At 41.6% G+C, this 288,358-nt stretch overlaps 8 protein-coding genes across 9 annotated transcripts; 4 read left to right on the top strand and 4 right to left on the bottom strand.

Annotated features, from left to right (window-relative positions):
* The first annotated feature begins 102,446 nt into the window (after positions 1 to 102,446).
* On the top strand, positions 102,447 to 163,576 carry ptprdb (protein tyrosine phosphatase receptor type Db). Its single transcript, XM_070914776.1, has 36 exons — positions 102,447 to 102,531; positions 113,337 to 113,482; positions 115,451 to 115,592; positions 122,054 to 122,242; positions 127,362 to 127,472; positions 129,141 to 129,410; positions 129,699 to 129,808; positions 130,267 to 130,464; positions 130,812 to 130,937; positions 131,093 to 131,240; positions 131,414 to 131,559; positions 131,828 to 131,972; positions 132,825 to 133,127; positions 134,586 to 134,779; positions 135,805 to 135,831; positions 136,543 to 136,660; positions 136,944 to 137,531; positions 137,938 to 138,032; positions 138,534 to 138,790; positions 140,258 to 140,351; positions 141,527 to 141,751; positions 141,844 to 142,004; positions 143,587 to 143,598; positions 144,466 to 144,578; positions 145,223 to 145,320; positions 147,496 to 147,619; positions 149,813 to 149,988; positions 153,326 to 153,445; positions 155,883 to 156,037; positions 157,705 to 157,990; positions 161,248 to 161,426; positions 161,569 to 161,695; positions 162,604 to 162,729; positions 162,868 to 163,022; positions 163,261 to 163,396; positions 163,508 to 163,576. The coding sequence occupies exons 1-36, from the start codon at positions 102,447 to 102,449 to the stop codon at positions 163,574 to 163,576; spliced, it is 5,754 nt and encodes a 1,917-aa protein (XP_070770877.1).
* Positions 163,577 to 170,628: 7,052 nt separating this feature from the next.
* kdm4c (lysine (K)-specific demethylase 4C) lies at positions 170,629 to 198,258 on the bottom strand. The gene is made up of 22 exons (XM_070912596.1): positions 198,209 to 198,258; positions 196,064 to 196,230; positions 195,505 to 195,680; positions 195,048 to 195,162; positions 193,850 to 194,043; positions 191,018 to 191,067; positions 189,932 to 190,035; positions 189,549 to 189,686; positions 189,123 to 189,316; positions 188,443 to 188,672; positions 186,120 to 188,221; positions 185,908 to 186,019; positions 184,530 to 184,711; positions 183,329 to 183,572; positions 181,582 to 181,658; positions 180,730 to 180,785; positions 180,495 to 180,603; positions 175,384 to 175,578; positions 174,575 to 174,745; positions 173,490 to 173,609; positions 171,835 to 171,927; positions 170,629 to 171,692 (listed from the first exon to the last, which is right to left on the bottom strand). Exons 2-22 carry the CDS (start codon positions 196,205 to 196,207, stop codon positions 171,525 to 171,527), a joined length of 4,974 nt encoding a protein of 1,657 aa, XP_070768697.1. The 5' UTR covers positions 196,208 to 196,230; positions 198,209 to 198,258; the 3' UTR covers positions 170,629 to 171,524.
* A 1,771-nt stretch (positions 198,259 to 200,029) lies between these two features.
* On the top strand, positions 200,030 to 216,695 carry ecpas (Ecm29 proteasome adaptor and scaffold). Its single transcript, XM_070913830.1, has 49 exons — positions 200,030 to 200,066; positions 200,864 to 200,994; positions 201,298 to 201,414; positions 201,816 to 201,934; positions 202,094 to 202,243; positions 202,367 to 202,544; positions 202,878 to 203,017; positions 203,291 to 203,369; positions 203,461 to 203,580; positions 203,731 to 203,816; positions 203,925 to 204,000; positions 204,090 to 204,139; positions 204,239 to 204,305; positions 204,474 to 204,596; positions 204,692 to 204,795; positions 204,876 to 204,999; positions 205,120 to 205,200; positions 205,309 to 205,519; positions 205,812 to 205,903; positions 206,124 to 206,258; positions 206,357 to 206,528; positions 206,701 to 206,873; positions 207,023 to 207,124; positions 207,539 to 207,662; positions 208,004 to 208,149; positions 208,543 to 208,597; positions 208,769 to 208,883; positions 209,025 to 209,093; positions 209,232 to 209,349; positions 209,478 to 209,645; positions 209,769 to 209,848; positions 210,440 to 210,545; positions 210,777 to 210,824; positions 210,925 to 211,043; positions 211,482 to 211,632; positions 211,745 to 211,810; positions 211,967 to 212,056; positions 212,174 to 212,240; positions 212,331 to 212,422; positions 212,518 to 212,584; positions 212,704 to 212,901; positions 213,209 to 213,420; positions 213,515 to 213,558; positions 213,651 to 213,843; positions 213,961 to 214,108; positions 214,602 to 214,707; positions 214,839 to 214,927; positions 215,018 to 215,089; positions 215,759 to 216,695. The coding sequence occupies exons 1-49, from the start codon at positions 200,045 to 200,047 to the stop codon at positions 215,896 to 215,898; spliced, it is 5,535 nt and encodes a 1,844-aa protein (XP_070769931.1). The 5' UTR covers positions 200,030 to 200,044; the 3' UTR covers positions 215,899 to 216,695.
* A 1,063-nt stretch (positions 216,696 to 217,758) lies between these two features.
* Positions 217,759 to 226,342, bottom strand: smc2 (structural maintenance of chromosomes 2). The gene is made up of 25 exons (XM_070921368.1): positions 226,175 to 226,342; positions 225,773 to 225,922; positions 225,560 to 225,682; positions 225,435 to 225,473; positions 225,240 to 225,350; positions 225,067 to 225,111; positions 224,706 to 224,939; positions 224,453 to 224,602; positions 224,077 to 224,310; positions 223,773 to 223,932; positions 223,546 to 223,663; positions 222,946 to 223,084; positions 222,697 to 222,816; positions 222,391 to 222,595; positions 221,967 to 222,102; positions 221,510 to 221,634; positions 221,117 to 221,310; positions 220,822 to 220,965; positions 220,467 to 220,541; positions 220,042 to 220,161; positions 219,658 to 219,858; positions 219,448 to 219,564; positions 218,482 to 218,642; positions 218,181 to 218,328; positions 217,759 to 218,021 (listed from the first exon to the last, which is right to left on the bottom strand). Exons 1-25 carry the CDS (start codon positions 226,340 to 226,342, stop codon positions 217,836 to 217,838), a joined length of 3,603 nt encoding a protein of 1,200 aa, XP_070777469.1. The 3' UTR covers positions 217,759 to 217,835.
* A 1,620-nt stretch (positions 226,343 to 227,962) lies between these two features.
* On the bottom strand, positions 227,963 to 229,659 carry exoc1l (exocyst complex component 1 like). Its single transcript, XM_070926711.1, has 3 exons — positions 229,539 to 229,659; positions 229,025 to 229,203; positions 227,963 to 228,232 (listed from the first exon to the last, which is right to left on the bottom strand). Exons 1-3 carry the CDS (start codon positions 229,657 to 229,659, stop codon positions 227,963 to 227,965), a joined length of 570 nt encoding a protein of 189 aa, XP_070782812.1.
* Positions 229,660 to 237,090: 7,431 nt separating this feature from the next.
* On the top strand, positions 237,091 to 249,192 carry LOC139303533 (circadian locomoter output cycles protein kaput-like). Its single transcript, XM_070927382.1, has 22 exons — positions 237,091 to 237,127; positions 237,880 to 237,968; positions 238,673 to 238,732; positions 238,978 to 239,126; positions 239,839 to 239,930; positions 240,147 to 240,236; positions 240,438 to 240,558; positions 241,403 to 241,516; positions 241,746 to 241,864; positions 241,955 to 242,037; positions 242,480 to 242,586; positions 242,684 to 242,831; positions 243,054 to 243,129; positions 243,936 to 244,080; positions 244,262 to 244,365; positions 244,517 to 244,759; positions 245,210 to 245,368; positions 246,214 to 246,474; positions 247,224 to 247,417; positions 247,599 to 247,728; positions 248,425 to 248,556; positions 248,873 to 249,192. Exons 2-22 carry the CDS (start codon positions 237,952 to 237,954, stop codon positions 249,161 to 249,163), a joined length of 2,835 nt encoding a protein of 944 aa, XP_070783483.1. The 5' UTR covers positions 237,091 to 237,127; positions 237,880 to 237,951; the 3' UTR covers positions 249,164 to 249,192.
* Positions 249,193 to 256,202: 7,010 nt separating this feature from the next.
* On the bottom strand, positions 256,203 to 272,117 carry kitb (KIT proto-oncogene, receptor tyrosine kinase b). The gene is made up of 21 exons (XM_070913819.1): positions 272,063 to 272,117; positions 270,099 to 270,377; positions 269,688 to 269,972; positions 268,081 to 268,220; positions 267,055 to 267,223; positions 265,569 to 265,758; positions 264,975 to 265,090; positions 264,720 to 264,834; positions 263,123 to 263,310; positions 262,439 to 262,545; positions 261,546 to 261,672; positions 261,293 to 261,397; positions 260,640 to 260,750; positions 259,755 to 259,893; positions 259,565 to 259,632; positions 259,382 to 259,473; positions 258,699 to 258,821; positions 257,995 to 258,106; positions 257,617 to 257,716; positions 257,144 to 257,249; positions 256,203 to 256,346 (listed from the first exon to the last, which is right to left on the bottom strand). The coding sequence occupies exons 1-21, from the start codon at positions 272,115 to 272,117 to the stop codon at positions 256,203 to 256,205; spliced, it is 2,871 nt and encodes a 956-aa protein (XP_070769920.1).
* An 8,004-nt stretch (positions 272,118 to 280,121) lies between these two features.
* On the top strand, positions 280,122 to 288,128 carry fip1l1b (FIP1 like 1b (S. cerevisiae)). Of its 2 annotated transcripts, none has more exons than XM_070915967.1 (16): positions 280,122 to 280,385; positions 280,773 to 280,827; positions 281,195 to 281,261; positions 281,404 to 281,516; positions 281,875 to 281,939; positions 282,061 to 282,165; positions 282,359 to 282,489; positions 282,808 to 282,932; positions 283,508 to 283,561; positions 284,291 to 284,390; positions 284,559 to 284,706; positions 284,843 to 284,924; positions 285,410 to 285,465; positions 285,620 to 285,809; positions 286,505 to 286,651; positions 287,477 to 288,128. In XM_070915967.1, exons 1-16 carry the CDS (start codon positions 280,307 to 280,309, stop codon positions 287,616 to 287,618), a joined length of 1,659 nt encoding a protein of 552 aa, XP_070772068.1. In that variant the 5' UTR covers positions 280,122 to 280,306; the 3' UTR covers positions 287,619 to 288,128. The 2 variants fall into 2 exon arrangements, with proteins under 2 accessions (XP_070772068.1, XP_070772058.1); XM_070915957.1 differs by having other exon boundaries at positions 287,474 to 288,128.
* Positions 288,129 to 288,358: the final 230 nt, after the last annotated feature.

The raw sequence follows: 288,358 nt of genomic DNA, 5'->3' as shown, positions 1-288,358 counted from the left end.
GATGGCATGTCCATAATCTTCAATAAGATTTCACCACTCACTGTCACTCGGCGGTGGTTGTGTCAGAGTCAGAGGGCATCAACGCTAGTAATTATGTAACAGAATGTACTAAACATATTGAGTGCTTTTTGTAGTCAAAAGAGAACTGGTTTTGATTGATACAGCAGAGATATGTTTGAAATTATAAGTCATTCACAATACAGGAAGAAGCTCCATTTCGTCTCATCTCTCCCTTTACTCTCTCTCTCTTCCCCTCTATGCTCTCTGTCTCTCTGTCTGTAGTTTCAGGAATTTTTCAAAAGGATGTTCCCCAAATATCTAGGACATCTTTTTGGGTCACCATTAAAATGATCCACCAAACTTATAAAACATGCAGAGAAGTTACCTTTTTTTGCATATATGGAGATCTGAGCCTTCCTGCCGAGACAAACAACAACAACATCAACCAGTACCAACAACAGGAATAATGTATGCTCTCATTATTATTCCTATTTAGAGTTCTAATTTATTCGGCCTTAGTGGGGAACAGCAGTTTCAAAGGAAAAACCACGAAGAGTGGCTTGTTGATAAGGCTCGGAAGTTAAGTCAAATTATTCAGTCTTCCCCTCTGTTTTTCCCTCTCATTTTCTCTCACACATGAAAACACAAACACATACTCTACATGCACACATCACTCAGCATCCCCACTTCAAGAAGTGACAATTTACAATTAATTAGAGAGAATCCATATTTCCTTGCTTGTTTATGACTTTTGCAAAGGCTCTATGATCTGCAGCTCCAAGCAGAGCAGTGAAGACAGAAGCCCAAAAACCTCCTCCGTCAGGTCCATATGCTTGGAACAGCCTTTATCACAAAACAATCGACAGCCGCATATGAACTGCCAAATAAAACATACCAGTCACTCCCACTCATAAATATACATCCAACACCAGAATAGAGCTCCTCGGGTGGTTAAGTCATCACTCAATTTGCTTTCATTTCCATTTGTTGTTGTTTAGATAGAATGATAATATGTTGAGTCTTTCAGGGAAGGATCTCTAGCCGTGCGTCACTGTTACAGTGAGTTATAGGTGTGTTTGTACACATGCATTATTCCATGTGAGTACTTACTGTAATGTGAGCTAGAGAGGGAGCTAGAGAGGGAGCACATTTGGCCAACTGCTTTCAACCACTGCTCTCATATGTTCACATTATTGTCTGCCAACATACAACAGTTTCTTTTTCTGTGATGTTAAAAAAAAAAGAAAAGAAAACAATACCTCCCTGCACATTTCTGCTTCTCCTTGTAAAATGGAACACTTATATAAGGCACCATTGTGGATTACATAAATGTCTCAAAGTTATCAATATTTCATCCTCTGTGCGTTTGATGTGTTTGGTAATTGGATATTTATGTTGTGGGCTTCCTCTCTCAAAACCCCCGTTGCACTTTGGTATTTGTGTACGTGTGTATGTGTGTGTATGTATAGTATATATATATAGCTGCAATGTGTATGTGTGTGTATATTCATGCTTACAGTATGTGTGTCTGATTTGTGTATGTATTTGCTTGTATGTTTGTGTGTGTTTCTTCTCTTGCCTTTGCAGTTTTCTTGGAAAGAAGATAACAGTCTTGTCTTGAATTGATTGAGTGAAATACAAAGTCTGTGTGTGTGTGTGTGTGTGTGTGTGTGTGTGTGTGTGTGTGTGGTAGTTGGAGCCCCTTGTAATGTTGGACATGGAAAGTCAAGGAGGGCCCCCCACAGTAGAAAGTCAAGACACAAGTGTGTGTGTGTGTGTGTGTGTGTGTGTGTGTGTGTGTGTGTGTGTGTGTGTGTGTGTGTGTGTGTGAGTGTGTGTGTGTGTCTTGGTTTGTGCAGATGGAACAGGGCTGCTATTATTGCGTTTATGTGTGCATATGTTTTTAATTTTTTCTTCTCCTCACACTGGGTTGGTCAAGTGGAGAAGAGAGCTGGGAGGTTTTGTCTGCCTCGTTGTGGTGTCTCCCTCGGGCAGACAGAGCTGGTGGTTCTTCTTTGATGAAGACTGTGAACAAGGACAGAAGAGAAGAAGAGGAGGAGAAAGAGGAGGAGGAGCACTAGTATGGGACTCCTTAGTGGGAACTTGAGTCTCATGAATGTTTCACGTTTCTGACAGTTAATGTGACAAAAGGACTGTCTGTGTCTAGAAAGTATCTGACAAACCATTCAAGGACCGACCGGGGTATCGTAGCATGGCGACTGAACATCATCGAAGCAAATGGAGGAGAGAGGGACGGGGAGTGTGCACCATTCTTGTGCATGGAGATGGAGAGATGATGGAGATTCGGAAGGAAGTGTGCTGTATGATGTAGTTCCCTTTTGTGACCGAGCGAGGGAGCTGTTGGGTTTTAATTCAGTGATCCCAGAGGAGTAGAAGGAATAGCCTGCCAAGACAAAAAAGAAAGAGAGAGAGAAAAAGAACATAGAGATGGGAACAGAGGGAGGGAGGGAGGGTGAAACAGTGAGACAGCGAGGAGGAGGGAGCGAAAAGAAGGAGCCTGACTAGTACCTTCACGGTCCATTACATCACTGTTCTCTATGAGAATACTCCTTTCTAGCTTACGTCAGTGGGAAAGACTCCAATCACGCTTTTCGTACAGGAGCAACACCTTCATCATGCTATAACACAACAACAAACACGGTCCTTCAACTCCTAACAGCTCCTAACGCAGCAGACGATGTATGACATTTAGTTTGGCACATGAGGTTTGGACATTGCTTGCTGCGCATTGCATGCTTTAACTACATGTACTTGAGATGTTACAAATAATGCAGCGTAAAGGAGGACGTTGTGAGGCGGAATGGATTTCAGGTTGAACATGAGAGCAAATGCAGCTCCTCATAGCTATTCTGGGGTTGTAGACAGCTTTACTGCTCATCAGACTAACAGCACCTCTGCCCCGCTGCTGATGTGCCTGCTTACCTGCCTGCTTCCTCAGCAGTTCAGCAGAAAACTTGTCTCAAAGTACACAAGAGAAAGGGAGAGAAAACGAGGCGGCAGCACAGGCACGGCGCACAAGAGTGCGAGTTGGTATGTGCACATGAGAGTCCGCTGGCATGTGCAGGCCTTTGTGCTTATTCTGTGCCCAGGTCTGACGGTACAGGCATGTGAATGTGGGTTGGGGGGTGTTACAGCCCTGTGTGTGTGTGTGTGTGTGTGGGCTAATGATCCCAAGCCCTCTTCCTCTGCCATGTGAAAGCAGCTCAGTGCCTGGAGGTCCCAGATAACCTGTTTGTGTGATTTTGCTGTGGCTGCGGATATTCCGGTCTTATCATCAATCATTAGGCTTTCTCGCTAGCTGTTTGAATCAGGTTTACCCTGCTGTGAACACATTTAGTGTAACAGGATCTGTGTGGGTGTGTGTGGGTGTGTTTGTCTGTGTGTGTGTGTGTGTGTGTGTGTGCGCGTGTGTGTGTGTGCATGTCCTGCTGTGAACGCAGATACAGCAATACTCAGCACTGGACATCGCAGCAGGCAGCACCTGAGAGAGGTTGAGAAAGGAAGGTGTGTGTGTGTGTGTGGTGGGAAAATGCTGCTCTATGAAAAGGTGGAGAGTGGAAGACAGGAGGAAGGAGTGAGTGTGCATTCAAATCAGGGAGCACCAAACAGAGCTGTACAGTAATACCTGAGAGACAGGGTGCATCGTCTCACAGGCACACACACATGCACAACACAGTTGCAGACACACACTTACACATACATACACACACACACACACACACACACACACATGCACCATCCAGGTGCAGTGGCTGGTGTCTGCTTGTGATGAAGCAGCTACTCCCAGGCAGAAATAGGTCAGAGACTTCAGGGCCTCTAGAGTCAGGGAGGCTGGACTCTCTGTATCTCTGTCTATGTCACACACACACACAAACACAACCTTCTATACTTGTGAGGGCCCTCATTCACATAATGCATTCCCTAGCCCCTTACCCTAACCTTAACCATCACAACTAAATGCCTAAACCTAATCTAATTATAACCTGAACCTTGTTTGAGCCCTCATCTCCATTTCCAAAGATGTCCTCACTCCCAAGGTATAAAACTCAAATTGGTTCTCAAAGATACACACACACTCATATTACAAACCATTCAATCCCAAGGCTATACTGTCACGTATAGGCCCAGCCATTGTCCTTTATCAACTTGAGCATATTATTGTTTTGCTTTAGTATTGCCATGTCATGAACACACAAAAAGAAAGAATGTTGTGTTTTACTGGAATATGAGAATCAGAATCTTTATTGTGTACATACAAGTAGGTGAAACATACAATGTCTACAAGTCATGCTGTTTATATAAATTGTAAACAAAGATAATTGTAAAAAAGAATACAATATTATTGTACCAAGAGATCAGCTTAACTTGGACTTAACTGGGGCTCCTGTCCACATGTCAAAATGTCCTTGGGCAAAACACTGAATCCCAAGTTGCTTGTGACGGTCAGGCCAGCACCTTACATGGTAACAGTGTGTGTGTGTGTGTGTGTGTGTGTGTGTGTGTATATGTGTGTGTGTGTGTGTGAATGGGTGAATGAGATGCAAACTGAAAATTCAATTTTCTTCATTTGAATTAGTTTGCATTGAAGCACGTGATTAGACAAGGCACTGCCACCATTTGGTAAACTATGATTTGCATCAAAGTGTGTGATTGGACAACAAAGTAAACTAGTGCAAACTTGCAGTTGGACAAGCACAGACTATACATAGTGTCCACGACTGAGGGACCACAATTGACGGTTGACAGCCGACAGCAGGGCTGCGTCACCATGGAAATGAAAGACCAAACAAACAATAAAAAAAAACAATACAGGCAAAAGTCTGGAACAAAACAAAAATAAATCTCTGCACAATTCAAGTAAGTACAATCATTCAGTTTCAGAAATAAGACTAAGATTTACTGAAGAGAACAACCCATTGTGACTATAAACCTGTGAACTTTAAACCATCTTAAAACCATAAGTTTATGAAATATAAACCATAATTTATTAAATTTGCATTAAGAGTGATGACATTTGTAGAACACTGAGCACTGTAGTACTGATATAATTAGAATTATCTGGGATGTTTCTATAATATTTGTTTTTTCATACAGTAGTTTCATTTTAATTCATTTATTTAACTTTTAATAAGTTCGCTGTTTGGTTTTGTTTTTGTATTTATTTTCCCCTAAATTCAATGTTTTCATGTTTATGTCATTTCAGATCTAGTTTTTTGGGGGGGGGGGTGTTTAGGTATGATTAAAACTGAAAATGGTGCTATAATATTATAGAAATTATATATTTTTACTCAATTTGAATACCTCCTCTACTAACTTTTACAAAGACTGCTTAAATTCCTGCTAACAATTAAATCCACAAGCAGAACATCAATTTGAATGCAGAAAATTTGTTTTAGAATAATCCCCATAAATAGTCTCTAGCGTCCAGTTTTTGTGATGGGCTAAGCAAAACTGGCTTTCTTTGACAGTAAGATCCTCATGCTGGCTGAACTGCAATTTGTTTTTCTCATCACACAAACAAAAACATGCAAACCAATAACTTATACAGTATGTTTTATATTAATTTGATTTCTAGCGTGCTCACTCAGTATAGTTTTATTTTAATTTCAGTTTCTAGTTTTGCTTTAGTTGCGTTTTAGTCTCACAATCCACAGTGCATATATTTAGAGCAACACCCAGGTCCTGACCTGCCGACAGAAGTCACTGAACTTACTCAGCAACCATTAGATCACTGGTTTAATGTGGTGCCAGACACACAAACAAACTGACACAAACACACATAAACTGCCTCTCTCTCTCTTCAGCTCTTCTCCTCTGTATCTGGAAGTGGGATTAGCAGTTATGGCCGCGGTATGGGAATGAGGCTTACCTGCGAGTGCAAGCCTAGTCCTCACTCCCTTAGCAGAAGAGCAGGAGATTAGCCCAGTACATAAACACACTGGGATTACTCACTACCAAGGATTAATGGATGCATGGATACAGTGTTTGGTTATGTTACTACAGCATGTATATTTATGCACTTATATGCGCTTTGAAACCGGGGCTTTCTCCCTCCATGTTTATGCATCTTAAAGATTACTTGCAGTAAGATTACCTCGACAGAGAGTTGGGGCACGTCAAGCTTTTCCTTTAGAAACCAATGGGGGGGGGGGGGGGGGGGGGCGGATTAGTCAGCAAATCTAAATCGACACATGACAAACTGTTGAGATACGCCTCCTCCATTTCAAATTTGAATCGTGCTATGTTGTTTACTTACAAGTTGTGCCCGTGTCAGTCAGTTGGTGGCTATTTATTTGTTAGAATCAATATTGGTATTTTTTATTCTGTTTGCTTGCAAGTTCTGCCCAGTCAGTGAGTCGGTAGCTATTTGTTTGTCCAGAATCAATATTTTTGTTACATCCTCACCTGCTAAGCAAAGCAGCTGCCATTGCAGGGAACATACCTTATGTAACTCAGCATGGAGCCCACCAAAATGAACAGATGAGTTACTATAGACAAAGGACATGTTCGTGTGTGTGTGTGTGTGTGTGTGTGTGGTTGCATGCATACATATGGCCAAGGTTTGCTCTCATTTTTGCAGGAGCCAAATCAGGGAAGGGCAGTGATTTGTTTTGCCTCATTTGAAGTACAACTTGGAAATGTAATTGGTCTCCTGACACATGCAATTGCACACACACACAAACACACTCACTCACTCACTCACTCACTCACTCACTCACTCATATGCTTGCTCTCTTCCCTGCTCATTCTCTGTTTTCCATGCCTTTGAACCTATCAGAATGCATTAGGCAGAGAACAAAGACTGTGTACTTTGGATGATGTTGATTAGTCAATTACACAACAGGGAGTGTGATAAGAAAACTCCGGTGGATCTCATGAATATAATGCATTATTATGTCCTCCACCAACTCTTTCTTTTGAGAGGGTTCCCCCTACCTTTGACAGATCAATATGCACTGCACAATCTGTTTTGGGATAGGGAGTGCCATAGGTTGTCAATCAGCCTTTGGGTACCTCTGAGCAAATCTTATTTTGTAGCTATACATACTTATCACTTGTGAAGTATTTACGTCCCCCATATTGAAATGTCGTGGGCACTGATGGGTGTCATCACTGTGGAGTATACATGACATTTCTCACTACGTAAAAACTCAACAAGGTTTCACACAACTACAGAGCAGTATAAGTGATATGTACTGGAGTTCCCTCTGATAATACAAGAAGAAAGGAAATAGTTTCCCTTTTGGACTGGTGGTTCAGACACAGCAACCTAATAATAAAGTTGTACAATAAAATACAATATGAGCTCATCTTTCCCTTAAATCTGCTTTCGGTCCCTGGATACATATGTCTTGACTATCTGTCAAATATTAGGTCAGGCATTTCAGAGGAGCCTTCTCGTTGTTCGCTATTCTCTGGCTTACTGAGGGAGACATGAAGGAGCGTCTTCTCCCTGCTTCAGGTTTCAAAGCCGCGTTACAGCTACGCACTGGAAACAAAGCATATATGTTTTCATCTCGACTTTTAAGAGAACCTACTTGCTATTTATATCCCGTCACCAGCAGAAGAAAGATGACAGCTCTCTCTTCTTCTGCTTTCTCTCTCTCTAAACTTCCTCTGATAAAAAGAATTAAGCAATCAGTCATTTCCTCTCCTCCCTACAGCATTCACTGTTGTGCAGCATTGGCACCAGTGTGTGTGTCTGTGTGCTGTATCTGTGCATGTAAATATGTGTGTGTGTGTGTGACTAGTGTCCCCGATGCCTCACCTACATATGAAAAGTACGGAGCTGGTTAGCTGTCATCCTTGGATGACAACTTCAGCAAATCAAAGGCATATCACGCTTGTAACTTTTTGAAATACACAAATACTTATTTGACATTACATTTTAAATAAAACAACATTTAAATAATGTCTTTTTAACAAACTGAGTGCTTTCTGAGATGCTAGTTGTGAAGATGAAAGTGGTAATGCTGGGAAAACACAGAGGCACAAAGGAACAAACAGGGAAGTGAGCAAAAAGGAGAGCAATATATTGTCTGACAGGTGGCACACTTTCCCTGCACTGTTCCTCCCTGAAACTGATAATAAGACACCTCGCAAATGATGTAAGATAGTAGAAAACAATTTAACGTGGTTCATACCAGTTGTTTGTTCCCAATTGATGAATGTGCTGCACTGCAATGTTAATTTAGAAGTGACTTCATCTGAATAAATTCTGTTAATCAAAAATTTCAACACAGTAACAATACTTCCTTTTAAATATACTTTCTATACGCTGAGAAAACATTAAAGGTTAACCATACATTCCATACATTACCTTCAGTTTCATAAAATCATGTACATGTCAATACATGTTTATGCATCTCTGACCTTCTCTGTAATAAGGGTCAAAAGCATAAACATGTATGTATACGCGCGCCCCAAAAATAAAATGCACAGAAAGCCACCTTTACGTAGTGGTTCTCAAACTGTGGTGCAGGCACCTCCTGGGGGTGTTGAGACATTGGAGGTTCTAAAGTTAAATTAACGTGATTCATGTGGAACAATAAACAAGAGTGCTTTTACAATAGAAAGGCTATTAAGGTTAGCCAGATTTATTAAGACAACAAAACAACATGGGAAGTACATGGACAGATCTTTCACAGGGACAAAAAGAAAATAGGTGATTCTCTCTAAGCAAACACATAAGTCAAAACTGAAGTTCATTAAATATGATGATTAAATATGTCTTTTGTGTCTAAAACTGTGGCAGTTTGGTTAAAAGTTGAACCTGCATTTTTCATTTAGACATCAGCAACAATCAACCTGCTTTGTCACTAATTTGCCCAATGTTATCAATAGTTGAATTGGACACTGGTGGACAAGACAAAAGCACAAATCCAAGGAAGAGAAAGATAACCGCTCTGAGAAATCTCTGTAATATGCTAACAGTTACAACGATTAATAATGATTTTCCGGCCATTGAGTGTTACACATCCTCATCTAATGGGATTCATCTAATTACACTGTTTTCTGGTTGTTGTCTTGCCTCTGGGATCCCTGACTGTTGAGCTCTCTCGCTCTATCTCGCCTCCAGGAACCCTGTAAATCTAAAGATCACAGAACCTGAGGAACATTTTAATGGCTGCTGAATTGAGCATCTCTTCAGGCAACAACTCAACTTTCTCCCACTCAGAAACTTTCCTGGAGCATTACATGCCCACCAAGTACTACTTCACTGTTGCCTACTCTCTTTTGCTTCATGCGGGGTCCTCCCACCAGTGCCTACATCCTGTGGCAGATAGTAAGTGGAGCAGAGAGGGGAGTTCTTCCCATTCAAACTGCTTCGGAGACAATCTAACTTAATTGCCTTCAGGGTTTTTGTGGTGTTTTATAATGTGCATGAAGCCTTCAACATGTAGCTGCTCCCCACAATATTCATAAGCACCAGACATACAGGAGCTTCCAGAGCTTCATCTGTCTCGAGTGATACCTGCTGCACCCGTGTACCTTCTGGTGTTCGGGTTAATGTTTCATGAGCTTGTCAGGTTAACTGCTTGTAAATGAAATGGTTGCTGGTGCCATGCTGACATGTCATCTCATGCCTATTTTTACAAGGGACTGTCCACATTCTCTATGTCGGCATGTTGTTGCTTTGTAGTACTCAGACAGAAATAGTACACAAGCCTCAAGAAAGTTGCAGTATTTTTGTGATGATTATATCCTGAATCCCAAATGTTCTTACAATAATTTTATCAAGCCCCATATGCACCAGACCGTTACACTACTTCAAAGATAACTGCATGTTGTTAAAGTCCAAAATGCATTTTTTTTTTGCAGTAAAAAGCATATAAAAAGTGATTGCCAATTGATTGCATTTCATCATTAAAATGCCGAAAAAATAAATCTAAAAAAAAGTATATCCAAAAATGCCTGTTTAGCCTCAAGCCTTGAAGGGGGTGGGCCATTGTGTGTGACTGAGCACAGAAGCACAATTTCCTCTGGTGACTTTGGCTAGCGTGCCAAGACCGACAACATACAGCTGTTTTCACTTATTTTGCCTGATCAGATCGCCTCACAGGACTGTGAGATCATGATTTGGTTGACATCTCTCCCGCAGCTCTAGAAGAAACCTCATTTGCAAAAAAAACAGATAAAAGCCATTCTTCAAATTAATAAACCAACACCAGTTTGACTGATATTCCCTTGAGTGCACAATAAAGAACACGATTTATGAAAATTAAAAACATTTCAGATATCTTATCAAAACAGCCCAACACCAGTTTGATTGATATTCCCTGCACACACAAAAACATTTAGATTTAGATTAGGTAAATAAATGAAAACAGAGATATCTTTTTTTTGAAAATGAACTCTTCATTAGCTTGCACCTCTTAGGGAGGAACCACTTGCACTTATCAAATATTCTTAATAGTGAATTGACCTGTGTCCTGTAATATGTCCCACCCCATCCAGGCTGTGATTGGTTGGTTCACAAAAAGCAACATTGACGAGTGCATCAACTTGAAAATTGAGCATGTTTTAACAAAAGCCACCCGATATAGCTAAATTAGCCAGCTTGCTGTAGTCAACTCATTATCATTCTGGGGGAAAAAAACGCTCTGGCTTGTTTGTTTTTCTTTAAACCAATCCCATTCGTCTTTGGAGGTACTAAGCCCAGGATGCAGCAATGGCAGACTTATCCCAACAGCCTACATCCAGTGAGTCAGACAAGCCAAACCTTGCTTATCTTATCCCTATTATCTTCTGTCTTACTGCTTCAGCTGCAGAACCTTGACTAACAGTTGAACTGGTATCGCTGGGCTCACTGGGCTGCTCTCTCTCCTCTCTCTGCCAGTGCCTTCAGGCTCACTAGGCTGAGATGATTGACTGGCAACGCCGCCAAATGAATAATTTGTTATTTTAAAACATTTGGCTGCATCAGCCTCAAGGGACTTCAACCTCTTCTCTTCAGCTTTTCAGCACCACCTTTATGTTTCTTCTGTTTTTGTTTGTCCATCTTGCTTCACTCCACTATCTATCTATATGTCACCACTTGGCATGGTCCAGGTAAAGTTAGAATGGACTGGACCAGTAAGCCATGCTGGTGGACTTGCATGGCTTACTGGGAGAGAGAGACTGACAGATGTAGAACCCAACCGCTGTAGGCCGGTAGCCAACTCTCCTAGCCAGTCAGCCACGCAGCACTTGGTTATTTTTATTTAAGCGGGGGCTGGCGTTATTTATAGTAAAAATAATAAAAAGTATATTTTGCATTGCATCGGCCCCACTTGTCAAGCGGCCCACCTGGAAAACTCCCGGTGCTCCCAATGGCCAGTCCGACTGCGTGCAGGTTTCAGGGCCCTGGTATTATGCAAGCTGGCTCACTGGCTTTGCTTACCGGGGTACTTAAATGGAACAGGACCATCACTGAAGTTGTCACTAACACCTGTGCTTTCCCTGCTATGACAAGTCACAATGTCTACTGTGAAAAAGGTCTATTTGGTGTTTCCACTACACACTGTAACAGTTTCTGTAATAATGGATGGTTGTCTGGCTGAAACTAGTAACTGTAAGTCATTACAAACAATTCAGAACAAACAGCAGTTTACAACAGCAGTTTTTTGCTTTTATTATAAGTAACCAAAGAGCGTTTACTAATGAGTACATTTTGTTTTAAAGAACCTAAGTTTCTAGCATCCCCCTTGCAATGTCATCACAAAATAGGTCTGGTGGTGATTTAAAAAAAATGACACTAAAGAAAATGTGACAGCACATCAAGTTGAGCAGAGTTCTGAGGAGTTGTCTTTAACTGATATGCAACTCATCATAGCCACACACTACAAGTGGCATCTGAAGAAAAGAATAACGTAGGTGTAAAAAATCCTGACATGATAATAATAATAATGACAATAGTGAGACTTGCTGCCCACAGGAGAAAGGCTTTCTCAGTCAACCCACTCAGCATGTGTGTGTTAACTTGTGTCCCCATCTTGGCAATTACACAAAACATTCTCCTTCACAAAACGTTTTCCTTATTATTAAATGTATTTTCTCATTATTATTTCATTAAATGGTGATTGATGTTTGGAACAACTGCGTATGTTTAAAGTATGTTGTTTTTTCATACATACATCATGCATTGATGTATGTTGATCGATTGGTGTTTTTAATTTGTAGAATACTTTAAGTTTTGTGACACATGAATCTTAAATATAATGTTAAAAACTTCATATGTTTCTCCAACATTTCATTCATCGCAAGTGATTAAATATCTTAATCACTGTAGAAAAAGAAGATTTTACCCTCTTTTTGTTAGCATACTTCACACTACACACTATCAAATATTGTTACTGTTTGTGAAGTTCTAACATTAATTTAGAAAATCCTGCCGATTATCTGGAGAGGCCAATGTTAGAGATAAAAGTATTAATTCAATTTGCAAGTGGTATTGTTGATAATAGCAAATTTCTCAAAAGCATATTACTTTTCACACTGTCTTTCATCCACTGAAGTGCAATGAAATTACATTTCAGTTTAGTGCTACTTTGCTGTTGGCAATCTGAGACCATTTAACTAGTCAAGGATTTAATGGCAGCTGTACAGTACCACTATTCAAAAGAGCCCATCTGTGTCAGGCATATTCATAGTATAAAAGGTACACAGCACAGATTGAACATTTCAATCTGTCATTTCCAGTGTATATGTTAGGGCTATATTGCCCTTGCAGGAATGACAGTACCCATGATGCGTCTTTGCAAACTGGAGTAAACTAAGAGCACTATTGTAATGGAAAGCTCCTGAGGTTGTAAACATTAAGACAAAATGCTTAACTGTCAAAATGTTATGAACAGCTTAAGGTTGTACATCTGTTTGACATGATAGATTAGTCTTGGTTCCCAGCTTTTAAAAGATGTTTCTATGCACAGATAATGATTGGACAGTTCTGGGTCACTGGAATAGCATATAGTGTGAATTGATAAATGAGTGTGAATTGTACAACTTAATATAGATGTGATGTTCCCACTTAAATCTTGTCATGCTCCATTGTTTCGGTTTCGGTATTTTTCCCTTTTGTTCAACAGTTTCACATAATAAGCCCTTCCTACTTGTGTCAGGATGATAATTGTCACTCTGGTTTCCTGACAGTCCTCTGGGTTTGCTTTTGGAACTCTTGGTTTGGAAACCTTTGTAGACTTCCATTTATTCATCTTAATAGTAATCAATAACATGCTAAAAAACGTATAACTTATTATTACTTATTACAAGCATTTTGTGATTATTGACATACTTCATAAGTATTCTATGATCTTACAATCTAAGACTGTAGGTAACGTTTCTTATATAGTGCATTTTGAGACTGTCCTCACCAGAAAACTTTAATTTGAAACAGTTTCAGAGGGCACTGACAAACCATCGTTGTCCTGTCTTTAGTGGAATCAGATCAGAAAACGCCTCTATGTGTCATTGTGGAGGGCATGGACAAGGACAAGCAGCGTATTTGGCATTTTATTTGGAGGACTTGTTATGTTGTAATAATGCAAAACCTCTTAGGGAGGAGGTTGGGGTGGATGTCTGGCCGGGGACTGCAGTTTGCATGTTTCCTTCCAATAGTCAGCATTGGTTTCTTTTAGCCGTGACCATAATCTTTTCCCAACCATAACCCTGTAGGTCTTTTAACCATGATCGAGGTTTTCCAAAACCTTAACCAAGTAGTTTTAAACTTCACAAATCTTCACCTTCACCTGTTCATTGTTTGAGGTATGAGGACTTGTACATTTTTTGCTATCTATGATTAGTCAAATGACGAAAAGCCTTAGTTATTGCTTGATGAAATTTTGCTTATCACCTATGGATTCCAAAGTGCTTCATAAACCCATCATGGCCAACAATTTTCTTTTCCCTTAGAGAAGCATGTAATCCTTCACTTGAAGTACTAGCGGTTTCAGATATTGGCTTTTCATCCATCAACAGGGATATGTTCATTCATCATTTGACAGTAAATAATACGATAGAATAGCAACGTTATTACCATAGGCATAGTAATGGACAGAGATGAGTTATGTGCAACTGATTACTAGTTTCAGTAACATAGTCATAGCTTATTGTTGTTTTTCAAAGCGCCTTTCTTGCCTAATCTGAAAGAAACAACTGGGCAAACCAAAAATGTTCTTTCAGTAGGATGTAATTTTTTAATAACATAGATCATTAATCTAGATCATTCATTTTGTTTTTGCATGGCAGGCAACCAAGGCAGATCAGCTTTTCTCCTTTCTCCTACCATTCGCTGACTGTTATACCAATCATAAACTTCTGTTTGTAGCATTTAATCAAGCTTATTTCCCTGATAATAAATGGAGTATTTGTGCATATCTAAGATCATTTTGCATGCAGTTTATATTCCATACAAAACAAAACTATGCGGAAAATACTTGTAAGTAATGAGTGTCATCTGTTGTTTAGTTCTGGGGTTTTTATGATGTGTTGGTTTTCAACAATGCCCTTTTTGTTGTATTCATTTTTTTTGTCCTTAGAAACTGTTCTGTAAGTTTACTATTGGCCTGCTATTCCAAGAGCTTTCAAACATTTCTGCTCTGGCATTGAGGACAGAGGAACGATTAACAATAGTTTCATCAATTTCATTATTTCAATAACCCTTGTTGCACTGATTAATTGCATTCCTTAAATTGTGATCACTCATTCTCCTGCTCATGGGGGGCATTAATCTCAAGAGACTTAGCCCCTGCATTTGTTATTACCGTGTGCTTTTCCACTTTCTCCTCAACCTCAAAAAGGCTGGCAAAGGATCCTCTATCACTGCAATCAGTGAGGCCTAAAAAGAGAAAGTTATCATGTTCAAAGTCTCAAAGGTTTTGTTCATCCATTAAGCCAAACAAGTGGCTGCTCAGTAAATGTTAGTCAATGCTGTGCTGCTCATCTAAAGTTTTGTTCCCCAAGTCTATCCACCTGTTCTTGCAGGAGCATTTTTTTTCAATAATGTCAAGTATGCAAATATGAAACGATATGCAATGAAAGTTGTGTTCTCGGAAGAGAAACTGTATTTGTTTAGTTCTCCCTTTGTACGCCATAGACACTAAAGCAAAGAGTCACGGGTCATTGTTTTTGCAAATCATTTTTGGATTTACACCTTTGAAAGAGATGTGATGTGTTTATGTTTACCAGATTTTTTTTCAGCCTTCACACGTGTTCAAATTCAAATCCACCCTGTATTAAGATTGCCTAAAATAATACTTAATCAACAACTTTCATTTTAATTTTAAGGTAATACCATACTTTTGTACGTTTTAAAATAACAGCCATCCTAGCCAGGATCACTTTCAGTGACATGTGAATGACATTATTAGTAAGACTCAGACATTAATCTAACCCGTCACAGAATCTGCTTGTTACAGATTCTGCCTTAATCACATTAATAGCTGTATTTAGACGGACATTTAAATAAGCAATGTAATGTAATAGATGCAAAATGTATTCACAGAACTGTGATACTGTGATAGTTCTTCAGGATTTAACAGTGTGTTTAAAATGTTTTCCGATCATCCTAAATGTAAATTCAACATTCACATGTGTTTTAGAGGTACTTTGGACCATTGACTCTCAAAGTTCCTTCCTAAAAGTTTAACTTTCTTCACCAGTCACCTGTTTTCTTACTACTCCTGGGATGACTGCCCACCGTTGTACTGTGTATTACTGTAAGTGACATTGTCTTGTTTTTATTGGCATATGCCCAAACCAATAGCAACAAAGGTAAACAAGGGTATTGGCAGTTTTTGTAACCCTTTCACATAATAAGGCTTAATCCATCTTTGATAGCTTATTATTTATATTATTAAGGATACATCCTTATCACAGCTGAGGGGCTTTTGTGCCTCAGTAATGCTGGGACAAATGACTCCTTGATCAAAGTGAGACATGAACCTGAGTGGGGAGTTCTTGTTGGTCGTCCAAGGTAGCCATAGACTGATCGCACAAAACACCCTGTTTGAACACAAGGACACTTGGGATACAAGGTTCCAGATAACTGTTTGGTTGAGAATGATTTATAATACTGTTGAGAGTTGGAGAAAAGAGAGAAAGGTGGGAAGAAATGTACATGTAGTGAGTTTCCTAACCCTAACCCTTCTTTTTGACTTTAGTGAAGTTGTAAGAACCCGTGTACTTCTGACATCGGTCAGCTTTTGGCTGATAGACACTTGTGTGGCCTGTTGTGCTTAATCTGTTTGGAGAGCTTCCCCAGCATGCAGGCTTGCTGCTTAATATTGGTTAGTCTGGTAAGTGGTTCAGAGATTTAGAACATTACTTTATTATGCTAACATTTAGTGACACCTTTAGTGAAGTTTTTCTCTTCAAATTACCAAGATTGAGCTATGGTTTAATGGTCACCAGACACACCAACTGGCCTCACAGTGCAACCTCAAACATGCGTGGAACTCTCTTAGCACACATCTGTGCTTTTTGTTCATTTGATTTAAAGTCTGAACTTTGTTATCAATAACAATATACATGTACACCATATATAGGCTGCTGTATAACAATTTAAATGATTACCTCTATCAAATTTAGCAACTAGTTTATACTTCTGTGTCCTTTAAATATGATGTTTTATTTCTTTTTCAAAGACAACAAATTCCGTATTACAAAAACAACTCGCCTCTCTACAATGTTCTGGTACACTCAGACCATAATCACTGCTGCCACCTCAGCTGTCAACCCGAGCGCGCGTAAGGCCAAAGAGTGATCAGTCATATCATGGGTGATGGCCCATGCACTTAAGTATTTGCATACTATTAGCTTCGTGTACCACGGGTTTCAGAACTTATAGAGATGCAAATAGTACCAGTGTGTAGGGGAACATTTGAGACAACAGAAGCACGTTTAATCGAGGAGTGAGACAACACCAGCAAATAACAGGTTTGGCAATGGAATTTTCTTAATACAACAGTGGAGATTAATTTGCTCACAAAACCTATAGGGCTTTGTTTCATATTCTATTCTCACTTCAGTATTTAGTATTTTGTTCTGATTTTCAAAATGAAAATGCTACATATTACCAAAAAAAAAAACATTATTTAAAGAGGGACTGCTTTGGAAATAATTTCTTTGTATTTTTGAAATTACAGATCAGATTATACACGTAATGAATTAAAAAGTCTTCAAGGGCATCTTCATTTATCTGAATTTAGATTTGCATCTGTCTATAAACCTACTGCTACATGTCATATCATGTACTGCACCAGTGCATCGCTAGTTAGAAAACAAACTAAAACTAACACTCACTAAAATGTGAAACATTAAATTAAAGGTAGAAGTAGACAAATTAGAATTTGTTAAAAGATATTTTTCACAATCTCTGCATCTTTTTATTTACTTTACCTTTTGATACCCAACCAGTGGCTATCAACTAGGCAACACAAAACAAATCTGCATTTGCATCATTGGTATCACTGTTTTTCATTTGGGTGTTATGTTACCACACATTCTAATTCAATGATTATGTATTGGGAAAAGATTAACGAGCTAGCCAGCACATCCTGTGTGGACAGCTTACGGGCAACTACTAATCAGAGCTTCTCTGATGCTACGCTGGAGGCAAGGCTGATCATGACTGTAAATGTGCACAGCTTGTTTTTAAATATAAAGCTTATTTAAAGGCATAGTTGACTAAACAGCTAATCACGTCAATACTGAAAACATGGTGTAATAACAATCATGCTCTGAAAGTTGTGCTATACCCTGCTATACTTGCACTGGTTCACTGCAATTCAATGGCCATGTATTATTGCTTAAATGTAATATGCTTGCTTACCAAAGATTTAAGATATCTGACTATCTTTGTTTTGTTAGTCACTGAAGCAATTGATTTTTCAGTTCAGTCCTATTCCTCCCTGAAGGTAGAAGATATTTTGAAAGTATGCTTAATCTTTTTATAGGGCATCTAGATGGCAAGATGGATGGAAATCACAGTCAACTGGCTCTTGTATGTCATCTGACCCACTGTGCAGATGACCAGGCTCCACTCATAATCAATATCATTCTTGGTCTCCCAGCCAACATGTTTGTCACGTGGTTAATATTGGCAGGACCTGGAGATAAAGCTGCAGAAATCTTTTCTCTTAACCTGGCCGTTTGTGAGATTGCCATCTGTATGGCAAACATCATATTGTTAATTGCAATAAATACTACAATGTTCAATGCTGCGAGTTTTACCCACTTCAGGTATACTCTCAGATTTTCCATGGGATTCCTGTTTTCAGGGCGTCCACTGTTCATGAGTTGTGTCTGTTTTGAGCGCTACTTGGCAGTCATGCATCCTGTGACATTCCTGAAGTACAAGCTCCTGAGATACAGACTAGCTGGAACTATCATTTCTTGGCTGACAGTGCTGGTGTGTTGTATAATCCTTACATGGGTACCATATCCAGCCTGTTACTATGTGCATTTTGGCATGGCTATCACCTGGTTTCTGGTGCAGCTCTTTTGTTGTGTTGAGACACTTCGCGCTCTTGTGAGACCTGGACCAGGAGATGGGAACCAGGAGAGCAATGGGATGAAAAGTGCAAAACTGAAGGCTTTCAGAATCATTATAATCATCATTGTATCTACAGCTCTCTCCTATGTACCATATGTCATTTCAATCATTTTGTTTCGTCATTCATCAAAAGAGGACAGCTCTAAACTGTTCTGCATCGCCACCTACTTAGCTTTAGTTACAGGATTTATCCCACCCCTCCTCTACATTCTTCGATCTGGAAAACTGCAACATTGTACAAAATGACGGTGAATACTTAATCACAATAGTTACTTCTTAATTTGAAGTATAATCACATGAAGTATAATGATCAAAGGAATAGCTCAACAGTTTGGGAAACATGCTTATTCCCTTATTCCCTTTCTTTCCAAGAGAGAGATGAGAAAATCAATGACAGTGACACGCGATCAGCCTCATCTTAGCATAACGGATTCAAGCAAGGGGAAATAGCTAGCCTGTCTCAAAGGTTCAAACCTGCACCTACCAGCACATCTAAAGCTCACAAATTAACACACTGCCTCTTGTTTGTTAGTCCATACACAAACAGACAAAACAGGCCATTTTTAGGGGGAGTTACAATCTTCACGACTCACTCTTGGAAAGAAAGTAGTTAAATAAGTTTATATCCCATTATGTTGACTTCAGCCAAATAGACATTTCTAAATGCTGTCTTCAGGTTTGTTTAGCTAGTCTGACATATCCGAACTCAAGAGCGTGGTCAGGACAGTGTGACATCACTGTTGGGTGTGGTTACAGTTGCTGTTATTACGTGAATTATTGATTCGTCTTGTACATGTACTATATACTTTAGTCTAAACAACACTGTTAGAAGGGACCTATTATGCTCATTTCCAGCTCTATATTTGTATTTTGGGACACCATGATTCACAGTTCAAATCCTTTTTCATCTCATACTGGCCCTTTATGCAGCCCCTCAGTTCGCCCTCTGTCTGAAACAAGCCATTTGAGCAGAGTGTTTCTGGGGACTGAACCTCACTGATTACTGTACAAACACACAACTGTACACACAACTTTATTCACAACTTTATTCACTGATCTGATTTTGGTGAAACTCCATCGTGTTTTATGGAGAAAATGTTTTCTGGTTTTCCCCTCTGATGTCTCAGCTCTCTGTGCTTTACGAAGTTTCCTGATGGACAGATAGCTTTAAAGTAACCGCTAACTGCTGCCAACTGTAGCTGCCGTTAGCTCAGTTAGTACTGAGCACCAGGGAGTGTTACAGATATATATAGATATATATCTATGCCTGAGAAAGCCACTACCTGCACAGCTAACTAGCTAACGGCAGCTACAGTTAGCAGTAGTTAGCGATTACTTTAGCAACAAGTAAAGCCAACTTTCCTTCACAACTGAAAATGCACTTTCTGCGAGACATACTGAACAACCTCCAAAAACGTGAAAAGTAATCCTGAGCAGAGCGGCGGAATAACTCAGACAGACTGAAAGGGTGGATGAGCGTGTCCCTCAACTACATGGCCGTACTGTCACCGCTGGGCCTGGAGCAGATGACCATGTAAGGAAATCCGTGCCTATCTGACGTCAGGTAGACACGAAGGTAGAAAAACCTGTTGGAAACGGAGCGTTCAGAGCAGTCTGAAGCCTGAGGGATTACTTTTTCATACATGTACCTCATTATTTGAAACTTTGGCAACTTTCAATATGAATATTCAACATTGTAACATTATATATATGACAGAAAATAACAAAAAGCATAATAGGTTCCCTTTAAAAAGTTTTTTGAGTTTCTTACCCTTCCCTTCTTCAAACTCAAATATGTGCATTAGTTTATTTGGACTATGGCCTGATCTGTTGTATGGAAAGGTGAGTGTGGGAGATGGTTACTTGTTGGTTTAGTTGATTGTAATATAAATGTAGAGCAAGACTGTGTTGATGTCGTTGTGACGTGATGATTTCACATGTTAAGAAATATTTACTCATGACTGTGTATTTCTAAATCCTGCTGTACAGTTTCTTTTTTTATTCTTTATCTTATTTCAATATCTGTTAATTTTACATTTTATATGGTATTGTGGTTCCATAGTTTTCAGAGTTGTTCGGCTTCTTTCTCACTGAAGGGCAGTGTGGCAGCATCTGTGAGTTTTAGGACTTAGTGACTCATGTTTCTGTTTTGTTAACAGTTTGAGCAATGACTTCACAACTGATCATTTGAATATGCAAATACCAGACCCCACATTCAAACTCTGTCAAAAACCAATATCCCTTTGTATCTAAAGAGAGGTGACGAAGAAAAAAACATGTAGCCACACGACTAGATGTACTTTGTTACATGAGTTACAATGCTTCCATTGATGTGTTTTCCTGGCTATAAAAGTGTGTGATTGTTATGTTTGTCATTTATCTTGTTGCATTTGAAATATATCAATTAGGCTTTAAAGCCGCATGTCTGTTCTCATTGAGTCCTGCCCTTTTCTTCCTCTCTAAGTCAGCTGAGTGCAGTTTCTGTGATGACTAAGACTGAGAGAGACTGTTCATTAGAGACCCTACACACACCCCATCACCACCACCACCACCACCATCACCGCCACAGCCACCTGCTTGTCATGAACGAAGTCTTTGTGATTGACACAACTATCTCATCTGCCTTCCCCTCACGCCCAGTACACACCACGGCCAAAGAGCAGTGACCTAGTCTGTTTGATGAGAGCAGATCATAAACTTGATTTTAAAGTGTTCCCAGAGACGGCATTTTAAATTTGAGTTGGAGTTGCAAGTCACCTCAATTAAATTTGTTCCCAGCGGCAAATTACAACCGCCGTCACTGACTCACAGCTCTCCTTCTAAACATGTGAAATACTAGGATGTGATTTACTCATCCTTCGCCTATCATCCTTTTTCTATTTTCAACTTTTCTCTCATCCCTCCTCGAAAGCTCTGCAGCTCTGTGCTCGGTAAGAAAGTGTGTTTTACATTTACAAATGACAACGTAATTTCAAGGATAAGGAATAACAATCATACCAATGAGCTTAATGTCACATCATGCATCAGTGGCACATTCTTTTCAGAAAATGTCCTGTTTCAAAAAGTATCACCAACCCACAGTAAAAAGGTCAGTAAAGGTTGAAGTAGGATTTTTATATTGTTTCAGTTCATTCCCAGATTGATTCAAGTAATAATTTCTGTTTCTGCACTCTTAACACCATAAAATGTGTGTAAGCAACACAACAGGGAAAACATTTAACATTTATTAAAGAAAAGAAAGATGTTAGCACATTTTATTGGAATCATGTTTTTGAAGCTAATGGTAGTAATTCAAATCACATTGTTCCAGTACTTGATGTAGGTATACTGACTGACTTGTTGTCATGTAGGCTGTGTTTCATGTGTTTGATATTCAAATGCTAAGCCAATGCAAAACAGCCACTTGGTTTGGTGTTGCGCTTCTTGCGTTGTTTTGTTGCTTTATTTTTGGAAGGAAAGTAAAGGCTTTAAGTGCAGCTGCAGGCTAGCCTGTTGGCAGCTGTATGCTAATGGCTTGCCTTGTTTGTGACTTTGAAATCAAAGCAAGTCTTATTCTGGTCAGTGCTGGCCTTACGGCTGTCAGTTTTAGGAGTGCAGTGGGAAAATAAATAAAATAAAATAAAATCAATTTAGTTATTGGCATTGACATGTTCTCAATTAAGACTCAGGAAATGATGTGTCAGCAAATCATCTAGAAGCTACATGCAGGTCTGGTCAGAAAAAATGTTTGGGGTCTTGAAAAGTGCAAAAACTGAATCTGTGACTTTATCATGCAGAAGCAAGAGATTTGGGGAGAGAATCAAGCACAAAAATAAAGGCAGAACCCCACGACTGAGACGGCAGATGAAGTCGCAGCATTTGTCTCTAATCACTTCAGCTCTGTCACATTCCCTTCAACCACTTCTCCCCCTGCCCTGATTCTTTACCTTGCATTTTCTGATCAAGTTACTCTTTGAATCCTTTCTTGTCTCTCTTCAGTTTCCTCTTCTTTATATCAATTCCCCCTTCCCTCTCTCTACCTTTCACCTCTCTCTATCTTTCATGCCTCCCTCCCTTCGTCTCCATGTAGGCTGTGTGATATGTAAATGCGCAGACAGCTGCTCTCGTTCTCAGAGTTTTGATTCAGCAGTCGGCGTAATTAACGGCTCTGCGAACTGTGACTCATCCCAAACTAGGTGAGAGCAGCTCTGTCAGCCAATAAGCACACTCTTTCTCTCTTTTCTCTCACTCCGGTCTCCTCTCTCTGTCTCTCTCAAACACACAGACACATACGCACACTGCTATTTACCGAGACATTTACGGAGACCCTTGCACACTGATCCACAAAAACTAACCCTAAAACATTTGGGGTCATCTCCCAGCGGCTGACTGGTGCACTGTTTCCCCTGCCCTCTCTTGTCTTGGGTCTTCCTTCCTCATTCCATCCTGTCATCTTCCTCCTCTCCTTTCTCTTTTCGACTACATCCTGCAGTAACTTCTCTGCTCTCTGGCCCTCTCTTCCTCCTCGAGCCTACTTATCTCTTTAATGGGGATATCAATTAACATGGGAAACGGGGACCCCAGGGCCCTTAGAGAATTAATGCATAACATCTTAAGCCACAGGGACAGGCTCCAGTGTGCTCATCTGCTCCCTCTCCTGTACTTTCTTCTTTCCCCTTCCTATTTTTTTCTTCTGTGGTAGTTTGCTTCTGCAGAGAGGGAATGATTCATTTTCTCTGAAACCTCTTCCTGGGTTTGAGCCACTTGCTGTTTATACAGTAGCAGAAGGTTTTATGTTACGTTTTTAGAATTTGGCAGGAGTTGGCAAGTCGCAACTGCACACCTTTCTCAGTATGTTGCAAACATACACTCTGTTTTGACAACGTGGCAGGTGTGGAGATTTGACTATGGTCATGGCCCAGGGGTCTGTGGTGGCTATAAAAAAACATAAGGCTTGCAAAATTGCTTCTGGACATCAAATCTAAAATGACCCAAAGGGCAATTTAAATAAAACTAATAAAGGTATATGTGAAGACATTATAAATGAGTAATCAGCAGCATTACTGTCACCACATTACTCTTCCTAGTTGTGTTTATAAACATGCAGCGTGGCAAGTGACAAGTGGGGATATTGTGGTTATTTTTGATTTTATGACAGAGATGAGAATATCCCCGTAAAAAATGGAAGTTGAATCCAGGTCAGAATCTCAACAAATATGCAACCTGTTAAAGCACTTGATTAGAAAACATGGTGGGCATCAAATTATTAATAATAGTGAGATTGCCTCAACCACTGCTGAGCAGGTTTTAACCATGTGCACAGGAAGTAACACAGGGAGAGACAGAGAGAGGCTTGTAGCATGCTCAGCCCTTTCACCAAACAGATATTGGATGATTTCGTGAAACCTGTTCAGTGTTCAGTTTTTGAATAATTATTGCCCTCATATTTTAATTAATCATTCCTACAAAGGCATGGCAGCCAAACTAGGGTTACATTATGATCAATGTTCAGCATCTAAACTGCTGTCGGTCTGAGACTGGACACGGACCCTGGCCAACAAAGCTGAACACACAACAACAACCATCCACTAGCACGAGTCTGACCTTCACACCGTTACCTCTCGCCACACTACATAAGCGCACTACACTACCGATTGCATTGGTAGGAAATGCACTGCATGTCTACAGTAGAATTAGTGACAAATTCAGAAGAAGGTCCCAATGACAGGTAAGCATTACTATGATTTTTAGACTGTAATGAGCAATGTGATTACCTTCTTGAGGAGTGGTAGTCTCTTGGTAGAGAGAGAAGTCAGCAGTTAGTAATGGATAATTTCTTTTCCCCTTGTAACTTTCCCCAACTGTGGCAATCAGTAATGTCTCACTGCATAAAGTAATTAATATCAGCAGGGGTTTGCAAGTACAGCTGCTCAAAGTCATTCACTCCTCCGTTAAATCAATGGCTGCTTTACTTAAATTTCAAGCGTTCTGAACAGGCAGGCCTGGCTTTATTGTGTGTGCTGTATTTGCTGGGCAAGCCACAGCAAAGCACCAGGCACTCACAATCCACAAACAAACTTTACCTTCACAGTGACCCCACACGTGCTTTGTGATTTTTTCCACATCAGACAATATAACTTATCATAGAGAAGCCCAGGTGGAACCAATAACATTAACAATGGCTTTGTTCTATTCATGTAAGCCATGACAGTGTGACAGTGGGCAAGCACACACAATAACAGCTGAATGGAATTCAACCATCATTCATTTTAAAATGTATTATTTTTGTGACTAAAACATGTATTGATGAAACTTTGAGCGCATGTCAAGCTAATTTTAGCTTTTCCTCCTAGCTGGAGCAGTGTGGTACCATGTCACCTCAATCTCTTTGCGGAAATGTGTTTGCCGGTTTAAATGTTTGTAACATTTATCTTTACCTCAAATTACTTGAGGTGAGCAGATGGAAAGTGAGAAAAATCAGGTCAGTCAGGAGGTACTGCTTTCAGTGATGCGCCGTAACATTAATTTAAATGAATGCTTCTTTGATACGTATTGTTGTCAACAGCCTGCCCTGAGCGTTTGAAAAATGTGTTCAGTAAACATAATAAACCAACAGTAAATGCATTCAATTTATTTACACAGTGTCGTCAGAAACATTGCGCTGTACTGCGTCTGTGCAACAATACCAACTCTGCCACTCTGTCCGTGGATACATGAACATTTATAATGTTTGAGAGTTGCCCTGTTGTTGTCCTCCACATTTCACCAGTTGCACCTTTAACAACAGTGAATCAGTAGCAGTAGAAGCATTGGTTGTAGACACAGGGGTGAACAAAAGTGTTATATAACTAACAGTGTTTTTCACATGAAAAGCTTAGAGGCCACAATCCTCAAGATGACTCAGAGTGTTTAGTTGCTGACTCCCCTTCCTCAATTGAAAGCAGGTATCATAAATGTTGTCTTAAACCTATCCAACAGGGTGACTTGACCTTATGGTGTGAGGTTACATTAGGGTTCTATTTTCTGCTGTGTCAGAGCCTAAGGTCAACAGTGAAATGACTTAATCAATGTCTAAATGGATACACAGTTGGGAGGTGATGACCTGTAGTGGCGGAAGAGGATATGGGCTGATATTAATGGGATTATTGATATTCCCAGTCATCTTGAAAGAGAAACACTTCAATCCCACTTCACCTCCTTGCACACAGACAAACACACAACATTTAAGGTTTAAAAAAGCTTGAAAAATAAATGTTCTCTTGTTCCTCATAGTAGTGTAACCATGTCCTATCAATATAAGCAATTTCAAACGCAGCACACACCTAAAATTTGTCCATTTTAAAAAGGGTGAGTTAAACCGCCACCTCTGAGATAAAATTCAAAACTAATCAGAGCTGATCCCATTCATATCCATTATACTCTGAACTGGATCGATAGTGACAAGGTCTGCAGCTCATCGCTCTGGGGCTGTCAGCAGGGGAAGCCCTAATCTATAGGAAAATGGCTGGCCACCAGCGCAAGCTGGAGGAGGACCGTATAAATGAAACATGGATGTTTATCAAGCTGGATAAGATTTATTTAGATATGTGTGTGATTAAGTGTTTGATGCTACTCTTCGAACACAATGTGAGCCAGGGGTTTATCAGATGGGAGGGGTGCCTGTCTGTGTGTGTGTGTGTGTGTGTGTGTGTGTGTGTGCGTGTGTGTGTGTATGCATGTCTGCTTATGTGCGTGAGAATGTGCATATGTGTTGTCTTTTTTTCCCCTTTATGGCGTTTGAAACGCTTTTTTTCCTCTTATTTAAACCATGTTGCTTTGGTACCCCCTGAGCTTTCAAACCCCTGGGTGGTCGATATGGCCTAGTTTTTGAATTTCCTGCTGCACACAGAGAGGCACACAAACAACTGGCACACATACAATGCACCGTCAGCCCCACTCGCATGGCGCACACACTATACAGAACTTGCAAGCGAATCAACAGAACATGTATGAAGGTGCTTTGTTTTTTCCTTTTTCATTCCAGGGAGGGCAAGAAAGGCATCTCAAGAGGGGAAAGGGAGGATGAAGGAATGGAGGAGGTGAGAGAAGAGGAAGGGGAGGAGATGAGGAGAGGGAAAACGAAGGAGGAAGAAGAGGGGAAGAAGGGGGGGGGGGGCTGAGATATAATAATGTGTCACAGTATATGGAGCCGAGCCAAGACACACGCTGTGAATAATCTGTGGTGGTTTTTTGCTGAACCGGTTGTTGTAGCATTAAAAATATAATGCCAAATATGTCCCAGTGTCTGGCTTGCCTTAATGATGACAGCCCAGGGGATGGATAATTAAGACAAAGGGATGAGCAGTTTACCTCTATATAGCTTTAATAGTTTTCCAATGGGTCTTATTCAAAGTTATTGTAAAGGACATTGATGCTTTGACCGACTCAGTGACCCTATCAGTGCTAGTTCATAGTAGACCCCGCAGAAAGAAATGATGTTACAAGGTGTTCTGCATGTACTAAATATGTGTCATTCAACATGCTAGTTCATGTAACCCCAAAAGAGAAAACTCTGCTTAATTACTCCATTTATAAAAAAAAATAAAAATAAAAATGTTCCACCAATCTCCAAGGTCTGCAGATGCTTTATACAAACAGTAAAGCACAGGCAAACTGCTGGGCCTGGTTGAGCCTGCATGAGAAACATGGACAAAGAATTTCTCCTTATTATTTGGATGAATCATGAAAGCGAATACAGATGGACAGATGGATACAGATACAACAGCAGGTGCATAGCAATAAGATTCATCACCTTGAAATCCAGGTTTAGACCTAAATCTACTGAAGTGTTGAATCCCAGAGTGTCTTAAATAAACCGCTCTGAAGCCAACGCGGCTTTCACAACGAAAGTCTGAAACTTTAAATCCAGAAAGTAGCGGCTTTATAATATGCACTTCTGCCCTTCCGTATGACTTGACCCTTTGCAAGGAGACATGATCCAATTGATTAATCAATGATCTAACTGACCAATTGACTCATTGATTCACATATAGGGAAGTATATTTTAACACTGCAAGTAAACAGTTAACATTTAATTACACAAAAATCAAAGAGTTGTATACCCTACAGGGCAAGCATGGATCAATATTCCAACATTTATTCAATGTCAGACATATCACGAAAACCACTCCAATGAACCCACATACATGTACATACGGATACACGTTACACAAGTACAAAGCTGACGCACACACACACACACACAAACACGCACACATTTCATCCCACATGCTCTGTAAATAGAGAGCAGGATGTTGCAGACATTTGGGTGCATGAACAAACAAGAGATGCTCCTAGAAAGAGAGAGAGAGACAGATAGAGAGCAGGGGACGGAGGGACGGATGAGACAGAGGGGTAGAGAGACAGAGAGGATGGAGAGAGAGAGAGAGAGAGAGAGAGAGAGAGAGCGAGCGGGAGAGAAAGACAGGAAAGGAGAGCTAGGGGTAGGTGGACAGATGAAGTGGTGACTCAGGAATGAGATATGAAAAGAAAAGATTCAGCACTTAGAATTATTCTCCTCCTCCTCCTCCTTTCTCCCCTCTCATTCTCTCTGTGGACACGAACGGTAGCATGAAACTGACATGGATCTCACCATGAACTTTGCCCTTTTTCTACTCACTCCATCCATCTTCTCTCCTCTCTCTCTCTCTCTCTCTCTCTCTCTCTCTCTGCTGTCCTACCTCCTTTTCTCTGTCCTCACATTCCTTCTCTTTGTGTCCTCATGCGGGAGAGTGTGCAGAAGTCTGCTACTCTTACCTTGAGCGTAGCAGCCGTAACCAAGCAGTCAAGATTGTGGTTAATAAAGGGAGGATATTCAGGAAATTGGACACAAACCTTCTGTCTGCAGAATATTTGATATTAAAGTGAAATACAAAATAATAATAGTAAAATGAAATACTACAGTGGTTGGCACTGTTGCCGCACACCAAAAAAAGAAGAAGAAATATTACACCTACACTATTTCTTTTGTAGCTTTTAGCTCCTGCTATCGTTGTTATATTCCTGTAATGATGCGGCAGTATTTGACCAGGTCTATTTGTGCTCAGTTAAGATCTTCATCCTGCCTTTCGCTGTGTGAACTGGACGCTTACACTCAGTCCCAGAGGAGGACAGAAAGTGTCCCCTGTGTGATTTGGATGAGGGTGACTGAATGAAATGCATCTTTTATTCTACTGTCCACGTTGAGTTTAACTTTTTACGACAACCCCCGACATCCTAGTATATTTAACATGACATATAATATGTAGACTGCAGTACAAGTTCTCATATGAGGCGTTTTCTGAAGTTCAGTTGTTGAAGGTCATCACCGTGTGAAAGCTTTGTATGTGTAATTTGTTAAATTTATATACTGAGATACTGTGTTTGACATATGGATATAGTGTTGTATGTTTTTTTGCCTGCTTTCCTTTTTGTTGTCTCGTGTCTCTATAATGAACACGCAGGGTTTCCCCAACAGAAATTGTGTAGCTGAGGTGGTAAGCCACCCAGATGTTGTCTCATAATCAATTCAGTGAATATGTGGCATTTGTTGTGCACAAAAGTTAACTGACTTTTTAAGATGTTTGTAAAAGGTGGTCTTTGTTTCAGACAAGGTGGCCCAGCACTGCTGCCATTAGTGTATGAAAGTATTCATTCATTCATTTTACGGCATGTCTTTAAAAGGGAACATTGCATTACTGTATTCTTCTCTGTAAAAGGAGAAAAAAAATCTGCCGCAGTACATTCATCAAAATATGAAAGGAATCTTGAGCAATCTTAGATTTGTGGTTTTCACCAAATGAATGTGTGGATGATTAACGCTGCGAGTGCTGCAACTCTCTAGAGATGCCTCCACCACCTGAGGTAAGTCTGGCTGTGCGCCAAAAAGTCCCAGGTCATCTCTTTGAGGACGCTACTGTACCTTGAAGACCACGAAGGAAGGAAGATGCAGTTTGAAGTTATCACTCTCTCTCGTTCTCCCATTTTTTTTTTCATATTCAAATGACCTTTATTGATGATGTAAATAAGCAGCCTACAATATTTACAAGACAAGAGTGTACAATAATTGTATAATCTTTCTGTGTGTGTGTGTGTGTGTGTGTGTGTGTGTGGCAGTGCATGCTGACAGCACCAGTATCGTAGTATTGTAACCTTAAACACGCACCTCAGATGCCTTCGAGTGCCTCTGTAAAATTGGGAATTATTTATCAAGACTTTTGATGAGTTCACGTGGCACGTTTTCAATAATGCATAGGTGGTTTTTGTTTCATATCTTGACCTACTTGAATAACTTTTAAGTGGTGGTTTGTTTTACTCAATTCTCTGAATCTGTCTCTCACTACTGCACCTCTGATCTCTCTCTCTCTCTCCCTCTCTCCCTCTCTCTCTCTCTCTCCCCTCCGGAGCTTATCTCGGTGCGCATCGTCAGCATCAGTTTGAAGTCAAATCTGACAGCCGCTGCCTTGCCTGGTCCTCTTTTCCGTCTCTTTCACTCTCTGGTGGTCATCCCGACTCGTTTAAGAGGTACAGACCCGGATTAGTGAGCTAAACGTGTGTAATTATTGATGTACTTTTTGGGTGGGTGGGTGTCTGGGTGGGTGGGGAGGGAGGGAGGGGAGGGTTGACCTCGATTGCCGCCCGGGATGAGAGAGTCTATAGGCTGGCGTGCTTTCTCTCTTCTCAATGTGCTCTTACCTTCCTTTGCAGTTCAGTCGGGACTGTGGGAGCGCGTCTGCTCGCTGTCTTCAACTTGGGGCGAAGAAAGACAGGGGAAACTCCTCGGGATTCTCCGTACACCGAGCTCTCATCCGGATATTCTGGTGAGCACACTTTCGCCGCATTTGTTGCTTGATTTTAAGCCTTTGCGTTCTCGGGGAAAACATTTGAAAGTGCTGCTTCTGGTTTGTTGTGCTGATTTTTTTTTTTTTTTTTTTTTTTTTTTTTTAAATATCAAAAAGCAGGCGTGTCTAAATTGACCCGGGCACTTTGGTCCTATTTGAAATGATGATCACCACTGAACACTTAGAGAAGCATTTCATGGATTGTTTGTTGTTTTTTTTCTCTCTCTCACGCCAGAAGCAGGAAAAAGACAGCGTGGTTTAGCGCAGCTCGCTCGCTCCTCTCTGTCAGTTGTTGTGTGTGTGTACCCCACGGCGGCGAAGTTGTCGCTTATTATGCATGGAGATTAAACGTGGCCATTTGTGACAATTATCAGTCAGTATTCCTATCACGGTGGGCGAGGAGAGTAAAATACGGGGGGGGGGGGGGGGAGTGAGAGGAGTGAGGAGTGTGAGAAGAAAGAAACATTTGAGGGATCCCTCAGGGAAGTGCTGCTTCCCTCCTTTTTTTATGAGAGGGATTTTATTAGTCTTTTATTTCTCTACAATAATGACATTGTCTGATATTGTTCTAAAGCCTCTACTTAATATGCTATTATTGTCAGTGCCACTGCTCCCCATTATATGTGTAGAGACATCCTCCAGTACTGCTGGCTGTGCTGTAGGCAGAAATCTATGGGGCCATTTGCTGCTTTTATTGTCCTGTTTATCAATTAAGCCTGTCTATAATGGAGAAATCACACTTCCTCCAACATAAAACATTACTCTCCCACACACCATCCGTTAGCATCTCACCTCCCACATAGCCACACTTGCTGTCCACTGCCGATTATCTGGTTATGTGCCACCATTTGCACTAATAGAGAGTCCCTACTTAATGTAATGACAGCTCGATCTGTCAGCCCATGCACAACAGAGGGCCGCTTAAAGGCTCATAAGCGGTGTCATCAAGGGCAGATTGAGAAGCCGTAAAGACACAGAGGACGTGACAAAGTGCCCGTGGAGGTTGTTTGAGTAGTTTGGTGATGTGTTTTATTGTCCATGTACAGTATGGGGCCGTCATCGTGAAGCATGTACCCAGGAATGTGTGTGTCTTGATATGTGTGTGTGTGTGTGTGTGTGTGTGTGTGTGTGTGTGCCAGCTCTGCTCAGTCATGTGTATGCAAGGGAAAGAATAAGTGAGCAAAAAGAAAAGAGGGACAGAGAGAGAGAGGGAGAGAGAGAGAGATTATGCTAACTCAAAGTATTGGAGGAAGAGGAAAACCCATGTAAGCAGTTTTTCTTTTAGCTTATATTTAGCTGTCAGGGCCCTCACTGATACACAGTCAGTTCTTGTGGCTTTGACATGCTTGTCACCAGCATGAGGTTTATATGAAAGAAGGCCACTGCTTATTTTAGCTTAGCTACACGGCTGCAAGACAAACAAGGGGAGGCTAAGAGGATTGACCAAACACCGACTTAAATGCATATGAAGGCGGCTTATAACTCAGGTAACATGAGAGGAAATCGCTGGACAGCAGTTGAGGGTCCACTGTAGTATATCTCCGCTGAGTTTTTGCAGCGGCCCAACAGCTGCGGCGAGAGCACAGGAAGAAGTGATGCGCTACCAGTGGGTGGTATTTAATAATCAGAATTTATTTCATGTTTCTAGCTACATTTAAGGCAAATGCAATAACCTATCAAAGGAAAAGTTATTTCAGTGGGAGAGTGTCCCATGTCATCCCTCCTCAATATACCTCCTGTGCTCTCTTCAGATGACTTTCGGTCGGGGATTCACACAGATGTTTCAGTAGACATTCTGAACCTCATTGTAGACACGGCCAGGCAATCATGCAACCCCCATCAGTTTTTGGTCAGGTGAAAATGATGTATTCTCAGATGATATGCCGTCACGGTGTCGCTGATGGCGGTCAAGATGATGACGGTGACGGTGGCTCTTCTTAATGAGAGCTAGCTGCATTACATCATGGTGATAACACAGAGCTGCAGTCAGGAGTAGGGCGCTACATCTTACACCAGAATAAGATCAAAAGGACTTGATTTCCCAGAATGCTCTTCACTCACTAAGAGCTGTGACTTACAGTTTATTGGAGCAGAGGCAAACACCGGGTTAGAGGGCTCTTACAAGAAGCAGACAACTTGAGTGTCTTTTGACAGCATGAAAGAATGGATCCACTTGTATTCGGAGTTGTTGTTAAGATGGTGGGCTGGCAGCATCATCGCAGTCTTAAGAACATGACAGTCCGTGCAAAATGGTAGCGGCATACAAAGCCAATCCTGATATTTCGATGTGACAGATTGTGTGTGTGTGTGTGTGTTTTTTTCTTGCCTTTCCTCTGGTTGTTGTTTGTTCTCTCAGACGCACACTTACTAAATCACACATAACAGGCACATACGCACACTTGAATGTACTTACGCATGTTATCTCATTTTTAACATGGACAAACATGACAAACAAAGCGTTCGACACATTCTCATAAAAATACCACAAACACGTTAATGCAGTCACACTTGCCTACACACTTAGGTAAAACCTTATTGTGTTTTGGACATATCCACCCATTCCGTCATACAGTACATGGCCTTGGGCTTATAAATATCTGAGCAGAAACACACAGACACACAGACACGCACAGTTATAGCAGGGACAGCCCTGGTGTGCTGGCACCAAACCAAAGAGCTGGTGATAACGAGGTTGAAGTTAGTTAGGATTTTAGCTGCGCCTCAACCTCCTAACACCCTTTCTAAATCTGATTCATCCCAAAATGAGATGTTTTTCCAAGAGAGGGAGATGAAAACACTCTCTCTTTCTCTCTCCCTCCCTTCTTCCCTTGCCAAATACAGTTGAGCTCACCCCCCCCCCCCCCCCCCCTTTCTATTACTCTCATACTCTCACACACTATCTGTTTCACACCCCGTTCCTCCCTCCCGTTCTCTCACATCTCTCTCTTCTCTCCTCCCCTGGCACCTCAATGTGTTTCTCTTTAATTGAGATGCATTTCAATGTGGTGCAAATTAGCTTTCTACAGCTCCAGTCTAAACTTGCAACCTGTGCCTGCGTGTGTGTGTGTGCCCATGCATGTATGTGTGCTCGTGTAATCTATATGCGCACATGTGTGTGTGTGTGTGTGTACATATATGTGTGTGTGTGTGTGTGTGTTAAAAGAATTCCCACCATTGAAAGCGCTACCTTCCTCTTCGTTCCTCCAACACGTCTTCCTCCTCTGATGCCTCCTCTCTCCCACAAACTTACATTTTTAGTACAGCCCCCCCCCCCCCTTCAGATTTGAATTCTGATCTGAGCCTCTGAGAGATGACATTGCATGGCAGCTCATTAGGGAGAGGGCCGGAAATCAGGAGGGTCAGGGGGTTGTAAAGACATGTTGCAGTTATGCAATGCGTCTTCCTCAGCTGATCTGGTCTGGTGCTGTTTTGCTGTAGGGAAAGGCAGGCTGGTGATGTTCTGTACACTGTGCAGGGGCGCTACCAGAGGACGGGAAAGTGCAATTTGCCTCTCCTAACATGTTCTTTAGTTTACAAGCAAATTATTGCCAATTAATGGAGAGTTTTGTCCTCTTCTGAGAAACTTGAAAACTGTCTAAAAATGGGACTAGTGGGTTGGAGACAACCCAAGGGCTCAGGAGATAAGTCTGAGGGGTTAGCAAGATAGGAAAAAAACAAAACAAACAACATTTCTGCTATACATCTTCAGTTTACTCTGTATGAACTTTCTCTAATCTTTGCTTTTGAAAATACTTCAAAGGAAACAGTCTGAGATGATTATTCTGTGTTTGAATTGCCTGCATATGTAACCTGTGATATGGGGTTGCAAGTAGACATAGCTTATCTTTAACGGGGTCTCATGCCAAATAGTTTGGCAACCACTTAATTATAGGGATCGCTTTCCAGGCTCGATATAACCTCTTGGTGAAAAAAAGAGAAACAAAGATAAGACGTATCTAGAAGATAAATACAGTGGAGTATCTTGAAGCACGTTTTTCCAGGTGGTCTCTGGTGTGTGTGTGTGTGTGTGTGTGTGTCTCTGTGTCTGTGTGTGCGTGTGCAGTGTATGAATGTGAACATGCCACGGTGCACTTTGTGCCACTTTGCCTGTGTGTGTGTATGCACACGTGTGCATGTGAGAGAGCGAGAAGACTCGTTAGGGAGAGTGATGCTGACAGTGGGGTGACCTTGGGGCTCCCAGTCTTCCTCCTGTCGATGAAGGGGATGACTTAGTGCCTCCCTCCCCACCCATGATGGCTCATTTATTATCATTAGGCACACAGTCAAAAAGATGCTGCTCAGACCCTCAAAACAGAGTGGTACGTCTGTGGGTATGTTTCTCTTTCTCTTTCTCTCTCTGTGTGTGAGAGTGAGAGACAACAGGACAGAGACAGAAAAGGAAGTCTTATCTCTTGCGATAAGTGCTGCGCGTCTGAGCATATGTGTCTGTCAGCCTGCGTTTGTCACAGGTGCGCCTGCCTTTGTGTTAGCTTCTGAACGTGTGTGTTTATCCATATCTTGACGGAAGACTCGCTGCCTGTCAGTCCACATCTGCCTCTGACGCAGCGCTCTGCCTGCTTACCATGCAGTATAAATAACGGTTCATGCCATAACCCTAACCTTACGTCACCTCAGCCAGCCAGTGAGCAACATCAGTGGTATATGGGTACGTCAGTGTGGCCTCTGTGCTATCGTTTCTCAGCGTGATGGATGGAGACTTCTGCGGACCAGTCAATACCCAATCTGAGCCCCACTGTCCTGATTTAAGATACAGCAGCACCCAGGTGACACACTCAGAAGCACGCCACTTTAATCACTCTGAGCATCAACTCTACACTGCCAAGATTGGTGTGTGGGTGGGTTTGCGTGTGTGTGTGTGTGCGCGCGCGCATGTGTGTTTATGTGTGTGCTTGTATTAGTATCTCACTCAGTCAAGCACTGCTGTAATCACACAGCGATCGGCAAGTGCCTGCACTTCTGACAGAGTTAACATTTCTTTAGAATGTGAAGGGAGTCACATAAATAACGTTTACAAGGGAGGTTTTCTGATACGTGTAGCTTGAGCGGTAACAGAAAACATACATGAAGAGAGAAGAGGGAGGTACTGAGCTACCTTATTTCAGCGTTATATGAAAGGGAGCCTTGTGTAAACTGAAAAAAAAGTGTAATCCATGCAGCATTACCTTTCCAACAAATCATATTCGCTAATGTAAATGAGTTGCATTTGAATGTTATTTTTATCAGTTGCATTCAGATGTGTCCAAATCTATTGGTCAGACTCACAATTCACACAATTCACAGTTATTCACAATAACTGTGCTTTATGCAAGGATGGAAAAGTGAGAACATTTCATGAGTGAAAAGGTGGGCAACTTCTATTCAGTATCCTCTATGTGTACAATCTCCCCGCTGTTTCAGTTTATGAGCGCATCATGCTGGAGAAAACGCTTCAGTACGTGTGGTAATCAAGGGAAGATTGTGTTTGTATGAGTGAGCGGTTGGATATCGCTACTTTATCAGAGAGTAATCTGTTTGCATTGGTTCAAATTGTTCCCTCTTGACATGTCATCATTCACACACATGCACAACACATACTTAGTTGTGTACACAGAAACACAGAAACACACACATACACACACACACTTCCACAGCCCCTCCCCTCCAGCCTCTCCGCTTTGGCTGTTAGTCTAATTTATGAGGTGCCGTTAATTTGGCCTAAACGCTCGTTGCGAGACCTCCCTCCTCTCTCATCCCTTCATCTCTGCATCCCCCCTTCTCGTCCTCCCTCTCATCAGTCACTCGGCAGAGTAAATCAGAGGGGTGGTATTGCACAGCAGGCAATACATAGACTGGACACCTTGACTAATATACCGCTGTCCCTCTCCCTCCCTCCCTCCCTGTCTATCCAACTCTCTCCGTCCCTCCCTCTCTCCATCTCTCTTGCCCGCTGTCTAAATCAAATTTGGCTCCCCTTCTCTTCTCTCGTCTCCTCTCCTCTGTTCTTCTTTTAGTTTAGCTTCTTTGTCATTTCTGTCTACGCTTCTTTTACCTCCCTTGTGCTTGTTTCCTGTGTACTTTGCCTCCACTCTTCTCCTCTTCTCCCCACCCACTGTCTCCATACTTCTGTCCTGTACCTCTCTTCCTTCTTCACTCCCGTACCTCGCCTCGCTCCTCCCCCACTCTCCTGCTCTCATGTTAGGTGTAAATTTAGAACAGAAGGCATGAGGGGATGCTTTGTATATATGTGTGAGTGTGTGTGTGTGTGAGAAAGAGAAACTCTACATGAAAGCTTCTCAGAGTCCCCATACAGCGCTCAGATGGGGCTGATTAAAAACCTAAAGCCTTGGTTTTCAACCACATTTAAGATGCACATAAAATCAGATACACACACACACACTCACGTGCACTCAGTTATACACACACTCACGTGCACGCCCCCCCCTCATTATCGTTCTCTTATTTCTCTCTTTTGCTTTGTCCTTAACCCTTTTTTTCTCTCACTCTCTGAAACATAAACACACACACTATAGTGTCTGGCTGAAGGTGATTCTTCCCGATACAGTGGAAGTGAACAGAAACAACATCAGGCACTTGAGACTCCCTCATCACTTTACGCCACATTGTTCTCTCTAATTCCATACATGGCACACACCTGGGAGTAACCCTGCACTGCACTCCCTGCACTGGACTGCCCAGCACACCAATACATCACTGTCCATCTCTCCAGCTCTCACTGTGTCTCTTTTCCATCTTCCCCCTTCGCCTCGATCGTTCTGGGTTTCATGTCTATTTATTTTCGTTCTTTTCCTTCTCATTTCTCATCTTTCACAGCGTGGCTCTCTCATGCACACCCCGTCTCTGTCCTTTCTCCTCTCTCTTCTCCAAATTCCCATCACACAAAGGGCTTAGCTACTTCTCAGTAAATGTAACAACATCTAGCCTCCTGTCCTCCTTATGCACCCCCCCCCCCCCCCCCCCCCCATCTCTACCTCCCTCCTCTCTGTTACTTCTCCCTCTCTCGGCGGGCTTCCTACTAGTGCACACTTATAGTCACAAGATAAAGCATGCTACCTCTGCCTTATCCCTCTGTGTATTATATAAAGCCACCATGGTTATCATTAAGCAAGAACACCTTAGAAAAAACGGCCTCATTCTATATAAAGATCAGACTCTCTTTGGAGCAAAGAATTGACTTAATTAGAATAGAATACAACCAGCCAGAAATGAGATTATAAGGATGATACTGATTTGAGAGTATATATATATATATATATATGAGCAGATATTCATTTGTTACATAACCACATAACATAAACATTTTGACGTACTAAATACAAAATACATTTATTGCAGCAGATATACCTAAAATCCAATTTTCATCAGTGACCTCAGGTCGAGTGCCTCCATTGATGCGCAGGTCAATCTCGGAACCTGTCGGCTGCCATCAACAGTGACAACAGTTTGAATGCAGATAAATGCATAAAAAGCTCAAAAAGCTAATCTCTAGGGTTCTGAGATTTATAAAAAGCTAAATCATAATATTACCTTCGTCATTGAAGCATAATTAGAATCTGACAATTCAGTAGAAGTGAGTGATTTCCAGATACCTATGCAACCTTTAACTCTTTCCGGTATTTAATTTTAATACAGCATAGCGTAGCTCAGTGACTTCATGTCTGAGTGTCTTCCAACTCTATTCTCACTTGATTCTAACTTTATTTTTGGGGATTGCTGGACACATTCATTATTTCACAAGTGAAAAGCATTCAACACAAGTATTTAGAATGTGGTAATATATGGATTTAAATATGTGAAAAGCACATCCCTTATTCTGCAACTCCCCACCCACCAGGGTTCAACACTTTCAACTTAAATAATAATCAAATTCAACGACAGACATGCAACTCGCAAATCAAGTATGAATTGGGTGCATTTCCTCGTGTGAATCCATTATGTGGCTGTATCCCTGTGAGATCTCTGGGAGGCAGGCCAAGTGTCTCTGGCTGAGCCATCTCCATTCACTGTGTGTCTGTTCAGTCAGCCACACAGAAGACAGATAGAACCACCAGTCTGCTCACCCCTCCAGTCGCACCAATGTAATCAGACCTCAGCAGCCATAAAACACCGGCTATGGACACTCTGCCCAGCCCGCTGTTACACACACACACACACACACACACACACACACACACACACAGAAAAACACAATCCCAAGTACACAGATACACAGGGACAAATGAATGCAAGTGTGGACTCGTGCATGAGGACGGAGTTGCGTGCGTAAGCGTAGACACAAACGCACAAATGTGAAAAATAGCGCCGTTACGTTGGCTCACACATATCTGTACACACTGACACATATATGCACACACGCGTAGCTTAAAGTGAGCCGTCGAGTGCTTAGTGGTGGTCCTTCATAAGTTGAGGCTTTCTGCCCAAGGAGCTTAGCCCAACATGTCCCACTCTGCTGGGGCAGGAGGTATGTCTTCTGGCCCTGGGGGAATCTTCATCATGTTGCTCATCCTGCCACCGTTATGTGTGTGTGTGTGTGTGTGTGTGTGTGTGTGTGTGTGCGCGCGCATAGATGGACTACCGTCTACTGTGTGTGTGAGTTATGAGAAAGCTTGTGTCTTTATCTCCCTCCCTCACTGTCTCTTCCCTTCCATCACTCTTTTAGCACCTCCGTCAGTGTCTGTTTCACCCCTCACCACCGCCTGCATCTCGGGCCATTTTGTGTCTGTTTGTCTTTTTGTTATCGTGTATCTTTTGTTCTTCTCCAACACTCAGTGTCTCCCTCTCCCATCTCCATGTCTTTCTTCACACACACACACACACTCTCTCTCTCTCTCTCTCTCTCTCTCTCTCTCTCTCTCTCTCTTCAGCTTTGTGGTGTGAACGATGGTGGATGACTGTGCTTTAGGAGATTTACTGCTGGATCCTGTCTCTGTCAGGTGTCGAGACGAAAGGAAAGCGATGAAGAGGGAGAGAGAGAGAGAAGCAGATGGAAGATAGAGCAGTACACAGGGAGATGACGAACGGAGAGAGGGGAAGGAAATGGAATCAGAGGAAGAGGGCGAAGAAAGGGATGAGAAAGAGAAGATTATGCAGGGGAACGTAGAATGAGATAGAATAAGAAAAATGTGAACGGAGTATAGAATAGAAAGAGAGGCTACACTATGTTTTTTAAAACGGTCTCTGAATGTAGTTTGACAGAATATAACTGAGCCTCCTTTCTCTCTTCTCTTCTTCTCGCCTAAACAGAAACACACAGAAACACAAACTCACATAGTTACAAGGCACAAACAAATGAATCCATGCTGTCAGTTCCAGGCGAAACGTGGACCTCACACTGACCACAAACCAATTTGTGTTCTTTGGTAAATGTGAAGATTTGCTGATCTCACATTCCCGTTTAAAACCAACTCTCCCAACGGTTAAGCGCTGTGGGCCTTGTGAGGGGTTAAAGTTGCGGCTGAAGGGGCACTGTGAGTGTGTTTAACCCACTAATAGACCATTCACACACTTTAATGGCCCCCAAGAGGAAACACACATACATCTTCAAAGACCAGGCTGACTAAAGCAGAACAAATATTCACAGACAAATATGCACACCACACACATTGCTTGTACTATGCTTGTGAGGACCATCCATTTATTGCTCTTTTTCTGACATTATTATGCACCATAATATAATCAACAGTGATAGGATGAATTGAGGGGGATGATATGGCCAAAATCTTCTATCACACTATATGTAATTTTACATCGCAGTGACGGTATATATCACAATACAGTAATTGTTCTATAAATTCAATTAAGAAGTGGTTTAAAATAACCATACCATACTTCATGCTCTGTATTTACAATTTCACTCTCCTCCTCCATGTTTTCTTGTCACTCTCTTCCTCTGCGACGGTTGGCAAACGAGCTTAGAGGTGCATTACCGCCACCAACTGTCGCTCTCACGCCACATTAGAAGGTGGTAAACAGTCTTCCTGCCCAAGGGATAGCTCCCACAGTGCAAACGGTATTGCCACATCTCTACCGGTGGACACATTTCTACCGTCGCACGGTATATACCGTCAAATCGACCAACCCTATAGGGTTTGGTCAACAATTTACCCTAATGGTACCAAATTAGAATAAACTGAATCATACATATGTTACTTCTACATCATTTTCTCTCGTGATTAATTTACACTTTGGCACACACTAATGTATGTTAAGTGATTGTAGGAGCATTGAAGTGCAACTGCTCCTTATCTTGGAAGGCTAAAAATAGCCCTGCATCAAAACAACACAAGGGGCTGTGCTGGTGTGGGCGTGTGGCTACAAGTACTGGTGAGCAGATGAAATACAAACCAGGAAGTCCAGATTGAAAACTTATAATGCCTCAAGACACTGCACAGCAGTTTATATTCCTTTGAGGAAGGATTTTACAACTCTGCAAATTTATCACCTCAGAAATAATTTGCTCCTCGGTCTAGACGGCTCTGAGGTAAAAAGTAGAATTAGCACGTTGCTACATAGCACAAGGGTGTAGATTTACAGACCACACAACAAAACACTCTGCATTAACCACAGAACCGAATCAATCGATCTGTAAGTAATCTGTGGTAATACTTGTCTTTTGCAAAGCGACTTGTAGTATTAAAATGCAGCCCTGTGGTACATGACTGGTGATCAGGTTCACACTATGTTAGTCTGTCAGTGACAGCAATGCTGGCAGCAGTGTCGGCACAATCTGGACACCTCATGTCATCAAAACATGGCTCCTCTTCAGAATGCAGTTAACACTATTTTCTCAGACAAAGTATGAGAATGGTAAATAACAATGAAGGCATTCTGCAGTTTGTAAGCACAATTCTTTTAGATTAGATTACATACTTTCAGAGCATCCTGCTAATCTATTTATTATTTTTGATTAGTTGTACTGTGTTATTTATTTTTTACAATTTAACAGTTCTTGCTTATGTTTTGTTTGCAAAAAAAAATTTCTGCTTTCAATTTGTTTATATTTGACCCCCAAGACCATCATTTGCAATGCAAATGGTGTTACTTTTAGTTAATTAATATTTGCTCATTTTTCTTTGCAATTTTAACTTTGTAATTTTAACTTAGTTAATTAATATTGTTTTTTTGGCTTCAATAACATATTTGCTATTGTTGGACCAAATGTTTGCGCCCAAAATATTTTACACTACAGTACAATTTAAAAACACAATATTGCCCACAATGAGTCCGACCCAAGCCTGACATCTTCATCAGAGGAGGCTGAATCCTGTGGAGCCCCTGAAGTCCCGTAAGGCGATATTTTTTATCTTGTGCAAGTTATTAAACACCTTATTATTACAATCATCCCATAATATATGAAATAATGGTTTAGACAGATAAGTGATGATTATTGGGTGAGTGTAGTAATAGTATAACAATAAGGTGATAAGGTTTACAGTATATGGTAAACACAAGTATAATATAATTAATATAATTGGTAAAATTACAGGTGTATTAATGAAAAATCATAGCGTAGAAATATAAAGGATCTATTAAGAATAATGGATACTATGACCAGTATTTTAAAGTATTTTCAGATATTTCAACTCACTCACAAACTCTCGTTTACACACAGAGATGTTCAACACACAAACATGGTAAACGTGTGCATGCATGAATGGCCGCATTATGTGATGTGGAGGAAGCTAAAAAAAAACAAAAAAAGGGAGATGTATTGCGAGAGACAGAGCAGAACCAGAAATGGTTTGAGGCACCCATCTGTCAGAGGAAAAGAGGAGAGACGGGCTGAGAGATGGACAGAGAGATGGACAGAGACGGCAAAAGAGAGAGTGACGGGGAGGGAGTTGACAAACTGCAAACAGCATGTGGATGTACAGACACGGGCTGTGAGACTGACAAAAAAGAGAGACAGAGGGGGGGAAGCGACAGGGCACAGAGACAGAGAGGAAACAGAGGGGAGACAGAGACAGGAAGAGGGAGTGAAAGACAGCCAGCCTGAGAGAGTGACAGAGTGCAGTCCTGAGAGGGAGAGTGTGTGGGTGAATGTGAGAGCAGCGCTAGCTAACGCGTCTGTCAATCTGAATCTGTGATTGACACCTTGGGGTCCAGCGCGCCTCTCTTAGCCCGCTGGCTCTTCCTGTCAGGATGTAGGGCAGAGGGTCACTCGCACGCACACAAAACACACACACACACACACACGCACACAGGAGATTACATACCTACTGTGAGCTTTTGTGACAGACACACACATCCTTACTGTACATGACAGAAACGTTGGTGTGTATATGTGCGTAAGTTTGTCTCTTTGTGTCTATCAACGTACGCACGCGCACACACACACTAACAGCAGACACACACATGCAGGCGGGGTCCAGCAGAGGTGAGGTCTCCTGTGGGGTCCACTCTTGCTGACTGGACCTTAACCTTTGACATATGACCTTTGACCTTTACACTGTCAGCAATACTTATTTTCGCTGGACCTATCGTTCAGACTGTCAGTGTGTGTGTAGGGGTGTGTGTGTGCACGCACTACAACCAGTTTGTCATTTGTCGTTCAGGTTCTTGCTCTTTGTTTCTCTCTTTCTACACAAACACACAATATCAGAAAACAAAGAGTGTATTAGCATGCATGAAATTGCATGCACGTTTAAATACTCACACACACACACACACACACACACACACACACACACACACACACACACATACATCAGTGTCCTTCGATAGAGGGACGATAACAATATGTCCTCCACAGTACGTCCTGACCTCTTACTGTTATTCACACTTCAGGCTGAAACACTGCATCTGTGTGTGTTTGTGTGTCAGGAAAGTCACAGCATTAGCATAACGCTGTTCTATTGTAATCCAAGGAGAGAATTTCACTATTCTTCTGTGTGTGTGTGTGTGTGTGTTTGTGTGTGTGTAGGCATGCATTTTGTAATGCTCAAGGTCCACTTTTTAGCTTTGGAGTTTGCGCCTCAATGTGTTCATCAGCAGATGGAGTTTGGTCAGTTGTCATGGAGATAGCTCAGTTGTCTCAGTTGCCTCATGTCATAGGTGGGAGATTGTAACCCATGTCTCTATTCAAGGACGATCTTTAGCTTTTGTTTTTGTTTATTTGTTTCCTAACTTTCTAAAAACACGAGACACATGAGTCCACAGTGCAAGACCATACATGCGCAAAATTAGATAATATCTTGAATTACATTCTGAAATTGCTGTATATTTGAATATAATTCTGCATGTCCTTGCAGGTACACTTTAGGTGACACATTGTTTTTTATTATTGTATCTGTCTTTGTTACAGTGTGAAAGTCAAGTGAAAACTCCTCTTTCATGCATGCATAAAATTAAAAACATCTATTGAAAGACGTGATCAAACCAAAGGATGGAATTCATGCATAATGTACTGCTATACATTTCAAAAAGCACAAGCATTTATATTCATGATTATTTTAAGAATGTTGAATTTGAGTAAGAGCTGATGACGTTTTCTATAAATACCTGATCTTGGATAAGTTTTACCATTATCACTGACCTTCTCAAAATTCACCAAAAAAAAATCAAATTCAGCTGCAATGACAGTTTTGAAATGACACATTTTTTTAATCAAGGCAGCTTAACACCTGCATTGGCAGTGGTGTGAAGACGACTGATCTTTCCCAGCAGCTTTTGTTAATGGAAGGAGTAGTCTTCTCACATTACATGTTGAATCTGTGGAGCTTCCTCGTCTTTTTTTAAAGATATCACATGTACACACACAAACATACACGCTAATGAGAGGAAGTGTCCATCTGGCGGGGTGTGTGTGTGTGTGTGTGTGTGTGTGTGTGTGTGTGTGTGTGTGTGTGTGTGTGTGTGTGTGTTTGTGTGTTTGTGCATGGGTGTGCACCAGTAGGGGTTTGTGACTAATGGGGTCATTATTGATGCTGAGTCAGGATTACCGCTGATTGCAATGGTTGGATACCGACCTAACGAGTGTATAAATACACACACACACACACACCACACACGTGCATGCACACACACACACACATACACACACACTCCCTCTCTCCCTCTGTGTCTCTCTCACACACATACACACACATTTTCATTTCTTTCAGGCTCTCATAGGTGCACTTATGCACATAAACCTCCCACCTCAGCTAATAAACTTACTCACCCAGACATCCCTCTCCCAACCTCTCTAGACCTCCTTTGGTCTTGCACCGTGCACACACACACACACACACACACACACACACAGACACACACACACACACACAAACATTTAGACACCATGAGCTCTATATAACCAGACAGGTGGTAGGTGTTGAGTAACCAGTCACTTCCTTATTTTTGACATTGCTACAAAGGATCCTTACTTACAGACACACACATACACACCTAAAACATGATATAAGTACATACACTGATACACACTATATATTAACAAACAGTATACAGTGCACATTTACCAGACAGAAAACTGTGATTGGTTATTGGATACAGCTGTGAGGAAAAACCCACTCCATTAAGTGTGATAGTTAACCTTGGGCAGACAATGGCTGAATCATTTCGAATGAAAAACTGAGAGATACAGTAGTTGCAGAAGATATGACAAAAACTCGGGTTATGAAAAGGTGAATGAATGAAATAAAACAGTTAAAGAAGTTACAGTATACTGTAGTATGTTGTGTACTCCTGCCTCAATCCCACTTACTTTGGTGATTCCCTCACTGTTCCTCTATCATCACCAGCAGATCAAAGTCTGCACTTAAGCAGCGAAAATACCTCAACATCTACGAGATGGATTGCCACATCCGTCTGGTACAGACATTCGTGGTTCTCAAATGATGACTTTGGTGATCCCCTGACTTTTCTTATAGCGATTTGAATGTGTCCAGTACTTATGTAATCTATGTATCTATAAGTATCTATGTAACAGAGCTGCTAGCGTGACCGTAGACTTGTTAGTATGCCTCATGTGAGTCTCCCAACTTTATGGAAGTGCAATAGTAAATAAAGCTGAAACGCCCCTTTTAACGTGTGTGAAACAAAAACAACACATTTTGTTATTTTTTTATATATTACAATTTGCCTGGAATCATTCATTTGGACATGACTTTTGTAAAAAAGATTAACATTCGCTGACCTTTGGACTGTCTGAGATGATCATCACTGCTCCCACCTTTGGTAAATCAAGAGCTCGGCGAGTCTAAAGTGATTTGTTGGTGATCATAAGTACCTTCAGATAGGCGATGAATAGCTTTGAATCAGTAGGAAACCTCTATTGACGTGTCCACATATAGTTTTTGTGTGTGTGTTCGGCGTGATGTGCAGTGTGTGTTTTTGCGTACAGTAGTGTTTGCACCTGTCTGTCCCCTCAAACCCAGACTGAATGTCAGCTTCGTGATCACCCTCAGCATCATGAATAAACAAGCATTCACATCAAGATCTTTCCCAACAATTAACACTGCAATTAGACATTTGCTTCCATGTTTGTGTCCACATGTGGTTTGCGTCTGGTATGTGTGGCCTCATTAAGTGCCTCTAAGGGGGGTGGCCCTCTCCAGAGTACCACAAACACACGACTTCTTGAACCCTAAGCTGATACATATATTCATTCTTGGTTCAATAAGTTGTTAACTATGATCGACACACGGCATAACGGTAAGGATTGAAGCAGCATGTGAGTGTTTGTAATTATAAAATGTTTGGCTCTGGTGGTGTTACAATATGTCTGTGTTTATTCAGCTGTACCATCTTTTCTGTGTGTGTCTGTTGGTGTGTTTCCTATTGTTTGACTACGCTTCCAGGAGCGATACTCTTTAGCACATGAATTACACACTCAGAATTGTTTATTCTTAATAACAACTCAGCAGCGTAGCCCCCAGGTTTTAATCAAAGCATGAGCGGTATGTCACGCGCGCGTGTGTGTGTGTTTCCAGCTCTATGTGTGATGTGACACATTGTTCCTGAAAGCCACTGTAGTTTCTAAATCAAGTCTTTTATGAAGTTCTGCTGCTCTGGGCAGACCATTAACATTTCATGTCACCCTGGCTCACTCTCTGTCTTACTGCTATGGGCATTAAACAGAAATTCCCTCTTTGAATAAGCACTGCTACAGTCTGCAAAAGCAAACCACAGTGACCACGCTTTTTTTTTTTGTGTTTAGTTTCTTACTTGAAAAGTTTAAATAGTTGACAAACATCTGTTAACCTTGACCCTGAGCTCAGCTTTTTGCAGATGAACTTTAAATGTTCGTTATGACAAAGTGATTTTCATAATGCCTATGGAGGAACAGATTTTTTGAAATCAGAGTAGAGCCGTAGGGGGAAATTTTTCTCTTAAGTTTCATCACTTTGCCAGACTTTATTGTCTCTTTCTCGCACTACGTCCTCACTCTCTTAACATTCACCACTCACTTGTCAGTTCTGAAGCGCAGCTTGCCTTAAGTATCGGGATTCAGCATGTAAGCTCATCTCATTATCCCCGTTAGTGTGTGGACGCATGCGCGTGTGCGCGCACTTCATGTATGAGTGTATAACGGACTGTGAGAGTGTGAGTGAGTGATGGGTGTGTAAGCCCCCCTCTCTTGCGCTCTGTTTGAAATAAAGCGACAGATAATCGCAGGGCTCTGGCGAAGCGAGCTCATCTGAGCGCCAATCGATACGGGTGCCATAGCTTCAAAGCAACCCTTCAAAGAGGAGAGAAATAGCCATATGCTCTGTGTGTTTGTGAGCGTGCGTGTGAGTGTGAGTGTGTGTGAGTGTGAGAGACAGAGGGAAGGCAAGAGAGCCAGAGCAAATATGTGAGGGGAGAGAGAGAGGGAGAGATTGGGAGTGAGAGAACAAAAGGAGGAGAGAGACAGAGTCAGGGAGTCTCTCTGTGCAGATGAAAACAGTTTTCATTTGGTAGCAAACATTATCATATCACAGTTGACATGCGAAGTGCTTGTGATGCAACTGATGTCGCTATTTAAATTGGACAAAATCATTGTTTCGTTAGCTGGTAATCTCCTGATATTATGGCTCTGTCATCTTTTATTCAGCAAACCGGCAGCAGCTGTGGCCTTTGTTGAGAAAATGGGCTGGGAGGAGAGACACACTCACACACTTACACTGGGAGAGAGTTTAAAGACCAGGAGACTGTGTGTGTGTGTGTGTGTGTGTGTGTGTGTGTGTGTGTGTGTGTGTGTGTGTGTGTGTGTGTGTGTGTGTGTGTTGGGGGGGGTGAGTGAAGCAGAGAATAGGCTATACAGTGTACGAAGAGACACTGGGAACTGAATGCGTGCAGGAAGGAAGGAGTGCAAGGACGAGAGAATGACAGAGTGAGAAAGGGAGAAGGAGGTGTGCGGAGATGTGTTTGTATGTGAGACTAAAAGAGAAAGAGAGGGAGAGAGATCCCCGAGACATGCTGTGTTTAGCAGTGCCATCTCACCTTCCTCAAAGTGAAAATGAGAATGTATTTTTGACTCGTCGGTGTAAAAAAAAAAAAAAAAAAACGTCTGCAAGTTTGTGCGCGAGTCTGAGCGTGATAGAATATGTGTTTCTCTGTGTGCGCAAAGATATGTAATTGTATAAAGTGTGCGCATGTTTGGAGAGAGTGTATGTGTGTAAACTGGTGTGTATGTGTGTAAACTGGTGTGTGTGTGTGTGTGTGTGTGTGTGTGTCAGCATGTCTAATTAGCTGAGACAAGCAGGTGTAAAACAGTAATTAATGACACAACTGACTGACTTCATTATCTCCACATGATCTTCTCATGCTGGCTGAACAAACACACACACACACACATGCAAACATACTTTACATTTGCAAAGCGTTACAATATGAGTCTGTACGTATGTGTGTGTGTGTGAAGGAGAGAGAGAGTGTGTGTTTTTACATGCTTTACTACAAAATAGTAGAGCAACGGCGAGTAGAGTAAGTGGACACAATCATCACACACGTCGCTGTTCGGCCACTCAAACACTCATTTAGTTTGCAAATGGACTCATTACTAATGAATCACAAGCTGCTTTAGAGCAGGCTGAGCACACAGTAATGGTTTGGCCATCATCCAAAATACAGACACTACAGCACTCATACACACACACACACACACATACAGACACACACACACACACACACTCACACTCACGTTGACAGAGATGGAGAGTGAGTGTCCAAGAGCCCCAATTACCTTCACATCCAATGTAAGAGAACAAGCTAGAAAGCTAATTAAAGTCCCACACATGTAGATGGGAATCATTCAAGCACACACACACTCACACACAGCAGATGCTTTGTCACCAGAAATAGAGTTTTCTTGCTTTTGTCTGTGATTGTTCGTTTACAACAAGCTCATTATGGGAAATATGGCGGTGTCATTGTGTTATTACCATAAGTCATGATTACAACCCCTGAGCCCGACGATCGTTATTGAATCATCAATAAGGCCGTATAATTGAGTAATTCCAGTTTTAGCCAGATTGATTTACACTTCAGTACTCTGCCAGGCTTGAATGAGATCAAATGGTATTAGATGCCTCCACATGCACCATGTTGTCATTCTGTAAGTGGAATAAATATGTTTTTTATTTATTATTCAAGTACTATCAATCTTTTTCTCGTGGTTGTTTGCCAAGGCATAAATATTGCTGATGCTCTCTCTCCATCTCTCTCTCTCCCTGGTGAGTGAGTGAGATGGCAGTGATTGGACAGAGTAATTGGACCTAATGAATATGTCAACAGCCTGTTTCTTTCTCTCTCCATTAAACACAACTGGATTAGATTTACTGTGCTTACTCTAACAACTTAAAGACTCCATCAGTAGGCCACTTTCCACACGCACACACACACACACCCACAGACTGGCTTAGCTCAGTAGATCAATGGCCTCTTGGTCAATGTCTCCTTCGGGAGGGTAATCTATCTGCTCCTCACTAATGAAACACTCTGATCGCTCTGCATGTGTGTGTGTGTAAGTGAGTGTGTGTGTGTGTGGGTTTGAATTTCTTTGTCCATTCATGGGTGTCAGACTGTCTGTGTATGTGCACTTCTAATGTGTCCTAATGAACATTTTAAAGACAATTACTGTGACAAATCTCATTATACAATATAATATCATTAACACTGAAATAAGACGTTCATCTTCACCTAGAATTAAACAAAAACAAAAAACTCGAATGAATGATGGTGGTGGTGACACAGATGTGTGTGTGCCGTTTTTTTCAAATCACTTTCAACACTTTCTAATTCTAACACATTCTTTCACATGTTTTCTGTCACACATTCTTTCACATGTTTTCTTTTTCCTCATACTAACGACCAAATCGTCTTTGACAGGTGACAAAAGTTGCTGCTGTTGTCTGTTTTTATCTCTTCGGTGCCAAGAATGTTTTCTTAAGTAAGCCCCATGATAAAATACCAATACCGAAGAAAGTGTGCACAACCCAAAATGGCCCCACAAAACATTTGAAATTCATTCCTTTCTTCCTCTACAATGCAAGCAAAAAGCCTTTTTTTTAAATTGGGAATATAAAAGTCTTGTGGCCTGATGGTTGAGACGCAACAACGTCCCCAGTTCAATGCAGGCCATGGACCGGTGTTGCATGCCATACATCACTCTTTCTCTTGCCATGTTTCTTCTCTGTATTCTCTATTGTCACTATTCAATAAAGGCACAATGCCAAAACATACGTAAATAAAAATCTTTCCGGCATTTATCGTGTGCACTGTTCCTCAGTGCTGTAGGAGGGGATCTCTCCAGTGTCAGTTGATGGTCATTGCAATTATGTAATAAAAACAAATAACACAGTATACCATGACCATTTGTGCTTTAAACAGATACTATAGATATAGATACTTGTATCCACTATGGCCCCATCCCTACTGTGTATACGTGTGCTGTATGTTGGTATTCCTTTATTATACCTCTGAGAGCTAGTTGTGTTAGACACTCACAGTGAGGATGTTTTGGCGATGTAAGGTCAGTCCTCACTTCTTCATAGGTCGACCTTTTTGTTTGATGAAGATTTGAGTTAGAATTCAACTTAGTTTGTAGTTAAGGGTCAAAATGATTGTTAGTGTGTGTATGTTTAGATGAAAGTTTGTCAATACCTCCTCATCCTCATGTCACCTTTCCATAGAAAAGTCTCTGGTTGCTCTGCAGTGACCTCATGGAACTCTATTGTAATGTACTCATTAAATGAGTCTTAAATATAACTTATAAGTTCTCTTTAAATGACAAAATGGCACCTGGATTCTATGTAGGTTGACCTTTTCAGAAAAAGAGAGAGCTACAGCTAATTTGTGTGGTAAGAACACATTGTTTTTCCAAGTGAGCTCAACCTTTACAGTATGTCTGAAAGTATTTGGTAGCATCTGCTTATTACATTTCTTTTAATTAAGAAGCACTTGGATTCTTTTCGTAAGTGTAAGGGTCGGTTCTGCTTGTTCTGCTAGTTTGGAAATCAAAAGTGTTTATACCTGTTTCGAACGGCCACACTCAAAGGCATAGAGAGGGGGAAGACGCGATATCGTTTAAATATGGGGATAATGGCGCTCATATTCAGACAGTCTCTCTTGGACGACATTCATAGTGTTGCACTTGTGTGTTTACAAGAAAAATAAGATAAATAGTTGTCAAGAATGAAAATAGAGAGCTTGAGAAGTGCAAACCCTGGCTGCTTTCTCACCTCAACACAACTGCCCAATCATGGCGTGAAGTGGGTGTGAATGTTGGATTGTCAGTTTCGGAAAGTTACAGAAATGGAGGGAGTTTCCGAAGCTATTCCACCATCCGACAAGCACTTCTGACGGCATATACTGGCAGCTTAAGGGTGTTTGTATCGTCTCTTTCCAAGGCTACATGTATTGCAGCCAGGAGAGCGTAGCAGTGTGAAGTACAGTAGGTCAGTGGTTGGCAAGGGAAGACAGAGACAACAACACCCAACAAACCAGTGCTATCTCCCCACTTCCTGCTCCGCTCTACTGGGGTCTGACAAAGTCTGGAGCTGCATAGGGAAGGGAGGAGAGGAATAAATATTGTACAAGTTCCAGATATTCAGCAAATCCGTGAGGGCTATTTCAAGATTTTTTTTCTTTCTTTGTTTATTTAAAGTTCTCTCTTAAACGGCCCCCTCAATAGCAGATTTAAGGACAGCCTCTTTTATGATTTTTTTTAATGGTGCAACTGTCAAATGGTATTCATTACAGCAGAAACTGTTTCACTTTGCACTGTAAATCCACTCTAGCACTTTGAAATGTCTCTAGCTCTACCTCACACATTCTCCTGTTAAGTGTGTTGGAAAGTTGTTGTTCTGCAACTGCGCCCTATGGTAATCTAATTCCAATCTTTTTTCTCTCTTCCCCTCTTGTTCTCTCTCCTCTGTCTCTCCCCTTTTCCGCTCCTTCTCTCTGCAGTTTGACGTGTTGAAGTGCTTCTTAAGGTAAGAGAGCGTCTCATTTCGTGTTTTCCTTCTCTTGTACTTTCTTCCTCTGATTTTCAACCCATAAAACACAGCATGCCATCAGCACTTGGCACAGTGTGTGTATCACGAAACAATCTGCGTCCTCAAAATTTATTTGGCTCAGGATCCTTGCTCACTGAAACACAATAACATTGTGTTAAGATAACAAAGAGACATTCTGGGTAGCACTCCCACTGTACTCCCCTGGTAAAGCCATGATCAGAAACGCACAGAACTGAGTCTGCAGCCAGTAGGACACTTTAGGAATTATACAGCATGTGTATACATCCTTCCATTAGATACTAAATAATTTAAATCAATAAGATATATCATAAGGGCTGTGTAGTAATTCTGCGCAGTACACACAAAGAGTAATAATAAACAGTAAATCCTCTTCCACAGTGTCTTGCAACTGAATCTGCCTGTCACAAGCTGTTAGTCATAACTGGGTCTGTCTGCAAAAAAAACTGCCTTATAGTTTTTAAAAGGCAAGGCCACTGTTATTGTTTATTTGTGGATTACTGGTTTCAGCTTTAGTATATCTCAAACTTATTACTTTCAGGCTGCGATGCTCTGTAATAATATCAGCAGACTCACAATACTTTCAGAAGAAAATTAAATGTGCTACACTGCCATACAACCGGGCCTGACCTTGTGGTTGGGCATACAAGATGTGTGCGTAATATCTGACTGCAGTGTACTGTGTGAGCGTGGGCAAACCATGTGGTGTGCATGCAGTGCATTTTTGGAAAACCTTGTGTCTCCAAATGTCTTTGGATCATAAAGACGTTCATTTTTGGATGAGTGATTTGAGTTCATCTAACTTGCAGTGAAAAAAGTTTAAACCCTTAATTTATATAATTCTCTCTGTGGTTCCTCAAAATGCAGCTGAATTCAACAATTCAAGGTTATTGTTCATTCTCTATGCATGTGATGTAGTCTGACAAAATAAAAAGAACATTTTAATATTGTAGTTCACAGTTAAATTTTGATAAAAGAAATAGAGTTGCATATTACCAAACATTAAATTTTTAAAGGCCCTATACACCCATGATAAATGAAGCCTCAAAACTGACAAAGATTTGTAGCTATCAGACAAATACAAAATACAAATGCATACTTCAACAAAAAATATTGTTGGTTGAATAACTAAACTTGAGTGTAAAAAGAAACTTAAAGTATTCCATAAACCTCCAATCAATTCGTTGAAAAAACTAAATAAACTATTTTTTTAGGTGGTAAAGGGGAAAAATTGGTTTGTCTTTTTTTACTAACTGATTTGAGGTTGAAGGAAAAGTATACAGCTTTAGATTTGTTTATCCATTTTGATTATTTAACTGGCAATATTATGTATTTCTGAGTTGTCTAATACTGTTTACTACATTTTGTCTAGCTCTATAATGATACACCTACACAATTACTGTGCCTGATTAGACTGCGTCTCTGGCCTGAATGGGCGTAAGCATACTGTGTCCGATTGACATTCCCTTCTGTTCGCCTTGTTGCATTTGCAAGGGGGGGGAAATTTACATGATTGTCATTCTTATTTGCATATGTAGTTTAATTACATCACATAGTCCTCAACATAGCTCCTCCCAACTTCAACCAGAGCAGAGGCCAGCCAGAATACGTGAAAACACCTGTTTTGAAAGGTGTAGGGCCTTTAACTTAAGCACCTAGGCTACTGTAAGCGTCTTCTGACTTTGGTGACCCCCAGACCCAAAGACCCTAAGAATGAATCACCGAAAGCAACTATACACTGCACCCATTATCACAGGGATTTCTCATTTTTCTACAAACATTTGTGCTATCAGAACAATTTGAAATATACTACAATCACATAAAACTCCACACATTTAAACATTTAAAATAACCATAATATACTTTTTTCTACAGTACTAAAAAAAACATTTGGCTCAAAGAGGTTGTTAAACTTTTTATCCTCATTTGAAATATGAAATACTGCCACATATCAATATTGAGAAAAAGCTGTGATACTGTAATTATTGCTGAATTTTGTCCAAGTCACCCACACCTACCTCAGAACTGAGGACAAGTAGAGAGAGATGCCAATCCTCCAAAGAAGTTAAGACATAAAAAGCACTACAATTGTAGTTACAAGGTTTTTACCAAACACAGATGCCATGTTAGTCTGCCCCTTAGCATTTGTTTGCTTTGGTGCCCAAGGTTGTGCGTCAGATTTTTACATTTCTGTGTGTGTGTGTGTGTGTGTGTGTGTGTGGGTGAGGGCATGTGTGTACATCTTAGTCTCCGTCTCCCCTCTTGTGTGTGTCTGGTTCCCAGTGTTTGGAGTGGGCTCTGTTGGGACTGTGTGTAGAGCCTCATTAGTGGCTAAGGTTTGGCTGGCCCACTGCTACTGGAGACTCACTCGGGGCCACAAAGTCATATGTTACTCTACTGCTGGCCCATCTGCCACGTTGGCCCTCACTTGAGACTCTGAAATTTGTTTCTTTTTCTGTGCACTTGCATCTTTGTAAGTGGTGGTGGGCGGTAACTAAGTACATTTACTTAAGTATTGGAATTAAAGGTCCCATATTGTAGAAAGTGAGACATCACATAAGGTTGTGATGTCACAACTCTACAGTCATCGCACTCAGCCATGAGTGCGATGACTGTAGAGTTGAAGTACAAGGATGCACCCATCCACCCGCTCAGTCAGTCCCAGTCAAGTTATTCAAGCGCTTTGCTCAGGACTACTCTTCAAGCTTTTGGAGGTTGTTCAGTATGTCCTGCAGAAAGTTAGTTTCTTGATGGACAGATGGCTTTACTTGTTGCTCAGTTAGCCATGCAGCTAGCAGTCCTATTGGCTTAGATGACTCTGCCCTGACTGGGAGCAACCTTGCACTTTCTGAGAGACATAATGAACAACTTCCAAAAACTTGAAGAGTTGCAGAGCGGTCAAATAACTTAGACAGACTGAGCGGGTGGATGGGTGCATCCCTGTGCTTCGTGACATCTCAACTTTGTGGAAGTCTTGATGCTTGTTTAAAGACACAGTATCTGAATACGGGCTGTGTCCATTTTTTGCTACTTTCACAGTATTTATATAGCCTAGACCTGCTTTATAATCAAAAAGACATGGAAATTTCACTGTCTACAAGACGGGAACTTTAAGTACAATACTTGAGTCAAGTTACTTAGTTACCTCCCACCACTACTTAGTGCACAGAAAAAGAAATAAAATTCTCAAGTAAGGGCCAATTTGGCAGATGGGCCAGCAGTAGAGTAACGTGTGACTAATAATAATAATAATATTTCGGCCATAAAATATGATCTACTTTCACCAAAATCAGTGAATAAAGTTAGAAAAGTGTTTTTGTACAGAGATCAGTGGGGCCTGGCTCATTTGTGGTCTGATAAACAGTGAATTCATCACATTCAATGCCCCATATCGCTATTTTCCAATCATATGCCGTCAAGTACATATGCCATAATGTTCCAGAAGTTGTCCAATCAGAAGAAAGAGGGCTTTTAGGGAGGGGGGCCTTAAAGAGACAGGAGCTAAAACAGATTGTTGTAGACAGAACTGAGGGGCTGCATGAAGGGGCCAGTATAAGATAAATAATGACTTTTCTGAACTGTGAATCATGCAAAGCTACTCAAGTGGAGTGCCAGAATAACATATAGAGGGAAATGAGCATAATATAGGACATGTAAGTACAGTTATGAGGCACCAAAGCATACAGTTATTATTGTGCTGTGTGTGCCACTGCGGGGGGTCTCACAGTTTGAAATCCTGTGTTATAGATTAAACTACCCAGTATATAAAGCAGGACTTTTACTTGTAATGGATTATTTTATCGTATGTTATTGCTACTTTTACTTAAATGATAATGAATACTTCCACCATTATTTGTGTAGCAAGCACGTTTTTAATCTATGTGCATGCGTGTGTGTTTACGTTGTGAAATTGTGTAGCTAATCAGGTCAGTTACAGCGCTCTAGATGGCAGGCAGGACGAAGAGATGAAAAGGTAAAAATTAGCCAAGTGATGAATATGGATGTCAGCTGATTGTTTTTTGGGGGGATAATACCCTTAATTCATAATTTCTGGCTGGCCAGACACATGGATGAATATAGATGGACAAGGACAGGACAGAGTGACCCTTGCATGAACTGGTCGAGTGCAGTGTCACTGTATGTGTACAACAGCTTTGAACAACTTTAAGTTGTGTAATGTGTTGGGTTCGTGATAAAACTCGCCTTAGCTTTAATAGCTCCACTCAGCAGGAGAAAGGTTAATTATCACATCCTGTTACAGACAGACAGGACACCTCCTCCTGTCAAGCACACACACATTCACTCTGAACCACACAAACACGCCATCAAACAAAACTGTGTGCGTGTGTATCTGTCATATAAAGATCTAGCATCTGTTTGTCCTCATTTCCCTCATCACTCGATTGAGGCCTTCATTTCTTGTTTCCTCTACGCACTTCCTCCTTCCTCTCTCCTCCTCTCCCATCACTCATATTCACAGTATGACGTGACTGATGCCACAGAATTCATTCATGAAGTTCTTCATCAGGAAAAAAAACGGACAAAGTCCCCTTGGATCACGTTTCTTCACTTTGATACAATGTGTGAATTGGGCAGGTTTATCACATCTCTGGAAAAACAGAGGCGCAATTCAAAAACGAAATGACAGATGAGTGGACAGAGGTGTTCAGTCGGTGTGAAGCAGAGAACCATAGAAAATGATTGCTGTTGTGTTCTCTGGAAGATGATGCCAAACAATTCACACACACAACAAGAGTGAAAAAAATGAAATTGACAACTCGAGAGGAACCACAAAGAAGTAGTGGAATTTCTTTTCTACTAAGAATGAACAACTCCACTTAAGATCATGAACCCTTTTACGATATCTTTGCACTCTTTCATGTCATCCACTCAACTCTTCTACCCACTTTATTTTTCTCCTCAAACATTCCCATCTCCTTATTTTACTCCCACTCAGTTCCTCTTTTTCCTCTTATCCTCCTATTTTTGCACCCATCCACCCCCGACTTGTGTTGTCTCCCGTCCACCTCCCTCTTTCCATACTCATTTCATTGCCAGTCTAGACAGCTTCAGCAGCAGGGGCTGAGGCTGGGAGAGGTGGAGAAAATAGGGTGAGAAGGAGGGAGGGAGGGAGCAAGGGAGGAAAGGAGCCAAGGGGATAAGGAAGACTGAGCGAGAACAGAGAGAGATTAATAGATCAAGCGGAGAGGCGTATGATGAAAGTTTAGAAGAGTATGGAGAGGAAAGGAAAGGAAATGAAAGTAAAGGAGAGGGATGGGTCAGGTTAAGGTAGGATTGGAGCAGAGAGGAAGGAGGGGGGAGATATGGGGAAAGCAGAGATCTGAGTAAATCAGGTAGGTGCTATGCGGAGAGGAGAGGTGCGGAAGAGGCTATTTTAATGCAGAGTAGAAATCAGGTGCTCGAGGTGGGGAGAGAAGGAAGTGGCAAAGAAAGGAGGATAGGGAGGTGTGGAGGAAAGGAGCAAATGAGGTAAAGAGAAGTGTGGTGGGAAGGAGGGAGGGGAAGTAAAGAGGCTGGGGGGAAGAGAAGGAGAAAAAGTCCCAGGAAAAGGTGGGGGCTAAGTGAGAAGGAGGAGGGAGCACAAGGATGGGTGGATGGATGGATGGATGGATGGAGTATGTGTAGGGGAGAGGACAGGAACAGCGTTGTTGTGCTTTTACGGGAGGACACTGGCTGCAAGGAAGTGAGGTGGGTAATAAGGCCATAGCTCATTCCTGTGGAGCAGCCTCTATCCTATTAGTGACTACCTCTCACTGGATGACTTATATGCACCTTGTTTTTCACCAGCTGTATGACAGCAGATGCTTGGGAAGAAACAAGCATGTGTGCACGCACATTCACATGCACCTTCATGCAGCCACAGGAGCCATGACAGGAGGAGGGTGCTGCTCCTTCCTGAGATATGATGAGAGAATGCCATCAAAACCAACAGCTTACAACAAAATGTCAAGATTGTAGAATAGTTTAAGATATTTTACATTATGAGATTCTAAAAATGTTGCATCCTCTGCATTTAACTTGTGTGGATGGAGATGTTGTGGTTTAGCAAGCGGCCAGTTTTGAAAATATTTGACTATCAACAGCTAGCTTAATGTTAGCCTCCAACTCAGGAAAAAAAAAAACAGGTTAATCTTAAATATTGGCTTAACAGTGGCTAACATTAGCGAGAAAGCTAAGCAGCGAACCATTCATCAGACAGTAAAATAGCTGACCTTCAAATTGTCAAAGTAACAGAGCATTACTGTGATTAGTAACTGTATTTTAATGACTTTCGAATTGTAATCCCTTATACTAATCACATCACTGCAGCTTGTGTTACTGCCCAACACTGACAAAGAAAAGAAAGTTTAATGGAAAACAAAAAGTCTTGTGTCAACAGCGTGAACCAGATATGAAGCCCGTCATGAGTTGATATACAGTCTTAAACTCAGCCAGTCAAAGATCATACTTACATATTCAGAAGCACCTCTGGAAAAACTCCAAGCATGGAAACAGATCATCTTCTGTTCAACTAACAACCTTGTACACTTATAGTGGGTGTCTGAGTGCTGTATAATCAGTCGCCCCAGGGAATTTTGTAATTGCAAGATATTTAACAAAATCCCCTGCTATCTTGCAAGGGTCTGCAATTTGGACCAGTCCCCACACTTTTACTTCATAAACCCTCCCAAATCATTTAAATTTTTCTAAAACAGTGCCACTGTGTCGGAACAATCAAATCAAAGAAGTCTGGTAGGCATTTTAAAAACAATTTCAAACTGCATTTAAAGCGAAATGGGGGGGAAAAGAGCAGAACTAATTGTCTTACAGTTTCACATAAAAACCACCAGGAAATCATTTTACTTAAAAAAAAGGATTTAAAAAAAAAAAACTAATTGTCTTGATACTACACACATAAATACACACACACATAGACAGTTAAAACATCTTTTCAATCTAGCCTTGTCCTTTTAAAGTGAAAGTTCATTTGTGTTATTGTAATTTACCATCTCCACTGTGACATTTTCTCCCGAGAATGAAGACTGACCCCGTCAGACTCCTCAGCTGCAGGAGTCCAAGCAAACCCAAGGACTAATGGTTTGGAGAAAGGGGATATAAGAATCTATTCCAATAATTTTTTGCCATTTTAATTAAATTTATGCATATTCTTCCCTGTGAAGAATTTGGGGCAGCTGTATCAGCAAGAGGGGGAAGAAAAAGAGAGAGAAAGAGAAAATGGGTCACTTTGGCAGAGCTTCATTAGGAAACCCGCTGCAGTCATTCCGTGGCCATTCGAATTCTGCTCCAGCATTCCCGTTCTGCACTCGTGGGATTCCAATATCAGCCTAACATTTGTGACCTCGTCAAAAACAAGAAATAAGCAGGTGTCGGGTCATGCTGGTCTCACCCACCGCCACCTCTTTGACATTCTGACACCTTTCTCTATCTATTCTGCCTAAATTAAGTCTCCGTCTCGCTCTCCTTGTGAGGTGTTTCTCATCCAGAACTTCTTTGTGAGAAAAGCGGCACGCATTGTCTGTGCCAGTGAAAGAATTGGGATGTTAGCACTGAGACAATTTGATGTTAACTCTGCAAGGGAATTAGATGTACTGTGTAATTTTGCCTTTCAAAGATGATAGCTGAGCAGATAGAACAGGGCAAAGCTCTGTCACAGTTTCTACACTTTAGAAGCGCTTCCTCCCTCTTATATCTCATTTGCCCTTTCTCATTTACTATAATTCTCCTTATCTCCCTCTCTGTTCTTCACCACATAACACCCGTTCATTTTTCTTCCCTCCACCCTGTGTTGTAGACACTTTCTTTCACTTCTTTTGCTCTCTCAGTCATTCGTTCTCTTGGCCCCGAGCACAGTAGCGTCTAATATGTCTTTAAAAGTAGGACACCACTGAGTAATTTGTTGCACCTACCAAATGATAATTCAGAATTGTCACCATATATCCATGACTGCATGGCTGCCACCCCAAGCACATAGCATCTGCTGCTCTGGTGAACAGTCATCGCGATTTTCTTGTCATTGTAGTGTTAAACAAATAAATTTGAAAATATAGGATTATTTCACAGCAGGGATCTGTGCCCTTTGTGTAAGCTGCATCATTACACTGCCATTACATGGAATTTGCTGTGTTGTGGATTGCTTACAGCCACCCTCTGCTGTAGCTTTTCTTCCTACCAGTAAGCATGACGAGAGTAGCTTCCTTAAATTTCAACCCTTTTCTCTGCGCTCCTATGGAGCAGTGCGAGCAGTTTGAAGTGGTGTGGCATTTCAAGAGGCAGAATGGATAGGATCATTACTTTCATACAATCTTAATGTGAATTACCTAAAAATGTTGAAACTTAATGGACATTGCAACAATTTTCCACATGAAGATCAGTTTACTAGTCTTGACTACAGAGCCTGAAACACCATGGCGCGATGTCTTCTGCGGGGTGGAAACTTTGTCTAATCTGCGAAAATAACCCCAGCGATGTCGTCAGGGTTATCTTGACCCATACTAGGGACTAAAAGTCAAGATGTCTCTCCCACTGCTGCATCAATTTTGATCTTTTTCTTTTCAATCTGTCTCTTGCAAGTTGTCCAACATTATGGAAATGCACTACTAAATCACAGGAGTGCGCTTGTAACATTTTAAACATGGGAATGCATTTAAACCTGCATTCATTGACGTTGCTGGCCACGATGGGGCAGCAAGCAACAAGCTGTTAACACAAGATTGACACATTATCGCCAAACAAAGCTGATATGGTGAACATGTTGGTAGATAACTGACACAGAGTAACATTAGCAGTAATTTGGGGTCGTGTTTCTAGCCAATGCAAGTCCAATGTTCACTCAGTGAAGTTGCATGCTACAAGCGACCCCTTTCACATCACACAAAGTATTTTTTTTCCATTGTTGTTGTCTAGTGCTGCTGTAGATTTTGTATTGTGAATTGTGCTATATCATTTAATTTACAGTTTAAAAGCCTTATACAGTATGTGCCAACAAGCAACTCGTAATTCCAACCCCTTGACCCTAACCTAACTCTAATTTAACCTACAGTAAAGTCAACATGAAGTCAAAGGATGTGTGTTTTTCTAACAGTGAATATTACTCTAATTGTTCACATTCAGACGCGTGTTATGGTTAAATGTCTGCTCGAGAATGCCAATAGAGGCATAAGATTTACAACCAACTCTTTGCATTTGGTATGTTAAATCAAGACATGAAGGCACACTGGAGCATTGTAATCTGACTCGACTCAGAACGCCAGATTTAGCTGTACTTATCCTACTTTAGGTTTTAAGAAGAGCTAATTTTTTATGTAGTTTAGGATTAAAGTGTGACTTGAATTTCCATCCTGTGCGCGCCTCTTGTCTGTCTCCCTGTTATCTTGCTGTCTCATGTACAGGTTGTTGGATGAGTACACAGAGGCCATTACTGTTCAATAATCCTCATTCCACTGTAGGCCTTTTTCTTTCTCAAGAGGTTCGAGAGCAGCGGGTCACTTTTGAAGGCTCAGTTGAGTTATGCAGGAATGTGTGCATCATGTATCCTCTCAAAATGCTTAATCATCCTTGCGGGGGCAGATTAGATGCCTATTCCTTTGTGTAAACTGTTAAACGTCAGACACACACACATACACAAGTTGTAAACAAGTTCAAGTTGTTTACGCGAAACTGTGTCATGCCGCTCTGAGGGTCCCCGTTGCCAACTTGACCTGCAATAACCTCCTTAACATTCTGGGCAAACTTTGATCAGTGCTGCGTGCACACATCGAAAGAGTAAACATGTTTACAAAGTTGAATTCGCTCTAGAAAACTGCACGACTCATGAGCATATGATCTTGAAACATTTCACACTGAACTGCCCCTGTAAAAAGGGGATGGTGCAGCTTGAGGAGGATTGTGTCTGGAGATAAAGTTTGTAGGTAATCATGTCAGTGTTATGCATGGCCCCTACTGTGGCACTACATTGAAAGTAGGGCTTAAGAGATGGCCATCTGATGTTGGCTTCGATGCCCACTCTGCTGCCCTGCTTACCCACTTGCCTTGATGTTGAGTCCAGTTGACAGAAACCTAAGAAGAGTGTTTCACACATGCTGAGTGAAGCCAAACCAAAGTAAACCGAGTACCACTGAGCTGCCCTGGTTAGGGTTAGACATCAAAACATTATCTGGGCCATTGCAGTGCAGGTCATTGCAGAAATAGTTTGGTTCATGGAGTGAAAAGGGTATGTGAAAGCACTTTAGTGACCTAAATAATATGCCGCTTTGCCCGTGAATCATTTCCATCACATGCAGAAACCTTTAAGGTGATGTCCAGACGGAGCAAAAAGTCACTTCAGCCATCCACATAAAAGGGATTCAAAGGCTGCTCTGAAGGGCTCCCATGGGAGTCCTCGGAGATTCAAAGCAACTAAAAAGGTTTGCAGACACTTTCACCAAGGGTGCCACTTTATCACACAAAAAATCGGGGAGAAACCACAGTAATGCCGTGTCCACCGAAAACAGGATAAACATAACTTGTCCTAGCTCATTGTGCAAGACCTGTAAACTGAAATTGCTTGCGCCAACATGAGCTTTCTAAATGATCTAGTTTCCAAACTCTGTCTCTCCCGCACAAGGCTGCCGAGGCTTTAATTACTTCTGCTGGGCCAGCACAGGTGAAGCACATTCTCACTAACAAGGTGGTTTCCAACCAGGGAGCACTGAAACACCAACAGGAAAACAACATGATGGAGAGGAAAACTGGTGCCCGCAATAGAGGGTAACCGATTCTTATAATAATCCTCCACCAAAAATGATTTCACCAGCCATTGTCAGATCGTTACAGAAGAAACACGGTGCGAGAGGAGAGGAATCCAGGGAGGAATGTGTCATCAACTGAAAATAAAGTGTGAACTAGTTTTCACACATAGAGCACATGCATTTGCCACGGAGCACATATATGCAAAGCTATCTGTCATGTCTGAGGCAGATCATCAGAGCCAGGCACAGATTCTTCAGATGGCTTTTGATTACATTGTGTGAGATGTTGCCGTTATGACCTGAAAACATCAGGTGTTATGTAAATAATGCAATGGAAATGACATATGTCCTAGTTTTCATTTCCAATTAAATCACTCATGATCTTTACATTATCAGATCCTGCCGTTAATGTATGCTGCCATCATCGTCTCTGCCCTTATTTAGTAAGTCGGTCAGCAGCACAAACACAGGAGTGGTGTAACAGCACAGACTAGTGGTGGCTCTTTGTTATGGCACCTTGCTCCAGTTGCCAATGACAGAATCCCTCTAACATCTTAATATTGTCAATAGTATACGTGCTGTAATGTCATTCTTATTATTATTACAGTAAAACATAATGGCTGTAACTTCTCACGGCCGGCTGCAAAGTGTGTCAGTCTGTAAATGAGGGCTTACAACAAGAATCAGAACTGCTCAGATTTGATATTTACATTAAAAAAAGTAAAAACCTGCTGTACTGCAGTGGCTGATACACAGCACTACTGTGGAAGGTTATTTTGTCTGAGGCCTCCAAGTTCAACTGAGGACGGATTTCATAACAAAAGTAACTGTGCAACTGCCCATGATCCTTCTGAGACCCATCCTGATTTCACTCCACCAGCGAAGTGATTTCTATTTTGCTACAGCTTGGTGCGCTCCGCTGCACTCCATAGATGGCAGAAGAATTCTGGATAACAGCACAGGGTCATTGCAGTCGCACAACATGGAAGAGTAGCATCTGGATGTGTGTGTGTGTGTGTGTGTGTGTGTGTGCGCGGGTGCATGTGTACACGGCCTCTCTTTGCTTACGTTTCACACACCTCTATGCTAGTATTCACACGTGTCCTAATGCAACCCCTTTGATCTGTCAGAGTGTGTACTTATCATACTGAGGTGCTGTATGCTTTTCCCACTCTGGCTTTTTAGTCCCTCATCTCCTCACAGCCCGTGCAGCTTATAAGTAGCCGGCATGGAAGCCTTAAAAGCCTTAAAAGCCCCCAGTATAGGGGCTGTCCATTTGACCTGGCCTGCTTTTGGAAGAATCATTGCACCTTAATTGTGTTTATGTCAAAGCATTCAGATCGAAGCTTCCAATTGTTGCATGCTGTAACATGAACATACACACTAATGCAAAGGCAAGTGCAAGCAGACACAAACACAGGGAACTTAGTTGAAAGCCAGAGTTGGCTTTAAGAGTTCTGAAAGGCTAAGGCTCTGTTCCTAATCCCTCTCCTGCTTTTCCTCTTCCCTTCCCCGCCCCCCTTTGCCTTCCCTCTGTATCTCTCCTTCTCTCTTGCAGGAGAATTCTGGGGAGATTTCTTGCTCTTTCATTCCTCAAGGATGAAGCAGCACAGTGGACCTATGTACTGAAACAGGTAAGTACTGAATATCATGATGACCTTCAGACAGACACATGCGCACACATAAACTTCCTTCCCTTACTGTCAAAAGCAGATTTGTTCTGGGCCAGATTTGTGCGTGATTTATGTAGCTAAAAGGCTGTGCCATGTCCGCGGAGAAAGACACAGAGAGGGAGTACAAAAAGAAAGCGAAAGGGGTGGGATCTTGCTTCTGAGAAGAGCAAGCGAAGGAAGCACAGATAGAGACTCATCCTCAGGGACAGAAAGAGCGAGCGAAGAAGACACTGTCGACAGGATGAAAGTTTAACCAAACATCAGCTCCCCACAGGAGTGGCAAATCTGCTGCCGTCGCAGTGGACAGACTGGAGGAAAGACATGCAAAGAGACAGACCGGCAGACAGGACAAGACAGAGCGGCGATCCCCAGCTGTTTTTAAAACGCTGCCTCTGATACATTATTGAATATGCAGCTCTCCAACGCATCGCTGAGCTTTCCTCTCATGTTAGCGCTCAACTTCGCATAGCGTCACCATTCTAAATATAAAGCATTCGCTCACCCCTCTTTGGTTTCTTAAAAGATGCAGAGGCTGCACGTAGGCTGTGTGTGTTTCTCTGAGTGGCACTTTCCTTTTCTGAGGCTGGCTGGAGTTTCGAGTTGAGTTTGTGTGTGACTCATTTTGGAAGCAAGCCCCAGCAAACTTCAAAAAACAAAAATAGATTTCATCAAACTCTTTCAAAGTATTGTTAGAGGATGCACAGAGTATACTGAGGCGAGCAGAGTGCTTCACTGGGAGTCGCATGTGCTGTACTCTGAAGGAAGTAAGATGTTATCGAGGGGATTGGTTTTGAATCAGAAAGCATGTGGAACATTGCAGGTCTACGACTATCTAGGGCAGCAATCACTTAGTTTGCTCAACTCAACTGCCAGTCCTATATCCCAGTTCCCGTTTTCCCAGTTTAATAAGTTGGATTTGTGTGGATGTTCGAAGGTCAGTGTCCTAAAACTGTAGTGTGTAGTTGGAGTACCAGGTCTGGTCTACAGGTGGCAGCAGAGCAACATACCCAGCAGGCATGTTTCTGTAGCAGACTTGATTGGCCTATTTTACCAGCAAATCCCTGTGCAGGCCTCCCTTCATTTATCTCTCTGTCTCATCCAAGACAGGTTTTCAAGCAAATGATTCTCCCTTGGCCAAGAAAAAAACCCAAATAATCAATATGGCTTTTTGTTCACAGATCAAGTGTGCAGACCGTTCAAACTCACATGAAAAATCTTGTCTTGTTTTATTTCAGCTCCCACTTTTAAACTTCATGTTCCAGGATGAACCATGAGCAAAGGTAAGAAACTTGTCTTTAACTTGACCTTGTTGTAGCTTGTGTGCATGCGTGTGTGTGTGTGTGTGTGTGTGTGTGTGTGTGTTAATGGACATATGCCTGTGAGCATGTGTAAAGATGCATGGTTTCCTATCGGTTTGTGAGGATGCGTGGACACCTGGGTCCAAGTGCTGCTGGGGGTATATGCAGTTGTATGCTTGAGGGTGTGTGTCTCCGTTTTCTGACAGATGTTGTAACGACATGATTAGCCCTCTGGCTGCCGGTATCTCTGTGTGAGGTTGCTATAGTGACTGTGGGTTGAGTGTTGGGGAGGCCAGAGTGGAATATGAGGGTGCCGAGAATGAGGAGAGGGGGTGGAATAGCAAATGAAGTGCCTGGTGCCTCCGGCCTGTGTATGTATGTGTGTTTTCTGTTTCTGTTTTTGTGTGCATGAGTGGGTGTGTTTGTGTGACGTTTATGTCTGTTTGTTTGTGCATTTCTACAGAGAGCACAGAATTGAAGTGACATTCATCTGTGTAATTGGGAATTTGATCAAGATATCACACTCAAACACACAGTCAATCATGTATACACACAGACACACACACACACATGTTCAGTCTGCGTAGGAAGCGGCAGAGACAGGGATCCTGTGATGGCTGGAGCGTGGGCTCAGGGTAACCTGCTCCGCCTCACAGACCAACACCATGAGTGGGTCGCACTTTGTATCACTTATCCCTTAAATTGCGCGTCAATGGAGCTGTTGTGTAAACTGGTACAAGCAAGAGAAATGCCCTCTGCCTTTGCGAGCACAGGGACTGTAAAACGGTGTGGTTTGAAGCACCATGCAGCTTCAAGAGCATGGCTCAAGTTCAAGTTGCTGATTATTGTCAGTGCTTATCAGCCCAGAGGGTCAAGACCCCCACAAGGGGTTGCACGATAAACCAGAGCGGTCTCTACCTTTTAGTTCCTTTTGCTTTTCTTTAGTACCATACAGTTTTACATCCTCAGGCCTCTGAAACTTTAATTGAAACGACCCAAGTAGAGAAAACTCTCTGGTTGAACTGCGTACAACTCAGACGTGACTTGGAGCTTTGTTTTAAGGGGTCATAAACCAAACTGTGTAGTCAAGGCTGGGAACTCTTTTGGCTCTTTTGCGTAGCACCATGTCTGCCAGATATAAAGAGTGCTGATCCAATACCAGTGCTATTCTTTTTCCCAAACATAAAGTCTGTATACCTCTCTGTGTGGAACTCCTTTGAAAAGTTTTTTTTATGTAAGACAACATCAGTCCAGGGATTTCTGCAGCATTAAAAACTAAGTTGGCGGCCCACTGTGCCTGAGTGAATGTAACTGATGATGAAAACACAACATTTTATCATGACATTGATGAAGAAACTGTGTTTAAATTGGATCATTATATCATGGCCAATGCCTGATCCATTTAATAAGGGCCGGCATCTGAGATCCATTCATCTATAGTTGTCTACCCTCCAATATGGACCCCTGTAACCATTAGCAACTACTTTGAACAGAAAATGAGTTTACAACATCCAATAATAAGACACCAGTTTACTACTTTGTTTGTTACACTCCATTTTATTCATTGTGAATGAAATCTGTTGGTTTGGGAGGTCATGGGTCTATTTAAAACCTGACAAACCTTTTATTTCTATAAAAATATTCATTACAGTTGTATTAATTTAAACTTTTGGACAATTTAAATTCAACGTAATCTTTTTTTGATACCATTGACATACGTGTTTGTTGTTAACATCAGTTTATTGTATTGATTTATTGATTTGTTTTTTGTTTTTGTGTGTTGTATGGGTAGGCTATGCTTTTGTGATATATTTTCTTTTTTCCTGAAAATTCAATAGAAGAGGGGGAAAAAAAGAATCAAATAGAAAATGCAAATGTTAAATTTTTATGCAAATATGAAAAACTAGGAGACGGGATTATTAAAGAAATATGTGACAGGGTGTATTAAAATTTTTAATATTTTAATCACTGAGGTGAAAAACATCCCGTCAGAAGTCTAAATTATTTGATGTGCTCCTGGGGGGGGCACCTTAAGTGAACCGCTCTCATTTTTACGTAACAAGCAACCCTGAGGTTCTGCTGCCAATACACAGCAAACCACCCTCATGCTTGTCTCTCCTGTATCTCCAGCCTGTTTTGTATTATAGCCATGGTGAGAAATATAATGTGCTGGACCATACGGGGCTGGCTTCACACAGGGATTACACCTAGATGATTCTTCAATAGAGAATTTAGTCTCGGGTAGCCGAGCTTAATCCGCGCCTGTGGAAGCGGACCACAGTGCTGTGGAGCCGTGGCCAGATATGACAGAGAACAGAGAGCAGCCAGATTAGTTCATACTAGGAAGAGGGCTGAGCTTGAAGCCGCCTGACAGAGCGTCTCTTGACAGCTCCTCCCAAATCTCTCTACTCGCTCTAATGCAGTCTGAGGGAGACATTGTTCCCCTTTCAGTCTTTTTGACTGTCTCTTTCTCTCTCCCGTTCTGTCCCTGTCTCTCTGTGTGAGGTGAGAGCGAGACACGGAGAGAAAAAGTGTGTGTGTGTGTGTGTGTGTGTGTGTGTGTCTTATCGCTTCATTAGGCTGTAGATTTCTGGGTCATTCGTAGCCTTGTTCCCACTGTCTCAGATGCTGTAATTACCCTCATATGAGTCACAGCTGATAATTAGGATGGTCCGAGCAGGACACACACACATATTGCGCTTATACATGTGACACACATGCACACATACACACACACATCAGTCATTAGTGGAGAGCTTAACGTGCAATACAGTGCTAATGGGATTATCATTGCTGAGGGTCCCACTCATCAACCTCTTACTCCTCTCTCTATTCACCATCAAGCACCATTCTTAAACACTTAGGAGAACCCATAATTTCTACATGATATCTTTCTTTCTTTCTTTCTTTCTTTCTTTCTTTCTTCACACACCTTTCTAGGTGTCTCTTCAGTGTTACAGTGAATATGCTCTATCGGCATGATCACATCAAAGGACAGACTCAATGGGGCGCTGTGGTGGTCTCGGTTTAATCCGCTGACCATGTAATTGTGACGTCCCTGGTTTGAGTCCAGCTGGGCACCCCTGTTGCATGTCTCTTTTCCCCTCATTTCCTGTCTCTCTCTCTCTCCTGTCTGCTTTCAAGTAAAGACGTAAAATGCCCAAAAATAGACTTATTAAGACAAAATGTGTTTTATTAAAAGGGGATATGCACGCATGTTTGTCATATAATGCCCATTTTAGCAGTTCATTCTAGCCATACAGCTAGAAAACCATCCTTTAGGTGATGAATAAAAAAGCTTCCCTACATTGTATTAAGGATAGGACAAAAACAAAGAAAAGGAGGATTGTGAGGAATGTAACCGATTTGTTGTTCTGCTCTTTTATCCTTTAGTTGCACTGACATAATCACCTCTCTCCATCTCAACCACTCTCTCCTATCATCACTGCACCCATTTCATCAGCTCATTTAAAAGTAATATCACCCATAACCATTCAATTTTCACTGTGTTTATTCCGTTGACTGAAATGGTAACGGAGATATTGACAGTGGAGTGCAGAGTGATTCTGTCCAGACCATTGTGTTGAGTGGTTCGATGGAGAGGAGTGGATGACTGGAGGGCTATCTATGGTATTACATATAGTGTGGAAGGCGTGGGAAAGAGAGGCCCTCTGAAAGCCAAAAGCTTAAATAACATGCCGCACATACACAGACATAAAAGACAACTCACACAAACACACACACACACACACAAGCAGTGGATTAGGATAGGGATTATGGAAGCATAGCTGTAAAACAGGCAGAGACAGATCAGTGTTATACTTCATAAACACACACACACACACACTGGATGTGTATTAAGAATGTACAGTAAGATGGATTTATTCTGAGGTGGATGTTATAATGACTTAGGTTCATACGTCATGACTGAGCGCTATTCAGGCTCAAATAGGATGACAGTTCAATGGGGAAGCAAAGATGCTTTAGCAATCAATTATTGAACTAGAATGGCAGGAACAGAAAGCTACAGAGATTTCATGTCTGGGTCATAAAGTATTTTATAATCACGAATTTCAATTCTCTACTGAATGGCCTACAGATGGAACAACAATAAGGTGTAAAATTGTGAGCTTAAAACGTTTTTTATATCCGCAATCTAATCTGGCGGTGATGTACATTAATAAAACACGTCCAGCACCATTTTGCACCAGTTTGTGAAGAACTTCACTTTTATACAGCCTTGCCTTGTCTTGTCAGCTCTGTGAGGCTGCACTTAAAGTCTGCATGTTAACATGCTCACAATGACAACGCTAACATGCTGATGTTAAACAGGTATACTGATTGCCACGTTCACCATCATAGTTTAGTGTGTTAGCATGCTAAAGTTAGCAAGAAACACACAGTACAGCTGAGGCTGATGGGAATCTCATTTGTTTTGTGGGTATTTAATCATAAAGCAAAGTATTAGACAAAGTTAAATTATGACCTGATGATGACACTAAATGAGGAAATGTGTTATTATTATAACAAAAGTTATAAGAATTCATCCTGAGGGAGGCATGAATGTGTGTACAATCCATGTAATAGCTGTTGAGACATTTCACTCAAAACTCTACATGTGAGCCTTGTTGTGACGCTAGAGGAAAAGAGACAGGATCTCCAAAGTCAGTAGGATTCATCGACTGGGGACCATGAATGCAAGGCAATCCATCAAATAGCCATTGACTTTGGTCCAAACTGAAACAGAATCAGAATTAGAAATACTTTATTGATCCCCCCGGGGGGAAATTACAGTTGGTGGACCAGCAGACATTGCCATCCCCAGAGCCACGCCGCCAGCATGGCCTATGGTCCATCTATCTGACAGAACATCATCACTGAAATAAGGCAGCGGTGTCTGGTCCATGTGCTTCAAATGGAGGCAGGTCACATCCCAATGGTTCCGCTGAGATCGACTCCACTCCAAAAGAAAACAAGGAGGACCAAAAATGACCTTTCACTTTGACAGAGAAGCTTGTTAAGATGAAGTTTATTTGGAGTGAGGCTCGACATGTTGTCAAGGATACGGAACAATGGAGGGAGATCACTGTGACCTTGTGTCCTACAGGAGACGAAGAGGATCTTTTATGTAGTAAATGTTTGCCTGAATAACAGTAAACATATGTTCTAATTTACCACTAGTGGTAACCAGCCATCACCACATATTTTCTGTTTTATGTGCTGAGGATTTGCGGTGTCTTTTAAAAATGTTTCTCCTCTGAAACTTCCGTCGCCACCCCAGTTTAATGAAAGTGAATGAAATGTAATTTGTGATGCTTGCAGAGTTGAAAAATCACATTTGAAATATTCAAGAGCAGCTTGTTACTCTGGATAATCCACAGTAACTGTTAACAGTTTTCATTGATTTCTTTGATAGAAAGTAGTTCAAATGAAACCTGGAGGTCTGTGCGTTATCCTCAGTCACACAGACATTGTGTCTTCAATGATTTATGTTCATTTCAAATGTAATTTTCTAATGCTTTGAGCTCCACGTACAAAATCCCATTCATCGATACTGTATCAGGGCGGCTACAGAGATCTCAGAGATGGATAATTCAAAACCTGGACAAATGATTAGGGTGAAGTGACCCTTTTAAACACCAAAACATTAATAACACTGCACAAACAATTTAAAATGAGTGGATAAGTTATAAAGCTGATAAAATGTGACATTCTGAGTTTGCTTGTTTGATGTGATGTGATTCAAACTCTTCTTGGCAAAAACAAAAGAACTCTATAGCTTTGACTGAAAGTTAGTTAAAGGTCCACCTCTAATTGTCGTAGGAGCTTTCTTCCATCACTGTGGTCAGATCAGCATCCTTAATGGCTGGACGACTTTCTAACTAACCGTAAACCATATCGTAAATTTGAATGCAGTGAACACGTAACACGCACACCCACATTATGAGAAAATGAGAGGGAACAGTTCACCTCTCCGCCACGTGCTATGTTAATGGGAACAAATTGCCCACTCGTTGAGAGCAGTGCACTGCAGTGAATCGGAGCGGATGTTGCAGTGTATGGGCCCTGCCATGGAGACAAAACGCAAAGTGAAGCATGTCATGCCGGACGTGTGTGTCATATAACGTTTCAAAATCTGGTCACAGCTCATATGCTGCCCATACATAATGGAGCACTTGTCATGCTCTGATTTGACTGCCTCAATCTGTGGCCATCTACACTCCGACCCCGCTGCATCACGCATGTCTTGGTCACCAGACATCCGTCATCAGCACGCAGCTCACTGGAGGTCTGTGGCTCCCCATGATCCCATCTTCTCTACAACTGTCAAATATAATCATCAATCTCTCCTCCGTTTCCTTTTATATTCACTCTGCATATTTCTGCCTGGCCTCCTCAAACTCTCCCCTCACACCCCCTTCATCCTCCTCCACCTCCTCTTCTACATTTCTCCTCTCGTCTTTCAGTATGCTGAAATATATAACTAGCAATTTGCCAATCTCTCCCACTATGACACACACACACACACACACACACCCACATGCACACACACAGACACATGCAGAGGCATCCAGACCGCGAGAGCTGCTGTGGTGTATAATGACAGATAATTGGCTATTGTGGGTTCGCCCTCGGCAGCAGGAACCAATCACAGTGACAGCCACTTCTCCGTGACCCGTGTGTGCTCGCGTGAGTGTGTGTGTGCGTGTGTGTGAGCATGAGTATCTGGATGTGTGTATTTTATTTAGCTGTCTGCCTTTGTTGCTCTATAGAAGTAATTGCTAGTCAACTGACAGCTCTCTTTGTAGTTTACATCCTCGTCATTCTTGCATTTATGTAAACGTAAATAAGCTATTGAGCTGTATTGTATGTATTTCTGTGTGTGTGTGTGTGTGTGTAAAATATGAATATCCACCACTGTATCTATACACAGGTATAACCTCAATAACATGTCCTTATTTTGTACAAATTACCACTCAGTGCTTCTCATTTTACATTCTCAGAGTTTATGCACCCGCCTCGAGGATCCACAGCCCCACACAATGCAGCCTGGCTGTTCTCCACTAATGTGATAGCTGCTTAGCTTGTCATTCGTCACTCATTTTGATGGAGTCAGCAGCCCTGGTTAATGGTCTGTCTGCTTGCCGTTTGTACGGAACCTGTTGACTCCCCCACTTCTCCAAAACTGATCAGAATATATGTATTTTTTCTGGGAAATCCTGATGTGTTCTTTAAATTGTAGCCTCAGCGGCTTTTGAAATAACAGCCATAGTGCGATTGGAGGATGTCTCCTTCTCGTTTACACGCTCTCTCTTTCTCTGCTTTTTCATTCTTTCTCTTCATCATTCACTCATTTATTCCTCCCTCCTGTATTCTGTCTCTCTTTCTCTCCACCACCCCCCCCCCCTCCTCCCTGTTTGCAGCGATTCTCATTTCCGCTCTTTCAATAGTAGGGAGTGCTCATCCAACCCATGCACACAGACTAAATGAGATCCTCTGTGTGTGTGTGTGTGTGTGTGTGTGTGTGTGTGTGTGTGTGTGTGTGTGTGTGTGTGTGTGTGTGTGTGTGATACACGCGTGCAGCTTTGACTCTGTAAATATGATCTTTTCTGTATTGCTAATACATGCTACCATAAAAAAAAATATGTGCGTGTTTGTGTGCGTGTGTGGAGGAGGGGTTGTGTACTTCATCATACCAGCCAGCTCAATATTCCCAAATGCAATTTCCTCGATGTGAAAAGAGCAGGCTGGATGTTCATCATTCTATACTCCCTTCTTAGTGTTCAATAAAAGCGTCTTTTGGACTGCTAGGCTGCTTGCTCTCGTGTTCTTTTTTTCATCTTGTCACTCCCTCATTTTCGCTCTTTCTGACTCTGCACACTCCTGCCTTTCACACAACGCAGCGGATCTGTCTCCTGTGCATGATTAAAGTGCATATCGCAGCATGTTCCCTGAGTGTTTCTTTGTAATGCTGCTTAACATTCTGAACCTATAACATATAATTCAGCCCAGCTGAGCTCATCTGTATTGTGTTTGTGCAAATCAATTCTAGAAATGGAGATTTTCTACAGTTAGATAAACGTAGACGTAGATAAAAAAAACACGTTTCAGCTTTGGCTCCGGTAAATTGATCAATCTGCATTTCCAAAAGCTCAGAATTACCAGAGGAGGATTGCCATTGTCAGTGCCAAATCAACATGTTTACAACAGGAGTCAAAAAGACTCAATCAGTGCCTTTTAGACACCTGAATAGCAAAGAAATCATAAAAGGAAGGTTAGCGGTGGAGCGACTTGGGACATAGAAAAGATGTTGTTATGCGTGTTAATCCTTGTGGTGTAATCCAGATATTTGATTATAGATAAGAATATAGCTTTCAGGTAGGTATGATAAACCAACCAGCCGTCTCTCCCTTCACATCCCTCCAAATGCGCTCTCCTTGTTAGCTGCATTAGTGTCTCCCTCCTTGAAATTATGGTTGTAATTGTCCAGGTGCAACTAGGGAAGGCGCCATCTCTAATAGCAGCCAAGCCACTAATGGTTCGCATCCCACTGCAGCCTCACATGTCTGGGTAGAAAACAAATGACTGGAGAACTTGCAAACGCCAAGGCAGTGCCGAAAGGAAGGAAGGGATAATGATGTGGGGTGTGTTTGTGTGTGTGTGTGTGTGTGTGTGTGCCACATTAACACAGCACCATTTTCCATGTACACTAAAAGAAAGGATGTGTGTGTGTGTGTGTCTATCATTAAGTCATCAGTCTTTGAAGCATGTGTGTATGGGGGTGGGGTCAAGTGTCAGTTGGAGGGTGGGGGGTCAAGTGTATGTGTTGGGCATTAATCATTAAGCATCAACGATTAAGGTGTGTGTGTGTGTAGTCTGTGCAAGTGGGTGGAACTGCTCTCTATGATGCTGAGATTAGAGGCAATTATTGAAATGTCATGGCTTTAATGGGCCGCCGCTCTGCACCCCTCTCATAAGTCAAGAGTTGAACTTTCAAGGTGATGAAACAAGGAGGTGTGCTGAGTCTTTCTGTGTTTTTAGACATTTCTTTTACTTAACATATTGTTATTCTCCACTTGTTAGCCCTCGTCACTTTTCACACAGTAGAATTTACCGGCCTGATATTCCATATATAGGCGGTCAAGTAAGGGTCTGTTGACACCACAATGCTCTTTGTGGCTGTAAATAAAGATTATTTTGATTATTGGTAAGTCAGCAGGTTATTTTCTTGATTAATCAATTAATTGTTTGGTCTATAAAATGTCACAAAACAGTGAGAAAATGCTCATCATATTCTGCCAAAGCCCAGGTTGACCCGAAAGCATTCATTTTACTGTCATAGAAGATAAGAATGACAGCAAATATTCTCATTTGAGAGGCGACAATCACTTATGTTTTGGCATTTAAAATGATTCATCAGTTATCAAAATTGTTGCTGATTCATTTTCCTTTGATCTACTAATTGATTAATCAACAAATATTTTCAGCTCAAATGTTCTCGTAGACTTTCTGGCGTTTGTCAAAGTTTTAAACTTGCACAAACTTACAAAAAGAATAGATACTCCTTTGAGAGAACATTTGAAGGTTAAACCTGAAGTGAAACCAACTTGGAGCATGTTGTATAAACCACCATTGCCTAAGAATGTTGGAGACTTGCAGTAGCATATATTGCATGGGATTATTGCAGTGAATTGTTTTATGTCTGTCTTAAACCTCACAGTCACGTCCTTTTTATACACAAGGGAAACTATTTTTCACTGTTTCTTGTACCTACTGTTATAGTATATATTGTATATTCCCCCTTGTTCAGCTATTGAGTGAAGTGCTTAAATCTGTTGGACAATTTTTTAGTGAGCTTTTTTCTAAAACTTAGTGAAAGCGTGCAATACTTGAGTACGAATATTTCTATTAAATGAAATCTGTTACATGGCAATAGTAATGTTTTTGGGCTGATTGGATAAACATTTAGCCAGTGTGCAGTAATAAATAAAAGATAATAAACTTAATGATGGTTGCTTTCCATTTACAGTAGGTGTACCAGGTCCAGGGCTCCAGCATTGTGCAGGCTGACTGTCATGGCCTAAATGGAATGGGGCCATCATTAATGTAATTGGTTGCACTTGTGTTTTTCCTGTTATGATGAGTCTCAGTATCTGCTGCAGGACAGGTCGGTCAGTCCAAGATATACAGCAGGTCATTTCTCCAGTGCTCCATCAGTCCATTGTTCCAAAGCCTAAGTTCCAAACTTTTTGTCAGTTCAGCTCAATGTCCATCATCCCTCTAGTGCCACCACCAGGCCAAAGTCTAGGTCACAGGTTGCCTGTTAAAAATAAGAACGTTGGGGTGTGTTCTCATTAAAACCTATAGATCACAATGTTCCCATCAAATGTAATTGTTGAGCATCGTTTGATCTAACCTTCACTATATTGCAAGTCTAAGGGAGCATCTTTGAAAGTATTTCATTGTGGCCATTCAGAAGGATCTATACTCTAAATCATTGATCATGACTTGATATTAGATATTGGTTCAGTCACACTTTGGCAGTTTAAAGAAGCAAAATTAACTGCATTTTCCACCATTCTCCATGTAAAATTTCATGCCAATATGTTGAAAAACAAAGAAATGGTGGACATACTTTATATTTTTTATCAGTCCCACTCATCCTATTTTTAGAACATTAGAGCATTCAAAGCCCACATATTGCTGGTGCTGTGATATGCAGAGTATAGGACTTATTATCTCCGGATCACAGGATTAAAACCATAAGTGAGCAGGACATTTTATATGAAAAGCATGTACTTTAAATTGATTTTTTTTTTTTTTTATCCTATGCTACAGTATAACATCCTGGAGTATTTTATTAAGCAGACAATATCTCCAATAGAGTGGAGACGCAGCTTAAACTTGTTACTTGCCCAAAGTTGTTTCTTGATGCAGGCTCAGAGGACACGGATGTGTTGAGTTGGGTTAGTGACTGTAGATAGAGTGCGCTGAGGAAAGGCATGCATGACTTCGAAACACATTGAAAACCGATACATTTGTTGGTTGACAGTATGCACAGAATGCCTGCAGGGAGTGTGTGTGAGCCTGAGTGAACATGTGTGTGGACAATCGTGTGTTTTCACATACAGAAAGCATCCATGCATACACATGCATTGAATATTGAACCCATATATCCATACATATTTATCAGTGGATCACTTGAATATTTAATCAAGAACTGCTAGATAGTAGTGTAGCTATATGTTGACAGTGAGAGGGCGCTGGGGTGGGAAGCAACAACATCATACGCGATGTAATTTGCAACATCGGACGTATTTATTGTCAGTATACAACCTCCATATTGTCTGAACTCAACAGTGCTTTGCAGCTCAGTGCATGTGCAATGTGTGTGTGTGAGTGTGTGTGTGTGTGTGTGTGTTCTATTTTTTAGCCAGTGAAGTTATCTTGATAGCAAAGCCCTTATCTCTTATGTGTGAGTTATTATCTTTTGAGTGTGTGTGCACAAACAACCCCAATGTGTATGGGTGGGCATACACATCTGTCTCTGGTGTGTGTGTGTGTGTGTGTGTGTGTGTGAGGGCTTGCATCTGTGTGTGTCCGTGTGTGTGTGTGTGTGTGGGTCCCCAGCCTGAGGTTTTGTTTTCTTGTACCCACTGAGCTGAGGAGTTTCTGCAACAAAAGCACGTTTGCGCTCCTCCATCTCATTTACATTGCGCTGATGGGAATCTGCTGCACCACTGATTGTGTTTGGTGTTCTAGGTCAGCACACCCAGATAAGTCTGTGTGCACGTGTATGTGTCTGTGTGTTTGTGTGTGTGTGTGTGTGTGTGTGTGCATGTGGGGTTCGAGCATGTGCTCAAAGACTGAAAATTGGTGTTAAAGCCTGTCTCACCTTTTCTCCCTCTTTTGCTGACTTCCTGTCTCTTTGTCAGCAAACATACTGACAATCCTGAGCCTCTTAAAAGTTTTTTACACTCCATAAACACTCATTTTACACAAAGCAAACATCACATCTGCAGCAGCTTGCGACATAATTGAAACTACAACAAAATGCTGTGACCTCTGGTGTCTTGAGCTTCATGTGCTGTCATACACAAGTTTATTCCAGTCAGTATTTCATTTCCTTTATTGGAAAACTCATGAAGTTTGAAGTACAATCAGGTTGTAGTACAAATACACATACACAAGGCTACATCACTCACATGCATACTGGCATAATCACATCGTGCACCCAAATCGCCCCAAGAATTCCCATCTGGGAAGATTTCTGATGTGATTTTAGAATCATCACACAACTGTCTGCACTATGGGGAAGAGAGAAACTTTCAGATTAAAAGGACTATCTGCCTTCCTTTTTGTTCCACTATTTGGAGACAGTTGCCCTAAATATCATGAAATGTCCAGGCAATGTCCGAGTCCATCAAAGAGCTGCTCCTCACTGGAGATAAGATCGCCTCCACTTGTCTCCACAGATAAATTGCGCCTGTGATTGCCACTTTCCTAATCTCTGAAAACCCAACATTATCCCAGAGCCTTTTTGTAGTTTGGGGGAGAAAAAATAAACTCAACAGAGATTTAATCTAGAATTGAGATTAGCTTTTAACAACATAATACAGAACATATACAGGAGTGGTTTATCTTATTTATTGCACTTGTGTCCGGGGTATTATTCAAACAAGTGAAGCCGCGTTTGACGTCAGTGCGTTGGGCTTTTTAACTACTGTTGCTTTCCTAAAATATTAAGGCCGAGTACAACATGTGACCGAATGGCTCCACATTGACATTTTATGCCGCGTTCGCGCTCGTTATCGACCCGTCCTCGCTTCGTCTACCGGGACGATTTCATCTCTCACCGAGCGAGGGAGTGATGACAAAGGAAACCGGGGCCTTTTGACGACTCCACATCGCTCCTCGCAGCATTTAAAGGACCCCCCCCCCCCCCCCCTAAAATAATAATAATAATAACGTCGCAGGGATTATTACGCGCGGCATCTGCAGCTTTAAATCAGCTAGCAACTTCACTCCAGCCACCATACACCCGGGGACTTAGCAGCTACTTTACCGAGTCGTATACTCACCGGGTAGGAAATTATTGGAGCGAGAGAGAGAGAGAGAGAGACAGAGAGAGAGAGAGAGAGAGAGGGAGAGAGAGAGAGGGAGGGAGAGGGAGGGAAACAGACGCACGGTGCTGGATTATTTGGGCAGAGCGGCTGCAGCCACGGTGGATGTTACAGCCAGACGACGAACGGAGAGCTTGAATCTATTCAGACCGCGAGTTTTTTTTTTCTCCCCCAACGACGGCGCCGGGCGGGATGCTGATATGGTGAGCGCGTCTCTTCCCATTCCCCGTGTAGTTTTTGTTGTTGTTGACAGCCACAACCGAGCGTTAACTTCTCAGGATACACGCATTCCTGTGCAGAGCAGCCTATAAGCATCTGCGCTTATCCGTTCAGATGTGCGTCCCTGTGTGTGTGTGTGTGTGTGTGTGTGTGTGAGAGAGAGAGAGAAACACACACATATGACTGACACCTAACGTCTGCCTTATCTCTGCTGCCCAGCATGAACAGTTGGGTGTTTTACTGGTGTTTCAGGTGGTCGCCTTGGCTTTGACTTCGCTCCAGTGGAAAATCACTGTGATATTTCTATATTGTTTCCTAATTTAGGGGAAATGTGTCCGTGGCAGTCCATAGTGAGTTCATATTGATCTTAATTGAACCCAATCAATGGTGTTTATTCTCGTCTGCCATGCCTTCATGATGTTATTTGTACAGGAGCTTACAGTACAACACGACTGTCACCCAAAGGGGATCTTGTTCTTTATCTCCTATGGTGCCACAGTGATATACAGCATACAGTAAATACAGTTTTGTGCTGGTTATTACATTGCATCCTTGTCAAATTTAGTGTGAGATTATTACAGTTCTTTTTCGCTGCAGGGGCGGCTCTTGAAATGAGGTTTTTAATGCTGATGAGAGATTAAGGAGGCTGTAAACCGCTTGTTTTTTTTTCCACTGGGGTTTTACCGTGCTCCCCCTCAAAAACATGCTCAGAGGTATTTTCTCACGACTGAACCGATGCCACCTGCACCGAGCAGGCTGGGTGGACATTTGATGGTGTATCCAGACACAAAGCAATAGGATTTGTTAATGGCTGTCAGTCAGTTCAACCTGTTTTGGAGTGGGCTCTGTGTGTGAATGTCTGCTTTAACACTTAAGACTCAAATAGGCCACAGTGGATTCCATGGGTGAGTTCCTGTCACTTTCACATTTCACTCCATCAGCCTGTGTCCAATCCATTTGGACGCATTTTAAAGAGGTTATTGGAAATAGACATTTTTTGATTATAGCTGATTTCCATGAAGCGCAGCAGTTTAGCTGCCTGCGTGATCTACTTTCACCTGTGAGATTTAATGATGGCATACAATTTGTGATTGACAGAACATGACATTTATGTTTCTCTTCATGCCACTGCCACAACTCAATGGCTGTGATGTGCTGTAATGTGCTGTAATGTGCTGATGGCTGTGTGTGTGTGTGTGTGTGTCCGGCAGTAGTCAGCAGTCTTGCTCAAACACTGTCTATGGCAGCATTACAGACCTCACTAGCTTACAAATCAATCATGCAAGTACTTTTACAGCAATTAGGTTTAAGTATGTGAGAGAGAGAGACACACAGAGAGAGAGAGACATATATTTATATATACAGGGAGAGAGAGAGTGAGAGAGAGGTACCTGATCTTACATATACAGTTTGTATATTCTCTGCTAAGTGCCTTAATCTCCATATTAAGTGTTGTTGTGAAAAAGCTGCAGAGTAGGAGCCATATGTTATTTTTTGTTTGTAGAGTGGAACACCTGCATTATATCTACTTTAATAACCCAACTGATTGACAAGTGACGCTGCTTTTTCTTTGCCAAATGTGTAAATATGTATTCTAGAGATGCTGATGGTGAAGTGAAGTAATCGTCTTCTAAAATACCAACGCATGATGTTTCGGAAATTAGTACTTAATGTGCTAATGTGTTTTTAAAAAACGTCATCACGAGAGCAACTTCTGCTGCACTCTGTTAGATATGTTTGGGCGCATCAGGCAACCTGTTTTACGGCCATAGCCTGCTACTCTCAGGTCAGAGGTGCCTTGTCACATGCCAGTCTGTGGATGAACAAGTGCTTTACCCCAGCTGATCTTCCACTGTGTGTGTGTGTGTGTGTGTGTGTGTGTGTGTGTGTGTGTGTGTGCGCGCACATGTGCACGTGTGTGTGCGTGTACATGCGTGCCTCTGCAGCTGTTCCTCCTCTCAGAGAGATTAAGTTTCACAAGATGTGATGGATGCCAGTGTCTGCAGAGCCAGCTGTGTGTGTGTGTGTGTGTGTGTGTGTTACGTGTTTGTCAGCGCATTTCTGTGTGCACAAATGCATAGCACTGTGCCTGCGCATGTATGCATGTATGTCGTAAAAATGTCCATGTCATTGCCCTGAGAGTCTGTAGGGTCAGGTTAGGAGAGTTGACGTTAAGGTCAGGGATGTTATGAGTTGGGTTGGTAATTATAGTGACTGGGCCTTTTGGTTCCCACAGACCAGGCCAAAACAGTCTAAACTGGGAAGACATGAGCAGGTCAACAGAGCCAGATCGCTGCCCGGGTCAACTTGTCCTGCTGCAAACAAAGAACTCGGCCAAGACAAAAAAACACAAGATTATACAGAACAGAAGAGACAATTTCACTGTTTAGAAAGCTCTTTTTTTTTTTTTTTACTTGTAGTCAGATGTTTGGCTTATTTCTTGCCTGATCATGCAGAGGAGTGACAAAATAAACATACCTACATTTTTTTTTTTATCCACTGTGACAATTTCAATTTCAGGGCTACTTGTCACGAATCAAAATGCATATGTAAAAGATTTTCAAAGAGGCTATTTTGAGAGACAAGCCTTGTGGGGAAAACAGGCTGTAACAGTCAGAGTGGGCAGGCGGGAGGCTCCTGCTTCAGCTACAGTTAGCCAGCATCCAGCTGCGTTGCTGCTTGCAAAAGTGATAGGATGTGGAGACGAGAGGAGTGGAGGAGGTGGACGAGCAGCCGAGAGGAGTGGAGGAGGCACAGCGATGCTATTGATTTGCCTGGCAGTCGGAGGGGACAGCTTCCAATCCATCTCAGCTGTCCCTATCGTCTGTCCGTCAGTTCACCCGTGTCTCTGCCTTTCCTGTCTTTTTCTCTGTCTGACTTCTAGATTGCCCCCCCCCCCGCTCTCACTTTCCGATACTCCTTCAGCATCTCAGCCTGATCGATAGTGTGTATTTCTGTCATCTCTGTTTGATTTGTTTGTTCTTGGTTTGATCTATTTGTCCATGTTACGCCTTCTTAGCGCTTTTTGTCTGTCTCTGCCCTTTTCTTCCCTGTGTCACTCATCCCTCTCTTGCTTTCTTCTCTGTTTTCCATCCATCCATCACGCAATCACACCCACACACAGGCTGTGAATGGGTAATTAATAGCAAAGATGTCTTCACCTGTAGAGAGGAGCATATGGTGAGATATTAAAAATTTAACTTAAGACTTTCCTCACTTCGTCTGTTCTCCACTCAGCCAGGTTTGTTCTCTCTGTTTGTCTCTTCTCCTCGCGCTATCTTTCTCTGTGTTGTCCTCTTTTGCTCTTGCTCCGTCTTTCCTTTTCTCAGTGCAAAAAATCTTGTTGTTTCCGTTCCTTTTTATACTTTTATGGAAGTATTGTTGTGGCGGTATGTAGCAAGCAAACATTTTTGCTCACGGACATTTTTAGCAGTGTTCTGCTTACTAATCCATAACAGAGGCGCACTGGCATCAGATTTCCATATTTATTACATGTGCTGTGTATGCCTAGTGTGTGTGTGTGTGTTTGTGTTGGATTTTTCAGAGAAGAGGCATAAGATATGGGGTATGTGTAATGTGGAACAGACAAAAATAGAGGTAAAGAGAGACTCAGAGAGTGAGAGATAAAGATAGAGAGAGAGACAATGACAGAGACAGACGTTGTGGTTGGGGCGATCCCTTCACAACCCCCCCCCCCCCCCCCCCCGGACCATGTTCCAATCAGAGGGAGACACTCTGAAGGAGCCAAGCACAACCACAACAATTCCATTTTCCGACCACACTTACACACACAGGCAAGACACACAATCTGAGCCGAGCGTGTTCAGCCTTCCACGGTCGAGGATGAAATGTTTCCCTCCTCTTCCCACTCTACTCTTCCCCACATTTTAATGTCTTTGTCCTCTTCTCCCTGTCCTCCTCTTCAATTATTGTCATATCCCTGTCTCTTTCTCACCCCTGCTATGCTCCCCTCTTCCCCCGTCTTCTATCCCCATGGCACGCATGATGGTTTGACATAGCAAACCGGTGCCAGACCACAAAGCCTTATTTTCCCTCTGCAGTTTGTTCTCTCCTGCTCTCTCTGACTCTCTCTTTCTCTCCTTCTATCTGTCTCTCCCCCCCCTCCTCGCCACCCCACCCCACCCCTCCTTACTACTATACAGTTTAATCTGCAGCGGGGGCTTAGTGGCACGGCTGCAGGACTTCCACATCACTTCTTTCTCTCTGCCAGAGGATTTGCTGCTGTTTACAGCCGTTCTCCTATGGCCCTCTGTGTCCTAGGTCCTCTGTCCTCTCCATTTTCTAAAGCAATTTATTTGTTTAATAATTTATTCATTTTAATTTCCTTTTTGCCCTCTCCTCTTATATCCTCTCTTATCTTCCCCTCCCTTCTCTATACAGTGGCGCCTGTGTGACATGTGTTTGCATTACGTCCTATTATTCACTCCTTTAATCACTGTCCCGTCGACACAGTTGATGTCTGTGAAATCGCTGTCATTGGTTGCTTTTCTTTTTGACAGCATACAGATCCAAAGATAGGGCTCTCAGCCAGTGTTTGCTCCAATTCTTGAAGCCACAGAATATGTAACTTTATTCACTTAAATTGGCAGTCATCCAAATCTTTGTTTTTTTTTGTTCTGCTTTTGGCAACATCCTCGGCGCTAAGCGGTCACTGCTGTGGTATTTTCCCAGAGATTACGCATCAGTTAAACACTGGGGCAAAGAGCTGCCCTGGGTTTTCTGTACTTTCTGTAGGTGGCGCTCATTTCTTTATTCAGCTGTGGTCGCCATCACTGCTCATGCCAACTCTTTTGCTCCACTTTTGCTGCTCCAGGAGAACGTGGTATTACTACACATGCCAGAGGATTTTTTCCCCCCTTGGATAGAGCTACCCACCTCCAGGTGTTAAGAACAATAAATGTAAAAGCATTTCATGTGAACCCAGTCTGAATCGCTATTGTGCTTTATCAATCAGCGACGGAGAAGCAAAACAGACATTTATATGAACATTTCACAGATTAATACTTCAGGCGAAAGCGAGGAATTTTCCAGTCCATTATATGAGCAGAGAGTGTTTGCTCTGTATCCTCTGTGGGAGTCTTTACCTCCGCTGTCCTCGCCATGGCAGAGCTTCAGTCCTTGGCCCAGTCTCACAGCCTCTCCATTCACAGACGGCGGGGCCAAACAGCAACTGGACACCTCAAAATGGCTCCCACCAATCACCCACCACACATTAATTCTATTAGTCTCTCTTAGCGCCTAATTTTTCTGCCTGTCCAGGATTAGCCCTCACCACTGTTTGCCTGTAGATTTGTAATTAATGACTTTGATTGTCTTTTTTGTTTGTTTTTGCCAATTGAATCAGGATAAGACTGTTGAGCTGAGCTTTTTCTTTTGTCCCTTCGTTTATCCTTCATGCTGTTGTTGTTCGTTTCCCCTGTCCTTCTCTCTGGGGGGCTGAGAGTCCAACACAAATCCCATTTCTTGTTGTTCGTGTTCAGGAATTATGTTCTGCCTCCCCATTTCCTCAGACTCCCTAAGGCACCTGGGATTAAATGATGTGTGATGTTTGTGTGTGTGCGTGTGCAATTTTTCTCAGCCTGTACTGTTAGTCCTGATGTGTAAGGGCTTTCTGTGTGTAATGATCACACAACTGACTGTCAAGACTGACCTCCGATGAGGTGTAAAGGTTTACAGAATGTGAGTATCGGTGTGCCATGTGGGCTGTGTGAATATATGTGGGCGTCTGTGTGCGGCCATCCCTGTGCATGCGTACGTGTGTGTGTGTGTGCATGAGGATGAGGATGAATAATCTCTTTACAAGCACCAAACATTTGAAATTACTAGACATGCTCTGTCCTCAGACGACAGGATGCCACAGGCTTGAATGCAAATTTACAAACCTGACCTGAAATGTCTTTTGCTGTATCTGCTGGATTTGTTTCATTTATTTGATAATGAAAAAGCAGATGTGTCAGCGCGTGTATGTAAATGGAACATACAGCATATGAATGGATACTCAACAGGGAGCAGGTCTGCAAATGTTTATGTCTCTTGGAAGACGTGTAATCGTAAACCTCGTTGATCCTTGCAGGGAAACTCGGTTGCAATGTGAAACGATGTCACAGTCGGTGAATACAATAAACATAATAGGAACGCTAATATCCGAAGACATGCCAGTGCATTAGGTAAAAACATACCAACAGACAGCCTGTGCGTAATTATACCGTGCCCATCCATCACCTTGTAAACATGCACTATGAAATCATTTCCTTTCCTCCCTAATGTATCCCAAACCCCTTACTCAGCAATTCCCCAACTACTCCATTCCTGGATGGCCTTTAGATACAGGAAGTGCCTTAGCAGGTCTCTCAATATTGCAATATTAAATTAGAGCCGTCATTTAATACATCCCCTGGTGTAGAGATTGGCATCATTTTCCCCGTGCATCCTCTGAATCTCCCGGCCAAAGCAAAGAGACACCTAACCAACTGCCGGCCTCCCCCGTGCCGTTCATAAGAAGCTCCTGTAATAGGTTTATTGAAAGTAACAAGGTTGTCTTCTAGAGTTACAGACGGGGCTCTGCTCCTGTCTCGGCTTGAACGTCAATAAGCCGCAGAGTAGTTTTCAATGGGGCTGTTTTTCTTAACTTCTTACCAAGGTATGCAGCGTGTAGCTCAACACTGAGGACAGTGTTGTGCTTTTCTGTGGCCGCCATGTAATTCGTTAAAGCAAATCATGAACAGATTCTGTCTAAGAAGAGAAGAAAGAATGTAAGTAAGTAGCAAACCCAAAAAAATAACATAATACATGAATGAAGAAAGAAGGAATTGTGGTGCAGAGATTAAAAAAAAATAGGCACGAAACAAATTCCTCTACATCAGCTCCAAGCCTTTGTGTTGCTGTTCAAACCCGCAAAACTCTGGAACGTTTAATTAATGTATTATAACAACTTCTTGCTTTTTTGTGAGACGTTTTAACAGACACAGAGAGAGCTTATTAAGCAGCTTCTGGTCATCAAATGAGTTAATTATATACATTTAATTGGCCCTCAGTTGTCGTATCAGTGTGTTTTCTTTCTTTTTTTTATGGACGACACTGTGACACTTCAGTCAGGTTCAGAATTCAGCCTCAGCACAGATTGATCCCCTTCCTTCTGCACAGCTCTGTCACCTCCTGACCCTAAAACTGTCTGCGCTCCCCAGTGAGAGTGTGCGTGTCCATGTGCACGAGGGTGTGTGTGTGTGAAGGCATCTGTGTTGTCTCCCTTTTCACAGAAGGGCAGACATAATAGGCCAGTGTCAAAACCATGACACACACACATATATGTGAACAGAGTTGAAGGCACTAAAACGCAGGATTAATCTGACATTTCTTGGCTGATATGCTGATTCACCGATTAGAAACCACTCTGCCATGCCAGCAGCGTGTGTGTGTGTGTGTGTGTGTGTGAGAGAAAGAGACATAATGACAGATAATGTGTTTGTGTGTGTAGGGGGGGGTGGGATGATTTATTTGCAGGCGAGCTTAACGTATGCCGCCTGCTAGACCACATGAAAGGGAACAATCATCCGAATGAGAATTGCAAAGCTACATCTCTCTGATTGGAATTCAACAGTCAACCTTCGTATTGGCATCAACTCACACAGGCAACACACACTCTATCGCTCTTGCACACACACGCATTCACAACTGAGGCAGTTTATGATAAGCTTGCTTACCCCAAATGGACTGCCCAACTCATGCATGCACACAAGTACACACAACCACACAAGCAGCATACATTAAGCTTCCTCAACAAATTGGCTGCCCAGCGCATACACACACACACACACACACACACACACACACACACTCTGCAACACAGTGATATTTTTTCCTGTTGTGGCGTGTGCTCATTGTAAGCAGCCTAGCCGTGCCGCTCTGCTCTCCTCATAGACTATTTAGCAGCTTCTCTTCTGCGCTGGGTGGCAGCCAGTAAAATGGTGGCGCTCATTGTGGAAGGCTGCTGGCTGCCATTGATTTGGCCCAGCAGGTCTCTGAGGATAGACACTGTTGCCCTGCCAGCTAGGCCCGGGGAAGGGTACTGTGGATGCATGTATGCGTGTGTGTGACTGCCAGATATAAAGAGAAGAGGGAGTGTAAAGTGCATTTATTGGTTTGTACAGTGGTGCAGTGTGTGAGGACAGCTCGCTCGGTGAGATCCTGATACTAACTATATGTTCAAAACTGTTTAAACCCCTTTGGGAAAACCATAGGAAGGTCCCGAGTAATCAATTAGCCGTAATGCTTTTTGATGTGATTTGTTGTGTTTACCCATAGAGAGAGAGAGAGAGAGCGAGAGAGAGAGAGAGAGAGATGGAGTATCCCAGAAAAGGGTACTTTTCTGAACGAGCTGTTTTCCCTCTCTGTCATCTCTCCTCTCTCCTTTTTCCTATAGTTTATTTTTTCCCACACTTCGATTCCTCAGACAAGCTTTGAAAAACAAACAAAGGGAAGCTGGCATCAGACCATAAATAATGCAGACACACAGATTGGGGTCAAATGCTTTGGATTCCACAACACATACATGCGCCTGAATGGGAGCTCATGCAAACACACACACACACACACACACACACACACTCATTCACATTATACAGTGTGGGGTTGTTGTTTTTTTCTTATAAGCAATATTTATTCCCTAGTGAGCAGTGTGATAAGTAAGTGCACATGCACACTCATTACCGTCACATATACAGCCAAGCGCACACTCTCACGCACGTACCATGTACTGTATGTACACACACAGGCTCTTCACTGCCTTGATGTCCCTCTATGACGAAGCGTGACAAACAAGTCTGTTCGGAACACATTTTGGTTTCGTTGTGGCCCCCCCCCCCCCCCCCCCCCGTCCTCCCATCGCTCTCCTCTCCCCTCTCCTTTTCATAACTCCGACAAGGGCGACTCAGTCATCCTCTCTATCCACAGCTCCTATCCATCAGCACACTGCCATAACCTGCCGCTGCTCTGTGATAGATTACTTTTCATGTGCTGATGTATTGGCCTATCAGACTTTGAGGAAGTGACAGATTAGATCATTACGTCCCTTTATGATTATGGGTCTTGTTTTTTTGTTTTTTTATATATTAGTGTTTATCCGATGCGAGTTTGTGTTATGTTATATAAGAAGCATTTTTCATTGTCGCGCACTTCCAAGGAGGGCGAGAAGGAGGAGAGGAGGGGCGTCGGGAGAGGGACTGTAGAAGAGACGTGGAGAAAAAGCCAATGCACATAAAACAGCATTACTTGTAAAGAAAAGCCTTTGAAGGAAACACCTTTGCATGCTCTTACAATACCTCCACCAATTTCTGTCAGTAGAACAATTGGTATGTGTGACTATTTTAAAGTGGATTTCTTAAGATGTGTTTGTCAAAGATTGACACTGAAACCCGATATTATCATAGATTTTATGAATGGATTAAAAAACATATGATTTAAGTTTTAAGTACATTACGTACAGCTGTGCCAGTGTGATGCCACATCATCTACATTTAACACATGTCAGTGTCCATAGGAAAATTGAAAACACTCCAAACAACAAATTTGGCCCCAGAAATGTAAGCTACATTGCCATTTTTGCCACATTGCCATTTGCTGCTCATTTTTGACTGACGTTGAACTCATTCGGTGAGCATAGTTTCTATGTATATGTAACACATTAAAACATTAATGTAGCTTCTATGTATATTTGTAAAAAAAGGCAGAACATGCTAAAATGTCGATTCATAAAACTAAAATCAAAAGACTGCATCAGAGTTGTGTGTGTGGCCTTCTCCTCCCTACTTTGATGTCTACCTGTGCGCCAGCGACTCAATAGAATATGTGTTTTCCTTCAACATTATATTTACCAACTTGAACAGAGCGATATCATTTTAATGAACCCATGATGAACCGTAGTCGCACGTATTGCTAATCCTGTGAAGAGAAACTGATGTAATGCATGCCACTTGCATTGCTTAAGCTATATTTATATATATATATATATATATATATATATATATATATATATATATCTGCTGTTTGAAGGTCTACTAATCTCGTGCATGTAACAGATTACATTGATATGATGGTCATGCTGTAAGAGGCTTTGAATTGTTTACACTGAAGTATATTTCCTATATTTTGTGTATTTCTGTGTTTTTCTTGCTTTTGAACCAGTTCTGCAGAAATCTGTATTTTGAACCTGTATGACCACGAGCAGCACATCAAACAGCTGACTCTGTTGCCTCGAGGTACAGCATTCTAAAATATCTGGATCATGTTATGAGGTTTTTCCCCCATCTCTAACCCTGAGAAAACAAGCGCTGACACTGAAGGTATGCCCCAGTGTCAGAGTATCATATCCTCTGATTCAGCACCTAAACATTATTGGATGCAACTTCAACACATAAGCCCATTTTTCTTAACTCTGAAATCAATTCCACAAGTGATGCACGGCTCGAGCAGCCAAGGCAATGAAGCTGCCGTTTGACCTTCTGTGGAAACAGTTTATACAGTGGAGAGTATTTACAGTTCGTACATGTGAAGTGTTTTAGCGGTGGTCTCATTCAGCCTACAGGCTTTCTCCCTAACCCCTGACTCCTAAATCCCCTCCAATGGTACAGTGTCGTGATTGATGACGTCATTAGGAGCATCAGTGACACATAGAAACGAGGACACGCTTTGATAGACAGCGGCCTCTCGACATCCATCTTTCTGTAGCATGTGTGTGCGTGTTTGTGTGTATGGGGTGTGTCCATGTATCAAACATGAATGCGCCACATTTCTGTCAGTCTTCATCATCATAGACGTAGTGTTTGTATTCCTGTTATCACCAACGAAGAACATGGGTCTGCTGCATGTTTGTGTGCACTGCATGCTACATGTAATTGTGTGTGTCTGTGTCTGTGTGTGTGTGTGTGTGTGTGTGAGAGAGAGAGAGAGAGAGAGAGAGAAAGCTCCCCATGGTACCCCCCCTCTCCTCTTCAGTATTCTCTCCATGGCCCCCAGTGCCTTCTACTGTAAGACAAGCTCTGCATTGCTGTAATGTCATGTCTTGCTAGCCATTATAACGTATACAGCACCATACAGGGCTTCACTCCTCGGAGGCCTACAGATCAAACACACACACAGAGGGAAACACATGCACATATGGTCGATACTGCATGCATGCACGGCATCACACATCATACACTATTCTGACTCTCTTGCTCGAATTCACTTCCCCCACTTCCCCCCATATTCTCACTCGCAGTGGTGGAAAGTAACTACAAATACTGTAAATAAATAACTATAAATACATTTACTCAAGTGAAAGGTACTTGCACTTTACTTGAGTATTGTAGTTTTTGCTACTTTATACTTCGCTACATTTCAGAGGGAAATACTTTACTACAGATTCAGACATATATAGTCTGAATCCGTCTGAATATATGTACACATCTCCAACCAAACTAACTGCAACATTGGAAGTCCAACTGAAATCATATTTAGTCATCCCTTTTTACATGAAGAAAAGAGCTGGAAAGGTGCTGGAAGGCGGATTTTGTTACCTGTGGATGGAGCCACGGCAGCAGTTTCTCCCGGTCTTAGTGCTAAGCTAACTGACTGCTGACTGTAGCCGTATATTTAATGGACTGATATGCAGAGTGGTTTCAATCTTCATCATCATCTACCTCCAGAAAACAAATAAGTGAACTTCCTGTTGCTTTAAGTAAAGGCTCTGAGTACTTCTTCCTCCTCTGCTCTCTCTGAACAATATCCTTCCCTTTCTCTTTCACTTTCTCTGAATAGTCTCTCAGCACATTTGCAGTAACATGCATCACTGATAGATCTAGGACACAAGCCATATTTTTTAACTCAATAAGCAATGTCATTCAAATCTGTTTAACACTACAGTAGTCTTACCCTTGAAACTCAAATAAGTAACCCTGCTGTTATAGAAAGTGCTGGATCAAGTTGAGACAGATGGAGCGCTGATAGTTGCAACCAGAACTTTTTTGGGGGCTGTTTGGGAAATCATGTCAGTCTCTCCATCTCCTCTGCTAGCCTGTCTAGCTCACCCCTTCTGCCAAGCAACCTCTTCTTTTTACACATCTTCAAACCACACACACACACACACACACTGCAGGTCCTACCAACTTCCTTCCTCAATGACATCATTGAGATGTGGTGCCCCCAGCGGCAGCAAGCCTAGGAAGGGTGGAAGCGCTTGCCCTGGCGCTCGGATGTCTGATTTGATTCACCCTGACAACCAAGAACCATTTGGGAGCCCTGTAACCACGGCAACTCCCATCACAACATTCTGGGTGGCTGGTCGACGGGGCCAGTCAGGGCCGGTGTTCCTTGCATCCATTTTTAATGGCCAGTGTACTTAGTCGTTCTTCCTGGGCCTGTCTCCCTGCGGTCCCATCTCCACGAAGGAGAGGCAGCCGCACTTGGTGGAAAAAAGCCCCCATTACATATTTATTGTCCCCAGTCTTAATTACTGAGCCAGAGGGGATGTGGGTTTTGCTCTCTCTCTCTAGCTCTCTCTCTCTCTAGCTCTCTCTTTTTTAACTTGGAGGGATGAGATCTTCTCTTCCCTTCTGTCTCTTTTCTCTCTCCCTTCTCTCCAGCTGTCAGACCTCCGTCCTGCTAAGCTGTGCAACTTCGCATCCATATATAAAGTAACCACCAATGGAAAATATTGGTGGAGGTTTTGTGGAATATGTGAACAGTACACTCATATACAGAGAACCAGAGGAATTGACATATGTGACATTATGTGACGTTATAAGCGTGTCTGCCTCTAGCATGCATCTATTTCTCTGCTCATATAGACATCTATTTAAGCATTTCCATTTGGGGTAACTGCATTTAGCTATACTTCTCCCCAACTTTAAATTGGCAGCACCATATGCTGAGATATAATCTAGTTTCAGGCACATGTTGCGTTCCTAATTGTAATAGTTATGGCAGATTATAGAGTTGGCAAGGACACTCCTGTATGTTTCCATGCACAGCAAGAAACATTCAGTCATTAAAAAAAATCCATGTAGTGTTCACGTCTTTGCATTTCCCTGCATGTTATTTTGAGTCATTCTCATGTACTCCCACTCCTCTGCTGGCCAGAATCAATCTGAGGGAAAAAGGATTTGTAACCCCATCCTTCTCTCTGTGCCGTTGTAACATGACATTGGAGAAGATTGATCAAGAAGTGTATTTTTGGACTCAGAATTGTCCACTGCCTCCCCTTTGACCTTCAAGGTGGTGTCATTGTTATTCTTTCTGCTTTAACTTGTCAAATTCCTTCTGTCTCTATTTCTGTGGCGCTACAAACGTTACATAGTTATCAATAGATTTTGATCTTCCTCAGGGGTTTTCTCTGACTTTGTATATGAACAGAGGAAAAGAAGAGATGAGGCTTTGCTTTAATGTGTCCACTCCACACGAAATCACCTTCAGGGAGGCATGGAGGATGCGTGACTTTTTACATTCACATAGAGCTCTTATTTATTTGGCATAAGTCACTCTAGTCGCTCATTGGAGAGGAAAGTGTTTTTCTTTCACAATAGGAAGGCCATCTCTTGACTAGTGGTGCACCGTGGAATTCAATGAATGCATGAAGCGGGGTTCATGAACTGCTGCGTGGTTACTCTGACGCCTCCTCATTCTCCTCCTCCTCTGCCTCAGGAAAAAAAAAACCCAGGAGGTTCACTCAGTCATTGCGGGGGTTTGTATACGTGGGTGGCTGTTTCTGTGAATGGGTGCGTGCTCGCCTCGTGCTTAAGACCACAGCTAAATGCACTCTTAACAGGTAAAGGTCGCTCTCTATTCCACGCTGAAGAACCACCACCTATCGAACATCCAGTTTAGATAGTGTATAATAGAAGAGATTGTGAGAGAGATGGGTTATAACTGGAGCACAGTGTGGATAAAAGGTCCAGTTATTGAAGCGTTTGCCTACTTCTGGTCTGGAGGAAATCCATATTTCATTTGACGTGAGAGCCGCTCAAGGCCTGTAAATTATTACTGCTGTATTCCACCTGCTTGTGGAGGTCACCCAGCCAGCTAGATCGGTAGATCTCGGTGTGTGTGTGTGTGTGTGTGTGTGTGTGTGTGTGTGTGTGCGTGTGTGTTTGAGTGTGTGTGTCTGTGTCTGTGTCAGCACACATGTTCGTCCCGATGTGTGTCCAGCCCCGGCAGCCTACAGTAGTTATGTGTAGCATGTCACAGGGACACAGCAGTCACACCGTAACCATACTGCAGGCTCATCCCTCCATAGATCCATCCTTTCCTCCATCCATCCATGTACTAAAACACATTACAGAGATGACTGCCTCCAATGTGCCACTTTCGCCCCAGCACTAAAGGCTTCCTACTGTACAGTGTATGCTGCTGGAGGCAGGGTGTATCATGGCCACAATGAGAGACACAAATACACATGCACACACTGAAACAAGTAGATTTACTCAAGTAAGCATAAGTACAGTTTTTATGTACTGGTATTTTACTCAGATATTTCCATTTTATGAAGTATTGTTACTGCAGAGAGAATATTGTAGTCTTAATTCAATTTACATAGAGTAGAGTCACCTGGACCACTTACTAACATTAAAATACTTGTTCAACATAAACACATCAATAACTATTATTTTCATTATCGATTAATCTGGTAACTGTTTTCTTGATTAATCAAGTAATTTGTGTATAAAACATCTGAAAAGAGTGAAAAATGTCCATCACAATTTCCTGGAGCCTAAGTCACGTATTGTAAGACCAGGGAAAGCAGTAAATTTTCAGCTTTAAGAAGCTGGTCCCAGCACATTTGTGACATTTTTACTTGAAAAACAATTGATTGATTGTCAGAATTCTTCCTGATTCTGTCTACATACATATGCTCATCAGCTCATTCTTTCAGCTCTACAATGTTCTTACCTATTTTGATTCATGAATACATTTCACTGCGGATGCTCATTTACTTTGATCAGTGTGTGACTCATATTTGAGTATTTTTCCGTTGTGTTATTGCTAATTTGCTACTTAAAATAGCTTACATCAAAGCTCCAGTTACACAGTGAATCACATTCACTTGACCACATTACTTCTCTTTCTCTGTCTCCTTCCTTCTCCTCTCCTTCTTCTCACTCCTTCAGTCTTTCCTACTGTACCATTCAGTCTCCATAGCTCTAACCTTCTTGCCCCTCAGCTGGTGCTCATCTCTCATCTTCGTCTCACTTCCTCCCTCCATCCCTCCCTCTGCATTCCTGCTGCTATCTTTACGACCCTCTCACTAATGCGCCGCTCAATTAGCCTTCGATGAGGTTTCCACTAAAGGCTGGGTAAATAGGTAATTACATGTTGTCATCCCCCCACCTCTTGCTAATCCACTCAACTTCACTCTACTCCTCTCTGTCTCCCCCCCTCTCTCTCTCTTTCTCTTCCTCTTGCTCTCTCTCTCTTTCTCTCCCTCTTCCTCTCTCAATATCATGGATGGCTGCCAGAGATGGTCCAATAGAGGCCCAGCGTGGGCCTGTTAGTCACAGCTGGCTTAACCCTTCGATTGGCCACATTCAGCACTCTGCTTAGTGTACAGTTTTTGCTGTTTTCAGCCTGCACTTCAGCACTGCTATTTGGGACACTTTATCATCAGAATTGGAAAATTGGAACCACCCACTGGGTAAATGCTGATGAAATCCTGCCCGCTAATAGAGATGTTAAACAGGTCCAGGTGTTTTGAACACTTCAGCTACTTTGTCAGAGAACGTCAGTCAGAGAGGGGGAAATGAATGGTGGCAGGTGGAGAGTAGTAGTGGGAGGGATTTGTACTTTTTGTGTGACTGACAATCAGAGAGCGTAGGCACTGTGGCTCTCAGCTCTGAGGGCTATTGATGCAATCAAATTGCCTGCCTCAAGGCAACAGTCCACAGGCGGTCTGTGAAGTTGGTGGGATGTATTATTTTGCTTGTGTCTGCTGAGGTCAAGAAAGGAAACGGAGTATTTATCAGCTTTACTGCAGCTGAAATAAATTGACGCAAACTCATTGTCTTTGGGTTGTCCTCATCTGTTATATCAACAATAACAATGTTTACCATCCATTCAACATCATCCATCCTGGCAGGCTCACAAATTCTGCCATTGTCAAGGTCTGCCCATTATTCAACAACGTCGTAACAATGTGGATTTTCATCTTTCATGTGTTTGGACGAGGCCGCTCTCATCCAAGGAGCTACTGAAAGGGACAAGGCTTCTCTTTGGGAGGACCAACTGAAAAGCTTTTATTCAAACATCAAGGAAATATAACAGAGAGAAAGAAAGTAATGCCTGCAAATTGAACTTTGAAATCAAAATAAAAAATGTATTCTGGATGGAAATGGAAGCTGGACTCACAATCTAAAATGACTAGACCATGGCTTTTCATGTAAAAAAAAAAAAAAAATCCTTTTTTGGATACAAGGGAATGTAATAACTCCAAAAATAGGATATATGATTGACATTCCAGCCCTCCTTATTTTAGAGAGAAATTATATATTGGCAAGACCACAACTCACACAGCAAGAGTGAGAAAGCACAAAAGAGGAATAATAGTTTGTTTGGGTCTTTGGAGATAGGAAGGAAGAAAGACAGCGAAACAGAAAGTGAGAGAAATAGGCTGGCGGGAAGAAGAAGTAAGAGGGGAGGGAGAGGAGGAGTCGGGCTGAAGGAAGGAATAAATGGACGTCGAAAGGAGGGGAGGGAGGGAGGGAGGGAGGACTGAGTGTTTGGGGAACCAGAGGAAGTGATAAGTTGAGTACAGCCAGACAGCCTAAATCCTCATCTCAATCAATCACATTTTCCCTTCCTCTCCTCTCAGTTTGTCTTATTGATTTCTTGTTTCTGCCAGTGTGCTGAAAGCCCGACTCAAATGACTGCTCAGAGTTTTTGGGGCTCCATCTCCCAGTGAAAACTACTATTTGGTCATTTGTTCTCACAGCTATATAAGGGAAGTCAAGGGATCACTACGGTCTTATCCGGAAAGTGATATAGCAGCCCATTCTCCTACGAATACCTTTCATTTAAACGACTACTTTACATGAATCCATTATGTTTTGGGAGAAACTAGCGCTGCCAAATTGCACTGTGTGCCAATTGAAGAAACAGCGTGGCATTGATCAGAACTATTTTAAGTGGGCCAAATGGTATTTGAACCCTTTACTTTCAAAGCTAAATGTATAGTGTTGTCCAGCTCGAGTCAAAGTGTCGAGTCTCATGTGCACAGCTCTGATGTGGATATAGTACAGTTAAAGGTAAGGATGAGGAGGTTGAGGTGGAGGAAGTTTTTGCCTACACCACCAACTGCAGCATTTCATGCCCCTCTTCAAGCCATGTTGACATTTTTAACATAAAACCATGACCAAGCTCTTTCCCTAACCCTAATCAAGTACAGTAGTTTTAGCTGACCAACCTTAAAGGCTTAAGCACGTAGGTGAATTTGCACGGGGGTCTTTCAGAGATGTTTGTGCTCCTCTCCAAACCTATGCGACCTACGGTTACCCATAACACCCTTCTCTGTGGAGGTTTGCAAAGACCTTTATGTGTATCTTCGCCGAAGCGCTGTTCCAGCTCAACCAAGACATCAACAATATTTAAGCTGTCATGCTCAGATCATGTGAAAGCCGTTGGAAAAACAAAGCCAGCAATGAGAACTCCAATGTTGTAGGTAAATGTGAATCTGTAGAGAATATGTAGTATGTAATATACGTGCCTCTCTCCACCCACACAATGTCAGCATCTGACTCACGTTTGCCAACATTGAAGAGGTGGTTTACTCTCTCTCTGTCTCTTGCCTTGTGTCTCTGTGGCTCTAACACACACACACACACACACACACACATACTTAGAGTACAGTACATACATACAGTGGCTGCTCCTGGGTGCAAAAAGTAGGTGAGTCACCCTATGCAGAAGCAATTAAAATCTCTGTCACAGCCTGATGTCATAATAGCTGCCGTTCCCACAGACACTGACACTGAGTTGTGTGCCTTTAAAGATCAACGTTTCTCTCGAAAACATGCTCAGGGGTTACTTCTGGAGTCTGTTTGAGTCTTTTCGTGTGCGGCGGGGGAGATGACAGATCACTGGTAATCAGCGTGTGCATGAGTGTATGTGTACACACATGCTCAGTAGTCATATACATCAAACAAACACTCTCCCTTCAAGCCATTTCTCGCTATGTTTTGTTTGTTGTTGCTACGAGAGAGACTGTTATATTTTGCTGGCATTTTTGCAAATCCTATTTCCATACCACTTGTTATCTATCGGCGATGAGTGCATGTTTGCAGATTCTTCTGTGAGTGACACGGCGGCAACTTTCTTTGGTTGCTCAAATAGATAATCAAAGTGTTGTTGTCAAAACTACCAAAGTTGAGACGCAGGAAAGGCAGAAGATTTTAAGGTACAAGTTAGTCTTGTTTGTAAAACACCAATCATTTTCAGTGTTGCCTTACAAGATGGTTACAAAGGAAAACAGACGACTGCCAGCACTCATGGGACGTGATGGCAATAAAGTTGTGGACTCAACACGTCCTACATCTGAAGTTAGAGTCAACATTGAGTAAAATGTTTTTAGACCAAGACAGACTAAGTCGTTTCATACCTGTAGTTTGGTTCATTTGGACCCAGGCCAAAGACAAAAAAAAGGTACATTGTTGTCTTTTAGTACCGGTCCGTTTGTGTTCACATTGTGTTCACATTGACATGAAACCCCTGTGGACTGACACCTAACTTCATTGGACAGTTTTTGTGATGTCATCCTGCATCATCAGCCCTTCATGTGGACCCACGTGTGAAAATGAAATTTTGGTGACTGACAGCCACTTATGCAGCACATTACTGCAACTGGACTTCATATATCATGAATAGGGACAAACAGGTAGAAACAGGACAAAGAAAGATACGTCTTAGGCTAGGACACAAGGACAACACACCTCTGTGATAACTCTTTTTCACTTTCTGATTAGTCAGGGAAAATCCCCACACTCACACAGTCGAGCCCATACATGTATCTATGGTTACCAAATGATCTTGTGTATACACAGTTTATACTCAGATCAATTATTCTGGCCTTAAAGTGTCAAGGTGGTGATCTTACCTTGACAGTTTAAGGCCAGAAGATCGACTTAATAGTAGTTTTTCTTTTGAATTCATTCTAACATCTCATATCTGTTATCATAACATCCTGTGGTTGGTCCATTTTGCTTTCACACAGTCACACACTATCAGTTTGATTGACGGCTATCACACCAGCCTAAATGCACCGAACCAAACGGGCAAATGCCCAGGAGTTTATTTGAATCATACAGGTTAGGTGTGAAAGCTCCCTGAGACCATCAAAAATATGGTCTTGTCCAGTCTGGAGTGCTACAACAGTAAACAGACGTTTTAAGATACTTTTATGATTTGAGTTTACCTTAATGGGAAAAGGAAGAGGACACAAACGTAGTTTTTTTCCACACAGCTTATCTTGTTTTTTGGGCAGCGCTATGATGCAACAAATACAGATTGTCTCTCCACTGACGTTTCTGTCAGTCTGCCACTGTTTCAACGGGGCAAATAGAATAAGTTAATTAGTATGTCTAATTGCATTTGGTGGCTCAGCTTTGGGAATATCAAATCAAATTAGGATACTCAGTGTTCTTTTTCCATGGCACACGGTTTGCCTTAAGCTATGCTTTTTAGGATCTGTCTTTTGTCTTTGTCTCTATCTTTCTCTATGTCCCTTCCAGCTGTACTACGCCTTCGCTTTGTAGTCTACCCTCCTCTCTCTCTCTCATCATCCACCCACACTTTCTTTTTCTTTTCTACCCCTTTTTTAGATTTCATTCTCTCTTTTAATTTTCTTTTTTTTTCCACTTCTGCTTCCCCAACTTTTCAGCTCCATCTCTTAATAAATAGTTTCTTCTCTTAAGCTCTGTGGCAACTGATAATGTAATAACTACCAGATAATGTAATAACTTGACCGTCTAAATGGGACAAAAATAAATGAAAGCTGTTAATCCAATAAACAGCCAGTTAATCCAATAACAATGTATGATTAATATAGCTTTTTTTTTTTGTTGCCTGCTGATGACGTAACCAGCAGTTTTAAGCATCATATAGCTTTTTCAAGATATTTAAACCCATTTTCTTATTAAAATGTGAGTGTTATTATATTTTTACATTTTATTACATTTTTCATCAAACTATATTAGCATTTATAAACAGTATATCAAGATTTTATCAATGGTTTGTACGGTAGTGTAATTGTAAGCAGAAATACATATTTTTAAGTGTTAATAAATGTAGTTGTCAACAACTTTAATTCCTCTTGGGAAGCTTCAAGGGATCATTCAACTGGATGCTGGTATATAAACAGATAATGAATGACAAAATAATATGACACAGGTGTAATAATATAACTACATTATGTGTTATAAACATTGTATTATAAGTTTATATTCTGCTTATAGATGATAAATAGAGGGTAAAGTGTTACATTATCAGTTGCAAAAAAAGTTTTAATCTTTAAACTTTTCTGTCTCTCTCGTTTTCCTCCTCTTTCTCCTCATCTTCGCCGCCCCCCTCCCCATACGTCCTCCTGTCTGTCCGGTGAAAAAACATAAGCCTGTCTTTCACTCTTTGAGTCAGTCTTTGCTCTGTCAGAAGCTATCCCAGAGATAAGTGTGACTGATCGCTGCAGGCCTGGCCAGGCAGACAGTGTATAATTGAGTGATAGGGACTAATGTAAGTGAATGGCTTAGGGCCGACTGTGATCCACAGCAGCAGCAGAAGCTCAGGCACCAAGGGAGGCTTTCTGTTAGGCCCTCGGTAATACTAGCAACAACAGCCACCCAGATTACAATCTGGTGACTACCTGGCTGTATTGTGTGTGTGTGTATGTGTGTGTGTGTGTGTGGCTCAGGTTGTCTTCTTTTTGTCTTCTTTCCGTCCAGAATCTCTTTTCTTCTCTGTTTACCACTCTACTTTCATTTCTCCTCCCTCCACACACCTTTTCTCATCTCTCTGTCTCTCTCTCTCTCTCTCTCTCTCTCGCTCTCTCTTTTCATCTGTCTCCCTCCCTCCCTCCTCCCTCCCCCTCTCCCCTCCCGTTATCTTAGCTCTTTAATTAACGTGACATGCTGTGAAGTGAGATACTAAATAATGCAGGCTTTTCCAGTGACATTGAATCAGCCAAAGTGATTAGTGGCCACACACACACACACACACACACACACACACACACACACACACACACACACACACCAAGACAGATGCCCTTTTTTATCAGCTACCTTTTAGTAAAGAATATAAAAAATGTGGCTTAATTAGACAAATATGCACATGAATGCTCTTTAGAGAATTAGTGGTGGTGGTTATTAGAGGCCTTGGTATTTAGGTTACAGTAAAATGTACCGTGGAGTATGGAGGGGTTGTGGTAGTGTTAGTATTGTTTTGTAAAATGAGCGCAATGACGGGTTCATTAACAAGCTTCACTTGTGAATTACAGCTAAAGTAGAATTAACACTCTCTGAACAACAAAGAAAACAAAATAAAACTAATACAATTAAAACTAAAAGATGCTAATGGTCCCTTGAAAACTAAAATTTAAATTAAACTGAGATTCAATATCCAAAATAAAATAAAAATAAAAATAAAATTTCCCTGGGTTATGGGTCAATACACAAGGTGCCTGAATATAATGCCTTTTCATACTGTTTTGTTGAGGTCCCATATCTACTGTAGTAGTGTAAATCCCAGTGCAGAGGACTTAATTTGTGCAGGGAGAGATCTAGGTTATCCCAAAGCAATTGTTTCAGACCAAACCAAGTGGAAAATCCAGTGTGGGTTTAGTTGTTTGCTGCCTTGGCTGCAGGGATGCTAAGAGCTCTGGGTTCTAGTGTTCTTCTACCCCTACCCCCCTTGTCTTTTATTAATCAGATGGCTTGTTCAGGAGTGGAGGGGATTAAGACTGCCGCTGCCGCTGCTGATGACTCTGTCCAGTTTTGGAAAGCCCACAAACACATGCACATACACACAACTCAGGAACACATAGCTTCAAGCATGCACATACAGACACACGCACTCTTATATACGAGCAATTCAGCACAGGCACATGCAGTCAGTGGTGATGTACACATGCATGCACATAGAGAGGCATCAACATATGCATGAGCTAGCCCATATGCATGCACATACAGTGCAGGCCTACACATTTGTTCAAGCAAAAATGCACATTGCACATCTAAGCCTCGTCTCTCTCTCTCTCTCTCTCTCACTCTCTCTTTTTTGCCTCCACTCACTTTCAGCGTCTCTCACTCTATGCTGTCAGTTTCTGGACAGCAGCAGTGATCTGCCATGTCTCATTGTGTCATGTGATTTGAGCTGTGAGATTTGACACACAGACTGACGCCTGCCTCTTCTAATGCCAGACACTCACACCAGACGCTGCAGATGGCAGAGAGACAGACAGACAGACAGAGGGACAGGGGGACAGAGAGAGAGTAAAAAGGCAAAAAATCTGACTGAAAGGAGAGAGGAAGATGTTCGTGAGAACGTGATGGTAAAAAATAGCAAAAGACAAGATGAATGAGAAGGAAGGGAAGGGTGAGTCAAAGAGAAAGGAAACACGGATTTAAGGAAGAAATATTTAGAATGTTTAGGAAACTAAAAAACTGCCAAAAAACAAGTAACAGATGTGCAGAAGAGGGCAAAGATAGGAGAGGACTATAGGGAGAGACAGAGAGAGTCTAAGAAAAGAAAGAGAGCTAAGGATGAAAGGATAGGCGTTGAGCCGTATGTTGACCCAACACTTTGTGCAACATAGCCAGGAGATAACAGCAGTCAGTCTCCTCCCACTTTAATCTCCACATCATCCATCAATCCCTCGCTCCATCCTTCCACCCCTCCATCTTAATGCCATTCATTCCTTTTCATCAATCTGAAATCGTGCCGTTTTTTGACGTACATTCGGAAGAAAATGTGGTATTGAAGTGTGGCGCGCTTTGTAGATTGTATAACGGGAGTGAAAACTAAAGCAGATGAATTGAGGCTGTTGCTTACTTTAAAAAAAAAAAAAAAAAGAACTTTAGAAGCTGGATGATGGTTTAATGCTAAATGTTTGCCATAAGTTGTCAGCTACTTTGTGAACTCTCTCTCTCTCTCACACACACACACACAGACACGCACACACCAAAACACACCTCCGGCGATGAGTGTATGGTCCTAATGAAGCGAGAAGAGGCGAGGCAGCTGCATAACTGGAGTGTAAGGCCTAGAGGGAACTCACACACTTCAAGTCTGTGTGTCGGTGTGTGTTGGTGTGTGTGCACACAGACTATATAATATCTCAAACTCTCTTAATTTAGACTTTGGAACGAGTCTAATGACTGCATTTTCTTTTTACCTTCTCTTCTTTCGCTCTCTGTTTCTCTCTCCAGGTTGTGAGGGCCTGTTTCTATCGTCCTGTTGTACAGTGAGGCAGTGAGCTCACGGTGGATACAGCATGCATGTGTCGACATATCCCATGATGCACTGTGCCAGCCCAGGCCTGCTCCTACTCAGCTTCCTCTTCCTCGCTGATGCCGACTGTGAGTCCTTTCACACTCAGACCCATGTACTTATAGTCTCACACTTACACACACTGACACACACATGCATAACTATATATAGTACATATCTCTTAAATACACATACAGTTTATACGTATATACACGAGTGGTTGGAATGACCTGATTTTCTCTTACAAACCACTCCACTCCTGATGTCACATCACTGCTGTATGAGTGTGTATGTGTGTGTGTGTTTGTGTTTGTCTGTCTGTGTGTGAGAGTGTACGAGTGTGTGTAGAGTAGCGGGTTTGATATGAGGCCAGCTGTTTTTGTCCATCCCAGTATTACTTGGCATGGATAGGCAGACCACATATGGCAAATCAGATAATTTCCCCACTGCTTGTGTGATTGTGTTCATACTGTGCGTCTGTGTGTGTGTGTGATCCCTGATTGTGGCTCGTCCGATGTATTTCTCAGTGAGTTAAGTTCACATGCACATTAGTATTCTGGTTATGAGTCATGTCCTGGTTTTAATTATGGCTGCAACCACTGATTTTTTCCATTATTGATGAATCTGTCAATTATGTTCTCGATTAATCGCCTGGTCTATAAAATGTCAGAAAAATAATGAAAAAGGTCCATCACCACTAACCAGAGCCAAAGGTGACATCTTCAAATTGCTTGCTTATTCAGTTTACTATTATATAAGGCTTAGAAAACTGGACCTTGGATGCTGGAAACTTGGATTTTTTTTTATTTATGCATCAAAAACACAACATAAACAATATATTTATTATCAGAATAGTTTAATAAGAGCTTATCCAAGTTTAGGAAACCAGGATATGTTTTTTTACATGAATGACTAGAAAGTCTTGGCCAGGCATGACTTCTCTATCAATTTGTCAGTTTGACGATTAGCAATGAGGCTTTGAATCTCACAACAGTGATGATGAAACAGCCTGATTTCGGGCGAGACTAAGGATAAAAAAGTATGAAGGCAGAAGGGGCGTGTGGGAGGACTAAAAGGGAATAATGGAGGAGACGGGAGGAAGTCATTCAAGCTCACCATGCAGACTGTTAAACATCTGGGAGTTATCCTGCCAAAGAATAATGTAATGATGGTGTCTAGTAGAACTTTGATTTGCATGTTTGTTTTAAAAATGCTTGTTTAAATACAGAGTGTTATGGTAGATATTGTAGGGGAAAAAATAATATTTGTAAAGCAGATAAAACATGCAGCATGTACAGCACAGTGTGTTTGTACAGCGTGGCTCCAAGCTTGTGGTTGTACGATGCTGAACATATATCATCACCACCCCATAACATCCACACACACACACACACACACACACACACACACACATACATACACAGAATCGTATGAGCATACAAGTATAGGCTTGAGGCTGCCATTCCCGTCCTGCAATGTTTTAAAAGTACACAGTCACGCAGAGGCCAGTAAAAGCACACACATCCACAAACCACTCTTGTTTTCCTTTCAGCCTCCTGCCCTCTTGTCCCCTGTGTAAGTCCCAGGGTCGGCCAGTAAAGGCCCAGTCATCCATCAAAACGATGATGCTCCCAGACTTCCTCTATGATGGTTAGGGGAGCAGCACAGACGCAGCAAGGGTGGAAAGGATTCATACTTTGTCTCCTCTGTCTATATTTTTCTTTTTTCCCCTGCCCTCATCTCATTCGCTGTGACTTTCTCCATTGCTCTTTTCCTGCTCGCTCTCTGCCTCTTCTCGGCACATCCATATAATCTGGTGAGAAAGGAGGGACAGAGGGCTTGAGGGGGGAAAAGGAAGGAAAAGGAAGGAAAAGGCTGTTCTTTTCTCTTTTTATCTCATTGTGTATGACGTACAGTGCCTCTTTTAATATCAACAGTGGGGACTCACAGATTGTAATGTTGAGAATTCAAACAGAGGCTGCCGGGACGCTGACATCTTTGGTGCTCGTCTCGTGTCTACATGTTTTGAATTGTTAAACGCACTCAGAAATATTGCTTTTAGTTGAGCTTATCTTCACTCAAACTTAGTGCCAAATGAATGGAATACATTTTAAGCATAATAATTTACAAATTAGAGGCTACTCCTCCATGTCTGGACAGTGGCATCGTTTTAGATTAAACATTTGAAACACCATCAACACAAATGCTTGCTACAGAAGTTACACCTATATATACACTAGTGGACTGAGGTTTAAAAAGATGCAATCAGATGGAACAGTATCCCATGTGTACAGTTGGAAACCTTGCATGACACTGCACCATATGTGCATTCTGCACACACGCGCTGGTGTAACAATGCAAGCAGTGCACTGAAATTTGCGTGTGTGAATGCATGCGTTTTTTTTTCTCCTTCTTTTACTCCCTCTTTCTCTCTCTCGCCACCATTTTTGTTTCTCAGTGTGTTGGTGTGCGCGTGCATGCATATGACATCTATCTGGTGGATTAAGAGTAATGCCCTGATCCTGTCGCAAACTGGGCCACTGCTCCATGTACGCGGTGAGATGCCCTGTGCGAGAAACTGCATCCCTCCGCTTGTCATTCAGGGCGACGGGAAACAATGCAACAACAGGGTTCTTTCGGCTGACCCTCGTTTGCCCCAAAATCAACAAGCTGTCGTCCTTCCCCTTGCAGCTTGGATGTAAAAATAAAAATTCCATCTGAAATAAAGCTCTCTGTGTGTGTGTGTGTGTGTGTGTGTGTGTGTGTGTGTGTGTGTGTGCGCGCACAACAAAACACAACAGAAACAGCTCCTTTTTTCAGAGGCTACAGTAGGGGAAGCAATGCTGAGTTGCAACCCGCTGCTTTAGTAAGCAGACTGTACATTTTGAAACCAAGCAAGAATGGTTAGGTTTAGATTCTGCCTAGGGAGGCTCTTGGTAATGTGAAACCCTTTAGCCTCAGTTTGCATCACATCATTTATGTGTTGTAAAAGCTGGTCACTTCCAATTTCTCTTTTCCCACAAGGCTTAATGTAAAAAAAAAAAAAACAGGGGCATCAATAAAATCTCCACCAGTTTTTCTCAGTTACTGAAAATATGACATTTTTATGCATGATATATAAGGCCTGAGCGCAACATTGGAAACACAGAACTTGCTCATGTGGTGACTGATTGACTTGTCAACTTTTGACCATATTGCCAGCACTCGCATGGCCTCAAGGTTGACTGGAATCTGGAAGGTGGTTGGGTCAATCTCCCGCAATGACAACTACTTTTTGCTTACTTTGGGAGCCCTTGAGCGAGGTACTGAACACCAAGTGCTTAGACAGGAGCCTTCTTTGGTTACCTGCAAGTATTTCATTCAGCTTTCCCTCAGGTTCTAAGTTCAAGAGTCCAAGTTGCTATAAAAAGCAACATGTTCTTCCACAACACATGGCAGGCTCATATTTTGCGAATTCCATTAGCTTACTTTTTCATTTTGTTTTCAGTTGAGATTGTACGTTTTGTATTGCATCAGTGTCAGTGTTATTTAGTTTTAGCTCACAGCTGCACACAAAGCTATACAGAAAGTGCAGCTTCTTTTTCATATTTGATGAATTTGATATACTTTGAAAAAACACCAATCTTTCTAAGGGTATAGTAGATGTTGTGTAGTGGGCTGTACAGATTGTATCAGTACTTTTGGCTGTTTAAATAAAACTGACTTTCTCCGTCGGGTGAAATTGGCACCACTCTTTGGTAAGAACATAAGAAGGTAGAGAAGCTGTAATGCAGTACATTTGTATCAAAGATTTGTGAGCTCAGGAATGTTTAGAGCCACATGCATGTGTGTGTCCCTGGGAGTATGTTTGTAGTTGTCTGTTTTATATGTACATGTATGCAAGCATGTGTAGTGCTTAGAGTGGACAAGAGATTATAGTGCGTTAAGTATCAAGTTTCGTGCGAGCTTCATGGCTCCTTGTTGCTGACGAATGAGTTGCTGTCAGGATTCATTGGCATGAGATGAAGAGGCGGGGTCACAAAGGTTAAAGGTTTCTGCCCCCGGGGGATTAGTTGAGGGTGTGAAACTGAATCAAGCAGTTATTTTCTAGGATGGATTGTGTTTCTTTTCTGTGATTAATTGGTATTGCCCGACTCACTGAAAGTGCAAAGAAATCCGGGTTGACAGTATAGCCCATAACCACAGTGCAAAATGTCAACCTGTCTGCTCTTTAGGCCATGATGAAAGCACTGATTTCTCCTGTGAACTGGGAAGTGATGATCAAATGACCAAAAGGCCTCCGGCGTTGCACTGGTCAACATACCGGTCAAGTCTTTAAAGATAATTTCAGCTTTTTTTTTCCTACCACTTGATTGTTTATCATGACAGTTTTTACATGCATGGACCACAAGTACAGATACTTTGAAATGTTGCCTCACATATAACAGCATAGACAGTTAATTTTCTCTAGAGGAATACCTTAACAAGTTGGGAAATATGCTTATTTATTATATGCTTTAATGCAGAGAGTTCATTTAGATTAGCAGATCGATACCATTTTCATATGTGTATGTATGAAGCTGGAGCCAGCTGCCGGTTTGCTTAGCATAAAGACTGGAAAAAAACTAGCCTGCTTCTGTCCAAAAGTAACAGAATTCACCTACCTGCACCACCAAAGCTCACTCATTGTCCTGGTAGTCCCTCACATAACCCCCCATAAAGCCACAAAGTGTTGTTTTTACACTATGGCTTCTGTAAGGATTCAACCATAGAGATATAACGTGTGAGCTTTAGAGGTGCAGGAGGAGACCCAAAGACAATATTTGTACAGCTTTTATTTTAAAAAGGAGGGGGCAGAGGATTCAACTTTCCCGAATGCTGGGGTCAGGCCAGGAAATGTCATCAAATTTAATGCTGAAAAAATTACTTTTGAAAGTTTTCTCTGTTGTTAAACTAATGAACGGGTCATTTTTCACCCTTAAGACATTGCGAAGGTTAACATAGTTAAACAGTGTTTATTTAAAATAAGAGAAAAGAAATCTGCTGTGACACTGCAGAAACATCTACAGTGATGTTGAGTAAGGAATACAAGAAATGAGCATAACTCTAATCGAACTGAAATTGTCTTTTAATTTCCTTATTTTTAATAACATGCCACTTATCAACAAAACTAATTTCAGTCATTATCTATATAATTCATGGTATATTTTCTGGAATAATTTATTGTATTGTATTAAAAATTCAGCTCCAGTGATGATATGCCAGCTCATGCTCATCCAGAATATGACATTAAACCTTAAAAATAAAAAGTTATTTAAATTTAAATGCTTGACGACCTCTTTCTATCAACTCCTGTGTAAATATTTCTCCATAGAAGGTGACAGAAATGGGTCACATCACAAACATTTTCAGAAGTCATATACACACAAAATTAAAATCTTATTATTTTAACTGTTTACTGCCAGTACTGGCTTTAGATCTAACCTACTGTTAATGTTCTGGGTAGAAGGCACAAAATATACCTTGTAGGACAGTGACCTTTTGGAATAAGTTCTCCATTGTTATCCACCTCACTCATGGATTGAGGTGGAGGCTGAGAGAAGGAAAGTCGATGTTGGTGAGAAGGAGAATGAAGCAGTCTCTGCTGCCGAAGCTCCGCAGTGTGCTGCATCGCTGGCCCACAGCGGTGAGGCTATTAGCAGCAGGCATAGCTGTGAGCCCATCTGTGAGTAACAGGATCTGACCAGCGTTAGCTTAGCATTAGCTTAGCAGGTGCACCCGTCTGTGAAGAGGCCTGGATAGCATCAGCTTAGCTTTAACTTAGCTCAGCAGTGATCTGTGAGTAATACGCTGTGACCAGCACTGAGAAAAACCCTCTGTTTATCTTTAGGGGAAGCCAGCACTGACCCAGTAAAGTTGTGTACCCGGTGGGTAGCCCATGTGTTTCTAATGACCTGTGTATAAAAGAAGAGCCTATCTGATTAATTCCTCCCCTTGTGTTTCTAACCAATTAACCCTGATTAACTCGGCACTGGCCAGACCCTGGGGCAGCTATGGTGGCTAAGTGGCACGCTAATTGGACATGCATTACTATCGGCAGTAAAAGTGCATTTTATCTTTTTGCTATGGCATCAGTGTAAAAATGACATTGTTAAAGTGACGCTTGGTGACCAGATCTATATTCATTCAAGAGAGTGTGAGTCATAAGCAGAAGAAAACAGTGTTTGAAATAATCTAATACTCCAGATTTGGTTGAGACACTGCTCATATAGATGGACAATTCAACTTTGTGAAACTTGAATAACATCTTATCTTTAATGTGAAGTTCTATCAAAAGTTACAGCACTTAATTGTGTATAATTGAATTTTCTTTGTTGAAATGGCCAGTTTTACCAAATGTTTTCCAATTAACACTTATGTGTGCTGTAGAAGGATGATAGCTGTCTCTCTACGTTTATTGGTCCCAGCAATCCAATTTCATTTCCAGGACGAAGGCGAGCAGCTGATAATTTGCTCTTAATGTGTCGGTTTGATGTTAATGTGTTTTAAGTTATGGTTCTGGCCAGCTGCCCACCCACTCTTGAGGCTGACTATCATGGCCCTGGCTCAGGCCCCGATATTGGCCTCATTCCTCAACTTGTCTGACAAGCCTGCCTCAGCTCTCATTTGGGGAGTCATCAGCTAACCGCCCACCACCACATACAACACTGTGCAGCTGGATCTTTCCCTGGCAAGGACTGTAAATTACTCATTACATGCTTAACTATCGACCTCAGCACACACACACACACACATACATACGCAGACAAATGTGAGGCGCAGGCACAGATACTTGGCAAGTTGTACCTACATCCAAAGCAGCCTTTTCAGATGTGATCAAAACTTCCAACACACAGACACGAATACTTACAAAAACCTTTCATGCTCATGAACATGTGGCCACGCAGACTCAGAAACACCCAGTATCCTTTATGAGAGAGTCCGAAGGGGATGTGTCTGATATCTATTTGATCAGGAAGCTCAATAACCATTTATCCCCTTCCTCCTCCGAGGGATGATCCACTATTGTCAGCTACCTGTGAGCAGAAATAGCCAAGCATTCAGCTCAAACACACACACACTCACACACACAGGATTAGCTACCGTTAATGTCTGGGTTTCCCCATCTGCTCCTTTTAGCTAAAACTATACCAAAGCTTACTCATTCTAAATTCTTATGTGTGATTTCATACTTCACTGGACATCCAACATCTCAGAGCTTCTGTTTTTCAATTTGTAACTTTGATACCAGCAGTATCAGACGGAGCGAGTGCATTTCAGGCTGCTGAGTACGTTGCTTTTTGTTGATTTGCTTTGTTTGGACATAGGCCTGTGTGCTTTATGCCTTTTCTCATCAGATCAGCTAAGTGATTGAGGGCACACAAGATGAGGCCTGAGGCCACATAAATAGTCATAGAATGTGGGATCCTGAGGATAAAACACACGTTTCACTCACTGTGTGTTGCTCAACACATATTCATAAATGTCAGTGTCATAAAAAAGTGTGAGAGCCCCTTATTTATTACACTTTCAAAGCTCTGCTTTTACAGCCCGAGACATGCATCTTTCGTGGTTAGGTCCATCTGTTTTTTCCTCCAAAATATGTATTTTCCAGTCTTACATTTATACAATATCCCAATCTTAATACACAATATTCGTAAATCATACTCCCTGAAGGTTTGTGCTGGCATCTGTTTTTACAAACTCCATCTCTCTCGCTCTGTCCCTCTAGGTTAAGACAGCATCTGCCAGCTACAGTATGTCCCTGTAGTCTCCTACAAAATGCCATTAGCTTCATTTAGTCTTGCTATTTGTCTTTTCTGTTGCTCCGGTGAACCCCCATCACCTTGTTATGGTTTGCAGGTTCATTTAAGGGGAGTTTATCTAGAAATTACGTTGAATTTGTCACGGGTTATAAAATTAAAACGCACAAAAAAGAGAAGAGGAGAGCCGTTAAAAACCTGATGGATGGCAGGTGACATTGGTATTTCTTTGATTTTAAATACCAAAAGGACATAAAGACAGTCTTTCACCCTGGAATCAAAGTTTGTCGCACGTCTTCAGCCGTGACTCGAAAGTGGTCCAGAGAGGGGAGCTGACTTTGTAATCCCTGCCATCTGCTGTGTAGATCAGATCCCACTGTATGGCGACCTTTATGTAGGCCACCCTCCATCCACCCAAAACACACACACACACACACCAAGAGGGGGAAGATTGGCACTGTCTAATTCCATCTAAATCTCTCTACACAGACCCACTCAGTAGTTTCCCCTCACTTCCATTTTAGGTCATATTGAGGGAGAAGAGGAAGACTGTGAGGAGTGCCTGGCGTCATGCACGAGCACCTAAGAGCCTGTGACTGCTGCAAAGTGCCCCCCTAGAACAAGTCCTTGTGTGTCTTCTTTTTTTCATGTTAAATCCATGAAATAATAAACCTGCATAATAAACCATCCTTCTCCTAAAAGTACTACAAATATTGAAGTGCCCTCTTGAGCTTGAGCGCCCCTCCACCCCCCCTTCCTTGGCCCAAATGTCAATCCTTAATCCCTCCAAAAACCTGATGATCTTGGCAAAAGACAGTGGACAGTTAGGACCTAGATAGACAGCAGAGAAGAGGAATGAGGATTTAAAAAAGGAGGAACAGGGAGGATGATTTTGGAGAAAAAGTTGGGGTGCGAGGGAAGGAAGAAGAGGGGGACAGAGAATAAGGATGAGAGCTGATAAAGAGAGGGGAGGAGAGAAGTGAGAGAGAAGAGGAATTGCAAGAGCGAGTTGGGAGAAGTGTAGCACATACGGTTGCACCCCCCCTCATTAAGTCAGTCAATGTGACAGGAAGACTTATGTAACACCCCAGAGATGGAGGGAGGAGATGGAGAAAGAGTAACAAGGAGGAGGATGAAAGAGGGAGCAAGGAGAGCAGCTGTGAAGGGGTGATTCAGTGGCAAAGAAAGAGGAGTGGGTAGAGAGATAAAGGGGCAAAATATGAGAACCTAAGACAGTTAAACAGGAGGTACATGAAGAGAGGGATCTGGGCAGGAGAGATGAAGAGAAGGGGGAAAGATAAAAAAGCAATTGAAAGATCTACCGTGCCTTTTAGTATGGCTCTGCTGGCTTTACACTTTTCATTTGTTTTGTGGGGGAGAGATTAGCAAGAGGATTAAGAGAGCGATTCTCCCGCTCCTCATTCTTTCTGTTTCCCCCCTCTCTTTCTCTCTCTCTCAGATGGGCACACATTTGCTCACTCACTCACGCACACGAGTACAGTATAATGGCATGCATGTAGGTAATGTGTGCATGCGATGACGTACTGGACACATGAGGGCTGAAATGAACCATTATTTTCATTCTTAGATGATTCTGTTAATCTGACAACTATTCTTCTAAGTAAGTAATTATGCAAAACGTCACAATCTCCCAGAGCCCAATATGACATCTTCAAAGTGCTTGTTTTGTTCAACCCACCGTCCAAAAACTCCCAAATATTCGATTTACAATCATGTAAAAATAGAGAAAATCGATTAATCGTTTATCAAAAGTTTTGTCTATAATCAAGCACACTCTCCCATACACATTCTGTATATGTGCACAGTTTGTGTATACATACGTAAACTGGCATATGCAAGGATGAAAGTAAGCAGACACACACACACACACACACACACACACACACACACACACACTGTTCTATTCAGTCATTGAGGTAGATTTGGCCGCGAGCCAGTGAGGTGTGGAGGTGATTGGGCAGCTTGGGGCTCTCGGCCCATGTTTGCCAGTACATCTGGCTCGTTCCCCCTCGCTCTCACTCTCTTTATCTCACCCTCCCTGTCTCTCTCTCGTATCCACCTCCTGCTCATCTTCCTCTCTCCCTCCGCTTCTGCTGTTCATGCTTTCTCTTCCTTGCCCATTCTGCTCTCCATCTGTCCCCCTCACTCGTTCCCTTTATCTCACTCGCTCTTCTGTTCAGCTCTCCCCTCTCTTTCAACACACACTCTCTCTCTTTTTCTCTCCTTCTCTGAAAAGCTTAGCTTTTCTCCCTCTCTCCCTCCCTCCTTTTAAACAGCAAAAAGCAATTTCTCTCCCTTTGTCAGGGTGGTTGGCGGTAAGCCCTTAAGTAGGGATTTTCTGGTTTGGCTGGAATGCCATTAGGCGAGCTGGCGGTGACGTGCCGTGACTGACGTGCCGAATCTTTTTGATGTCGTGATGTCACAATCCAGCGGAGGCTGTGGTTATGATATTGTTGGCGTCCCCGGAATGAGGGGCTTTAGTGGTCATGTCAGGAGTAAGTCTTCATAAATCCTTTATGGCACAGAAATATTAAGCTTCTTTGGTGGTACGGGGACAGAGGGAAAAACATGGTGGAACGTGCACACGTGTACAGAAAAAAAGATGCACACACAAACACAAGGCCACCCACATGCACGACTATACTGAAAGACAGATATAGGTGCACGTGTACTCTAAGAATTTGCTTCACACGCACAAAACACAAAACCAACCACGGTGTTCAATGTTCAAAGATTTTTGAAACCATCTGTGTGGCTGCATCATTATGCTTCCTCTTTTTCACTTAAACTGCCCACTCACACACATCTGACTTCCCCCTTTCACACACTCTTGTTTTAATACAACAGAGGTCTCAAACATAAGAGTTACAGATGTGTGAATGACAGATTATAGTAGTATATTAAGTGGAAATCTGGCTCAAGTGCATTTAGAAAAACACAATAATTCATGCTTATAAGTATAGCAGTAATGGCGATTGTCCATCAAATCTTCTTCAGTTCCTGTACTTACTGACATGTACATATGCACACACACACGAAACAGCAATGTTGGGAGTTTGAACTTGACTTAACTGTTTTATCTGTGATTACAGCACCCCCCAGATTTACACGAACCCCAGAGGACCAAACAGGAGTCCAGGGGGGAGTGGCCTCCTTTGTGTGCCAGGCCACAGGGGATCCACAGCCCAAGATTGTCTGGAACAAGAAAGGCAAAAAAGTCAGCAACCAGAGATTTGAGGTATGACGCTAAGATACTAATGACGGAACTTTGTGTCTTTTTATTAAGATAGTATTGACTTCTTCTCATGCTGAAATGCTGTAAACTGAAAAGGGAATGGACTAGCATCCCACAACAGAGGTTCATTGGCTGTGTGGCTGTGCTCCGTAAAACAGTGGTGTCTACAAAAAGTAGGATGACTGTTCTTGCTGTTTTTCTGTAATTATTTTATTTATATACCTTTCTCACAGCAGACATTTTTGGCTCAGGTGTAAGTCATAACATTAAAATGGCTGCAGAGCTGACACAGCAACTGGACAGTTATTGGACTTGAAGTTAATGATTAGTATAGCGACAGAAAAATAATTGGCAACTGTTCTGATAATCAGTTCATTGTTTAAAAGAATAGTTTTGGAAAACATGTTTATTTGTAACCCCTGGACAGAGACAGAACAGGCTAGCTGTTTCTGCTAGGCTTTAAGCCAAGCTAAGCTAAACGTATCCTGGCTGTTGCTTTATATTTCACAGACAAACACGAGAGAGTGGTATCAGTCAATCTTTCCCAAAATGTCAAGCTATTCCTGTAAGTAAATTTTCAAGTACAAATACTCAGCAGATTATTTCATAAATGAAAACAATTCTTAGTTGAAAGATTAAATGGATGTCCGACATTTAGGTTAGGCAGTTTCAGAGTTTCCTGGTATTCTGCATGTTGACTCACTCGCTTTGCCTAAATGGAACGGAGCCATCATTAATGTTATTAGTTACACCTGTGCTTTTACTTTGATGACAAGTGCCCGCTGCGAGAAAGGTGTATTGTTGGTACTGTATTTACTGCAATGAAAGGTGACATTTAAGTCAATAATGAGTATGGGGGGGGGGGGGGTGGTCAGTATATGTACAATAGGCAGCCTTATTCTAGGAATACATGAACACCAGTTTGCATATTAAGCCAAAATTGTACAGTTAAAGATCAGTTTACCTGCTTTTCTTCATTTGTACTCCAAAGGTTATACAACTGTGTGAAATGCTATCTGCTCCAACTCTTTCATATGTCAGATGATGCCTTGGGCTACAGTATATGAGATTCTTATATGATCAGCCTTATTAGTTTCCCGAAGGCTCTAACGTTTGATTTATTTCTTCACCTCACATGTCACTCTTAGATGGAGATGTTGAACCAGCCTCTCTCCTCCCCAGTCAGTGTCACCCTGAGCTCAGGGTGTTTTTCCACTTTAATAAGTCGAGTTTCTTCCCAGGTTTAAGTTCATCTTGGTGTCTTCCTGCTTGTGATTAAATCACTTGGGGAGATATTTTATTTTTTAATCCACGCTATATAAACTCAGACTACCTGCTGTATATTTCTCTTCTCTGTCCTGTTGGTCATGAGTTGTTGTGGGATTTCTTTTTATTGGATTTCAGTCAGTGAAAACCTTCCCAGAATTCAGAATCCAGACTTAAACTTATGCAAGAGCATTTAAAATGTACAATCCAGTATTTCTGAACAATCAAAAGTTATTACGTAGCCTAAATATGAAGAGGACATGAGAGATAACCGAGGACAATTGTATTCTTAACTATCTTGTCTCTCCATTCTTTCAAGTCAGTCAAAAGTTCATTTTGATCAGTGGGCTGCTTGTCTGGTGGTACCTGAAATCTATTTGAATGTGTGTAGTGATTGATCCTAGACTGCGGATCCAGGTATGCCTTGTGGCTAAGGATTTAACCTGACTATTCCGGGACTTCCCTGGCTGTCCCCTCAGTTTCCTTCAGCAAATTAGAAACTAGGAAAAGGCCTTCAAAAACTTTTTTTGTCTCTGAAAATTACTGATTATCATTGAGCTGCAACCAATGTAGAAGATAAAATTAAAACCAGAATAAGGGGGCTGCAGAATAAGGTGATAATACTCTGTAGGTTTGTGACATCTTTCACTTTACACATTTTGATCCATTGTTAGTATATACTTTAACCTCTTTTCCCTCTAACAGGTAATAGAGTTTGACGACGGGTCCGGCTCGGTCCTGAGGATCCAGCCACTGAGGACCCCCAGAGACGAGGCTATTTACGAATGTCATGCCTCCAACTCTGCTGGAGAAATCACTGCCTCCACCAGACTAAGTGTGCTACGAGGTCAGTGTGAACACACATGAGAGCTATGAAGTTACAAATCTTACTACCTGGACCCCACATGAAAAATACACTCACACATTTTCTATGTATCACCTGACAGTGACAGTAACTGACAAAGCAGACACACTTCTTATACGTAATAACATCCCTGTAATTTACTGTTTGTATCCTCAAGGAATACTGTATATGCAGGTATAACTAGAGTGGGTTAACATCAACTGACCTCATAAATTCTGATGGTAAAGATTAAAGCGTATCTTTATATAGGTAGAAGGTCTTCAGTTTAAGATTATAACTGTAGATGGTGATGTTTAATCCAGTCAAAATCAGGTTTTACACATCAAATGTGATATTTTTCTGTTGATCTACTCATAATTTGAGGCTTGGAGGATGATAGGTGTCCTCAGATGTAGATGTATATTAAATTGACGCGCCAGATGGTTTGTTAGACGGAACCATCTGAGAAGTGGAAGTTCTTTGGAAAAAGTTTGGAAAAGGGCAGGCTCTTTCAAAAAAATCTTGGCAGGTGATTGGAAGAACCATCTGTCTATGACTGTCTAACTTCAACCAATCGGATCAACAAACCACATGACGTGATAGGAGAGCGCCAAAGTAAATTCAACTCTTGCTGAAGAAAGTCGGGAGGAGAACGGAAACATATTTTCCATCGAGAAAAGCCTTCAGTGCCGTTCTTTGCTCTTCTTTCAATGAAGAAATACTCCAGTTCTGATGAAGTTGATGATGTTATAGCAGCATCTACGCTAACCTATTTAGGAGCCGCCATTATTGTTTTCGGACAGTCTCTTCTCACTGTCATCACACCTAAACCACACCATGCCAGTAGTTCTTCATAGGACGATTGGTCTGAACCACTGTGGTTCGGCCACAACACACAGAGCTTAAAGCCTGGCAAGATGGATTCTCGCGTGATTTTGCGAATCCAGCTGCCTTGCAAGGTAAGATATATATATATATAGTATGCAACTGTAAGCCTGGGTCCACTGTAGATGGCTTTGTTAGTGTTAGCAAAAGTCCATTAATGCAGATTGCGATGTTAGTGTTAGTGGAGTCCATAAGGAGAACATTATGTACCGGTAGTTTGAAGCTCAAGAGTGTCTTAGTGAGTGAAGCTGCTCGAGTGTGGATAATCACATCGCCTGCCTTTACAGTACATGCTCGTGGGGTAGCTTATTGTTCGACCATCTCTCTTTCTCTCTCCTCTCTCTTAGGAGTAATAACATAGTCTACACTTCCTCTCCACTCTCTTCTCTTTCTGTCTCGTCTGTCTGTGTTTTTTGTCTCCCTAAATTCATTCCTTGTTAGTTTCTTTTTTTTTTCACTTTCCCCCTTTCTCTCTGTCTTTTTATACACTTTCTTCCTTTTCTCTCTCTCTCTCTCTCTCTCTCTCTCCCTCTCTCTCTCTCTGTCTCTCCATATGCTCTTAGGTCCACTACACAGCAACCTCTAAATTATTCACATCAGACCACTCTGTGCATCTTCTGTGCTGTTCCGCTCCATCCACCCAGAATTTTTCTTGTCTCACATGGTTGTCTTTGTTTGTGTGTGCGTGTCTGTGTGTGTGTGTGTATGTGTGTGTGCATGCAGGCATGCTCAGTTGTGCGTCTACATCTGTATGGGTTCTTGCTTATGTGTCTCTGATTCTATTTTGGATTTTTCCTGCTTCCCTTGATGGAAGCTATCTGCTCGTGTATAATCTTTAGCTTTATCGAGAACATAACCACTCATGCACGCACGCACACACACACACACACACACTCAGGCAAACAAACCCAAACTTATCCTCAATCTAAGACAGTCAGTCTTTATGTAGTGATTAACCTCTTTCTACTCCTCTGAGGAGTCATTGTATTGTGGATGAAAAAGAGGCCACCTGGGAGCAGCTAATAGCCCCTGATAGACTGTCAGTCCAAATGTCACACGCACCAAAGTACACACTCTCACACACACACACACACACACACACACACACACTGTCTTGTCAGTCATGTCTCCTTGTCTCCCCTGGCTCTGTAAAGACACAGCTCCAGTGACTGACTGACTGACTGACTGTCTGTCTGACAGGAGGGATCCGGTGTTAAGGTCAGCCGGCTTAATTACTGAGGATTAGAACCAGTCTAATTGAAATCTTGGCTTCCAGTAAATGGCTGTGATTGGCAATGGCTGAAATAATAATGAACTTGAGAGCAATTATGTGCTTTAGGGTCCAGTGTACAGTCAGATACTGTATAATTCATGGTTTGGTCAAAGTTGAGAGTATGTCTGTTTGAATGAATCCAAATGAGTCTTGGACAAAGCACTTCGGTCCAAAAACAGAAAGTTGCATAATGGAAAGATGAAGTTGTAAAGTTATAACTATTATCCATTCTTAAACAGACAGTTCACCCCAAAATCAAGAATACATATTTTTCTTCTTACCTGTAGTGCTATCTATCCATCTAGATTGTTTGGTAGGAGGCAGAAGGAAGTGTGCATCCACTCGTGCTCGTGTAATGTTGATGATGTGATGGCCAAAACTACAAAAATAAGACCTAGGTTGTAAGAATTGGAATTTTGGAAACCTTTAATTATATTCCTCATATTATATTTTGTATTTATAAAATGTATCGCAAACCCATGGTTAGGTGTGCCTCAAATTTTGTCTACCTTCATACACTCACAATGTGGTTGTGAAAAGATTGTGCACCCTACAAAACATCTTAATGTGATGCAGAAACAAAACAAACTGGACCAGAGTTGAATCAACACTGAATCACACAAAGTCTTAACAAAAAAATTAACACTTAAGAATCACAAAGTATTGCAGTAGTAGAGGGCTGTTGTATTGGATTGCAATATATTATATAGGTGTTAATTTTATTGCATCCATCAGTTACACTGTTTATCCCCTTAGTCAGTCGTGAATGACAGAGACAGGTTTGTTTGCAGGTGCAGACTCTGGAGCTTCTGATACAGCAGCCAGCTCATGCTTTAGTTCCCATGATTGTAAGACCAGACTTGATTTGCAGTCTTCCAGATGTGCAGATGACAAACCCAGCGAGCGATGTGTGTGAATTTCATTTTGGGGTCTTATATAAAGAGGACAGTGTTCGCACAGCAGTTCCCATGATTGTGAGACCGGGCTTTTCTATGAGCTGTGAAATTATCTGGATCTGTCACAGTGGAAACGCTGAAGTGGGAGCACGTCCAAACGAAACAGTGGGATGTGTGGAAGGCTCCGTCAACAAGGGAGTGTAGGGTTACGCATCTGCTCTGACCTCAGGGGGTTCTTAACTGCACACACACACACGCACGCGCACACGCACACACACACACACACACACACACACTGGAGCAGCTTTTGTCCCAAACACACTTTGGTGTTGCTTACACCTGTCCCCATGATGGATGGTGGAGAGCTGGTTATGTGCATGTGTTAAAGCGTGTGTGTGTGTGTGTGTGTTCATCAGCCCATTCAATCAGTCCTCAAACACTTGCTTTTCTATCACTTCACACCTTGTCAGCTTCAAATGAAAGAAAAAAGCAGTAAAAGTGTGTTTTTTGTTTTTGTTTTGGAAGGCGTCCATGTGAGTGTGCATTTCCGTCTAGAATGCATGCATACCTGTGCTTTAGGTTGCCTACGTTTGCATGTTCTTGCACACGCCTCTACTACACATTTTTTGTGCACGCGTGAGTGGTTGTAGACGAGGGGCAGAGAGAGATGCCTGATCTCAGGGAGTAGCATTCTAACGGTGCGTCCTCAATGTTCAGTGCAGGGTCCCACCCCAGGTAGATGAAATAGAATGCATTATTCCTGCCTACGAGGGGCTGGCTTTGAAGTAAGCGTTTGCATAATGAAAGCAGAGAGAATCAGGATTGTTATGCTGTATGGGTCCCTTGTGCTCTCTTTCCTTTCTGTCTGTTTTTCTCCTGCTCTCTCCCTTGTTCTCTCTGTTTTCCTTTCTGTCACTCTTTCTTTGTCTCACTCTATTCCATTCTATTCTATTCTTACTCTTTTTTTCTTTTCTTTTTTTGCACTTTTGCCCTCTTTCACCACCCACCCACACACACAGACGCACTCGTACACACAAACACCTTCTCATCTTGTTCTCTTGGTTTATTATGTCCATGTTTCCATTTGTCGGGCTTTGTGATTGATCGAAACCGGAGCTGTTAAAAGGCCACACACGCTCTCGCGGAGCTAGTGTCTCACGACCCGTCGGCTACGGTTCGATGGGCTAGTACCAGAATTAGCATCTCCTTGGCGAGGTTCAGCGCTAGGATTTCCCGTTAATGAGGCTCTGTGTGGTTGAGAGGGATAAAATCACAAGGGATTCTGGGTAAAAAAAAAAAAAGTAATAAAAAAAATGGGGGGGGGGGGGGTTTAAATAGACTGCTTTCTAGATCAAATACAGCGAAACGCATGTATGAACACTCACTCCTCGCTCATCTGTCTTTTTTTCACCATGTCTATCTTTATCCACTTTATTACGGATGACTCATGACTCTGACATTTTACCTCGCAGTTTCAAAGTGCAGCCTTGAACAAAGTTAAGAATTTGTTTTTTAAAAACTGAATTGCTCTGAACCTATTTGATTCCAAGGGTGAATACAGTATCTTTTCAGTTTGCCTGAGTTCAGGCGTCTTTGATCCCCCACCTCCTCGAAGCATTGTCCCCTCCTCTCCCTTGAATCTCCCACTTCAGTTGAACGAAGTTGGCCCACTGCCTTTGATTTCCTTTATCACGGTGGAACGACTCTTCATGTTTGATTTAATTGCCTCGGATGTCTATGAATTCACATTTGATTTGCCTTCCCAAAAGGGTGCGAGTCAGTGGATGTGTCTTCATTGGGCCTCGCCTGTTTGATTCATGCAAAGGAGAGAGAGTTGTGTGCAATAGACTCAGCTGGACAAAAAGTGTAGCTCAACTGCTACTGATTCCCAGTAGAATAGAGAGTATTTGATTTCCAATTGATTCCCATTCGAGGAGCGGTTGCCTAAAGCTTTATTGAGATAGTTTGTCAGGTGGAATGAAATGTTACTTATTCTATTTGACCTCACTATTGGATTCTTAAAAAATCTTGCCCCCGGGCTCAAGTCTGATGCAAAGCACATTTGGACTATAAATTGAGGCTAAATTTGACTTTTGCATTCGACTAGCCAGTTTCCATGAAAAACCTTTTCACACTGGACTAGTGACTCAACCTGCTTGGTGTCAAATCAGGGTGCTCAGGCATTTGGGTCTCTTCAAGTATGAGGCATCATGTTTTGTTTTGTGCCAAAGCACAATATTTGGGGAAATATGTTTGTCTGCTTTTGTTGCTTAAGACTGAAGACTGAAGCTACAGCCAGCAGTCGGTTAGCTTACTTGAGTATAACAGGAAACAGGGGGAAACGGCTAGCCTGGTTCGTCCAAAGGCAACAAAATCCACCCACAAGCCCCTCTAAAGCTCACTAATTAACACCTTATATCTCATATTTGTTTTACACAAACTGAACAGACGACAGTGTGAATGACAAGTTGTAACGAGATATCCACGGGTTACGGTAATAAAACAATAATCTCCACCAAGCCTTTTACATAATATTGCATTCAACATATTCACTTATATGAACAGGAGCTTTTACGAGGCTTTTATCCCAGACCTGACTGAATATTAATTTGAAAAGCGAAAAAAAAAAAAGTTCCAGCCTAGTCGTTCTTAAACTTAAAACTTAAATATCATTTGGTTCTGTCTGTTACATCATTCACTGTGTGTTCAGCCTATTGAACTCACTGCCCTGTCAATCTCAATGGTAGGTCTATACTAATCGAGAGGAGGGGCAGGTTCATTGGAATATAGTTTCCATTGGGGAAAGCCGCATGACAAATTATACAAGCCACCCAAAACCACTCAAATAAAAATGAAACAATCTGGTACCATTGATAACATGAAGAATCAGTAGCTGGAAAACTGACAACAGGTAAAAATAATGCAAGAAATGTTAAAAGCTGGTTGTAGCCATGACAAGGTGATGAAATATGCTCTAATGGAAAAGCTGGTAGGACATGTACAGGGCTATATGTGAAATACCCCCAAGGATAAAGCTGAACATATATCCGTCAAGATACTATCCGACTTTATCCGGTGTGGAAGGCAATGCTTACTAATCCTCATACATGTGGACGTCCTGTTGGCTTATACAGAGAAGCGACACACTCGGCCAGTGATCCCCGACTTCTACCCCAGGGCCTTGTTTGAAAGATTACTGTAACAGTATCCAATGAATTGAATAGGGTTTAAAAAACATCCTGTTTAAATAAAATTCAAATTAAGACATTTGCAACATGACGGTGATGTAAATTAAGGTGTTTTTGAGCTCATGTGACAGGACTGTCTGGGGTACGGCAGACACTATGCTGCCAAGCTAAAGATGTGAGTAACGTCCAGCTCTATTTGACTCGTGTATTTGATCTTTCTAGAGGACCAGCTACCCTCGGGGTTCCCCACCATAGACATGGGTCCCCAGCTGAAAGTGGTGGAGCGCTCTCGGACCGCCACCATGCTCTGCGCTGCTAGCGGCAACCCTGACCCAGAAATTACCTGGTTCAAGGATTTCCTGCCAGTCAACACGTCCAATAACAACGGACGAATCAAGCAGCTCCGCTCAGGTAACCAATGCTTTTATCCCTCCATTCTTTCCTTTCCCCTCAATCCCAGCTTTTATTTCCACTACAAGGATTTTTTCCCTCCCTTTTTGCTTTTGTCCCTCTTTCAATATCCACTCTCTTATACCCCCCCCAACCCACTTTTTATTTTCTGTTCCTACAAAGCTTCTGTTATTCTTGCCCTCGTTCACCCCTTTTCTTACTGCTGTTCCGCACTCCTCCTGCCGTGGTTACTGGCTGTGTTTCTCAGCTGCCCCTCTCTCTGCTGCTGCTGTGGTATGAGTTGACTGCGTGTGGTTGCCAACTTTTCTAAACTCCTCAGGGCCTTAAAAAGTGAACTCCCAACTTTTTTCCGCTTTTCTCTAAACTCTCTGAGGTCTTCCCGGGCGAATCACCATCACGAAGGGTTTTAATTTTTCACTTAGTAAAAACATCATCAAATATTTGTAACACACAACACAGTGTGCAACTTATTTCTAGTCATATCTCAACAAATTTCTCCGCTGACAGAATTAGCAAGGTAAACCCAGGTGATGGTGGCGTGCACTGAGGGAATGTCCTCTCTAAGATGGCTCACTGCTGTGACTAAACAATCCAATAACCTTTTTGTTTTTCCTCATTTCATGGACAGTGTGTCTTTGCGTGAGTGTGAAATTGACTCACAGACATTGTATCCATGTTATTTGAGAAAATAAATTTGTTAAAATCAAAGACAAATTGCTTGAGTTCAAAATGATTTCCCAGTCAAGCCACTCAATCCATTTCAATCAGCTTTCCAATAGCCACAGTAGTGTGTAAAATCCCAACTTGTTGTAGCAAAGCCCCCCCCCCCCCCCCAGTCCTCCCTCTGCCTCCAGGGACCAACTCTGGACCCAAAATCCCTTTCTTGTGATTGGACACCCAACTCTTTGGCTTCTTTATGAACAACAACCTCTTTGCTTCTGTCCCCATTTTTTGTTTTTGTTTCTCTGGCTCAACCCTCAAACGCCCTGCTCAGACTCCCTTTTTGACCTTTATTTTACAGAACAAATTAAAGCTAAAAGGATTTACAAAATTGTTACAACTTAAAATGTCAAATATTGGATATGTTAGCCTTGCTGCTTCTGTGATGATTACAAAATAGCTGACTTTTATGATTCTTTTGAGCACAAAGTTCTGTGTAGACGATCGATATCCTTGATTTTTTCTGGAGTTCCAGTGCTTTTTCAAGGTGTTTCTACTAAGTCAACTCCTCTGTGTAACCAATGGTCCGATTGTAATGCCTTGTCTATGCTGTTTCTTTTCTCTTTGTATCTTTTTAACCACAGAGTCCTTTGGTAAGTGCTTCTGTTCCGAGGCCCACACCCTCACTGTCCACTCTTCTACATACTGTTCACTAATGTTTCTACTGTTGCTGCTGCTGCTCACCTTTTACAATGCTGAGGTGTTATTAAAATGCATGGCATGCATTTTACTAACAGTCACACACAGAGATAATAGAAAGCACAGATGTACACACATAAACACACAGACATACATACACTCACAAGTCCACAGGCACTCTTCACTACTTAATTTCGGTTAAAGAAGCATATATACAGATGCTACAAACTGGACACACACACACACACATAGACATGAATACACACGTACAAACACTCACACATATCTCTGTCACCCTATAGGTAGCTGGTCTCACCCTCACCTGTGCACCTGCAGCCTTTCCACACCCAAAGAATTACAATAACTTTCTCCCCACACTCACCTATTTACTTTTCCACTCCTTCACTTATTCAATTATTCTTTCCCTCACTCACTCACTCACTCACTCTGTCATTCACTCACCCACTTATACTCTCTCCACTCTGCCATATAGAGTTACCGGTCAATAAGCTATCAGCTCTAGATGGCTGTTACGTTAGATGGCTCTGGTGGAGCCACTGTAAGGAAATCAATGGCGGCCAGGTTTCAGACTTCTAGATGTTGACTGTACAGTAGTGTATGTATTTATTAAACCTGGTTACTGCCGCAGTAGTAAGTAGTTCAAGAAAAACCCACCCTTCAATACTTTTTCACTGTTATATAAATCACTTTTTGATGTTTGGTAATTTTGCAATAAAGGGCTGTAGTTTCCTCTCCTTTGTCTACATTCGTTATAGTCAGTGATTTATTTATATTTATTTATTTGCCAGAATGCTTTTTGATGACTTCTAGGGAATATGCCTGGGATGTATACATGTATGTAGTGTGTGTGATCACAATAGCTTCACATCTCAAACCTCAAGCCAATTAAACGATTAGTCAATTATTTGATGAGACGAATGAATTAGCAACAAATTTGATGATCGATTAATTGTTTAAGTTATTTCTAATTTTACTTCTCAAATGTGAGGATTTGCTGCTTTTTCTCAGTTTTTTGTCATCAAAAACTGAATATCAGAGGGTTCAGGGCTGTTGGATGTCACTTTCGGTTCTGGGACATTGTGATGGGCATTTTTTTCTGACATTTTAATTGATTAATAAAGAAAATACGCGTTAAAAAATAATTGTTAATTGCAGCCCTACACTCTTACGGTAAACACAACATTTCTTGTGGCTGCCTTGCATTCTGGCCTCTTTTTTACGCTTGGCATCTCACAGTATGATGCTTGATGGTCGCTTTAAGATATTGAGTCTTCAAACATACTCTTTGATTCTGAGGGGCTGAGACGTGAACTTGACATTTACTGCTGATGTTTTAGATTGTCCTGAATTTCACTGCTGTCAGACTCGGTTGTAGCCATGCTGGTAGGATTTTGACTCGATGTCACAATGTCTACCTTTTGCCAGATTTGCCGGGAGATTTAGAAAACAAAAATGCCAATCACCAAACAACAACAAATCCTGAAGATCCAAATATGATGTTGTTTAAGTATTGGAGGGTGGATCCTTAAGGAACAGATATAAAATATATATTTACACACCATGTTAGGAGCAGGATTACACCAGGTTTTGATCCATGTGGAGGACAAGTGCAGGTTGAGACTCTAACTATAAGACACTTAGTCCACCTCTTAGAGACCCAGATGAGTGCAGTGTAGACACTACCCTACTCCCACAGCCACATCTGCCCCTGCTGCAAGTCAATGAAGTCAAATCAATAACCCATCTCTTTAAAGCTCTGTCACAGTCTGTCACTCTGTCTATCTAGTATCTGTCTTTCTCCTCTCAGGCTTATTCTGTCTTTATTTATTCTGTCTTTTTTCTATGCCTCTCTCTCTCTCTCTTCTCTCTTTAAGGATCTATATTTTGAGTCTTTCTCTCTAATTTGATTCTTCTCCTTTCCAAGTTACCTCCCCCCCAGTCCCTCCCTCCCTTATCCCCTTCTCCTCCTGTGGTACTAACATTTTCTTCTTCTTCTCCTTCTCTAATCTCGTGCATTCATTGCCCACTCAGGTGGCACGCCCATACGAGGTAAGACTGCTGGGAGGACCAACATGACACAGTGGCCTGATTCCTTTTCAACCCCTGGTTCCTACTTGTCTCACAGATCTGAAAAAAAGCAGCTCAGGGTGGATTAATCAATATGGGTGTAGTCCAAAAGACTCTGGACTCTGCCATATTAGTAATACTCATCCAGCTGCTTCAGATCTGCAGTAGGTGCAAGAGGAGGGAATTGGAATTGAGCAACCAATTCATTATACTATGACTTTTAATCACCTCCCCTCTTCTCGTCTTTCGTCCTCTCTTCATCCTTTCATTTTTCCATCTCAGCCTCAACGTTCACTCTATAACACAGAAATCCATCGCTTCCTTCCTCGCCATGTTGTGATCTCTCTTTTGTATCCATCAGTTTAACATCATTTAGCTTTTCACATCTAGTTTCAGTCTAAAGCATGATGTGTTTACAACTTGTATTTCTTTGTTGCTTAGTTTGAGGGGATTGAGCATCACTTTTACCTCTGTTTGTTTGCTTTTTTAGTTGTTGTTTTTTCGTGACCCGGATTTTCTTTTCGTTTTCTTTTTTTCTTTTTTTTTTTTCTGGGTCTTGACCTAAGCTCGACCTGGCCTCTCCCCTTCTACCTTGTCTATATTTGCCCCAATCAAACGTCCCAGTTTTGTTTTCCCTCCCAGCTGTTATTCGCTCAGCCTGAAAAGTCCAGATGGCAAAGACTCAGACACACTTGCAGACATTAGTGTGCTCACACACACACACACACATTCATGGTTTTTTACCATTACTTTCTCTTTTCTCTCTCATTACCGATAAAAAGCCCCAAACAACCACTTTTTTGATAAAGTTTTTATGGGCGCTTTTTTGCCTTACCACACCATCTTTAAAGAACCTCTGGTTGACTTTTTTGACAGTTTTTCTGTTTTCAGGGAGCGAGAAAACATCGGTCCCTACCCAAGGCTTTGCGTATGTCGTTCCTTTTTTTTTTTAACTGTTGGCCGTGATGGAGGTCGGTTGATGACTTAACCTCCTTATTGGGTGTGTTTTTAAAATGACATCACACTCCTGATCCCATTGGTGGATCCGAGAGGGCTGGGGGATATCTTATTGCCATGCCAATATCTTTGTTACGTTTTGTCCTTGGAAACTGAAACATGATTTGCTCCCTAATATAACTACATCTTAATTTTCAGCAAAGAATTTTCAAAATACTGGATTTGTGACTGGATTTCTCCACATTTTGGTTGCTTGGTTTATTTGTTTCTGCCTTGCATGAAGACTACATTCTCTGTTTTTGTAGGCTTTGTGTTAGTGCTTTTTGTTTTTTGTTTGTTTTTGTTTTCTTCCCATTTCTAAATCAGGAAGCTGACCCTTGTTTTGGGCAGACTCTTGCTGTCAGTGGCAGAAACTTGTTAATTTCGCCCAATAGATTTGGCTCCTTTTTTAGCCCTGTGTTCCTCATACAGAGTTCAGCTTGTTTTTGCTGAAAAACTCCCTCCGATTCATTTCCCCTTTTATGCAGTTCTTACCATTTCTATGTTGATGTATTTATAGACTATACCAATTATCTGATGTCTTCCACTTTTGTGTAATTGCTCTTTCTTCCTCACTATCTTTCTGTATGACTCTCTCTCTCTCTCTCTCTCTCTCTCTCTCTCTCTCTCCTCTCTCTATCTTCTACTCCTCCTCTCCATCCCTCCATCCATCCAGGTGCCCTCCAGATAGAGATGAGTGAGGAGTCAGACCAGGGGAAGTATGAGTGTGTTGCCACCAACAGCGATGGGACACGCTATTCCACCCCAGCTAACCTCTATGTCAGAGGTAAGAGGGAGATTTTTAAAAAAGCAGCCTGTCCTAAGAGAACCGGAGTCCAATTAGTAGTACTTCAATTTAAGGATCACATTTATAATGGATGTGTAGTTTGGGACATCTATTCCTAGAAGATGTTCGTACGTTTTTTTACATAGACATCTTCTGCTAGGAGTGTGCGTTTATCATATTAATGTGATATGATGCTATTAAACCTGCTGTGTTTTATGATTCTTTGCTGTAGACCCATAAAACAGGATGGTTTTTAAAATGAGAGCTCCTTTACATCAGTTAAGGCTGAGCTGAATGTTTCACTCGGGCTATTAATCTCTCTGCCCTCCCTTCTTAGCCTTTAGACCTCAGAGAAAAACCAAATCATTGTCTGGTTAAGACTTGTGTTTCTCCCCAAATCTGACAGGCATCTCACCTCCTCAGGCACTGTCTCATTCAACATACACACACACACACACACACACACACGCAAACAGACACACAGACATGCCCACCAAACGTTTGAATCTTGGAGACATTTTTATTCCCGTGGCCTTTTGCTCTGTTGTCTGCCGCCCCCAAAAATAAATAAATAAATAAAGGCTTTAAACAGCGTAGCATGCTTTTCTGACTCCAACATCGCTCCCAGGGATACGAAACAAACACACACACACACACGACTGAATGCACACACATAAACACACACACACACACACATCTATGTCCTACGCTAAAACTATATATATAAACACACGTGCGCACACACACAGACACGGACACACAAACGGCGCAGAGTCAGTGATGTGCGTCTAACAGTGCTTGCAGGGCCAGTAAAATCTTGCAGTGCTGCTCAGTGAGTGTTTGACAGGCAGTCTATGGAGACAGCCAACAGTGGAGGCCGCCTTAAACAGGAAGGCTTTCACCAACACAACGGCCATCTCTGGCCTCTTGTTTTCTCTCTTTGCTCTCCTCATTTCTCTCTTTCTTCCTTTTTATCTTCGGCTTTCCCCTCCACCTGTTGCCACCTTGCCATGCTCCTTTGTCTAACTTGTTTTCTCTCTGTGTCTCCTGTCTCTTCTCTGATATTTTCCGTTTTCCTCTCTACTCTCCTCCTCCTCCCGCCGTCCTCTGTCCTACCTCCCTCTGCAGAGCTGCGAGAAGGTTGGTACAGTACTGTGTGGCTCTTTTGAGTCTCTCCCGAGTATTTTCTTTTCTTCCATTAAACTGCCATTTATGTCTGTGTGTCTCGGCTGTTTTATGTGCGGTACTGAAGGTTTAAACCTGCCTGTACGGTTTACTCCTTTGAGATATACTGTACCCTGCGTTGTTCTTTTCCCTTTTTTCCCTGTGAGTGCATGTATGTTTGCTGTGAGTTGTTTTTTTTTGTGAGTATCTTTTGTGTTTCAGCTCATAAAATATTTAATGGTGCACACCTAAAAACACCATGAATAAAACATTTTGATATCACATGCGCCCTAGTGGTTATGTACCAGACTGTCTGAATGCTTGCAGTCTTCTTTGAATGCCATAAAAGTTCATCTCAGAGCACATGGAACAACAAAAAAATCATCACCATACTATACACCCTGATTGTTGTCCACTGTTCTGCACTTTACGGAACAACACAGTCATGAATTTCTAATCAGAGAAATTCTCCTGCCTTCCTGCTTTCATTGCTATCTGGTCCAGTGCGTCGTGTCCCCCCTCGCTTCTCCATCCCCCCAGCGGACAGCGAGATCATGCCAGGGGGGAACGTCAACATCACCTGTGTGGCGGTGGGCTCCCCTATGCCATACGTGAAGTGGATGCTGGGAGCAGAAGACCTGACGCCCGAGGATGACATGCCCATCGGCCGCAACGTCCTGGAGCTGACTGACGTACGCCAGTCCAACAATTACACATGTGTCGCTATGTCAACGCTTGGCGTGATTGAGGCGGTGGCACAGATTATTGTCAAAGGTGGGTTTATCAGCATGTGAGGAGGCTTATGGGTGAGGAGAAAAGAACATGTGATTAAAAGAGGGAAGTGAAGGTTTGATGTTGCCTCCAATGAGACTTTGGTTTTGACCATTCAAAAGAGTTTATAAGAGGACAAAACCACAGTGTAGCCTTCTTCTCTGGGAATGAGGGTAGTAAAAAGAACATTGACATCATAAAATGTGATTTTCTTGTTTTATGGGAGCAGATTGATGGTATAAATCAGATGATTTGTTAACTAAAACGGTCTCTCTCTCTTCTCTGTCTCAGCTCTGCCGAAGGCTCCTGGTACCCCTGTGGTGACGGAGAGAACCGCAACAAGCATTACACTCACCTGGGATTCTGGCAACCCTGAGCCTGTCTCCTACTATATCATACAGGTGTGTAACAGATGCAGAAGCGCTACTACACGTGCACACAGATTTCTTTAAACACAGACCGTGAGCTGCAGTAGATTTTTATATGATCATTAACTGTTATTAACAGCCTAAATCGGTAATTAGGGCTACAAAAGAAAACAGTTCCTTGTCTCTCCTGATAGTACTGAAATCGCCAAATTGATCGAATTAAATCTGCCGTTTTATGAGTACTCTCTGCCCACAAGGAGTAATGAATTGAAATGTTAAGAATGAAACTGCTGCACTCAAGCAATGACTGAATATTCCATTCACAAAAATCTCGCAAAAGGGTGTTATTGGTGTCACATGATTTTTATGTACTGATATATACACGTAGAAAGAGCTGTACATAAAGCGTCTTCCATGCAAAGTTGGCTAAAGCTGCTTTAAATCAGCATATTCTTCCTCTCCCTTCCCTCTTCATCTTCTGCTTCCTCCAGCACCGTGCCAAAGGGTCAGAGGACCCCTATAAAGAGATTGATGGCATCGCCACAACACGCTACAGCGTGGGCGGCCTCAGCCCATACTCCCACTACGACTTTCGAGTGGCGGCCGTTAACACCATTGGCCAGGGCCCCTCCAGTGAGGTGGTGGAGGCTCGCACAGCCGAGCAGGCCCCTTCCTCGCCTCCTCGACAGGTCAGTGTTTGATTGGGCCAAGCAAATTCATAAAAAAAAAGCGGCAATGCATCTGTCATTTGGAAGATGCAATTTTGATCTTGTATGAAAAACTAGCTGACTTTAATGCTTAGCTGTAATTTCATATCAAAAATTTAAATGTCATAGAATAACTTCACCTCAAGCTTATTTGTTATACAGTATTATTAGGTGCTTATTCTGACTGACAATAACAGTGTGTTTCATGAATCTTGTTTTAAGTTGCCTTTAGTTCTCAAAAAACTAACCCAACTTTCTTCAACCAAACTTGCTCCAGTACCTTTTATCCAAGCGCAGTGTTGCTGAAGCTCTTCGCGTTTGCCCTGCAGGTCAGAGGTCGTATGCTGAGCACAACAACAGCAATCATCCACTGGGATGAACCAGAAGAACCTAACGGACAGGTGGTGGGCTACAGAGTCTACTACACATCAGACAACACGCTGCCAGTCAACCAGGTGTGTACCGGCGGGTGCTCGGTTTCGTTTAATTTTGTTGTTACTTTTATTAATCACAGATGACTGATAACTTGTCGGCGCGTGTCTCATACATGAGTGTGCATCTGTGTGTCTACTTGCATTCATACATTGTGTTGTGTGCTTTTGTTGTGCAGTGGGAGAAGCAGATGGTGCGCAGCGCCAACTTCATCACCATCCAGGGTTTGACTCCTAACAAGACTTATTACATCAGAGTGCTGGCTTTCACCTCTGTAGGAGACGGACCCCTGTCTCAGGACCTGCAGATTATAGCCAAGACTGGAGGTAAGAGACGGGAAGCAAGAGAGAGATATCAGGCTTTGCTTGTGGGAATGTATTACACAGATTTACCATGCTATACTGAAAACGTATGCACTTATGAATATAATTGTATTATAAAGGAATAAAAGGAAGAAAATATCTTAACTTGGTTTCACTAATCCTGTTTTACTCTGTAGTTCCATCCCAGCCTTCAGAATTTAAGGGTGAGGCCAAGTCTGAGACCAGTATCCTGTTGTCCTGGGTGGCCCCACCTCAGGGTGGTCCCGACAACCAGATCACGGGATATGAACTGGTCTACCGACGAGCTGACGACACAGAGGAGGTGAGATAAGAGGGAGAGACAGACGGATTGGTCGCTGAGAAGACTAATAAATGCACAGATGGTTGGATGGATGATAACAGATTAAAGGACAGATGTGTGAATAGATGGATGGGTGGGCAAACACAAGATCAGTTAATCTCAAAAGTTAACTCCATATAAGTCTTTGAAAGGATGCTCTTTATAAAACACCCTGTGGAATCGTTAATACAACCTTTTCATTTAGTACAACCTGACATCTTCCACTGTCACGTTTTCTTTCTCCTTGCAGAAGAAAGTGAGCTTTGAGCCTAGCACCTCCCACCTGTTGAAGAACCTGAAGCCTTTCTCCACCTACACCTTCCAGCTGGCTGCCAGAAGCAAGCATGGAATTGGGGCATATACCAACGAAGTGTCCATCGACACGCCACAGACGCGTAGGTCCAACCACAAATACTGCTGTGTGTGTGTGTGAGATTGTGTGTGTGTGTGTGTGTGAGAGAGAGAGAGAAGTTTCAATTTTGACAATGCAAAAATGTGAACTGATACAAAAACTGATCCAAAAATTCATGAAATGCCAGATCTGACCATCATAACTTTGTATGTTACAAACATTTGGCAGTTTGCTTTTTTGTATTGTCACAAAGGGGCCGTCATGAATCCAGACCTTAACTGACCTCAGATTTGATATTTCAACAAATATGTCATTAAATAGCTCATTTATGATTCCCAGAACTCAAAAACAAGTTACGGATAATTGTCAGCAAAGTAACAATGCTTCATTTGTTGGCTACCAATCTGAGGTCTGTAAGAGAATCAGTAAAAACAAGGTAAGACGGTTTGTAGGTAGAGATGAGAACTCCATCATGGATCACAGAGGCTTGGGTAGGCTGTAAGGACAAGTAAGTTATGGGCAGGTATGTTTGTGTGTTAAAGCTCTAGTCAGTGTTTTTGTGTTGCATCTCTTTTAAGTCATTCACTCGTTTTCATTACTCAAACATTTCTACCAAACAGAAGTTGACACCCATCATTCAGTATTTGTTCAGCCATCTTGCTTTCTAGTCACAGGGTCATTTTTCGTAAGAGCTTCTGTTCTCCAGTGTTTTGTTTTCATTTTATGTTTCTTTGTCTTTTGTTCTCTGTCTCTCGTCTGCTCAATTTCATCCCCATTCCTTCACGGCAAACCTCGCTCCCTCACCTCTCCACCCACCAATAACAACATGCACACACGACCAAATAACATTTACCCAAACAACACCCACTGTGCTTCCTCAAAACTGGCCAATCAGTTCCTTCAGCGCCTCCCCAGGACATCACATGCACCAGCCCCAGTTCTACCAGCGTCCTGGTAAGTTGGGCTCCACCTCCTCTGGAGTTTCAGAACGGCATCATTACAGGATACTCCATCCAGTACTCCACTACAGAGGGCAACAAGATGTCTAAAAGAATTGATGGAATTCCTCCGGAAAGTTCTCCGTATCTCCTGGAAAACCTTGAGAAATGGACTGAGTATGGCATAACAGTACGGGCGCAGACGGAAGCTGGGGATGGACCAGAAAGTTTACAACTGCTTATCCGCACAGAGGAAGATGGTATGTTCCCAAACAAATCCCCTGGCTTTTTTAGGATGGTCCGCCCCACTAACAATGACTACCTCACTAACATAGCACTAATGAGCTCAAAGCACCCTAAACTAACAACAACTTTCTTCCACTGGCCAGTAAACGCATTTTGTCTATCCTTGAGCTGCAATCTAAACGGATGATGCATTTAACAGCCTCTGTCAGACCCTCCAGTTTTGAAAACCTCTCCTTTTATTCCTCCGTAACCGCCAGAAACCTCCAACATCCGGAAATCTCCTCCTGCTACTCCCTCACCGCTGCTTTCTCTTGTCAACAGCAACCCTTTTTTCTCCAACAGCAGTTTTTATCCCTTTTTTTTTTTTTTTACCAGAATCTTTTTTTCCAAACTTTACCCTTGAAATTCCCTCTTTTTTTTGAGAAAAGGGATGGTTGGGATTTCCCACTATATTCTCCACTAACAATACCAAAACAAACCCTCTGGCTGTAGCTGTACCTTTGCCTTTCCACACCTTGACACCTTTTCACTCACCGCCTGCCCTTCCAACTCCTCTCCAGTTCTTAGACAATTATTTGAACATCTTTAAAGGTAACACCCTCAAATCCTGCTAGAACCCTCTCTCCCAGCATTTTTAAAAAATACAACAGAGGAAAGAGGGAACAACAATCAGGGTTGATTTAAAACAGTAGATGGCTTATTGAGCCATTTTCTACCTATGAAAGGCCGATTTTTATAAATTTGGTAGATGTCAGTATCAACACCAGCATTGATGTGTTTCATCACAGTACAGTCATATCATTTAGTTTACAGCTCAAAAAACACGTGTGCATTACCTCCTTAAGCTAACTTTAATCAATGTATTTATTGTGAGTTGCGTAATTTGTAATGTTTTCTTCAATATTTTTGATATTTATGCTTAATATCCCATGATCCCAATTTTAAAAAGTTTTTCTGACATCAGCTTCCTTCAGAGTGCTTATGCGTAGGTCAGTCAGATAGCAAGAAGTGGCTGGAGTTTTTGCCTTTCAGTAGTTTTTTTTTGTGTTTTTTTGTGTAGTTCCTGGCAGCACAAGAGAGGTTTTTCTTGATAACAGTATTTTTTCTTTGACTGCCTGCCACTGTTGATCTGCCCATGGCAACAAATCCTTTTCTATCTGCCATTCTTATCTTTCTCTACATTTGCTTCTTATCCTCCACTGCTTTTTTCCTCCATGTTTTTCCTCAAGCACTCTCATTTTTTACTATTTTGACTTTTTTCCTTGACATCAGAGCAGTTTAATACTTTTTGGAGGGTTGTATTTTTAGATTTTTTTCAGCTTTTGGGTATTTTTTTTTTTCATCTGCCCCTAAAACCAATATATTTTTGACTAGAAAAGAACCTTGTTTCACTAAAGTGAAGGCCTTTACTTGAGAGGTTTGAGTGTCCATCATCTGTGACCCTTGACCTCTATCCCAAAATGCATTTTTAGTTCCAAGTGGTCCTCCGCGAGGGGTGGAGGCAGAGACTGTGAACGCCTCGGCCGTTAGGGTGAAATGGCGAGCACCGGCGCCCGAACGGCAGCACGGTCAGATCCGAGGTTACCAAGTCCACTATGTGAGGATGAACTACGGAGAACCTCAGGGTCAGCCCTTCATCAAGGACATCCTCATAGAGGACTCTCAGGTATCTCTAACAATTACTCTTTAACACCTTATGATCACATAAACTCAGTCAGGAACTGTTTTATGAATGCCTAATAAAACTCATATTTTATATGAACTCCATTTTTATAATACAGTAAAAGTTATTGTTGATGATCATATTAAGTTCATAGTTTCACTAAAGCCATAAAGAACTTGAAATGAGCTACCCTGACACGTGTTTACCTATTTTATAGATGAGAGAGCCAGCATGTGGCCACCTGTTACTGTAGATAAGATAAACATTTTGTCATGTCTGTTGTTACTCCATGTCTGTAAACTGCACAACACAACAGATTCTGTATCCATTTCCTCTATGACACCTGAGTGTATTAAAAAGAATTATGAATGACGAATGATGCCAAATAAATTGACAAAGCAGAAAACTTCCTTAAAATTGTTTAAAACAAACAAGGCTGTTAGACATTTTTTGGAATATGCTTATTTCTCTTCTTGCAGAGAGTTAGATGAGGAGATCAATACCACTCTCATATCTGCCCATTAAATATGATGCCAGGAGGGTTAGCTTAGCTTAGCATAAAGACTAAAAAAAAAAGGGACTATTATCCTGGTTCCGTCCAAAGGCAACAAAATCTGCCTACCAGCACCTCTAAAGTTCACTAATTAACACATTGTATATCGTTTATTTAATCAAACAGTTTTTACAGTCTTCATGCTAAGCTAAGCTAAACGGCTGTGGGCTATAGCTTCATATTTAACAGACAGACATGAGATTGGTATCAATGTTCTCATCTGGTATTTCCCATCCCAACATTTTCCCTTTAAAATAAATAGAATCTGGCCATTACATGACCGCTGATCTGGTCAGGTTATAGAGGCTGAATTTAAAAAATGTGAGCATTATTAAATTTCTGTCCAGGATATATAATGGACCTAAATCTGTTTACTGATACTTCATTGCATTCAACTTGAGTGTAAAGTCTTAAATATTAAGGATTGTGTTTTTCTCTCCTTTTTCTCTTTTCTCTCTACCGTTCCAACGTACAGTGGGAAAATGATGACTCCACTGAATATGTGAGTGAACCTTTCTTTAAGTCTATTATTTGATACTAATAACAACAAAACACAGAGAGTAGATGAGTAACATTAATGAGAATGTAGCTTTAAAATCTCCTATGACCACAGTGAGGCCTTAAAACCCAGCAGGAGGTCCCTTTTCCATTTCTGCATTCTGTGTTCTCCAGGATTTTTATTAAAGGGCCTGGAAAAACACATAGATAACTGATGATATGAGTCATTTGTGGGTACTGCCAAAATATCGTGATTATTTATGCTTGCCGTAGGCCAAGAAATGAAGAAAATATTGTGTTTGGTGTTTAGATGGAGACAAATCTAAATGACATTTGAGTGTCTGCATATTCAAATGACATTTGTTTGTGTTGCGAGGGAACCACATTTTGAGGTCTGGTGAGATAATTTGATATAGTTGTTTTGTTGAGATGATCGCAAACCATATCAACTTTCCAAAAGCAATGAAAGAAGGAAAAATAACGAAACGAATGTATTTCCTGGCCTGAGAAAAGTATTATTGGTGTAGAAAAGAGTCTGTCTGTACTGGTACACTGTCAGACAAAAAGCACATAATTGTACCTTTGGTCACTGGGGCTGTACTGTTTTGACCAGTTTGATCCAGACTTTTTTATTATTAGGCCCTGCTCATTGCCCTGAGGACACACAACAGGAGTTGCCTCTTTTCAGCTGACGGTGCTTTTTGTTGTTCTGCAGGAGGTGGTTCTCGGAAACCTGAAGGCAGACACTTCCTACTCTGTATCAGTGGGGGCTTACACCGCCAAGGGTGATGGTGCTCGCAGCAAGCCTGTTTCTGTCTGTAGCGCCCTGCCACGTAAGTGTGTCTACACAAACTCTTGCACAAACATACAGAATGACAGAGCTACAAAAGCACACACAACTAGTAATGATCTTTGAGACTAAAGCATCACTAATGATCATTAGAGGCCATTAAAGCATCACCTTGCTATGCCAGTAACAAGCCAGTCATTTGGTGCCATATTAATCATATTTTGCAGTTTTGCTTCAGGCCAAGAATAATGTGTTTTGCAATTATGCCATAATTACCTTTTGATCATTCTCTCTCTCTCCTGCTCTCCCTATTTCCCTCTTTCTAGTGCCTGAGAAGCCCAAACTAATGGTGAGTGCCACTGATTCAGGTACTGCTCTGCTTCAGTGGTACCCGCTTCCCAACCCACCCACCCCACTCCTGGGGTACCGCCTCACCTTCGGCCGCATCGACGTCCTCCCCTTTACGGTGGTGGAGTTCCCCACCAAGGAGAACCGCTACACTGCCCAGGACATCCACAAGGGAGCCAACTATGTGTTCAGACTCTCTGCCCGTAACAAAATGGGCTACGGGGAGGAGGCTGTAAAGGAGGTGACGACTCCGGAAGACGCCCCAAGTGGATACCCGGAAAATATTATCTCAGAGGAGGCTTCTGCCACCTCCCTCCAGCTGATGTGGAAATCAGTGCCACTAATTGAGCAAAATGGGAAAATTGTGAAGTACTCAGTGCTGTATAAGGATATAAACAGTCGAGGGAACGCCTCAGAAGTTGTGGTGCCCGCTCCAGGGTCGAGTGTTTTGTTGGAGGGTCTGAGTGCCGATACTGTGTATGATGTCAGGTTGTGCGCGTTCACAGCTGTCGGCCCTGGGCCGTACAGCCCCAGTGTCCAGTTTAGGACGCAGCGGCTAGACCAAGGTAGGACTCACACTCACTTTCCAACAACCCATCTTCATCGCTCAGGATGCAACACACGCTTCCTAACTGCACATTTGTGCATATATTGTGCTGTCCCACATGCACACACACACACTCAAAAACACAACATATGGTGACAACATCCTAAGTGTCCTTTTTCGTTGTCTTGTCACTGTAGTCTTAGACCCAACGTCCTTTTCCCAAAGCAAGGTAAGAGTCTTGGGTCTTGGGCGAGTATCCCTGTCCAGTCAAACTCACTGTGTGTTGATCAGAGCAGATAGCTAGCTTGAGAGTGGTACTAGAGAGTGATACGCAGGTAAGGCCCTTACTTTTGGTTCAGTAGAGAGATGAATCATGAGGCTGGAAACATGCTCATGTGTATTTGTTTTATTTTTTTGTCCTTTAGTTTTTGCCACCAACTTCAGAGTAAAGGCGGCCATGAAGAACTCTGTTCTGCTGTCTTGGGAGATCCGAGACAAGAACCCTGCCCAGCCATTCACCGTACGTAGATCTGCATTTTAGCACATTTAAATGTAATTAAATAAAAAACATAATTCATATAGGCAGGGTGCAAGTAAAGGATGAGGGGGATGACACACTGTAAACTCAGCATAATTTATTATATTATTTCCAACCATTCATTGCCTATTTTTTTCTGTGTTGGGTTCCTGTTCCTGAATTTCAACACTTCCTGTTTGATAATTGATAAAGCCTTGCAGGCACATAATGCCCCTCGAGCTGCTTCAAGGCTTTTAATATAAAATAGGTACAGGAAGTGTTTAGTTTGCCAGTTTGTGTTTAGTTTTAGTTTGAATATACCAATAAAACAGGGGAAATGAATAAAATAATATCCTCTGTGAAATAAATGCCAGGTTCTTTCTGTAGAGGTAAATAAAGGCATCCGACACTGTTCAAGAACTTACAGTATGTGCTGCGTTGTGTGTTTTACCCTATGCTGTGTACAATTTAACTTTCAAACTAAGTGGCCTCCCCCTGGTCCAGATCCTGTATGGAAAGGGCCAGTCTGTGGAGGTGGATGGGAAACTGACTCAGAAGCTGATCACTGGCTTGGAGCCGGACACCCAGTACTCCTTTCTGCTCACCAACCGGGCCAACAGCGCCGGGGGTCTGCAGCACCGCGTCACCGCCACCACCGCCCCGGACATCCTAAAAACCAAACCCACAGTGGTGGGAAAGACCAACGCTGACGGCATGGTGACTGTGCAGCTACCAACTGTGCAGACCACAGCCAAAGTCAGGTAGTGATTATGGATGAGTGAAGGAGAGTGAAGAATTTGATTTAATGTAATGACTAGATGTGAGTATTTTTAATAGTAACCCGTTCAGAATTTGCTCCAATTAGGTTGTTTTCCAATGAATTGTTGCTTAGACCCTGTGAGCTAATTTCACTTCTTCTTCCTGCTGCTGCTTTTTTAATTTGCTGGTCTATCAGGAGGGATTTCTCTGAGTTGGCAGCAAAGCAAGTCTGAGAACTCCTACAACAGGCCAAATGAAAGCACAAAGCTGATAATCTCATCTGCTTTTTGTAACCAAGAACAAATATAGCTACCAAGTGGAAGCAGCCTTCAGCCTCGAAGCACAACCCTGAATCGCTCCTCTGCTACTCTCATGTTCTCACAGCCATTTGCCTCTAGTGTGTCCCTGTCACGTTAGAAGTGTTTGGGGGGTTTTTGAGTCCCAAACAGCATTTTGCTCTTTGTGTCTATTCCCATTTTACTGCAGGTGTTTTGATCCAATATATAATAGAAACTGTAATAAGCTAGATGTTGAAATTACTTAGTACTTATTAACATTTGATTAGCTATTTGGAGATTTCTACATTGATCAACTCCCCAGATGCAGAATTGTCATATTTAAGCACATATCATTTTATTTTGCTTGTTATTTCAGCTTTAGAGACGTAACAAATTCTCGTTTTCTCACATTTGACATGAATTAACAACTTTCTACTGTATCACTCGGCATAGTAGTGTATGCTAAAGTGCAAGCATGGAGCACTGGAGTGAGTCATCTATTGAGGACCCATGGATGATTTCAGTGTCTGTGCCCTCAATGCTTGGCGGGTGCTTATGGTCTGACTGCTTCTGAAAAATTCCCCTACTCCAGTGATATAATTGTTTCACATGTGGCATCAGACATGGCCCTGTTGCCAACAACCACACTGTTTAGATTTAGAGTGTCACAGCTGCTGCTGCAGAAATACACTGTAATAATGTTACAATGCTTCTTTAAAGTAGAGCACTAAAGGAATAGTTTATTTTAGGAAATATTCTTATTCACTCTCCTGCAGAGTGTTAGATGAGGATTTTTACCACTCTCATGTGTGTACAGTAAATATGAACCTACCACCAGTTAGCTTAGCTTAGCATTTGAAACAGCTAGCTTGGCTCTGTCTGAAGGTCATAAAATCCGCCTACAAGCATCTCTTCAATGCAATAATCAAACAACTGAACTAAACAAGGGAGATATGTAGTGTTAATTAGTGAGCAGATTTTGTTACCTTTGGACAGAGCCAGGCAAGCTGTTTCCCCCTGTTTCCAGTCTTTATGACGTGATATCAATCTTCTCATATAACTCTCAATCATCAATGTAGTAACTATTGCTTTAAATGTCAGAGCACTGATGTTTCTTCGGGGACTGAAATAGTGAAAAAATGTTTATAGTATATTTCTTTCAGCCTAAACCCAATGCATGCTGTGTTGCAGGGGTTACTATGTGGTGGTGGTGCCACTGAAGAAGCAGAGAGGAGGGAAGTTCCTGAATCCCTGGGAGGAGCCCGACCAGATGAACCTGGATGAGGTGAGACATGCAGCAGACGGGAGATTATACTAATAAATAGCTAAATAATGCTCATAATAAAGAGCTCATTATGAGGTAATGCTGATGTTGAGTGGAATGATGATGATGATAATCAGGCTGATGACAGTCACTTTTAAATATGATACAGAGAAGCTACACAAATGCATGTAAACATTAAGTCCCTAATAAAAAAAGCTCATATCTTATTCATTGAGATCATCAACTCATCAGATGCATTACCAGACAGTAATTGTAAATGGTCGAGCATCTTGTGTCCTTTTTGATTTATTTTTTATCCTGCATCCAGACGACTGTAAATATACCATATTTCATCACCATATTGTAAAATTTGGTGACGACAGTATGTTATGTCTCTTCTCAGTCAGTCAGATCAATCGCACGGGCCAATAATGCAAGAATTTGCGGCTGCAACAGATTTAGCTTTTTTTTAGATATAAATGTATACCAAACATGATCATTTCATGATAATCTCACCAAAACGCTTCCCATGTATTTGTAAGTCTGGACGATTTCAACACTAACGCCAATGAATGCCTGCTGGAAGACTTGGCCTGGCCATCCATTGCCTGTTCAATCCTAACAATACTTTCACATAAGATTTCCCATCCAATTCCACTTCCTGCCTCTTTCTAAAGACTTCATCACCTCATTACGCTGTTCTGAAAGCACATTCATGTGTGCGAGATTAGTTTCAATAGAACCTTTATGGTGCCCACTGTCTCAGTGGATAAATGCGGTAGCAATTCAGTTGATGATGAAGACATTTGTGCCTAGGTGATAATGCTCTATACAGCCCATTGTTCCTTCGCTGATGAGGCTTTTTGTGTGTCGTAAAATTGCCAAAACTGCCATTCTTTTCCAAGTCCTTTTTCTCAGGAAACTCAGGAATATAATCTCCAAATATTAAGCAAATTATATTGCTTAGGAAAATAATGTAACAATTGCAGAAAGATGACTACATTGCTTTTACTGTAACAGAGAAATTAAATTGTTGATTTGCAGTGTGACTGATGGCCTTTGATGTTGCACTTTGTTTGAACTCGGCATATATTAGATGAAAAATATAACCAGTCAAACTCTCTGCTTGTTTCATTTCCTCCTCCCTCTCCTCTGTTTATCCCTGTCTACCCGTCCTCTGTTTTCTTCCCTTTCAGCTCCTGAAAGAGATCAACAGGACCAGTGTCAGTCGTGCCCTCCGCATCCGCAGACAAGCTGGCCAATCAGATCCTAGGGCCTACGTCACTGCTCACTTTAAGACCCTCCCCCTGGAGTTCACACTGGGTGACGGGCGAAACTATGGTGACTTCCGCAACCGTCCACTGCAGAACGGACAGGAGTATGTTTTCTTTGTGCTTGCGCTGCTCGACCTCTCTGAGAATGTGAGTAAAAAACGCAAAAACGCCCACACAGTTCAAGCGTCTAAATAGAGATTTATATGTGAAAATGCATTAAAACCATGTCTTTCATCCAGACTATGTACGCCACTAGCCCTTATTCTGATCCCGTGACCTCTTCGGATGTGGATCCTCAGCCAATCATTGATGAGGAAGAAGGTCTGTTGTGGGTGGTGGGGCCGGTGCTGGCTGTCATCTTCATCGTCTGCATTGTCATCGCCATTCTCCTCTTCAAGAGGTAAGGGCAGCCGGATGGAGCCAGGAAGAAAGAGGAAGGAAATCAAAAAGAGACGGGGTGAAAGATTAAGAGTTTTGGTGAATACGAGATAACGATAAATAATTAGAAAGGCAACTTACTTCTTCACAGAGGGCCAGCAGGGACTCTCCAGGGATTAACTTGTTTTCATTTCCAATTTGGCCTGTTGCTCCTCTGTGTATTCAACTCGGAATATTTTTTTGGGCAATATAATATATTCCACGGATATTTTAATATATTCCTAGTCTGTAGTTAGACTGTCCTATCTCAAGCAGCAGTTCTCAAATCGTCTTTGACAGACAAGGTCATAAACAAGAAATAACCCTAACCCTACACACAACATTGAATCATTTACATTAGTTATCTGGACTGTTGCTTCAGGGAATGGGTTTTCAAAGTCTGACACTGTGGGACCTGCGCTGCCCCCAAAAAGTATTGGGAAAAAAGTATTGGCTACATGAAGAAAGTTAATATTGACTGATTATTTTCACTTCTATTGTCATTCTTTGTCTTAATTCAATTTAGGGGATAATCATGCTCTCAATTTTGGAACTACGGTTCCCATAATGCTCTGGTGAAGTATAATATTTCCATAGAGTCAGTTCGTTAGCAGTCCCGTTTTTTAAGCCTATATTTGCACCATTAATAGTATGCCAAATTAGCTATTAACAGTTCCTGTTTGCAATGTACCCATGGATGTACGGACAACTATCACTGGATTAGTTTGATTCTAAAGAAAACCTAAAAAGGTGATGATTCTCAGGCAAGTCCTGGAGTTAAAATAACTGTCCTTTATCTATGATTTCTAAGCAGATGTATGGATTTATTCGAAATTACATTGGAGATAATGGTATTATCAGAAACCTAGACTGGACCTGGACTTGTTGTCATTATTTATGAAACACACAGAAAACATCTGTTATACTAATCACACGTTAGCTTAGCTCACAAGTTCTCATAAAAATGTAATTGTGTATTGTCTGTAATCTGTTCTTAAAATCTATAAACAGGGAGCAAAGTTAGCTAACATACCAGATAAGGGCAGATAACAATGTCACCCATTAGCATTATTCATTATAATCATCTGTTCTTCTGGCTAGAGCTTTGAAAATGCACATAAATAATTGCTGTGACTGATGTGGCATTGCAAAATGATTAACCTTGGTGGTTATAATAATAAGTTCATAAGCCCTGGAGTGTAACCTGGGGTAACCCACAGCCATTAATGTCTCACTTGAGGCTGAGTTGCACTTTGGAACGTATTTATGTTGTTATATAGTAGATGTCACAGTTAGAGGGTGTTCTGGGAGATAATGTGCATATATATATAAATATGCAGTGTTCTGTGGGATCAGACGACGAGTTTTTGTCATTTAGATTTACATTCACCATTTATCTTTGTGTCTATAGGAGTTGCTATTTAACACATGTAATATTGTTATAAGAAACTGATTAGTTTTAATGAGAGCGATGAGTTCAGCATTACTGATGTTTTTTGATTGGACACTAATGTTATTCATCCTTGTCTGTTCTTTTATTTGCTCTTCTCCCTGTTTGGATCCAGCAAACCTGACAGGTAAACAAACACCACCTATTACCATTTCCTCTGTCCTATAGGAGTGTTTTCCTTGAAAAGCCTTTGCAAAGAATACTTTAGAAAATAGATCCCAGTAGAGTCGGGATTGCCTTTTATATTTCTTTGATGATTGTATGGTAACCAACAGTGCACTGGATAAAGATATAAGGCATAAAAGCGAATTATAAATATAACAGAAATAACAGTTACATGCAGAATGTAGACTGATGAGTTACTTTTTTTGATTTGGAAAAAATCATTAAAAAAAAAACACACAAGGTGAATGACTAACACATCTTATTAATTTAGAAACAAATTTCAAATGAATCCTTCTGCTCTTTTGTCCTCACATCATTGACTCACATTAGCAGAAACTGCATTGTTTCAGACTTTTATTCAGTATAATATAGGTCAATAGGAAATATAAGAAACTGCTATTAATGACAATAGTGGGGAACAATGAGAATTATGATTTTAACTAGTGGATAGTGTAAAAGCTAAGAAACTGTGAGAATAGTTTTAACTCCTGGCAGTCTCTGTGAAAAAAACAGACACCCACCTCCATCCCAGACAATGAGCCAGTCATTAACATATAAAAAGCTGCAATACTAAACCAGACGTCAACCTGGTAGAATTTGAAACAGATATTTCCTGAAAATTACAGCTATCCCTGTAAAAGTCCAAGGAGCAATTTTATGTGGCTTACTCCGGTCCATTTATTTAAACACAAATCCCAAAAACTGAGGTTATGCATAAATGTACAAATCCCACATTTTACCAGATTCTGCTTTTTTTTCCATGCAGTAAAAGGTTCAGTTCATGAGGATGAGGTTCATGTAAACGCCGTGTGCTGATCTGTTATTCCAGGAAAAGGGCTGAGGCTGAAGGCAGGAAGGGCAGTTTCCCCTGCAGCAAGGCCATGTCGTCCCACCATCCCACTGATCCCGTGGAGCTACGCAGAATCAACTTCCAGACTCCAGGTAAGCTAGCCACACCGACACAAACACCATGTGTGGTTTGACGTGTGATCTCCAAAGTATTAGTTGTATTTATAAGATTAACTGTGGTGTTGTTTCCCTTTTCAGCCTATCGTGTATCAGTGTACCGCGGTTATCGGCGTTTGTCAAGTTAGTTGGTCTTAGTCCGCCACAGATCTTCTCTTCTCTCTGCTGTCATTGTTTTCCTTCTTACCACTACCTTCTCTTTCTCCCGTCCATTTTCATGCTAACTAACCTTCCATCCCATATAGGATGAAGCTGCTTGAATTGACAACATCTCATCAAAATGCCCCCCCCCCCCCCAAAAAAAAGAAATTCCATGCTATATTTTTAACCGCCTGTGTCATATTCTTATTTTATCTTCACCAGCAGTGTGCATATACTCTGAGGACAAGTTACTGTGCCTCAGTAACTTTCACAACACGCACATTGTTCTTTCTGTCTGCCTGGAGAGAAAATGGTCACTTAACAGAAAAACACTTCCATTTGCTTCCTCCACTGACTACGGACAGAACACTAAACAACACGTCCTCTGAGAATCCTTACGCATTAACATTTTCCTCCAAAAGAGTTTAGTTGTACATGTATCGAAATGGCTTCTTTTTTTCTATTTCTGTGCTCGGCAGGCATGACAAGTCACCCGCCCGTCCCCATCTCTGAGCTGGCAGATCACGCTGAGCGCCTCAAGGCAAACGACAATCTCAAGTTCTCTCAAGAGTACGAGGTAGGAATGCTGATTATCTGTCCCTGAAAATCTTTAACTTGGGAAATTCATCTGGTTTTGACAACGCAGACACACACATATTTATCGTCGACTCGTCATTTCTTTGCCCCGTTTCGATTTCAATGGGGAGCGCTGTAGATTGAGCCTCGCGTAGTCTCTGCAGTTAAGTTGCATTTTGATTCGTCTTCACAGAATGATACAAGATAAGGCACATTTTCCCCTCTCCACTGTCTTGTTGTTATCTCTACAAATATAAGGGGGAAATTGAAATTGCAAGCTCAAAGAGAGTTTGCTTACAGCCAGATGGTTATCAAACCCTCATTTCTACACTCTGGTGGAGAAAGAAGGAGAAACAGAGATAGAAATAAAGAGGCAGCGACAGAGAGCAGAGCCACCAAGAGATACAGGACGCAAGTGTTCACAACGCTTCTTGATTAGTTTTCGTCCAACTTGCAGCACAGTTAATGTGGAACAAAAAAAAGGCATCTACAAGGAGATAACAACGTGCCTGAACTTGGTGTGCTGAACTGTGGCACTAAATGAGAAAAGAAAGAAATATTTCCCAACATGCTGGCTGTGTAGCAAATAGTGCTAGCATTACAACGAGCCCCACAGAGAGCCATTAAAGGGGTAAAAATGTTTTTTTTTTGTCTTTTCCTTGCAAAAAAATAAAATCAGTTTAGACTGGAGGCCTCTGGGTGAAGAAGGAGACATAAGGCTCTAATTGGCCACCACAAGAGAGAGAGAAATTGTGTGTGGCAGAGATACGTATATAGAAAAAAAGACAAGGACACATTATGCAAAGAGTAGAAAAACAGAGCGTGGATGTTTGAGGGGGGAAACGCATCGGGAGAGAGGATAAAGGAGGGTGGAAGAGACAGTGAGGGAGAAGCCGTATGTAATTGTGGTGTGAGTTGGAACCACTCTGTTGAGCCTCACATTCTCTCTGCATGACTGTGTGCTTTGTTCGATACTGAACCCTTAACGAGGGAACGGGAGAGATGGATGGAGGAGGGATTGAGGGAGAGAGAGAGAGAGAGAGAGAGGGAGAAAGAGAGGCCAGAAATGATTGCAGTATAATAATCAGACACACATGATGTTGGGCAGTGCGCGGAAAGCAGTCTCACACACACACACACACACACACACACACACACACACACACACACATACATACATGCACTCATCCAGTACCACTCCTGTCCATTTGTTCCCCAACCAAACCATAATTATGTGTCGTAAAATATTCAGAATTGCTAAATTGCTCTGGCTCTCTCCTCTTTCGTCCCTCTCCATTGACAGCCCTGTAATGACCTCATGTCTGCCTCTCCCAGCTAACAGCGATGGTTACACTGTAATTACCCTCCAGGAACTTAATGTGTTGGTCTAACACAACCATCCTTTCTCTCCCAAAGGAATTTATTGCGTTTTTATCATCTTTCTCTGGTTGCTATTTTTTTTTTCTTCTTGTCGACAGCGGAAAGTCCCTACATCAGTGTTGTTTCTTGAAAGGGGATATCGTATTTGCCGACATTCTTGTCCAAGTTCAATAATACCTTGTTAATTTTCAATTTGTACTTGATTTCTAATGGTGTGGTACTGGATAATGCTTGTAAGCCCAAATTCATAGAATTAACCAGTTCTTGCATTTCTAGATGCCATTTTCTGCACTTTGAGGCAGATTTTAAGAGATAACAACATTCTTGCCAACACTCAAGTTGAAGTGGTAATGCTTATAGCGTATGCATGATATAACTGAATCAGAATTAGACATTAGTACATACAGGGGTTTGAAAGTGGTACACAATTATTACTTCACAGTTTCTTTGGCAAGTGAGCTCTGATTGATCAATGCTAACATTTTAATCAGCATTCCAAGCAAAAAAGAGGTTTTTCCTTACCACAATGAATGGCCTCAATCATACATGCAATGCCCATCTGTCAGAATATAATGTTACTGACATGCCACATGCTGGTTTGACCATTTGAAAGTCAATAATTAAACCAAAGCATTAAAACCAAAAGATTTCTTAAAAAAGAACCTATTAAAGCATGCAAACACTGTCCAAAACAACCTGAATTTATAAAAGTGGTTAACCCTGCGAGTCTGTCTTCATTAGTTATTTTCTGTTGATGTTCGCTCTCGGTTCTGACTTTGTCTTTTGCGCCTTGTAGTCCATCGACCCCGGTCAGCAGTTCACATGGGAGAACTCCAACTTGGAGGTCAACAAACCAAAGAACCGCTACGCTAACGTCATTGCCTATGATCACTCCAGGGTTATACTCTCCAGCATTGAGGGTAAGACACGCCGCCAGTGTATTTGTGTGTGTGTGTGTGTGTGTGTGTGGGCGTGTGTGTCTCTGTGCTCTTGCACTTCTATCTTTGTGAGGGCTCACTTAAGAGTTCTTTAAAAGGCTATTTGTGGTTTATGGCTTGGTTTCAGGGTCAGGGTTAGGGTAAGGGTTTAGATTGGGCATGCAGTTGTAATGGTGAAGGTTGGGAATGGAGGCCAGGGAGTGCATTATGTCAACGAGAGTCGGCACAAGTATAGAAGTACATACACGTGTGTTTGAGTGTGTATGAATGTGTGTGTGTGTGAGAGCTGCTATCCATGAGGAATGGGATATTAATAGTCCAAAGATGCATTTCATTGCCAATTCCCATACAACACATACAAAGCACTGTGCCTGCATTAGCCATCATTTCATCATTTCAGGATTCAAACACACCTGTTTCTACACACTGTGTTACCACATCACACAACCGATATGGTGTCTCACTTGACCATTTTAATGTTTATGGAGATAAATTAGGCTGACGCTTTATTTATAGCCTATTTATGTGCCCATTTCACCTGGTAAACGGTCTTAAAATAGAAGAAAAATAGTCCTGTTCTCAGTGCGCGTTTTGAAGCGCACTCACCCACCTCAGCTGGGAAAGACCTGAGGCAAAGAAACTGGCAGCTCCAATGTGGAGAGAGGGAGGCAGTGGGAGGCCAAGCCCAAACAGATGAGCCTTATCTGGGCAGAGCATGTGTGAGCAGCCCTTCCACCCCCGCGTGTCCTGGAGCCCTGGCTGCCTGTCTTTCTTTCAGCTTAGAAAACACATATACTCTTGAGCATGTCCAAACACACAAAAGCACACACACTCTGCTATAGATTTAAAACACATGCTCAGGATGTGCACAAGCACAAATATGCACTTTTGCACCCAGTCTCCTCCTCACATGCTCATGAACTCACACTCTCTGCCAAGCCAGTGTAGCCACCAAGTGACTGAAAGTGTATGTGTATGTGTGTGTGTGTGTTGTGTTTTATCTGCACAGTGCTTCTGCTGTAGTCCCTTGCATAAAGTTGTAGCACATCAAAGCATTTAGCCAAGCTGTGCTTTAAAGACTGAGGTTGATAAACATATGTTCGAAGCTCTTCTTACCGTCTGTCCCCATCCCATTTAAAACAAGTTGTGTAAACACCCCGTACTCCTCTGTCATTTAAATGTGTGTGTCTGTGGTGTGTGCGCGCGTTGGTGGCTTGGGGTTTTTTCACGACTGTATGTGACTGAGTCGTGTTCATAAAATAAGCTGCAAGAAGAGAATCAGCTGCAGGAGTTTCTTCCTGTCGGGCTTCTACTGTTTGCTCATTGACTTCTATCTTTTTAAATGTAAACTGCAATCAGACGACTCAAAAGGAGTTTTGTGTCCCACTTCGGCAGAATCAGGTCACGGCTGAATGCACGCGTACACGTCTGTGTGTATGTCCGTGTGTGTACTTTGGTGTTTTGGTGTATGTGTGCATGTTTGAGCTATGACTCAGTGATTTTTGGGATTATGGTATTAGGCCCCAGATGAGCAGGACTGATCCTAAATCAAACACACACAGACGGTCTCTCACATCACACACACACACACACACACACACACACATACACACAATCCCTTCCAGGACAAGCAGTGTCAGCCGAGTCTTACACAGAGACGGCCTTACAGTCATATTGCCATTCAAAGCGACACATCCAGAGTATGCTCAGATTAGGCCCGTGATCGTTTTAGCATGTATTATAAAACAAGACGGCTGAACAATCCAACACCAAAGGACGCTTGGCCCTGTGAAAGCATTAATCTCCCTGCCATGACCTCAGATGATCTGCACCCTTTATTACTGGGACATAAACCTGCTTTCATGCTTTCAGGAGACTTTAAATAATCCATATAGATTATTTCACCGTGAATTAGAATAAGAATCAGGTTCATCTGCTAAGAAAATACACTGACTGAGAATGTTTCTGTGTGATCAGTGCAGAAACATTCAACCCATAAGTGTTGGAGTGTTTAAGCATCAGTGGCATCTATTTCACCGTGCTCCCCTCTGTTTATTCTCCCCTTTCTTTCTCACCTCAACCTGTCACAATTCATTCTCCTCCTCACCTTACACACATCTCTTTCCATTTGTTTCCTCCACCCTCCGTAACTTCCACTTTTTCCTTATTACGCAGGTGTCCCGGGCAGTGACTACATCAACGCTAACTATATTGATGGCTACCGCCGTCAGAATGCCTATATTGCCACTCAGGGATCCCTCCCTGAGACCTTCGGGGAGTTCTGGAGGATGGTCTGGGAGCAGCACACAGCCAACATTATCATGATGACCAAGCTGGAAGAGAAGTCACGGGTAAGAAAAAGGGGGATGTAATAACATGGGAGTATGGGACAGCAAGGACAGTGTAGCTCAGCACTAAGCCAACACAACACTGAAGAGAAGGGAAGAGGAGGATGGAATAAAATCTGGCAAAAGAGGAAGGAGTAGGATAGGTAGGGTATACAGGATAAACAATTTTCTCCAGCAGAACCTGCAACAGTGGGTAGGTAGTTAGCTAAGAGGTAGTTAGTGGAAGTGGAACATGATCATTAATGTTGTCCCAAGAGGACAGCTGGATTTTACAGACATACACTCTTTTGCAAGGTGAAACAAAAACATACATTTGTACATTTTATTGTCAGCAATAGATATTTTACAATAAATGCCAAAAACCTAAGTAGTACTACAAATACTACGATAAATCTTTACATGTTTATGAAGGGAGTGTGGCAGACTTTTATTTCCTTGACCTGTGCCACTGTACATTAGCAAACAAGTTATTTAGTTAGGCTACATGCTGCCCACGGCAGTGCATTATTTCTTTGGTTTACCTGTAGCAGTCTACTTTTCAGATGTTTTTGAGGAGATGTTGTGGAGCTCAGCGGTTCTTAACAAAACAGCAGTGACATGTACTGTGAAGTGCAATTGGATGTTGCACTGCCAGCACAGAAAAGGGTAAACTAGGTATAGCATAGAGAAGGACTGGAAGAATATGATTGGATAGACTATAATGCCGGAATATAAGAGGAGAAGAGTATGTCAGGGCAGGGAAGACGTGGGTACTGAAGAGTATGATAATGGGCTATAGAGGAACAGGATTGGATGTGGAAGAGTGATAGGATAGAGGTGAGTAGGGCAACGATGATTTTTGAAGGTTGAATTGTAGTGGGTGGGTATAGTGGGTGGTTTGGCAGCAGTGAGGGGGTAGAAGACAGACTGGGGCAGGGCAGGGCAGGGCGATCATTTTTTTAGGATGTGGATGGACTGTAGAGTCCAGATGGATCCAACAGAACAGGACAGACAAGGAGAGGACAGGAGAGAAAGAGCAAGGACACGTCACGTAGTACAAAAATAGTTTAAAGGATAACCAAAAAACAGCCGACATCATTACGGTGACCAAGCTAAAAGTGCTATGGTGAGCACAAGGTGGCATGTATTTGATCCGAATAGAAGAGAATACAGTAGAATGGTGAGCAAGACCCGGGGGAATTACAAGTACAGCTAAATTGGGGTTAGGTAATGAATTAGAAAATCATTTAGCTTCAAGGCATTTTGCTGTTGTTAACAGAATATGTGCTTGAGTGAAAATTCTATGTAATGAGAATGTCATGTTAGAATAAAATGAACAAGAATGGCTTGAGGTATGAATCATGATTAAGTGCTAACCAATTATGTCCAGAGCCCTGTTCAGAAAATGATCCTTTCCTCTCATCTGTGCTTCTTTTCCTATTAACCTGTCTTGTGTTAAAACTCTGTTTCCTTTTCAACTTTTTCCAACTGTCTCTGTTGTGTCTGTTTGACCCTCAGATGCCCTCTTATTTCTTCTCTAAGGCAAGACCTCTCTTTCTCTCCTTTGCTAATCCCTTTTAAAATGCAAACCTCACCTCACATGGTTTTCTCCTTGCCCTTTTTTCTCTATTCAGTGCCCTTTTTTTTCCTGCTGTTTCCAACCTTTTTTTTCTCTGTACAATAGCCAGTGCATTAAGTGAGAATGCAGGATTGTTTTCAACTCACCACAAGGCACTCATAGTTAACTTGGTCTGAGATGGGTTTTATTGTAACCACTGGAGTTGAGAAACAGTGCACATCAGTGTCTACAGTTTGCATGATCACACCCACAACTGTTTTTCTATTTTCCTGTGTAGTGGTTATGCCATAGAGGATGTACTAATTAAATAAAGAAAGAAATGTACTCGCTGGCTACATCATCACGAGGATCTGTATGAAATATTCTGTAGTTGCAGCTGCGGCTGCAGATCACTACAGAGTGAAGGAATGCAGGGCACCTAATTGTAAGCAGTAGGCCGCTACTGTCTCGTAAACATGATGAATCTGAAGTTTGTGAACGACTGCTTAGCTTTACATTCTCTAAATTCAATAAAGTAGTTACGACATTAAGCAACAATGAAAACATTCAATTTGAATATACTTAGCCGTTTATTATCAACCCACTACCTCCATATCTACTGTTTGAGGGAGTAGTGGGCTGCTTGTTGGAGAAAATGATTTAATCTCATTTAACACCTCTCAACATTATGCCATCATGTGTTTACGCATTAACAACACAGATCACAGATGGTCCCACTGTGGGAATCTTGCCAGTATCCTTCCATTTTAGCACCAATCAAGCCACACAAGAGCAGGGCGCAGTTATGCTGTTAGCCCATATATCAATGGATAATAAAGTCTTCACACCGAGCATTTACTGCGATCCTGTTTAGTCTTTGGCAGTGGTCTGGCCCCCCTACGTGGACGACCATTCCTGTCCCCACAGTGTCTCAAGGTCTGGTGGGAAAACAACAGTTGAAAAGCTGTAATTACAGCCTGAACATCCCGGGCCAAAACGCATAATCCCCAGTCTGGAGCAGTGGAATGCAGAGCGAGCTGAGCTGAGCTCCCTGCTGTCTTTGATGTGAGGACTGGAGGGATCAGCACATAACGTTTGGTTTGGCCTGATTCTGCCAAGGCCCTGCTCCCCCTCCCCTTCCCCCTCCTCTGGGATTTTTTCCCTTCTCTCCTCTGTGGTATCTGAGGCTGAGCTGAAGAACTACAAATATGCCCGCCTTATACAGGAGAATTCTAGGTGTTTTTGGTGGTGAGGGATGCTGGGATTTGGGGTGCCGGGTGTAGTTTTGTAGGGATTTGTGAAGCTGGAATGTAGGGCGATGTAAAGCGTCAAATATGTGAGTGCTGAACTTCAGGTATCACTTGGCTTTCCCAGCTCTGTGGTGGATCTTTTGTGAGAGCCCACCAACCTATGGCAATTTCATGCCACACAGTTTTCTAGTATTTGAAACAACTTACGCAGGATCACACCCCAGAAAGCAGAACTGCCTCTCCCCCCCCCCCCCTGTCTCTCTCTCTCTCTCTGTCACTCTTCACCTCACACACTTACTAAAATCCCTTTCACACGCTGGGTCGCTGCTACTGTATATGCACATTTTTTCCGAACATTACTGTCTGAATTTTGCAAACTCTCTCACTGATCTGCTTCAACACTCCCTTCCTTTTTTTCTTTTTGCATCTGTACACGTTCACACGCACACAAGTCAGCTCTCTCTCTCTCTCTCTCTCTCTCTCTCTCTTCTTTCACAGACAGTATACAAACTGCTCTGGATCTCTCACAGCTTCTTCCCCTCTTCCCTTGTAGGTGAAGTGTGATCAGTACTGGCCGACACGAGGCACAGAGACATACGGCCTCATCCAGGTCACTCTGCTGGACACAGTGGAGCTGGCCACCTACTCTGTCAGGACGTTCGCTCTTTACAAGGTAACATGACATGTGCAGTGGAGTGTAATGGGGTCGTGTGTGTATTGATCTGTTGAAATATTTAACCACACTAGTTTGTGTGTTTTTGCTTGACTCTGAGGCCACGTCACAGTTACTTTGTCATGCATTATTCATCCCTCCGAGATCTAAAGTGATTCATCACATAATAGTGGCCTATTTTTTCTTTGGATTAATAGTTGTTGAATTGAAAAAGTGCATTTTGATCAATTAAAATGGATCACCTGTCAGGTTCAATAAACCAACAGTATAATCATGGAGCTTGTTCACATATACAGTGGGGTCCAAAAGTTTGAGACCACATTGAAAATCTCAAATATTTTCACGTAAACCTGGAAATAATCACAAAGTCTGAGGATTCAGAAACATTTAAAAACACAAGAAGTTATGACGTAAAATGAAGAGGAAATATTTTGATTCTGCACTATTTTCAGGTCAGCAATCAAATTTAGGCAAATTTGTGGCATTAACCAACTTAACTCCTTCATACAAAAGGTCAGGTTTCTTTGAGTTGTATCCCTTCCATCGAAGCATGCGTTCAGATGACACTCAGCTGGACTTGATCTACTCATCGGAGGCTCCTTTAATTAACTCAGCTTGCAGCCAGTGTTCACCTGTTATAAATATGGCTGTGCCTCAAGTTTCCAGCTGATCATTGCTTACTAAATAGCATTGTGATAGTGAGAAACATGGCATCCGAACTAAGTGAAAGTGTCTGTTATTCTGAGCAAATCAGGGTTGACTAAAGGTTTCTAAGGGGGCAGTGCATGGAACTCTAAAACGCTATGCAGAAACGGGATCAGTTGTATCCAAAGCACGATCAGGCAGACCAAAAGTGACCACACCATCAGAAGATCAATATATCAAGCTCAGATCCCTGACAGACAAAAAAAGCAACTTCATGACAGATACAGAATTAGCTAAATAAAGAACGCAAGACTCCAATCAGCAAAAGTACTGTCAAATGCAGGTTGTCTTGTTGTGGTCTCAGAGGACGAGTAGCAGTTTCTAAACCATTTCTCAGAAGGGGAAACAAGGCCAAACACTTGAGAAATGGTTTAGAAACTGCTACTAGTCCTCTGAGACCACAACAAGACAACCTGCATTTGACAGTACTTTTGCTGATTGGAGTCTTGCGTTCTTTATTTAGCTAATTCTGTATCTGTCATGAAGTTTCTTTTTTTGTCTGTCAGGGATCTAAGCTTGATGTATTGATCTTCTGATGGTGTGGTCACTTTTGGTCTGCCTGATCGTGCTTTGGATACAACTGATCCCGTTTCTGCAAAGCGTTTTAGAGTTCCATGCACTGCCCCCTTAGAAACCTTTAGTCAACCCTGATTTGACACTGAGAAAGCCCCTCTTTGCTCAGAATAACAGACACTTTCACTTAGTTCGGATGTCATGTTTCTCACTATCACAATGCAATTTAGTAAGCAGTGATCAGCTGGAAACTTGAGGCACAGCCATATTTATAACAGGTGAACACTGGCTGCAAGCTGACTTAATTAAAGGAGCCTCCGATGAGTAGATCAAGTCCAGCTGAGTGTCATCTGAACGCATGCTTCGATGGAAGGGATACAACTCAAAGAAACCTGACCTTTTGTACAAAGGAGTTAAATTGGTTAATGCCACAAATTTGCTTAAATTTGATTACTGACCTAAAAATAGTGCAGAATCAAAATATTTCCTCTTCATTTTACGTCATAACTTCTTGTGTTTTTAAATGTTTCTGAATCCTCAGACTTTGTGATTATTTCCAGGTTTACGTGAAAATATTTGAGATTTTCAATGTGGTCTCAGACTTTTGGACCCCACTGTATATGCTAGCCATGAATTGTTGTTGTTGTTACTGTCAACAAATCCCAGAAAAAATCCAAAACCAACAATGAATTTATCCTACTAGCAAGTATTGTGTGTGTAGCCAAAGCCTGATATACTGCAGCTTAGTCTTCTGTGCCACAAACCTCCACTGTTGCTCAGAAACTATTAAAAACACATCAGTGAGCCACACTGTTGTTCTAAGTGACATGTTCTTTTATTACCATGAACATGGGCACTTTAGTCTATTTTGAGTCAATCCCACAGACACCGTCCTGCTGCCATAAATACTCACTGGGCCACCAAAAGTGTATTAATCCATGGCTGAAAATAATCCCCGAAAAATAAACTATTTACTTCTGTTTTGGTAAGCTTTTTTTTTTTTTAATGTTACTATATACTATATTTGTGACCTGTTTTTACATCTTCAGTAGGAAGGAATGGGCCAGGAGTATCACAGACAGGGTAGGGGAGTCAGAAAGTATTGAAAGACAGGCTAATACATTGTGGATTTTGGTCTTTTCATGGGACACTACATGTTTGTTGACTATAAGAGAAATATAGACAGATCTTTAACCCTCTTGTCTGTCTGCTTGTCCAGAGCGGCTCCAATGAGAAGCGTGAGGTTCGTCACTTCCAGTTCACGGCCTGGCCAGACCATGGGGTGCCTGAACACCCCACCCCCTTCTTAGCCTTCCTTCGCAGGGTCAAGGCCTGCAACCCTCCAGATGCGGGACCCATGGTCGTCCATTGCAGGTGTGTGTGTGTGCTTTTGTCAGTGCTTCATCCATATTTTTTTATTGGTTTAGTTTAGACATTCTTGTAATTCACTGTACCAAAATAATTCCTAAAATCACCAAGGAAGACAATCCCTGTCCAAAGTCGCTGACCAAAAAGAAAACAGATTTGGTCCTTGACTGTGTGTGTGTGCTTGCATGAAACACTTATGTGTTATTTTGGGTTTTACTTGGCAAGCATCATTTTCAAAAGCCCGAGAGTCTGTGAAAATCAACATGAGTCCAAGAGCACTTGTATAAAATCATTCATAGGTCCTGAACTGAAATGAGATTGACCTGCCATTATACAAACCCCAAACCATCCTCACTGGCTCAGACACCCACATTCCTCCCTTAACAACCTCCATCATTTCTAAGGTTTAACAACAACAGCAGCAGCTGCCATGCTGACCCTATTTTCCATAAGTAGCTTTCAGTTTTCACTCTTTACCGTTTAAGCTGGTGGTATATCTGAGTTCATAAGTTTATATTCAAATGAGCTGCTGTCTGAGCAGCAGGACACTCATGCGTTAGTTGGAAACTTGTCATTACGGTTTTGCACAGTGGTGAGCTCCAGAGCTGGAATGAAGCTGCTGTTCGCTCGTACCAGGGAGTGAAGGAGAGAAGAAGAAGATAGAGGGTAGCAGAGGGAATATGGAGCAGAAGCTCTCGGGAGGAAGAATTAGTGAGGTGTGGATCTGGAAGGAAGAAATGGAGAGGGAAGACAAGGGGATTGAGAGATGATTGAGAGGGAAAGTTAGCGAGGGACTGGGAGTTAGAGGAGGAGATACGTGCAGAATGAGGGAGAAGGTGAGGTCATATCCAGGACGCGGTGAATGGAAATGATGAATTAAAGAAAAGGAAAAGTGGAGAGAAAATGGAGTCTAAAAAAAACCCCCCTACAAATGTGAGAGTGGAAAAAGTGGTGGGGCTGGTGTAAGAGTGTTGGAAGGGTACTTAGAGGGAAGATAAAGAGGCAGGGAGACGAGGGTGGGGAGGTGAAAAGGTTGGCAGGAGAGGAGCTCTTCCTAATCTCCCGTAGCAGTCAGATGGAGTATCTAACAGGATTATTAGTCAAATTTAATTATCCCGGCAAAACTCCATCATAATGTGCCTTAACATATCAACCAGCCTCTGTATCAAACAATGGACCAAATCTTATTCCACCTGAACAACACACACTAGTGCGCGTGCACACACACACACATACACATTGATGTTAATTTAACCATATAAAGAGGTTTTTATTCACTTGCAGAAACTTGCTTGGTCAGGGTGTTTCACCATTTAGGTACTAGCACAGCAAAAATGTGAAGTGTTTGGGTGGGCAGCTAAATGTATTATATTTCTGGATTGTATGTCGATAGGAGAGGATATCTTCGTAATGCCAGTCAGACGGCGATGCTGACTCATCGCTGATGTCAATTTTTACGTCCTTTGTTGGAAATATTGCTGGCTGGCATCTTTGTGATACTTAGTTGATTTAGGCACAGTATGCTAGAGCTTTCGCAATATGCAACAGGGCCAGATTTGTACCAGGTTTGAAGATGCAGCACACACTCAGGGAAATGATTTGTTCAACAGTTCATACCCCAGGTTACGTGAGAAAATCACATCAACTGCTCCCCCATTTTTTTTTTTCCTCAGTGCTGGAGTGGGTCGCACCGGCTGCTTCATCGTGATCGACGCCATGGCGGAGCGCATCAAGCACGAGAAGACCATCGACATCTACGGCCACGTCACGCTGATGCGCTCCCAGAGGAACTACATGGTCCAGACGGAGGACCAGTACATCTTCATTCACGATGCACTGCTGGAGGCCGTGACCTGCGGGAACACCGAGGTCCCCGCGAGGAACCTGTACTCCTACATCCAGAGGCTGACGCAGATTGAACCGGGAGAGAATGTCACCGGCATGGAGCTGGAGTTCAAGGTGAGGACTCATCATCATGTCCTTGAAGGTTGTAAAAGTAGGTATAACTGATTTATGATGGTTCATAAAACCGATTTATGATAATAATGTGACACTTCACTGGTCTCTGTAAGGGAGAGTCACCTTTTTCTTGCCCCTCTCCACACAAGAGGCCAGACATCAGGGTCAGCTACACAATAGCATCCCTGAATTTGATACTGTAGATATTCAGTGCCTTGTCACAGGATATATCATTGTCTAAAGATGGTCTCTCTGCCGACTGGGCCATCCTGCCTGCATAAAGAAAGTACAGTATATGGTCACTGTGATATAAAACATCAAAGGATTTGAGCTAGAGATTAAGATGACCCCGGATCCTGAGAAACTTCCGTCAAGGTCTAACTAGAGGTCTAGAGGTCTAACTCTGTAGTGAGGTATTCTTACTTAAAGGAATAGTTTGACATTTGGGGGGGGGGGGGGGGGTGCTGATTTATACGAGAAGATCAATACCAGACTCATGTTTGACCATTCAATGTGAAGCTGGTTAGCTTAGCTTAGCAGAAAGACTGGAAACAGAGGGAAACAGCGAGCCTGGCCCTGTCCCAAGTTAACTGAATCCACCTATCAGCACCTCTCACTAATTAACGTGTATCTCATTTGTTTCATTCAAAAGTATAAAAACGACAGGGATTATTAAAGATAAATAGACTATGTCTTGGCCAACCTCAGTGACTTCCTGGAGTGTTGTTGTCACTATGAGCAGAGACTTAAGGAAGTAACTGCACCTAGCCAAGAGGTTGTCCTGCATATATAGTGTAAATTAGTGAGCTTTAGAGGTGCTGGTAGGCAGATTTATTTACCTTTGGACAGAACCAAGTTCCAGTCTTTATGCAAAGCTAAGCTGCTTTGGCTGCTGGCATCAGCTTCATATTGAAATCTCTGCAAGAAAGAGAATAAGGGTATTCCCCAAAATGTCAAATTCTGTCCTCCATGACATGTGTGGTGTGTAATGGTACAGTTCAAGAACGAAAGAACACAGAGAAAGTAGGTTGATTAAGGATCCTAGAATTTTACTTCTCAGGCATATAAAATCAAGATTGCATCATATAGTAAAATAACCATGAAAATGAGCAGGAAAATCAATTAAATTGAATGAAAGAAGCTGTCAAGAACAACGTGTCTTTGCCAAACTAGCTGGGACAAATACACAGTGCCATTTAGTAGCTGTTGTGGAGCTTTCGACTGTGCCACACGGTCCACATCAGCAGATTCATTTTGCTCATTTACTATGTAAGTATAGATGTTGAAACTTGACATGATTCTGAGCACCTCCAGTTTGTGGTTGCAAAACAATCTCACCTCTAGATCTATTCAGTAGCTGCTGAAGATGTTTGTGAGAGGATGGTTCTCTCCAACTCAGCTTGAGAACAACCTTCTTCACAAGGACATACATGATGAACCTTGAATTCCTGACCTTGCTCACTGAGCATCTTTCTCAGGGCTGTTAGCAGTTTATAATATCTATCTAAAATCTTTGGGAAAGGTCGTATGGGCGTTTTCAAACATTTAGGTAGCTGATCAGAATTCAGAGTGAGAACACCGAACATGGGCTTTAATACACAAGCAAGAGGAGTGCGTACGTAAGGGATTCAGAGTGTTATTGAGGAGCGTTATTTTCATTTTATTCTAGCTGTTATTGTTTTGTTTACTGAGATATTTACCTCTTGCCAGACGAGTTCTCAGCAGAGCCCGTCTGGTTTGGCTGGGTGGAAAGTGAATCAGTTTTAGCCATACAGGTATATATTGAAAGCAGGTGGCTTAGATTTTTCCTGGAATGGTTTATGTCTGCTCAGTCACTCAGAGGGCAAAGTAAACACAAAGCCACTCTAAGCAATCTCCTTCATCCCATGCTCCGGCATTCCTGTCCTAATGGCGGCGGTCTCCTCAGAATGACAATGAACCGAGCACTCGCTGAACTGTTAGCTTAGCCTTATATTGATGTAAAACATATGCCAGGGTTGTCCCAGTCACCAGATTTCATCTCACTTGAACACTTATGAGACAGAGACGGCACTTTCCACCTTAATCAACAAAACACCAAAGGGATGGAATTTCTCTTGGACGAGTGGCGTCGCATCCCTCAAATAAAATCACAGAAAGTTGAAGCATGTGTGTGTGTGTGTGTGCGACAGAAAAGAAAGAAATGAAGCTGTTCTGGCAGCGTTTGGTAATCCAACACCCTATTAAGACACACTGTTTTTGTTTCCTTTCACAGAGAGTTTACTGGTTGAGTTTAAAGAGGTTGCCAACAGGGCATGATTTTATCCAAGCTTAACAGATGGTGAAAATAATGGCATGTATCAAAGCAACAAAAAGTTTTTTGTTTGTGCCAGACTTTATTGATAAGACCAAGAGTCAAATTCAAACCAAATGATTACTATTGTTGGCACTGCAAACTGGGTTCAGAGTACCCAAATGAACTGGTGAACTTGTGGTTAGTGTGGGATTTTCCAGCTCGGTCCTGCCTGTAAGAAAATAAGGTACTGCTGTTTCTCCCACAGCGCTCTGGTAGCCGCCGATGGTCGAGGCTCAGTTCATGAGACCCCATTGTTTCCCCTCCCGAGTCTGCGGTTTCCCTCTGCCTATTCTCTGTTGTTCTGTCTTTCTTTTTAAGCCATGTCATCCAATGGTCGAGTGTGAGAGAGAGTGTACGCTATGTGCTCACGTCTGCCTGTCTGCACGTATCCATATGTGTGTGTTCCAGGGTGGTTTTCTTTTCACTGGTGCAGGATCAACTGTGGTTCACATATGTGCGTTGAGACAGTGTGGGGCATTGTGGTTTCCTGCCCCCCGACTCTTGATTTTCTTCTTCCTCCTGTCGTTCATCTTATTATATCCCCTCTCCCATTCCCTCCCGCTGCCCTCGCCCCCCTATATCACCCCTCCTTTGTTTATTCAATTGAAGATGTCTGACTAAATATCCTCGGGCCTGCCGAGTCAAGCTGATTTTCTAATTTCAGTTGTCCAGTATGCCAGAGGAAACCAAGGCTTGTGCTAAATGCATTTGAATGAGGTCCTTGAATTTGTCTGAACTTACTCTTTTTTTTCCTCCTTCCTTTTATCCATCCTGCCTTCCTTGTTTCCATTACTCCCCATCTTCCTTCCCCTCTGTTTTCTTTGTGTTTTGCCTGCTCTCACCAACGCTCATTCATATCTAAGGATCTGTACAAGTTTCTTCATATAATATTATAAAATATCGATTTTCTTTTCTGTTCCAGCGTCTGGCCAGTGCCAAGGCCCACACATCGCGGTTCGTGAGTGCCAACCTGCCATGCAACAAGTTCAAGAACCGGCTGGTGAACATCATGCCCTACGAGACCACGCGTGTGTGTCTGCAGCCAATCAGAGGGGTGGAGGGATCTGACTATATCAACGCCAGCTTCATTGATGGATACAGGTCAGATACAGGTTGAAGTTGGCATTTAGTTAAAGGTTTAGTTCATTCAGGTGCTGTATGAAGACTCAAAGGCCTTTACAGAGAATGTCAGTAAAATGGACAAAGAGGGTGCAGTATTTGATTCATGTATTTATGTGTGTAGGCAGCAGAAGGCCTACATAGCAACCCAAGGCCCACTGGCTGAGACCACAGAGGACTACTGGAGGATGCTGTGGGAACACAACTCCACCATAGTTGTCATGCTAACCAAACTGAGAGAAATGGGACGGGTACGCATACAAATACACACACACACTGGTTCTACTGGGACTTCTAATTCTACTGGTATAGGGGCTTGTAGATCTGGTGATTGTAGGGATCAAAGCTGCCGATAGCTGATATTATGTGTCTCTTGATTTATTTAAACTTGACTAACAGTGTGTCGAAAAAACAGAGATATAATGTGATAAAAGGGTGTGTGGGCTGTGAAGGAAAATCTACACAAAGAGACAATAAAAAATCTTTGAAACACACACTAATTAAATTGTTTTAGGTGAGCTGCAGCTTTTGAATGATGGACAAGGTTTCAATGCACATCGACCCAAAGTATCAAATAGTGATTTGTGCTTGATAACATGATCAATTTTACCCAAACATGCACTGTAACATTATTTTCAATCTGAAAAAAACTCTCTGAACTGCTCAGCTGCACTTTTTCATTTGTCCCCCGTTCTTTCCTTCTCTTTTTTTATGGACATTGATGTGTTAAAGTGTCCTGGATCTCACCAACACCAGCCAGCATCAACACTTTCTATTAGCTAAATCTAACCCTGAGCTTTCCTCACCAGGAGAAGACCCTGTTTCCTGAGAACTGTCATAAGCAGCAGGAAACGGGACACTTTTTTGTTGTTGGGGAACCGAGAATATCTGTTAAAAATGAAAATGATGAGTCTTAATTATTGAAAACAGTATTGAAAATGCAAGCAACACAGTGATGGAGAGAGATAGTGGTGCAAGTTATATCTCATGAACATCCTATCTCATCTGGCACAAGAGTATCTTCAAGTGAAAAATGAGTTTCAGAAGTCAGGCAGACATTTTCATGACAAGGTAGCCAGAGATTGTTCTCCTCACACACTGAATCCCTCAAACGTGATGTAATGCTCTGAACTGAAGCCTCTGTGCTGTCCTCCTGCAGGAAAAGTGTCACCAGTACTGGCCTGCAGAGCGCTCAGCCAGGTACCAGTACTTTGTGGTGGATCCCATGGCTGAGTACAACATGCCCCAGTACATCCTCCGAGAGTTCAAAGTCACTGACGCCAGGGTGAGTCATCAGTTTGTGTGCGTTTGTGTTTATGTGTGGGTTTGTAAGAAGGTGTCATTCATACTGTATTAATTAATTAATTACATTATTTCTGTAATTTAAAAATGATACAAAAAAAAACACATTCTCTTCCTCCAGGACGGCCAATCGCGGACAGTTCGTCAGTTCCAGTTCACTGATTGGCCAGAGCAAGGAGTGCCAAAGTCAGGGGAGGGATTCATTGATTTCATTGGCCAGGTGCACAAAACTAAAGAACAGTTTGGCCAGGATGGGCCAATTACTGTGCACTGCAGGTGAGACCTATTCTTCATACCAACACATCTATGTTTTTATACATTGTGATCGTTGTGAAAAAGATGAATAAATGATTGGACTGACATGTTAGACAGCGCTCCCAACCACGATCATTAAAGCACCAAATGAGGGAATATTTTTGGGGCGTTTGTGGTACTTCTACATCATACATGACCACAGGTGCTGCACTTCTAAATACATCCAGCTCTAAATATGTTTCCACCTGTCCACCAACAGTGCCGGAGTGGGGAGGACTGGTGTGTTCATCACCCTCAGCATCGTGCTGGAGAGGATGAGGTACGAGGGAGTGGTGGACATCTTCCAGACTGTCAAGATGCTGCGCACCCAGAGACCTGCCACCGTTCAGACAGAGGTGAACTGATTATTATTCCGTCTCCCTTCAAGTTCATACTCTCTTTCTCGTCTCTTTTTCACTCTCTTTTTTTCTCTGTCACTGACTTTATTCTCTTCTGCCTCCCTCCAGGACCAGTACCAGTTCTGCTACCGGGCCAGTCTGGAGTACCTGGGAAGCTTTGATCACTATGCAACATAAACCCAGTGGCCGTCTCTCATGCCACATCCCACCTAGTGTACTTTTCTCAGGTCACACGTGGCCTGAATTAATGCACTAGGCTGCGATGTGTCTTTGAAGATTTTTTGCCACCACATGCAGAGTGAAGGGGGACCATCGGCTTATCCCGTACCCAGAAACAGCACCTCTAACTGAGCCATAGCAACCTGCTTGACAAGGGTGTTTCCTTCCACCCTCAGCCCAAACACACCCATTGGTCAGTCTGAAGAAGCAACTTCAACCACTGTTCCAATCAGAATACTTGATCAAATATTGATTTTTATTCATTTCAGTGCTTTTGTGAGCACCCAGATTGCTTTACATTGTTTGGGTGTGGAACTCTCACCTCGTCCACCACCAGTGTAGCATCACCAACGTAATTACAGGACCCGGCTACGGTATTTAGCTGTCACAGGAAATTTAGATTTTTCTATCTTGAGGACTGTCTAGAAGGAGTCTACAGAATCCATCTTATGGAAGCCTCGTGGACTGAAAGAACTGGGACTTTTGAGCACCAGAGAATTGCCAACAGGAGACTGAAAACACAGAGCACACAGTATTAAAAAGACAAAGAACACACATCCCAAAAAAAAAAAAAAAAAGACACCAAGAAGTGTTTTCTTTTTTCTGTTTTGTTTTGGAAACAGACTCTCGTTTCCTGTGAATGAAAAAGAAGATATTTCTACCATACAGTAATAAAAAACCACCAGTTCAACCTTATGCTTCACGATTTAAGATAAGGGAAATTTGAGAGAGGTTTAAAATGCATACCATAAAGTAAAACATTAATTTAGTTTTTTAGAAAAATATAGATATGTGACTATCTTGTTTTTTAAAAACTGGGTATTCCTTGTGGCACGTTCTGTTTTTTTGTTTTTACAGATTTATGACTTTGTCCTCACCGACCATACAAAGGCAAAGTTGTGTTTTGGTTTGGTTTTCTTTCTTTTTCTGTGTAATCCAATGAGCTGTAGCGATTTTATTTTTTTTAAGTGATACGGTACTGTTTTAAAGTGTACAATCAAATCTAGTGTGGAAAATGTTCACAATTCTATGAAAAACACCACCATTGAGTGTCACTCTCTCCTGTATTCTCTACCCACACACACGTTACGCATGCACACGGGACTCTCAACCTCATTTCCAGCTGGCCTGCGGTGTCAGAGAGGATGGCCATTTTTGAATTCCCAAAGGGGGCCCTCAGAGGTGCAGTATTAACCCTGCTGCTACCAGAAAATCATCTTGCCAAGTTGATCGGTGTGCAGGTTGAGAGAAAGCCAGATAAAACACCACTGCAGAGAGTATGCACAGAAAGCAAAATATGAGAAAAAAAACAACTATTTATGTGTCCAAATAAGCTTCACAAAGATTTCTCAAGCAAGGAGCGAGAAAGGGACGTAGAAAACAGGGTGGGATGGGGGGGGGGGGGGGGTCGGGGAAGGAACAATTTTTCTCACTGGAATGCTCACCTATGACTTTTCTCTCCGTTTGATTCAGTGTGCAATAAGTAGATGTATTATATATTTTTGTGTCAAGTCACTAACTGCAGTTATATGCCATTATGACGATGATGATACTGATGATGGTGCAACATTTTCCAGACACAAGGATGTTACGCTCGATATGGTTCTCGCCACCATTTAATGTGTCCAAACAGAGGAACCTGACCTCTGACCTCTTAGGAAGTAGATCTTTTCTCACGTCACAACTCCAGTAGATGATGTCATCCTTCAGTGTGTCACGGCAACCAACGAATGATCAAAACTCATATTTCAAACAGCATCTAATAAGTATTTTGATTTTAGATTTCTAGTGCCTTATATTACACGCCTATTTTGATAAAGTTACTTTAAAGGGTCTTTTTGTGTGTATTTTATGTGTGTGTGTGTGAACTGAATGTGCATATGATTTTGTTATGTTCCAGTATGTGAAAGTATCTCGTGTGTTCTGTTTTTGGCTGTGAACCTTTTGTATGGAAGGCTCTGTGTAGGCTGGATAGTTGTACTCATCACTTTCAACCCAGCAACAACATCACCATATCTCTTTCAACCGAAACGAAACAAGTCTCGTCTCACATGAGACTCGACTACAGACAAAAACAAAATGTGGTTTCAAAATAGGTTATCAGCAGGATGGTCTGATCTTTGTGGACAGAAAAAAAGAGTTTCTATGTCGACAGCTTTCCGTCTTTTACTTCCTGGGACACTTTGCACAAGCTTTGTGTATATACTCTTTCATTCAGACTTCAGTTGCCATGAAATTTTGGCCACACTGGCGACTTTGGCAGCGACTGGGAGCTGGCTCAGACAAGTCATACTTACTCAGCTATGTAGAGATCTATATAAAGCTGAACGGCATTGGCTATCTTTTTGTCAGTTTGGAGAAAAAGCAAGAATAACTAAACCATACGGATACGCTCATGTGTCCCACCTGAAGCCCTTCAGCTACAAAAATCAGTCAAACTGGTCATCTGTGTTCCTCGTTCTGATGTCTACAGTTATATATTTTATTTCCTTTAACGACAAAGGCCGAGAGAAGTTCAGGTGCTACGTCTCCAACAACACAGAAACCTACGTCATTATTTTTTTTTTGTATCTCCATTAACGCTTGACCATATAAGGGATCATTGACAGTTTTCCACCATCTTACAGTAACCCTGTTGTCGTTTTTTTTGTATGCATGGTACCACTTTTGAGATGCCCCTTTTGGTCGCACCTGTTATGGGAAGACTTGCACTTTCTCTCTTTGTACTATGCACTAATACTAGTATCCTATTATCTCTGATAAGCCCCCATCCCCCCCCACCACCAAAAGGAGTTTTACTTGAACTCAGTAAAGATGGACCCTGTAATGCTCACATGGTTGTGTATATGTAAATAACACAAAACACAGAGAGTAATTGAATAAATAAATAAATAAATAAAGGATTAAGGTAAAGAGTGAATAACATTATCAAATATACAGAGTGATATAATAAAAGGATGCACCTGAAATCACAGTTTATGGCACAGCAGTATGTGCAATACATCACATTGTGGATTTGTTGTACCACAAAAGAGAAGTTTCACAATAAAAAGTGTTCTATTTTACCCCCAATGTATCATGTAGATGGATAAAACTGGAGTTTATAAATTGTATAAAAACGAAAATATGGTGTGTTACTTGGATCAGTTACCTCCAATTGGTCTGTAAATGTAAACTTTTTTCTTTGTTTTGTTTTCTGCTCCGAGTCAACAAGTGCTTTTTATTTTCTTACATTGGTTCTTGGAGCGTGTGAAAACCGAAAAACAGGTCTGTATGGATTTCTGTTCTCTGTCGACACAAGTTTCATTTGTTACAAATAAACTCAAGTGAAATAATTGCTACTGCTGTCGTTTTGTATATCAGTACTTTACACTTTAAATAACATGGGGGAAATAATAAAGATTTAAAAAATACAGGATTTTTAAAATAACAATGCCATAACTAGCAAAATCAACTTTTGAAGATGTTATTTTTGATATAAATACCAGCTTGAAATGTAGATTTGAGTGGTCTTTGGCTGCTGTAATTGTGATCTGTAGTTAATTGTGCAGCAGCAACAAGCTCCAAATACTCTCAGTTTAGTTTCTTTTCTTTTCTGGCTCCTATTTAAATGACTCATGTTGTAAAAGGATGACATTGGGGCACTAAGGATTGCATTTGTGTCGTTTTAAAGGGCCATGTTTAACCACTATAACAAAGTATAATATTTTATAGGGACGCATACCATGCACTCTTACATTCAATTACTTTTTGCCCCCCAGGCAGTTATTGGTCTCAGTTGTTTCAGTGATGAATGAAAATGAACTTGCCGAGACTTAAAACTTGCTGGAAAAATGTCCATCACATGCCCTTTTGTGTTGAAGTTATGATGGTCATACAGCAAGATAGTTGAGAAATGTATATTATGAGGCAGTTAAATGAACTGAAACCAAGTGCATGAAAGGTCTGAAGTCAATTTAGAAACTTGGAATGCTTGGAAAATCATCAGGAGTGATGTAAAGTTTATTAACGCACACACAAGTTGAAGTAAAGGGGCTAAAACATGCTAAATCAGTGCTCCTTTTCTGGACCGTGCTAGCAGAGCAGATGGTCTTCAGCAAATTCTGTGAAAGTGGTAACAACTCAGAGAGAAAAACACAGTAAAACACTGACAGGGAGGTCATTTTTCTGCATAATGACTATTTTTACTTTTGATACTTTAAGTACATTTACCTGATAATACTTGTTAAGTGAGGTATTGAATGCAGGACTTTTACTTGTAGCGGAGTATTTTCACAGTGTGGTATTAGTACTTTCACTTAAGTAAATGATCTGAATACTTCTTCCATAACAGAGTAATACAGTTTTTTAGCCTTTTTTCTTTTTGTTGTTGTTTTTTGGTATACTTGCTCATAGATTTTGCCCTCACCTCGAGGGAAATATAGTATTAAATCATAGCTAATAGAATCCATCCAGAGTGAGCCATGTTATTTAGTACAGTTGTTGGAAAACATCCTCCCACTCCCACTCCAGTCTTCCTCCTGGACCGCTTCCTGTGTGGGTGGAGCCCCTGTGACTCATCTCACCTGTGGCAAATCCTCTCTGATCAAAGAAGCAAGGGGGCCTCATGGGGATGACCTTTCCCTCAGCAGTTTGTTTGGACTGAGTGAAAATGATCTGTAAGTTTATTTGATAGTTTAGAAATGAAATGACGTTCTTTGATGTAGCTTTGTGGTTCGTCACTTGCTGTAAAAGTGCAGTTTCAGTAGCGGATAAGTTACGGTTTCATTAGTATGTTTGTTAATTTAAAAAAATCCTTTTTTTTCATCATAACTTTTTGTAGTTTTTTGTTATTATTATAAGAACGTCATGGAACCCCTCATTCCTTCATTCATGTGTCATAATTCATTCATTTTATTGGCATTCCTGGACCCAGACCGGCCTCAGGACAGGAACATTAACTCACAATCTACAGCAGCTTCGACTGAGGAAAGAGTCTGAAAATGTAGAGCTGAGTCTAAGGTGTCCTAAAAATGGCCAATATGCAAATAGACAACCTTTCCTATAGTGGCACCCTCAGGCCATCATTTACATGTTTCTCCCTTGCTAGTGGTAAGACCCCAGGAACGGCAACATTATTATTTATCTCTAAGTTTATTCCAGCATCATCCAGAAATGTTTCAGCAACTTTTCTGGCTGTGTAATGAGCGCTCCAGCCTCGCAGGGCTCCTTGCATTGCCCTAAACTTTTAGTCTTATTAAATCCACACTGGGAAACAGATTGAGGCTATACAGTCTGCAGTGAGTGGAGAGCTGCGGCTGAAAGCGCCTTAGTCATTCATGTCTGTCTTGACATTGTAAAGGCACTGCGAATTATCTTCCAACGGCTCTACCAGGCTGTAGAGATACTGTCTGGCTTCAGGGCTATGAGCAGAACAGTTCAGATCAGTCGTCTCCCCTCTGAAGCTCTGCTGCGTTTGCCATGAGCTGTGTCATCAGCTCAATTCTCACTGCTTCGAGACTTCCTCTATTAGACTGTGTGGGATGCTCTAAAGACTTGCTTGGTCTTTTAGAGCCATAAGCTTCTCTGTTTGGCTTTCTGGGCCCAAATCTTTTTTTTATCAAGCAGCAATGCCATTGTTTAACATGTTTAACTGTTGAGTTGTAACAAAATGAGGGAAATGAAATAGTTTGGGAGAGCGAAGCTCAACATATGTACCTGAGAGACATGTGAAGGGGCCTTCAGTCTTGAGTCAAACCATCCAAATGGGAATTTTCCAATTGGAGTTCTTCCTCTTCACTGTCTGATAGGTGATATAATACCAGCTGGGTGATGCACAACAAAGGGAGACTCGTGATTAAGTGGACCAAAATGTTATATTCCACAGACAAAGATTTGACAAGAACAAGAGTGGATGTAAAGAAAAAACTGTTTTACTTTGCAAAGTTATCCTAAATGAGTAAACCTGTTTATAGGAATATGCCTCCAGTGTACAACGTTGAATATTTACCAAGGTCTAAAAGACATCTGTAGGTATGTTTTTGTCAGAAGTGTCAGGTATTAGCCAGCAAAAGACCAGAAAACACTGCAGGGTAGCACGATTGTACGGCAAGGCCATGCTCACTTGAAAGTCATGGAGTTGCTTGATGGTTATACTCTTATGTGTCTTTGTTTGGCGTTTTCATCAAGGATGACTTGTCTTCTCGCTTTGGCTTCATGATCACACAGAGCCATCTAAAGCAGGCTGTGACGAGGTTTCCATGGGAGTACAGAGCTTTTTGAAGCCTCGCCATGGCCAACTTAGATACCTCCAGGACTTCACTTCCTGCCTGTTCTGCCAGGCTCCTCAGGCCCTGTATTGGAGAAAAGTGCTGCTCTGTATCCTTAAGCATGAGGCAGCTGTTCACCTGCAAATGCTGGTCAGTTCATTATCATGGTTATTTAATGTGTAATGTATATGGTCACTAACCTTGGAAATGTCTCTCAACCTAGCAGCCTAACAAATCCGTCCCTTCAAACTTAAATACTGCGTCATATCTTTTAGAAATCATGTTTTCTTTCAAAGCACTGTAGAAAAAAGGACCCTACACAAAAATGTTACTTTTACTAGTATAAGTTAAGTGCAATTATATCTCTACTTAAGACAGTAAACCATTTTCAAGACAGTCTGATGTGAACATCTTCCTGTATCCTGTAGGTGTTTACAGTCCGTACTCACTGGCCATGATGTCATTTCATGTCTTTCATATGGTTGCATATTCACATCAGCCTGAACAAGCTTGTCGCTCTTAACAGGATCTGTATCGGTAAATGAAGATCACTTGGTCACTAGAGTTCTGTATATTTAAATAAACTGACCATTAATTTGTGTTATTCAAATTATTGTCCCTATTTTCATTTTTAGCATCAAATGTTATTCAAGAGTCACACAAACCATCTGCATCTGGAATTCCTACTTACTGGATTACTTAATAATAACTGACAATTTAATAATAAAAAAAAACAAATACTGAATTTTTTATTGTTTTCCTTACAGCAGTTAGCAATAGTTTAACTATAGCAAGCCAAAAATAAATACAAATTTTAAATAATTTCAACAATGTGTTTCATTCAACAGAGCAACAGTAGCATTTCACATTAACGGGGCAAAGAATCCAACACAAAGGCATGGCTTCCTGTCTGAGGAAGTGATTAACATGTGGTCAATTCTTTGTTCTTTTTTCTCTTTAAATTCAGCAGTAATTTCCTTTTTCAGTGTCAAATTACATAATACATATATACAGAGAGGAAGCCATTGAAGTGTAGTTGGACTCGGCCCTGCAGAAGCAGTTCGGAGACAATGTTTAACATGCGGGGAAAAACAGTAAGACATAAGGAAAATACTACAAGCAAAGTGCATAAATATTCAAAATCAAAACAAAAATAACAGATCCCGAAAAAAAAGCTACCATAGGCAAGCTATTTAGAAAAATCTCACCTGTGAATTTTTCATGTACAAAGAAAAAAGTTTTTGTCGTTTATTTCAAAAAGGGTGATGTGACAAATGTAAGTCACGTTTATTTTCCCTGACGGATGTGAAAGCACGAGGCAACTGAGGCAACAACGCCCTGTTAACCCTTTCTATAGAGTCCAGCTGTCCAATCAGAATCATTTTCCAACCCGTGACAACACCCAGCCACCAATCACTGATGTATAATGTACAAGCACACGCAAGTCAACGTCCATCGGACCCAAACCACCCGCTAACCCTTACGTCGTTTCCGCTGATCCATTCACAGGGAAGTTGTGTGGGCAATAGTTGAGATGGAAGTAGATCCAAAGAACTTACACACACGCATACGCACACATACACTCACACAAACAACCTCCCCTCTACATCCACTGTTAATTCAGTGCATTCATTTGTCATCGATCCTCCTCCATGACTTCATTTCCCTTTGTGGCTGCGTTGCTCCCATGTGCTTTTGGCAGTTGTACGGAGGCCTGGCAGGGCCACATAGTCTTTCTGGAAGCGTGAATTGGGTGTTCTCTGCCGTTTCCTCTCCCCCTGCGTTGTGAAGAAGGCGTCCTGGAAACGCATGCTGGAGGCCGTGGACTAGAGAAAGACAAGAGAAAAACAACAATGAGTAAACAAGAAAATGTTCCAGGTGGTGAGAGAATTCTGAACTTTCATGCCATTTAAAGTCTCGAACTTATGGCTTGAAGTTTATTTGTTGCCCAGTAAGTCTAATACTTACAAGTCTACGTTTCACCTTTTTAGGCAGGTCTTCATCTAAAGTATAGACGTCTTCTCTTTTTGCCAGCACCTGAGACCCGTCCTCAAACTCCACCTGAGAGAACATGAAATTATTCAGCAGTTATTTATAGTGCGCATGCATGAACTTCTATTATTGCCTCTTTTGCATCCACGCACACAAATTTAAAAATGGTATAATTTCTACTTGGTACTTTTCTTTCAAAAACAAATTCCTCCTGCATGTCCCACGGTCAAGACTAAAGCTAAAAGGGGACAGTCTTTGCAGTCGCTGCTCCACAACTGTGGAACCAGTTGCCACTGGACACTCGAAGTAGCGTCCATCTCTGTTTTTAAATCTAAACTAAAGACCTTCCTGTTTGCAGTGGTCTTTATGGCCCATTAATCTTTTAATTGGGTGCCTTGTCTACAGTTCTGTACTTGCCCATTGTTGTTTATTGTTTCCATTGGTATGTTTCTTTGTGTGTATTTAATGTCCCCCTGTTTAGCACTTTGGTCAGCTTAAGCTGTGTTTAAATGTTCTCTATAAATAAACTTTACTTACTTTTCAAAACCCTAACTTTAATCTATGTATTAATTTGCAGCTGATTTTCCCTTAGAAGGACGGTTGAATTGAACATCAAAGATAAATCAGCGACCTTTGTGGTAAACATGCAAATACATCATTATCTATTATGAAGTACGTATCAGGTCTCTATCGAGGAAAGTAAACATGATTTTAGAGTTAGTGCATCAATAATACAGAGGTTTTTCCATAATACCATTATTATGGTAATTATGTGTAATTTGTTGTTTCATCATAAATTGCAAAGAAAAGAACCTCTCAATGTATCAGCATTTTTCAGGTCTAAATTATGAAACAAACAGCTCTGATTATGCAGTGTGATTGATCTTCGTGCTTCCTCCGCTCTCAAAAACAAATGTTTTCTGCTCAGGAAATTCAAGCTTTTGATCGCCATGTAAATGAAGTAAAACACAGGCTGAAATATTTCTTACACACCTTGACAATGGAAAGTTCTTGTTCAGCCTTTTTTCTAAAATCCGACCCGTCTTAAACCGAGTGTATGTGCGTCACAGATGCACTTGTGCATAACTAATGGTTGACGCCCAGCTCAACTAAATAAAGCTTTAAGTGGAAACCGCATGACTCTTGGCTTAGTGAATATTTCAGTGAGTTTGAATAATGCAGATTGTCACCTCCTTCTCATCCTCCTCTTCTTGCTCTCTCTTTTCTCTACCCACCTGCTTCCACTCTGGGTCTGAATAGATTTTGCTTCCTATATATCTATCTTTTCATCCTCCCATCATCTTCCATCTCATCTCCACTTTTCGTCTTTAGTCACCATGACGTTAGCACCTCCCTCAATCTCTGTCTCAAGCGTCCTCTTTCCTTTCTCCTCTCTCTACATCGACCTGGGGACCTTGACAACGTCAGAGGAGTCACGATGGTTCTGATGTGGAGGGAGTTCAACAAGTTTACTGTTTTTTTACTGTCTTGCTTTGACCAACACCTGAGTTAATTCAACATTCACAGGAAAAAGATTAAATGTGCAAAACTGGGTCATATGTCTCACTTGTACGTTTACAATTTGTTATGATTGTGTGTTTCTACAGTGCAGTACGTGTGTGTGTGTGTACCTGGTACATGTAGGAGACGTTGGATCCCAGGTATTTGGCACCATAGAACAGCCCATCAGGCCATTTCACTTGAACAGCTTCCCCCACTTCAGGAGGACCCAAGTTCACACAATCTCTGCTCTAAAAATACAAGAGAATAATGGTCGGTCCATGTAAGTGCCTGAGTGTGAGTCAAAATGTCCTCAAAGGATGGAAAAGTCATTCAAAGTGAGTGGTTTGATGTTGAAAAGAGCTCTTTTATAGTTTCATGAAGTTAATGTCATGGTTTGACTTGATTCAGACTCGGCCTTTCTATCCTGCTGTTGAGAACAGTGAGGCGCTTTGATGAGCTGAAAACAAACTTCTGGTATATAGTTCTGCTACGACAGTTTCAAACTCACCACCAAGTGTTGATGAAACATTTGTGGGTGATCTCATCAAGCCCTGATGAAAATGTTGTAATATAAATGGAACTATCATTCCTTTGGTGTAATATACAACATTGTAATAGTTGCCAGATAAAATAATTAAATCTAATTGTTTTATTAAAGGGTGGATAATTTGCTTTAAAGGACTGGGTCAATAAGGTTCAGGCTTGAATGCCAATTAGTGGAACGTCCTCACTAATACAGTAGTAATAGTGTGTGGTTGTGTCCGTCACAGCTACTTCTCTTTAACAGTGTTAAGCTCACAAAGTGATACTCAGTGATTACCATAATCACTTGAACAAACCATGAATTTTAACTCATCAAGAACGGTCATGTCAGTGATTATTTGCTGCTTCCATGACAACTGAGCAGTCCTACTTTATTCCAATTTGAATGGCCTTTTCCAAAATCCATGTTGTTTCATGGTAATTGCAGAAAGGTTTATAGTGAGAGAAATGACTCGATCACATTGCTTTTGCAGATGCACACCTTTAGGTAAGATATTAAAACAAGCTTATATGTAATCCCTCATCCAATCACCATTTGAGAACCAATAATCTTCCTTGGGAAAAAAAAAAGGAAGCTCCTTTCAAAATGAGAGGGTTTTCATATCTGATACGACCTGGTGCAACTGGGAGGTGACCTCTCGAGCATGTGTCTAATTAAACATATTCTCACCACTATATCCTCGGGATAAGTATCATTGGAGAAGGAGCCGTCATCAAACATGACCTCGTAGAACATCTGGGAGGTGATCTGAGTGACCTTTGAGCTGTAGTAGCGCAGGTTCTTGTGTTTGGAGATCACCGTCTGGCCCAGTGAGATGGACGCTTGGCACGCTCGCTGTTTCTAGCATAGACGGAGAGCAGAGAGCAGCAATTAGACTACTGTATGACAATCGATACAGTACAATTTCAAAGTAAAACCTTTATGATACTACATCATTATAAGGAGAGTGAGGACTACAGTACTGTTCATCTCAGTTACATTTAGATTTAACCAAATTACAGATTTTCTCACTTACACCAATTGGCCAATTTAGTTCGATAGTTTTGTTTTATTTGTCCAAGTTTGGAGAAATCTCTGCAATTTCTACCACTACAATGGAGGTGAATGTTTTGAGTTGCTCACAGCTTTGAAAAATTACATTTAAAAAATGTATTTCAAGAAACAGGTTACTCTCAATAATCCACAGACCTCCCTTTCTTTTGAACTACTTTCTATATCCGTCAATATGCATATTTATATGAAACTACGATTTTTTTACTCTACCTTCATTGTTTTTAAAACATTTATATGCCCACTTCTACTGCACTACACACCAATCATTAGTGTGTCTACACTAGAACCAATGATCCCTATTAATATTTTACAAAGACATAAAAGTTTGATTGTTGTCTAAAAGTGCAAACACATTGCCATGTCCGTTCTAACTGAGCACAACCTGGTTCAAAACAGCTGTAGGAAACACCTGTCCTATAACTTACAGCTGACGAACTCCGTGATTGATGTCTGTGGCAGGTGATTGACACGACATATGGCCAATCATCGGGCTCCATGATTACACCGGCAGCATGTGCACAAGTCACATGAAAGGAGGTGGGACACCGGCCACATGAGCACTGGATACAAGCTCCTGCCTGCCGCTTCCCCGCGCAGCGCTTACGACAATAGATGCACCTCTGTAAACACAGACCAGAGCAAACCGTCAACACGAAACACTGACCGACCAGGGCCAGCTGGGTCCACAATCTTTTAGGACAAGGCTGGCTTTATTCTCAATTTACTTTTTCAGCCCCAAATCCATTCTTTCGTACTGAAGATACACATATTTAAAAACAGGTCACGGATATATAGTTTAATCAAAAAATATTACTCATTTCCTTATACAACTGGGCACTGTAGTTTGTAGCAAATGTGAATAAATACACGTTTGATTCTCTAGAGAATATTACCAGCAGCAGGACAGGGTATGTGGGAATGACTGTACTATGGATACACAGACAATACTTAATATGATCAATTATTTGTTGGTTTTGGTCAATCAACAATGAGAAAAATATAGGATTATCACCAGCCTTACCTTTTAACACTACAAACATATTAGTATTTCAAAGTACAATGTTGGTGTGCACATTTCAAGTTTGGCAATTGTCCCTAAACTGTCATACAAACATTTTGCACATTTCCACATTTCCAGTCCCATACCAGCAACAGGGTCAGAGGACATTTTCTAAACAATATGATGGACATAAGCAAACCAAGAAAACAGGCAGTCCTTGTTGGAGGAATCCAATGAATGCTTTTGTTTGATAGTGATGATGACAGATTGAGAATATAAAATGTAGTTTAGTTAACAAAAATCAACACAAGAGAGTAAGCACAAGAGCTTCTGTCACATCTTCTCCTTCCTTCCAATCTTTCCTGTCACTTTCTATTGCAAACTACATTAAACCAACTGTCATTGAGTGCCTTTATTGCAGTAAAGTACCCCTGACCGTATTCAATAGTGTAGCCTTTGGAACGGGGTAAAAAATGAGTAATTTAAAATCTGTATTTCCACTTTAGAGACTTTGAGTATGTGCTCAAGAAAAACAGCAGCGAATTAAAGACAAAAGGCCGCCAAGTGAATCATCGCTCGGTTGTGCCATGAACCTCTAACATCATTTAAACCACTATGTGCTCCAAATAATCATATCTGTGAAATCTCCTCAATGCACTGTTATTGGATACGGTGGTGTAAACAAAACACGGATGTGAGAGCATAAAACGGGGAGAGGGAGAGGGAGAGAGACCCCAGTTGTAATAACAGAAACATGTTATTTCACTGCTACAATACAAGGAAACCCTCAAATAAGACCAATCAGATGACATCATTTGAGGTTTCCACAACAAACCAGCACTGCAATGTCTTTGTTGTGGTGTTCCCCCCAGTTTGAGGTCTGTGACCAGCACACAACTGCACATCCGAGGGCATAATACACACACATGCTGCCATGCACAAACACACTCACACCTAAATGTTTAAGACTATCCCTCGGTTTTCTGCACCAAACAGCCCATCAAGTCCATTTCCTCCGCTGTGGCATCCCCCCTCTCCTCCTCTCCCACAAATCCTCATCTCTTCCACTAAAGGGAAAGAATGACGACATCCTCCCATTATAACCCTTCTCGCTCCCCATTCCTCTTTCACCCCTTTCGCATGCCTCCCATCTCACTCCATTTCCTTCACTCTCCTGCTTATAAAAACAACCATCTACACTCTCCTTTTTCGCTTCCCTGCCCCATCTTCCTCTCTCTTGTGGTGCGGTTTCACATCCCTTTGAAGGTAATTTATTCATTAATCTGATTCCTGGGAATCCATACATGTTGACAGATAATATGCCTATATATAAAGAGAGAGAAACTCCTCAGAGGATGTGCCTCAGCGGTGAGTGAGCTCAATTGGGAATTAGATGGTTTGTTAATATGAATTCTAGCCCATATAAAGGGTCTGATGACATGTAAGCTGTCATTTCACTGTCTTATCATATCCAAGGAAGAACGTGATGCGTCTTGAACAGCATATGTGGGAGTATGGTACCTTAAGATGTTTTGATTCCCTGGAACATGTAATGAGAAATACTCATTGCCTCAGGAAGAATAGCACAGCATTTGACAGGTAGATAAGAAGGTGATGCTGTGTGAATAGAAAACTTTTTTTTTTTTTTAAGTCCTTATAAGCTTAGCCTCTGAAATAAATGCCCTTTGTTCGTTTCTTTGAAAAATCCATAGCTGATCTAATTAGTTAACCCAGACAGCATTAATTAAATTTAACCTCTACAGCAGGGCTGCCTTCGCCTTTACAATTATCAGCTTAGCCTACTTAGTTCAGATATCAGTTGAGGATCAGGAGGTATTGTGCACAGAGAGACTCTCAGAGAAGTCCTCTTGTCTTCTCAACCCAAAAGGCAATGTGAATGCTTAATTTAAAATGGGTGATGAAATTCTGTAACTTTATCCCTTCTCTTTAAATTAATGAAGCCTCTATTGCTTCACAACTCCTCTATTCCTGAACTGAGGGACTTTTACTCAGCGCTTTTCTTGGTGACTAACTTGGCCTACATTTCATAAAGCCTTTTCCCATACCTCCTCCATTATGGACAGCAGTGTGCTGATGAACTGGCCCGACTGTCTCGTCCACCTATTGGGGCCAGCATGACAAGATTCTGACTGGCATGCAACACACCCCCTCTGTGTGTAGGGGGGAAGTGTGTGTGTGTGTGTGTGTGTGTGTGTGTGTGTGTGTGTGAATAAGTATTTATGTACATTTATTGGTGAAAAAAACTGTGTGGAAACTAGGAAGTAGTGTAAATATGTCAATATATGTCGGTTTTATGTTTAAATGTGGGTGAGTTTGTGTATGTGTGAGAGAGCCTAACCCACTTTTCCCCATGCCTGCGCCTTCTCCGGGGTGTATTTGGGTGCCTGTGTTGAGCCATGCGTTAAGAACATTCCCACAGTAAATTATGAATGTGTATGTGTGTGCGCCTGTGTGCGTGCATGTGTTGTGTGATAGTAAATTATGAATGTACTGGGCTGCTGCAGGGGCAACGGGTCCAATGCGAGCTTCAAAACACGTGGCCCCGAAGCAACATACAACTGATGAAGCGGACAAAAGAGAAAAGGTATACCATCCATAATCTTTGGTTTATTATCATAACACAACACTACTACAACATGTGTGGAGGGGCTTATTTAGGGGCTGTTTTTCATATTTTACCTTAATTTAGGAGTCAAAGAGGTAATTTAAAAGAGGTCCATCTGTTGTATCACCAACTGAAGCATGGCTCCATCCAAAAAGTGCCTGTGTCAGCATGTTAATTAGTGAGAAAACTGGCAGCAGAAAGTAAAGACTAAGACAATGGTCATAGATATATCTTCAGATCAGATACGTCTTCCAAAGGGAAGAAAATGTAAATCCTTGCATATGACCATCAAAGAATGTGCTTTTAGCTGCTTAGCTAGAGAGAGTGTACTCTGTGGTGTCAAACAGAAATTGGCACTGTGACAAACTTTACAGCATTTAACAGATAAAAGGAAGGAAGAACTGTTTTCTACAGAATAGGAATTTAGATCATTGTAAGATCTGAAACATTTTGGCCATCATCGGGGTCATGTCAGAGGCTTTTTATGAGCTCCCCGCCCTTTCCAGTCCAGAATACAATTTTCATTTTGTTCAGATTTTGGCCGGTGGATACGGAGACTGACTTTGTGGTTTGTGCTTTCATATCCAAATGAGCTTAATTTCAATGTGGTGCGAGTGGATATGAACCATATCCCTGTAAATACCCTGTGGGTAATGTCACTGTGTCCGCAAAGTTAGTGCATTAGTATCCGTTCAACTATTTTCGGGTAGGCACTCATGTAGGAACCTAGATTGTCTGGTTCCATTACGGTGGAGTATGACACTGGTGTTTCAACTCTGAAGCCTTATACACTCAGTTGCCAGTTTATTAGGGACACCTAGCTTAATTCAACTTTATAGTATTGCTTTCTATTTGGGAAGCGTTTCTAGTATCGATTAGAATTATTGTCCACTGAGTTTTTATCAATGCGCGCTGGGATTTTATTATTCCTTTATTTGACAGCGATAACAGGAAATGAGGGGAGAGAAAGGGGGAAACGGCAGGCAATAAAGACCTTTGGCTGAACTGGGGAAGTTGTGGTTCAATGTTGGTGGCTTAACCCCTGAGCCACCAGGGCACCCCTTATCAATACTACAATAAGACCTGTCAGTATGATGTAATACAGTTGAATAGCATCACAAACTGCTCTAAACCTGTTATAATCTTTATGAAGGTAGGATTATTTTTAGCTAGGTGCCTAGGTACCTATAGACTGGCAACTGAAGGTATATTTACAATATCTTGACAATCAAATACAACAAATACTGTATATTAATTATTTGTTAATGTCATTATTCTATATATACTCTCCGGTCTTTTATTTCTAGCAATGGATAGTGAACTGATACTAATATAAATTGTGTTTTTGGAAGTTCCAACCCTGATCAATCATATATGCTTTTTAAATTGCTGAAGTTTTCATTTACACACATTGCTTATTGCTGAAATAATAATGTAGGTGGGGAACGGACAGGCCGTATTCATCGCTGTTATCCATCTTGTGTTAGGATGTACCTCTCCAACACCGCTTTCTGCTGAGCTATCATGGTGCCTGCAGCAGAGAGCTAACTATAGTGGCAACATGTCAGGTCTGCTGAGACACACTCCAGCTCTCTCATTAAGCAAACACACACACACACAATACACAAATGCTTGCACACACGCACAGGCAGACAGACACACAACCACACATGTATAGACAAACACCCGCACACAGACAGCCCCACACACACAAACCCCAACTCCCACCCACCAGTGGTTAATTATCTAGCTTTGATTGCGGGCATGTTCGTCTCACATTGTTAATTAGAACTGTGAACACTTCATTAATTAGACCAAGCCAGTCCTCAAGGACCAGGGGAATTCCAGCACTGCATCTGTGTGTGTGTGTGTGTGTGTGTGTGTGTGTGTGTGTGTGTGTGTGTCCTCACTAGTTTATATCGCTGCATGGGGATCCTACTGGTGTCAATGGGACTCCTCTTGGCTTCATCGCTGAACCTCGCCTCTGGCAGCGCTACTGCACACATCACATGGGCCCATCTATACGCACACACACACACACAAATTAATATGATGATTAAGACGCACAGACAATTCATTCGTCTTGAGCTCTGGAGATCAGAGATGAGTATGCAAAGCTAATCACAGAACAAAAGCCTGTCTCACTTGTCATTTTGGGTTTTCTTCAGAGCTCCACCTCTGAGGTTACAGAGACAGCATTCCTGAGAAAACATGAAGAAAGACAAGCGAGTAAGAGAGAAAGAAGCTATTTGTCATCCATTGACCAATATCCTTACACGTTCTGTCACAGAACGCCTGCATTGTGTATGTGGCTCTATATCAACTTCGTGGGAAATTTGTGGAGTTGTTTTACGTTAAAAAGGTTAAGATTAATTTTTAAGCAAAATATAAGCAGGGTCACCTGTTCTTTCAATATAAATCCAGTTAATGCATTAAACTTTCACTTAAATCTGTTCCAGTGTGTTCTCCTCCTCAGTACTGCAAGGTAAAACAATACCACAAAGTAGCTGCAAAGAGCAACATCTTCTTTGTGAGAGGAACAGTGAGAAATACTAGCACTAGGCTATCAAATTGTCTCACCTGCGGCGAGATTACTTTACATGATTATAACATAGACCTATAATTGATTTGCTGATGACACTGGTGTGGCCACATTCCTTTAAAGTAGCATTCCTTTAAACTTTTCTTTTCCGAACATAACAGAAGAGATGGGGTGTTTAACAGAAATGCTAAAGGCTTGCCCTTGCACACAATGAGGCATAAATCATATTCAGTTATCTATCAAGCCTGTATTTGTTGAGATGATGTTGTAGAAAAGAGTAACACCTGCATGCTGACTCCAAACCACAAATTATTTTAGAAGGATGAGATTCGTCTTCGTCAGGTCAAAAATCAGACAGGGATCGAAACATTGTACAAATTTAACACAAATAAATGTGTCGTTCGGACTCATTGTGCATGTGTTGGCATTTCTTTAAATCAGTGCTGTTGCCTTACTGCTGTGAAGCTTCCTTCAGTACAGCGATCGCACGACCACTGTTCGCTGACGTCATCAGCGGCAACACCATAGCAACCTAGAAATAGAATGAAAATGAGAAAAAAATTAGAGGCAAATATAAAACTCTATGTAAAAGTTAAAAATCCTCACTCTCACTTAAACACTGCTAGACCGCTTTACTCTAACCTGGTGACCTGGACCAGTGAACCATTCACAGAAAACAGCAGATTTGACAGCAAATGGTAAATCTATCATCAGTTACAAAGAAACAGAATAAAATGCCACGTCCACATTGTTTCCACAGATTTTCAACAGTAAGATGGTATTGTTCCATGCAGAAAGGCTCAGTACTGCAGACTAAGTGGAAATGGAGAGCTCTAATGGTATGTGTGTCTCTGTGTGTGTGTATGGTTGTGGTTGAGCAAGAAAAGCAGACAACACGGGGACGTTTTGTGTTCATCTATGTATCAGAGAGATTTGCACCGGCAGTGTGCTTTTGTTTCAGACACTTGTGTTGCTAGCCCTTTGTAACCCAGATGACACAGCTGACACACACCGCACAAACATGAAGTAGCATGAAAAACAACAGCCACTTTGTGTAAATATTGTTGTTTTGTTTAGTTTTGGTCCCTGTCCTTGTTTTATAAAAAAAAACATTTAGAATTTAAAAGTGACAAGACAAATGTGAATCTTTTCAAAGCAGGCAGCTGGTTAAAATCCACGGGCTAGAGGTTTTAGACACATAAGCTGGGGGGAATTTTTATTTGTAAGAATCACTTAAAGTCTGTATATGTGTGTATGTCTCTGTTCTTTTCCTCTACTATCCATCACCAAACCGAACATAAAATCTAAGCTCACCTCTCTTTCCTTTCTCAAGTTCAAATAACAGCACAGAGGGGAGAGCAACATCAACTTGTACTTATTGTTGGGTCTCGAAACCAAACTTGTGGCTTTTTCATCAGTGTCAAATGACATACACTTCATCTTCTACTCCCACACTCTGTAGCGCATACAATGTCCAGCAGTTAAGCACACACAGTACATACATATAACAGCAAGACCCTCAAGAGTGAAAAATGAGGTGGGATCAACAGAAGTGGCGGAAAAGTATGAGGGATCGAAACTGATTTGGGGAGAAGCAATGTCATCTTAACGCTGTGGATTTGGGACGGTGTGTGAGACTTTTAAAAAGTGTGTATGTCTGTAGGAGACTGGCTGAAAGCTTAAGATATTGGCAAAAGGTGTATGGATTGGGAAAGAGATCTAGGGCTGTTAAAGTGTGTGAATGAGGGATCGAGATAAAGCACAGTGAATCGCGTATGTGCGTCCGGTGGAGCAAAGAGGCTCCAGGGGTTTTTAATAGTGTGTGTGTGTGTGTGTGTGTGTGTGTATATATGAGGGCTTGTTGCACTGGCTTGGGGCTTTTGGATGTGTGGTGAAGACAGAGGATTCACCCTCATTCGGCTGACGAGGGAAATAAAAGTACTCCAAACCACAGAGAGAGGGGGAGAAAGGGAAACAGAGAGGAGCTGGAACATTGAAACGGAGTGAGTCAAGACTTAAACCCACTGACCCTCTAACATGAAGCACAACATGGAGAAACAAACAATGTGGCTTGGTGAGGTAGGTGGTAAATGGACGCTATGAAGTTTAGAAACTATAAACTATACTTACAACACCAGTGCCTACCTTAGGACACTCGCACACTCACATGTAAACACTACTCTTCTCTACGTGAATACGTACTTGCATGGACTTGCAGGCAACAGCCCTGGCAGTAGAGCAGAGGGGAGGTGCCATCTTCCTGCAGCAGAGGGTTGGTGGGAGTTGGGGGGCAGTTCTGCTCCCGGAAAGAAAAGCAGATCTCTGGGACCAGGGGCTTGGTCCTTCTCAGACCTCTACAGGGACGTGTGGGGCCCTCCATCGGGGATGAAGATTTGGAGATGTCTTTAGCTACGATAGGTGTATTGTCCTCTACTTTGTCTTCAGCCTAAAAGAGAATTTGGGTGAACGTCATGTTCTGCATGTTCTTCATACTACAGAGGGAGTTGGGTAATAACATATTTCCCCTCCTCCCTCGTAATAAAAGTTGTTGTTCTGGATGGCATTTTATCCAAATTACAGGAACTGGTTCTGTAATAAGACAATGATAAGCTGCTGGAAAACCATGCAACCTTACCAGCAGGCTTAGTATTCTTTTCAATAGTTATGTTTGCAAACTACCTAAAAGTCTCTTTCTAAATGTTAATGAAGCTATGTTTTCATAATAAAGGGCCTTATATCTTCAACAGTGTTATATACATGTAGATCTTTACTGTACACAACACATCAGTTGGATTATAAAAAGGCAGACCAGCTAACATGACATCAAAACAGCCCATTGGATTAGCTTGCAGGGACTTTACTTTTTCCATCACTGTCTGAGTTGACTGATCTGTGATTTATCAGGTTAGCAAAATCATTTTCTGCAGGTGTCACACTGAGCTGATGAAACTCAGTAAAAGTAAAACACAGCTCTACTTATAAAAACTCAGAGGCACACTATTAAAAGTTCAAAGTATCTCTCAATACTGGATCTAAATAAAGAAGGATCTGCAAGTTTGCAGAAAAACAGTAGGTAATTGTGGCTTTAAGTATTACTATGCACCCCTGACTGATTCCCTGAATCGAATCACTGACCAGCGCAGGTCAAATTGAAATCATCCCATAGAAATAAATCCTGTGCGAATGGGGCTTAAGGGATGAAAGCAAAGAGTCCTACTGTATGTGATCTGCCAGTATTGATTCCTCCATCTTCAGCTCGGTGGCGAGATACAGTCATATCTTAAAGTGTGTTTATGCTCGAGTCTGCAATACATATGGGCACTAACGGAACTGTAATGCATTTTGGATACAAGCACCCATCAAATGACACTGACTTGTATATTTTTGTTGAACTCCCCTTTACCTGATAATAGGGCATGAAGAGTGTGCACACAGCACAGTATGGCTGCAAAGTGGCTGCATGAGCATTGTACTCCCTCTCTGCTGTGAAGCAGCTCTTCCTGTTCTGCCACAGGTAGATGAGGGGCTTCGCCCACGCTTCCATTTCCTGCTCCTCCTCTTCTGCCAGGTTTGCGTCAGGGGGCTCTAAGTAGAGACAAAACAAAGCCTTATAACCTTGCAATCACTTGTCTATTCAACTGGTGTCTCTTTTACTATGGCCAGGTGATGATTCATGCAATACAGAGTGCAAAGCTCTTTCTTTGGTAGTTTGTTAATTGAGCTTATTCTGAATCTGAAACGATTGTGCGACGTGAATATCAAAAACATAGCATGCATCATTCTCACTATTGACTTCAGCAGTATTAATAGACTTGCTGCCAAGTCAGATCTAATCCATCCGCCGTGGTGACAATTTCCTCCAGTGACTTGAAAAACATTTTCAATGAATAGGAACCTGTCTGTTTATAAAAATGACCCAAAATGATTAAGAGCTCTCATCATCATAAAATAGGCTTCTCACAGCCATGGTCATTTCATGGCCATTTCTTACTCAGGGATAAACAGCCAAAATGGCTGCTGAATTATTCATCCCTTTTCACCACCATGGAGATGATGAATGTGACTGTGTGTGCATATGTGCATTAGTAGTTGTTAATTGAGGGCCCTCCCTCCCACCCTGTTAAAACCATGAAAACAAATAGAGTATCTATCACTAGGTCATTTTGCTGTGGTAGGCCTGAGAGTTAAATCTGTTTGGTTTATGTGTGCATTGACGTCAGAAGAGTCATTTGGGGGGTCATAAAATGTGAAAAATGAGGAGGGGAAGTTGGGACCGCAGAGTGGAATGGTTCAATGGTTATAAAAAGCTACGCTGTGGGAGAACACAAATGTTACCTGACTTTATTTAATACTTAAAAGTTTGTTGTTACTGGTTAATGGTATTAAGTCAATTCTATTCCTTCTGAGCTTATTTTCCTCCTAGCTACACTACCTTTTAACAAATGTCATGGTTCTTAAGAATGCTTTCAATTGGGTTTTGGTTTACAAACCGAAAAAAAAACAGTTATGGCAACTGTATTCTGCTTCACTCAATGCAACCAGCAGAAGTCAAAGGATCATGGTTTCTGGCGTGGTGCCACCCAATATGGAGCGCTGACCACAACAGGAAATGTCCCTGGCTTTTTATTGAAATGAGCATGGCTCTTGGCTTACAGTGTGTGCATGTGTCACTGTCTGAATGTTGGAGTCTTTTTAAGGCTAAACCTTAGCGATACCTTTCAATGAACTGTGTGAACTGTGTGTGTGTGTGTGTGTGTGTGTGTGTGTGTGTGTGTGCCCACCATCATCACTGGCAGCCTGCTGTTTGACAGCAGTGGGTACAGCCCTTGCAGTAGGTTTCCTGAGTGGGTGACGCCAGCTCTTGGTGGTCCTCTTCACTGACAGCGCAGGGTACTGGCAAGAAGAACAGGCAATAGAGTGCAAATAATCTGTATTTGTATAAAACTTGAACAAAAGACTTAATGTGTACGATTGTGTGTAAAAGAGCACTCACAGCACAAACCTCCCCAGGTTCCAGGCCTGATTCATCACACTCGCAGTTGCTTGTATCATTTTCCTCCTCCTCCTCTTCTTCTTCCTCTTCTTCTTCTTCTTCTTCTTCTTCTTCCTCCTCATCAGATGAGTCACTACTGCTCTCTCCCTTGGCACTACTTTGCTGTTCTGCCTCTTCACCATCAGATCCCCCTTCTTCCATATCAGACACCCCGTCCTGTTCTCCTCCTCCAAGCCCAAGAGGTGAAACAGCAGTATCTGAGTGCAGACTCTCCTCTGCCTCCCTTTGTCTCCCCAGCTCCCTGCACAGGGAGAGGGCTTCGGACCCGTCCGCTTCCCCTCTGTGGAGTTCATAATCTCCACAAAGACCCATGGGCTCAACAGCACCGACTGACACTAGCGATGTGGGCTCGAGCTGAGCCCAGGTGAGAGGCCCACCTTCCTCTTCCTGGTTCTCTGACTCACGGAGGTCTTGTTCTGGGTCCTCCAGGTCTGTGACCTCTTTGCACTGAGGTTCAGTCCACATGGTGTAAGGTAGGGGGTCATGGGTGAAGTCAGAAGGGAGTTCTGGGTGCAGACTTTGAATGAGAACTGCAGGACCCTGGGAATTGAAATTTTTCCAGATGCTGCTGGAGAAAGGTTTGGGCTCCAAGAAAGGGTTCTGAGAAGTACAATGTGAAGGGGAGTATGTTGTGTGGTGGTGGAGTTGTAATGCTGAGTGACTGTCACTTTGACTGCATAATGGAGGGGAAGGGGCTGTAGGATTATTGTTTGAGGTACTAGTTAAAAGAAAACCAGCACTGCTCAGGCTCAATGCACTGTCTCTTTGAGCTGGGTCCTTTGAGTTATCTTTACTTGCTAACTCTGCTAAGCTGTATTGCTGCTCTGTCTGTGCGGTGCTCTGAGCTAGCTGGCAAGGGGAAGTGCCACTCTCTCCAGTAGTAACATTTTCCAGCTTTGTACGATCCTTTTCTGCAGCAATTTCTGGCATTATTAGCATTTCATGGACACCACCAGATGTTATTTTGTGCATAGCATTGGTGGTTAAATGAGCCGTGTTTCCTCCTAAACCAGACAGCGCTGCCCCCTCGCAATTATACGGAGAATCTAAATGCCAGTTGTTGGCATGTTCTACAATAAGAGGTTCTTTTGACATCATTAAGTCAGTTTCTCTCTCTTCCTGTTTGGCTCCATGTGAGGACGGAGAGCCAGTTGGCGTCTCCCGTTGAAGCACAGGTGCAACCTGGTGACTACATGTTCTGGATTTTGGGACGTCAGTTAGTCCATCATCAGCCGGGGTGAGGGAGGGCATCTCTTGGATCAGTACAGGTGGCAAAGGGCAGATTCCAACCTTATCTGCTGGCTCCGGAGTGAGTTGTGGCATATCCACTGCATTCCTCTGTAGCAGAGGAGGGAAAAGATTTTCCTCAGTGCTGCAATTGTGTCCTGGAGGGGAGAAGGAGCCACATGATGTGTAACTATCCCCCTCTACTGGCTCAGTTTTGAGATCATAAAGTGCTTCTGTAGTGGAGTGTGGATTGATATGTTTTGGGTCAACAACTGTGTCCATTTTCTCAGCTTCAGCAGTGTTTTTAGTGTTATTCTCAGTACCTGTGTCCATGCAGCTGTCAGTGTTTGGTGTAATGCTTAAAGTGTCTTCTCTACATGATGAACTAGATGTCTGAGCTTCACAGTCAGGGAGACACAAGCTCATCTCTGTCTCAGCAGAAGTGCTTGTTGTGTGGGAAGATGAGCTGAGTTTGTTGGCCTCCAGGGGAGGGATCCTGATTGAGCAGTCCTGAGGAGTTGAGAGGTCTTGTGGTTCAGGAGAGCGACACCTTGACTCATTAATTCCAGGATGCATCTGGGTGGCCTCAGGCCATTGTGTGAGTCCTTCAGGAGTCCTGCTCGTGACCCCTGACCCTGAGAGGTGTCGAGGGTCAACATGAGTGACTGTCGCTGCCTTTAGGTTGTTCTTCACTGGTGAAGCAGGGGAGGGAAAGGGGCTGCAGTGAGAGGTATGGGATGGCTCCTTATTAGAAAACCCCAAACTATTACTCTCCACACGATTTACCTTTACCACACACATCTGTCTGCAAGGACCTGTTGAGGATAAAAGGATGGATAACATGTGAAATCTATCTGAAATCTGACTGTAAAAATATTTTTATACATCTCAAATTTCCACAATATAAGAAAATAGGCACGCACAGAAACTGTCTCAATCATGCACACACGCACGCTCACTACCAGACCCGTTTGTGCACTCTTCAGATCAAAGTGAAGTCTCAAATACCTTCCAGTGCCATCAGTCAGTCTCTTACCAGAAAGCTGAACAGAGTTCTGATTCTGGTTGTGCTTTGACTCAGCTTCCTTTTTCTTCTCTTTCTCCTCTTCCCTGCAGGTTGTCCCTGCCACAGACCTTCGCATCTTGGGCCCGGGGGGAACACCAAGGCCCTTCCTCTTGCTGCTGCTCAATGCTGAGCTGCCATCCAGGCCAACGGGCTCCTCTGAGGTTCTGAGGCGCTTGGAGCGCATACGAGAGTGGCTGCTGCTGTAAGAAGGGAGAGAGATCAAAGACGATTGAGACTTAAATACCCTGACTAACACCGAGGAGCAATGAAAGCAAGTGTGGAATGTTTTGACTTGGGAGACAAGGGCATTTGGCTTTTCATGCCACATATACTAGGTCACCATCACAAGCACCAAGTCTTTAGTTCATCATCACAATCTGAAGCATCTCCAAATGTTGCATAGGAAATTGTTTTATAAGTAACTGTTCTTTTCCTATCCTAATGCACAATTTAATTATCCTTTATTCATTAGAATCCACAGGGACTGTTTATGTTTATATCAAAAGTATTATATTATGAATATACTATTAGCACCACTCCTACTCCAGAGCAAAACCCCACTAGCACCATTAGCTGCAGCAGACTACTCTCTGTAACAGTATGGCATAGAAACCAGAAGAAACATTGTCTGAGTATAAACAGTACAGTACCCTTTATTAGTAGTTCTGGTCTTGCGCCGCCTCTGCAACCAGCTCTGCAGCTCCGGTGTTGTACTGGGAGTGGCATGTGTGTGATCAATAGGTGTAGAATCTTTTCCCAGCATCCAGTTAGGGTACCGGTCAGGTTGGAAACGTTTCACAAAGGGTTCCATGGATATCTTTACCATGTCCCTGCTACATGTGCACTAGAGGAAACAAAGAGGAAGAGGACAAATATTGTCTCTGCTTAAGGAAAACATAAAGAGGCCTTGCTGTTTTCACTTTTAAGCCTAAATTACAATCTATTCTCTACAGTTTGATACTGCATGACCATGATTTTACCTGAAATTAACTGTATTCACTGAAAGACTTTGTTGTCAGCCTTTCCAAAGACATGTAGCGGTGCACAGTTTTAAAGAAAATTAAACTGAACGTTACCTGTGTGGCCACTTTGCCATAGTCTATCCAGCGCACAGTGGCAAAATTGGTGGACTCTGCACAGTTGAAGCCATGATTGAAGCCAGCATGGTAGCCATAAGGGAAGGTGATCATGAACTCTCCAGCTTCCTGAGTAATCTGACAATTAATGATGGGGACGGAGAAAGACACAGGGAAATTGGTTTTCAAAAATCAGCAAGTAAAAGAAAAGAAATAGAAGAATTAAAATAAGCCACAGTGGATTTATGAAATCAGTCAGAATGAGCACTGCTAATTTCAGTGGCAGGAAAATCTGTTTTCAGAAAGTTGGTAAACAAAGAGAGTATGAACTGCAAGAAGAGGAGGGGGACTGAGAGTAATTTTTCAAAGCGCTCAGAGCCTACCTTATCAAAGGGAATGCCATACTTCTTCAGTATGGAAGGGGAGATTAGAGTCATCTTGTGACGAAGAAAAGCCTCACACCCCTTGAAGCTGTTGGGAAAGAAACCTGGCAAAAACGCGCACATACACACACACACCATTAACACAGAGTATAAACCAGTCAAAAACAAAAAAAAAAACATACATGAATACAAAGCCTGCCTAAAAAGCTAAGTGAGTGGTGGTTTTACTTTTTCTGGTTGTAACATTTTCAACCTTTATAGACTACAGTGATATTTTTCCTTTTCATTAGAGCTGCAACTAATGCTTATTATAATTATGATACTGATATTACAATCAATTAATTTGTTTATAAAATGTCCAAAAACATGACAAATGTCCATCACAAGTTAACATAGCACAAAATTGTGTTTTCAAATTGCTTTTTGCCTTTTTTGCTTTTGTCTGAGAAAACAAAACAAAAAAGGGATTCAAAAGGTTTAGCATTTTTACCTGATAAATGACTTTATCAACAGTGAACTATTAACTTTCTGTCAATCCATTAATTGACTGATCAAGCTTTGTTGCAGATTGCTTTCTCATCATTTTACCTTTGTTAACCGTTGGCTGTCAGTGAAGTAATCAGCATTGCACACTTAGACTTAATAGCCTAATTTTGTATTAACTTTACATGGGCTTAACTATATAGGCATGAATGTAGCTATGTATCTTCAATTGAACACTTGAAACACAATTACTCCATTGTAACTGTAATCATATGCATTACATTTCATTTAGTCTACAAATCCCTTTAAGTATGGATTTCCCTTAAGTGGTTTGTCAATATATTAGGCATTAAGCAGCAGTTTACATCTCTACTAGTAGCAGTTTTTGCATGTTGTTGTCAGAGCTCATTAGCATGCTGCATCTGTAGCTTTGCCATTAGCTCTAGTGCCCTCTCATTGCTGAGTTTAATTTATGTGTTGTACTTTGTTGTTTAATTCAGACCTGCTTCTGTATGCTGCCACCGTTGTTTAATAATTATTTAATTACCTCTCCCACCTCCATTTATATGGAGAATACAAAGAGAATATAAATTATTCTTCTACCTGTAGCCAGACGCTCCAGTCTCTTCCCATGCTCAGGGGGGATGGCATACCTGTTAGAGACAACAGAGAGATATGGAGCAGACAGAATTATTTTTGACTGTCTGTGTGAAATTCTGAGCATGTATTGTTCATTATGCCCACACTGTAGCATACACTGAAGGTTGCAGGCAAGTTTTCAAGAGGAGCCTACACAAGTTCAAGACTGCCATCAAGTGGTGGATACATGAATACTTGCAAGAGGGCTGATGAACCTTATCCGGCACTGCACTAATAAAAAACAAATCAAAATTATAAACACACAGAGAAATGTTGTTACCCCTTATTGTAAATGTATATTCAGTTTACTGTAAAACCATTAAATAACCTGCTTTTAGCTTTTCAGGGCAAATGCTGACCCTTCACGATTTAGAGCCCAATGTCTGAAGGTCTTTGTCTCAGTAATGCTGTATTACAAAATATAGAGCCTAGTCCTGCATCCGACAGGGACAAAATAACCGTCACCGCTTGCAGTAGAGAATCTTATTTTCAACGTATTCTGCATTTTCTTGTGCCACACTGCTGACGCAATCTGAATTTAAACTATTCCCAAAGTTCCCGGGGAGGAAACCTAGGGAGCGTGACAGAATTCCCTCAAGGTTTGACTAGGCATTCCATTTGACTAGCACCGTCCGCCCTCAGGTCTGTAGCATTTCTATCATCATATCACCTGTCAGCTTAACAGAGCAGTGAGAGACAGGGTGAGAGGGAGAGGCAACCTCAGGTAGAGGTGACATGGGGAGTTGGAGGGGATTGAGGAGAGGGGAGAGAGGTGCATCTTTAAGCCGCTCCCCTCCAGGGACGACATGTCAAAATAGCATTGAGATGAAAGAGTGTATGTCAGTGTGTGTGTGTGTGCCAGATGATAAGGGTATGTATGTGTGTGGGTACTTGACGCATTAGGCTGCTCTCTGTGAGTGTGAGTGTGTGTGTGTGTGTGTGTCACTGTCTGGCTGTGACACTGATCCCTGTGGGGTAGCAGGGCTCACTGCTCTAATGAGCAGAACTCCCTCCAGGGCGAGAGGGAGAGAGAAATGGAGCAAGGCAAGCTGACAAAGAAATAAAAAGCAAACTCTATTTTGATCTACCTGCATTCTTCATCTCTTCTTTCACTTTATCATTTGAACCTGAACCTCTGTAAAACCCTGCTCCCCTTCTATTAAAGAATGTACACCCTTACAAATACCAATTAGACCTGTATAATACATATTCTGTGGCTGACCTGATCATGTTACCATGTGTTACAGTAAGTTATGTTGCATCTATAATTGAACATCTGCCGTCTGGGTAATTCATTTCAACCTCACCTTCACTGTTCTTATGTCTCACTTAAAGAGTAACACTAAATCCACTTTCCTTAATTAATAAATTATGTGTACAGTTACTTTATTCTTATTACACTATTGATTGATGCTGGTCCCAGTCTATAGTGTAAATTACAAACAGAGCTTATTTTCCTTTTTCCAAAGAAACTCCAGTCATTCTGTCCTCTAGACCCCCCAAAATCTATGATGTTCCCTGGGATACCACGCCCCCCAACTACGAGGCAACATCACATTCAACACCCGCTCTACACACCCCGTCATATAAATACAGAAATCAGTGTCATCAGTGTACACAGAGTTGACTTGTTATTTGCAAAGACATGGAGAGATTGAGAGCATGCATATTACTACTACTACTACTACTACTACTACTACAATAGTAAGCTAGTAGTTTACAGTATTAATCAGTGTTATAATGTTTGATGTAAATGTACAGACACAATGTATATTATATGGATGACTGGTTAAAATAATTACAGAATGATAGCTTCCTAGAAATACGCACTCCCTCCCTGGATGTGAAATCTAATCCCTACTGCTCCATATGTTGTACCTTTTCTATTCTCACTAGTATTTGGACTCTCCAAAGTGTCCTCACTAATTGCAGGTAACCGCCTCCTCAGTGTGCAAACAAGCACTAAGGGGAAAAAAACCTTGAGGCCATATGCAGCAGAACGGCTGGGTTAATTAAATCAAAGCTACTACATTGTATGTAATTCACCATTCAAATCCACCTTAATCATGAAAAAGATCTGAATGGAGAGTGCTAAAGATGGATTTTGCAACCCTGGCACAAATGCGGATATGAAAAGGGTATGCATCGCCATCTGCAAATGTTTTCCACACTTATTATACTGTATACTCTGCCCTGTATTTCCTTAACATGTCGCACCAAACAACTGACAGGATCAGATTTAAGTCGCAGTTCTAACAAGAGTAGTGACACCATAGAAATAACATGAACAGATCCATAAATGGGAAAGCGTTTATGTAAATAGCTGCTAAATTTAGCTAACGTAAAGTAAATACTCTAGTAACACTTCCTGCACACTGCCTTTACTACACAACCAATGTTTTCATTTGATTTAATTTGACTTGACCCGTGACCGTTTTAAATGTCAGCTCTGTCGTGAAGGCCAACACTTTAAATAGTCAGGATGACACAAAAAGCAGTAAGGCTTACTTCCATTCTCCGTTTTGATGCCACAGAGATGGGACCTCCGATAACTCCAGTTAACTATGGTTGACTTGGCGTGGTTATAGTAATGATGGGTATCAATAGCAACAAGCATCATTGGCACCAACAGAAAAGTAAGTGGATGTGAACATAACAGCTAATAGTACAACTAGTGCTGCCCAACTAGTAGAACAAATACTTTCTGAAGATCATACTGTTGATCATTATGAACATTTTCAGGATGTATTTTGTGGTATTGTGAAACCCCCACCCACCCCCCACCCCCACACTGACCAGGACTTGGGCTCTCCAAAGTGGAGGTAGTTGATGCTGTATAGGTCCATATCTTCAGTGTGCCAGGAGAAGGTGGTCTTCCACATGCCAAAGTATAGATATGGAGTGTTAACCCCCTGGATGGAAACACCGCAGTCCTCCTCTATAACATCCAAAATAGAGTTCAGGTGGCCAATGTTCCACTCCTCCACATCCTAAGAGATTAAAAACAACAGTTAGGTAGGTTTAGGGATGTCCAAAGTCGGTCCTACAGATTGGTGTTCCTGTTGACGATGGCATTTTTAAATCCAATCAGTATCAGCGACATAAAGTATAATCTAACTCATTGTGCTCCAGGTTGACCAACTGTCAAATCTCCCCTATTGCTCCCCATTAAAAACTAAGACCATTACCATTACCATTACCAATAAGCATTGTACACGGGTGAAATGTGAAGCAGAAAGAATCCACCATCCACACAGTAGGAACCAGTGAGCAATGCAATAAGTAAAATATAGTCACACTGCTTCTATTTAAATAACAAATGTCATGTGTACCATTCTCCTAAAGTGCTGCTGTTGAGAAGTGTTACTTGGGGTTGACTGACACTCATCTCTTTACAGCGAGTATGCAGCGCACTACAGAACACTTAAAGAAAGAAAAGCTGCAGTGCAGGCTACATTTTCCTACGACAGATTGAAAAATCGACATTGCTTTACTGATATTACTGTAGGCCTACTTTGTTCTTTCAAAACATCTGATCAGACCCAATACTCACTATTGAAGTCGCTTTGGGTAATATAATATATATAATATTCTTTATTATATACTTGTTCTGATGGGATATGTTTGATTGTAGATATATGAACCAATGCCAGTGTTGGTGTAGTCTATGTGTTGCTTTCAGTCCATACATTCTTCCCAATATTGCCCCAATATTGAATTTGTTCTAACCAATACTCATTAAAATGACTCAGATTAGAGTTGGGGACAAAAAACAAGATTGATCAGTTACATGTAAGATTATATTTTCATTGTGAAGACAAATTGCAAGATTCAGGTGAAATAAGTTTATGCCTGAAATGAGTGAAAGCCAAACTAGAAAGACTGATCATATGAAGGTTGAATAACTGCTGACAGAAATGAACACACATGCATGGAAATAGGAGAACACAAACATGGAGAGAAACCAGACTAAAGAGGAGGAAAAGCCGTCTACCTCATCATACAGGCTGCCACTGACATCAGCACCATATATGGGTGAGACAAACGTGAGGTTCTTCCAATATTTCCTCTCAAGATCTTCATAATTCAGGTAGCGAGGTGTACAGTACCTGTGGAGGAGAAAGACACTACATTTGGTATTGAGAAATGGCCATCTCTAATCTTACAATGAATTTAGGGCAGCAGTGGATATAATGCCAGCAACACCTGCAATACTGTATATATTCTCTGCAATAATATATATATACTCTCCTTTGCTTTCATTTTGTCGGCTATGTCGGAAACAAGACTACCCAGGATGATAAATCAACATCAAACATGGACACATATATTGATGCTGTTGGTAGGTATCTCTCTATTTCTATTGGCCTGTTTGCCAGGTAACCAATCATCTTCTAGAGTTTATCAATCAATAAGGAACTGAAAACAATGAAACACTCCATAATACTCACATGTCACTGTTAGCTAATCGCCTGAACTCCTGCACACTAAGAGGCTTCTTCTGGATGTTGTATTGAGTAAAGAGCCCTGATTGGCCAGCCACCATCTGCTGGATGGGAGCATCAATCATCAGATCATCTATGTCGTCATAGGTACGACGGGGCTTCCAGCCTTTAGGAGGAATCACCTGAGGGACAAACAGAGGAGGAAAGGAACAGGAACAGAGGTACCTTGTAAAAATAGATCACTCTGATCAGCATTTTATTGGGAATCAACAGTAGTTAACTCATCGTGTCCAAAAGGGCCACTAGCTGATTAGTTATACATTTAGGTATGTCACACTATACGCTTTTTTAATGTCTTTCTTTACTCTGACAAAATGATGTATAATTAGCCTTTGCAGCAGTCATCAAACAGTTAACCCATAAGAAAGGGGAAACTCTGATGCACCAACCTAGTAGAAGTCCTTCACTCTGATCCTTCACATGGTTCTCAAATTTCACAGAGCTAGACAAGCTACGTTTTTTGGGAGGTTAAAACTAAAAAGTTTAGACTGAAAACGCTACTTACCTTAGCTAGGCCTGCGCGGTGTGCACCCTGAGACTCCATATGAGCCAGGTACTGGTTGAAGTCCTTGAACTCTTCCATGGTGGGCCTGAAGGTCATAATCTTGCAGGTGGGGTTTGCAGGGGTGAACACCTCTGCTCCCGCCATCCTGCCGCCTCACCAGATATAACCTGGAAAAAAAAAAAACTGATAAAAATGTGCTCCAACATCAACTTATACTTTAGAATTGGCTTTTAAATTGTAATGGTGACAGATCTTGGGTTAGGTAAAGATATATTGATTATTTTGTTAGCTGTGTGGGGGAGGTAAGTAAATGATTACTTTATTATTGGAAAATAGTCTATTCTGGGCAACAATTACCACATGGTAAAATCTTAAAAATGTAAAAACAAACGAGAATGAGAAAACTATCTCCTGAATCAATCTTTAAAAGGTATACTTAAGTGCTCAATGGATGTTGTAGATACAGTTATAAATATAGATACAGTAACTGTACAAACGGAAACATATCTGAAAAGTAATTCATTTTAGTTGTTTAGCTGATTTTAGTTGTCTTGTGCTTTAACTAATGATTAACTAATCAACTATGTTCTTATTAACATAATGTTCGTATATTACCTGCTATTGTCTTCTTTTGATTTTGCTACATTGTTTAATTATTTTTTTATTGATTGGAGTTACCTGTTTTTGGTGGTTGACAAATATTTTTGGTTGTTGAGAGTATTTATGGCAGAATTAAAGCCAAGCTAATAACAAGACCAGTTAAAAACATCAGGCAACTCTGAATCAGTTATTTCACCTGTTGCAGCGATACATTGACTGATGCATTAACTCATACTGTACTATTTCATACTAGCAAACGTGTTACTTAATTTATAGAGGAAGTGAGGTATTTTATATTGGCCATTGCAAAATCTGTATCACTATTTGTAATTTACCGGCGTGTAAGTGGACCAGGAGGTAGTTGGTTTGTGTGTTGGTGACAAGTTCACCACTAGATGGAGGTAGAGATTCAACAAATGTCGATTTGATCCTTTGATCCTTCCTGATGCCAACAACCCTTTTCAGATTTTTGTCCCATCCACCCATCCCACTCCCAACTCTGACTTTAGTGTGCATTCAAACAAAGGATCATAATGCCCCGAGTGAAGCTACTGGGCTTTTAAACCTTACATTTTTTCACACTTCACTGCAAAACACATTTACAATGGCGTGCGATCCGATTATGTAACAGGCAATTGCAGACTGAAACAAGTTTTTTTGTTTTGTTTTGTTTTTTTAAATCAGCTACAGTGTTTGGACACAATGTGTTTACAGCTTTACTCTTTGTTCAAATCTTAAAACAGTAATTTCAAAACGTGGATAACCTTAATCGAGCATACTCGGCGTATTATTTATTAAAATAAACCTGTTAAACCTATAGGACAAATAAATCTCGGCTGAATTGTAGTTTCGCTTACATTACTGCATGAGCGTCTGTAGCTTGGCTGATCTTTGTTGTCTGCCAAGCCAGCTAACTAGCCACCTAGCCTACGTTTTGTTATGATGTAAAGTAATGGCTGAACAAATAGCGTAGCTTGCTAGCTCAGCTGACTAGCTAACTTAAATTTAGATGGTAGACTCAGTGGGTACTGTTTGACTTTTATCAGATATGGTGTTCATGGTTGCTGACTCGTAAGCACTTGAGGATAGCAGTTAGGAAAGGGAAAGCATAGCTAGCTAACTATTAAGCTAACCTAGCTACCATATTAGCTAACTTCTTAATGCACGAGTCAATGGGGTTTAAATGCCCCTCGTAAGGTGGCTGCAGATAGGCCCGTAGCTACTTCGCTGTGTGACTTTGTGTGGTACAAATGATTAAGTCTGATATTTATACAATGTATACACTATTTGTCGGTATCGTACAAGTTTAGCAATAGACAGACGAACAATGACAAAGCATACAGTAAGGGATGCCCATTGGTATGAGCGCGTACCAACTTATTTGGTTGGCAATGCTAACAGTTAGCTGTTGATAGCTTGGCTAATTCTGCACAGGAGTCACGCAATGCACACCGCTTTCTGATAAACTGGTACAATGCCAGCTACCATGCACAATGTTCGCCGGTATATCAAATGCCGTTTCCACGAAGGTACATAGTATTTTACCTTGATATAGAAAGACGGGTTCGTGTTGTTGTTTATCCCCTTCCTTGTTCGTCCAGCTGATTCACATGACAGCTGATCTGCCTGCTGCTGCTGCTGCTTCGTGCCTTGTTTAGAGGCCGCGTTCCAGACCGCCTCTCGTCCGGCTCAGCTGTGTGTGTGAGCGTGCTAACAGGCACGACCGTGGTGAGAGGCAGACCGTGGCGTGGTAGACTTATCCGAGCACTGTGAGATCTGCGAATCAGCAGGAGAGTCGATGAACTGGGACGCAGCCAATGTTGGGGGAACGTGCACCTGCATCTCCAGCGTTTAACTGTTTTACTGCACAGATACACTTCAGATGTTTTATGTATTTGTCTTTTATGTTTTATATTATGTTTTGTCAGTTTTATACTCTGGTCTTGAAATGGAGTTATTGCATTTTAATTCAGTTTTTTTACAGCTGAAATGACAAATAAACTTAAACTTGACTAAAACTTAAGAAATCTATTCATAATTGTTCTTTAAAGCACCATGAATATTGACTGAGAAAAGCTACGATTAACCAAACAAATGATGGTACCACTTTTTAATAAGGTGCATTTAATAAGTTGTAACTAACGAGTGTATCAATAAGTTATCAATAACTTTCTAATGATTTATAAATCAGTTATTAATGTAAGAGCAACTTTTGGCTTGCCAGTTTGTGAAGCATCTCTGTGGTTGATGTTTATCCTACTTCAGCATGACACTTGCTTTGGCTTATTAGCTCTCAATGAATGACCCCTCCAACAAACTGTAGAGCCTCAGGAACAAAATCACTGCAAACTTGTATTGCTTAAGAACACTTGATCAATGACTTATTAACATCTATAAGCAAATGTAATGCTGGAGGAGGAAATACCAACCAGAGGGCTTTTTTTTCACAACCTGACAACCAAAGCATTGTTCTTATCAATGGCTTATAACTAAAGTATAAAGCATAGTACATGATTTACTAACAATTTATAAAGTCAAGTTACAAATGATTTTCCCTTTATGAAGGGTGCCTTGTTAGAAAGTGGTACCCAAATGCTTATAATCTCAGACTGTGCTATAAGCATGTATGGCAATGTCATGAACATTGGTAATGTGTGCATTAATGGGATTAATGTTAGAAGCGTGGATGTATGGTTGATGGCTGTATTCAGTAGAAGCAGTATAATCACACACTGTGTTTTATGATAAGATACAATTTGGAAGATATGTTTATACTGTATATTACATATAGTAGATTAGCATGTATGCATAATGAATATAATAAGATAACTCTTTATTGAGCCACACTGATGTAATTCAGTTGTTGCAGCAGCAATAAGTACAGATTAATATGATATAATCAAAATAAAAATAAATAAACAATAAGTAGTAAGGGGTATATTAAACAAAGAAATAATAGAAAGAAGCATTTCTCAAGCATAGTGGGAAAAGTAATATATATTTACAATAGGAACAATGTAAGTAAATATGATATTAATATGTGTGTATAAGCATGACAAACTAGAATACAATAGAATACAGCAACATAGTATACAGTATAAAAATGATATGACATACTACAGAAAGATAGCATGGTTCATTATTGTAGTTGTCATAAAGTTCATCAGCATGTATTGTATTTATATGCATGCCTGTAAGCATGAATACTTAGGCGCTGTCATGCACACAAACTCAGGTTATATTTATGTGTACAATACACTTGTTACAATGTTAGCGTCATTGATGCACAGTACGTGTGATGAAGCAGTTGCTGAGGAGTGGCTCTGGTGAGTGCAGTGACACGCAGTAAACTGAAGGGGTCGCTAATTACTTTCTGCAAACATGGCTGCCCAGGATGAACTCAGTAAGTTTCTCTCTGCGTTATTGGTGATTAATATCTCTTAAAATGTCGTGCTCGTGGATGTAAAACATATACTGAACAACAGGCCTGCTTCTTTGTAACGATTAGGGTGTTTTTTTAAGTAACGATAAAGCTTCCTTCAGTTAAAAACTGGGGGAAGAACGATAGCTAGCTGCTCAGCTATACTGCTAGCTAGAATGCTAACGCCAGGAGGCCGTTTGCCCAGTCATGGTCAAAATGAAACTATCGCGTAGGCTATTAATATATTTGTATTGATCAAAGTTTTAAGGTGTAGATTTAAAACTTGAATGTTTAGGGCATTTAGGATTAATTGCGCATGGTGTCACCGGTTGTGAAAAGCCAGTGGTATGGTTTAGGGACTATGAAATGCGTGGATAGTCTTGTCAGTTGTTGCAGCTAGCTTTTTGGTGAGCCATGCCAAGAGAAAGAAGGTAGGGCTGGGTGATGGTTGCACCAACACAGCAGCTGACAGGACGAGCTTATTAGCCAAACTGGAGCCACAAGCACGAGGGACTGTCTGTTTTTAGTTCACAAGTTTATTTTACTCCCTCTGTATGAAGCTGAAGGTCGCACAGACTGGTTCTGCATGTGGTTGCATAAACCCAATGGATTGTACTTCCATATTTGAATGGAAAGCTGCTGTCATATTAATTGTGGAAGACGTTTAGCTTTAAACAGGTCCTATGTTTGGTGTTCATTCTTGGGGTATGACAAATACCACCCAGAAAATGAGACATAAGAGTTGATCAAGGTGTTAAATGTGTTTTTTTTTTTGATAGATCAACTGGAACGTGTGTTCCTTCGCCTGGGCCATGCAGAAACAGATGATCAGCTCCAGGACATTATCTCCAAGTTCCTACCCCCTGTGCTCCTCAAACTCTCCAGCGTTCAGGAGGGTGTGCGGAAGAAAGTAAGGGTGTTTCCTATCTCTGTGCCTAAAGAGATTACAAGGAGTTTGTGCTTTATAGCTGCACTTAATAAAAATGTGAACAAATTGCAGTGTAACGCCGTCAGATCATCCCCCACAATTATTAGCTTCTTTTTACCTTTTAGATAAAACTTCCATTGTATAGATATGGACTCACTTCCCCCTAATGCATAGATGAGCTTTTTAAGGATCTTGGATCTTTCCTCTTTTGACAGTGAATGTTGATTTATGCATTTGTTACATGTACTTAAACCACCAAATCACTTACTGTGCCTCCTCTGCTAGGTCATGGAGTTGTTGGTCCATCTGAACAAGAGGATAAAAAGCCGGCCTAAGATTCAGCTACCAGTAGAAACTTTGTTGGTACAGTACCAAGATCCTGCAGCCGCCTCCTTTGTCACGGTAAGAGGAAAACTTTACGATGTTGGTCTTATGATGCCAGAAGTTTATTATACATTAATAATCAAGGAGTAGAGCAATCTCAAAATGTGTAGGTGTATGCAATCCCTATTGAGAGTATAGTGCAAAAGCAATTACGTATGTAATGTAAACTAATATCTACATTAGTTGCAGTAACTATAATAACTTATCAACTTGTCTGCATCTGTGTTGTAACACCATATAATAAAAATTGTAGATTGTGTTGTAACTGATGTGGATTGTATACCAGTGCAGCATTTGGAATCTATCCTTATATTTAAGGAGTAATCTGAATGCAGTTTGATTTATATTTTGTTTAAGCAGTGGTCTGTAGTGGTCTTGAGGCAGGAGTGGTGATTGTTTAATGTATGTATTTTGTTTAGAATTTCACCATCATCTACATCAAAATGGGCTACCCACGTCTGGAGGTGGGAAAACAGTGCGAGTTGGCCCCCACCCTTCTCACTGCCATGGAAGGCAAGCCACAGCCACAGCAGGACAGGTGAGGAGACACAAGGATATTTTCTGTTTTTACTATACTGTATTATTGACACATGTATAAAGATAAACAGATACTGCCTCAGTCCTCTTTATATTGGGCTGGCTCTTTCTATTCCTTGTTGGACTATGATTTCACTTCACTCCCTCTTTCTTCTCTTAGCCTGATGCACCTGCTGATCCCTACTCTTTACCATATGAAGTATCCTGCAGACATCTCCAAGAATGCTTCTCCATTTAACTTAACTGAGAGGCCAAAGACAGTGCAGCTGCTGCTTGAGTTCATGTTAGATGTTTTACTGATGCCTTACGGGTGAGTTCCTCCTATGTGGGTTGGGTATTGTATGATTGTATGAGGGTCTCAGAGTGGCCTAACTCCAGTGCATTTTAGCATTTGAAGAAGAAAGCTGAGTTGTTCTCTCTTTGGCTCCTCTAGGTTTGTGCTGAATGAATCCCCAACTCGCCCTGCTCCCTCCTCCTCCCAGGGAAGTTCTACGGATGGGACAGTGTCTGCAGGTGGCCAGGGTCTCCCCCAGCCTCCCCCGGGGATGAGTGTCTATGCTGCCAAAAGGGTGATTGGAGAGGCCCAGTGGAGCGCTGAGCAGCTAGAGCAGGTACAATTACTGAAGCCGGACGATGAATAGTGGTTATTTTTTATATGGTCAGTTTGGGCAGGTTATATTTTTGTTTATGCTTGCTGCACAAAGCTTGACTCTATTCAAAAAGTTGGAGCCTCTCTCAATTCCAGATATTTCTAAAATTAAACACCGCCGCAATCCAGATCGTGCGTTAGCTATCAGTTAATGGCTATTCAATACATTTTTAGATCTATGTGTGAGCGCTTCATGATGATTTGAGTGTACATGTGGATGATGATGCACATTGTGCTGTCTTTGTCTTGAGTATCAGCTAATGATTCTCCTTCATTGCGGATTTGGTTTCAACAGTGTAAACTGGGCATAGTGAAGTTCATCGAGGCGAAGCAAGTCCCAGAGGTGGAGACAGTGGTGCACCTGGTGGTGGCATCAAGTGACACCCGACACAGTGTGGCCACTGCAGCTGATCTGGAGCTGAAGAGCAAACAGAGGTAGGTGAAGGAGCTTGAATCATCTCTGGTTCATATATGTTTTAAGATTATCAAGTCATCCACTCGGTAATCTTTCCTCTTGCGCAGTAGATCAAATTATTAGGTACACCTGTTGTGCTACGAATTCACAAGGTAAAATCATTAATCTCTAAATTAATTTATTTTAATTGATCCTTTGCCAATGGCTGTTATCTCTATCCATCAGAAAGAACTGCTGAAAGTACAAACTTTTATTCATACCATTGGTTATGTTCTTGTTTCATTACCTTCCAGCATCATCGATTGGAACAATCCTCTAATTATCAACAAGATGTACAAGGTGTATCTGGGGGATGTTCCTCTTAAAACAAAGGTTTGTAAACTCTACATTCAATTTTCAAACTTGTGCTGTGAGTTTTCTTTTTAAATATTAAGTATGTAATACTGTTTTGCATGTGCACTAGGGCGGGAATATGAAGCAAGAGCTGAAACACGAGCCAGTCAGCACAAGAGTCAAACTGAAGATCCTGCCACATCTTCTGCGGTCACGCCTAGCTGCAGAGTGCTTTCCAGCTAATATCCAGGTAATCTTTTTGTCAACGCTGGTGGGTACATTTCTGTAGGCTCAATTTTCAAGGCTCGATTTTGCAGACAGACGGTAAATTTGGTGCTAAATATTTTTTAAGGAAATGCTCCGGTGTACAGCACAATCATTCCTTTCTTTTCCTCCATAGGTTGTGTATGATGGTCTGTTTGGAGCCAACACCAACAACAAACTGCTGTCTCTCACCTTGCAGTTTGTCCATCACATCTGCATGGTGTAAGAAAAGTGCACTTTTTTCTTTTTGTCTAGATGCATCCATGTTTCATTTCTTTGTGTGTTTTTTTGCGTTTGGAATATGATATCAAGGCTCTTTATGTTTTTCAGATGCCCTGACACCAATAAACCTTTGGGACTAATGCTGCTTAATGGTCTAACCAAACTCATCAATGAATACAAGGAGGTAAAACTAAAGTGGCAACGTGCAGTTAAACTGCAATTTCATACAATTTCATGAGATTTATACCCAGTAAACAACATTTGTCATTGCAGGATCCGAAGTTACTATGTGTTGCCTACTCTGCTGTTGGAAAGCTGTCAAGGTATAATGAAATAATTCCCTTTTTTTCCTTGAACTTTGCCAGCTTGGTGTGGGATTTTAGAAATAAGAAATATTCTACTTTTTAAATCCTCTCCTCTAGCCGCATGCCACAGCTCTTCACAAAGGATATTGCACTTGTACAGCAGTTTTTTGAGTCCATGTGCAAGGTAGGTGAAAGAGCTCTCAAAAATCTCAATGCAATGAAAACTCAGCACACCGATACATTAAAATACAACCATCAATCAGAGTTTATTGTATGATCCTTTTCTTAGCCTCTGTTTTAAAGAGAGCACCGTGGTGTATCTGATATTGATACTTTCAAAATTCTTCTGTAGGAGGAGCCTGATGTCCGTCTTGCCATCCAGGAAGCTTTGTCTATGATGGTCGGGGCTTATGCCAACTTACAGGGAGCACTGCTGAACCTGATGGAGGCCCTGGTGGCTGCATACATTGGAAAGGTGAGTGCACATGGTTAAAGTGGATATTTGGTTTACAAAGAAACAAACATAAATGTCGACTAGTTTAGTAACAAGGCTTTTTTTTTTTTGGGTAGCCGGAGGTGCAAGTTCGCCAGGTGGCCATGAAGTTTGCCAGCACAGTGTTTGGTCCTGATCATGTGCCATCAAGATACCTGCTGCTACTGGCAGCTGGAGACCAGTAAGTCCCAAAACACAAAAATGTCTACAAATAAGATGGGAGTTGGTTCAAACTAAAATGAGGCTGTTTCTGTATCTTAGGAGGGAGGAGGTGTCTGCGGAGGCCCAGAAGGTGCTGAGAGCTTTTCCTACCAAGACCTCAGAGAAGGAGGGACCAAAGCCAATGCCCTCCTTTCCTGACATGGTGGCCTATGTCCAGGAGAAGGTGAGGCTCTATGCATATTTTTCATTGTTTTGGAGGCAGTACACCCAGGTTACAAAGTGGCCATTTTTGCTAAAAGATATAATTATGAGTCTCATATCTTTTTGGTCTTGTCGTTATCAGGCGGCTCAGAGGATCAAGACTCCTGCAAAGTACATTGTTGGAACCTCCACTATTCCTTTCAACCCATCTGCTTTTGGCGAGGTAAATATTAATTGGTGATCAGACATTAATTGTGACATGGGATGACTTTGCATCTTTGTGGAAGTAAGTTGAGTTTTTTAATGTACCTACTTTTCCTGTTTTTTCCAGATCGTGCTCTACCTGAGGATGTGTTTGGCCCACAGCGCAGGGGCCACACCCATGTCCATGCGCCTGGCAGACATGCAGGATGATGCACCAGCCATCGGCCGCTACGTCCACACACTGCTGTCCTCTGAGCCTTCGGTGTCAAAGGGTTCTGAGGCAAACCCTGTTCATGTCTACATGGACCTTCTGCAGCAGCTGCTGTCTGCTGTAGGAGGTGAGAGAAGTACCTGCTCTTTCCTGATGGCCATTATACTGCAGGGTCAAGATCTCCATTGTTACATTATTCCCTCTGAGTCTGAATCAGGTCTTGAGTTAAGTTCAATGCAGTGTTACAGAGAGAGCATTGGTTTATTGAACCTATTATAAGTAATGTATTTAGTTACATTATTTATATATTCATCTGTATGGTGTGGAATTGTAATAAACACAAGAATTGTCATGATAATTGTGGTTGGAAACACTCTCCATGTATTATTTATTGGACGTCATCATTAATCTCTCAACAGGAATCCCAGTTATATACTGTCTTCTGGAGGTGGTGTCTGTCTGCCCAGAGAAACTGGCTCCCAGATTCGTTGATAAAATTGACTGGATTAAAGTGAGTATTTGGTTTATTTATGTGTTTATTTAAATGTAGGGTGGAGGTAAATCTACATTGACATTTAGTGTGCTCTAACTCATTAGTGAGACAAATATCAACACCACTAAACAATTAGTCCAATCACTTAGCTGTCCTGTGATATTGTAAAACCATGTGAACACATTACAATCAATTGTAATGTGCAGTCAGCTGTAATAACAGATGTTTTCTTCTCCAGAGTCTGATGAACACAAATAAGGAGGACATGAGGGAGCTCGCAGCCCAGCTGTATGCTTTGGTGGTTTCCACCATGACTGGCAACGAGCTGCAGATGGCTGTGCACAACCTGGTCAAAATCACCAAAGACAACCATGTATGCCACATTGTATCTATGGAGCACTTGACATTGATTATATCTGCGTAGTGTGTCATAGCGTGCATTTTTACCTTATTGGTTTTGTTGAACCACAGAGTCCTGAGACTCAGCATGGCGCCATCTTGGCTCTCGGCTACATGGTTGGAAGGTACATGAGCAGGAAGAAAGCTGTCACCTCTAGTGACTCAATGCACGACATGGGGCAGCAAATGAGCGTTACCTCCCAAGAAGATCATCAACTTGTTGCCATGGCCACCAAGACAATTGGTATGTAATTATTTTGCAACAATTTCCTGCAGTTTATGCTACATTAGGGTACAATAAATTGATTTTAAATTGCCATTTAGTTGCTTAGATTGTGATTTGCATGAAAGCAACAAATTATTTCTGTCTATATGGGCTCATATGAACTTGTTTGTGTGTGTGTGTGTCCATCCAGGTTGCTTCCTGGACAGCAGTAGTGCACTGCTGACTGTAGCAGCGTGTACAGCTCTGGGTGAAATTGGGCGGAATGGCACCCTGCCGATCGCTGCAGAGGGGGAGGGCTTCACCAAACTGTCAACCGTGGAAAACCTGCTGGCTCGCATCCCCTCTGGCAAGGAGAGTACAAAGGTAAGCTGGGACTCTACAAGAGGAAGTGGTTGCGGTGACACCGTGTCTATCCTATACTCATACTGTATGTATTAATGATACATCAGATCTTCTGCGTCGTCATCTTAATTATCTTTGTACGTGTCCGTCTGTCCATGTATGTGGTCCAGATGAAGGAGCGATCAATCCAGACCTTGGGTTACCTACCTGTGGGAGATGGAGACTTCCCTCATCAGAAGAAGCTGCTGCAGGGTCTCATGGACTCTGTAGAGGTATGAAACATACTGACTGACAGAAGCATTATCAATAGCTGATTTGTTGTTGGTTTTACAAATCCAACAAGTAGTTGAATTCTGCTTTACAAAGCCAACAACAAAAACAGTTAGAACTAACAGAGTGTTAGTATTAGTGGGCACAAGCAACTTGATTGCTGTAGTAAAACTTTATTTTGTCTGTGACTTAATGATTTCTGATCGAGAAGCGCACAAATACAGTCTTTTATATAACGTGTATAGTTAGGCAAGAGGTCTCAATCTGATATATCAAACCTTAAAGTTGTAGCTGAAGTGTGAGGGTGTTCGCAGTCACAAGTTAGACTGTTTGATCTTCATTCATTGACCTGTGAAACTGTTGCAGGGCTCATTAGTGGAAACATCGCTCACATTTTCCCCTTTTTCTCTCTTAAGGCCAAGCAGGTGGAGCTGCAGTTTTCAGTCGGAGAGGCTATAACCAGTGCTGCAATAGGCACCAGCTCTGGAGCTGCCAGAGACCCGTGGACCTGCACTGAGGACCAGTACAGCCCGCCACACAGTAAGTGCTTTCAGTTGTAGAAGTTGAATTTCATTTTAAACTGTTTTTCTACAGGTTTGTACATTTTGGAGTGAACCAGATGAGTGACCAGATTTGTCAGACCGTTTCTTGCATTTTGACAGTGGTTGTCACAGTGAAATGCAAACTGATGAAAGACATATTTTCTGTCTCGCAGCTCTGCATTGTTAGTAATCAGATATGTCAGATGTGTATTTTCCTGAGCATACATTTGCATAAAATAGTAAATTTTTATCTAAACCTCAAATGTTCCCAAACAAAACAAAAAAAAATCATATTTTTGTCCTTTAACATCATCTCCACTCTCTTTCTTTCCCTGTTAGATGTGAAAAATAATGATGTGGTTCCTTGGGTCCTCAACTCCATCCTGTCCAAGTATATACCCAGCCAGAACCCCCATGTCCGACAGGCCTCCTGCATATGGCTGCTTTCCCTGGTCAAGAAACTCAGCCAACACAAGGAAATCACGGTGGGTGTATTGTACAACTAGTAACTGTAAATCTAAAGACAAATAGGTGTCACAGTTCAAAAGAAGAACTCTGATAACCAAGACAGTGATCATTCACACAGTAACTGCTTTTGTAAGCCTCATAGGGTTGCCGGAGTAAACATGAGTTTAAAATATTGCTTAAAATATTGGTACTTGTCCTTGTTTATGTGTGTGAGTTTTTGAGACCTTTGAACACCATGTCTGTTGTTTTTATTTTAAAAATGTCAGATGTTAAAAAATAAATATGACCTCATGTTTAGGCTATTATGTTTACACACCAAAGCTGAAACTGTCCTACTTTATGAATTACCTTTAGCTGTCAAATCACTTTTTTGCAATACAAATTTCCATCTTCTGCCTTTACTCCTACAGTCCCATTTGAAGGAGATCCAGGTGGCGTTCATCTCTGTTCTCTCAGACCCTGATGGTAAGAAGAGAGTTCTGTCTAACCTGACAGTGAGACTGATCTGATCATTACTTACACCAGCCAATACTTTTCAAATGTACCTCTGCAACATCACAAAACAAGCAGCCGCCACCCCTTGCTCTCTGTTCTTCCCAGTTCTTCATCCATCCCTCTTTTTCTTCTTTCATCTAGAGTTAAGTCAGGATGTGGCGTCTAAAGGCCTGGGCCTTGTCTATGAGATGGGAGGAGAGGGTGACCAGCAAAAACTGGTGTCCACCCTGGTGGAGACACTCATGACTGGCAAAAGGTGAGTGGATGGTTGAGTAAAGGAGGGAGGAATGACACAAGAGAGAGAATCACAGCAGGTTGTAGGGAAGGAGAAATAAGGTCAGAACGATAGAATATTTTTAACACAATATTGTACAATTCTTATTTATCTTTGCAACAGAGTGAAACATGCTGTTTCAGAAGATACAGAGGTGTTCCAGGGAGAAGGTTTGGGGAAAACACCTGATGGGTAAGTCTCATGTCCCCACTATTAGACATGATTTGCTCTTTTGTTTGTCCAAATGTAATGAAAAGGCTAAAAATGTCTATTTGTGACCTGAATTTACTTCGTGAATTGACCTCCTTCTCCCTCTTTTATTGATGGCAGTCACGGCCTCACCACATACAAGGAGCTCTGCTCATTGGCCAGCGACCTGAACCAACCAGATCTCGTCTACAAGTTCATGAACCTGGCCAATCATCATGCCATGTGGAACTCCCGCAAGGTATCATGCTCATGCATCATACACATCCTCTTTCCCGTCCATCACATCTGCCAGTTTTCCTACTATCTCTACTATTTTCTACCATGGCTGTCTCACCCTTCCTTCCACCTCACCTCTCCTCCTTTCAGGGAGCAGCTTTCGGTTTCCACATGATCGCAGCCAAGGCCGGGGAGCAGCTGGCTCCGTTCCTGCCCCAGCTTGTTCCCCGTCTGTACCGCTACCAGTTTGACCCCAACCTGAGCATTCGCCAGGCCATGACCAGCATCTGGGATGCCTTGGTCACTGATAAGACCCTGGTAGGAATTGAATCAAAAATACATATTCATGCATGTACAAACAGATGGATGTAGTCTGGGATTTTAAAGACTACTGTCATTCGAAGTAATGTGAGCATGTTTGTTTGTTCTGATGTGTTTCAGGTGGATAAATATCTTAAGGAGATCCTGCAGGATGTCATTTCCAACTTGACCAGTAACACCTGGAGAGTACGCGAGTCCAGGTACAATAACAATACACACACTAAACTTCAAACTCCTCCTTGTTAAGACTATTATTATCTTCTTTTTACTTTCATTGTTTTATTTGGCCTGATAATTGATTATGTGAGAAGGCTAAATTCTTAGTTTCTCCAGTATTTCACAAATGGATATCGTAGTCTTAAGATAAAGTTTCTCCACGCAGTTTATTTTATTGACAGTTTTAGTCCAGTTGTCCTTGGTGGGAGGATTTGCCTGCAGCCATTTCTGTGTGATGACTTTCTTGCTGGAAACCAAAAGTATTTTAAAGACATACTCATCTTGTGCTATAAGTTTATCTGGGAATTTTTCCAGGTATGACAAAATAGCAATCGACTTCTATTCCAAATCTCTCAAGGGTTTATTTTCCTGTTTTTTTTTCTTATACCTTTCTCCTCTGGCCTCAGGAACACTGTAATGGCTCTGACCACTGTAATTATTGTAATTATAGCATTAAGCATTAGGATCATTGCAATTATGGTAATCTAGCAAATTAGTTCGTTCTTGTGTTACACTGAGTAAGAATGTCATCTAGAAGCTAAAATGTGTTTTTCATGAATTGATTTTCCCTCCAGCTGCCTGGCCCTGAATGACCTGATTCGCGGCCGCCAAGCTGATGACCTCATTGATCACCTGTCAGAAATTTGGGAGACACTGTTCAGAGTCCTTGATGACATCAAGGTGAGCAAGATATTATCACAATCAGTGTTGCTTTAACTCATGGAGAGCAACAGATGGAATTATATTATATAAAACTATAGGATTGACTCACTAGATGACGAATCATGTAAGGTTATCATATAGAGTAGACATGACATACACACACTACGCAGAATAACTATAAACACATTACAAGAAGAGATTTCTTTCATTATTTTGAAATGTGATTCTGACTGTCATTTTGCTTTTCAGGAATCTGTGAGGAAAGCTGCAGACCTAACACTGAAGACGCTCAGTAAGGTAAAGTTATTTGTCACAATATTAGCCTGTGTGTGTGTATATCTTTGTAGTTGTTAGTGTGTGCATGTCCAACTGTCTGCCCCTCTCTCTTTCTGCCCAGGTGTGTACTCGTATGTGTGAGTCTACAGGCTCTGCAGCCCAGAGAACTGTGGCGGTGCTGTTACCCACCCTGCTGGAAAAAGGCATCGTTAGCAATGTCTCAGAGGTCCGCTCACTAAGGTAACGTCTCTCTATTTCGATGTGGTCTTTGTTTTCCTGTGTGACGTGAAGTTGCTTTTATTGAGGCAACTTGTGCTGTATGTCTGTAAGTCAAATACAAAACTAGTTGGGTTTTTTTTGAGCATAATACTTTAAAACTCAGCCATGTTGAAAGCTGTGTTTTTCCACAGTTTTTTGTTCAACCACAGCAAAATGAAACCAGATGTTTAGCAAGTTATAGTTCACCTACATATAATCCTGCAAAGATAAAGTTGTAAACAGACAATGTTTTAGTCAGTATTTGTGCTGAATTGCCATATTTATTAGTCAGTTTTTCATTTAAGTCACCAAGGCAACAAGAATTTACCGTTGCAGTACATGTTGAGCAGTTTGGCTTTTTTGTGCCATAGCATTGTCTGCCTTCTTCTCTCTTAAACAATCTATTTTATTCCCCACCAGTATCCAGACCCTGGTGAAGATTAGTAAGACAGCCGGTGCCAGACTAAAGCCTCATGCTTCCCGGTTGATCCCGGCCCTGCTGGAGGCCCTCAGCACCCTGGAGCCTCAGGTCCTCAACTACCTCAGTCTCAGAGCCACAGAGCAGGAAAAGGTAACCTCAGCTGTCTGCTGCATCTTCACCCAAGTCTGGTAACCAAAGCCTGTAAGGTTTATCACAGGTTAGACTCCACATTTTGTGAGTTGTGTTCTTTCTGCCTCTCTAGAGTGCCATGGACGCTGCTAGGCTGAGTGCTGCCAAGTCCTCTCCAATGATGGAGACCGTTAACATGGTAAGAAAAAAAACATCCAAATTACTGTTAATTTCCTTGACCTATTCTGGTTTTAGACTTAGTTTGTAGGTGTCACATGAAAGAATGTGAAGTTTTCCTACTTGTTAAAACATGATAAAAGCCAACGAGATCTGTCTTGTGTATCCCTGTGCTCAGTGTCTGCAGCACCTCGATGTTTCTGTGCTGGGAGAGCTGGTTCCCAGGCTCTGTGAGCTGCTCAAGAGTGGAGTTGGCTTGGGCACCAAGGTAGAAACACACTTCTGTAGTCGCTAATTCTTAGATTGTCTGTAGACGGGTGATGCTTTAATTGTCTTTTAAATCCACCAGTCAGCCTATTTATGTTTGTCTCTTTTCTCTGTGCAGGGTGGCTGTGCTAGTGTAATTGTTTCACTCACAGTGCAGTGCCCCCAGGACCTTACCCCATACTCAGGTAAAGCACAAGTATGCCCATCTGTTCCTGTAATGTGTTTGCTGTTTGGAACAAGGGAAGTAACGACAAACATATTTTTGGTGTTTCCAGGTAAACTGATGAGTGCCCTGCTGAATGGGATCCACGACAGAAGCACTGTGGTTCAGAAACAATTTGCCTTTGCTTTGGGACACCTAGTCAGGGTAAGCATCTGTTAAGCAATCTTGTGACATTAATCACACCACAGGTTGTTCTCAGTGACTCAGTAAGCATTGGCTGTACTTGTTTTCCCCATCAGACAGCAAAAGACAGCAGTGTAGAGAAACTACTACTGAAGCTCAACAGCTGGTACTTGGAGAAAGAAGGTAAGACAGCAGGAAACCTCAAAATATGATGATTTTGTATGTGCATTTAACTAAACGGTAACTATTGGACTGTGCTCTCTTCTGCTCTCTCTATTTCCTCAACTCCCTCTCGCTCACAGAGCCGGTGTACAAGTCATCATGTGTGTTGACGGTGCACGCCATCAGCCACTACAGTCCTGATGTGCTGAAGGGCCATGCAGGAGTGGCTCTACCGCTGGCCTTCCTGGGTATGCATCAGGCGCCAGGTCCGGATGAGGAGAAAGGAGAGAGCCATGACGCCACACTGTGGGCTGAGGTGTGGCAGGAGAATGTCCCGGGTGAGAAATACTCATACAGTATAAATGAAATAAGATCTACTACACAAACACTCATCTTTATCATTAGTCATTATTAAAGAACACCAGCTGATTCCATCCCTTGGTGAACAATGATTTTTTTTTTTTTTTTTTACATAGAATTAATTAATAGAAGTAAGAGATGACAAAATACTACTTATAATAGTGGATATATAGCATATTGTAATATAGATATACATTAAAATCATGGTCCAATCACAACATCAATATGTATTTTATCATTGCGATATAATAACCTTTTACTCTTTGAACTTGTCTTTGATTCTAGGAAGCTTTGGAGGCATCAGACTCTACATGACAGAGCTGATCGCTATCACACAGAAAGCACTGCAGTCCCAGTCCTGGAAGATGAAGGCTCAGGGTGCCGCTGCCATGGCAACCGTTGCCAAGGAACAGACAGGCTCATTGGTGGCACCACACCTTGGTATGGTGCTAACGGCTTTAATGCAGGGACTATCTGGACGCACATGGGCCGGCAAGGTAACGACTGACACTACACCAGCAGAGCAAAAATAAAAAATTAAAGAAAGGCTTTGTTTTTTTATTTATACACTTGTTTTTCTTTTTCTTTCAGGAGGAGCTGTTGAAAGCCATTGGATCAGTGGTCTCCAAATGCAGGTGAGACTCCTCAGATAACTTTTTTCCCCCCATTTTTGCCACATTCGTGTTTTTTATACTTAATTTCTTCCATTATTCCTCTGGCTTTTTAGCACAGAGCTGCAGAAGCCTTGCACAGGCCAACCCACCATCTCTGAGGTGCTGGAGGTTGTGTTGAAGGAATGTCGCAAGGAGAGCCTGGTGTACAAAATGGCTGCTCTGCGCTGCGCTGGAGACGTGCTTCACAGCAGCAAGGAGGACCGTTTCAGCGACATGGCGGAGATCCTCATCCCTCTCATCAAGAAGGTTCAATCACATCTACTCGTTTGCCTGTTTGTTATTATAGTGCCATACCTGAAGACATTGCTGCATTTTAAGAAGCTTTATAACTGTGCTTGATCCATCTTCCTGATTCCCCAACAGAGCTGCCCGGAGAGCGGCGGGGCATCACCGAGGTCACTGGAGGATGATGATGATAGAGATGTGAAGGAGAAAGAGCTGCAGACGGAAGCTCTGCTGTGTGCTTTTGAGACTCTTGGAAAGGCTTGGCCCAGGAACCCACAGACTCAGTGTAAGTTACAGCTTGTCCCCAGAACAGACACAACTGGACCACTGCTCAGATAAAACAAGTTCACTGGTTTAAAAATGAATAAACCCTAAGCCACACCCAAGCTGTACACTTGTTTGACACATTGATCATTGTGTATGGTGAAAGGTATTAACATTCCCACGACTCCAGCCTGCTGGACTCTTCTAGTCGTTGCTCATGTGGCAGACCACACTTGCTCCTTTGAACCTTGACCAGTCAGAGCTAGTTTGATTTTCAGAGATAAAATACAAAGTGTTTGTCTTCCCACAGACATTTTGTTATTGTTGCTGTGATTATGACTTATGACACTCTCCCCATTGTCTATTTTATTGCACTTTAAGACGTGTGTGTATTGATTATATGTTGAAGGCATATTTCCATTCTAGTAATGTAGGCTGAACAGGTGGGTGTGCTGCTGGGAAGCTGAGATGTGGCCCTTACGAAGCCATGTTCTGAATATTGTATCTGTCTGCAGCTCGTTTCCAGGTGGAGTTGTGCAGTCTGATGTGCGAGAAGCTCAAGCTAAGCACCTGGAAAGTCCAGCTTGCTGTCCTACAGTCCATGAAGGCATACTTCCAGGGGTAAGGCCTAAACAAAGAAAAGCCTTACTAACATCTTCTTGTAATTTGTTCTTTGAAATAACCCTAAATGAATCAAGCTGATCGAAGTGTGCTTACAATATACATTTTTCATCATCTGTTTTTCTTCATAGATTATTGTTGCTAGAGAAAGGCAGTGAAGACTTCAATGCATTGTCACAGATCCTCACAGAGACCTGTGCTGCTCTCACTTACCCTTTAGGTAAGGGCCCAACATTTCCAGTGTACTGAATTATAGTCTAACACACCTTCATTTCATCACCATGTTTGTGTTGTTTTTTTTTTTATCTAGAAAACAAAAGTTACTCCTCTGTGAGGACAGAGGCCTTGTCAGTCGTGGATCTGATCGTAAAGAGAACTGGAGGTGAGCGCTTAAAGCTTCTAAGATTGCCTTAAAGTGTGTTTTTGATCTTCAGTTGTAATTGACTGAGTTCAGTTTGAACATGAGCAAATGAAAAGGAGAGCCCAGTTTTGTGCATATGGTTTCATGTAGCCAGCCCTCCTGTTCTTGCGTTTAGAATTTTGTATTGGCTAGCGGCATGGATCAGTCAATGGGAATGTCTGTCAGTCCACCAGACTGAAATATCTCAACAAATAAATATTGGATGCGCTGCCGTGACAGTTTATACCGACTTTCATGGTTCCCAGACAAGGGAACTGAACCTGAGCTGAACTTTGTGTTCAGTTCTAATTAACCAATGTTAGCATGTTAAGCTAAACTAAGATGGTGAACATTACACTTTGTAAACATCAGTATTGTCATTGTTAGCGTGATTATGATGGCATTGAGCTCAAAGCACTGCTGAGTACAGCCTACAGAGCCGCTAGCAAGGCTGTAGACTCTTAGTCTGGTTTCCCTCTCGTCTCCTTTTCTTACTACTCCTTGCATGTACGTTTGAAATCTAACCACAGTTTGTAATATGCTAATTGTTTTTCAGTACACGTGCAAATATATATGTATATCTGCTGTATGTATCATAGATTATTGCTCCAAGTGTTACTAATGAAATATTCTTGTGTGCGATGCAAACAGAGAGTGAACAGTGGGACTGTGTGTCTGTGAAGAGCCGGGAGCAGCTGCAGCGCTCCCTGTCAACGCTGCAGTCAGACAGCAGACCTGACCTGAGGGATAAGGCCCAGGAGCTGCGCAGACACATCCAGAGCCAACCCTGAGCTCACCGAGCCCGCCAGATACATGCAGTTGCACACACAGAGTACAACAAAAGTGCATCAACTTCTTTTTACTTCTTCACAGTAAAACACATCACACACTCCTCTGTCTGACCTCTTCCGTGCAGTTAAACATGTTCACACATCTTTCAATAATTGCATCACTTACCATATTACCTGTGAGCTTTGAAGCTGGCTTGTGCAAGAGACTGCTCCACTCAAGCCGACAGACTGATTCACACTGACGTAGCTTGACTTTGAAGCTTGAAGAGACTACAATAACACAACTTGCTCCGAGTCTGAACTCCCAGTGACAGTGGTGAAGGGCAAGACTATTATTGTAACGTGTCAAGTTTTATTTGGTTCATTTAAATGGACAGTAAGATAATGATAAGAAATGCTATATAAACCAATGTGTTGGGTTTGTGGACGCTGTATACCTATAGCCCCAAAATGGGGACTTTTACTACTGTTGTGGGTTTGCCTACTCATTAAATGTCACACCTTAGCTAACGCAGACTAGTCGGCTCTCATTCGAAGTTGCACTTTTTCAGGGGTGTAGACGCTTCCTCACTATTTTACCACTGCTGCTGAGTAGTGGTGAAATAACTGAGGCATTGGATATATGTCTCTGTGTCCTGTGAATGGTGTTGTTTCTCCTGTTTGCAAGGTGAATGAGCAAAACAATGGCCAATTTTGTCAAGTCTTGAGAATAAATAAAAAACACCCTGCTGTTAAGTTGAAAGTGATTGCTATTGTTGTTTGAATTTGTCCCTGATAAAATAAAAATACACTGACTATTTGGACAAGTGACTTTCTTTTGTCTTAGTACAGAATGATGGTTCTACATTAACCGTTTTAAATCAAAGCAACAAGTTGATGTGAAATTTCTGAGGAGCTGGAGAGGCCATCATTCAAATCTATAAGACATGTTAATGACAGCAAGTACCAGTTATGTACAAACAGTCAGAGGTAATTGAAATATAACTCTAAGCTGTGTCATGCTATTTAGTTGTATTCAGTTTTTTTAGCTCAAGTTTTGTTACTCTGTCCTTTTAGATTGCCTAAAAAACGCATACAATTAGCTGCATTGTGTTAACTTTTTTTGTATCATGTTATTTGACTTTTCAATACAAGAGCTGGAAATAACATACTCGTGACATGAACCCAAGCAAACAACCCAATATAATCAATATAAGACAGTTATCCTATAACTTATTTTGAAGGTTTGTGGTTCAACATTATAATATATGCAATCCTGTATATTTGAGGTAGTTAAAACAGTAACAGTAAAATTGCACAACACAGTTCATTTTTGTGATGTGAATATCAGCTGATTGCTAAAACCACTCAGTGTCCAACACTGCAGGTTTCAGTCATTTACATTGTGTGTGCATTGCAGTCTTCCAGTGTCCTTGAAACAACCACTAGGGGGCACCAACAATGTACATCTTCAAATTCTACACATTGGCCTTTAGTTTCATCCAGTTTGTAAAGCAGTTTCAAAACATGACAATGGGGGAAAAGAAAGAAAAAAAAGAGTCAAATGTTTATATTTGACCTGCTTTATTTACTAAAATATATGGACATGTTAGCTGCATATAAAACTGGTTATTTGTAGCAGAAGATCATGAACATAGACCAGAAAAGAGACAAGATAACAAACAACAGTTCAGACAAAAGACATTTACAATTAAAACGGTTTTAAAATACACAAAGATGTGAAGAAACTCCACACTTACACAGCTGAACAAAGAGAGAACACATGGAGAATAAAAACAATCATATAAACAGATCCTCAAGAGCAATGACCAACAGAGGAAACAGAAGTATTGCCAGAAGTTATCAAGAGATAACGTTTTGTTAAGCGATATTGTTTCTAAAGAAGTTATACCAGAGCACATTTAGAATTCGACTGTTCAGCTATTTGAGTGCAAAGATTAGCTGATGAGCGGTTTGCTCCTCTTGTCTTTTTGACGAGCCTTGTCGTGGCTTTTCTGGGGAAGGTTGGCATCACTCTGGCTGAGCGCAGTCCGTGTGACTGTGGACATGCCGTCGACGAACTTTGTCTTGTACAGGACGTTGGCGTTGGTGAACATGCCATCCTTTAGGGACACCACCACAAACTGCAGGGAGAGAATTAAAAAAAAAAAAAAAAAAAAGGGTAACTTGAGCACAAGTTTTGCTTAGAGTTGTGGTGAATGCGTACATTATAAAAAGTTGTGGTAAAACAATTTAAGGTTAAATAAGGGTATCAGAACATGTATATGAGCGTTTCAACACACCTGGGAGTGTCTAAAATGTGTGCGCAGCATCTGTCCAATGTTCTGTGTGTGCGAGAGATCCAGGGCAGCATCCACCTCGTCTAAGATGTAGATGGGAGCAGGTTTGAACAGCAGCATGGCCAGGATGAGAGACAAAGCCACCAGTGATCTGAAAACACAAAGAGGGTGCTCAGCAAAGGTGACTGACTTCATGATCATCCATCGACACCTGACAGAGAACGCTTACTGTTATTCATACTGTTACTACGGTTTAAAATAAAAACAACTGACACTCAATGACCATATAAGTGCTTTTACTGACCTTTGCCCTCCGCTAAGCTCAGTGAGGTTCTCCTTCCAGGTGTTGCCCAAGGCCACCTTGAACTCAAGGCCCTCCAAGACACCACAGCCCTGGGGAGGAGCCAGCTTAGCAGTGGCCCCCGGCAACAGGGTGGAGAAAATAGAGCCAAAGTCCTTGTTTACCTGCAGAGGAAGTGAAATATTACAACTGAAGTAAAAGTACAGGCATGGCAGTGAGGTCCAAAGCCCATGATTTAACAACAGTAAGCTTCAAAACTCATTCAAACCACAGTCACATTTTGGTGAGTGTGTCATGCTGTTGTTGATTGATCAGTTTCAACTTTTAATCACTGACTGTAAAGCATTACGGGTAGCATTTGACTGTTGTAAATGTAATGAACAAAAATAAGGAAGAGTAGAGATACAGAGAGGCATGACAGGAGACAACTAGATGGATGCTGAGGTGGGAAATATGGATCAAATCTTCTATCACAGTATATTTAGTTTTACTGTCCTGCTCTGTGATGTAATATCCCCAATACACAGAGAGATATTAAAAAGATAGCTACTACAGTACAAACAGTATGGAGAAACCTCTGATGGCTCACAAATCTACACGCAGTTTCCACTTTATTATTATTATTATTATTATTATTATTATTAGGTACATCTAATTCTAATGCAGTCTAATACAACAGTCCTGCAACAAATCCTCACATCATGAAAGTTATAATGTCTTTGTTGATTCCACTTTATGATCATTTTGGAGGCTGCGGTTTGTGGTGCTGTTGAATCGTATTGCATTATACATTCTGTTATTTAGTCTACCTTCATTGATAGAAATGGGGTGGACAAAATAATAGAAACACCTGTCACTATTTTATTGCAGGACTGCATTGGAAACTGAGCGTCGACTGTGTCTCTGTACATATAGTCAGTGTTGGATGAAAGAGATAGAGAAAAAACGATTTGCTGAAAGAGAGCAGACCTTTTGCCATGCCAAGTTTAGAGCTTCATTCTTCTTCTGGTCCAGCTCCTCGATGGTCTGCAAGATTTTTGCTTTGTCGTTCTCCACAATCCTCTTCTTCTTCATCAGGTCATTGTACTGCAGGAGGGAAGACAATCGTGTGAGACAGATGAAGACGTGCAAAGCTGTGACTGTAATTTTTTCTCTCCCTTTCTGTGTCTCTGTCCTCACCCTTTCCTCTGCCTCGTTCAGCATGTTCATGGCCCTCTTGTTGACGTTTCTCTCCAGCTTGGAGGTGGTCTCCTCCAGCTTCTTCAGCCGTTGACCAGCCTCACGGGGGTTGTTGGTCTTAAAGTCATAAGAAGTGTTGGGCTGGCCGAAGAACTGACGCTCCGAGTGGATCCAGTCATGTTCCTCCAGCATCCGAGACACCTGGGAGAACAAAGTATGACAAAGAAATGTTTAGAGGACCTTAACTAGATAAGATGAGACTTTCAGGGACCTCATAGATCATGAAAATATATTATTGTAGTAGACGAATAACCGAAGCTAAGAGTGAGTGTGTGTGTGTGTGTGTGTGTGTGTGTGTGTGTGTGTGTGTGAGTGTGTGTGTACCTTGTCAGCAGCTTCCTGGCTGTCTTTGCGGTGTTTATTAATGTTATGTTCCAGTTCCTTGATCTTCAGCTGGACTTCGTTGTTCTGCTCTCTTATTTTATTGGCCTCTGTGCTCTTCCCCTGGAACATTCAATTGGAGGAAAATGATCAAGTAGTTCCAGGCAGTAAAATCAGTCAGAACTGGACAATTAAGAAAGTCAAATAGACAAATCTGAGAGGAAAGTCAAACTGTCACAAGTAGAGTGTAATAAAATGTTGCAAGAACTTTCAGCCGAACTACATTTATTCTGTGACTTGTTGCATTACTTTAAAGAGTCTTCAACCTCAATCCTCATACAAAGTATGTGCTGTGCTGTGCTAAAGCTACTACTCTAAGCCTCTCAAATAGGCGGTTTCAAAGAATTAAAAGGCAAAATTGTACTCACCTTGAGCTCTTTGTCCTGAGCCATGATCACTTCCTTCTGTTTGGCAAGCTCCTCCTGGGCTTTACGCACTGCCTCCTGCACAGCAAGAGGGAGAAAGAGGTATGGAGGGAAGGCAAGTGAGGACAGCACAATAGCTGAGTGTCTACGTAACGGCTTGTTTTGAGCTGTGATGTATGATGTATAACTCACTAGACAGTTAGGCAATGTATTTAACTCAGTCATTTCCCAAAACATTAATCCACTAAACATGTATGCCTGAAATGTGTGAACTCTTGGGGACAGTTGAAAATTGTCCTCAAAAGTACAAGTAAGACCAGTCTATATATACAAATACACCTCAAAATGATACGAATACCTTATTCTGTGATACAGTGCATGCCATGCTGTCTATCTGCTCCTGGATGGCCGTCATGGCTTCATCTACCGCCTGAATCTGCTGCTCATAACCAGCCTGCTCCCTCCGCAGCTCCTCCAGCTCCAGGGCCACAGCCTCCGACTCCTGCACACATGAGCAAGAAAAGAAACATTTGATCAGCTCACCAGAAGAACCAGCAGAGTCAGAGTCCGAAATATGCATCCAATACAAAGCACTGCACGGAGAGTCCAACTCTCTTGCTGTGTACGACTGTGTTTGTGTCTGGTCGGTGTACCTGCTGCTTCTGCTTCAGCTTCTTATTGAAGGCATCAGCTTTGGACTTTGCTGCGTTGAGCTTCTGCTGGGCGGCCTTCAGTTCCTTCTCCCTCTCTGCCTCAGCATTCTTCATCTTGTTCTCCAGCACCTTGTACTTTTCTTCAGCCCGTTTCTGCACGTCCTTGGTGACGCGCAAAGTCTCCTCACTCTCCTCTGGTTAAGCAAACACGTCACACACAGTTAGGTTGATTAAAATGAAAATTCAATTAAAGCAGGACCAGTGTATTGTTTCAATTGCCATTTGCTATCAGACCTGTACATATATAAGCCCTGGTGGAATCACAAATCTAATGCCTATTTGTATACAGTATGCATACAGTATGTGTGTTTGTGCACATTTCAGCAATCTGACCGATGGCCTTGCGCAGCCTCTCCAGCTCCTCTTGCTGCTGGTGGAAGGAGCTCTGCTGCAGCTTGGCCTGCAGAATCTGTTCCTCCTCTACCTTCAGCTCATACTGCTGCTTCAGCCGACGATACCTGGAGGGAGAAAAGCACATTCTAACAGTCTTGATACAGATTCCTTAGATTTTTTTTTTTTTTTTAGAAGAATCATGACAGATACATACTGAGGAGTACATAAAACTCAACTTGTCACTTCTCTCTGGATTAACTATGTAAAGGTGACACTGTTTCTAAATGACCTCAAACACAGTTTGGCATTTCTGTACCACAATTTCTTGTTACTTATCGGCCAACATATACACAGATACAGGTATATCTGTCATAAAGTAATATACGCCTGGCTGATTTATCTGTCTAGCTCTAATCAGAATCATTTAAATTTTTGTAGGTATTTTGTGTCTGCATACTTCTCTGCGGTTCCCTTAAGGCCGGCCAGTTGTCGTTCAGTATCCTGTAGCTGGACCTCCTTGTCATTCAAGTTGTCCCGAACCTCCTTCAGTTCCTGTAGGCTGGCCAGAACTGATGCTGACTGGGAGCGGGCGCCTGTAAGAGTAAAAGCAGGAAAAAAAGAAAGTCCATCACACTGTATGTGAAAAATCGAAACCGTTATTCCAGGTATACATAAAGAATTCAGAACCTTTAAAGAGTGATGAAGCAAAGACCATTCTAGGCAATACATGAAACATTTGGATGTACAGGATAACAAATTGTGGCATGTTTCAAAGCAAGCGTTTGTGTTTGTTTTTGTTTGCTGTCCACACGCTCGCTCTATCAACCTTACACACAGCAGATAACTCAATAACATACACATAATGTAGTTCATGTTCTCACCTCCGCTCAGAGTTCCCTGTGGGTCGAAGATGTCCCCTCCAAGAGTGACGGTCTTGGTCATCACCTGCTTATCAAAAGCCACTTTTTTGGCATTGTCCAGGGTGTCACACACCAGTGTGGAGCCAAAGACGTACTCCATGGCCTTACGCAGGTCAGATTCATAGCCCACCAGGGACAGAGCGGTGTGGACGTTGTCCTGTCCGACCTGGCATAAGAGGGAGAACGGACAGAGTGAGGAAGAGACGGAGAGTCATTAAACTGTGTCCTGTTTCAAGATCAAGACTGGGCAGTATTTAGATCTCTCACCAGGCTCTTGGCGGTGTTGACCACTCTGTCGTTGAGTGTCTTGGCAGAGATCTTGTTCAGGGGAATGATGGTGTACCTCCGCTGCAGCTCTCCCTTCTCCAACAGTTTTTTACCAGTCACCTGGAAAAGACAAAATCACATCACAAATTCTGGTTACACTGTCCCATTGGTCTGCAAATGAAATACGAACATAACAACACAACATGATGGCACTAAAATAAAATGCACACTGCCTACTAACACACCTACCTCTGTGTCAACTACAATGTTATAGAGCCGTCCTCCTGCAACAACCTCCAGCCCTGTTGCATAGGAGACGTCACGGACTGTGATCAGGTTAGCCAGCAGCCCCTTCACTTTGCTACGGTCCCATCCTCGCTCTGGGTCCCTTTAAGACAGCAGAAAGCACATTCAACACTTCATCTTGGGGCCCAAGGCAACATGATGAGACAGTGAGGTGAAATGTTATAGGCAGGTCCATTATGAATTTTCTCCTTATTACAAGGTGTTTACTTTTACAGGTGGAATTATAGTTAAAAAGGTATTTCTTTTCACATCACAACAGTTGAGTTTGTCAGTATCGGTGTGCAAATTCCCAACTTGTCATCCAAAACATTTTTGGAAATTCCCAGCATAGCTCCACCCTGACCTGAACCTGAGAAGACGCGTCATAAACTGGAATAATTGAAAACACCTTTGTGGGTGTACAGGGCCTTTAAATTCACAGCAGATGAATGAATCCTTTTGAAAGATTATATTTTGTTATGGGGAGCATAACAATAGTGGGAACAGCTAGTTTCAAAACATACAGCACAGTTGAAGAAATGAGCAAATTAATTAGATTCTTACTTGTAGTCGAAGCGCAAGTTGGGGAAGCGAGACACAAGACGCTCATAGGTCTCTTTGAGTCCAGCAACCTCTCTGGACAGCTGCCTTCTTTTGTCCAGCAGACTCTCCTCCTTCCCATCTTACATACAAACAGACGGACAGACACACACGTTATTACTCAACGCATCACATAAGGAATGGCAGCTACCATGAGTACTGTCTACACACACATCCACAACACACAGTACCTTCATAGTTGAGTTTAGCTAGCTCAGCCTGTAGTTTCTCTCTGCTGCTTCGGACAGCCTGCAGGGTGTCCTGGTCATTCTTGTAGCCACTGTCCATCTTTTTCACTTCTGCCTGTTTGGTCTTTAGCTCAGCCTGGGCATGCTTCAGGGTCATCTGAGCCTGGACAGGCAGGACAGAGACAACATATATGAATAATCTGTGAACTTGACAGGGCTGAGTATTTTCTGAAAACTTGCTATTTAATATAAACTGGCAACATGAAACGTCACATCCCCGGCAGATATGTTCGCATCCTTTCCTCACCTGCTTGGCCTCAGTATCTGCCTTGCTAATGTCATTCTTGCAGGTCATCATCTGCCCAGCCAGTGTGGCCTCCTCTCCATCCTCATTGGTAGAGAGGCCTGCCGACACAGCCCTAAAATGCTGCTCAGCTGCCTCCAGGGCTGCGCTGTCCTTCTGTCCCTCCTCCTGTAGAGCCTGAAGCTGCTCCGCTAACTTAGAAACCTCCTTTTCTTTTACCACAAGCATTTTCTTGTCCTAAGGGTGAAGGAAAACAACAGTCGCAATCAAGAATTCAGTTGTGCAAATTGCCCCCATTGTATGTGAATTTCATTTGCTAAAAGATCTTGTTTTGACAAGATATTACATGTAATATTAGCAAAATCTATTGTCCCGTTACCTCCTCCATACTCTTGACAAGCTCCTTCCTCTTCTTGGTTTCATCTTTGAGATTCTGTTTTTTCAGGTCAAGCGCACTCTGAGCTTTGGCGTCCACGCGCTGCACATCAGCTAGACTCTCCTCCAGGGATTTTAATACTCCATTTACCTCCTACAGATGAACAGAGACAAAGCAATATGACTCAAGATTCCCTTTCCTTGTTCTAGTTTTGAACACTTTTGTCTTTTGAAGCCCAGTGGGTCTCCCAGTGTACCTGGTCTTTTTTCTTCTGCAGCTCCTGAATCTGGGCTGAGAGCTCCTGGACTTTACTCTCGTTCTCAGCCATGCTGGCTTGCATCTTGGTGATGTTGTCCTGCATCACCTTCAGATTCTCTGCCGACTTCAGCTTGGTTTCCTCTGCACACACAAACAGCCAGGCCACGTACAACCGCGACAAGTGCTGGATCTCACGCATGAGCTTCTGGTACTCCAAGTATGATGATCGTTCCTGCAGAGGAAGGAACGTTTAGAAAAAAGGGCAATAATGTCTAAAAAATGAAACGTACAATGGAAAATGTCCTACTATTATATTTCAGTCATAGCATTTGTATGTTTTGATTTTGCAGTGAACCTACCTCTTGCAATTTCTGCATGGTTGGAGTAATTTCCTCATTCAAAATCTTAAAGAGTAAACAAAGAGAAACAGTTTAACATTTCACTGTTAGTTGCAATTGTATTTATGGCAACTCCCCACTGCAGAATGAACAAAGACACATTAGTAAAATTAGGTGATGGATGTCTAACATACTGTCTGAATCTCCTTCAGCTTGGCCTCCTTCTTCTCAATGGTTTTCTGAGCGCTAATCTTTTTACATTCATACATCCTGGTGCCCGCTGCCTCCTCAATCATGGCAAGGATCTGAAAGAAACGGGGTGGTCATTGGAAGAAAAGGCAGTACAATTTGTATGAAGAAGTAAAGATGGTGAGATGCGTATGTTTTACCTCTGGTGGCTTCATGTTAAGAACTTTGGTGATCCTCCCCTAAAATATTGGAAACATCACATTATAAAATACTGTAGAGGGCTAAAAACCACAAGCACGTGCACGGCTGCAGAGACAACACTCACCTGCATGATGAGAAAATGTGGGTTGTTGACATTGAGACCAACAGAGCAGAACAAGTCCTGCACCCTGGTGTTGTTGGCATTGACCCCATTGATGAGGTACTTGTTCCTGCCACCAATTACAACCTTAAAGAAAGAAAGGGTTATGTACAGTTTTATATTAGCCTTGTACACCATTTACAGAGCCTTTCAAAAAATCATGGTTTCTTTGCCAACCTGTCTGGTGACGGTGATCTCATCATGGGTTTCAAAACCCAGAGGACTCTGGCTTTTGTTGGAGTTGTCAAAGGTAATAGACACAGTGGCCTTGGTGATACCACCCTGTCCATTTTTGTAAACCAAGTCCTGGAGGTTGGAGGCTCGCACCTTTCAAGTGAAAAATACAACAAAGAGATACAAGTTTGACAAGTGACCAGTTTTGTTGAGTGTTAACTAGTGCTAAGATGCATCTAGGTTAGCTAACTCTGATTTGCTAGTTAGTTAACGATACAAAACGACTAACTTACTAACGTTACAACCACTACGATACAACAGTCTACAAAATGATTATTTCAAGGTCAACCACTACGTAACTTTTATCACAGAGCTTAATGACTTTATAGCCAATAACGCACTTACATGGGTGAGATTGGAAATGCCCAAAAGGAAGCATATCGAGTCCAAAATATTGGACTTGCCGCTGCCGTTCAGTCCTGTGATGGCGTTGAACAGCGGGTCAAAGCCGTTGATCTCCGTCCTCTGCGCGTAGGATTTGAATCCTTCAACAATAATAGACTTGATGTGCATCTTTAGGCTGTCCTCTCTCCGCAGATTCCGGAGGCAAGATTTGTGGTGTTTGAATACCAAATCGGTAACTTAAACGGTGAAGCACTAGGTTACAGCCCAGTGCTTACAACCGTCAACAGGAAAACTCGTTCGTCTCTCTTCTAACTTGAATTTTGGCGGCAGGTATGAAGCCGCTAGTCGGACCCCTCGGTGCCGGAGACGGGACGAAGAAATTGAAGGTATTTTAACAAGATATGTGCACATATTAAATATATTTAGCAATACGTAAATATGACTGGTTCAAATTTTCAAGATGCAAAGAACACCGTTTCGTATAGATTTACATGTATATATTTTATTTTCGTCAGGCAAATCTTAAGGCTACTAAATGCTCCCGACAGGACTTGCTAATGTTTTTATGCCACCTGTAGGCAGAAAACTGAACCACAGAGGGAAGAAAAATAACTTGTCCCGTGTCAAACGTGGATAGATTTATGAAGGATAAAGAAAACCTTTATCATCAGCGATGGGTAAGATTTATAGTGGGATATTATAGCTAATGCAGATATTCTAATTATAATAGCATGTAGCCTACCGTATTTTATAATTTTTAATGATGGTTCTATTATGGTAAATAATGAAAAACTTGAAGTATGAAGCCGTACTCACTATTAAGAGCAACAGAAAGGCCTAGTATTAACGTTAATTACTGAAAGGGCTATAGTCAGAGTCTCCTGTGCTCCTTTAACTTTACCAGATACTAAAACAGTCTTAATATCTTTTTAGTACTTGCTTTTTACAGTTCAGCTAACTGATCATTTATTATTATACATTACTATTATTCTTTTCTGTCCATTTTAGTTTCAATATTTAGGCCTGAATGCATATACACGGTTTCAAACCAACAAAGCAAGCAATGAAAATCTGGTGCGGTAATACTGAATCCTTTATTTACTTTTTTCGGTCTACAGGTGATCAATATATCGGAATCAGCCAATAAAAATTACACCGAAATCTTAATATATTTCTAGTATTATAGAATGTAAACTCCACTCAAGCTGTTAAAACCCTGTATTTCTCCCCCCTCCTCAGTTGTATACTTAGAACCCAGACTGCAAGCATAATCTACCATTTGGTAAGCCTACGACAGTCAAGCTCCTGTGTGAATAATCAAAATTATTGTACAAAGTGAATTACTACATTTATACCACATTATGATGATTCTACCTGTAAGAAGGCTAAAGGCAGACAAAGACAAGAAATGTGTATATAATGTTTTATTTGTTCTCCAATTGAAATTCACATTTTTACAATAGCACACAGAATAGAATACTTTTAGGGATAAGTAATTAAAAGATCATAAAAGTAGATTATACAGTTAACAAATACCAAGCTGCTTGAAACTTGCATTAGCCATGAAGATACATTCAGTGGAGTATTAATGCAAAAGACATTTCATGGTGAATAACTCTTCATCAAAGCCCTGTTAGTGTAACGGAAGCCTACATTCACTCCACTCCTCCAACTCAACACAAGTTACATACAGTAAACCTGCTACACTCTTCTAACATAAACACACACTTTAATCAACACACATACATACACACACACACACACACACACAATCATTGTGTCATTCCATTATGCATCCAGGGGCACGGGACACATGGACAGACATACCAAATTTAATGCATAGAAGCATATCTGTGTTAGAACAACACAGTCTCCTCTATTCGAGTAAAAGGAGGTGGGCTTGATGTAGGCCCAGTCAAAGTTCCGCAGGTTCAGTGACCTCTGACAGTGCTGGTCGCAGAGAGCAACCAGGGCACGCACAAAAGAATATTTGGCTGAGCAGCTGATGGCTGTCACTGTACGCACCTTGTCAAAGTGCAGCAGGAAACAGGGGTCGTCCTGGAGCCCAAGGACACATAGACACACAGAATGAGATAGCATTACTTATAATAAATAAATAAATCTTTTGTGTAACTAAAATCAGAGCTGACACAGTCATTCAACACAATGGCCACTTCAATTGATTAAAATGTATTCTAAATCTGAGGAGGAGCCATCGAAGGGATGCCAGACATATGAAAGCAATGTTGCTGGAAGATAAAAGCATACATATGAAATAATGTTGTTGGTGAAAATATTAATTAATTTCTCCAGCACACTAGATGTTGTACAACTTTTTCATATGGCTCTATTATTTAAATATGGTTGAACGCTTCAGATAAAGTAGGAATTAAGAATATTTTGGTCAAACCCAGATTTCTACATTATTAAAACAAATAATTGATCACAACAAATAGGTGGGTATAGGTATATTTGTGTTGTAACTCTCTTTTCTCCTTATGCAATTCAATTATGCAATTCTGATTCTGATTTATTCTGTTTTCATTTAGGATTCCACTGAGAGACAGTTGATATTCCTTTTTGGGACGACACAAAACACCATAAGAGTAACACGTAGCACTGAAACATGAATGAATTACAATTTGAAATTATAGTCAAATAGATAAATTATCCTGTTTCAAAGCTTTCATAATTACAAAGTAAAAGTGTGATTAAGAGCCGATTCTAGCAATTAGAAAACATTATATTTTAATAACTATATTCTATTTACCAATAGTCCTTTCTGTAGAAAGCTATAGGAAATAATACGATAATAAGCTTTGGAAATTGCAAATAAAGTTGGTTACTTACCACATCAGGGTCCCGTCCGTCAACAAGAGTCAGGTCTTGCAGCGACCAGACCTCCGTCCTCCTGTAGCACTCCTGTATGCTGGAGCGTTTGGTGTGGGACCTCTTGGATCCAGACTTGAGGGACGTCTGCGATATCTGACATCGCACAATACATAACTGCACCACTTTGGTTTTTGCAACTACAGAAAAAGGGAAAATTACAAATGTGTTAACGGAAGTAATAAGGTGCACTGCAGCACCAGGCATTTCATCTGCAGTAAAAGTAAAACCTTGACTCATTTCAGGCCTCATAGACTTTACACGGCCTGTTTCATACAACAGTACAAATACATGTTCCTTACAGATTCTCTACAACTAAAATAATATCCTGTAATACCTTTACAGGAAAATTCCAATATAAAGACTAGAAATGTTATAATCATTAAAAAAATATATTATAGAATTATCTTGAATAACTGAGCATATTTAAACTCTTAAAAACTGTTATTAACTAATCAACAAGAAAGCTGTTTACCTGAGACACAGAGAAAATGTCTTCCGTGCGGCGGCTCTTCAATCTCAATAAACTCCACCAGTCTCTGTTTTGCAGGTCGGAATAAAACTCTCTGCATCTCCTCCCTCAGAAGAGACGACATCACTGGAGAGATGAAGAGAATATTCAAGACCGGATGGTGGGAAAAAAGCTTTTTGAAAAAAAACCCAACAACAATAAGTCGCAGAGACAACGAGAGAGTGACAAACAAGAGATGAGAAGATCCAAGAGGGAGACAGAGGTGAGAAAAAATGATGAGGATCGTGACACTGGACAACACTGAAACCTGGCAGTGGTGGGGAGGAAGGTGGTGATGTTTCCTCTGGTCAGACCGCGTGAAGGTATGTGGTTGTGTGTGAAATGAGCTCTACTACACCCACACACACACACACAACACACACTCCACTCTGTGCTGTCAGGTTTGATGATCACTGTTAATCTTTCATTTAAGTACTTCCTTTATACCAACTTGCCTAGGACGGAATCAGTAGAAAGGGAGCAATTAAAGGCCAATCTCTTCATCATTTTAGCCTTTTATTGCTTCAATTAAGATCCATTACGATGCTGATCCTGATGTTGACTCAGGTTTCCTGCAAATATGGATTTCACTCTGGGATTTGTATTTACTTTGGTGGAGTGTGTCTGAACCAAAGCACAGGCAAATACTTACAGTACTTTACCTTAGTTGTACTGTATGTGGTCATGTGTTCCCTCACATAGACACATAGACGCTGTCTCCACTCACTCACATTTAGATGTTGATATATACTGTGGCACAGTGCTCAATGTTTGTCTGTGATTAAACGGTTGTTGTGTGGGAAAAGGATGTCCCACAGCACTCTGCATGGTTTCCATTACCTCATAATAATTCAATCTCTGAGAACAGGTACAAATGGGGTGAAGCACTTAAATGGAGGGATTTTACATGCACATAAAGGATGCTACACTTCTTTGATGATCACGTCTCCACTACTGATAAGTAGGAAGAACATAACATTACACTTGTAAACATGTTTATTTTAAAAGTTCCAGTTCTTGAGAGGTGGGTCAGAACAGTGGACTGTTGGACAGAGGACTTTTCCATGAGCAAACTGCCCCAGAATGAACCAGGCCAAAGCTCTGATTGAATTTGTGTGAGTGTGGCTCCATTGGATTTGTCACATTTTGTGAAAACAAAGACGGGTCGTTCCCCAGCTAAGTGCTTTATTGTTGTTGTTGTTGTTGATGATGGTTTTTGTGGGTGTTCACTTGAAAGGCTTTTTGCCTCTGAGATGGAAAGATGAGCGGATAGGCAGGAAGTAGGGAGCAAAGGAAATATACAAGTGTTGGATCTCATGAATAACACATGAGGTTTGCTGTACTTACTTATCATAAACGTTAACCCCAGTATGCCTGTCATGCACTTTGAAAGGGTTCTTATTTGTACAATAATTGGAGAAAATCCAAGATTGGCACAAGAAAGTAGTTTTTGTAATATATGGTGGAAAGCACAAAAATAAAGGGCGCAATGATTTCCCATTAGTATTCAATGGAAATGCTACATCAATGTGTCTGTAGCTGTATTGGTAAGAAAATATGCTTGTAATGATTTGTGTGTATGTGTATCCCTGACTTTGCAGTTTGTGTAAACCTGCAGGTGAGTAGGTCTGTAAACCAACAGCAACTATAATACTATTATAACACAATATGGGAGGAGTTTGGAAAGAGAGGGACGCATGATTTAAGTGGATTAAGAGGAGGTGTAAAGAGTTCAGGAGTAAAGTCAGCACCTGGCAGCGAGGATGAGGAGAAGATCTGTGTAACACTGGAAGGAAAGATGAAGTTGTGGAAGAAAGAAAGGAAGAAGGAGCTGCCGGAAAAGAAAGTAAAGAAGAAAAGGCTATCAAGAAGTTTTAAAAAGTTATCAAGAAACAGAAAAGGAGGGAAGAAACAAATTATGCAAACGAATAAGAGTGGGAAAATATAACAATGGAAAGAAAACAGAGAAAGCAAAGGACGAAGAAAGCAAAGACAGGAAGAAACAACAGAAGATCTGAACAAAGGGAAAAGAGAAGGTGAATGTGAAAAAAATACCAGGCTGCGGAGATGAATTAAGGAATGAATAACAGATTATGCAGGAAGGGGTGCTGCGCAAAGGAAAGATGACAAAGGAGTGAAAATAATAGATAGGAAAAGGGGGAGAATCCTTAAGAAGCAGAGAACGGCTAATCCGAACAAAGCAGAAGAGAGCTGAAATGATGACAAAGAGGAAAAGAGGAAAAGCGACGGGGAAAATTGAGTTCACAGAGAGGAAGGAGACTGAAAGGAATAAGAGGCAAAGAGAAATTCTGAGGAGGTGCAGAAGTATAATGAGTCCACGCAGGAGGAGAGAATTAATGAGGTTGGCACTGTTATACATTAAGCAAACAGAATAGAACTAATGAAAAGACTTTTTGTTTAATGCACAAGCCTGAGGCTGGAATTACAAGTGTGCCCCGTGTGGAAAAAGGAATGCCGTCTTCATTAAACACATACTGTAGATTCTGGATTTTACAATTTGCATTTTTTGTGGTAGTATTGTAGTATTCTGAGTGTTATGTTAAACATATTTGCACAGATTAAAAAAGATTTAATTTGTTGTTATAGGTCTTGTTTTGCTCTCTGGTAATTCAGTCTTTCGTCAGTTCATGACTGTTTTGTGTTTGAAAAGCTGTATTTTTAGAATTTTAAGTATCTCTTTGCCATAAATTATACTAATGTTGTGGTGCATTGTATTTAATTAGTGTATCACATAATACCAAATTGCTTGATTGCATTGTGAGACCATTGCTATTATTGGAGATGTATGTTTGATGGTATCATATTATGACTGACTGTACTCTATGATTCTCACCCCTTAGCTTTGGTCAGGTGGGACTGGCTGTGACAGAAGTGAAGACATGTTTCATGTAGTCAGCTCGGGGAATTAATCAGGGAGGTGACCTCTGCCCCAGTATTCCAATGTTAGAACAAGGCAGGAAGTTTACCAATTACTGGTGGTTAATACAAGCAAAAGCCATGATCAAATTCCAGCAGCCGTTTTTTTCAGGACACGGCACAAAATGATGATAATGATGATGATGATGATGATTTGGTGTCCCGCAGGCACACAGGCTTATAAAAAGATAATTCACTATTATCATGTTTCAAAATACCAGAAACATTTAGCCTTGTCTTATAGCAGAGATGGTTGTGAAAAACACAGAACAATATATTCGCTCTTTTTACATTAAATATGAGCAAAGGAATCGAAATGCACTTCCCCTCTCTCCTCACTCTAAAACTGAAATAATTAATAATGACCTCTTTGTAGCTTCAATACCGTGCCTCATCATGCAATGTATGAAATTACTTTTCCTGTTATATTCCCAAACGCCTGACAATACTGCATGTCTTTAACTTACACACACATTTAGCTGCACACATTTTTCTTGTTTAATCAATCAACAAAGTATTTCTGATTCTGATTTCCAGCAGTTGCCGTCCTTTGTTAGAGCTGATAATGCCCTCATAGCATTTAAAGCGCTGCACTGGCCATCTCCAGGTCTATTTTTCTTTTTTTTTTGGCAACAGTTAAGCTATTGTTTTGTTTTTAGTTTTATAACCAGGATTTAAGAAGGCACAGTACATTAGTATTCGTCCATGGTCAGCATCTTTTTAATCTCGATTGGTTTTAATATAGGTAAGAATGGCATGTAAATGAAGGTTGAACTGAGGGTTTTGATATTTTTACATTAACAGTGGTGTAATCCTGACGGGAGAGATTTAATTCTGCAACGTTGAGACAGTAGCTTGTTTATTTTGTCTTTATATATATGATTTATATGTCTTCATAACATAATATTCTCTTGTTCATAAAGACAATGAACAATACAGAATGAATGGCTATCACTGCAACCATTATACATGTTTACATTCAGCCCTTACGTGACCAGACTCCTCTATCACCTATTTTTTCTGATGTTACCTTGTTTATGAATGTTGTATTTAGAACGGGGTTGTAAACTTTGTTATAATCAATAAAACATTTACTTCGTGTATATCATTTTTTGTTATGTCAATAAAAATACAAATGTCATGGTCGTTTGGAGAAAATGTGAAATGAACATCTAATCCCACATCATGCCGAATAAAAAAAATTCTATAATAATAATATGAATTTAGGGGAACCTCTACACAGTACAGGTACAACGTCACGGTCTGTAGAGCTTCTGATTGGATGTCGATAAAAGGGGAAACCCCTTGCCATCAGGCAGGGCCATCCCTGCCCTGCTCTGCACCGGCCTGGCGACCGTCCAATGTCACATTCACAGCCCATTCAATTTAACATGAACTGTGTTTTCCTGAAAATAATAAGGTTATGTGAATGGTGCATATTAATATAATTGTGAAAACATTTAAATCGGGTGGCATTTAACATTTAAACTCTAAATATTAAGCCAAGAGTTTAATAAAATGCGAATTAACTGGATATGACCGTCATTCTCGTTTCAAATGCATTCATTTGCAAGCCAAGGCGCAGAATCACTACCATGTCCTTTTATTCACTTTCATGCCGAAAACTAGGTTGCACCGACTGTGGACTAGTTTGGCTGGAAAAGCCACAAAACACGCGGAGTCATTTCCCCTCTGTAGATCACTCAGCGATCCCCTCCGTTTTGCTGCTACTGTACTTGCAAAATAGTGCGCCCTACTGTCTCTATTGCGCATGACTGTACGTCGTAATATGAAGTAGGCCTCCTGTTTTTCTCCCCAACCCGGAGTCCTGCTGGCCCCCACCGCCTCGATGCAACGTTCAAGTAAGCAAAACACGGAGGCTGCCGTCGACTATTCGGGAAGGTAAGGATTTTATAATGCCTATCCAAAGCCAGCGGTGGTCGTCGAGTGTGAAATAGCACGGCCGTTGTGGTCGGTAAACGGTATTTTTTTTTTAACGTGCGGAAGCGGTCGGACTGCAGAGGAGGCTTCGGGACTGTTTCCGCACGCTCGAGGGAGAGCAAGGCCCAGTGACCCACATTCAGAGCAGCCAGTGTCTATGTGTACGAGTGGGCGAGCTTGTGCGCGTATCCCTGCCAGTGTGTGTGTGTGTGTATGTGTGTGCCTGGGGACTGCGTGTGTGTGTACATACATCTGCCGCGAAAATATTTCCACCATCGCTGGTTTTTAGACATTTCTCCGCGACCGACATTCATGCTTTTGTGGGCTTTTGCGAGGATTTTGTCCCGCGCGGATGTTTGGGCTCAGTTTTCTCGCGGTGTTTGAGGACCAACGGTAATATTTTAGAGATTATTTTGTCTTCAATGTCAGTTGTTGCGTGACAGCTCGAGGCTCGGCGCCAGCTTGCCATGATAGAGGCTGATATTCCTTCTGTTTATTTCTCAAACGTGAAATAATGTGCCTGCCATAACTGTGTCATTCAGTGTTTGTGAGTGTAGCGGGAGGAAACGGGGTCAGTAAGAGCATTAAATCTGAGTTAAATGGACAGTTTTCGGTAGCAAGCTTAGTTAGCCTGCTAGCTAGCTATATGGGTTGCTCTCTTACGGTTGTATAACAAACACCTGTGGAACTAAAAAGGTATATTTAAAAATGTTACTGTGCCTATCTGATAGCTATAATGGCTGTTTTGGACTGCATTATGTGGTCTCCACTGGGTCATATCGCTAATATCAGTGTTTATTCATTGGCGGTGGTGTACAGTGAGCTGAATCGCCCAATGAAGAAGCTCAGTCTGACGAAGCTTCACTTACTTGCCATGAGGAATACACGACTGTAGGTCAGGCCAGTGCCTCCCAAAGTAGAGACCTGGGACCACATGGGGTCCTCTTTAGATGGTCTAACAAAATGCCTGAATCTCACTATTATCTCCCACTAAAATTAGTGCAATAGGACAATCCATCTGGGTGATAATGTTATTCATAGGCTTTACTGTACCCACTCTGACCTTCCTGTTATATCTTACAGCAAAATCCTCTATAGATGGACTTCATAGGAACATAATGTGATCCAAGTGGTGGCATGTTGTCTGAGTGAGTCTTGGCTTGACAAGTTTGGGAACTTGATGTTTGACTGTTTCACCCAGACATCACAAAAAACGATTAGTTGATTACTTGACACAATTTTTCAAGAATGCCAACATACCTTAGTAATAGCATCTCAAGTCTGAGGATTTGCAGTTTTTTCTGCAGTTCTATCTGATGTGACATTAATATTAATATTTGTGTTTTAGACTATTGTTCGGACAAAACAGGCATTTTGAAGAAGTGTGATGGGCATTTTTCAGTATTTTCTGACATTTTATTGAGAAAATAAATAAACAGATGATGAAAAATAATGGAGCTGAAACCATTAATCAAGTAGCAGCTATTTTTATAATTGATTGATTGCTTTAGTCATTTTTTTCTATCTTAAATCCCACACATTAATTGGTTCCAGGATATTGTGCTTTTCTGTGTTTTATATCACTGTAAACTGAATACCTTTGGGTTTTGGACTGTTGGTCAGACCCCATCTTGACCTCATCTTGAGCTTCAGGAAATTGTGACAGCTATTTTTGACTATTTTGTGATATTTAATACACCAATTAATCTGTTAATAAAAAAACAAACAAATTGGCAGATTAACTGATAATGAAAATAATTAGTTACAGCTCTAATCTTATAGTAGTATCAATATATTTTAGTTTTGGGCTGGTCGGACAATTTGAAGATGGCACCTTGGACTCTCAGAAAGTGATGGGCATTTTCTGACAATTTATTGACCAAAGTATTATTGACACATTGTTAGTTGGTTGCAGCCAAAATGTCCTGTTTTGAAGTTGCAGCAACCAGCATATTTACATTCCTTGTAGAATTTGCATGCATGGTAAATAGTGAACACAGGCCCCTTGGTATGTTTGTGAATGAGTGTGGGTTATTTGTGTTGCAGGTGAGGTGTGGCTCACATGAGAGGATTTGTCAGTGTCTGGAGGTAAAGGATCTAAAACAGCTAGTTTTGCCGCAAAGAGACATTCCAGAAAGTAAGTAAAAAAAAAAAAAACTTAATCAACACTTTTAGTGGGTCACTGTGCTAAAAAAGAGTTACTGAAGTACTAATAATGTAAGCATAATGATTGATTTAATCCAGGTTTTCCTCGCTGCACTGATTTATGATGGTAATGATTTACATTATTCACATTTTGTTGCGCAATAACTGGATTCCAGGATCTTAATTCATGAAAATCTGTTTCATTAGTTATTTATTAGTTTTTTATTAGTTCAATTTTAGTTTTAATTTATTAAGTTTTTTGCAGCAGTTGCAATTGGATTGTCTTTTAAAGGTAGAAATTGCTAAAATCTGCCCCCTAATTGACCCACTGACCCCACGTGACCCCAGTTTTCTGCGCCGATTTCTCCCGCAGGTTTGGTTGACCACCATGTCTTTCCCGTGGTCTGGTGCCCTCTCGTGACCCCAATGACCTCAACGCCAGTTTTGACCCTAGAGTCGGCTTTGACCCCAAACCCTTTTTACGACCCATGAAAAGACGTTAACTGACCACGTGCATAAGCTGCATTGGGGTGAGAAGTGATTAACCATGTTGTGATGCACTTAAATTAGCTTATGAAAGAGTTTGGTCATGCAGACCCTTCCTTTTCACTGAGTAAATCTAATTACACCCTATTTAGACATATGTTCCTTAAAACATGTTGCAACTTATGTTATATTGTTTTGCTGACCTCAAATATGGTCTTTTTCTGACATCTGTGCTATGATTCAGGATTCAGTCAAGCTTACACTAAAATATTAGTCAGTTGTGTATTGAAGTATAAAAAGAGCCACTGATAATTGTGATTAGTGTTGGAGAATGACACATTGGGTGAATAAACATATTAAACATGCTTGTCAATTTTTCAAACACATACATAAATACTTTATTTTATTGCATGTATCAGCAAGGACTTTGTAGTGTACATAATTCGATAAGGTTGGCCTGTTCTTATTTGAGAGCTGACCAGTTTGTCAAGATGAGTGTGTTTTTGTGTGTGCATGCACGCAGTTACAATTGTGTTAAAATGAAAGCAACTAATTAGGGTTGGGAATCTTTGGGAATCTCTTGATTTAGTTTGATTTCAATCATTGGTGTTAAGATGCAAATCAGAATATGTTCTTCATCCAAAATTGATTTGTCATTTAATAAGTATGACACTATTAGGCACTATTTTCCAGGCTCTGTACTGAAGTAGGCCATTCACTCATGTTTTTAGTCCACTGAATAGCAACATATGTAAATCATAACAAGCACTTAATATTTGTTTTTCCATCTCTCCAGGTGGTCTTCCAAATGCCTACCTCACGCCTAAAGAGCAAATCACTGCAGCCACAGCCCTGATCAGCAGTCACCATGACATCAAGTATAGGGTATGCTGCAACACACACACACACACACACACACACACACACACACACACACACACACAATATATGTCAATTTATCATAAATGACATGCAAACTCACTATACATGCATTGACACAAGTACAAAATATGTTCAGATATGTAGGTTTGCAAAAATGTCAAGCCCATAATGGTGTTTATTAATCAAATGTTTCTTTGTAATTTCATATTATATGATTCTTATCAAATGGCATACCACAATAAAACTCTTGAGAAAAAAGTGATTTCTTGCTTTTTTGGCATCAAAATAATCAAATTTAAAGATATTAAATAATAGCCCCAGATATAATCCATTAGTACAAGTGAAAGTATTTGTATTGACCCATATTCATTGAAACGTACGCAAGAACACGCCCTGTTACACAAATGCGCTCGTAACCTTCTTGGCAAGCACAACACATTCCTTCTATCTCTCTCTCTCTCTCTCTCTCTCTCTCTCTCTCTGTGTCTCTCTCTCTCTCTGTGTCTCACTCTTGTTTGTGTGTGACCCCAAAATAAACTTGCTCCTGGCATGTAGGAATCCTTTCATTAGCCAACATCCGTCATTCGCTATTATTAACAATACATATCTGCTTTCAAGCTGCCAACAAATGTGCACACACAGGAAAACACAAAGTAAGTTGGGAAAAACTCTGAAAAGTCTGTAAATATTTTTCTCTCCTCCTGTAGAGATGATTGTAGCATCTTTGATGGGTTGATGGAAGAAGATGAAAAGGACAAAGCAAAACGGTAAGCTAGATATAAAGATGAACACGCTAGTACACAGCAGCCATACTGTCTTAACATTTCCAGGGTCACATGACAAAGGTTACATTTGCTTATTTTCATTGTCATGTTTTTCCTGTTAGTCAAAACTGTGAATATGAAAAAAACAAACAAAACAAAAACAATGTCCTTAAAACGTTTGTCAAAAAAAAAAACTATGACTGCATAACATTATGAATCTAATTCATAACTGTGGATTGTGATTGTAGTGTGTCCCGTAACAAGTCTGAGAAGAAACGGAGAGACCAGTTCAATGTCCTCATCAAGGAACTTGGCACAATGTTGCCGGGCAACACCAGGAAGATGGACAAGTCCACCATCCTGCAGAAAAGCATCGACTTCCTGTGTAAACACAAAGGTCAGGGCTTTCTACCATCCTCACCTCACTTCCTGTGTTGAACACCTGACAGGGTGGACACCTTGTTCTATATTTAGTTTTATATATTCGCTCTTGTGTACACTGTTTTCGTTGCTTGTTTACTCTCAGTACTTGAGCTTGTTAAAACGAACAGGCCCTCCATGATTTTATTAAACTTTTTATGAGACATGGGTACTGTACCTGTAGTCTGAATTACTCTTTAATCAGTTTGAAGCTTTTGACTGGGTATTATATTATGATTAATAATTACGCCGTACTTTAATTCTGTGATTGAGCTACTTTACACCTACACCCTCTACTCTCTTTCCCCTCATAATCTTAGTTGATCACCCCTTGAATACTGAGATTCTCTTGTGCTAAAATACTAATACTACTAATTACTGCGCGTGGGTTACTATTCTTTTTAATCCTAGCCCTTGTCATTGCTGTGCATGATAATTAATTATCAGTTGCCACTTCACTGGTGCACTGTGTTATCTAGTGTTTTGTTTAACTGCCTTGTTTTCACTCTGAGCCTTGTACTACCAATACATTTTTGTACCATGTTGTCCTGTGTTACTGCGTGCATTTGTCTTTTTGTGTTGTCTCTTTTATGTCCTTTCACCTCATTATGTTTTGCACGTTTGATTTTTTTCCTGAAAGACCTGTTTTTTCTTTAAAAATTCCATTTGCTTTCTGTTTCCCCCATCAGAGATCGCAGCCCAGTCGGAGTCAAGTGAGATCAGACAGGACTGGAAGCCTCCATTTCTTAGCAATGAGGAGTTCACCCAGCTCATGCTGGAGGTCAGAAATCTCACATTTTATACTGTAATCCTGTTAGGTGACAACACAGGCGTTAATTGGATTCAGATTTTATTTCTAAAAGTATAAAAAGCTGCTGTATCTTTTTAACAGATTTCATTTTTCAGATTTTTAACAAAAGATGAATTGATGACACTGTTTTACTTCCACTGCTGTAGACAGACATTTAGTTCTCTTCATCTTGTCTGTCATCTTTAGGCTCTGGATGGGTTCTTTATAGCAATAATGACTGATGGGAACATCCTCTACGTCTCTGAGAGTGTCACCTCACTACTAGAACACCTACCGGTGAGTCACACTGGTTCTGTCTTTTTACTGCCATGTATTAGTCATCCACTGTATTAGAACAAGGTTTAACAGGATTTTTGTGTACAAGTGTGTGTGTGTTCAGATTTAACATGTCAGAATGACCTGTGTGTGCTGAAAAAAGGGTTTGGCCAGTCTTATGATTTGTTTGTGTGTTCTCATGCACGTGTGTGTGTTCCCCAGACGGACTTGGTGGACCAGAACCTGTTAAACTTCCTGCCAATTGGGGAACACTCCGATGTGTACAAGTCTTTGTCCACGTACCCCACCGACCCAGAGAGGCTTAGCACCGATTACCTGAAGAGTAAGTAGCACTCCAAGTCATATTACACCATACTGGTTTCAACATTATCCAATAATACTGTATTGTGTTGTGTGTTTGGTGGTTAAATGGGACTATCATTTACTTCTATACGTCAGGACGCACAGCTGCAGCTTAATATCCAAATAAAATGTCTTATTTTGTTTCTGTCGCAAACAAGAAATCCATGTTTGTAACTGTATTACATGACTGTAATAAAACATATTGAATATGTCTCTGACAAATTAGAATTAAAACTTAAAGATAGTTTAAAGTTTTCATAATGATGTAGCTATTTTTGTTAGTTTTTGTATAAATCATCTTTTAACACCGAGTGTGACGTCGGAGACACGTTTGCGCAAGCGCACTTTGGATTACCGCTATCGGAAAAATTCCAATGGTTTCTGAAAGCTGAGATGTTGTGCTTTACAGCTTTAGGTTTTAAAGGGTTAAAACCTAAGCCACGAAATGTCCGCCTGGAACCTTTTGCTTATTTTGACTGAGAGGCGTGCGTGAAATTACCGTAATGACACCATATTGGCTGTAAAGCGCAACGTCTCAGCTTTCAGAAACCGTTGGAATTTTTCCGATAGCGCAAACCGTGACGTAATTATGGTAATCCAAAGTGTGCTTGCGCAAACGTGTCGCCGACGACACACTCGGGTTAAAGGGTTAAGTCTAAGTACAGCTACACAAGAAGTTTAAAAATACTGGCTTAGTTTTTGCATGATGCTTGAGCATCTTACCAGTGTATGGTCTTGATTTCCTTCCAGCTCCATGAAATATTTTAAACACATGAACAATGTTTCAACTGGATGCCACAAATTGTATTTGTATTTATCTCCAGCTAAGAACCACATGGAGTTCTGCTGCCATATGCTGCGAGGGGCCATTGACCCCAAAGAGCCCCCTGTCTACGAATATGTTAAGTTCATTGGAAACTTCAAGTCACTCAACAACGGTATGTCTGGTACATAGCAATGTTTTTTATTTTATTTTAGTCATTTAAACAATATTGCATGTGAGGTATTTTAGAACAAGCGACAATCCCTTAAAAGTTGAAATATTTATTTGTTTGTTATTTTTCATAACAAGCTTGCATATTCACAGGAAAGTGCACTAGTATCAATTGGACAGTGCACATATTTTATGATAAGTGTCAGCAGTCAAACACTCTCTGTGTTGTGTAGTTCCCAACATGACGAGGAAGGGTCTAGCAGGGGTGTTACAGCGGTCACTACAACCTGCGTTCGATGACCAGGTGTGCTTTGTAGCCACGGTTCGGCTGGCCAAACCTCAGTTTATCAAGGTATTGTTAGACACACGCAAAAGAAATCACAGAGTCGTTAATGAATCATTTGATCTAATATACCATCTCTCTTTGTTTTTTTATTCATAGGAGATGTGTACAGTGGAGGAGCCCAATGAAGAATTCACCTCCAGGCACAGTCTAGAATGGAAGTTCCTCTTCTTAGACCATAGGTAGACACACAAACACACACATTTAATTGTGCATTGCTCCTTGCGTAGTTTCTTTAACTTTCCAAAACCGACAATCTGACATTACCACCCACTTCACACTGTGTGGAGGTCAGAAAAGAGAACGTCTTCACTTTTCATGTGAACAAACCAAGTGGAACATTGCTCATTTTCAAACAGTCTCTCCTGAGAGTCAGTGGTATTCATACATTTAAGAAATATCGCATCTCCCTCCTTTCTCTATGACAGTGGACGGACAACACGTTGTACAAACTAGTTCTCTTCGAGCATAACCCGACCATTACAAATACATAATACTAATTTCTTTGAGATGTGAACATCAGGTTACAAGGTTATCACTTCGACTTGTGAGCTCCAGGACTTTGTGAAGCCTCCCTTCTGTTTTGCTGTGTCAGTGCGATAATGATGCCATTTCTCCTCTCAGAGCTCCACCAATCATAGGCTACCTGCCTTTCGAGGTGCTGGGAACATCGGGGTACGACTATTACCATGTGGACGACCTGGAGACACTAGCCAAGTGTCACGAACACTGTGAGGGCTCACATTTACACACTTTTTTGTAAAAGCGTTTTCTTAGCTTGTTCCTAACATCACTGCTCTTGTCTGCCTCTGTCTCTCTCCTGTTCAGTGATGCAGTACGGTAAAGGGAAGTCTTGCTACTACCGTTTCCTGACTAAAGGGCAACAGTGGATCTGGCTTCAGACACACTACTACATCACCTACCACCAGTGGAACTCCCGGCCTGAGTTTATTGTCTGCACGCACACAGTAGTCAGGTGCAGCTGAATTCTGTACCTTTTACTGATGGTACATTTATCAGATAATTACTGTTAGACCATTAAGAGTCTATAATAATGAAAAGGCTTCTCATATCCGCTATGATCTATTTACTGGTGATGCATCTTTTCTAAATTGTCTCCACATCTCTCATGCACATCACCTTCGTGCTTCTTCACCAGTTGTCCCTAAAACCTCCATTTTCTTTGTCTAAAATGCAGCTATGCAGAGGTGAGGGCAGAACAGCGCAGAGAGCTGGGCATTGAGGAGTCTAACCCAGAAGTTAATGCAGACAAGGTGAGAAATGACTTCTGGAAATTGTCTATACTCTTCCATTTTTATAAATGCATGGTCCCAATAATGAAAGGAATCACAATATACCAAGTATGGAGGAGAAATTGTCAGAAACATAGTGTGATTGAATTTGTAGGTTCATTGTTTAAGCCTGAGTAACAGACAAAACTACAGTAGTAAAACAGTCAGTAGTGTAATTGAACTTGAATTCATTGATTGACTGAAATTTTCTAGAGACAATGTATTAAACTTACAAAATAATATATTCCGCCTCATTCGGAGTCATCATATTATTAAATATGTTAAAAGGTTCACAAAATAAAGCCCCAAAACTGTAAAACTGTAAAAGGAAGTCTAAAGGATATTTTTAAGAATTTGTTACCCATTAACTTCTGTCAGTGAGTCGCTACTGCCTATTAACATTTCTCACACTGTCTACAAATCTCTTACAATGTGACTGTCTCTGATGTTATCTTAAAGGCTTTGGTCAGTGATTACATCAAGATGAGAACAACAGACGTATCATAAGTCAAAGTCTTTTAATTGAATTAAGAAAAAAAACTAGCATAGTGGTTGTTAATCTCACATTAATTCAGTTTATTTGTTAATAAATGACCTGTTTGTGTTGTCCATCTAGTAGCTGTGTATTAGTATGTATTGGTAGGATTGCAGTGTATTTACTGTATATTGCTTTTGGTTTGTTATGAATTTTATCCTGTATGATCCTTTGCTCACTTACCCATCAGTCTGACTTTTATTTTTAAAGAATCAGCTATCCGTGTGTTTTTCCTCTGCTCATCTGTTTCTAGAGTCAGGACTCTGGCTCAGAGTCACAGCTGAATACGTCCAGCCTCAAGGAGGCTCTGGAGCGATTTGACCACAGCCGATCACCCTCCACCTCCTCACGCAGTTCCCGCAAGTCCTCATCGCATGTCTCTGACAACACTTGCACTTGTAAGGACACACGCACACACGGTTGCATGTACATACATAATGTTAATCAGTTAAACCCTGACATAGTACTCTAAAGACGAGTCAGTGACACATTCATTCTGGAGTTTAATGGGATGACAAAGCCTTCCAGTAAGATGATGCAGAATATGATTCTTGCTCATCAATGATTCTGTCTCCGCAGCAACAGCCTCTAAGCTACACATGGACACGGCCACACCTCCTCGGCAGTCTCTGGCCTCCACCATGGAGATGACGTCACAGCGTCGCTCATCCATCAGCAGCCAGGTGAGACTTGAAAATGCCAACACATAGCAAACTAAGACTTCTTGTTTTGACAGATACTGATTTTTGTGACCATGAGCAAAACAAATAATAAATAAAGAGCATTATCACAACTGAAGTGTATGAATTTGTTACATTATCGGTATATTTGCAGTCTATGAGCTCTCAGACCACAGGCCAGAGTGTAACTCCCAGCATGATCACTCAACAACAACAACAACAACAACAGCAGCAGCAACAGCAGCAGCAGCAGCAGCAGCAGCAACAACAGCAGCAGCAGCAGCAACAGCAGCAGCAGCAACAGCAACAACAACAACAACAGCAGCAGCAGCAGCAGCAGCAGCAGCAGCAGCAGCAACAACAACAACAACCACAGCAGCTACAGACGAACGTACAGGTGAGAATGGTGGTACTACACTTAATTTCATCACATGATAATGTGTTGTGGGGTAGAGCTGAGACAAATTGTCCATTAATTACTCAGTTGATCGACAAAGTTATTTTATTCTGTGATAATGCCTGAAATTCAGTGGTTTCAGGTTCTCAGAGATTAATAGTTGCTAGTTTTTGGACTATTGGCCGGACAAAAAACGACATTTGATGATGTCACATTAGGCCCTTGGAAACTGTGATTTGCATTTTTCTCTATTTACTGACTATTTATAGACCGAATGATAAATGAATGGAGAAAATAGTCTGACTAATCAATAATGAAAATAATCATTAGCCGCACCCCTACTGTGGAGTTTTGTAATGAGCATTAGAGCATCAGTTACTGCTAACTGCATGTACACATAGTCAGTGCTGCTGAAGTAAGTGGACCTGTTCTTTCTCTCTCCGCTCACAGCCGGTGATGGAGTTCACAGCGCAGGTCAATGCCATGCAGCATCTAAAGGATCAGCTGGAGCAGAGGACAAGATTGATCCAGGCCAACATCCAGCGGCAGCAGGAGGAGCTGAGACACATCCAAGAGCAGCTGCAGAGAGTCCAGGGACAGGGCATACAGGTACGATGTAGACTTAAACACATGATGACTATCAAGGCAGTAAAATGTGGCCTCTTCATACTAATAGGCGTTACTTAGGTCGAGTTTGCTCATTTTATGCTTCTGAAATTTGGCCTGTAGTTTATTGTTTCAAATGTGACATTTATAATGTAGTGTACTAATTGGTCACCATCTGAAATCTTCTGTTCCTTCATTTTATTTCTGTCCTCCCACGTCCTCAGTTATACTTACTGGTGGTGTATGATAAAAGTTTAAGGGCTATTTTTGATAAGAGTGTGTATAACTGCACCTAACCTTTTACAGCTAAAGAAAACTAATTAAACTCAAACAAACCAGAGAGCTACTTCAGTTTACTGAAAGGGTTTATTTTACTCACAGGATAACGCATACTAATTGCATACTTATCTTTTGAAAAGTAATTTCCATTTAAAAACAATCAAGAGCTTAGCAGTAGCATTCAGGTTTCACCGCATGATGTTTTTCAAATTTGGAAAACTGCATATTTGAGTAAACTAGCACGCAACCTCTCTTCTTTTGTAATAGATCAGTATGTGTGTTGTGCTTTGTCTTTTCCTGTTGTGTTCTACCTGGCTGTACCTGACCTACATCAAAAGTAGAATCATGCATTATGTATTATTTTTCTTCTATTCAGAGGAAACAGCCGTTGCACTACTTGAATGTGCACCCTGTAAAGATAATTTTCTCTCAGTTGATTATTCTGTTCTGTCATTACATTGAATCCATATTTAGATTAGGCAAATAATCGTACAAAAATAACTGCATGCAGTGTCAACCTCGACACGCAGACCACTGTGGCCTGACATAAAGTGATTCCATCCTGACAGATGTTGCTACAGCAGCAGGGTGGAGCGATGAACGTGCAGCTCCCCCAGGTGGGGTCGGTCCAACAAACAACTACTTTGACCAATCAGGTCCAGCAGACAACAATTAACCCCGTCCATTCAGGAACTCAGCAGCTCACCATCCAGCAGCAGGCACCCCCCACTCAGCAGAGCCTGCAGCAGCAGAGCCTGCAGCAGCAGAGTCTGCAGCAGCAGAGCATACAGCAGCAGAGCATACAGCAGCAGACCAACGTCCTCACACAGGTGGGACACACACACACACACACACACACACACACACACACACAGAGATCAGACAAAACTTTTTATTTTGTTTCAGATAAACTAGCAGTATCTAACTATTAAAGGAAAGAGTTAAAAACAATTATTAGGCACTCTTTAATCATGGTCAACCTTTGACACTTTTGGTCACATGTATGTGGAGAATTTCACAAACTAGACAAACAGTGCTGCTCTGTGAAGTTGTAATGTTTACATATCATTCAGATGAGAGGAAGAGCCACGGGGCATGCAGTTAGTGTGTAATCATGTGAGAGGCTTTACAGAGCACTCACACAGTGACAGTGGAGAACTGTAAAACACACAAACCACCATATTTACTGAGGTTAGAGGCTCCCTCCATTTCTGTTCAGAAATGTAATAAAGTCCGTTCAAAACAGCCAGGGCAACAGAAAGCATCACGTTTCACTTAATGTTTGTATTAGCATACTGTAACACACTGTCTTGGCTTTAATACAACCTCCCAGTCCACCTTTTTCGTAGACACCATACTGCAGGTAAAAACAATGTGTCAAATGTGCTGTGGTTTCAACCTCCAATGTATTTGAATGTATTCATTTTTCTGTATATTTATGGGTTTGTGATCTGTTGAATGCAATTTTTTAAGCTATGTTCAAATTACTAAATATACTGATATATTATCAGTACAAAAAAGGCTCTTAGTTTACTCCCTTTTAAAGGAATTAATGTCATGTCCCTCCCTCCATCTCTAGCCCCAGCGTCAGCCCCAGCAACCCCCCCAGGCTCAGCCCCAGGCCCAGGGCTCTGTATCTGCTCCACTATACAACACGATGATGATTTCCCAGCCAGGGCAGCCCAATGTGCTGCAGATCAGCACCAGCCTGCCACAGAACAACACACAGCAAGGCACCGCCGTGGCCACCTTCACACAGGACCGACAGATCCGGTAGGTAGACAACCACCAAACCTGATACTTGGAGAAATACTGCTCCTTAGTAAACAGAGTTCTTGTCTGAAATCAAGCTGTTTGAGAAGTTTTTAATAGTAGACATCCTGTATGATTAATGGTTTCTGAAACTTATTATTTCTTCCTGTTTCTTTTCCTCTTTCTCCATTTCACTCTCCAGGTTCCCAGCAGGGCAGCAGCTGGTGACCAAGCTGGTGACCGCTCCAATGGCATGTGGAGCAGTCATGGTGCCCACATCCATGTTCATGGGACAGGTGGTCACGGCGTATAACCCCTTTGGTGGGCAACAGGTAAGGACAAAGCCGTATGAGTCATTGAGCAACTATGACTCTAGGATCAGAAAAAAGCACAACTCTAAATAGAGTCCATGTGTGAGGCACATAACCACCCACCTGCTCAGTGCTGACCAACTGTGGTTGTAGTATGAAAGTGTTAAATAAAATGGAATAAAAAGCACAGCACTAGCGTGGAAAATTGTTAGCTCAGCAAATCTCCCCTATATAAATGAAGTCTTGAAAAAACGTTGTATTTGATGCTGATGTTTGGTGATGAAAAGAAGATAATGGGAACTGAGTCTACATAAAGAAAACAGCAAGCAGCTCACAAGGAGATTGTTTTGAAATTTTAAAAATAAAGTTTCTGTGTTTCGAAGACATTCTCAAGTCCTTGAAGCTTAAAGGTGACTCAACAGGACGAGTAGATTATTTGTCAGAGGTGCAGTGTTGTTTTTATATGGGTGTATACAATAGACTCCATATCTTTTCATTTGTATTTCCAGTCCAAACATATCTTGAAAAATTGGATCCTTAGAGAATCAATTGTGAGAGATCATAAGGAATTGTAGAGGTGATGCTAATGATAAGACTGAATGTGAGGGATCTCTCTAAAAGCAGTAAACAGCCTACAACATGTCATTTCTCATCTGATTCACTTATATGACTTCATCCCTGTGTTGCTCTCTGTTAACTCCTTTGTCAATTCAGCAGGGAGGGCAAACCCAGACCCTGACTCTGCAACCAGCCCAACCGGCCCAAGGCCAGCCCGACGGCCAAAACCAGACAGCTGTAGTGGCACAAAGCGGCCAACAGGGGCAGCAGCAACAACAGCAATTCCTACAGGTATCAGTAGAGGGCAGCAAATAGACATCTTGACAAAATACCAAGTTATCCATATGTTTTAGTTTGGTGAAAAGTGTTGTCTGTATCCTGCAGTGAGTAGTATGAAATAATATAACTACTGTTTACAATCTAATAATTTGAATTATGTATTTAAACGTAAAGGTCTTCATGCCCTTTACTTGCAGAGTGTGTCAGAAGAGAAAGAGGCTTTTTATTGACATTAAAGAATGAGAATAAAATATAAATATAATATAAATAATAAACAGTATAGAGTATTGCTTTATATTCTAATATTCTTGCACTGTTGTTCTGTCAGGGCACTCGTCTTCTCCACAGTAACCAGTCTACCCAGCTGATTCTGCAGGCAGCTTTCCCACTCCAACAACAGGGCACCTTCACCCAGGCAACGCACCAACAGCAACCACAGCAACAACAACAACAACAACAACAACAACAGCAGCAGCAGCAACGGCAACAGCAGCAACAACAACAGCAGCAACAATCTCACCACCAGAGGCACCAGCAGCAGCTGAAACCACAGCCCCAGAAACAGCAGAAAGCCCCGTCATCGCACAGGACTGACAGTGTCAGCAGCCAGCCACAGTAAAGTCTGCGGGAAAACGTGTTCAGTTAGAAAACGTGGGGAAGTGAAACTTTGCTGCATACAGTTGTTTTGGTCGGGTGGCTGTCACAAACTTCCATTTCCCTCAAAATGATGTCCCTCCCTTCCTCCATCTGAAAGAAAAGAATCATAGGAAAGAGGAAAGCCTGCGAGTCCGCAAGGAACTCACAGAGGATTGTCACCATGGCAACAGGATGGATTAAAACCCCTCTTTCCCTCATCAGAGGCGGAATTGTGAGGGAGCTCCGGTCTCCGTGGCAACCCGACAAAAATCCAGAGAACACCTTATCGCCACAGTAACGACAGACTTTTTTTTGAAGGTGTGTCAAAGTGGACTGACCATGTACAGATTTACTGTATGATAAAAAAAAAACCTTGTAAATATCCAATATAGCCTAACAGGAAACAGAAATGTAGTATTTTATATGATTGCATGGAAAAGAATAACTGTGTAAGCTTTTATTAGTCGCTTTTGAAAAATTGAATTTTTACTTTGTTCAAGTGTTTTCTGGTCAAAGACGGAGCAACGACGTGCTCTCTCAGAACCCCCCCCCCCCCTCCCATCTCTAAAAAACAAAAGTCCGGAATAAGGCTTTAAATTTCTGTCGGTTTGTTTCAAAAATGGTTGGGCTCTGGGTTTTTTTGTGAAAATTGTGTTTTTAAACACAGCGTCTCTGAGACAAAAAACGGCTCTTTTTAACTTTGTAATGACACATTATGTTTGGCAAGAAACTAGATTACGGTTTCTTTGCAGGATGATCACTGTACGTATAACGGGTTTAGTGATTCCAAGTGCCAATAACATAGTCAATTATGTTGTTTTACTTTCAAGCAGACTATTTAAAGCCGTAGATATATTTTCCAACAAGATATTACCCTCTAATAAAGTTAATGCGTGTGTATATAGTAGGGATTATTTTTTAACAGTCAGAGAGCCCTATACGTAACAAACAGTATATCCTCAACCTCCTGAAACTTTAGCACTTGATGTGGTTGTGTACAGTAAATCACTGTCGAGACCTAGTTGTTTGTAATCCGTGGTGTGATTCTGTGAGCTAGTGTGTTTTTGGGAATACAATCTTTGTGTGCATGAGTGGGCATGAGAGTGTCTGTAGTTGGTGTGTATGTATGTGTGTGTGCTTGTTGCCCCTTGTGTCTTACAATAATTGACTTAGTAAGGGTTTGAAGTTGCTGGATGGTACTTGTATTCTCAGGAATGTGGAAAGTTTTTTGCTTCTGCCTCAGTCTGGAACCAGACCAGGAAGGATTAGACAGTGATGCTGCAAAGACCAGAGGAAGACGTGTCGTAAAAGGGACTGGTGACTGAATCAAAGTCGCCTTCCTTGTTTTTTCCTTATCGAAATAGTATGGAGGGAGAAGTCTCCAAAGAGAGTAAAAATAGTGCTGGTTTTGTAAAGGGGGATGGGGTTATCGAGATACGATGGAGTAGAAATATATAGAGAAATCATTTTCAGCTATTCACCCAGATTTGAATAGATTGACGTCATTGTACCAGCAAACCTGCATTTCTACTAACTGTCTTGTGGTCTTTTGTATCATCAGTGTTTCATCCTTCTTTCTCTTCATAGGCCTCAGAAACCCTCATGCAGTTTAGTTCACTCGTCTCTCAGTTCTCAAACAGCAGTTAAAAACCAGGGCTGTGCCCAAGTCCATTTTAAATACAGGTGGAAATGGGCTCAGCCCCTCTACTACAGTTGTAAGCCATATCAAACAGAAAAGCCTTGGACTGGAGGAAGTGTGACAGTTGGCAAAGGAGCTTTTAGAATGTGTTGTTTTGTCTCAGAGTGAAGTAAAGAGTGTGTGGGTGTGTGTATGTGTGTGTGTTTGTTTGTTTGTGTGAATATATAGCGTCTCCTGTTCTTGATCCTACTTCTCGTATCACTCGGGGGTCAGTATTGGTTTCCCTTGGCGATAGCCAATCAGTTCTTGCGTTGCAGTATAAAGAAATTGTAATATTCAAGAAACTTCCTCTCCGGTTGGGCTCAGTATTCTGCAAGCCCGTGTGTGGGACAGCTCAACTTGAATACGTGTTTGTGTGTGAGAGTTTGTATGCATGTTAACTGTCACTGTAACCCATTATATTTTCATATGGAAAAAGATATGTGACTGGAAAAGAATGGATGTTAGGCAATGCAGAGCATTGATCACCTGTCAGGCTATAAAGAATATGGGCAGGGTTGTTGTTTTACAATGACTGACTGCTCAACAAACACTTATCACAACAACTACACATCAGACCAGTCCCAAATGGTAACCCTCTGAGATAAGTTTTTAATTTAGAGTAGACAGGGACAAATCCTCTTCTTGACTTTGTCCACAAAGAAGGAATAGAAAAGAGGATTTACAACGAGAGTCTTACTATTTGAACCAGGTCTTCCACCCATCACATAGCAAATGTAGATCCTCCATAGACTAGTTTGTGTTTAAGGCATCACACTAAAGGGTAATGTTGAAATGTTTATAGTTTGTGTCACTGATACCCAGCCCAAAGAATGTAAAGGTGTTTTAAAGAGACTAATGGATGTTGTAACTGTTGATTAAGGAGAACCTTTGACAGGCTTTGTGATGAAGGAAAACGAGGGGTATGAAAGAAAATCATGTTTCTCACTGCAAGGATCCACATATAGAATCTGAAATACAATCTTATTTTACAGGCTTTGCATTGTAAAAGAACCTCTGAATGTTTCACCATTAGAAAACTTTCTGTTTCTGTTTTTGCAACAATCATTTTCTGTCATCTGTTTGGAAAAAAGAGTTTGAAAGCTGTTGAAAGGTGAGGTGTAGGATATTTGAAGACAAGACAGCGAGCCACCCCCTCCACAGAGATACACAGATCACCTTTCCACTACACAATTTGGTTCTAAAGAGTCCTTGTTCTAGTATAATACTGTACACATACACAAAGCTAAGAACACCAGTATTCAGTGTAAAACGGTGCTATGCTTACCTGTACTGTATGTATGTATATCCCTTCTTCTGCTCTTGAACTGTGCTCCTTTTATCTACCCCAAAGTCAAATGTAATAATAATCAATATTTTGAAGCAAAGTTTGCTATTATTATAACCCCCATGTCCCCTCTTGGTCAATTTGAAAATAAAAACTGTTGCAAATATTATACGTGACACATGTCTGCTGCAGTTTTATTGTTATTAGCCACTGAAGTATTCAATCACTGTTGAACAGTGAATTGCAAAGGAATCTTGTACAGACGTTCATGGTCCCCAGAGGACGACTCCTACTGATTTGGATAATCTTCTGACTTTTCCTCTAGTGCCACCATGACATTGACATTTTGTTTTGTTTTTTTGAAGGTCCCAACAACTATTGGATGGATTTTGTACACCATAACAAGATGTGCATCGGCAAACCTTAAAATTAATTCTCAATAGAAAGTGGGAAAAATGCTAAGTAAGTTAAATTAAAAGCAACCTGCAGAGACACCTGGATGTCACTGTCACTTCTTGGTCCCCAGAGGATGAACCACAATAACTGGTGATCCCCAGACTTTCATCTAGTGCCACAGTCAAGTCAAAGTTTTCACTCACATGTACTACATGGATTGGCACAAACTCTTCTACAGACATTCAGGGTTCCCAGATGATAAATCCTTATGATTGGTGATCCCCTGACTTCTCCTCTAGCGCCACCATGAGGTTGACATTTGTGATTTGAATAAAATACACTATATTGCCAAAAGTATTGGCTCACCTGCCTTGACTCGCATATGAACTTAAGTGACATCCCATTCTTAATCCATAGGGTTTAATATGATGTCCGTCCACCCTTTGCAGCTGTAACAGCTTCAACTCTTCTGGGAAGGCTTTCCACAAGGTTTAGGAGTGAGTTTATGGGAATTTTTGACCATTCTTCCAGAAGCGCATTTATGAGGTCACACACTGATGTTGGACGAGAAGGCCTGGCTCTCAGTCTCCGCTCTAATTCATCCCAAAGGTGTTCTATCGGGTTGAGGTCAGGACTCTGTGCAGGCCAGTCAAGTTCATCCACATCAAACTCTCTCATCCGTGTCTTTATGGACCTTGCTTTGTGCACTGGTGGTGTTGGAACAGGAAGGGACCATCCCCAAACTGTTCCCACAAAGTTGGGAGCATGGAATTGTCCAAAATCTCTTGGTATGCTGAAGCATTCAGAGTTCCTTTCACTGGAACTAAGGGGCCAAGCCCAGCTCCTGAAAAACAACCCCACACCATAATCCCCCCTCCACCAAACAATGCACAATGCAGTCAGACAAGTACCGTTCTCCTGGCAACCGCCAAACCCAGACTCGTCCATCAGATCGCCAGATGGTGAAGCGCGATTCGTCACTCCAGAGAACGCGTCTCCACTGCTCTAGAGTCCAGTGGCGGCGTGCTTTACACCACTGCATCCGACGCTTTGCATTGCACTTGGTGATGTGTGGCTTGGATGCAGCTGCTCGGCCATGGAAACCCATTCCATGAAGCTCTCTACGCACTGTTCTTGAACTAATCTGAAGGCCACATGAAGTTTGGAGGTCTGTAGCGATTGACTCTGCAGAAAGTTGGCGACCTCTGCGCACTATGCGCCTCAGCATCCGCTGACCCCGCTCCGTCATTTTACGTGTCGTTCCCAATCGCTTCCACTTTGTTATAATACCACTGACAGTTGACTGTGGAATATTTAGGAGCGCGGAAATTTCACGACTGGACTTGTTGCACAGGTGGCATCCTATCACAGTACCACGCTGGAATTCACTGAGCTCCTGAGAGCGACCCATTCTTTCACAAATGTTTGTAGAAACAGTCTGCATGCCTTGGTGCACGATTTTATACGCCTGTGGCCATGGAAGTGATTGGAACACCTGATTTCAATTATTTGGATGGGTGAGTGAATACTTTTGGCAATATAGTGTATCTCAACGAATAGCGGCTGGATTGCCATTAAGTTTTATGCACTCATTCATGTCCTCCTCAGGAAAACTGATAACTTTGGTATTCCCCTGACTATTTGTAGTGGCATCCGAGCAAGATGTGCCATGTACCATCCAAAAACATGCAAAACTAATGTTCCCATCAGCCTCAGCTGCACTTTGTGTTTAGCGCTAATAAACAAATGTTCTCATGCTAACATGTTGAACTAAGATGTTGAACACGGTAAACATTAGCATATTAGCATGCTGGTGTTAGCATTTGGCCCACCTTTGTGCCTCAGTACGGCCTCACCGAGTCATGTTTCACAGAAATAGGACATTGACACTTTCCAGTTAGTTCAACCATCACAGGTACTTTCTTTATTATTACAAGTCAACCAACTGTATCAAAACTGCATGATCCTCAAAACCAGCATACAGACGCTCTCCTCTGGCTGCCCTCTCGGCAATAGCAGTGTCACAACCAAATGCATCCAGTATTTTGAAAAAAATCTAAAGGCACATCTCTATTGTATTTACATTGCATACATGTTTGACATAAATCAAGTAAAAAGAGCACACAATCGGTCCTAAACACCTGGCCACAGTGGCTTTGCTAAAGAGACTAAACTAAAGCTAACCCTAAAATACATACAGCAATACACCAGTCAGTCTTTTACAGGTCACAGTATAAGCTACAACGCACAGGTGGGAATCGGTGTTTCTGTAACTTATGGCTTTATTTTTTATTATGAGTTATCACTTGCATGCCTCCTTGCTATGGCTTATTTGATATTTTCCGAAGAGAAGCTTCAGGTCTCTCATCAGGTATCTTTTTTCAAGGCTTAGTAAAACCAGTTTTAAGGTCGGCTTGCTGACTGCATCTTTGTTATTCTAGTGACTTTTATTTGCTTTATTGCTGTGAGTCAGATGAGAAGACTGCTATCACTCTCATGTCTGTCCATTCAATATGAAGCTGCACACAAAATAAGTTCAGTTCTAATAAGCCAGGCAACCAGCAGAGATTCTTGGAAGTCACTGCTCCTGGCCAACAAATAGTCCCACACATAACTGCCCACTGGATTAAACCAACAAGATGTGACGTGTTAATTAGAGAGCTTTAGAGGTGCTGGTAGGCAGATTTTTCCACTGTTGGACAGGGCAAGGCTAGCTGTTTCCCCCATTTCCAGTTTTTATGCTAAGCTAAGCTAAATGGCTGTTGGCTTCACCTCCATATATGACACACAGACATTAGGGCTGCATCAATCTTCTCATCGAACTCTCGGCAATAATCCATTACAAGCGTATTCCCCAAAATGTCAAAATATTCCTATAAAAAGGGAGACAAATCTGACACAAAAAAAACTGTTGACTCCACTCATCACAGCACTGACCCTGCTTACCTATTCCTCAGTCAGTCAAGGTCGGGCATTTACTCGTACTTGTAGTCTCTGTTTTCCCCAAAGCACCTTAAGATGTAATCTAAGGCTGAATGTGAGCCAAAACTCCTCCCGCTGCTGATGGGTGATGCTGTATCTGATGGGCGGTTAGTGCTGGAGTCTGCTTTATATAGACGTGCACCTGAAATACCTACCACAGAGATCAATACGCCACTGGGGAGATTACATAGAGGCCAATACTGAGAGCCCAGTGCAGGGTCGTATATATACAGTATCTATGTGCATGTGTATGTGTGTGTGTGTGTGTGTGTGTGTGTGTGTGTGTTTGTGTGTGTTTGTGTGTGTGTGATGCAGGAAGGCCAGCGTTTGAGAGTTAGTTTGAGTGAATATGATGTTAGTGTATTTGGCTCTTGTATTTTGTGTGGTAAAAGGAGAGAATGATCAGGGAGGTAGGGGGGGTTGTGTGTTTCATAGCAGGGTGTATGTGTCTACATATGTGTGTGTGTGTGTGTGTGTGTGTCTATGTGTGTGTGTGTGTCTATGTGTGTGTGTGTGTGTGTGTGTGTCTATGTGTGTGTGTGTGTCTATGTGTGTGTGTGTGTGTGTGTGTGTGTCTATGTGTGTGTGTCTATGTGTGTGTGTGTGTGTGTCTATGTGTGTGTGTGTGTGTGTGTGTGTGTGTGTGTGTGTGTGTGTGTGTGTGTGTGTGAATGAGTGTCAGACATAGTCCAGGAAGACATCAGCCGTGTTTTGCAGTAAAGGCTGGGTGGGGGCTGTCGTGCTGCAGACTGAGCTCAGCCTTCGCGATGGCGCCCTCTGCTGCTCTGGATGACCTGGAGCGTTGCTCAGTCTCAGGTACACCTGAGGAACAACACAAGTTTGAGGTTCATGGGAGTTTTGATGATACTGCTTTTTCACCAATAATGTACTGAGAATATAACAAGCCAAATCTCAATGTCATATGCACAGTAAAGGTAAACATTCAGTGAGACACTCATCCAACATCGCATCCAACTTTATTTTTTGTTTTTTAGCTTTTTGTTTCATAGTAGAGAGCCGATGGGAGAGAGGTGAATGGGAGTTACATGGTCAGTGTCTCTTTAGTGAATCTAAAGGGTCATCAGATTACAGGTGATTAAATAAAAAAATGACAAATAGTTTTGTCTCTTCAGGCCTCAGAAAATCACTCTTCAACTGAACTGCTCACATGTTCACAATTCATACATATGCAACATGTTATGAGGATCACAAGGAGACGTGGTTTTGTATTACGGAGTCCCACGCAAATAAGGTTCAGAACCACTCAACACTTGTTCCAACATTTCCCATAATTCAACTTGACAACAGCGACTTGTTAGAACCTCCCTACCTAATAAATGCCCATATCTCTCTGTTCTTCATCAACTGCATGCTCCTTCTTTGTTATGCAGGCTTTCTGTGGTAAATTTGTGATCCTCAAACCCAAACCGAGATAACCCTCATGGCATCAAGAGGGTTCATTTTTTTCTCACACACAAATGACACAGTTCGATACCTTTGCTCTCTTTGTTTCCTGTCTGTATCTACACTGCCATTCTCTAATAAAGACTTAAATCAAATATATCTAAAAAAAACAATAAGAAATAACATGTCTGTAATTTCATGGTTCCTTCACCTACATTCTTGGTTTTTTCTGACAGCAGTAGCTCAGTCCTCTCCACCAGTTTCCTGAAGGAAGGCCTTTTCAAAGGATCATGGCTCCAACAAGACAACATCATGTCGTACCTACAGAGGTGAGAATGGGATTAGTTTCAACACTTTCTACAGTGTACAGATTTAATGCACGCTCAGTTGCAGCCAGTATAAAACTAAACAAAGAAGTGGGTCATACAGCTCTATACCAAATTGAACTCATAACTTCTGTTTCATGCTTTTTTGAGCAAAAATGCCGAATGTTTGCTTCTCCAATGTGAATTGCTGCTTTTGTCAGATTGTTATATTGGATTTTAGACTGCTGCTTGCAAGACATTGTGTAGACAAAACAATCGATTGATTCATTGATTGTTCATTCATTGATAAAAATGATTGGCAGACGAATCGATAATAGAAAATAATGATTAGCCGCAGCTCACTCTCACAGACGCACACTTACATCTCGGCGGGAGCAGACTCAGGCCTGCTCATCCTGTGGCCCTCTTGAATCATCCTATAAAATGCTGAGCCCACCTGCATCCCAGGGTATGGGCTGTTACCTGCAACACACATACAGTCGTCACACACTTTCAATCATTTTGTGTCATTCATGTCAAAAGTCATGGATTCATGAAATGATGCTGGTTTCTGGAGCTACATTATGTATCACAATCAATATGATGTTGCATGATTCACCCCGCTAAGTGATGTTGCTGCTTGGGAGCATCACCAGAGCCTCTACTAAGGCCTCAGTCAGCTCAAATGGAGGAGCAATGATAATAATGGCTCAGGCATTATGAAACAGCTGCAACAGCACAGCTCTAACTGGAAATGTTACCCAGAGAGAAGATTTCCCAGAGCAGGATGCCGTAAGACCAAACGTCACTCTCAAAGGTGTAGACACAGTCGAAAATACTCTCAGGAGACATCCACTTGACCGGCACACGAGCCTGCAGGAGGGAGAGCCACCATTACAAGAGCAGCATGGACCATGTTGAACAAAAACACACAATATCGCTTCTTTAAAAGGTCAGAAATGTCCAAAAAGATAGAGTGATGAAGAGTAAAGCTTGAGCTGAGACAGTGAGCAGGCACATTTTCTGTGAATTCTTTCATCTGTAATAATGAATATATTCTTCCAGGGCTGAAACTAGTCAATGAATCAATAACCAGCAGCTATTTTCATAATCAATTAATTGTTCATTGTCATGACATTACATTACTTTTTTGTCTTATATGATTGTAAACTGTTTTATCTTCAGCTTTTGGAGTGTTGACTGGACAAAACAAGTAATTAGATGACGTCAGCTTGGGATTTAGGACATTTCATAGACCAGATGGTTAATTGATAATGAATATCATCATTAGTTGCGGCCCTACGTTCTTCACATCTAAATACTGTACACATTGTTTTAGAACGGTGAACAGTTCTGGCACAGTGAGGAGATGTACGGTATGTGTGTCAGTAGGAAAGAGAGAGAAGGAACAAAAGAAGGAGGGAAGTATGAAGGGTCAGAGAGAAAAAGCGTCAGACAGACTCACGTTGCCCCGGAGCACATAGCTGGCGTCGGTGGTGATGTCTCGTGCCAACCCAAAGTCACAGATCTTTGCCACCCTGCCGTGAGTCAGCAGAATGTTTCTGGCAGCAAGATCCCTGTGGATACACTACACACACACACACACACACACACACACACAAACACGGAAATGAGCACTGACATTGTAACTGGTTTCTGCAGCGAATGACTGACACACAGCACACATGTACAAATGAGGCGAGGCGAGTCAAACTTTACAAACACAAAAGGCTAATTGACAGTGCTTGACACAAGACATAAAATGCACTAACATTATGTATTTGGCAAAAACAATTAAATTAAATCAATTATACAAAAGAATTACAGTCTAGACATAAATGGAAAATAGAGCCTAATTTAATAAAAGCAACAAAAGTGCAGTCAGAGAAACTGAATTAGGAAAACAAGGCCTTTAATTTAAATTTAAGATTGTGAGGAAGCTGGTTTCATCTGTGTGTAGTATAAGGGTCTAATCTAAATGCAGCTTCACCACGTTTAGTTCTGACTGTATGGACGCTGTTAGCTGACAGCAATGCACAGCCTGCGGGCCCTGAGCCATAGCGTGATTTATAAACTAGCAGCAGCGCCTTTTAAATCTCCCCCGTAACTACTCTATAAATTTAAGCACACAGTCTGTTAAAGCCTTACGTTCTTTGAAGTAATGTACTCCATTCCTTTGGCCACCTGGTAGGAGAAGCTGAGGAGATCTTCAGCGTCCAGAGACAGCTCATCGATGTCATCTAGATAAAGATTACATGGTTTGCTTTAGTGAATGAAACCAGGAGTTTACACAGACTCTGCTATGGGAGGTGAGGAAAAAAGACTTTTTACCTGAGTGGGAAGACCTGTCTTTCTCAGAGGGACGCATGGGCATATATGCTGTACCAGTCACCTCTCTGCTGCACACACACACACACACACACACACACACACACACACACACACACACATAAGCATTACATGTTGTTAAAGTAACCATGTTACAAATGCAATCACAATTTAAATACACACACATACACACCTTGCAGGCTCCGTTTGGTTCGAGACGTTGCGATAGTAACCATCACCAACCTGGGAGTTAAGGAAGGACTCTCTTTTCCTGCGCAGGAAGTTGAGGAGGTCGCCATAGCAACAGTACTCTGTGATCACCAAAATTGGGCCTGGCAAGATATAAAAAGAAACCTCGCTCACTGGTTTTCAAACCATATGACAGCTTATAACAATGAAAAAGAAACAGAGAGCCAAAGCTCTAACAATGAGCCAAAAGAAGATGGTGTGTGTAATGTTGCCTCAGTCAGGTTGACAGGAATTAGTTTCATTTGACTGTCGCAAGGCAGGACATGTAAAGTGCATTAAGACAGGTTTGAACAGTATGCGTGTTTAAAAGCTGACATCAATATTATTGTGTTGAAACATATTGAACAAATGTGTGTCAATATCTTGAAATTAGGACCTTTCATGTCTGGCAACTGTTCAGTGTTTCTTTCCTAATAACATACTCGTGCATACTTGTGTGAATCCAATCTAAATGCTGCATTATAATCAATGTTGAGGGCCAGACAGGTAGATAATATTGATCGACTGCTCAGTACATTTGTGACAAGTCAAACTGCATCATGTTTTCGTATCAGAGCCGGGTGGTACTGACTGTCCAATATCTGATTTTTAATAAAAGGCCATTATTGGCTGGACATAGCAGCAAGTCAGCATATCATCACATGTCTGCACTTGCTACACAACCCCTCCAAACAATACCTATTACCATAAAACAAAATCTGTCAATAAATATGTCATAAACGTTAGAGAGTTGTAGTGTCCAGGATAAATTTAGCCAAAAATCTCTCACATGTAAATTTCCTAAGGAGTGAACTAAGTCTGGTGTCCGTGTTAAAGCTGCTGCTCTCACCTCCGACAGTACAGGCCCCCAGCAGGTTGACAATGTTCACGTGGTTTCCAAGGTAACTGAGAACCTTCAGCTCTGACATCAGCGCCTCCTTCTCCGTAGAGTGAGCGTTGGCTGTGATGACATTATCAGGACATTTATAAACTCTTACAGCGTCTCACTCGTGACACAGTGTAATCACTCCCTATTTACTTAACAGAGCACTGTATTTGCTGTCCACCATTTATTTGAGTGTTCAAATTGAGTATGAAATGTATGCACTATATAATTCCCGCAATAAAGCGAAAAAAGTAGTATTGTTTCGCATTTCAACTGGAGGAACCAGCTACTACATTTAGCTCCTGTAGGATGGTTCCAGATTGCATAAAATTAGATGAAAATAGACGCTTTCTGATGGTTCAGGAGCTCTCAGTGCGGTTTCACTGGTCAAACATAGACCCCCATGACAAATACAACTGTGTATACCGCTTCATTCACAAAACAAGAAAGAACTGGATGACTCTAGTATCTAATATTAAGACTGCGGGGGGGGAGGGGTCTTTCATTTTGTGTATTATCATTAAAACCAAAGTTCTATAAATATATAGGGAATGAGAGAACAAGGAGACACAGCCACAGAGACAGAGAGATAAAAACAGACCAACACACACACTTACGTTTGAGCATCTTAACAGCGACGGTTGTAACAGTATCTGCAGAGCACAGTCCATATGCTGTGGCCCTCACAACCTTTCCAAAAGCCCCAGAGCCCAGGGTTTTACCTGTGGGAACACACACACACAAACCATTGTCATTTTACAATTAATTTAAGATCGCTACCAGACATGAATAATACAAAACACAATAATAACCACACTAGCTAGCATGCCTGTACATACTATAGCTACACAAACATGGACGCTGTCATACCGAATCGTAGTTTCTGTCGAGGAAACTCCCATTTGGAGTCATACGGCAGCTGGGTGGGATCAATATAAATGTAGTTGTTGCCATGGATACTATCAATGACCTTCCACTGGATTTGGAACTTTGGTTTCTGTTAAAGTTTGGAGAGGAAAGAGGGCTTTATACAGATGATGTTGACGTTAGATCAGCTTCCTGATATTGTTTACATGTGACTACATGATTGTACAGCTTACATGTTTTCTCATCACTCTTCTATTCAATTTTCAGATTACTCGATGCACTTTAGTTGTCAGCCTGTGTCTAGACTATCCCCTGATGATCCCACTGTGAATTCATAAACTAGTTCTCAAGGAGTCTGACTCATCCGAGTGCAGTAAGAGCAGCATGCTGTGGGGGCACATTAATGGCTCGAGGCGTGATCAGAGTGTCAAAAAAGCCTTTAACTACAGCATGTCTGCACTTTGAATGGCTGATTGATTCATTTCAAATTCATTAAGACACATTCATATTGATTAAAGAGGACATACTTCCACTCTTATCTGCTGAATATCGTTACCAAATGCAGCAAACAAAAAAAAGTTTAGTCTGAAAGCTGCTTCTAACTTTAACCATAATCAGGATGGAGGCATGAGTCATTAGGAAATGAGAGTGGGCATTTTTCCAGAAACTATTGCAGCCATTTATGATGCAAACTGCATATCAATGGTGGTAGATGAACTTCATTTAACATTGACGTCTACGAATCTTTAAACACATTTTGAAACTAATTCATGGGCTTGATGGCCATAGATTTATGTGATTTACGAGAGATTTATGAGCCTACTTTCACTCAGATTAAATAACGTTCCTTCATTGCATTAATGATATTGCAATTTATGATTTGCTTCCTGTCTTACCTGCATGTATTTATAGAGCAGCACCACTAGAATGAGGCTGAGTAAGACGCCAGTGGCCACCATGCCGATTAGAAGAGGAGTGAAGAGTTTATGGGGGACGAGGCGTTCTGGGAGGAAACACACACACCAGAGTAATCAGTAATGGGGCATTGAAGTATACACCACATTTAGTTAGTAGCACACACTCAAACACACAGGCCCTGTTTGCACCTGGTATTAACATGCGTCTTGGGTGATCCGAGTGGACAGCTCTAAATACAGGTGTGAATGCAAGATGCATTGAGGACACATTGAGATCTGATCGACTTAATACCAGGTGTTAACAGGGCCACAGACACGCCATCTTCCTTCCAGCTTTAAGACAGACAGCTGCAGCAGTGGTGTTTGTTTGTGTGACAAGGATTAGCGAGTCTATACCATATAATCCCAGCCTGCATAGTCAGCATACACTAATCTTATTCAATCTGCACCCAGTAGCCACACACCTGGCCTCGGCAGACACAGGGTCAGAGGGTTTGGTTGTTTGTGTGACTCTGTGTGTGTGTATATGTGTACTATGTGTGTGCACTAATACAATGTCTCTGTGGTATGGTATATATGAGATAACACAGACAGTGGAGCCCCTCCTCTATTAGCTTTCTGTGTGTGTGTGTGTGTGTGTGTGTGTGTGTGTGTGTGTCGTACCACTGATGGAGAACAGTGTGTAGGCCTCTTCCCCCTCTGTGCTCGCCACACACTCCAGCGTGTGATAGTGTGCGTGCTCCTTGCTCACGTTCAGTCGACTCTCCACCTCACTCCTACCAAAGGTGGACTCTGTCACCATGGTGACCTCCGTAGTCTCCCATTGGGTGGCATTGGGAAGGTGTGAGCACCTGTTGAGGGGTTATTAAGTTGCTTAAGGTCACATTTTCCTCTCTCAGCTCTACATCAGAGTGAGGTTTAGCATTTACGCTTCAATGCAGCGATAACAGTACAACAGTATATATGTTAACATATAATATGTTTATACTCTATAACTTGACTCTTGTAGCAACTGATAATATAAGGTCTTATCTTCCTGGTTACTTCTGTTCGCCAACAATATAAAAAGTTCTTTCTTTCACAAATTCTGGCATCTACCCCCGTTCCTCAAGTCCTCCGAAGCTGTTCTTAAAATAATGATTGCAATCTTGTCTCTGTCCTGTTGCTTGTCTTCATGAGCCAGAAGCCTTTTTTCTGTTGCTGTCCTCCACAAATACTATTACACACTTCCAACTGGGTGTCTGACAATGTCATGGATTATTTAAAGGTTCTTGAAAGAAAACAAAAGGTTGTTTACATGAGACAACGAGATATTAATGGGGATGCTGTTATCTCAAGAAAACAAACCCCTTGTTTTCCCAGGATAATGAGATAATTATCCTGTTATTGCGAGATAATTAACTTGTGATGTTGGTAAAAAGATTGCCACCACGGCCATTCTCAGCTTCTGTACTAATTGATTTATTTTGTGCGTAAATCAATTAATTGTTTAGTCTATAAAATGTCCAAAACAAATCAAATGCTTTACCAGGGCTCAAAGTGCCATGTTGTGTTGACCAACAGTCAACTGCTTATTTGTTTTGAACGCTAATGAGGCTGTGAGATGACATAAACCTATTTACCAACTTTTTTCAGCTCCCAGGAGCATCTCCTGCTCTCAGAGGAACTGCCAGGCAAAACAACAGAGGATGAATCATGTCTGAGATGTAGTGAGTAAAATGGTCTGAAGTTACACTGCTTTTAATATGAGCAGCATAAATCCAAGGAGCCCCATGTTTTTAGTTATATATCGATTGGTAAATTTATATACATAAAAAAATATTTATTATTTCTATATCTTATTGCTTATATAGCAAAATTGAGAACCTTTGAAACAAAACGGGTAAACAACATGAAAATTAAAGCCAATGCCTTCCTAAAACATTCCTGATCAGGAATGAACACATTAATGATGTGATGCAGTGATTTATCACAATAACTGCTTATGTTGACATATTTGTAAATCATCATCACTTGCTAGAACCCATCTGATCTCTCCTCTTGCTATTTTCACCAGATCAACTTTTAACATCTCCTTTATGAATACAGACAGTCTATCAGTCTCTCCATAGATGAAGAAAATACAGCTTCACACCCAGCTTGTGATAATACAGCAGCTGTGTATCATCATCTTTTCGGTTTTATTCCGATGTAAACAATCTAATATAGCAAATAAAGTAACATCAGCCCTCTTTTGATCAAAGTAGTGCTAGATATATACCTGGTGTGGGGCATCTCACAGAAGTACCAGCTGATTTTAGGGACTGGGTAACCAGCAGCAATGCACCGCACCTGTCCGTCAACAGGCCCCTCCTGGGCGATGATAACTGGCTTACCTTGTAGAGAAAAGGGTGGGCAAAGTGATGGAAAAGAGAGACACATATTTAACATATACAACATAAAGATATTGAGTTACTGAAGTGTTTTTTTTCATGTTAACATCCACCTCAAGAGCAGAACTGTGAGAGCTACTTACTGTTGACGTACACGTGGAATGAGTGATCGACAGATGCATCCTCATGACTGGCTGAGAACTTATAGATCCCGCCCTCCGAGCCGAGAACCCTCACTAGTCTGAGCTCGCTGATGTATCTGATAAAACAAACATTTAAATGTACCTGTGTGTGTATGTAGTGGGAAAATACAACACATCCCTTTAACACCCTTAAAAGTCTATTTTAGGTCACAGGTATTTGCTGTGGTGCCGTCTTGACTCTAGCAAGGAACCATAGCCTTTTCTGAATGATCTTGGTGTATTTTCAGCTGTCTATAATTACCATTTATTGGGGTCTTGATCCTTACAAGGTAATGACTGTCAAAGAGAGTGACGTATGTCTTGCAAGTGTTCACATTCTTTGCTGTATATTCTGTATAAAAGCAGACCACTCTGAGGTGCAGTACGGTCAGCCGGGCAGGGACAATTGAGTTGCTGTCGGGACCGTCCGTCTGCAGACGTGAATAAAACCACAAGAACTACTCCCTTGTTGCCAGTCTTCTGTTTTTCCTGAAATTCCCACGACAGTGTACATGCATGTGTGCTTGCAGTTGATATACTGTGAACTCACTGTACCTGTATTTGCGGCGGTGGATAGTGATGACATGCTCTGTGGTGTTGAGGAGCTGTTTGCCGTTGTAAGACCAGGACAGGGGGTTGGGTGCCGGATAGGCATCAAATTCTACTCTGAGGCTCAGGCTCTCCCCCTCTTTAACATCAGCCTGGACTGGATCCCGGCTTCCCAACATGGTTATGAACCCCTGCTCTGGAGGACAAAAGAAATATACATAGTTAGGGTAAAAGTATATACTTAACACTGTAGTGCATCTAAGTACAAGTGTTGCAGATAAGGCTGTACCGTAGATGCTTTATGTGTCATTAGTCTATTCAGTAAACATTCAGTGTCTGCAGTCTGTCCAGACTCTTACAATATATGTAGTGAAGACTTGGGAGGAATTTAATAAAAGATATAAAGTGTATTTTTTGGCTAAATGGAAGTTATCACTATAGTGATGATACATATGTGTGATCGTGTGATTCCGTTAACGCTCAAAATTCAGAATGAGGCAGGAAGTGAAAAAAGTAGAATGGACAAAGTACAGCCTGTACTGTACTAGTTACTGTTTACTCATTGTGTCATCCCAGTCAACATGTGTGTGAAATCTGGAATCGCCCAATTCATTCTTAAATTATAGCTAAAAACCTATTTTGAGGTTGCAATGACTTTTGACCCTTGAGTCAAAAGTGCCACCTATTCAGTGTCCGATCAACTGTGAAATATGGTCATCAGTTCTTGAGTTATGACCAAGGTCATTTTGAGGTCACAGTGACCTTTGACCATTAAGTCAAAAGTGTAGTTGGGTGGGTTTGGTGTTAGGGGTCTTGCTTAAGGTGGCAGCGAGGAAGGGGCACGCAATTCCTCACCAGTTAATACAGTTAACCAGTTAACCATAGTCTCAGTATTTTACTGATGATCGTTCATGTAAATTAGACTCTAAACTTTGCGTGTTGCGTCTCAAAAGTGCAACAAATGTGCCAAAATCATGTGATGTGACGTGACAAACTGGAAACAGCAGATTGTGTGGACGGAGCGCTCACTCCTGGCTGTTGAGAAAACAGTTTGTATTCACTCTGTGCAGAACAAACCTCCAGACATGACTGGAACAGATCATTTGGGCACTTGTGGCAAAAATCTACGCGGCTTTTAGAACTTTCTTCCCTTTCACCACACCTGTTTGTGGCCTAACTCGTGTCTAGACTAGCTTTGATTTCAGACATTCTCACCAGTCTATAATAACACTCTGATAGCTGTTTCCCCAAGGCGCCTTCATGCTAATTTGCATACTATGCAAATGAGAGATCATAAATCCTGAAAACGTTGTTTTAGGAGTAAATACTGGTGTCAGAAGGTAAGTTTTAGTTGAGTGTTTTTCTCTGAATATTGTGAAGGAGAGGTGGCGGTGAGGAAGAGGAAGCCAGATAATGTTGGCGTAAGATCCAGTTGGTGGCATTGTGTGTGTGTTGCATGCGTGAAAACCAGTACACCATCACCAACACTCACCGCGGACATCCAGCTGCAGCGCTGTGGCACTGGTGCCTCTCTCGTTGTGGCCCTGGCAGCGATAAGTACCCGAGTCTGATTGGTTGACAGCTGTGATCAAGAGCGAGGTGGCACGTTGATAACCACGGGAACCGGACAGGATGTGTGAGGCGTGGGATTCATCCGGACGCTGCAGGGCATCGGGGGCGAAGGTGAGCGATGGACCATCAACAGGTCACACAGATCCATTGTTTTCAAGGTATCAGAATCAGAATCAGAATCAGAAATAGTTTATTGATCCCCGGGGGGGAAATTGTATAGTACCGGTGCTCCCATTCAAGAGTAGAAAGCAGCATAAATTTAGAAATAAAAGTATGTACAAAATCTAAAAAAATAAGAAATAGAAAATAAGAATATACACATTTACAATATTTAAGTGAAAAATAAACGTAAAATGTATGTATTGCACTATTGTGTATGACTATATATGTATTGCACTGACATTTAAGAATACGTAATAGTGAGATAGAATATGTATCATGTGTTCTTAAACAGGGCTGTAGCTAAGATTTTAAAAATACTCAGCCACCAACCAAACTCTATAAAATGAGTATGAGTAAAGAAATCACAATATTTCACAAATTATGTTTGTAAATTATATCTCTTTAATGTTGTTTCAAAGCCTCTCTGCTCTCATCATTATTTGCCTAAAAACTGTTTAATTTAAAAATATTTAGCGTAAAAAAATTTCTTACAAAACCCAGCATGTAATATGTGTGTAATTGTAGAATGTAAACTCTTCTTCATGTCATCAAACCCGCCAAATTCCCAGAAATAGACCTGACCTCAGTGTCCTCTGTGGTAGCTATGGCCCTCAAAACATCTAACTAAATATTTGGCTTTTTCTTGCATTGGTCGGGGTACATTTTCAAAAAAAAAAAGCCTGATAGAAACATAGAAAGCTTCACATCTTGACAGTCAGACTCCCGGACATACAGACAGAGGAGAAGCAGCCTGTCTACCAGACAATCTCTGCATCTGTCTCACCGCTGTTGAAGGGAAATCCCACTTGAGACTGAAGTCCGGGTTGATGTTGGTGGAGCTGCAGGTAATCTCAAACTGCTCTCCTTTCCTCAGAATAACGGGGTCTTTCTGGGAGAGCGTGACCACCGGAGGCACCTCCGCCACTGGATCAAGAGATGCAAAAAGCAACATTATCATAAGTGATACACCTGATTAGCTCACTGACATAAAGGGTGTGTGACTCCTGTTTGTTCAGTGGCAGGTAATTCTTTAGTGGACAAACACACACTAACGACAATGCACTCAAGTACAGTATTTACATACACAGACACTTGCGCACGTATGAACCGGATGATTCATTCCCAACATTAAATCCCTGCTGACGTCACGACAGTGGCTGTGTTTGACGAAGACTGCGGTAGTTCTATTTACCCCAAACACGGCCTTCATGCACCGTTACAAAAGCTTTGTTCAGTATGGGACTCTAATCCCTGTGCTCCTCCCTCCCTCACGTCTCTTTTCTCACTCCCTCTCTCCATCAGTCAGAAGGACATTACGCCCCGGCTCCTCCCAGCTCGTCTCTGTTTACACTTCTTCCCACTGCAGACCAGACTGAAAATGCTGAGTGCAGGGACTCTGACGCACACTTAAAATGCTTTTATGGTTATGTTTCCATTTAATACAGCTCATAAGAAAAACTATGAGCGAAACCTCTTTTGCCAAACACATCTGCAATGTGGATAGTTGAAGGAAGCTTTTTTTTTTATTGCTGTGACTACCACTGAGCTCTGCCAGGATGCATTATGGTAGATTTGTGGCCATGCTAGCGGCTCTAGGAATGGCAATGTCGGTCTGTCGGCCAGCCCACATCTCTTGTCCAAACTGAAGCATCTCAACAACTATTAGACTGATTGCCATGAAGTTTTGTAGAGACATTAATGGTTCCAATACTTTGTTTATGACCAAACACCCGCAAAAGTAACGGCAATCCCATCAACCTCGGCTCTACTGTGTGTTTACTGTGAATTAGGATATGTTAGCATGATAATTATAACATTAAACCTGTTTACTATCAGCACGTTAGCTGTCTTTGGGAGCATGTTTGCATGCTGACATTAGCATTTAGCTCAGAGCACCATCTTGCCTAAGTACAGCCTCACAGTGCTGCTTGCATGGCTGTAGCCTCTTAGTCTTGTTTGTGTACGTATGCATATCATATGTCTATCAATCACAAGTCATATTTTCAACATTTGAGAATGCCAGATTTTGACTTCTTATTACTCTACTTTGCGATGAGCATCAAGATACCACTTTTCTTAAAACATGTGATTATGTATCTTCTGATATCAGAAGAAGGCTACTTACATTGCCCAGCTTTATTGTTTGAAACCAGTTGTGAGGTTGTGGGTAGTCACAAGTATTGAACGCAAACGCAGATGCTTTGGCTTTACCTTCCACTGACTAATTACTGAGAGCTGACTCTTACCCTTTTAGCTTTATTATCACCCAAATGACAAATCTAGTGAAGCTTTGCCACATGGAAAACCATTACACACTGGTGTGATACCCTTTTACTGACATGAATTATAGTTTCCGGAAACAAGAACAATCCCATCACATGTCTCACTCACCAAGTCGTACATCCACAGTGTATTGGCCCGACGTCACTTTGACTCCACCAAGCTGTCCCACACATACGTAACAGCCCTCATACTCCTTTCTCACATTGCTGATGATGACGCCTCGCTGGAGGTTGCTGCGGTAACTCATAACAGAGGGCAAAGGTCGTCCGTCGCAGGTCTCCAAAGCCAGGAGGGTGACCTCGGGGTCGGTCACAAGACAGGGGATGGTGCAGTTCTCACCTGCACGCACCAGGATGACGTTCACCATGGTGCGCTGGAAGGCATTCTGGGCATCTGAGGAGATGAAAGAGAGAGGATTTTGAGTTGGGGAGGGGAGGGGAGATTTTGGGTTGATGGGTTGGGATGTTTTTAGATGGACACGTGCCATCACATGCCTCTCCCCCGACCTTGAACACCCACCTTTCACGTATACATAGATGGAGCTGTGTTCCAGTGTGCTGTTGTTGACACACACGTAGCGACCCATGTGGTAGGACTGCGCCGCCGGCACCTTGACATATGTCACTCCGCCCTCCTCCACCTCTCCCTCCAGCCTGCGAGCCCTCTCCCTCTGCCACCTCAACCTGGACAGGGTGCCAGATGCCGTCGTGGCGTTGTCATGGCAACGCAGCTCCAGCTTCCCCCTCTTGGGAACCACTACGTGAAGCCCGCCGGGGGAGATGACTGGCTCGCACCACGCTGGAACAGAAGACAAACAGCATGGTTGACGTATGCTGGACCTGGATGCTATTTTTGAAGGCTGGTTCAGTTTGGGCAAAGATCCAGTCCAGAAGGAGAAAAAAACTGCTGCTCTCAGTAACACTAATGTTGATGAATTACTAGCTCTAGGACGAATAGCAAGAAAGAGATAAAAATCAATGAAGAAAGCAAAAAGCAGAGCAAAATGCCCACCACAATTTCCTTAAATCCAAGACGTGTAATCAAATCGCATTTTTTGCTGACCAACACCACAAAACCTAAAGATAATAGCAAAAAAGACAAAGAATAGCAGCAAATCCTCACAACTTAAAAGCACAATTTGATTTTTTTTTCATGAAAACTGACTTAATTGACTTATTCTTATTTCATTTAACTAATCGATTATAGAATTCAATAGAATAAAGGCCCTAATGTGATGGTTAAATAGGATGTTATGATTGGCACAGAGCCCCTGAAGACAGAGTGCTATCAAACCACCATGGCTCAATTCAACAATCAATAACTATGAGCTGTCTACCCGCTGAGTAATCATGCATTAAGGGCCCTAAATCCATACCCTGAAGATGAGTAAACTAAACTACAACCCCCTCCAAGTTCTTTTCTTGCTTCTTCTTGCTTTCTTTCTTTCTTTTTTTTTTTGTTGTTGCAGATTCCCACATGATAGGCGCCATTTCAAGAACAAGATTTTCATGTGACCGTTGTGCCTTCAGGCTGAGGAAGCAAGAAGGAGAGGCATGTGGATGCAAATGGGCTCCCCTTCTAAAACATCAATATATGTGTGTTTTTGCAGGCTGCGAGTGCATGTTTTAGAAACTGCTGTCTGGAAGAGCTTGTGCTTTGCAGTAGGTGCTGTGTTATTTGAGTAAGCAAAAGGTTTCGCACAAAACCCGAGGCTGTTGTGTGACTAAACACAAAGCTATCATCGCAGCAGCCAGAGCTCTTAGATGTCAAGGTGCTGCTGGGTGTGTTTCTGTTAAAAGACGTGTGTATCTGCTCCTCTTTGTTCCCTCTGCTGCCAGTGCTAAGGCGCACAACCTAATCCTTTTATTTCAGGAGGATACATAATTAATCGTCCCCAAACAGTCGTCGAAACACACACACACACACACACACACACACACACACCTGTTGCCTGTCGGGAGAGGCAGCCCAGAGGCATCTCCTGCGTACCTCGACACACAGTAGTTATGCAAATGAGCCCTGATATGATCTGTAGACATGAGCTGACAGGTTGATCAGACTGCACCGTTAAACACCGCTTTATGGAAAAGGCGAATTAAGAGCAAAAGTCCTTAAATAGTGACATTAACAAAACGTGGGACAATCATTTGGAGGCGGAACAACACTTCAGTCATCTGGAAAGACAGACTCTTAACACACATGCGAAAAGACACGGACACACAGGCTGGATTTTGTTCCAGGAGCACTGGTGATAAACGCATAAAGTTGCATACAATGAGATCAGATGAACTACGAAAGCCTCATGTCTACAGGAATATGGCCGCATCAGAATATAAAAACGTATGAAACTATTGTGGGGTAAAGAGATAAAATAAGGTCACCATGAAGTCATTATTGAGAGCACAGTCACGCCACGAGTTTACGAAAGCAATATTCCAGCAATGTGTCAACGGTTTTCTGAAAGGTTGGAGTGGTTTTCTTACCTGTTAGTGGCAGCAAAACAAAATGTGAGGCCAAAACGACCCAGTGGCATCTCATGATTAGGCGGTTTTCGAGCCTTTTACTCTACTCCATGCGTTTCAAGTGCAGGAATAACCATCCTGCGCTTAAGGGGGTGGGGGGGAGAAAAAAAAAAACACCCCACCAGATCCCATCCACCGCAACAACACAGAAATGAGCGCACAAACGCAATGGTCCGGCAGGCTGTGACTCCCCCTGATGGATCTCACTGGGGCTTAAAGACACAGTGCAGCGCCTCTCCTCCCTGATCCGCATTGGCTGGAGACTGGCCAAGGCGATGAGTCGGTTATTACCGGAATAAAAACACGGATCTTTCCAAGCCAACTTCACCTTTTCTTAGTCATTGCGAGAAAAAGAATGCAAAGAAATTCTCCAATAATGAAAGTGCTGCCTGGTATACAAATACATTTATTATTATTATTTATTATTATTATTATTATTATGGTGACAGCTTTTTTTTTCTCACTTCTTGGTCTGCTGTGATGATGGTGATGATGATGATGACAGCCCTCACTTGGCAGGAGTTTCCCTGCAGAAGTCCATTCAGTTTGTGATGCACTTCACAGTCTCACGTTGCAGCTCTAATCAACATTATCGTAGTGGTCTCACTCTTCCCAGATTTAATCAACTTTATATCCTACTAGGAGTCGATAAACGCCAGAACAAACATTTTCAGGCTCCTACACTTCCTACACCACAACAATAAGTATATTAAATATCCGGTATCAGTCATTACCAAGACTTCAGCCTGTTCAATACACATTTGTTAGAATCTTAAATGTGTCATGGTGCCGATCAAATTAGTTTTTTCTTCCACACTACCTAGTTCGTATGACTAAAAAGTATGTAAACTGAAAAAGAACCAGAAGAAATCCTGCACACTGCCGCTCACTTGAACTCTCTTTATTTGGTCACTTGCACTCACTGTTTTTATTGGTTTGTAGACCCTCATCAGGTAAGAAGCAGAGCTGGACTAACTTGCAAGGGGACCCCCGGGGCCTCACTTATTGCATTACTGGTCCAACCAAATGTGTAATTAATCAAAGAAATTGCCACAAAAACAACCTGGGGCCTTCTGGCTGGTTTTAATCCAGCCTTGTTAAGGAGGTCTACCAAAACACTGCGATGTAAATTAAGTGGTTATAAGAGACCAATAGTCTGTGGGATTTCTCATTCCTTCTTTGCCATATTCCCAAAAAGCACCCTCAAAATGATTTGAATAATTATTTAAATAGTGTGGGTTTTCATGGATTTGGATATGTGTGGGTTTTGTGTTGGTGTTGTTTGTGTTTTTACTGTATCTTTTGATCTGTGTATGTGTGTGTTTCCTGTTGCTCCTCTAAAGGAATATGAAAGGACACTGTGATCGTTGTGTTTTTTTTTCCTCACACACATGATTCATCTCTAATCTCACTGCGTGCTGTTTATGCCTTTCTCAGCACATGATGGCAAGATGAGGCTAAACAAACTGGAGCAAAGGCAGAACATTGATTTTACTCCATTAATTTCTTTTTCCAGTCTAATTTTTTGGAAAAATGTGACTAATAATGGTTTATTTTATCAGTTGAATATCACCAGAAAAAAAAAAAAACACCCATTCAGACTGGGGCTCAGCTTTAGGACTTTTGGACAGTTTTCCATCTTGATGTCCATGCGTCAATGCAAAGAGCAGCATGGGTCAGGTCAGTCATTGTGATATGGCACCATTTATGGGGGGAAATTGGGCAAAATTTTGTTTTTTGTGGGGGAAGTTTGAAGATGGGACAATGATCAAATAATCCGAGACGTGCACCTTTTGGGGAGTGAGGATGGTAAAGGGAGGGGAGGAGGTTTGGCTGAGAAGCCTGGGGTGAGAGAGGGCAGCAGCAGTGCGACCATGTGCTTGAGAAAGATGTTTTTAGAGACAGCGATGCCTCCAAGGGGTAATTTCATATTTGCACTACAAAAAGTTTTGTTGTTTCTCCCTCAAAATTGGGTCAATTTCAAAATCTGATCGCACATCTGATGTAAGGCCTCATGAGGACATGCAGCCTGAAAGCTTAACCCAGTAGTTCAACATTTGGGGAAACTGGCTTATTCCCCTTCTGGCAGAGGGATCAATGAGAGCGCAAACACTGGGAATGGGGAAACAGCTGTCTCTTATCTTAAGAGAACTAAATCTGCCTACCAGCACCTCTAAAGCTCACTAATTAACAGAGGTGCTGGTAGACTGGCAGATAGAGCTAGCCTGTTTCCATACTTTGAGCTAAGCTAACCGGCTGCCGGACAGACTAACATGCGAGTGTTATCAATCTTCTCATCTAACTCTTTGACAGAAAGTGACTAAGCCCGAACTTTAGCTTTAACGGCGGATCAACTAAACTTTTCTCCATCCAGCTGGAGACCCTCTGTTAAATATTCTGCATTCAGACAAAGGAGACCTGCACCTCAAGGTGTCAAAGTACAGTCCACCTGTTCACCAGCCTATAGTCCAGCTGCCCATATGCTCTATGAAGATGTCACTGTGTGTATGTGTTTGCTTGTGCGTCCATCAGGATCATCCAACTGTCCACTGAGTCCACATGTCATTTGAGCAGTTTATAAGCCTTTCCCTATTACATTATTCATTATTGAGGTGAGCTTCTATAGCAGATCTTGGCTGACTCACTATGACTTTGTGTGTGTGTGTGTGTGTGTGTGGACCCACAGCATGACTCACTCAGTGCTTTTAGACAGATGAGGACAGCGGTCTCACAGAGGGCAACAGAGGTTTTATACAAGAAAAATAGCCACTTAGATTAGATTACGTAATGAAAATCATTCCTCTCTCTCTCTCCTCATTCCCTCTCTCTCTCTCTCCTCATTCCCTCTCTCGTTCTCTTTCACCTTCCCCTGTCTCTCCTCTCTTCTCTCTCCTGTCTCTCCTCTCCTCTCCCTCCTCTCTTTCCTCTCTCTCCTGTCTCTCCTCTCTCCTCTCTCTCCTGTCTCTCCTCTCTCCTGTCTCTCCTGTCTCTCCACTCTCATCTCTCTCCTCTCTCTCCTGTCTCCTCTCTCTCCTCTCTCCTGTCTCTCCTTTCTCCTCTCTCTCCTTACTCCTTTTTAGTGACGCACACACACACACACACACACACACACACGCACACGCACACGCACACACACATCCTAACTCAATCACCTACAAATGGAGCTATCTTCACACCCTCAGGCAGGCACAGCACATACACCTTCTTTGCCTGTTGTCCACAAAACCACACAAGACAGATAGGAAAACACACACACACACACACACACACACACACACACACACACACACACACACACACACGCATTTCAACTCAGAGAATACCTCATTGTTTCTCTTTTCAATGATTGGCCAAAAGCTCAGCATAACCTTTTTTTCTGATGCAATCCAACACTGTTCTCTGTCTGCTGACTGGACATTGTAAACCTGATATCTGTGTCCATTTGTCTTTACTCTCCTTTAACACAGTCAGTGCAGTGGAGGTTGTTGTTTTTTGTTTTTTTAACCCACTCTGTGTGGTTGTTAAGTGTCCATCCATGGTTCAATTGTGGTGTTTCACATATCAATCAAAGAGGTGGGTCAAAAATAAAACTATGAATAAAGAACATTTTTTACTCAGAGGAACCAGGTAAGGCCCTAGATTCACTTTGATTGAATCCAGATCATTTTCCTTATTGACAACATAAAGGAACAGTTTGACATTTTGTGACATATGTGGATTATGCTGTCATATCTGTCTATTTTTTAAATCTGTACAAAAAACAAAGCACAAAAAATATGATTTGATGTTTTTTTTGGGGGGGGGGGGTTATGTGCTGGACTGTTTCTTGGCGAGGCACAGTAACTTCCTGGAGTCTCCACTGGTTGCCTGGCAACTGCTCAGTTGAAATAGTCCATCAAATAACCCCTGTGCAACCACAAGTTGTCCTTTTATGAACTTCGGTTTTCGTACAGATTAAACAAATGAGTTATAACGTGTTAATTAGTGAGCTTTAGGGGTGCTGGACTTTGTTGAACATTATCATAGAGGGAAATTCTATGTCAGCTGTGTAAATTGTTGTTTTGCAGTAAACTTCTGATGCAAAACGTCCAAGCTAAATAAATTATTTCTAATCTCAAATCTTAATTGCACATCAGTAGAAAAATGACAGTTTCTCTAATCACATTTTGCAACAGTTGTCTCATATTCTGAGGCCTTAGCTTGAAACAAGCACACATTTATTTTCACAACAGATGGATCTTTGTGGTGCAAAACAAAAGAGTAGAAACTGTCATGTTAAGCTGTTGTGATAACCATGTGTTTGATCCAAAGAGATGATGTGGATTGAAAATGTGTCATGGCACATATCTGAGTAAGCTAATATCAGTGTGTGTAATTACTGATAGCCCAATGATCGCCCTCTGTCTGGATAAATCTGATTAGCATCGACTAGGCTGTAAACCGTCCTAATCCACCGTAAGGAGAGAGGGATGGACACAAGGAGGGATGGACACAGGGAGGGATGGATGAGGGAGGGAGCAGAGAGCCAGCAAGAGACAGAGAGAGACGGGATGATACAGAGGGTGAAGGGGAAAGGAATGAGAAATAAAGGCAAACATGGTGCGCAGAGAGAGCAGAGGGGTAAAAGACAGGGATGGACTAAGAGAGGAGGGAGGAAGACAAAGAACAGCAGCAAACTACGTCAGAGCGGTTCACAGCCTGAGGGAAAACCCAGATAACCCTAACCCAGAGGACAGACCCAGCACATTCAGCTAGCCCCCCCCCCCCAAAAAAAAAACAACTAATTGAATCAAACACATGAAGCGGTACTGAACTCCTTCAAGATCGGCCTTTTGATTTTGATTTTTTCACAGTTACATTACATTACATTCAATTGCTATACTGTTCTGTGCTGCTCGGTACTGTTGTATTGAACACTCACTCTCCAGTTTATTAGGTGCAGCTTGCTAAAACTAATGCAGTCTAATCCTGCAACAAATCCAACCTTCATGAAGGTTATAATGCTCAGTTTTTTTTTTGAAACTGTAGTTTGTGGTGCTTTGGAACTGTATTGCATCATACGGAGAAGTGATTCTGGTATTTAGTCTACCCTCATTGATATAAATGGGGTGAACAAAATAACAGAAAGATATCTCTAAAACAGTTTCAATAATAACTGAACATTATAACATTGAGGTAGGATTCATTGCAGGACTGTTGTATTAGACTGCATTAGTTTTTAGCTAGGTGTGTCTAATAAACTGGCAGTGCATATCCAGTCTTTTCATATTCTTGTAATTTATTTTAACGATTTGTTTGCAAAAATGTTTTCTTTCATTATAGTATAATATGTGGTAATGTGGTTGTATAGTATGTGTGCGTAGTTTGCTGTCCTGTGAAAACCATGTATCTCATTTTTCAGACAATCCGATGGGCTTTTAAAGGTTTATTTTAAGATGTATGAATGTTTTCTGAACCCATGAAGAGTCTTTCAGTTTATTTGAAAAAAACTGAAAATTTCCAAATGATTTTCACTGGACACCAACGATAGTCTAAGATGCTTCATCAAAAATGTACCTAATTATGGTCATGCTGATCAGGCACATTTGAATTTGAAGAAATTTGAGTACATTGGAGGGAAGAGAGATGGAGAGAAGAGGGGAGGGACTGTGACCAGAAAGGAAGGGGGGGTAAAAGACAGAGAGGAGTAACAGAGATTGGAGAAGAGACGAGGTTGGGGGAGACAGAGTGAATGAAATAAATGCAATTTCCATGATCAGTTTAACTGAGAGGAGTCCATTGGCATCCCTCTCTCTCTACCTCTCTCTACCGTGTGTGTGTGTGTGTGTGTGTGTGTGTGTGTGTTGGTGTACTGTGAACACACACACACGAATGCTCACATGTATGATGCGATACAGTAGATACTTATGATATGAACCCCAGTGTGATTCTGACAGGGGTGAAAAATCAATGTACTCTGAAATATAAAATTACCACTGTGTGTGTGTGTGTGTGCACGCTCATGTCTATGTCCAAGTGCATGTGCATGTACACGCTTATTAATTTCATTTCAGCATCAACTACATCAAAGCATGTGTGAATGTAGGCCACGCCTCGGTATAATCACCACTGTAAAGAAGTGATACAAAGCTAAAGTGATGGTGAAAAGAGAGAGTGAGAGAATCCACAGCTAAAGTGGCGCCCACTTAAATGGTCAGAAGCCATAAATGCATTAACAATCCTCTTTGCATTAACGGGGCAACTTCTTATGCAAACAGAACCACAACAGCAATCATGGGAGTCAGTTTACTGATGATGAGCCTGCAGCTGCTGCTTGAGTTCATGAATGTATAAACGGATAGAGCTCGCCTCTCTGTGAGTGAGAACAAAATAAAACCATATTTATCCATATTTGTCAATTGAAATGTTGTCAGAGTTATGATGTTAGATGACAGCAACATTTTGGGTCAACAAATTGTAAAGACTATACAGGTGCATGGATGATAAATTATGACAAATGTGGTAAATACTGCTGGGAAAGGTGGGATTTTATATGATACCTGAACTCCCAAGATATTGTATGAAGGGTGCACACACACACACACACAGTCAGTACAGTTAGCTCTTCTCACAGCTCCTAAATCTGGATTTATGACTAAAGGTGACTGTGAATTTACTGTCATGACACCTATAAACTACTGTTCACAAGCTGCACTATTCCATTTTCTTTTAAAATATATTTTTAAACTGCCTTTTAGTTGACTTGCATTATTTTATATCTCCTGGATTAAATTACATTTTCAGTTTGTCTCATTCAATCTAGTTTTATTTGTCATTGCATAATCTGTCATGTACGCTGCTTACTCACAGTAAATCAACAACCACAGTCTTTATGCTGCTGCTGGAGCAGTTATGGGTGGAGTGTCTTGTTCATTTCCTTGGTAGTCCAGCAATTAAACCTTGCAACTTTTCACTCACAACTGCACCTCTCTAACTATCTGTTTTATATTCAACAATTTCGCCTAATTGCATATTTTAACACTGTATGGCCAAACGTATGTGGACACAATCGTGCACATACCTTTATGTATATTATATATACTACTTTTGGTCTGGGGCTGCTTTTTATTGATCAAGTTCAAAACAATATGTATAAAAAGTCTTAGTTTTTGTGTTCACAGGTCCATATGATGTACACACCATTTAAATATGAAAAACATATTCTGGGCGTCACATCAAGTCAGCACTCTGGTGTGACTCGATGGTTAAACTTCTGTTTACTGACGACAACCCACCTCCATTTTTAAACATTTTGCTGTTTCAATCCAGATTTAAGAAACCCCTCATAAATGTGAATATTCATATTTAATCAATCATGGTTCTGTACATCTGGACCATGGATCCATGCATTTAGAGAAATTAGGATGAGTTGCTTCCTATTTAAATCTTTCTGTTCATGAACAATATATCATATAAGTAATATTCAACAGCTTTAGCATAGTTTTCTTTCAGCTGTTTTCATATAAATTGTGTGTGTTTCACCTTTATCATCTGTTTCTGATGTTTCGTCTAGCGCAACCATGAGGTTCATATCAGTGGGGAGAAGAAATCTCAAGAGGACTGGCTGCTACTCTGGCCTTACGTACATGGGGTACAGTGGGCCCAGGTGTGGCCCATGCTGCTGACTGTGCTGCTTTCAGGTGCAGACCCAACTTTTTTTATCCTCCTTGTCCCATGTGGGACATAAAGCCACCTCCATCATTCCCTATCCTCGTTGCAGACGCCCCTGCAGACAGGAAAAAGAAAGAAGCCATTATGCTACACAATATAAGAAGCACGCAATATACAACCCACAATATAACGACAATCAACACTTATCTTATAACAATGTTTATTTTGTTATCACAGTATTGATCACTGCCAGCACCTGGATGTCCCAACAAGCACCACCTGCAAGAAGTGTACCCTGTCTTGTCCGCCCTCCGCCAGGGGGCGCTGTGTTTTGTGCACCAACACTTTGACCTTAGCGGGACACCATCAACCTCTTCCGGGTTTACACTGACTCGCAGAGGTTGGAGATGAATCTATGAAGGCATAATTATTTGTATATAACTGCGTTTCCCTGTTGAAGGGAGAAATTGTACGTGTATTTCTGCATTTAGAAGCGCTGTTGAACGTCGTTCTTGTTTGGCTGCTGTTGGTTTTGTGCTCCGTGTTTAGCTCAACATGTCTGCGGAAGAAGCGGACAAAACAACCACCACTGATGCTAGCGCTGGAGATGAGGAGGAGGAATGGCTGTATGGAGGTAAAAAAACACACACCTGCTGTCCGCAAACAAGTCCTCTTGACAGAAAGAGACGTGCATCAGTGTGTGTGCGCTGCTCTGTTTATGAACTGCTAACCAACAACACTGTCTGCTGCTATGAGAAGATTAGAGAGTTAGCGTGGAAGCTAAGCTATCAGCGACTGTTTGATTTGCTTTTCGGCCTTTTGCAGGCGTATGACTTGAGAAAAAAGTGATTAAATATGTTCCTGTCATATATTAAGTTGGTAATCAACCTTAAAATGTGGTAAATACTCAGTCTGTCGCTTTCCGTTGGATTTTGTGCATAAGCTTAAACATGGGCAGCCAATTAATAGCCTCTTTGGCTAGTTATTGTTGGCTAGTTATTTTGCATGTTTCATCCTTCAGATGAGTCCGAGAGCAAAGATGAGGACGAGGAAGCCAAACTGAATGCTGCAGTCAGGTATTTTAACATCCATGTTAAACTATTTAAACACCTTGGATTTGTGTAAGTGAGTTAAATATAATCAGAAGACACCTGATTACATCCAGAGGAGGAGGTGCTATTCACAACAGTACCAAGATAAACCGTAAAGAAGCATAAAAACCTCTTCTTAGTGTACAGATACATCCGCATCTGTTCCTTTTTAATCCTTTGTTACACATGATTGTGTGCAGACATTGATATGCAACACATTCTGTACTTTGTGCTTACATGTATTATTCACTATTTGGGTATTTATAAACAAATTTTATTATTGTGGATATTTGGTTGTTGTGTGCTGTGTGTAATTTAAAGAAACGTTTTAATGTATTCATTGTATCTATAGCGCACCTGCTGATGTTTCAACAGAGGATGTGGCTGATCATGCTACAGGGAACGGAGTGGCCTCTGAGGTTGGTAGCTTGCATGCACACAATCACAGTATGTGTTGCGACATGTGCTTTTTGTTTGTGTTCTTACCTCCCAGTTTTCAATCCCTCTGAGAAATGCTCATGTCTCACCCTTCCCTGCCCCCCCCCCCCCTGGCTCTGTCAGGCCACAGGGGAAGCTGCAGGTGAGGATGTTGACAGTGACAGCGACAGTGATGATGACGATGATGATGTCCGCGTCACCATTGGAGACATAAAAACCGGAGCACCACAATACACGTAGGTTTTAGTCAAAGTTTGGTGTTCCTACCAGATGCTTTTTTTTTGTCTCTTTACAATTCAAATAGAGTTTTAATGTCAAATTGAGCTTCTTGGTGCCTTGACGTGATGCAAAGATAGCTTGTCTGGTCCACATACAAACCAAAAAAAGTTTTGGAGTGCCACATATAAAAGTAACTGGCATTGATCTTGTCATTGTACACTATCAGCAGATCAAGAAGCTCATTCACCACAGAATTGAGTGTTCCTATTCTTAACTCGCGTATGGTATTATATATGGTGTATGTGACAGCTTTAATTAAGAGATGACCCTGTGATAAATCTGTGACCCTGTTTTAATGATTTGTTTCCCTCCCAGAACGTATGGAGCTCCACCTGTCAATCTCAACATAAAGACAACAGGCTCCAGACCTTATGGACAAGGTATCGCTCTCTAGTCTTGATTCTGTCGCTGCTTTTTGTTTTGATTTAAAGAAAACAGCATTTTCATTTCTGTACAAAATCTACACGTCCAGTAATGTGGTGTTTTTCTTTTCTTTTCAAGCCAAGCTGAAGGGAGTGGATCTGGATGCTCCTGGAAACATTAACGGGGTTCCAGTGCTGGAGGCGGAAATGGAGTCCTTTGAAGAGAAACCCTGGAGGAAGCCAGGTCTGTGTGTGTGTGTGTGTGTGTGTGTGTGTGTGTGTGTGTGTGTGTGTGTGTGTGTGTGTGTGTGTGTGTGTGTGTGTGTGTGTGTGTGTGTGTGTGTGTGTGTGTGTGTGCATAGCTAAATAAAAATATATATGAAACTGTTCCTTTAGGCAGCACAGTTATTGACAAAGTTTTTCTTGTGTGTGTGTAGGAGCGGATCTGTCAGACTACTTTAACTACGGCTTCAATGAAGACACATGGAAGGCTTACTGTGAAAAACAGAAGAGGCTGCGCATGGGCCTGGAGGTCTCTACTGTCGGCTCGGTGACGAGCAAGATCACTGTGAGAGATGAGAGTTTACTCTGTCCTTGTTTGTCTTCTGTCAACGCCCTCTACGTTAAGTTTTATTCATAAGCCTCTTCCTCTCACCACTTGGAATCAGAGCAGTTTGCCAACTTCCTGAAAGTTGCTGCATGTTTTAACTGGAAACTTGACATTATAAGAAACACATTACCCCTTCAATATCTGAACATTGTTGTGAAGACACTGCCTTCAATATGAATGAGATAAAAAAAAAAAACTTCTTTGACTGTATCTACTTGTAAGTAAATCTCTACTATGATTAACACATGAAATTTGTTTATTTTTGCTCTTTCTTAGGTTCAGCAAGGCAGGACAGGCAACGAGAAGGACATGTCCAGTTTGCCCGTTCACACATCCAAGCCAGACTTCACATCTCCTGTCAGTCTGTACAAGTCCACCATCCCTGCACACCAGGTCACCAGGTAACACATCCGCTTTAATCTAGACTTATTAAAGATATCTGGTAATGTAACATCATGCAGTTTCCACTAGAAGTGATGTGTACAGAAAAGTACGATAAGCTAACTATAAGCATGTTTCCAACCATCTGACGTCGACTGAGGTGTCTGCTCCTCTGCAGAGACTGAATATTGTGGCAGATGAAAACAAATGAATCCATAAGACAACATAAACGCCATATTTCCATCACATTTTCCACATGGTTTGTCATAGTTTGAGGTTTGACTGGCGTTTTTTTTAATTACGTCATGTACCCTCTTCTTCTGCACTGGTTTTCTACGACGCTCGAATTAGCACCAACAACTGGCCAACTCCTAATATTTGTATGCATTCATTTGCATTTTCTTTCACACTGAATACATTTCTTTCCAGGTTTACTCCAGGTGTCCCTGTAGTTAAAACACCAGTCACCATCCCATTGTGTGTGTGTGTGTGTGTGTGTGTGTGTGTGTGTGTGTGTGTGTGTGTGTGTGTGTGTGTGTTAAGGCAGATGTTACTCTCATCTCCTTTACCCCTGTCCTTTGTTTCAAAATTGTAGGATCTCTCCCCCTCAGTGGCCTGGCCCACCTGTTCAGGACATGTCCTACTATACGTAAGTGAGCACGGCCTTGTCCCTGCGAGGTTAAATGGGCCTGATGGGAAATGTGTACATGTTTAAACGGGGCCTTTTACGAGACCATGAAATGTGACGACAGAAAAACTCCCAGTCCTACTTCCAAGGCCCCAAAGATACTGTCTTTTTGCCCATGTTTCTTTCTCTTGGGATGATTTGATGTGCATGTGTCATAATGTAGAATGTTAACATCAGTTAGAGCTTTAGAAAGAAAAAGAAAAACACCAGAATATCATTATGTTAGCTTAATCCACCTCTCTCACTAAACTTATTTGTAAATTGAGTTGGGACAGAACCCAGTGAGAGATCTTTGTTAGAGGCCAGAGGATAGACGGGAAGTTAAAAAACATTGTGATGGGGCCCCGGACCCCTAGCTGGCTACTTTTTCCCACTGAATGGCTACTCCATATCTTTTTTGGAAAGCCCCTTATTTATATTGTTCTCAACTCCAAGAAAAAAAACAAATCTAAGGGATCTCTATCAAGATTGTTTGTTTCTGTTATGTATTTATGTTAAAAGTCTGCGGAAATGATTTCGGACCACAGTGTTGGAGACTTTCATGTGACTGAGAGGTGCAGTTTATGTACGTTGCTGATTATGTTTGCTTGTACACGTGGAAGTAGACGGTGTGTATGCGAATGTGTCATTTGTTTCAGGATACTGCTCAGCGCCTTGACATTTGTTTTCATTTTCACGCTTTCTTTCCAGGAAGACTAGCGGTACTATAGATGTGATTGGTGGACAGTTGGCCACCATCAGCAGGGTCGAAGGGCGACGCAGACACAATGTAGATGGCAACAACATCCAGGTACACAGAGGCAACACAGGCTGAATCAAAAAAACACTCTGAGGGATGTTAGACTCCTGACTTTTTGCTCTGTTAAAAACTAGCTCTCACTGAACCAGAGTTACAGTTAAAACTAACGGTGCTGAGTGTGTGTTGTCATCCCAACCTCTCCTGTCTGTTGTTTCGCAGGTGATCGCTGAGGGTGATGCTGAGCCGACTCCAGCTAAGATACCCCCCTTCTTCCCTCCTGGACCACTTCCTCCAAACATACCCCCACCTCCTTTCCTCCCTCCACCACCCAACGTCAGCGCTGCACCCCCACTCATCCCCCCACCCAGTAAGTTCATCATCTTTTTCGTTCTCAGCTGGTCTCTTGGTGTATTTTAAGCAACCATCCTATCGTACCCTGTATTTGCTCTGTTTTACTGTTCACAATGTGTTTATTCTCTTTTCTCTTTCTGTTTCCCTTGCAGGGTTGCCCATTACTGTTCCCCCTCCTGGTTTTCCTCCTCCACCTAGTGGGCCCCCTCCTGCTATCATCCCCACTATGGACAGGTAACACACATATAACTGAATGTCAAGTAAGATAAAGTGAAATTTATTGGTCTAAAATACACACATAGTTAAGTAGTAAGTACTTGAGAGTGATTCCCCCCTTTTTGCATAATTTCTTTCATTGCAAAGTTGTACAACAAAACATTTGAAATCCCCTAAAGTTCAAATTTGAACAACCCTAAAGTCGATATTTAAACAGAAACGCACACAAAGATACTTTCATTCTGTCTTTTTTTAAGTTCAGTCAAATCCAAAACCAACTGAAATGTAATCGTCTGTTACAGAACATATCTGCTCTGTAAATCACACGCCCTGTGTTCTCCTTTGAGAGGAAAAAATCAGAAACCAAAAGGGAAGTGTTGTAGTGGTGGTGGGGTCCCCTGTTTTTGCATTAATGCAACATAATAGCGTTATTAGAATGAAATTGAATCGCTTCATACACACACAAACACAGTGTAACATGTTGCCTTCTTGCTTTTCTACAGTGGCCACCCTGGAGGTTATGATGGACGCTCTGTCCCTCCCTACCCGTTCCCTCAAGGTAGGAAGCTTTACAACGTAATCTGGTTATCACCTATTTACATTATCATCTGGCAGATTGCTAACTGGATTTGAACAAAGTCTCATTTCCAGGAAACATTTGAACACAAAGTAATAACCAAGTCTTCGGCTCCCCTCCTCTCTGCCTTTTTCAGGCGCGTACCCTCCACCCATGGCTGGAGGTGTGCCTCCTCCTTGGCCCCCCATGATGGACAACTCTAAACCCTGGGACTACTATCCCCGTCGAGATGACAAGAGAGACAAGGACAGGGAAAGGCCCAGAGAGAGGACACATGAGCGGGAGAGAGAGAGGGAGCACAGCCCTTCAGCTATGAGCTACACCAGGTGAGAGCGACACAAACACACACATGTATATATTTCACTGTCAGAGGGTGCGTTCACTTCATTTGTAAAGCCATCAAATGTGATAAACAAGGCGATGAACAATGTCTTTTAAGTAATACTGCTTTGATTTTGTCTATTGATGCACCAATCTGATATGCCAGATAGGTATCTGCACCAATCCTATCAATTGGATCGGGTATCGGCCATGACGTGACAGATTCACCTTAAATGAAGTTTGTTTGTCAGCGTTTCAGTGTTTCTTCTACCAGTTACATTCATTCAGTCATGACAGGCTGCCAACTCAGTTTTCTAGTGTCATAGATATCCCTGGCTTTATGTTGCCTTACGTAAATATGATTCCAATAAGTTTCACACTGTGAGATATACAGATTTTAAACTAAGGCAAAAGAGAGCGCTGTTATCGGAGTGGTACTTGTTAGGGATTATCACGACAAAAACTTGTGTTGGTGCATCCCTGTTTTTTTTCGTATTCAATATTGTAAGTTTTGACGACATTTACCCAAAATGTCGTGATCGTTACTGAAAAGCATATTTTAGGCTACACTGCTACTAAAATATTTGTTCATTTACTGTAACATTTAAAAGCTGCATTTTAATCATTTTAATCTTTGTTTGGTATGCATGCAAACATAACATAATAAAGTGAAAGCTCTTGTTTCTTTCAACTTCCATAGCGACGAGGAGCGGTACCGTTACCGTGAGTACCAGGAGCGTGGTTATGCAGAGCGACATCGTGACCGGTCGAGCCGAGAGAAGGAGGAAAGACACAGAGAGAGGCGGCACCGAGAGAAAGAGGAGGGACGCCACAAGTCCTCTCGCAGGTACATAAACACGCACAAAAAAAACCCTCCCCCGGCAACTGTAACTAGGCACAGCAGGACTTACTGAAGCGGTGTGAATAGAGCTGCAGTAAGAAGTTGATGCTTGATGCTACTGGGGTGAAGGCTAATGTTGACAGGTCTGTCCTGCTCTTTCATGGATTTGAGGAAACTTAAACTCCAGAGACCCCAGCCAGTGTTACCTGAGACAGCGCTACGTTAGCCAAACACGTCATAGTCCTCATCCTCAAAGCCTATTATTTTTGGTGCAAGAGCATGGATTTTGTTGTCTCAGTACTTGTGCAATGACAATCATGTTGAGTCTAATCTAATTTTGCTGGCTGGAATGAGAAGCTGCTTGGGTCTACCTCTGAAATACAGTCTTGCGAGCGGTGTATCTGCTGTCGTCATGGTTGTGAAGTGGTTTATGTGCTGTGTGTGAACGGGAAGATTGACGAGCTTTGCAACAGCAACAAAGAGGGATAGAAGCGTAGCAGATGGTCAGTTGACAAACTGTCTTCTGTAACAGCATATCAAAATGTTTTCTCAACCTTTTTGTCTTTATTTTTTTTTTTTTTTACCCAACACCACCTTTTCTCCGATTTGGCACCACGCTGCCTCTTTCTGTCCTTTTCCTTAACCTTTTGTCCCCTCTCCATTTCACTTCACCTTTTCTTTCTGTCACCATTGATCTGCTCATCTCTCTTCATCCCTCTCTTCCTCCTTACATTTCGTCTCCTTTCCCTCTTTGCCCTTTACTCTTCCCTCTGATCTCCCCCCTCCTCCTCTGCCCTTTCCACACTTTTGTCCCTCTCCTTCCATTAGCAGCAGTAGCAGGAGGAGGCACGATAGCGAGGAGGGCGACAGCCACCGGAGGCACAAACACAAGAAGAGCAAGAGGAGCAAGGAGGGCAAAGAGGCCAGCGAGGAGATCAGCGCAGACCAAGAGAACCAGGAGGCCATGGAGTAGCGATCACCACCTCCTGTTTTTCCTCTGTCTGTCTCCAGTCCTGTCTGTCCCTTCGTGTCTCCCACCAAGATGAGAAAGAAGGAAAGGGAGAAGATGAGCTCAGACCCACAAAACCAGGACGTTGAGTGATCGATGCGTCTGGTCATTCCCCCTTCCATCAATCTCAATTCTCCTCCATCCCGCTGTCGTTTGTCCTCACCATCACTTCAGACGGAGAATGGATGGAGCAGAGGAGGTGGTGAAGGAGGGATGGTCGTGCTTTTTACTTCATCTGTCTTTTCCATCACTAGCTGACATCAGACAGATGACAGATGATCCATCTGCCTTCAACCCTCCTCCTCCCTGTCTCCTCGGCTCCCCCACCCTTCTCTCAGAGCACAGCTGTAACAATTAGGTCATGCTCAGAGATACACTGTATAGTCAGGATGATCAGCAGATTTAACTCTTTTTCTGTCATTTGTTTGTTTGTTTTTGTCCTGTATGAAGACATCTATAGAGAGCTCTCAGTTTGTTAAGTTCAATTAAAAAAAAAAAACACTTTTGATAAGACATGTTTCTGTGACTTTTTTTTCCCAGCAGTGATTCATATTTATCTTTCACAGGCATCGGTTAACTGTATATTCTACCCATTCTGCATTTTTAAATTGTGACAACAGAAATCTTAAAGTCCCCCTCCACTCAAAAACGTGGTTTGATGTTTGACCTTCACTGTGCAGGATGATTGTGCAGAAGTTGACACT

The sequence above is a fragment of the Enoplosus armatus genome, chromosome 2 (assembly GCF_043641665.1).
Source record: "Enoplosus armatus isolate fEnoArm2 chromosome 2, fEnoArm2.hap1, whole genome shotgun sequence".
NCBI lineage: Eukaryota > Metazoa > Chordata > Actinopteri > Centrarchiformes > Enoplosidae > Enoplosus > Enoplosus armatus.
The sequence above is the reverse complement of the archived record's forward strand: the minus strand, read 5'-3'. Positions and strand labels throughout refer to the sequence as shown.

Excerpts from the sequence above, each read along its gene's own strand:
- ptprdb (XM_070914776.1), top strand. The coding sequence starts at position 102,447 with ATGCATGTGTCGACATATCCCATGATGCACTGTGCCAGCCCAGGCCTG. Across the intron at positions 138,791-140,257 it reads CAGACCACAGCCAAAGTCAG|GGGTTACTATGTGGTGGTGG; the intron begins GTAGTGATTATG and ends GCTGTGTTGCAG. Across the intron at positions 163,397-163,507 it reads CTGCCACCGTTCAGACAGAG|GACCAGTACCAGTTCTGCTA; the intron begins GTGAACTGATTA and ends GCCTCCCTCCAG.
- kdm4c (XM_070912596.1), bottom strand. The coding sequence starts at position 196,207 with ATGGCGGGAGCAGAGGTGTTCACCCCTGCAAACCCCACCTGCAAGATT. Across the intron at positions 189,317-189,548 it reads ATGGCAAAGTGGCCACACAG|TGCACATGTAGCAGGGACAT; the intron begins GTAACGTTCAGT and ends TGTTTCCTCTAG. Across the intron at positions 181,659-183,328 it reads TTGCCTGCAAGTCCATGCAA|GTTGCTATGGTGTTGCCGCT; the intron begins GTACGTATTCAC and ends TTCTATTTCTAG.
- ecpas (XM_070913830.1), top strand. The coding sequence starts at position 200,045 with ATGGCTGCCCAGGATGAACTCA. Across the intron at positions 201,935-202,093 it reads CCACAGCCACAGCAGGACAG|CCTGATGCACCTGCTGATCC; the intron begins GTGAGGAGACAC and ends TTCTTCTCTTAG. Across the intron at positions 205,201-205,308 it reads ACCCATCTGCTTTTGGCGAG|ATCGTGCTCTACCTGAGGAT; the intron begins GTAAATATTAAT and ends TGTTTTTTCCAG.
- smc2 (XM_070921368.1), bottom strand. The coding sequence starts at position 226,342 with ATGCACATCAAGTCTATTATTGTTGAAGGATTCAAATCCTACGCGCAG. Across the intron at positions 220,966-221,116 it reads AGCTGAAGCAGAAGCAGCAG|GAGTCGGAGGCTGTGGCCCT; the intron begins GTACACCGACCA and ends TCATGTGTGCAG. Across the intron at positions 220,542-220,821 it reads GCACTGTATCACAGAATAAG|GAGGCAGTGCGTAAAGCCCA; the intron begins GTATTCGTATCA and ends CTTGCTGTGCAG.
- exoc1l (XM_070926711.1), bottom strand. The coding sequence starts at position 229,659 with ATGTCGTCTCTTCTGAGGGAGGAGATGCAGAGAGTTTTATTCCGACCT. Across the intron at positions 229,204-229,538 it reads ACATTTTCTCTGTGTCTCAG|TTGCAAAAACCAAAGTGGTG; the intron begins GTAAACAGCTTT and ends CTTTTTCTGTAG. Across the intron at positions 228,233-229,024 it reads ACGGACGGGACCCTGATGTG|GACGACCCCTGTTTCCTGCT; the intron begins GTAAGTAACCAA and ends CTTGGGCTCCAG.
- LOC139303533 (XM_070927382.1), top strand. Across the intron at positions 240,237-240,437 it reads CACTACTAGAACACCTACCG|ACGGACTTGGTGGACCAGAA; the intron begins GTGAGTCACACT and ends TGTGTTCCCCAG. Across the intron at positions 244,081-244,261 it reads CTCTGACAACACTTGCACTT|CAACAGCCTCTAAGCTACAC; the intron begins GTAAGGACACAC and ends CTGTCTCCGCAG.
- kitb (XM_070913819.1), bottom strand. The coding sequence starts at position 272,117 with ATGAGATGCCACTGGGTCGTTTTGGCCTCACATTTTGTTTTGCTGCCA. Across the intron at positions 265,759-267,054 it reads GCTGCAGCTGGATGTCCGCG|AGCAGGGGTTCATAACCATG; the intron begins GTGAGTGTTGGT and ends TTTGTCCTCCAG. Across the intron at positions 264,835-264,974 it reads ATTCCACGTGTACGTCAACA|GTAAGCCAGTTATCATCGCC; the intron begins GTAAGTAGCTCT and ends TTTCTCTACAAG.
- fip1l1b (XM_070915957.1), top strand. The coding sequence starts at position 280,307 with ATGTCTGCGGAAGAAGCGGACAAAACAACCACCACTGATGCTAGCGCT. Across the intron at positions 280,828-281,194 it reads AAACTGAATGCTGCAGTCAG|CGCACCTGCTGATGTTTCAA; the intron begins GTATTTTAACAT and ends TTGTATCTATAG. Across the intron at positions 281,940-282,060 it reads CTCCAGACCTTATGGACAAG|CCAAGCTGAAGGGAGTGGAT; the intron begins GTATCGCTCTCT and ends TTTCTTTTCAAG.